This window comes from Carassius carassius, chromosome 43, assembly GCF_963082965.1.
Source record: "Carassius carassius chromosome 43, fCarCar2.1, whole genome shotgun sequence".
Lineage (NCBI taxonomy): Eukaryota > Metazoa > Chordata > Actinopteri > Cypriniformes > Cyprinidae > Carassius > Carassius carassius.
Window position 1 is genome coordinate 9,449,454 of NC_081797.1, and position 249,873 is coordinate 9,699,326.

Consider the following 249,873-nt stretch of genomic DNA (forward strand, 5'->3'; position numbering starts at 1 on the left):
ATTACCATGTGTGCAGCAATTGCAAATGCAGGATTACTCCTTCACAGATGTCAGGTTGGACCCTATAATACCGAGCGCCTCCTTGCCTTTCTCAATGATCTCCACCAGCGCCTGGTTCCAGAGCAGGATCAGGAGGGTAAAAACATGAGGACCTTTGTAATTACCTGGGACAATATGGCTTTCCATCATTCGCAAGCAAAAACAACATGGTTTGAAGTCCACCCAAGACTGATATGGGTCTTCCTTCCACCCTATTCACCTTTCCTTAACCCCATAGAGGAGTTCTTTTCTGCATGGAGGTGGAAGGTTTATGACCATCAGCCACATGACCAGATGTCCCTCCTTGAAGTCATGGATGCTGGCTGCAGGGACATCACCATTCATGATTGCCAAGGGTGGATCCGACATACCAAGCGGTTTTATCCCAGGTGCATCGCCTTGGATAATATCAGATGTGATGTTGATGAAAACGTGGCCTAACCCTGAAGATCACAGAGATTAGATGCAGTAATTTTGTGCCTGGGTTTTTTTTTTCTTTCTTTTTATCTGGGCTTGTTGCTGTTGTTTTTTTGTTCAGAATGCTCTTATGTGTTTCATGGATATTTTGTTCACTGTAAGCAATACTGTAAAACCTTTTCTGTTCTATCAAACCTTTGTTTTTACTGTACCTCCTGCAGTAAACAGTAAAGGGAAAAACTTGCTTTTTACTGGAATGCTTTTGAATGTGAACATTACTGTACATTTGGACATACAGTACCTAACCAAGAAATTTAGTGTAAAACGGTGGATTGCATGTTTTGCATGCAAATACCTGTGAAACTGAAACCTAAAAGTCTATGCAGTTTTTGTAATGTCAACAATAGCCAGTATTTTGAAACCTGGTGTACTTTGATTGACTACATGTACCTTGTGAGTTGAAAACAAGTGTTATTCTTTGACAGAATAATTTAATTTTAAATCAGATTTCCAGTGTTTTGGTAAAGTTAGTGTGTGCAGAGAAAGATGTGTTCTATTTTGAAATGAAGATTTAGTATATATTTAACAAAATGTGTTTTTGAGAAGAAAATTATCCATTTGGCCAATTGTGTTTTGTAGGTGTGAGTCTGTGTTAAGAGTTTAGAAAAGGTATCTGAAATATGGTTAAGTGCTTGTTAACGATTGAAAAAAACTGTAAAAATGTACAATGAAAGGCAAAATTGCCTTTCCAGGATTCAGATTCAGGGATATGGTGGCATATGCTTGAAGATGTATGTAATCATTTCAGAGCCACAAACCCATATCCAATTTGTTTTTAATAGGTTTTCCCTTTGGGAAAATTAATCACGGAGGTGTTAAAAACCATTGATTTCTTATGCAGAATCTCATGAATGAAGTCTTGTTTGCCAACCACATGCAGTCATTTTACAGTAAATGTACCCAACAAATGGCAGTCAGAGGTGACACTGTAAATGTGTTTTCTGCATGTGCTGGAGGGTTTGCACGTAGCAAACATGTCACAATCACTTTCATGTCTAGTCACCAGTCCCTGCAGGAATTGGTTTAAATTTGCCGTCCATGGTTATGACAAAAACATATTTTATTAGAAACGTATTTTCTCTCATACTACTTTAAGAACACTATCAGCTTCATCATCCTTCCATAAAGAAACACAGGAGTTTTACATTTATTAGTTTTTTCCTGCAAAACTCCATTTATTTAGGAGTTTTACAGTAAAAATCAGGTAGTTTTATGTGAGAGAAATGCTAAATGGTGTTTTTTTTTCGAATGAGGATAGTGACTGTGAATATATTACCCAGAGGGCCCTGATGGCCATTGTTTAGCCTCTACTGGTTAAAGTTATTGAACAATAGGCTTCAGTGTCAAGAATACCAGGAAGGGTAAGGGATGTTACTGTTGACAACACTGTCCTGCACAATCTATGGATGTTAGGTTCCACTTACCTTTAATGCTGAAGTACAAATGATTGCTGTTTTATGTTTGTAGGATACTGATTGCAGTTTCTTCTCCTTTCAATCAGAAGCATATTATAATCTTGTCTCCAAACAGACCTTCTTTTTAAGGATGGCATGATAATCTAAACATGACTTCCCCACTGTAAAACAGCAATAGACCTGCTTATAAACTGTGTTTTGTACCACTGTCACCTCCTTGCATCACCTAGCATGTAAAAACTGTCACTTCTAGAACCAGTTTGTGCTCTGAAAAGCCAGGAATAAACAAAACATCCATCTAATGCATCTCCTCGCTCTCCTCAATATAAGATAATAAGCATTTTACTATGTACAAAATGTTGGAGGGTCATACAAATAGAAGTGCTGTTTTCTCTTTTTTTCCTCAGATATTCATTTCTGTGCAATAACTGAGAGTGAGATTGTCGCATGCCGCTTGAGGTGGTGGTTTCTGGCTTGAAATAGCCTGTTTCTGATCCCCTCAAAACCAGTTCTTAAACACTAGTGACACCTTTATTCAAAATTCACTTGTATGCCTTATGAATTTCATCAAAGTGGAAATGTGACTTCAAACCTGTGCAAAATGTTGCATGATGAGAGGACAAAGTGATGCATATATTCATCTTCAACATTTTGCCACATATGCTGTCAGACAAATATTTTCATACTGCAAAGCTTTCTTTTTGTTTTTACAGGCCAGACATAGAGACAGTATAAATCACTAAAACAAACAAGCCTAGCTCGCCTTGTGAAACAAATCCTGTCTTGTCATGATCCTGTCTAACTTTAGGTCATCGGACCACGACAGTGACCTCATAAAGACTAGATTAGCATTGTATTTTATAGCTAATTAACCCCAAGCCTACATCTTTAGGCTGGATCTACACACTGATTCTTTCGCCAGTGAAATGAGGTGTGTTGCTTCATGTCGACGTTAACAATGTTGTCATTAAAAGTCTTGTTTCTGTTGCAGTTATTACACGTTTTTAGCAGAGATTAGCATCTATATGCATTTTACGTCAACATGCACAGAAAGTGTGACTGAAGAGGATTAGATTGGATTTTTTCCTATGAATATTCATTTTCGTAAACGCCTGCTCATTAATATTCATGCATTCTCTCACATACAGGTCAGGTCCTTCTCGACACCTGTTTAAATGTTTAGATGGCTTTCTCATCATCTTTACAGCAGTAAAGTGAAATATGAGTTGAATTTCTATATATTACTAACTCACACTAATGTTTTATTTATAAAGTTTTCTATGATATTTGAATGTAATAATAATAGTAATAATATTTAATGTGGTTTTTGGACACTGTATTATGGGATGTTTGTGTGTGTGTGTGCACAGTATAAAATGTAAATAGCCTTTAGATATGTTGTCAAAGTTCATCCCACTGTTACATTCGCAATGCCTGTGTATTTATTCTGAAGGCAGCACTTACATGTATTTTGCTCATGCAGTGTGTCTTGCTCTCACCCCCAGGGCCAAGCCTCACACTCTTCAAATATTTAACACACACACACACACACACACACTATCTGGCCTGTCTATGCTGTAGCCCATGCTGCCCTTGATTCAGCTCCGGGCACCAAACATAAACACATAGTACACACTCATAAGTATACACAAATATCCACATAACTTGCTCTATTGTGCTGAATTGCAGCTGTTTTTCCCCAATTTTTATATATATATATATTCTCATCAGCGTTGTTTCCAAATGTATTAAACCTATATATTTTAAGATTTTACAGTCATTTTCAAATGCTACCACGTGGGACGTTGTCCATTCTCGGTTTATAAATAACCTGTCAGGAAATAGCACGTTCTTTTATCTAACTTTCTCTACCTATGTGGTCGTAACCATGATCAGTTCAGCATATTCCAAAGGTCCTTTTACTTCCAGGTGAATATGTTGCTGATATATATAACAAATGACCTTTTCATGCAGGCAATCCTCAGAGAATCTGTTTTTCAAATCTGAGCAATAAGTAAAGAGCGACCCTAGCAAGCAGTGTGCCCTTTACAAGGTCTGATTGGCATACAGGAAATATTTATGGAGTTGTGTGCTTCTCCATTTGGCTTGTTTGTGTTTTTTGCATAGGGGTTTTACAGATTTAGGTAAGACTACCTTCATTGCCTTTTCTATTATAGTATATTTGATATAATTATCCTCTCACCTTTAGGATCCATAGCACCCAAAGACCTTCGTTTACCAGTCAGGATGTTTTAATGTAGTCTTAAAGACTAGTCCACCCTAGTAAAACATCTGCTCAGGGCTTGTTCCTGTGTCAGGAGTGCAGAGTCATTCAAAAGTCCTGGTGAACAATGGCACGTAACACTAGATGACTCAGGGCTTATAGGCAGGCAGAGAAATTTTTGTGTATTTAACAGTAGGGTTGAATTTCGGTTCAAGATTACTGCCAGACAGAAGTGGTGGGCCAGGCACAGAGCTAGGATTGCTGAAAAACAAGCTTAATCATCCCCTTCAAAGGAAATCCAAGAGCGCACACAGATGTCTAGATGTGTCTTAGGAGTTTCCTCTGAACGGCTTAAAAATGGCCTAACTGTGGTGTGAGTAAATAAATGTATTAAGTTGTAAAAGTAGAACAAGTTTCACAGGAGTAATACAATGTGGATGAATCTACTATCTATCTTTATTTCTTGACTTTTTATATTTTATTGACAGTAGTGATACGCAACATATCAGATACATGTTATTGGCCAATATTTGGGATAAAAAATTAATTTTCACAATTTTTTATTATTTACTGTTTAAATTGCCCAATGCTCACTTAAATGTAATTTATATATATATAACACTAATAATGTAATAAAACTGATAGATGAACTGATAGAATAGTGGAGAATAGTCAGGAAGATATAAGGAATGTGACTGGTTCAAAACTCAGACCTGCATGTCCATGTCAGCAGCACAGCTCTTTTTGAGCATTAACCACTGCATCAAGGATCCAACATGCAAATAAATCTCTGATTTTCCCATTTACTTTCTAATTTTGAGTCAGCATACAATATTTTGTTTATTTCAATTCATACAACTAAAACCTGTAAAATGCTAATGCTTAACTTACAATGCTAATCATGTCAGAATTCCTTATTTTATAATTATTTTCTCTATATTTATCCTTGTAAGTACCCTATACATTTGTTTTAAAAGCCGTTTTTGTGTTAATCGTCCTCACTAGCTTGAATGTTGTATGGAAAATGTTCCAGGAACCAAAAAAGTGACAGGAATTAGCACCTAATACTTCTGTCGTTAGCAACTCTGGCCAAAGCTTTGGAATTCCTTTGATGCCGTTCTTATGGTAAGGGCTGTTTAATCTCTGTTTGAGGAAATCATGGTATTTGGGTCACAAATTATTCACTCACATTAGTGATATAAACACCACTAAACTGCACAGAGTTGTTAGTGTGGAGCTCCCGCTAGCACTTAGTCCTCACACTCCTGCAGTGTTTTTGTTGAGGGATTGTTTATGTCACGACCAAAAACATGTGTTTGGGGCATTGCACTGCCGAGCCATCAATAGTGTAAAGATAAAGTTACATTCTAGTGAGACTTGGGCCCGGAGTTTTGGCTCTAGCAGCGCAGGCCATTCATTGTTGCTGGTGTTGTTAGCATTGACGGTTTTGTTAGCATGTTCTGCTATTCATGCTGCTGCTTCTTCTTTTAGCCTGGTCTAAGGGAGTGTTTAGGGTGACAAGCTTTATTTGAGAGGAGAGTTGGGCCTTTGCCCTGTCCCACAGTCACAGTTGGGGGTTGGTTACAATAGAGAAGCACTGCCATGCTGCCATCACCATGACGAGCTCTGGCTCAGAGGACTGTGTCCTGGTCCAGAAAGACGCCGCTTTCTGTCTGTCTCACTGACTGGGGTGTCCTGAGTCGCTCCAAAAAGAGGAGTCAAGGGTGAGGTGTATAGACTAGACCCCTTTCCATCTGCTGAGTGTGTATATCTGTGTTTCAGTTGAGCTTGTGTGCAAATGTTTACATGAGTCAGTGGTGGACATGAGTCACGTGAGTTTATTATATTATATTATATTATATTATATTATATTATATTATATTATATTATATTATATTATATTATATTATATTATATTATATTTAGTGCTGTCAAACAATTTATTTTGAACAATCACATTCAAAATAAAAGTTTTTGTTTACATAATATGTGTGTGTACTGTGTGTATTATGTATAAATAAATACACACACATGCATGTATATAAAAAATGTTTATATATTAAACATTTATTTATAATATAAATTATATGAATATAAATATATACAGTACATGTAAATAAATGTAAATTTTTCAAAATATATACTGTGTGTGTGTGTGTGTGTGTGTGTGTGTGTGTGTGTGTGTGTGTGTGTGTGTATTTATATATACATAATAAATATACACAGTACACGCATATTATGTAAACAAAAACTTATATTTTTGATGCAATTAATCGTGATTAATCGTTTGACAGCACAAACGATATATTATATTATATTATGTTATATTATATTATATTATATTATATTATATTATATTGTATTGTATTGTATTGTATTATTATATTATATTATATTGTATGAATTTTGTATATTTTTAATAATTATTTTACAAATTTAGTTTAGATTGTATTATTATTATTCTTTTTTTTTTTTTTTTTTAAATGCACTTCCAAACGTGGACAATTATTTTTGTTATTTAGTACATTATTAAAATTAGTAAAAAAAAAAAAAGTTATAAAGTTATTTTACTGTTTATTTATAGTTTTAGAAGCATTATTTTTATCAGCAGCATTTATTTTACTTTTTTAAATTATATCTGTGTTTTTCCATTGTTGAAAAGCAGCCGCTGCCCCTGTCTGTGTGTGTTATTTAATAATGTGTAAGTGTGTGTCATTCATGCTCAGCGTGTCTGGCCTGTTGTTTCTCCAGCTCTTTTTGCCAGCTGCTGTCACTCATCTGTCCTGCCTCTTACAGCACTGACGCTCATCCCACTATCTGTTAAAACCTGGCCGAGGCCAGCCAGCTTTCACTACTGTAATCAACTGCAGGATTTGTGAATGGAGAGGTAATACGATTAAACACATTTATAAACACAAAATATTACCAAAATCCTTTCTCTGAAAATTCCACCTCTTCAACATAATAAAATAAGCACAGAGAGGATGTCAGGACTCAAGGTCACTTGCTTTTCCATGCAATCTAAACAGAGTTTTTCGAAAAATATTGTTTTGCAAGTCTTAGGCAACTAAATACACAAAACTAAGTAAAAGTAACCAGTATAATGATACTTTTTTATCATACTTTTTAACTGGACAATGTTTTTTGCACACTTTTGTGCAAATAATAAGAACTCTTATGTATATAGGCAAACAAAACTCCTCCATCATCTCAGTAGTTTTTGAGAGGCTTTTTCACTGACTCACTTTAGGTGAGCTGAAGTATCACTTCACCCGCTGACTCTGTTCACAAGTGGCTGACCGCAAGGCCTCTCAATAAAGCTTAACTGTGCTAGTTCATTAAGTAGCAGTATTTGGTCAGCAGAGCTTGTCTCTGGAAGTGGGCATGGAGAGGAGGGGTTTGGGCTATCTGAGGACGTGTGAAGTGGCTATTACTCTAAATTACAAGCTTCAGTATAAAGCACTGGCAGGCAAAAGATACACACACATTTATACAATGCAATGCTGAAGCATTATTGCCCAAGTACCAACAGCCACTTGTCTTTTCCCCTCTCAGACAGACTGATAACCCTTCTTTACACTCTCTGGAAAGCATTCTGTGGTTTTACGCACAGGGCGTTCATTGGATAGCCTCCCACTAGACTAATAGCATTTTGATGGAACATACCATCATTATAAACCTCATTCAGTGTAACGAGTCTTAGTTTTTCAATCCTTTATTCTTTTATTGCCTTCTTTCTCTCATTATCTATCTTTTTGTCAAGCATGCACAAAGGACAATTCAGATCCAGACATATATATATATTCATTTGAGCTTTAATGAAAAAAAAAATCTGATTGAATTTATATATATATATAGAGAGAGAGAGAGAGAGAGATTTAAAAAATATTTAAATGTAAATATAATAATATATGTTATTATAAGTAAGTAAGTAAATAAATAATAAAATAAGTGTTTATTAAATATTTTATAAAATCTATATTGGAAATTAAATATGGATTTATAAACATATTTTATTATATTTATATACTCTTTTTTATATGGATTTTAAAAAATATATAACAATTTATGTCAATATATATTAAAATAGTTTATAAATATATCATATAAATATTTATGTAATAATTGCAATAAATGTTCAAGGTATATATTAAATATATAACAATTAAATTAATATTTTATATGAATATATTATTTTATATTTTTCAAATTATCTATCTATTTATCTCTCTCTCTCTCTCTCTCTCTCTCGCTCTCTCTCTCTTTCTATATATATATATAGCGTGTATTTACATATGTTTGTATGTATGTATGTATGTATGTATTAATAATGCAGAATAGAAGCATTCTCAGTACTGGTCTTGTAGACTACAGTATAGATTTGCAATCAACAATACAATATGTTCACTGGTTGGTTTTTTACTGCCTGATTCTGGTTTGTTTTTGCGTCTTTGTATTTTCGCCTCATTTCCTTTGTGTTTATCATTTCAAACACAGCTGCATTAACTCTATTGTAGGGGTCTGCAACACAGAGACCCTTCAGACTGATGCTCAGAGCAGAATTACAACAGAGCATCTGCAGCCAACAACAGAGTGAACCATAATTGTGTCCTGTCATATTTAAATGCTTCTCGACTGCAGAAAAAGGACAAAATATCTCCCTCATTCTAGCTTTTCATTGGTCTATTTTGCCTCCTCCTCATCCTCTGTGTCTCTCTCTCTCTCCCTGTCTCTCTCGTTCAGCAGAGATGCAGCTTTGGCCTCTAGACTTGTCAGAAACAGCCCAGGCGTTTGGCAGAATCCAGTAAGTGCTGGGGCTGAGGTGGGGAGCAGCACAGCTATGGGCTAGAAACACCTGGGTTTCCTCTGCTCCGATTTAAATGCTTCATGCAAGCGAGGCCTGAGACTCAGACTCACTCGATTAGCACATACTGTATTCAACCTACAAAACACCAGACGGCTTCTCAACAGAGGTGTTATTTAAGAGTCTTAAACTGATCATCTTAAATTGTTCAGTATTCTTCTTCTCTGTTGTGTTTTTTATTTAATTTTCATTTAATTTCTATTCTTTCTTTTTTTCTTATGCAGTATTTTTTTAATTCACTATGGATATGTTATTTAATAATCTGGACTTGATCGTCATTTTTCAGTATTGTTCTTCCCTGTTACATCTTATTTTTTACACACACACACACACACACACACACACACACACACACACACACACACACACACACACACACACACACACACACACATATATATAGAGTGGTGGCCAACATTATTAGAACACTAGTATTTTCACCAGATAATTCAGTTATTTCTATCTTTTGCTGTAATGTGTCTGTAGAATATATCAGTTTACATTTCCAAACATTAATTTTGCCCTCAAATGTAATAATACAGTGAGTTTTTTTTTTGTTTGCACAAGGAGTCTGACAACAGCCAGTGGTCCACACAGAGATCTCTGTCCACTCAGAAATAATAAATGTGTTATTGGTCAGTATTGTTCTTTCCTGGTATTTAATTGTATTATTTTAGTATATTTATTTAACTTACTAACTAATGTAAATTAATTACAATTATTGAATACTTATTAATATGTATTATTATATCTAGTTTTATTCTTTATTTTATTACTTCAATATTTTATTATTTGATGTAATGCATTATATTACAATTTTACAGTTAGTTTTATAATATTACATTTTATTTTGGGGCTTTTTGCCACTTCATTGATACAGTAGGAGTGGAAAAGAGGTGATGGGGAGAAGAAGGGAAAGAGGAAATCACAAGCTAAATTTGAGCTTGTGTCTCCCAGACACAGTTCACGGCCATGTGCTTAAACCACTAGGCCACATCTCGTAGCCTCTTGTCATGACTGTACACTGAAAAAATTTGCAGATGAACCTAAATGAAAGGTCTGTCGTTGTTTGTTCCTTGGCTGGAGAAAATAAAGTCTTGCCTCACTTTCAATCAGAGGTATTCTCCACCTCTGAAGTCCTCTTGTGACTAAACATACAACCAAATCAAGTCAAATTCTCACAGTCATATACATGAAACAGACATATCTGGGGTTTCCGTTTCGAAGTGGGTTAAATGTGATCGCTGCAGGCTGAACGCATGTCCCATCGCAAGTCTCCTTAGCGTTGTGCTCGCTGGTGTGAAAACATACCCCGACAAGACTGTTTCTGACCAGCTTTCATACATGGATGGCTTGTGTGTACTTTGGTTGACTTTTAGTAGCCTATGTATAAAAAAAGAGAAAGGAAGTAGAAATGGTCATGCTTTGGTGTAAGAAACTTGTTTTTGAATGAATGTTCTAAGTTATCAAAGTTTCTTTGGCACTAAACCGTTCACTAGACATTTTAAAACGATATTTTCAGATGTTAAAAATGCACTTATCAGACACTTAAATTACAGTATTTTCAAATTAATCTCCTGCATATACAGTAGCCTATTTAAACATACTGATTTGTTGAATGGTTGAACTTTGCAACAACTTAAACTATTAATATACACTGTTTGCGGCTGTTAATGACAGAGGCATGGCCTACAATTCATAGATGCTTCATTCATCCAGTACTCAAACTCCCACAGCGTAGGCTATTATATGATGAATTACCTGCAATTAAATATGATTTTATGCTAATGTAAACAGTGCCATCTCATAAATTCAACAGTTAAATTAAACCGTCAGCTTGAAGTTTAGCTCTTTGTTTCTTTTTGTTGTCTTTAATATCAACACAAATTTGCGTTCCGAACTTCTACTCGGTTTTTAATTACATCAATGCAGCAAAACATAGATGACTGTCATTTAAATTTAGTTTAGTTATACGCAAATGATATACATTTTCCAGTCTACTGTATCATTTTGTCTTTGTAGATGTTTTTGTTGACGGTCCTAATGTATTTTCTGTACGTGACGAACAGGCCAAGTCACACATACCCGACCGCTCTCCTGTAAGGATTCTTCTCTACGTTTCCCTCCCTGCTGGGTCTCCCGAGGGGGCAAAATCACATATTTTACCCTGCAATCATTCTTTACACTTACTGGTAAGATAAGATTGTTTTTTATGCTTTTGATTTCTTGAGTTCTTTTTGTTTGCTACTTTTCACATTATATCCGTAGTGGTGTTTCAAATATTATAATTTCTAAAACATTTCTTGAATGCATGCCGATAGCCCATGTAGCCAAGTCTGCAGCTTTCCTGTGAAATTGGGCTGTTTTTATACACTGCTGCCACGGGCTGTTTTGAGTCCGTGGGGAGAAGCGAAATCCACTGTCCCCCGAAACACATTTGCGACCAAGGTGGGACTTCCTGGAAGCAGAATGGGATTTTGATAGCCATTTCCCCCCAGAATGTGACTGGGCTTGTTTTGGCCATGATTGGGCTGCTTTTGAGGAGCAACTACTGGGATGGTTTTGTTACGCAGACCTGGCAACCCTGCCGATAGCATTCATAAAGCTATGAAGTGAACACGTTTTCTAAATATGCAGCCCCACTTGTTGTTCTTCATTTTCTTTATGAAACAATTTAACTTAAATGACACAACATTATTAACATGCAGATTATTTTTAAAGAGAACAGGCTTATTGAAATATTACAAGAATCACATACATATGAGAGTTTCAAATTATTTCTGAATGGAAATGCAATGTAATCATGAATGCAGACTTGGATGAATATGGTACATAAATATATTTTAAATCATGTCTTTGTAAATTTGCATTCAATTTTCTCTTAATATTAATTATTCATTTTAATGTTTCAGAACCATCTGCTTGAGACTAAACACTTAAAATTAGCAAATTAATTAATAATTATTAAAAAGAACGTATGAGATTGGATGAATTGATGATTGTATAAATATAACACCACTCTTATTGTCAGCTACATTAATGGTAGTTATGTTTAAAAAGTGGCCTTCAGTGAAAAGCATGTATTGAATATTCAAAGGAAATTATAAAATGAAATTAATTTTATTAAAGAAATTGTTCTGCGAGACTTCTAGGGAAGACAAATACTCACATTTTGACATAAGCAAAACTGAATTATACAGAAGACACAATCTACCGTTTTAAACTACCAAACATTTTCCTCCTCCGGTTCAGCAGTCACCATGTTCAACAAACAGCTTACTTTTGTCTGCAAGCTTTGGAAAACAATTTCTGGATTGGCTTCCTTTGGACTCTGTTGCTATTTTTTGTCTTGAAATGATACAGAGATTGTTTGTTTCTACAGGTCCACATTTGAAACAGAAATGGGCAGTTCTTGATATCAGCTGATGATGAAAAAAGAATGAAGAATAAGCCTGCACAAATGATCTTCCTCTCACCGATGTAAGACCAACTTGGTTTGACAGTCCATCCACAGTTGTTCATTTATTTTTTTTTTTTTTTGTCATAACATACAATTGGCCATTACATGTACAAATACATCAAAATGACTTAGGTTGGAAACTGAAAAACAGATTTTTTTTTCTTCATTTTTTCATTTTACGATATAATACCGGGCACTTTACAGAAGTCTGTTCTCTTTTATTCTTCAAGTCTTTGTGTCCAAAGAATGATAGAGAAGTGGCACTATCCCAGTACAAAAGGTCCTTCAGAGCCTTCTCTTTTCCTTCCACACTTAAATACTGCTGAATAGCCCTGCCTTGAAGCAGAAAGACGTCAGGAGGTTAAGAAGCTCCTCTCTCTTTTCCTCTCCTCTGTTTTCTTTCTTTTTTTTTTTTTTGTTCTCGTGTGTCTTGTTCTCACTGTAGTCTGGGCCAGTACTGGGACATGTCTGGTTCACTGCCTGGCACTTGGACTGGTACAGACACTCCAGGCGAGATTAGACCTGTAGCATGGTGAAAACATGCGGAAATATTTAGACTTGTCATATTATGTAATTTAAGAGCAATTATATATAAATAAACATATAAGGAGTATGCATGTTTAATATGTAACAAATCAATATATGAACTAAGAGATTTTAAGTAAAAATAAGTTAGGTGTTAAAAATATTTAATCAGTTTATAAATAAATTTCTGAAAAAGTTAAGACTCGTCAAGTGTTACATGTGACTTTGGAGCTTCATAAAATGCCATCCTAATTTTCACAAAAAATATGAAATTATTTGTTTAATTTATTTAAAATAAAATATTTAAATGATCTAATAGAATAAAACATTTTAAACCCTTTTTTCATTTTTGTATATTCTAAAATATTAAATATACACTAGAAATTTGAAATAAAAAATTAATTCAATATTAAAAATATTTAATAAAACATTGAGGCTCATGTGTCACATATGTTACTTCAGAACATTTCCTGCTTTTTTTTTTTAAAGAAAATGGTATACAAATGTTAATTCAATTATTTATTTATTTGATATTTTAATTTATTTGAATTAAAAATGTAAAAACATTGAAGAAAATATAAAAAATCTTTAATAAAAGAATATATTGTATTACAATTTTATTAGATTTTTTTGCTTCAGTAGAGGAATAAGCACTTACCTGTTGAGGTTGTGCCTGAGGCGGCCATTGATTGGCTGTTCATATGTGCCTGCATGTGTGGAGGGGTGTATGTGTCATAGCTCCGCCCATTCACTGAAGGACTAGTGGGCAACATGCAGGAGTAGGATGATGTCTGGCTGGGCTGTGGAGAGGTAAAAAAGGGCAGATCTCTCAGCAACACTCACATCTGATAGAAACAGCCTTACAGACCTCTATGCTGTAATAGCAAAAGATTTTACAGTGCTCAGAAATATCAAATTACTAATCCTTTAAAATACTAAGGCAAGCCCAACATATCACAGAACAATATAGTACAGTGTAAGGCACTAAACTGACAAATGTAGACATACTTGCATAGGAAGGTTGTTGGCCATGGTGAAGCTTGGCATCGGTGGCAGGGCGCTGTATGTGTTCGTAAGGGCTGTGTCCGATCTTCCCAGCATAGCTCCTGATGTGAAGGATACTGTTGAAAAAAAGAAGGAATAATCTAAACATACCATTTTGGTCAATTTTCAGTTGTATTTGCTTAAGGCCCTCGTGAGTCACAAATATGCACGTGGTGGAGGTTTTACCTGGCGTCGTGGGCTGAGGGATTGGCTGATAAACGCTAGTGCTGAAGCTGCTACTGATGGGTATGTGACTCGAAGAGTTACTGGCTTGTCTTCTTTGATTTCTTAACTTCTCCTCTCTCCTCCATTTTGCTCTCCTGTTTGAGAACCACACCTGGAGAGACTTACTTTAGTTAGTTATCAGACATTTTAAAACAACACAGAACAATCTCTATCTAGGATTAAAAAAGATAAAACCGGACAATTTTGTATTTAATATGTTCCCCTTTAAATCTTAATCTCCATGTTGATGTATTTCCTAGCTCATTTATTATTATTATTATATATAAATAGCAGGTGGTTTTAGTGGGCAGGACATTCTCATAAAGAATATTAGATTGGTCAAAAAACTGTGTAGTGCAAAATGAGTCATAAATATTTTATTTTATATATATTTTATTTAAATACATATCTGCTACAAATTAATTTTGTGAAATGTTACACTAATATATATATATATATATATATATATATATATATATATATATCAAATTTATTTTAACATAAATATTTAAGTCAAGCAGCCAAGAAAAATGCAGGGATATATATATATATATATATATATATATATATGATACTGTTTGACATTGTTTGAGTGGCTAAGCCATTTATTATAATATTTTAAAAGATTGCCAATGGCAAATTATTATGAAGTGTACCAATTTATGTCTATTCATCCGATTTTTGAGTTTTTTTCACTCACCTGTATTCTTGCTTCTGGTAAATCTATTTTCGCAGCAAGTCTCTCTCTTGCAAAAACGTCAGGATAGTGCGTTCTCTCAAACTCTGGTAAAAAAAATGTAAGAAATAATAATTTGAGTCATTTTCTGTTACACAATGGTTGCTTAAACTTCATGCAGAGTCATTTCATTTGAATATAAAAGATTACAAAAGTTATATTCTTGAAATGAAGTGTGATTATGCTGTTCAGTTGAAGCTAGTCTACAGATGCTTTCATATATTAGCTCGAATCTTCTTGTTTACCTTTTTCAAGTGCTTCTATTTGTTCTTGTGTGAAAGATGTGCGGTTTCTTTGCAGTTTTCTTTTTAGCTGAAGCCTCATTTGGGTCTCATCTGAATCCTCTCCATTGGAGCTTATTGAGTTTGTGTTCTCAGCGCCTCCGTCTGATTGCTGGCAGCCATCTGGAAGGAAAGGAAATATAAAATGTAAATTTGTTCTGTTTATTCCCACTTCTCATTCTCTGTTTGGACTCTATGTTTTAATTAAGATATATCATGGTTTGCTTGTCATATTTAGATTTTGGTAGAAAATTAGTGGAGCGTTCTGTATCACCCTCTGCGATGTTGTGGGAAAACATTTAGAGCACGCTCACTTAGATCTTTCAACATCGAGTCACAAAGGCTGACGAGCTTGAGGGCTTTACAGAAATACGATAAAATGTCCCAGAACCCTTTTCAGATCCTCTGAAATGTTTTTTAAAAACCAAACACCCTCTCCCCCCTTTTCATTCCTGAGTTCTTCAATTAGGCTACGGCCACCATATGGGAGTTTGCAGAGCTATTGAGGTGACCACCAATACTTGAATAGGAGAGGGATGCTTTCACAGCCACACAATACAGGAGAGTAAGGGTAGCTCTTAAATACTCGCTGGGAGGACGGATGGCAAACTTTCGTGGGTTGAATTTTGAGGACACAATTGGAGCGGGTGACAAAAGGATTCTCTCCAGCAGTCATTGTAGCACGAGGATTCCAGTCAACAGACTTTTCAGCTCGGCGTGTTAACCTTTATGCTCTACTGTCATTAATCACTGTCCCTAGAGCCGGCCCGTTCAACCTCGGTTAGGATTTATACCTTCTTATAGGCGCAGGAAGAAAAACAGCCAGGCCACCGTGAGTGAGACATCTAAATACGAAGCCTCTTGTTTCTCACAGACTAAAGGACTGGAGTGGCAACTGTGAGTCGATAAGCTTTAACCTGCTGTGTTGACGGACACCAGTGCTTTATTAAGCCATCTCACCAGATACATTTGAAATTAAAATTTAGTTTGGAGTTCGAAAACTCTAAAGAAACACGTTGATCTTTGCGGGGAGTCGTGAGGTATTAATGAAACCCCAAAACTTTTTGGAATCTTACATGGATGGAGGTGTAAGTAGTCACATGGCCACCCAGCTGCTTACTGTCTGAAAGATGATTTCTGTGTCCTATACAAGGAAGCCATGTATAACCTGTCATGATTTGGTATATAAAATATTTAAAGGGTATGTTATGAATGTATTTATAATAATGTTCATAGGATCAGTAAACATCACAATTTTGACCGGTTGGAAAACACAGAACCTGTTTCTTAGTTCCCAAGTCCAAAAAAAAAAAAATTAATTATCTTAATAATTATCAATTAAATCATTTTATGAGTTATTGTTCCTTTTTTTCCTATATCTACCTTAGAACTTTTTTTTAGAAATGTGAAAATATGTAACAATCTAATATATCTAATCTTTTATATATATATATATATATATATATAAAATATTAGATATATAAGATTGTTACATATTAACATAAATAAACACATGTAATTTTTTTTCATTTGGCTATCCATGGAGTAAAAATACATGTGTTTATTTATAGGAAACAATATGAAGTTAAATTAGTTAAAACTACAGTGTAAAACGTTGTTAAAGTATTTTTAAAGTAGATTATTAGCTTAATGGAGATGGTGAACTGAGTAAAAATAATATTGATTTAGAGGCTATAATGAAGCTCGGTGTATGCATAATCACTGGGAAAATATGCTGTCAAAAATCAACTTTTCCATACTTTTTTGATATGTTGTAAATTAGACATGGTTACTCTTCTACTGATGTAGCAAGAAGTATTAGGCTACATAAATAAACTAATAGCTTTCCTTTTCTTCATGTCATTTAATTTTCAAAGACAGTGCATTTCTATGTTCTCAGAAAGTTTTAAAAGGTCTTTGTGTTTAGTATTCACACTTTTCAAGAGCTAATCCGAATGTGTGGCCTGTTCTCAAAAGCCTGAACGACTGTCGCCAGATTTCGGATTTGTTTTCTCTGAGAAAGGCGCTGGGAAATAAAATAATTCCTTATTGGGGCGTTGTCGTAACCGGTGAGGCGGAAGGAGAGCAAAAAGGTGGCAAAACAAGCGCGGCATCTTTCAGCTGAGAAGGCCTTGATCAAAACATGCGAGGACCCATGGAAAAAGAAAAGTGTCCAAATCCTTTAGACGGCTTTAGCACCACGAGCCTATGACGGAGGGAGGGGCTGTTAGGAGTCCTCTGAATGCGACAGAGTTGTCTCTTTTAGCGTCCTGTCAGCCCAGATGAATCCGCTATTTTATTCAGTGTTGCGTGACATTCATCAGATTGCGACCATATTTGTCTCGCTCTGAAACCTCACCCTGACTAATAGCCTACTTTGAGAGTGGACTTCGAAATGATAGAAGTGAAAATGATATAAGTTAGCTATAAAAAATAAAAAATAAAAGCATTATGTTTGTAGAATCGAAAAAATAGCCAGTCACAGATTGATGATTGTTGTTGTAACGTGATGTTATGTTTTATAGGCTAATATTTGTCTTAACAAATCAAAAAACTAGATGCTTTAGAGTTCTGCCAATTAATCCACAGGATTAAATAAATGAGCTTTTTTATATGAGTTTTTGTCTCAGATAGTGCGTATACGAGGCCACATGTCAATAAACAGTAGGCTATTAAATATGTAGGTTGTGTAGCATGATATGCGAACTCAAATTAATCCATAGACGTATCCTACACTGTATTTTAAGTAAATATGTTTATTTTATTCATAAAAACATGTTAAATAATATATAACGTAATTGGCTCATTGCATAAAACGTTGCATTTTTATTTATTTGTAGTTGCTGTAAAGTAAACAAGTCAATGATTTGATAACCCGATATTACACAGACATTAATTCTATATTTTTCATATCTTTTTATATGTCTGTCTTTCTTCTGTCTAATTCTGTCTAATTGGCAGCCGTTGCCATATCATGTCGGTGTCTCCGGTGGAACATTTCCACGGCAGTCTCCTCAAACTAAACGCGTATTTATGTCGCCTTAATGGGAAACAAAACGTTCTCTATTATGAGCTATTACATAGCGACAAAACTGTCCCCACAACACATTTTTCTGTGTGACAGAAACATATTTTGTATACAGGTAATCCTTGTTTATTCGATTTTGCGTTCTTTAAGAACTGTGAAGGTGATTGCAACTCGCATTGTTATTATTAATTATTATAGTCATGGTATTTAATGCATTTATTTATTCAAACGTCATTAAATTGTTGATATTATAACAGTACATGAAACTCCGTGTAACCTTCATAGCCTAAATTATTTAAATTGTTTATAGGCTATCATCTAATAATAGGCTACTTAAAACATGTAAACGAAGTATGGGCTACTTTTATTATTAATATGGGAAATGTTTTATCTTTATAATGATAATTATAAATTCACTCCAGTAAGCAAAATAACAATCAAGTTTAGCGAATCCGATGCCCATTATGACACAGCCTTGCCCAAAGAAAAGTAAAATAGCCATACCTTGATTGGGCTGTCCTGGCACTGAGGTACCGGGGTACCATCCCGGCCGGGTCCCCCACGTGCCGGTCTGACCGTTCAGCATCCTCAGCTTTTCATACATGCCATCTGCGCCCATCTGTTGCTTTTCGCTAGCCAGGTTGCGCAGTACTCTGTTTATCGATGACACCTGAAAGACGAACCCAGAGATGCGGCACATTAATTAAAGAGCGCATCCGCGATGTGGCATGTTGGCTTTTGGAACAATTGGCCCCATTTCTGCACAGGCCTACATGCCAGAGCATTACATCGCATTGCATTGTCCTCTGGTGTAGAGGAGATTACAGCAGCGGCCGGGGAAGACCGATGTTGCAGAATGTTCACTTTCAGTGTCATTAGTGCATGCTTTTTAAAAAGTGCATTAAACTATTACGCATTAAGTTCTCTGAATGAACTTACACTGGGTATATTATCGTTTGTGCAGACCCCGTCTGATAGCAGCCTGTCTCGGATTTCCCACGCGAAGATTGACGGACACTCCCTCTTGTACTGGGCAATTTTGCCGACCACCTCGGGAGTCGCTACTCGTGGTTTACTTCCTCCGATCGCCCTGGGTCTGATGGAGCCCGTTTCATAGTATCTACCCAAGATTTTACTCACGCAGCCATTCGACACCTAGACAGAAAACAAAAGAAACAATTCACATACATTATTTAAAACTAGTGTGAAATGTTAAGTGTATGCTGCAAGCAATGATAAGCTTACGTTTTCATTGTCCAGCACTTGGACTTTTGCATCAGCATGGGTCTATAACACAAGAAATACCTTTAACACGAAAAATTCGTCTTCAGTGGTACGAGAAATTATGCACTTTTTAAAATGCATATCGGTTGCCAATTGTAAAAATTGCCAAATGGGAAAAACTGAGAGTGCTTCGATCCATTCCACAAGACCACTGTGTATGCATTCAAAAATGAAATTTGAAATGAATCCTCGTTGTTCGCTGGCATTCATAATGCAAGGACTTTAAAAAATAATAATAATAAATTTCAAAACTACTATACAGCTGGGAAAAAAGTAAGTGTGAAAGCACAAATGTGAAACAAAACAACTGTATCAATATTTTAGACTCAAAATATGCATTCTAATCACCTGCAGAATCCGGGATATGTCACACGGCCGCGCGCCACTGTGAGCGAGTTCAACTATTTTCTGTCTCGTGGAGTCTGGCAGCGGTCTGCCGTTGACGAACACACCGCCGAGCTGGTTCACTCCACTGTGACCTTAAAAAGAAGGTAAGATCCCGTTGTAAATCACCAAGCATTTAGCGCACCACTCTCAAAATACAGACTCTATTTAAACAGAATCCAATCTCAGCTGTTTTCAATAGAAGCCTTCAGGTCGCGATTGTCTATAATGAGTCAAGCATTACAAGAGCATTGTCAACAAATCTCAATCTTCAGAGTAAATCGCTTTTAAATCAGCATAGCCGGTCATTACTGCTGTCATATGTTTTCGACTGTTCTCCAGATGTGCCCGTAATATCATAATCTCCTAATGCACATTGTAATATAATTACACATGCAGAACATTGATTAAGCGTCAGCGCTCTCGTATGATCTGGAGCAAAACATCTCCAACCTACTGAGCCGAGATTTGCGCATCTTTGCAAAGCCTTAAACGGATCAGATGGCGTAATGCTATTTGTGGCATTATATTAAAACTTCTTAAACGCTGCCATGATTTAAACCATAGCCTCACACATTGAGTAAAACAACTTAAAAAATAAAATAAATAAAAAAGCATTAACCAAGGCACAGCCTGATGTTACTTTGTCAGTGGAAAAGCACTTAAAAAGCAGACCAAAGGCACCAAACCTGTAGCCAAAACGGAAAAGCAGCCTTCCCAGATTGCTACTTCTCAGCTCCCTTCCCTCCGAAGCTTCGCGTTAAATTGAGTCCAAGAGCACAAGCTCCTTTGCAATAAATAAGCTCCAAATATAGAAGAGGGGGAAAATATGATGAGCCTGTCTGACATTTGTCTTTAAAATAAAGCTAGCTGCATGTCAAGTTTGAGTCTAATTTCTGGAAATAGGCGGAAGTCGCCCTGGATCATGCATGGAAGGCTAATTGAAAAGATCAGTTGGAGCACTTGTGGCAGGCATGTCACTTTATGACATCGCTCTGCTTTTGAAAATCGCATCGTCACGACAAATAGTAGCATGATAAAACGACCCTTTCTGTCTGCATTTGGATATCACTCAGACTAAATTGGACTCTACTCATTTCCCCTTTAAGGGAAGCTTAATTTTAAGGTAGCCAGGGGCTGTGCGCGTGAACGTCCACGGGGGCGCGCCTCGTCCTCAATATATTAAAAGTGACATTTCTTTTTTTCCCAAGTGATAAACCTCCATTATATTTACGCACTGGGAGCGAGTCTGCGGGATGCTGTTTTGTTCTGTAGGTTCATGCATAATAAATCTGCAGAGCGAAATATAAAATCTGAATTATTCACAAATGTTTTATTTTTATTATGCACACTACCTGAGAATTATTTCTGATAACATCTCTGGCACACTTAAGACGAAGGAAGGCGGAAAGAAAATCCATATCCCTTCTCGGAGCGCAGTTTAATTCGAAATTAGTTTTAAATAGACACATTTGGCTTTGAAATCAAATGCCGTACCTCTTTAAAAATACAATCACTTGAGCTCAACAACGCAGATTAGGATATAAAATCAAACTTTCACTTGAAAGGTTAAGTCTTAATCGTTCTATAATTCCCCAAGGTGAATGGTGTCGGTCTTGCCCAGTGGCAATCATTACGCGCGCGGTACTCTGTTTCTAATCAATTAATAAGAAGACATATGGTGTCAATTTGGACGCTCCTCTCTATATACACCCAAGAGTTATTAGCACAAAGCTTGGATTGCCGCCTGTGACCTTTAAACAAACCAAAGGCCTAACCCGAATGATATCTTTTTAGTAATACACGCGAGACATCACACGACAACATTTGTGTACAATAACACCGTTTATCCTTAAAAAGAAAAAAAACCAACAGAAAGTTTTTAGGCAAAAACTTTTTCTCGGTGCGTAATATTTTATTATTTTTATCTCAAGGCCTTTTTCCATAATATATTTTTTTAAGTTAGAATATATATTTTTTTATTTATTCATCGCTCATACAGTGTAATGTGCTTCACGTCAGCTGACCTAGATTTAAACGCTCCGCTTAAACTCCAAAGCATTCCACCTACAGAAATAATCTATAGACGTCAAAATGAGTGACTAACACAGTACACCAGTCGTTAGTATGGGGACAGAGCAAGAAAAACTGGCACTTACAACAATAAAAGCAACAGAAATGAGAGGATGACATTCAACACACCTTCGTTACAGATGTCATACACCTCTTGTCCAGCATTAAGAGAGAAAATATGTCTCATTTATTGTAATCATAACTTACTCAATACTTTCCACAAATGACTAAGTATATGTTTTGCTAGTTGGCTTTCACACATCTCAAAGACACAGACACATCCGCGCATGTAATTTATTCATGCTCTTACAGCACTCAATGTTGCATCAAAGCTCAGTCTATTATTTCACTCTCGCGGTGTTTCATAAACATGATAGACGTTCCATCAAAATCATGCAATGTCAATTTCGTCTCTGCTAATGGACTAGGTGGATTGGCCACCGATGCTAACATTAATTCAGCAATTATTTAAAAGCAAGTCAAGCAGAAACATCCTCTCTCTCTCTAACACACACAGTCACACACAATTATGCAAAGAGCATATGGGTTAGACACTCTAAATAGGTTGTGTAGCTATGCAGGCTTCCTTGTGAGTTTTTATTTTTTTGCAATTCAAAGAATTTGTCGCTGGGAATATAATTTTCGCTCTCTCAAATGTAGCCTGTAGAATTTTTAATAATGGCTCACGATGTTCCATAAAACTCTAAAATTGTTAAAGTCAGGCTTAAGCAATGAGTTTAGCTTATACTATGCAAGTGTTTAGCTGCTTTGAGGGAGCTGTATGAATGACAGGCAAAAATTTTGGCAGCATGCACACGCCCAGCACCCCTGACGTACAGTGTAAACTGCCTTCACTAATATACCACAACAAATGCTTTGCTGGCTAGACGCCCCTCACGTTTCTCTTGTGTTTTCACCTTTCTTTTTAATAATAAAAACGCATTTCAGAAAAAGTAAAGAACACCACTTACTGTTTTGCATCATGGACGCGACGCCAGACTCCCACGTGGCCCGGTTGTAGTATTCTATTAATCATAAAGAACCAATAGTAATGGTTAGTTTCACATTTATAAATCAAGTGTATTGCTGTGCGTTGCGTGTAAGACTTGTGTGCAAGAAAGTTACGGACAATTATTGTGAGGGCCGAAGCCCAATATTTTTATTTTTGCATTCATGCTGCAAAAAGTGAGAACAAAAAATACTGTCTCCACAAATACACTTATGTCCAGGGTTTAAAACTTGCCTGGAAACAGAGTTGACTGTCCGCTTAAAACAATTTATAGACTCTCATCTGCTTCACTCTATTAAAATATCCCTAGGACAAAGCAAAACAATTTATTAGTACACCTATCCTTAAATTATTTATTTAGCATTACAACTAAACCTAATATTAGCTTTTTTAGGATACTGTTTTTTATGACGAATAAATTGGACAATAATAAATTTTGGCTTAATTAAAAAAATCCAATGTTTATAATTAAAATAGTTTTCTTATTATAAGTTTAATTGTTTATCTGAATAATAATAATGTCAAACAATTATTATTATTATTATTATTATTATTATTATTATTATTATTATTATACAAATAATGTACTTGTATCTGCTTTCCCCTGACCTTCATGATTAGAAAACTTCAAATGTTGTGGGCAAGGCCTACTTTTTTCCTCTCTTTCAGATACTCTGTTCTGGTGACACACGCTGTCTACCTCGCCTGGCTGCGCTGGAAAAGTAAAGCCAGGAGGGGGTGAGGGGTCCCCGACAAAGCCCCGCTGAATTTTAACAATAGCTTTCTTTCTCCCTCTACACCAAAACCCAGAGAGTAAAACCCGGGCTCCCTAACTAGCTACACCGCTTCCAACTAAACGTACCAACAACTCTCAGAAAATACAAAGAGCTGAAGGGAGCGAGCCCCCCTCCTCCTCTTCCTCCTCCTCCTACACCCGGTCCAGCATACCCCCTTCACCCGCAACAGCCAGTGCAGCTCACTATGACCCGGTGCCCGTTACCTCAATGCCTTTTTGTTTGTCTCGTTGCGCGAAATAGAAAAGTAATTTCTTGTTATAAGTATCTGGAGGTAATTGTGTTACTGGTATGTGTCGTTAAGAGCTGTAAAAAATATACAACAGCGCAGTGGGGCGCTCAATTGGTAAAAGACAATTGCAATAAAGAACCCATTCAATACATTTACCGAAAAGGAGGCCACTGAAGAAATACTCACTGCTTTGATTTCTTTTCCTTTTTACGTAGATAGATTGTGTGCGCGTTTTAAAGTGCACAGCAACAAATAAATACATAGGCTACACCAAGCGCCAGCCAGCGTTGCACGAGTTTCATTTATATTTAAATACGTGTTTTACTGTATTGCTTTTTTAAATAATTTTTTACTCTTTATATATATTCAGAAGTGTTTTAACAACGTTTCACAGGTTTTTTTTATTTCTCTTGACATTGCATTAATTCAAAACCATTTTTGGATTGCAAATAAACATTTTTAATACCCACGGTTACATTTTATACGAAGTAAACCATTCAGTATTTCTTTCCCACGTGGGCTACTTAAGGTCTTCTGTCTTGACTCATCTTTTTAGTTAATGATCTGTTTTAATAGTGCTATCTGTAATTGACAGGGCCTAATCTGCATTTTGTTCTAATGTGCAACATGAAGGCTCTTAATTAAGCACACGTATTTAAGCCTTTGATATTCTGCGGAAAGTAGACTTTTATAAGACAACTAATACACATAGATTTAGTAGACTAGATACAAATATAATATCGATCATATTTTTGTTCGTTTTGTACTACAAACTTAACAACAAAAAAAAAAAGTTAATTAACTGTTAATTTTAAAGTTAAAAAATTAACGTAATTTTGCTTTTTAATAGTTAGTCTGGGACAAAGAAGGCAGCGTTTCCCTGACTGAAAAGCAAAACACCAAGTTCACGGTGCGATTTGGTGGTGGCGCGCGGCTGAATGTGATGGTGTGATTCAACCTGACACTCCACCTCATCTGGTCATTGCGTTCCCATTTTCACGACTGATCGCGGTCTTGGCCTACTGTGACTTTTTGCTTTCCTCTGTCATAAATAAGAACTTTGCTTGGCACAAAACTCGACATAACTAAAGCATAAAAAGGCAAAGAGTGTCCGGGAAAATCCATTAGAGTTTGACACCACGAGGTTGTGCAGCTTTTACGTCTTATTTTTTAGTATCGTGCTTTTCTTTGAAAGTTTTTGTTTTGATAAACAGTTTCTTCAAGGCCATAACTAACTTTTTCCCATAATTATTATTTACAAACCACTAGTTTTTTAATATATATATATATATATATATATATATATATATATATATATATATATATATATATATATATATATATATATATATATATATATATATATATATATGTATGTTTAAACCTAGCGGGCATTTAGCAATTTCACTTGTAAGTGGTGCACATGCGTGCAAGTTGCTCGAAAGAAAAACATTTCTTAACTTACCTTTTTGAGGCATAGCTCCTATGCCTTCGTATCCTCGCTGATATACTTCGATTACAATAAGGAGAAGACTCTGAAGTCCTAGAAAATCGTCCTCAAACAGTTTGTCTTTTATAGTTTCCAACTGATCTCGGGTGGAAAATTTTAATTCCCTGCGAAGGAAACAAAGATTGACAATAAAATGGGATGTCAAGACTGCTCGAGACTGAAAAATGTGCGCTCGTGGGAGAGAGTGGGCGAAAGAGGGGGAAAGAGAGGGAGAGGGAGCGAGAGAGAGAGAGAGAGAGAGAGAGAGGGCGCGCACCTATGCTGATTGGTGATAGCACTCGTGTATTAATGTATGTGTTCCTGGTCTGTGCCTCGCCTCCTCTCCTCTTCAGTGGCCCATTAGCTGAGCCTGACCTCTGTCATCATCTCCCAGCAAAACACTTCCTCCTGCCCCGGTGACAGAGCGGGAAACAGGGCCGAGCAAAAAGCTAGTTTTCAGCCCTACTTAATCACTCGATTTACTCCACATAAGCATATGATTCTCTCCAGAGAAGATGTTTTCCATTGAAATGCCTTTGGGCATTCACATTATAAAACTCTGTGTAACTCGACACTTGAAAAAAAGTACCAGGAAGTACCATGGTATTATTTTTTTCGTCATAAAAGCATGTTCTTGCAATTATCTGGAATATATACTGCAATGTTTTTATGAGAATTCGCCGTGGGAAGTAGGCTACTTCTTTTTTTGCTAAATACCAAACAAGCAAATTTGTATTTGCATTTCTTAAATGTTGATCTGCTTTATTACTAAAACTTTTACTTAAGTCCGTTATTATTGTGTCTGTTCACGCTACTCTTGTCAACTGAAACGAGCCCAAACTTTCTCCACGTGTCATTGTTGACTTGGTGTCTGAGAATGTCATCCGCCTTTACAGCGCGCGCTCAACGATCAGTTGGGAGACCCCATACTATTTACATTAATAGCGTGATTTGTTGTCGTTTTCAGCGGGAGAAAAAGAAACTCTGTGTCGTGGGTTGCCAAGGGGGAAATGAAAATATCATTACGTCCATGGCCGGACACTTAAACTACATTTGTTGATTGCTTGGACATTAGCACACACCTCGGTAAACTCCAAAGCAACCCCCCCGCGCCTGTGTTCGAGGTTACATGCGCTGCACTCTCAGCTCGCCACTCGCAGCTTGGGGTGTTCCACCCGTTCACTGGAGTGGAATAGATTCCGGGTTGGGATACAAGAAATGGAGAGGGGAGGGGGACGTATAGCATGGTGGGACAGCTTTAAAGAGAGGCAAAATGTGTTGGGACGCACGGAGCATAAAATTAAGCTGTGGTTGCATACACTTGACTTCGTTTTGACATGTGAAAAGTGCTAAAAGTCGGAGCTCATCAATAAACTATCGCGAAAGTGAATGCGAGCTCTGACAACCATTGCATTCCCCACTATAGCACAATGAGGAAACAAACGATACTGCCAAAGAGTCTGCATCGCAATGAAAGGCCGCTTGAATGGGAGTCGGATAATGAGCTGGCGCGACCGTCATGCACTGTCATCTCGGGTCCCGCGGTGCGACCCCGCCACGCCGTTTGATATTTTCGAATAATTTCCCTCTCCTTCCCATTTCAAGTTTTGCTGGATCCACCGGAGAAGAAAGTTCAGCTTGAAATGCAACACGTTGTGCTACTGCACTGAGATTCAAACGCTTGTTTTTTGTTTCTTTTAGACTCCATCCTGTTTAATATATTCGTAGCAGCCTGATGATTGTCTTTAAAATAGAGCAGTTTTAACCTAACACTCAAAAAAAGTGTTCATGTGGCTCAAGTGGTAGCGCATTGCGTTAGCAGCACAAGGTTGTGGGTTTGATTCCCAGGAACCACATGTTAGGTAAAAACTGAAAGCCTGAATGCACTGTAAATCGCTTTGGATAAAACCCGTCTGCTAAATGCATTAAAATAAATAAACAACCTTTATTTTAAAATTAGGTTCTTCGGAACAATCAGTTTGTTTTTAAAGTAGCCTAGCAAAATTTTGTGAATAAAAAGTTATGTATAGCCTATGGAAGATTCCATGACATCACACTTCGAAACTATTTTGGTTCTAATTGGAACGTTTAATTAGAACAGTGTATTTCTTTAGAAAAGAACGAAATAAAACAGAAATAAGAAGCCACTAAAGCATGCTTATGGAAACCAAGGACATGCTATATATTTGCTCTATAGTTAAACCAACCTGTTTCAAAGGCTGGTCGACATCAAATATTTGACTAGCTCCAGACATTTCACACGGATGGACTCTTGTAGTCCTCCCATCAATTAGCACAGTTCGGATTAGCAGTCAGTGGTGTTTGGTCATGAAAAAGAACCTAATCTTGTCGCTATTTCCCTCAGGCAAAATAGACGGTGCCTCGCCTCTCACGAAAGTTTCAACAGAGAGAATAAAACTAATAATGGGGGGGGGGGGGTGTCAGCTGAATGCAGCTGACGTCAGAGCGAGCGAGAGAGAGGTCTATAGAGAGAGATAAAACTAGAGATAGGCTGGCTCTTATTCAGTCCACATCCAGTCTCCATGTTCTGGGGGAGGGGACCTACCAAAGTTTTTTGGTGTGGTTGCCCACAGCGACATCGACCACCGCACTGGCAAAGGGCCCTTCTGTGTAGGCTAACTCTAGGCGCCATGATCCAAGAAGCAAGTTCCACATTGTTCCATTTCATTAGGTATAATAGACAAGTTGTTGTGGGCTGATGATTTTAATTATTACCGTTCTACCTTTCGCTCTTATTTGAGAGGAAAGATGTTTTGCAGCCTTAATGTTTTATTTTTTTAATTAGTCACTGAAAGTGTGTTTCTTTAAAGCTGCGTAAAGTGTAAGCATCTAAATATTTCGATAAAATGACAGTTGTGACATAATTTATGGACCGTGTAATCTTCATTCAGGGCAAATTCTTATGCATTGCACGTCAAATGGTAATGTTAATCTTGAAATGAATTTCTAACGACTGTGTTATATATCAATACTGAATAGTGTAATTTGCATAGTAGCCATATTAATAAACAGTTGTTAAATATACACATATTCCGCTTAATAGAAAGAATTTTATTGTTTATGGAAAATGTATATCTTTGTATGCTAGCCTATATAAAATATTAATTTGCGGAAACCATAAATTATTTTTTATTTATTATTACTATATTAATTTTAGTAGCTAATAGAAAATATTTTTATATAGACACCAATTTTATTCTATAAATTACTGGTGAAGGTAGGTTATTTATAAATTCCCTCAAATAGGTTAGCCAATCAATTTTGTTTTGTTTACTAAAGAAAGCTTTAGTGTTTTTTAAATGATGAAAACGCATTGTTATAATAATGAAACCAAAGTTGTAACTTACTTAAATGATTATATGTTACAATTATATTTAGGCTTATCTGACAGATAACATTAGGCTACTCATAATTATGATGTCCTGTTTACAAATGTCTTTGAAGACGTTACAACCCAATTAAATGACATTATGTTGCACATAAAGCAGTTGACTGGCATGGTGTCAAAACGTGTCAAGTATTGAAGAATAATACATTCATATCACGGCATAGGCCTAGTTTCAGAGGAATAAAGTTCTGCATGGCAGTCAAATTCATGGTAAATTAGGTAGTGTTCGAGATTAACAGACACCTAAATGCTGTCAGCGCGACAATCTGATGTCATAACATTTGTGAAAACATGTTTTAAAGTACAATTCGGAACCTTGTAAACTCACTTACCTGAACAAACGCTAAAGCCCGTTCCTCTATAGCGAATATGAGTGATTTCGTTATGAGAGGCACGTTTCCAAATGAGCCTCAAGAGAGAGTAAAGAGTGTCTAGAGAGAGCCCCGCCGGATCCGATTCACGAAACTAGTCCCAAAGTAAATAATATCCAGTCCAACAAGTCGAAAAGGGAGCCACGGGAAAAAGTTGTGAGATATTGTAAGCCCCTCTATGTGTTGATGAAAATACTAGCCTGTTTAACAGATGAAAGAAGGTCCAACTTTGGACTCTCCCTAGAGATTCTTACGACACACGCAAACCTCGCACATTAACTGTGTTGTCTTGTTGAAAATACCTCTTTCTTTAAACGTGGCTCGGAATAAAAAAGACGTCTTCGTCTCGCTATCAACTTTCTCTTAATATTAACCTCAACCTGGCAGTGATTGGCTAGAGTGACGGCGCACGTCACACTTGACGCCATTTATCATTCCCCAAACCGGGAAGTTGGAGGGACTGCTGTCTATTGTGTGCCAATTTGAGAACCTATAAACCATAGCATGTAGTTTCCTTAAGGTTCATCTCTCTTAATAACTCTGTTTAATAAGACTGTTTGAATTAGTGAAGTCGACTATTATTTTATAGCCTATGCTTCCTTAAAAAAAAGGAAGGAAAACGTTTTGGTGTGAATAGGTCTATAAATGAACTTTTTTAAGTGAAATTTAAAATAATAGAAAATAAGCAACGTTGCGGTTCATTTATGCTATTTACAAACTGTCACCATTAGAATGTAACCTAAATTTAATCAGGTAAAAAATAATAATATATATATAGCCTATATATAAATTATGTTAGCAGCCAACGTAGCCTTAGCCTACTTAATATTAACCTAATTAAAGATTATATCTTTGTACAAAAGATTATGGCAGATTCGTAGAACTGTGAAAATTTGAAAAGGGAGAGCACAGATGAGAATCAAGTGCTGCCGGCGTTTATACCCAGTGAAACCGGTGCAACCCAGCAGACTTCTGGAAACCGCACGGCCTGGCCCCGCTTATCAGGCTGTCAATAACGCGAGATGGGGATGCTAAAGCCGGGCCAGGTGCTGTCTCTCCCTCTCTCTGCTGGCCTGCACTCCAGAGCGCGATCAGGCGTAAACTTAAATCTGTCCAGCCAGCTTTCCCTTACGCCGACCCTCTGCTTCCAACCATGTGTGTGTGTGTGTGTGTTTGGGAGAGAGACTGAGGAAAGCAAGGGGAGCCCCCCCGGCACACATAACTATTTTTACTTATCACGGGAAACCGTCTTATCATATCCACCTGCTTTATATGGTGGAACACCAGCGAGTGTGAAAAATTCTGAAAAATATTTATCTATATTTATTTACTATTATCATTTAAGAAATATTATACTTAAAAAATAATATAAAAAATTAAAACCGTTATAAAGTATTAAATTAAATACAATTATAAAGAAGCTTTAGTGATTAGGCTGTGTCTGACTTCACGCTCCCTGTCACTATTTGACGATTCTATTAAGCTATATTTTGTTGTTAAGAGAGAGAACGACAAAAAAAGATGCTGTACTTAAACATTCATGCAAAACGGTCCCAAGGTAATTCTTCAATTCGTATTTATGATGATTAAGCAAGCGACGTATTGACTTTTTCTGCTCTGAAGAAACATTTTCTTGATATTAAAGCCAATGTTATGCCTGTAGATTTTTGCTTGTCTATTAACGAGTAGCTAATCAAAGCTACTTCGATTTTACCAAAAAAAAAAAAAAAAAAAAAAGTGACGGCCTGTTTAATTCATCAAGAGCACAGAATCACTCATGTGGATAATTTATCCATAGCAAAAGCTTTCCTGACTTGTGAAAACACCTGACAAAATATTTATGGCACTAATCGTGATTTTATTGGAGGTGGATTTTTTGGTGATTATGAAGTAGGCCTAATTTAATAAGCATGCTTGTGTGTGTATATGGTTTCATTTGTTAAGGCGACTTTAGTTTAATTCCCTCGGGGTGATTGGATGTAGTTTGCTCCATGTCGACAGCTACGTCCTGTATGTTAGAAATTCATTTTTGCTCAACACGACAAGGCTGAGTTCGATATTCAATGTATTTAAAGGCGCGTCAAGCGGAAAGACCTTTGATTATTTTCGTCTAATTCCAAACTGTTTGCAGAAGCCGCAATGTTTCTGTGCACAAAAAAAAAAAAAAAAAAATCAGAGGCAGAAAGATGCGCCTGTGCGTTTGGATAAGATCAACAATTGTACCTCACTCAAAAGAGAGCTCAAACTCTGAGATTAGATATTGACATGGTCCTATAGAATAAAGCGGAGACTGACACCTGCCTCCGAGTCGATGCATAGTACAATAAAATTATATGAATGGATCGAGCACGATTGTCATTTTCTTGTCAAGGGAAAAAAAGGACAAACATAAACACATTGTACCTACATGACTGCCAGTAGTGGAGTAATTGATTTTATTTCTCTGCATACAAACAAAAAATATTTTTATATCAGGGACTTTTTGACTTACCAGTCAAAATATATATGTAATGTAAATTAGTAAAGTAAGTCTGATGTGTATTGTTTTACATTGTACTTACAGGTTACTATGCATAACATTAAAGCTATTTTGTTGTGCGAAATGGGAAATGCATGCAGGGAAAACGTGAAATGAATTTCTTGAAAGAGGACCCCTAATCAAAATGAGTTTTTGGAGTCCATTCTACTCAGAACGTAGTCCATCAACCTCCAAGTTGCGCATTAAGATTATCAAATGACTTGGAGGAGGAGAATGTCTGTTGCAGACAGTGATATAAAGCTTCACAAAATTGAGTAATGACTAAATGGTGAGGGCAGCTATTTTGTCCAAAATTCCACTCCATAAATGGACAAATCCAGTATTCTCTGTGATCAGTTAGGTCAGACATATGCCGCGTGCCTCTGGAAAAACTGCTTCTCTTGAGATCATCCTCCTCATCATGAGGAGAGCTGCCATAATCATTAACAGTTCTGCACTGTTGGTTTTAGATCCAGTTCTGTGCATTTGTTTCTAAGCTTTGTTAAAATATTCTTCATTTGACCCTAGTTGCCTTCTTAAAAATCATGGAGAGTGAATACATACTGTACAGGGAAACAAGAAAACGGGCCAATTTGTCAAGGATAAACTGCATTTCGATGAGTTTGATTAAAATGTAGACACTTTTTTTTTGTCTTTCCAAAACATTGTTTGCTATTGCCTTTCCATGTAAATGCTATTGATGAACAGCTATGCATTGCATCAAAGTTCATAGAGACAATAGTAAAGGCCTCTGAACTTGGAATCCACCCAAGTTCACAAGCGAGAAATATGCAGGGTGTCATAAATGCATTTTTTAAAATCCCGCTCCCAGATATAATTCCAAGGAAATGTATGCCTCACATATGTTTTCTTGGTTGTGCAAAGGTTGAATTTAAATATTCTAAACTTTATATCACTGCTGATTTGAAATGTAGCTCCACTTTTTCTTTTACCAAGATCGTGGAATTTTCTTTTCTTTAAGCAACAGGCTCATTTATCAGTTTTATTTCAGGTTATAGAAATCTAAGCATTCACTGTCCTATTAAATGACTATATGGGTAGATATTGTAGATATTGCTCTGCCCATTCCTCTAAATTAGGCTCATGCAGAGGCAGAGTAAGCAACGTAAAGAAGACATCAAGCGGTGAATTAGGTTTCCCTTTTGGCTGCTATCCCTGGTAAGTCTTTCCATTTACATTAACAATTTCAAATGACACATCACTGGGTGTTTTATACCATTGCTGGGGCAAGCAAGTGTCCACTAAAACCAGGACCCTTAACAATTTCTTACAATTAGCAACCCCCATCTTGCCAATAACTGAAAGGATTCAATTTCATCCCAATCTTGATCCATGCTAATTTGCCCTGCACACCTCCAGGTGTTCTTTCATGCATTGGAATAAAGCTGCATGCTGGGCACTTCAAGAAGTGATATTATGAATGATACGAAATTTAGAAATCAAGTTTTTATCACAGTTCTCATTATTGGATAAATAAACATATCTTTGTCTCTGAGCTTTAACTTTCCAGTGACTGTATGTTTGCAAAATAAGACGACATGGAGTAGCAATAAAGGAAGGTTAAAGGTATTCCCAATCTGATATGATTATGTAATTAACTGGTAATATTGGAGAAGGATTGAATGTTAGAAGTGTAAATAAGATTGCAAATGTCTGCAGATCGGTCGATGAGTATCATTTGGAATTTTATTTGTACTTCTGTATCGTTTGAAAAAAGAACATAACACTGTACTATGTGTCTGTATGAATTCGCACAGTTACCCTCCACATTATGGAGGGAAAAACAAACAAACATCAGACTATTTGCACGTTTGTCCATTTAACCGTATTGTCTGTCTGAAAATCTCGTTAAACGTGCAGTGATGAGAAAGAGAGGATTGTTATGTTTTGTGAAAACCGCAAAGCAATTTTCTAGGAAACCTGAATAACAGGAGGGAGGAGATTATGAATAAAACTAAGGTCATTAAATCGGGCTGCGTGTGTAGCTCCCAGCGAAGCGAAGACGAAATGTAGAAACACCTAAAGTGACAAACTCAACACAAATCTGGCTGATACAATTAAATGGATGCAGCAGCAGCGCCGCTGTGTTTGAATAACAGGAATACTAACACCAAATCAGGCAATAACAACGACAAACCGCCTGGAAAATACATTCATGGAGTAATGAGATTTTTCCGGTTTTATCTAGCTGACAAATTTTGTCCTGAAGTAAATATTTTGAAGGTAATTGAACTGATTGTTGCTCGCTTGCTCATCTGAATTTCTGAATGCGAAATACACCGTCGTGAAACAGAATACACTTTCAACAATGCGCGATTTAAACCGTTATTAATTCAGTTCATCAAGTGATATTATAAATAATGTCACGAGCTGTTAATGCAAACTCACTCGTATCCGTTGCATTTAGCTTCTAAGTCTGAATAAATTTCCAGTTTTCCAACACTGAGTGTCTGTGAGCCTCAAAATATTGAAAATAATGCAAACGTGTTTGGACTAAAAAGGTATAATTTGCAAGATTTTTACTATCCCTGAACGATTTTTTTTCAATAAATAAATAAAAAATAAGCATTTTTGGCGATAACACGTCATTGAAGGGTTTATGTTGTTGTTGTTAATAGTGATAATGGGACGTCTCGCGTTACAAAACGAGATCCATCGAATGAATTCTTCAGAGCTCGTACAGTTGACAGAAAACCATCTGTTTATGTTCCTGCCTCTGACAGAACCTTAAATATGCTTTTAATTAAGGACGGGATAAAGCTGCAGACCTCATGATGGGCAATAATTACAAATTACACTACAAATTCGACAGATGTGACAAGGGGCATTCGTCTGCAGGGAGAAAATAAAAGACAACGAAGAGCAATTGACAGAAGTTGGTCTGAATTCATCTGGTGTCTTGAGAAACACCGTCTTTGATTATCCGAGCAGGATTTGTTCTTCTCCGTCACGATTTTTTTTTATTTTTCTTTGACATCCATTGATTTGGAGGCAGCTGTAAGACTTTGTCACACGAGAAAGGAGCAGTCACAACGCATTAGTCTGATGGCATAACTCGAACGTTAGGGGCCCTACAGAGCGCATGTGGAGAGACCATGTGATAGCTTGTCTTGGCTCCCACCTAAACGGATAAAAGGTCTAATTAGTCCATTTTTAATCAGTTAAAAATCTGATATAGGATCATTTAAATTATGACGTATACTTCATCACTTATTACTACTGTAAAATATGATAATTTAGGCCTTATGACAGAAATCCGCAATTTACCGCAATGTGACAAGATTTAAGCACAAAACAACTTTGAATTTAAGAGTTCTGAGTTTGTTTTGAAATTAGTTCTCAAAACATGCATCACTCTTATCAATAATATGTAACCTAGTGGCAGAAAAAACTGACCGACTGTCTATGAAAATGAATTTTATTTCCAGTTTAACCGTCAGTTGTCAGTGCACTTGACGACTAAGTTGTTGATTTCCTTTTATAATTTTTGAAGTTGAATTTGTAAAGTTGAAACCAGCCTAAACAATTGCACTGATTGTTTTTTATTATTATTTATTTATATGTTAGGCTATATTAAAAATACGCATCAATGTGTACTATATAACTTTTTAAATGACTTTTTAACCAAAAATAGTGAATTGTGACATAAGTAAATCTATTTGTAAATATTGTGTCAGTGCTATATACAGAACAAATATTACAATTCTTCTCATGCCTTTCAGACAAAAATCTGTTGTTTTCGTATTATATAAATTCACATTCCGTCCTTTTGTTATAGTATCTTATATAACTCCGTGAGAACCTATTAAAGAAGTGTAGTTTGAACTTTATTTTAGATTTCTTATATTGTAGGCTACTGGTTATGTTAGACTGCCATCAACAAACTTTAAAAACAGTTGCAGTTCCCCCCATAACGTTATTGTAGTTTTGTGTGTTGCATGCTCTATGAAGTTGGCGATGAATGAGGAGTTTGAGAACATACATATAGCAGTCTCTCGTGGATTCATTTGGCTGTAGACTGTACAATGTTTCAGTCTGGGTTTATTGCCTTCAACAATGCTCGATCGCCCTCTAGCGGTTAATCTGCAAAAGAAATGCCCCAGGTCAAAAAGAGAGAAATTACTGATATGAATATAGTTACTCGATGGATTAAACCTTCAAGTCAACAGATGTGCATAAATCAAATAAAAAAAAAACAAGTCAGAAAATAAATAAATAAATAAATAAATGAACACACGGGTTGCCTTAACTCAATGCATGCTCAGGCTTCACGTTTGTATGCACTGCTTTATGACGTTTAATGTATCCCTCTGCTTCCAACAGAATCAGTAGGTCTATTTAAAATGTCAAAAATTCAGCATACTGATCTCAAATTTACCGAGTATCTCGCCTATGATAATGCTATATTAAAAAGAAAGAAAATAACATAAAACAAAACAAAACAAAAAACAAGTAGCCTATTGTAGGTGTGCACAGACTTTTTTGACATTTTTAGGCCTATTACCAGTTCTTAAAGGTGCTGGAATTCACGTAATTTGCAGTAATTAATTAGTGTCGCGCATACACTGCAGTCTTGACTTCTTCAATGGTTCAGGCGCTCGTGGTGCTGAACGGACAGCGACAAGCAGCCTAATAAAACGAATTCAGGAAGCGAATTATGGGAAGGGGTTTGCAGGGTGGGCAGTCTAAGAGAAATGTAATTGGCTAACACATAAATATATAAAACAACGTTTCATTAACCAAGAAAGTTAGTCAGAATACACAAAATACCAATAAAATTCGCGTTTGCCTGTGGAGGTAACCATAGCAACAGTAGCGCTTTCCATTTAGTATCGGCCGTTCTGACTTTTTTTTTAATAGATTTTTATAAAACAGATATTCTTATAGAAAGTTTAGCGTTTTGTTAATCCATGTTAATTACTGAAGAAAAATTACTCAGGAAGTCAAAAAATTTCTCTTTTAATATACTGTTATGACCTTAACGCTAGATTTGAGTCACGTGACACTGTGTGTTGCTCTCCAAGTAAGTCGGAATGTACAGTTTAAAAGCTTTTTCTTCTTCTTTGCGTTTCCTAACTCATCCTCGAAGTTTGCAGGCTTATTTCTGAACGCGCCCACGGTAAACACTGTGCCTCGGGACCTTTTGGATAGAAATGCCCAGTCAATTACATTTCTTTCTAGATCATTAAACACAAATCCGGCTTGTCTTTTAACAAGGCAGTCCCGTGTGTTAATGAGGGTCACGGAAGGTTAGAGTTACTTTTAATGGCCGCTTTTCCCTGTGCAGCATCACTGTTCAGTGTGCTAGACTGTATTTTACGTGTCTGCGTGATCATGACAAAACTTCGAGAAATCCCAAATGTTGATTTTGTTAACTTGGGCACAGCACAGCAGTGTGCATGCATTATTAACAACGACTTGAAACTTTCAAATCTAACAAGATTTAGATGAAACAACATTATTTATATTTAATTTTTATAATATACATTTTATATTTTACACAATATTTTAATATTGATGATCTCCTTCACACATAAAAATGCACTTTAACCGTTTTTTTCATGTTGAACTTGAAGGTGAGCCACCCTGTTGTCAATACACTTCACCAGTCATCCGCTGCCATGTAACAAGAAGGCAATTTCTTCTCTATTCCAACATGAGAGCAGCGCACCGGTCTATCGTGAGGGAAAGAATTGCAATGTCTAAGTCATGTTTCAGTGTTCAAGGCCCGGTAAATTACAAAGAGCGAGCAATTGATTTCTGGATTCGTTTCATGATTCATTGCATTGCATTAATTCTGTAGGATGACATGCATGAAATGTGCTGTTGTCTCAATACTGATGAGGAACCAAGCTCAAAGTGATACCAGACCTGATGTGCTTTTAAGAGTAATTGGTTAGAAAAAGGTTACACGTTATAGGAACGATGGAATTCCATAAGACATTTGTCTTGTTGTTGATTTCACCTCTAATATACAAAGCAAAATACATCTGTTTATCAATAATTTATCAGCCATCAATTCAGTTTAAGCCATTATAGCTGTTCCTGCAACCCAAAGTATTACATTTTGATTGTTTTACGGTAGATTACAGATTTTCTGCACTGATTAAAAAAAAAGACTTTGATTGTGTGTCAAGCTAGCATAAGTCAGAGATCTTCTCTTTACTAAATGAGGTACTCCACGCTTGGCTAATGATGCTTAATGAAGTATTCCGGAAAGCGAAATTATCATTCAAAAACGTGGCAGCAAGAGGCAAACAATCTGAAGGGTTGTAACACTCAGCCACTCAGCAGCCCAAAGAACAAAAGTATCATGCTGAAAATTAAACTAATGATGAAAAAATGTGCATTAATTTTGCATTTGAGAGGACATGGAAAATGTCAGACATATTTAAAAGGTTAATCTTTAATTCAACCACTAATAAACACAGCAGGGGAAAAGGAGAAATTAATCAAGTGTTCTTTCGCTGGACATATTAAATATTCTTATGAATTAATAACTGTCCACCCTGCAGTGTGTTTTCCCTCTAAATTAAGTAATTATCAGTCTTATCAGTGGATGAGAGTGAAATCGAAAGTTTGTGGACAGTACGGAAAGAGTTTGTAGTTATTTTTGCATGTGTTCTGAGAAATCTTGGCTGAAGAATGAACAATTAACTGGAAATGTTTGGTGTCTGATCATAATTTTGTTGGATTCTGTGTATTTCAGTTTAAGATTTGAAGCAGATAAAACTATATTAGAGCTAGAATCAATGGATCACTTACCCATCGTCATGTATAATGCAGAAAAAAAAGATATTTTGAAGATGTTTTACTATTTTTGTTCTCATGAAAGTCAGTGGGGTCCAAAACAGCAACATCAGGCCCCATTGACTTCCATTGTATGGATATTCTTTCATCTTCCTCTGTGTGCCAAAGAAAAAAGTCTTACAGGTTTGGAACAACGTGAGGGTGAGTAAATTATGAAAGAATTTTCATTTTTGGATGAAAATCTTTTTATTCTGCTCATAGATTCTCAGAGAACCGGCACTAATGTTCTGCTACTACTTAGGAAAGTGTCAGAACATGATGAATGTGGATCATCATGCTTTGCAGAAGGCTGGGGAGAAGTTTTGTAAGCTGAAACCAAGCTTTCAGTTTTTTAAACACTTTCTAGAAGCAACAACTATAAGATAGTCCTCCACTTTCTTAGCACTTAGTTTTCCACTCGAGCTGAGTCTATTTTGATGTATGAGTGGGAAAAGTTTGCTCTAGGTGACAGGCTAAGGTCATGCTTATGTTATTGAACTCCGTGCCAGGCATGTATGCAGGGAGCGAGAGAAGGACTTGGAACAAAAGCGGATTCACCCGCTAGGCAGCATATGCCTCCACACTGCCATTCCCTACAGGCCTACAGCACACATCCAGTCAGATCTGCCGCTCTATGCCCAAAATATAGCTCTCTGCTCCTGTTACCACATACTGCAGACCTCTCCATTCAAAATACTCTGTTGTGTGGGATATGAAAGGACAAACCGTTATTGTTGGCTCCCTAGTACTCAAAGATTGAGGGTTTCGGTCAGTCAGTAGGTCACTAAATGTGTCACTAGGTGAGTTAAAAATAAACTTATGGATTAAAGTGTTTTGTAGATATTTTGTCTTACAATTTGTATTTTGAATATAAAAAGATATTTAACAGTGAGTCAAATAACAATACAGTTAATGTAACAAATGTTGATTCATGTTAAATGTTTTCCTGCCCTGAAATGGTTGCCAGTGACACTTTTATACACTCATTACGAAGCCGTTTTCATCAGCAGTTTCCATGAAAGATATTCTGTCCATTGCTCTCTGTGGTGTGACCTTAGGCACAATGGGGATCCCAATCTGCCCCCAAGCACATATTAATAACACAGAAATGTGATTATTCATGGTAGATGTCTTAGCTTGTGTAATCAATGAAGCATTGTCCTCAGTATGATGAAGATTTCTGTCAGGTAGAATAGCCCTCACCTGAACTAATATTTTAGGGGGAGTCACAGCCTTTTTGTTTCAGCTGCTCATCCCTTCACTTGTAAAATACACTTGTGAATGTAACCCTCATGTTGAAATATATATTTATTTATGTATTTATTTATATATATATATATATATATATATATATATATATATATATATATATATATACACATTAATTTAAACAGTCATTAAATTCTATATTCACTTTAGCAATTAGCATTTAAAAAGATCAGTTTTAGTTTATACACAAACACACACACATTTATTTTGTTATTTTTTAACAAACTAATTAACCACTTATCAGGCCAAAATTTTAGGTTCATCCCTAGTTCCTATTGCACACACCTCTGCACTTGCTTGCATTAATCAAGTTTTTGTCAGGCACAGCCACTGACCCTTCACCCACTGCAAAAATAAACTAAGATTGTAGCTGTGCAAAGCCAAAGTGTGCCCATGCTGAAAGCTTATTGGCTGTAGAAGGCCTTCTGGTTGGAGCATTATCAGCATATGGGACTTCTGATCCTATCACTCACTTTTACCTCCAACACCAACTGTGCATCTGTTCCCGCCATGCTGCATATCCAGCACGCTGCTCAGCCCTGCGAAGCCAGATGTGCTGGGGCTTAACCACACACACATCTTATGAAAGTGGGCACCGAGTCCAGGCGTACTGGACTATGACGGAGTTTGAATGGTGAAGGCTTTTGCATTTGAAGATTGCAAATGTCTCGGCAGGATTTGTCCTTGTGTTTTAAAGATACAAATCTTTAAATGGCCAGTGAACTGCATATAGTTAGAGAGGAATTATTAATGAATGGCTGATTGTTATGAAAGCAGCTAATAATTAAAAGCAGCAGTTTGTCTTTTAATATTTTAGATTTCGAATCCTTTACCTCTGATTTACATTCACTCTGCATGTGCTTGTTTTCTTAGCACTGTAACGCTCCATTGATCATTGATCGTGGGAGCCGAACAGCTGAGCGAGGACATGATGGTTTTGGGATAGCGCATATGTTGCTCGCACCCTGTTTGCCAGCTGCAGCCCTTTGTATCACTGCAAGCCCGACAACTCTTTACAGGTTGCTCTGTCAGGTAATAACCAGCAGCCTCTCTGACTCTGCCTACAGCCGGCTGTGAGGCAAGATGGATTACCCTTTGATTTCTGCAAAGAGGATATGATTTCATTTGTTGATCTTGATGCTTTTCTGCACACTAAGTCTAATGATTTCTCTTTTTCAAAGGAACTCGGGAGATTTGTTTCTGATGTGCTTTATTGCAGAGCCAGATTCATTATGGGTGGTAAACAGACACACACACACACACACACACGCTCTTGTCAGCAGAAGATTCTGCTGAGCATATTGCGAGCCTTTAATGCTTTTGCATGCAGGTGTTCAAGGATGTATGTGAGTCTTCAAACACAGCTATACTTTCACTTGCTGGTCTTGTATCTGAAGTTTAGCAGTTTGAATTAATAATACACTTATAGTCACAGTGCATACTTAAAATGGAAAACGCAAAATGTACTGGTCATTTTCTGCCAGGACATTATCCATTAATGTTGTAGACATTTTGGTTAACCTTATAACACAACATAATGCAGTGTAAAATGGCTGTAACAAAAATGGAAAAATCCTTCATATTAATACATAAAAGTTTATTTAAAAAAAGTTTATTTAGTTGTGTTTACATATATGTATATCTGTATATATATATATATATATATATATATATATATACATATATATGTATGTGTACTGTGTATATGTATATATAAATATATGCACATACATAAATATTTAAGAAATGTATGTACTATATGTAAATATTTCTTTAATATACACATGCATTTATTTTTATATATAGATATAAATATACACAGCACACACACATATTATATAAACACAAACTTTTATTCTGGATGCAATTAATCATAATCATAATGTACAAAATGTAAACTGCATATTCAGTTTGAGATTTGCTTATATTACATCAGTGATATTAAATAAATAGTGTTTTTTGTGAGCATAGGATGAAAGTACTAATATTCAGGTGAGGTTTTATTCAGAACTGGATGAAGTGTGAATCTGATATAAATCAGATGTTTATGAAGTTCATATGAAGTTCATATGTTCTCAAAGGTATAATACTGCAAAATATTGTAATTCTGCCAATAGCACAGCTCTCTTTAAATGAACAATTTTACATTCAGGCCACATTAAACCTCAAGCCTCATTTTTCCTCAAGCGTACAGCTACAATAGGATAATCAGTGTTTTGTAGGAGCTGAGAGAAGCTATTCAAATAAATTCTGAGTGCCCCTGGTGCTGCTCAAAACTGTTTAATCCCTTTTTCATGTGCTACATAATTCATCGAAATTAGAGATGAAACGCTATCATATGTTTATAAATACTCCCACATTAGGATTTTACTTCCCCATAAATCTGCAGCCGACCGCGGTCAAGAGCCAAAGAATAAAACCCCCAGTAGAACAATGATATATTCCCTTGCTGCCCATCGGGCCATTCATCGCGACACGTGCACACACTTCCTCAAACATTATTCCCTCCATTGATGCCCCTCATTTCAAATCTATTTCAATTTAAAGATGCTTGACATGCCAACAGCGGAAGAGTGACTAATGTTGGTTCGCTATACATCAGACTAAAGGACTCTCACTCTTTCTCTGTAATCCTTGTCCTTAATTTCTCAGTCTCTCTTTCTGAGTTAAATGAGTGAGCGAGCGGTGGTCCGGGTTCAGTGTGGTCACTGCCGAAACAGGGGAGTAATTACCAGATCAGCTCTGCTAAAAATGCAGGCAGGGTGTTCGGTGACCTATCATCCACTAATCTGCATAGTGAAGTATAGCTTCATAACTGTAAATTGCTGACTTAATTAAAAGCTGGGACCTTTCTGTCATTTAATTACAGGGAGAAAAGGTTATTGCTTAAATGCAATTTTCCAAATGCAATTTCTTAACAGTTATTAACGGCGTCGCTATCATTTATTGTTTCAGATTTTTCAATTTGGAAATGGCCGTCGCTGACAGAAGTAATGAGTCGGAGGGGGAAAAACTCAATCTTGATAGCGCACGCACAGCGGCCATTTGTTTCCCACAAGTGGAGCCGATAGGTGGGGGAAGCTTGGAAATGTCATGAGGAGGACGGGCCTTGATTACTGGAGCTTTTACTGTAGCGATTAAACCAGAAGTGGAGTTTTGAAGAGAAGTTCATTAACATTTCTCAAATGAGCAGGATGGGCAGTGGTTAGAAGCATGGAAAGATAGTGAGGAGGAAACACAGAGGAAGAGGAGCTTGTGATGTAGGAGAAGTCATTTTCCTTCATTAAAAAAGTTATACACAAAGAAATATTTAAGAAAATGAAATGAAGCATTCACATAGTATTCACTTTATCAAAAAAAAATAAAAATATATCGCAAATGAATCATTTTTGTCACTGGTAGTCTTATATAGTCAAGACTTCTGATTGCAGTTTATTCTAGTCCAAAATGTTACCCACCAATGAGACTAACTTCCTTTTGAGCGACTTGTAAAGCAACCAAAAAAAATTTGTTTTATGTGCTGTGTTTAAGGGCAATGTTATCCGAAATAGATTATTCCATTATAATACAATCACAATCTCAGCAAACAATAAAATTACCGAAAATGTGTATAGAATTTCTGCTCAATGACTGATGCTTCATCTTTGCCAGTAGGTATTAGTATAAAGCTCTTTGTGCCCGATGAAACATAAAAATTATCGACTGAACATTTAAGACACTGCAGGTGTTTGTTTCAACCCGATCTCACGGCAATTCATACATATTTTAGGAGGTGGCTAATTCATACGAATTCGTACGACCACACTCGTACAAATTTATACGATTTTTGCCAAATCGTACATATTTTACGAGTTGCACAATTCGTATGAATTTGTATGAATGACCTACACCTAACCCCGCCCCTAAACCTAACCGACACAGGGGTTTAGACAAATCATATAAAATCGTACGAGTGAGGTTGTACAAATTTGTACGAATTAGCCACCTCGTAAAACACGTACGAATTGTTTGTGAGATAGCTTTGTTTTTTTTTGTGGATAAAAACAAGGGGAAAATAATTCAAAATAAGTAGTCCACCCAAAATGAAAATTATCACCCTGACGACATTTTCTTGTGTGGAACACAAAAGAAGATATTTTGAAGAATGTTGGTAACCAGTTTTGGTTCCCATTGACTGTCATTGAAATGGGAACCAAAGCGTTTTTGTTTGTGTTCCACTAAAGAATGAAAGTCAAACAGGTTTGGATTGACATGAGGGTAAGACTTTTTAATTTTTCTTTAGGTCGAATGTCCTTATGGTGTTAGTTTCTGAAAATATGGATCATGTCTCCAAATTGAATTCAGTGAGTTGGCTTTGTTTTGCATATAACAAACTGGTATTTCTTTCTGTGCAGCATTGGTCTGCTTGCTTGAGTTCTTCACTGTAGTATCACATCAGGTGGAATGGCCCATCACCTACAGCTCATGGTTCAAATTTGCCCTCTGGCAGGTAAAACGTACTTGACCGGACCTAATTTATACCATCCAATAAACACGTCAACTCAGCATGTCCTTTTGACCTCCCCAGCACTACCCTACAGTCCCAATTACATGTTTTATGGCACATATTATATTGAGTTCAGTCCATTTAATCAACATATGCGTCAAAAAGGACCGATCTGCTTATTATTTGAAGATCTGGTTAGGGCCAGGTTAGGGCAACTCCAGTACCAATAACATTTGGATATATAAATTTTTACAAGCAAAAAATGATGAATTATGAATCCAAGCACTGTAAAGCCGCTATGGGTATAATCATTCTTTTTAATGTTCTTATTAGGTGACTTTGAAACTGTTTTAGCATGTGTTGATGTGCAATTATGTGCATTCATAGCTGTTGTGAACGTCAACCTCTGTATAAAGTTTCAGATATTTCTATTAATTGTTTTTTTTGTCACACTAGGTTGAAAATAGACTACTATTCTTGTGATCAATTCTAGTTTTTAGTGGCTTTTCCAGTAACAAGCTGCTTTTAACTAATTAACTAATGTCTTCCTCTGGTTCGTAGAATCCAAAATGGCGTCAGGTGCTTGCGGAGCACTGGCTGCAATTTTAGTTTTTATGTTGTCTCTTAATGTTGTAGGTTTTAGATTTGAACAGATCTACAAGCATAATGGAAATAACGCATATATGCGGGAGCCCGTTTATAAAGTCTGTGGATTCTCTGTGAACGCAGATAACAAACTTTTTGGATATGGCAGTTCTGCTTTGATCACCACGCAGACCCATTTTGCTGTCAGGAACAGAGCTCGTGGAAGGCAGCAGGCTGACGCTTTTGGCACAATATTATCTATCTGTCTGCTGCTCGCCGGAGATATTCACCAGTGTCCGGGGCCAAACGGCTTGCAAATGAAACACCGGCCAAAGACGAGTTGCAACAGTGACTGTCCTAACTGCGGTAAGGCTGTGAGGATTAACGCTAAAGCGGTCGCTTGTGACTTTTGCGATGCTTTTGTTCACATAAAGTGTGGAAATATTGCACCTAAAATCTATGATCTGGCCGTAAGGAGTAATTCTGACATTCCGTTAGCATGTAACAGGTGTTGCATGAATGAAATGTGTCACGTGAACGTCATTGATTGCTTGGAGGAGTTGGATATGCAGTGTTCTGATGATATTTTGGTTGATGCAAGGAATGACTGTGAGGCTGTCTTTAATCGGAAAGGGCTTCACTTTATTCATGTTAATGCAAGGAGCTTGCTGTCTAAACTTGAGGAGATCAGTCAACTTGCAAGAACCTCTAAGGCTGCTGTGATTGCCGTGTCAGAAACCTGGCTTGATGGATCAATACAGGATGTTGAAGTCGAGCTTGCGGATTACTCCATTTACAGGCACGATCGGAACAGAAACGGAGGAGGAGTGTGCCTATTTATAAGGAATGATTTGTCATATAACCCGCGGGCTGATCTACAGGTGGAAGGTTTGGAGACTGCATGGATTGAGCTATTGCTTCCTAAAACTAAACCCATTATCATTTGTGTTTGTTATAGACCCCCTAAGCAAACAGATTTTTATGAACTTCTCGAAATGGTCTGCTATAAGAGTAATGTATGTATGGAGAACGAATGTATTCTTATGGGGGATTTTAACACAAATGTATTGCAGCCTAGTAAGAGCAGCCTGAAAGAATCTCTTCTAACTTTTTGCAAGGTGTCGGGCCTAAAACAGTTAATCGCTGAACCTACTAGAGTGTCTGCTAACAGTCAGTCCCTATTAGACTTAATATTAGTTTCAGAACATAAAAATATTTCACAATCAGGCATCCTTGATATTGCTTTGAGTGATCATAGTGTCACCTATTGTACTCGTAAAATATCTAAATCACTATTGAAGACTGGCAGCCATAGTTCAATTAGATATAGATGTACAAAACATTATACAGCTGAGGAATTTAAAGAAATGCTTTCTAGAAGGAATTGGTCAGATGTTTTCGGAAGCAATGATGTTGATGGGGCCTGGTCTTTGTTTAAACAGCACTTTTTAGAAACTCTTGATAATGTTGCACCAATGAAGGAAACCAGAATTAAACAGAGAAGTGCAATTTGGATGACTTCTGACATTCTGGATCTTATTAGACAACGGGATAAATGGTTCAGAAAGTTTAAGAGGTCAACTTTGTCTTGTGACTATGATAAATATATATATTTTCGTAATCAGGCTAGTTACAAGGTACAGAAAACAAAGTCTGAATTTTATGTTGATGCTATTACGTCAAATTTACATCAGCCTAAAAAGCTGTGGAAAGTTTTTACTGATATGGCTGTTAAAGGAAAATCAAAATCTAAGTCTGGCAATATTGGGTTAGTTATTGAGGATAAAATGATTTCTGACAAACAGCAGGTTGCTTGCGTTTTTAATACTTTTTTTACAACTGTTGCTGCCAGTCTGGTCGATAAGCTGCCGAAGGTGTCAGGTAGATATGGCCCATCATTTGTAAACTCCTTTTATAAAACCAAACATGTCACTTCTGATGTTTTTGAAATTGATCCTGTCTCAGAGGAAAGGGTGAGATTGTGTCTATCCACTTTGTCAATTAACAAAGCTACTGGACATGACCTTATTCCGTCCAGATTTTTGCGCGATAGTGCCAATGTAATTTCTAGGGTGCTCACCCATATAATAAATTTGTCTTTAAGTCAGGGTATTTTTCCATGTGATATGAAAAGGGCCCGGGTAGTCCCCCTTTTTAAGAAAAATAGTAGATTAGATGTTGGTAATTATAGGCCTGTATCAATTCTGACAGCAATATCAAAGGTGTTTGAGCGTCTTGTGTATGAGCAGGTGGAAGAGTACCTTGTTAAACATAATCTGCTATATGAACTGCAGTCTGGATTTAGAGCAGCCTATTCGACTGAAACCTGTCTTATTCATTTATGTGATTATATTCGACAAAACTTTGATGAAGGAAAGTATGTGGGTATGATTCTTCTTGATTTACAAAAAGCCTTTGATACTGTAAATCATGCAATTTTATTATCAAAGCTGCAAAGTATAGGCTTCAGAAATTCTGCGGTGAAATGGTTCACCTCTTACCTCACTGGAAGAACTCAATTTTGTGATGTTGCGGGGGCCATATCAGATTCTCGAGATATTACTTGTGGGGTGCCTCAAGGTTCAATCCTTGGCCCCCTTTTATTTTTAGTTTATATTAATGATATGCCAGCTGCTGTGAAATGTAAGCTGCTTTTATATGCTGATGATTCTGCATTGTTGGTCTCTGGGGATGACATCAGCGAGATTGAGAAGACTCTGGGTAACGAATTAAATAGTGTCAGAAAGTGGCTTATAGACAACAGGCTTTCAATACATCTGGGAAAAACTGAGTCCATTTTATTTGGAACAAAAAAAAAGTTGTCTAAAATAAAATTGCTTAAGATCAAATGTAATGGCACTGAAATAGTGTCTCAGAAAAGTGTTACATACTTGGGGTTAACATTAGACCAGTCATTAACCTGTTCATCTATTGCTGACAAAATACTATCCAAGTGTGCAGGTAAATTGAAATTTTTGTATCGCAGAACAAGGCTTTTAGATTTTTCTATCAAGAAATTACTGGTTGTATCGTTGATTCAATGTCATTTCGATTATGCATGCTCAGCTTGGTACTGTGGATTATCAGTTAAACTTAAAAACAGACTGCAAGTGATGCAAAATAATGTTATCCGCTACCTGTTAAATGCACCCTCTAGGACTCATATTGGCAGAGATGCTTTTAAAAGAGTAGGTCTGTTGCCAGTACAGGTTAGAGTGGAGCAGTTAAAGCTGAATCATATGTATAATGTTATAAATGGTTCTGCTCCCAAATATTTACTGTCCAATATAAAAATGGTTCATACACAGCATTACCATAATACTAGGGCCAGTATCCGTTCTTGTAAAGTGCCCAGAGTCAACAATGCAGCTGGAAGTTCTTTTTTTTATACAGGTATCATGTTGTGGAATAATTTGCCAATTTCCCTCAAAATGGTAAATACCAGAGGGACTTTTAGATACCAGGTTAAGGCCCTTTTATGGAATAGAGTAGCTGATCTTTTTAACTAGCACTGGGTGATTTATGATTGCCTGTTTTTAGGATGTTGTTGAAATCCGGATAATTTGTGTAAATGTTTTTGTCTTTGACTTATAATAGGTCTTTGTTTGTGTGAATTGTTTTACCACCAAGGACCATGTTGGAAATAAGTGTTTACACTTTTACATGTTATCCTTTGGATTATGTATGTCTTTCAATCCATAAATAAATAAATAAAAAAAAAAAAAAAACTAGTAGCGGTGTAACATCTTTTAAAGTGAGGAAAGAATCAAATGTTACACCTAAATGATCCTCTCTCATACGTTTGAAGTGAATTGGTTCATAAACTGACCTCTCTCATATGTAGCGTTTGAAAGCTTGATTCATTCAAGAGAAGCAGTTCGTCCTAAACAGATCCCTCATAGTGTTAAAAAGTCTGATTCATTCAAGAGAATCGGTTTGTCCTAAACAGACCTGTCTCATAGGGTTGAAAAGTTAGATGAATTCCACAGAATCAATGTGCCGTTATATGGTTCTTTCTCTGAAATTCTAAATTAATAAAAGTCTTATTCATTTTCGTGGGTTTTGGTTATGTGAACAAGCGGATTAAAAAACATGAACCAAGTTTTTGCCGTGTTTTAATATGTACTGTATACATTTTCAGGTTTAATACATTCATCTTAATTGAGTTTGATCATTAATTTATCAATTGATCTACTTATTAATTAACTGCCAGCAAAAATTGCTGAGAGATTAGATTGTAGCTATAGTTTTAAAGTAGCTATCAAATGAAAGCATATTACACTTTAGGTTATTGAAGTATTTTAACTGATTATTAAATTCTCAAATTTACATTTGAAAGCTTACTGTTATAGCGATTTAACACTGTTTTTGTTGTTGTTAGTTTGTAATCACTTTGTGACTGAGGGACAGTAATCTTTAGTTGTTCCTGCCAGGTCTGAATGAGTGTCTAAATCAAGAAGTGAAACTCTCGCATGCTTTCTTCACAGTAGCACTTTCCGTACATCTGCACTTTCAACAAAACCTCTGGACATATGTTGCATCCCAACGATTCCCAGCGTGAACCTGATCCTAACACACGGAAACACACACCACGCTGCTCCAAATAGAAGCCACTCTGCTCTCTAAACACAACTTTTCACTTAATTAAATCACTGATTTACAGTGTTCTCCTCTCTGGCGGAATCACACAGTCTTTCCGCCCAGCCCCCCTCATCACCCCTCCCAGCTCTCACCCTGAAATATTCATGTTGAAAAGAACACATTTATCCAGGCTGCTAACATCGTGTCAGTGCTGCTATTGTCTGATGTCAACCTCTTAATTATAGCTTCTGATAGCGATACAGTATTTCCTTCATTTCTGTTCATCGCTCAACCTCTGCTGTCCCCCCGCTAAAGGTGATTAGCGGCATTTTATGTCATATCGTTCGTCTGTTTGACAGCCAGCGCAAGTGAACTGGATTAGATTGGACGGCCAAATGAGATATGCCTGAATCGAATTAAAACAGCAGAGATTATACAATCTTTTAATTATGCTACTTGCGGTCAGACAAGGAATATTACCTTTTGTAATGTCTTTCCTTTCTTATAACCTGATGTAAATTGACCATTTAAAAGTCTGCGTTCATTCATAAAGTAACATTTTCTGTGGCATGAGGAATGTGCTGACAGAAAAACGTAACCAAATTGATCATATATTTATATTTATATAGCCATGTTTTGTGAAATATCTAACAAAAAATTGAAAAGCGTAATATCTTTGTCAGACAGCTGAAATGATGTAACTAGTGACGTCTCTGGTTGGAAATGATGCATCCAATACTCTTTCTACAGGAAACCAGTCTTTTTATGGCGTATTGATGTTTTGAAGTGGTGACAGTCTTTCAAGATCCCTCATGATCCAACGTCCCAACGGTACAACCTGTCAGCCCTAAACAAGGACAGTAAAGGGGAAACTTAGCGAAATGGTGACCTTGATGATAGTTTGGCAGTCATCCGTGAAGAACCTTGTTCCAGCCGGAGGAAATGAAGATATTTAGGTCCATGTACCTAAGCCCATTTAGGCACCAATAGCATCGGCTCAAGCTAAAATAGAGGACTGTTTTCAGAGGACACGACAGGTATACTCCCAGAGCAGAAGAGGATGCCCTCGGCAGGTTTAGTAAATATTTATGTCTAAAATGAACTTTTCTTGCACTAATATAGTCAGAAAGACATTGCTGTGTTTATTTAAACACACAGGGTTAGCTAATGCTTGCTAGATTCTTCTGTCAGCTACTATGTAGTTAGCGTAATGTGTATTTATCTGTATGTGTGGCTGCAAGAAGATATGTTGATATATATTTCATCTGTTTAAGTTCATGAAATGAAGGTCAGTGGTGTCCAAAACAGCAATGGACACTATGAATTTCATTCTATGGACCAAAACAACTGAACAAAATATCTTCTTTTGTAATCGACCAAAATCTACCAAATCTACCAAAAATGTATTCATTTGTTATTACCTGCCCAAAATGCTTTTAAATCCAGTTTCCCTTGCATTCAAAGTAAGCTAGTACCACTTTACCTAAAACGCTGTGACACTATTCAGAATATCTTCTTTTGTGATCTACAGAAGAAAAAAAGTCATACAGGTTTGGAACGACATAAGGGTGAGTAAATGTGTTTAAGTATTTATTGTGGAGTATTTTACTTTCTGTCATCTAAACTTATTTTAAACATGGGGAAGGTGGTGAAGTGCAATCATCTGTGCCAGTTTTCTCTTGAACTGTGTGTCACTGGGGTTATATTTCACAGATATTTCACCTGGTCAGGGTCTGACGTTGCGTGTCATGTTTTGGACTAATGCACTTTCATAAAAACTGCAGAATCCTCTTTAGCATCTTAATTATTCATGTTGGTGAAAACATGTTACATAGAAAAGCAAGATTAGAGATAAAGCAGCTCTGATAAAACAGAGTAGGTTCAAGCAGATTCAAGTCAATAAAAGCACGATCAGCATTAAATATTGATGCTATTTTGACAAGTCTGTAGTGTCTGGTTTGTGTACTGAAAGAAAGATGTCACAATGTTGTGTCCTTCCATTAATTTATGAATGAAGAGTTTGGACTTGGTGGTTTGAAGTAAGAAAAAAGAAGACGGTTAAGATTTAAGTTTTCTTTAACCTTTAGGTATGTACCATTACATGTATGTGCAATGTTTAGTTCATCAGTATCTTGAGGGCCTTATATGAGGCCCAGATGACAAGTAGTGACATCATAAATGAGCATTTGTATCAGAGGTAAAATATAATTATTTTTATTTATTCCTTTATTTTTATTTTTTTGTCTTCTTTTAAAATGACATTTTTTTTGTTCCTCTTATAGGATTTATGACAATTATGCTGGGGGGAAAGAGTGTAGAAATAATATTCATTTAGAAATTTTTAGCAAATTTGAGAAATAATTACAAAGAATTGGCAAGTAACTAAGAACATTTTTTACTGAGACTTTTTATTTTATAATTTTGACTTTATGTATATTATATATAAATTATAATATTTCACAATTTAGACATTTTTTATTTGTGAGATATAAACCTACAGTTGGAAGATATAAATGTTCAAATCTTAGAAAAAAGTTAAAATTGTGAGAAATAGATTTTGAATTTTGAAAGGTAAACTTATAATTACGAGAAAGAAAGTCTCTCACAATTGAGACACTTTTTATTTTTTCAAGATATGTTTATGAAAGCCTGTTTCTGCCATGGAATAAAAATAATAATAATAATAAATAAGTAATTGATATGAATTAAATAGGGAATTGAGATATCTTGATAAAAAAATATATAAACTCTCATTTCTGAGGGGATAAAAAAAGGTAGAATTATAAGATAAAACCAAGTTTACATCTAACAATTCTGAATTTATATCTTCTAATAAAAAAAGGCAGAATTTTGACATTAAAAAAAATCACAATAGCATTTTTGTTTTCATTCTGTTGCAGAAATAGGTTTTAGTAAGTATCACTCTAAAATAAATGTGAAAAAGTAGAAAGACCAAATAGTATTTTCTTGTAAAACATACTCCAATAGTCTTTGCTTTACTTAATTTGCTTTCAAAATTTATTTTACAGTGTAGAAAATATAAATTTGATTAGCTTCAATTGGTTACAAGTTACCGCCAATTAGTAGTCACCGATCATCATTCACTCATCCTCATGTCATTCCAAACCTGTATGCATGTCTTTCTTATGTAGAACAAAAAAGAAAATATTTTAAAGAATGATGATAACCAAACAGCTTTCCATAGACTTCCATAGTAGTTTTTGTCCATACTATGGAAGTCAACTGGACCTGAAACTCTTCTAAACCTTTAAACTCTTTCAAGTTGCAATAGGAGGAAAATTACCAGCTACTAATGGATTTAAAGAGCGCTTAAGTGAGTAAGATGCAAACAATCGTGTTTTAGCCTTCTCTTGTGTGCAGCATTAATGATTACTGCCGCTTCGGTCTGTTTTGAATCTCCAGTAGATAGATTGAGGACGGCGTGTCAAAGCACCCTCATCACTTTATTCTCCCGTCCACCTCCTATATCTCCCAGTTCTGAGTTATGTTTTCCCTGCCTCCTAATTAGGATTATCTTTAATTTGCAGGATTACAATTAATAGCTTGCTGCAGGTAAGTGATTAGGAGTTACCTGGTAATGACCCCGGGATGCTAACTACAGAAGGAGGAGAAATGATGACAGCTCCTCAAGCCCAGCGCGTCAGGCCACAATTTAAGATGGCCGATTTGGAACGCTCCCCATGAGCCAGCAGCACAATGGAGGAGTACACTTTCCTGCTCTGTAATTAAAGTCCATTGAGTGAAATTACCTTCCGATAATTACCGGGTAGTTGTCAGCGTTTGTTATAGCATGGTGAGGCTCTATCTTCTCTCCTGGAGGCTGGACTGGGTTGGGCCTGCTAGCCTTCACCTCATGTTGGTGCTCTCCTGAGAGGAGGGGCTGGACGTGTCACAAACGAGGAGATGAACGCTCAAGTAGCACAGCAGAATTTTTGACAGAATTATCAGGCCTCATCTGGCATCCTGGAACTCTGACCTCATTGTGGAGATGATAGGTTTTGAATTCATGTCATCATATTTTTTCAGTAGTATTTGTGTAAAATTGTGGTTCTTATTAATATTTCTCATTTTAAATGTATATTTTTTTCATATTTCTATTTAGCTTTAAATATGTTTAATAAACCTGCCAGTGTATATTATGAATATTGTTGGATCCTAAACAGATTTTTTTGTTTTTGTAGGTCAATTTGGATAAAAGAGTGTTCTAAATGCATAAATAATAAATGTAAATTCATTTTTATATCTTACTTTAAACTTATTCAGTTAGTTTCCAAGGAAATTCAATTTTTTTATTATTTGTTTTTCTTTCTTTTTTTAGCTTTTGAAAACTATCAGTGAATTGTAATTTATGTAATTTAATGATTTTAATTAAATATCTGAATATTTATGTAATTAATTAACTACTAATGTAATTAATGAAAACTATAAAAGTCTGTAAAATGCTTAAATATAAATGTAAATAGATTTTTATATCAGTTTTAGTATTAGTAATTCTATTACTTTTAACTTTATTTTTTTAAATGTATTCAGTTAGTTGCCAAGGAAATATTTTACATTTTTTTCAATTTATTTAACATTTTCATCTAACATTTACATTGTATATTGTCCTTTTTTTTTTGCTTTACTGTAATTACCGAAAACTTTATAAAAGTCTATAAAAATGCTTAAATGTGAATGTAAATTCATTTTATATCAGTTTTAGTCTTCGTACACTGAACAAAACTCTTTGTATTCAAAATGTCATCAATAAAATGCACCTATGTTCGTTGTCAATAACATACGCCTGGCCATACATAACCCCAACGCCACCGTGGGCCACTCGATCCACAACATTGACATCAGCAAACCACTCACCCACACGACACCATACACGCTGGCTGCCACCTGCCCTGTACAGTGAAAACCTGGATTCAAACGTGAAGAGAACACTGCTCCAAAGTGCCAGATGGCATCGAATGTGAGCATTTTCCCACTCAAGTTGTTTACGATGACGAACTGCAGTCAGGTCGCCACCCCGATCAGGATGAGGAGCATACAGATGAGCTCCCTTGAGATGGTTTCTGACATTTTGTGCAGAAATTCTTTGGTTATGTAAACTGATTGTTGCAGCAGCTGTCTGGGTGGCTGGTCTCAGACAATCTTGGAGTGAAGATGCTGGATGTGGAGGTCCTGGCTACACATGGTCTGCGGTTTTGAGGCAGGTTGGATGTACTGCCAACTACTCTGAAACACCTTTGGAGATGGCTTATAGTAGAGAAATGAACATTCAATTCATGGGCAACAGCTCTGGAGACATTCCTGCAGTCAGCATGCCAATTGCACACTCCCTCAAAACTTGTGACATCTGTGTCATTGTGCTGTGTGATAAAACTGCACATTTTAGAGTGGACTTTTAATGTGGTCAGCCTAAGGCACACCTGTGCAATAATCACGCTGTCTAATCAGCATCTTGTTATGCCACACGTGTGAGGTGGATGGATTATGTCGGCAAAGGAGAAGTGCTCACTAACACAGATTTAGACAGATTTGTGAACAATATTTGAGAGAAATAGGCCTTTTGTGTACGTAGAAAAAGTCGTAGATCTTTGAGTTCAGCTCATGAAAAATGGGGTCAAAAACAAAAGTGTTGCGTTTATAATTTTGTTCAGTGTAAATCTATTACTTTTAATTTTTATTTCTATACATTTTTTTTACATTTTTTATTTCTTTACAGTTAGCTCCCGAAGAAAGTCACATTTTTGTAAAATGTAATTTACATTTTCATCTAATATTTACACTGTTATTTTTATTTTGTAAAATTCTATTTTTTTTAATGTTTTTTTATATTATTTTTTTAACACACACACATAAAGTAGTATTCACAATCATATTCATATTGTAATGTTTTTAAATCGCAATGCTAACTCGTACGTATATATATATATATATATATATATATATATATATATATATATATATATATATATATATATATAGATTGCCTTGAACTATAAAGTGAAATAGCAACAATAAGGGAGCTTCTTTTAAAATATGCACTACTAAGTGTTCTTAGTCTTGTCTCTTTAGGACCAGCAAACCCCTCAAAAAGGTACATGTGAGGTGCATGATGCCCCTGCTTGAGTGCCACCAATACAAATAATAATAGTAATAATTAATAATTTCTTACATTTACATAGCGCTTTTCAGGGTACTCAAAGCGCTTTACATAGAAAGGGTAATCTCCTCAACCACTACCAGTGACCAAAATGATGTTTTCATGCAGCGATGTACAGTAAGAGTTTCTTTATTAATAATGTATAGTCAAAGTGCTTTCAGATGGGAATGTTTAGGCCCAAAGAGAGCTGACATTTTAGGCAGGAGGATTCAGAGGAGGAAAGGTTAAAAACTCACGCTTAATTGAACCCAGCCAGAGAGGCACTAAATTTGGTCAGCAGCAGGACAGAAGGCATGTGTGCGAGAGACCGTCTGTGATCACACACCTCATGTTCAGTGAAAAAATTTGTATTTTTATTTTAATATAATTGTATGACAGATGTAATTTCATATGTTCTCAGAACTGTTTTTATAGCAGGTATTTAACCATTAAACCATTTTTTCCTACTAGGGTACAAATGTCAATTCATATAAATTAAAAAAGAATATTTAAATAAATAAAAATCTATTGTTTTATTGCAGTAAAATGAAATGATGGTTAATAAGTATATACATTATTTATTATTTATATTAAATAAATTCTGAATTCTTAAAAAACTTAACACTATACTGCAATAATATTAAACAATTATGCATTATTATATATTATTATTCATATAGAAAATATTTTTTAAAATAAATGTATTTTTTTTTACAATTTTTTTTTACAAAAATACAATTAGCATAAATATTTGTGTATGTAAGATTTTTATTTATGCTGTGTATATATATATGCTTAGAGTGTTTGTAAATATAGAAAATTATATATATATATATATATATATATATATATTATATATATATAAAACAACATATTCAAAAAAATTTTTTTTTATAATAAGACATGAAAACACTTGACAAAAGCTAAAACATGTATTATATAATTCATTCATTCATTCATTCATTCATTCATTCATTAAAATTGTCTTGCAGTACATAAGTATGTGTATATGTTTTTATTAAAGTAAAATAATATTTAATGATATTTAATCATTCTAATTGTTAAAGGCTCAAATTCTTAGTGTGAAATTTAGTTCAAAAACATTTCTGTTGATATGTTTGGCAAGATATTATTTGGGTCACAATGACTGATTCTCCTGAAAACTATACTGGGCTTTGTGTACATTAACATTTAAGCACACTCCATTGGCACTGTGGATAAAACGTGGGCGAGTTCATTTAATGACGCCTAAGGCCTGTGTAATCCATTTGTGTTCGTTAGCAGGCCAGCAGTGTTAATTAGTTCTAAAGGACTTCCTTCCACATCTCCACTGCGAGCATATGTACTTTGTCACATGTCATTGGCAGTGTGTGTGTATGTGTGAATCTCAGAGGTCTTCTACAGTTCACCATACGCTTATCTTTTACACAGGCCCTCTCAGTTTAAGATGAGTATCTAATTATTCAGGCGAGGCTAATTTAATGGCTGCGGACAGGTCTTACGCGAACGTCTATGTAAATTATGTGGCTCCAATAAAAATTACAGAGTCGGTCTGAGAAGCGAGATAATGTAATAAATTATATTTTAATTTGAATATTAATATTTGAATGTGGCAGCTTCCATATCGGCCGGTTTCTGGTATAATCAGGATATGGGGATAATTTTGTTGATGGCACTTTAAAGCTGAGAGAGAGAGGATGATGAGGGAACGAGTGATGGAGAAAGAGAGGTAGAGGGGTGGAGAGTGTAATATTGCCAGGAATGTGCTGGCACAGTCAAGGTCAATTGACTAAATGGGAAAAAAAAGCTAGAGAAAGTCCTTACAAAGCATTTTCTGGGGGAGGCATGAGTTAGACTGTTTATGCACATTGATAACTAAGGTGCTTTAATTACAGATTCGCCATGTGGTCACATTAAAAGCACATTTCAAAGATCTGAATTCATGAATAAGAGAAAATAGCAGTTCGGTACCAAAATTAGTATGGAGACTAGAAAGCGCTTTACATTTTTATTAGTTTATTTGTGATTTAAATAGTCTGTGCCACTTTGATTTATAAATATAAAATGACAAACAAATCCATTTAAAGGGATAGTTCACCCAAATATGAAAATTCTGTCATTAGTTACTCACTCTTATGTCATTCCAAACCCGTAAGACCTTAGTTCATCTTCAGTACACAAATTAAGATATTCTTGATGAAACTGTGGTTCAACCGTAGTGTTTGTGCATTAAAAGTATTCTCTAAGCTCTATAATATTATGGTTGAACCACTGATGTCACATGGACTATTTTAATGATGTCTTACTACCTTTCTGGGCCTTAAATGTGTCAGTTGCATTGCTGTCTATGGGGGGGAAGAAAGCTCTTGGATTTCATCAAAAATTTGTGTTCAGAAGATGAACCAGAGTCTTACAGGTTTGGAATATGAGGGTGATTAATTAATGACAGAATTTTCATTTTTACTATCCCTTTAACTAATTGGACTGGAGTAAATCCAAATGGTGAGACCATTTAAAATGGGAAAACATGTAAATTATGAATTTAAAGGGACAGTTCATGGTTCAGAATTTACTCTCCTTATTATTTAATATTTAAATCTTGAAATTCTTGAAACATTACTTAAAAACCTTCTTTTGTGTTCCAAAGAAGAAGAACAAAAAGGACATACTGTACAGGTCCAAACCAACATGAGGGTGAGTAAATTATTTTTAAGTGAACTGTCCCTTTAAAAATACTTGAATAACCGTTTTCTGTTTAATAAGCCATGCATAATTACAAAACACCCACATGTACGGTACACAATTACACCACAAGTGAAGATCATTTGGTTGCAGTGTATAGACAAAGTGTTAGATACTCCATATCTCCACTGCCCAGAGAACATTTTCCCATAAGTGATTCCTGAGATATAGCACTATTTTAGGCTGTATGTTAGGCATCCATAATATTACCAGAAGCGTAGAGGTTATTAAGACACAAATTTCATGTGGTAGAGCTGATTGTATATTAACCTTAATCTTAATTGATTTGCATTTCCCCGCCCCGAGTGAATGACGGACAGCGAAGCAGAGCAGTTCTCACCCCTCGTGGCCCTGCAGAGTAAAATATTAACGCATTCACACCACTGAATTATATTAATGCTTTTTTAGACAGCATTTGCATATCACATCAGCCACCTCTTTTCACCTAAAATGCGTTCTTGGTGAAACCCCTGCTGAAAATCTGAATTAGATTTAAGTAAATCTTCATCAATTTAGAGCAGTTGAATGTGCCATGTCTCTGTTATTTTTTGTCAAGAAATAATTTTTGTTCTACCAATAGCATCGTTTTATTATTATTTTACTTTTCAAATTATAATCTACCATTCATTCATTCATTTATTCATTTATTACAGTTATCTTAAATTATAATAATATTTTACAACATTGCTTTTATTGTTGTTTTTTATCACATAAATGCAGCTTTGGTGTATATAAGAGACTCTATATAAGATATCTTCATTTTTCCAAACCTGTGTGACTTTACTGCAGTGAAACACAAATGGAGAAGGTTAGTACAATGTTCATGCTGCTCTTTTCCATATAATGAAATTCGATACATTGTGAAAAAAAAGTGATCCATATGGCTTATACACTACATTCCAAGTCATGTATTAGTGTTGCATGATTAGACTGAAATTCCAGTCGTATTGGACTACATTTATGATCCTGGAGTCCATGGTCACATTCACTTTCATTGTACTCATTCACTGTAGACGTTCTGTCTAAAAGAATTGGTTTGGAACAACATGAGGATGAGTAAACAACAGAATTTTCTTTTTTGGGTTGAACAGTCCCTTCAACTGGACCTCTCCACCACAGCTTCTCATTGTACTCATTAAAGCTGATTATTTTAAAGCTTGTTTAAAGCAAACGTTTGCATGATCCAGAACTATGTTCTGTCTTCAGGGCTAGAAAGAATGCAACCGCTACACGTTAGCAATCCATTTAAAAGTGTTTTTGATTGTGTAGAGATCAACTCCTGAGGATGCTCAGGCTCCTAAGTGTTCTGTGCAAGGGATGCTTTCAAATGAGGGCACGTGTTTTTCTTCATGTTTTATTGTAGAACTTCTGTTCTGTCCACTTCTATAGTTCTGGATCAGATTGAAAAAATAGATTGTAGAGGCACTTAATGGACTCTGCAGCCCATATATGCTGATTTTGAGTTTGTGTGACAGAATAACCTGCAGTCTCGCATGAATCTTTAATTTCACCCTGAGCATCTGAATAAAGGTTAAAACTGTGCTCATACAGAGCCCTCCACTCCTCCTATAGACCAGAAATGGCTATAACAGGCACTCATTTGAGGGCCACGAACTCACCAGCATGCAGAACAAGTCTTTTTGTCTTACATTATGCATTTTCATCCCACCATTAGTCGCCCAGCCGTCTTTTCCTGTGATAGCTACACAATGAGAGCGATATATTTTAATTTAAACACCATAAACCCGTTGAGTGCTTAATTAACTTTTACCATCTTTAGGGGAAGAAAGGCAATTTAGAGACGCTAGTGAGGGTTTGATTTGATATCAAATGGTTTTACATCACCCGTCCATTTGCCAGGCCTTTTCAGAAGCTGATTAACGGACTGAATTACCGTGTTGGTAAAATTCATACCCTTTCCCCTTGGGAAATCTCCTCTCTCATGCAGTGAGCATGATTAGCTCAGCCATTGTTTTTCTTTAACAATATTATTTAATGAGCTTTAAGCAGACAAAAACGAGAAGTGCTCATTTTAATTTGAATATTCGGCACATCAGCATTGTGATGTCACAAATGTTGAAAGCTGCACAAATGTTCGTTTGAAAACGAGTCTTTCTTTGCTTTCTGCATTCGGGTCAGCAGCAGATAATAAAAATAAAACAGTTTTGGAAAATCTGGTTTAAAGTGGAAAAAATGCACACATAAAAAACTATATAATATGATATGATATATAAGTAGTGTGTGTGTGTGTGTGTGTGTGTGTGTGTGTGTGTGTGTGTGTGCGTGTGTGTGTGTGCGTATGTGTGTGTGTGTGTGTGTGTGTGTATATATATATATATATATGTTTGTATGTATGCATGTATGTATTTGTATGTATGTATTTTGTTTCAGACATGTAAACATCTTATTTGTCACCTGTTTTTCAGGGCTTTTTTGTAATAGAAATCAGATTTAATTATATATATATATATATATATATATATATATATATATATATATATATATATATATATATATATATATATATATATTATATATATATGTATCTTAACCTAATAGATATGCAGTACAGTACAAAAAAAAAGAAAACTTGTTTGCTCACTAGCTAGACTGAAAGAGCTGAATAATTACACAGGACATTAAGTGATCAGATATTAATGCCATTAAAGGATGATTTTCTGAGAGCTCTCTGTGTGTATGGATCACATGATTTCCAAATGGAAATGGAAATTATCTTTAATTAAGAGAGCAAGACAAACATTTTCATTAAGTCTGCATGACAATGAGCTCAGGGATCTGACTTGTCTCAGGAGACCAGAGCTCTAGTTCTCTTTCTCTTTCTCTCTCTCTCTCTGTTCTAAGACAGGCTTTTGTCGCAGTAAAGCACACATGATGCCACCGCCTGAAGGCTTGGTCCCTCTCTCCCCGAGCCTGTCCCTTTCTCTGTGTCTGCCTCCCTTTGGCAAGGATGGAGGAAACAGGCAGGAGCGATGAGACAGGGGGAGGGGGGTCCCCTTGAGCTCAGCCCCCTGCTCAAACTCTTATCTACATGATGTTAACAGATGTAATCCTATTACAGTCTTTTATTCTCTGTTTTTCTTTCTCTTTCTGATCCAGGCCGAAATCTCCCTGCAGGGCCTAAGAGGGGTGGCAAACGCCCGGCTATGGATGGCCTACAAATACACTCAACACTCCTTTGAGTGATAGTCTCACCTTTTGCGTGCAGAATGGATTTTCAGTTCCAACAACAGTTGGAAGCAAAATACTTTTTGAGACTGACATTCTACTTTGTGTGAAAATATATATATGTAAAAAAAAAAAAATGACATAAACACAATAATATTACTAAAATTAACTAAAATGACAAAAAAAAAACACAAAATATGAAAAATAAAAACTAATTCAAAATGTTAATACAAACTGTAATTTTTTATTTTATTTTTGTTAGTAATATTGGGACTTTTTTGTCATACAGTTCTTAGAAAAAACAGAGAATATTCTTTTCTTATTCTTTTAAATCTCTTGTAACAATTTTTTTTTTTACTTTATCTTGCAATTCTGGCTTTATACCTCAGTTTCAAATTTAGATCTCACAATTTGTCTTTTATTCTCAGAATTTAGTTAATATCTCTCAATACTGAGAAGAAAAGTCTGGATTTTCCAAGTCCTTTTTTATGTTATTTTGTTTTATTTTATTTTAATTAACAACTGGCAGAAACAAGCTTCAAAAGAAGAGAAAACAAAACTTGGATACATTTAAATACATCGTCAACAACTAGTAGTTCAGTTTGTTTCTGTGCACACTGCATAGAACCTTTATAAATGCAGTTATCACTGCATTTCTGAATTAATTCGGTTGTATGTGGTTGTCACACCTGTAAATCACAGAACTATCTGTGTATGGAACCGAATTAAGCACTAAAAGGTGAATTGACAACCAAATGTAGCTGACGGCACAAGCAAGATTGACTGTCACAAGTTTATGCAACTCAAATGGGTCACAAGATCAATCCCTCACGGATTAATCTTTACAGTAGATTATACTCTCGAGTGACTCTTACATTACTCTTCCTGGGCTCACTAGTGTAAATTGTTGTCTGACAAACATCCAGTTTAATCTCCTGATATGAGGTCAAGCAAACCCCATCCTGTCTGCAGCACATAATGTGTCATCAGTGTTATTAATGTGGGATTGGAACTAAAAATAACAGTTGCTGTTGTGTTGTGTAATCTGCCTCTGCTGGGGCGGGCAGATTTTTTCGTTCAGGTAAAAAAATGTGACTGTCTCTAGTTTTCCTTCATGCATATCCAAATAAGTATTGTAATTGAAATCTGACTGTCTGGTTCTTTTCACAGACCGCTGAACTCTGTTATTATCCATTTCTATACATAGATGGGCACCACTGGCTAAGACAGAGGTAAAAGGACGCAGTAATGTCCATATATTATTTAAGAACATAGTAATGGGCTGCAGATATCTATTCAAGTTAGACTGATTATCTGAGGTGACTTATAAGGAATTAGTGATAGCAGTGCTAAGCTGGCTTTTCTCTAACAAAAACAATTGAGTATGCATGTACATTTAAGTTTCTGTATTATAAGAGAGATGTGAGCTAGCTGTCACATGAAAAACTACAGTATACCTGCTGTGACTACACATGCCCCTCTAGTTCTACTATATGGGGTAAGTTGTCACAATGTATGGAACCTGCCTTTTTAAAGCAAGATTAAATAATAAAGCAAGTAGGAAACAAAAAGATTCATGAAACTTTATATAAAGCAATGGAAAAGCTAACACGGAAGAATAATAATTTTTTCTTGTTTTTGTTTTTTGAATGCCTACCTCATCAATTTAGGATGTCAATTAAATGTCTCCATTCTCACTCTCTCTGACTACACTGACCATACAACATACACAGATTCATACAGCAGAAATGGGTTTTAGCCCATAGGCAAACACATGAACGATGCAGTCAAGCAAATTGTATGCACAGATGTGTCTCTCTGCAGTAAGCTGTTATTCAGCATTATAACTGTGCCACCGCACTAGTCTTTTGTTTATAGACCAGAAGTGCAGCTTTGTTTTATTGGCTGGATGTCTGAAGTGAGTCCTTGCCATCCATCTATGTTCCTCGTGTATTTTCAGATATTTATGAAGTACAGATGTGTCTTTTGTATATTTTGGTGTTTTATCCACCTGGTCTGGGTCAGTCCTGTTATGCTGTACTGTACCTTTTGAACTCTGTGAGTTTAAATAATAAATATGCTTGTGTTTGAATACATTGAAATGACCGTCAATATTTGCTTTTTCTTTACAGAATGGTTACTGTATGTTTTGTAATGGACCTGAAGTTTATGCCATTGTTGAAAAAAATTATGTAACTTCAGTTAGAATGGCATCATAAAGGATGCATTTATTAATTTAGACATTTTTGGGTTAGTTAAAGGGATTAGAAAATATTTCAGAGTTATTAAAACCATTGTCACAAATTCATATCAATACTTACAGATACTTACAGATGTTTATGCTGTTATTTTTCCTACATAAAAATGATGTTATTAATTTTTTTTTTTTTTTTTTTGAGAATGACATCATAAATAATTAAACTCGTCAACGAGTCGTTATCTGGCTCAGCTCGGTGTTCATCTCTCTCTTCACAGCAGTTCAGTCAGTGTACTGTTTGAGTAAATGAATTACTCCGGGATATTGGTTTGTTTTAACTCAGAGGGAGTGTCAGCCACATTAAACAAATTAACATTTTAAGTAATTTGTGGATTAATGCGTATTGGAGACCAGTGTTCGAATTGAGTCAAAGCTCTTGGGGGGTCCCCAACCCCCCCAACATCCCCCCCCCCGCCCCCCCCCCAAAAAAAACAACAAATAATATACATATTAGTATTTATTTATTTCATATAATAAAATAATTTACTTTACTTTACTTGTGAATTTAATTTACTTTGTGTGTTTCATAACATGTTTTTGCAGCTGAGCATTTACTATGTAAAATTAAATAAAAATCTATGAAATAACAAGATGGCTCTTCTCTTCTTTCCCTTGTCCATATCTGAGAAAATAATGTAAGATGTAAGTTGTAATATTATATTTGTTGTCGTTACTGTGAATATATTTAAGAAAGCACTCCATGTTATTCATGCTACTTATTAAGGTTATTAATGGTGATATACTTTGAACAGTGCACATGTAGGCATTTTATTTCATTAAAAAAACTAATTTATCTTGAATGTAGTTACATAACCCTTTCATATTTTCAAGCAGAAGTTGTCATAGTTGGGTAAACTTCTATAGTGGTGAATGAGAGTATATGTTTAAATATATGTTTTGTCACAATAGTGTTTCTACAAGAGGGAAAAAATAGAAATAATTTGATACGATTACGATGCTGATGACCATTAATCAATTTTGATCTCTTGATTCACTATCAATTCACATGAATAGGCCTACTGTACTTACTTTTCTTGGGTTAAACTCAGTATTTTCTTGCATTAATTAATATTCACTTGTGTGTGCTTATACGAGTATCTTTTTAAAATGTATAATCTAGTGTTTGATCATGTCTAAATATTTATTTAAATGCAAAACCTAAAAATAAGTAAGCAGTTATGACCTGCAATACTCTTTTGAGCAACTAGAGTATGTATATTTATTAGAGTGGGTAAACAATGGCATTGCAAATGGAAATTATTATTTTTCTGGCCACAAAATGACTTTAATTTGCCTCTTTGCATTGAATTTAAAATCCTTTTCTCCACTTAACCTTAAATAATACACTAATTGTATTAGGCTATACATAATAATGGAAAATAGGATACAATTCATAACAAAAACGGTTGATCTGCATGTTTGTCTTCGGCGTAATAATCAATGCATGTGTGTCTCACGCACAATTCGTGAGAGTTAGCAACCCTGCTGTATCATCGTTGACACAAAAAAAGCCTTCACCTGATGAACATTTTCATCAGTAATAATGTCCTTAATTAAATTAACACTGTTTTTGAGCAGTTAAGGTTACTAGATTTAAAATGATTTGTTTAATTCAGAATGGGTGCAATGCTAGCTCCAAACAAGATTCTATTTTTCTCAGAATTACGTTAGATGGCTAATTACAACTAACAAGCCGATAGTGAGCTAGCATCATAAGATAAAAAAAAACAACTATTGACAGACCAAGATTATAAGTGATTCTCTGATTCTAAGATAAACACTTATTCAGTAGCAATAAATTAGGTGTACCAAACAATCATAAAACAAAGAAATATTATCTTACCGTTATCGTGAGGTAAAATAATGACGAAGGATCACTCTGTCAGCCAATCACACAGCGACGTCGCGCCCGCAGTCTGTAAATTCCTTCAGAAAACAGCGTGTGGCGCACTTGAGCGTATTTTCAGATGCACATCTAATTTGAAGTAGCTTTTTATGGGAGCGGCACTTTTTACAGTCTATGGAGCGGCAGCGCAATACTTTGGTAAAAAATAGATAGATAGGGCTATGTCAAATATTGTTTCTATTTTAGTTTTAATGAAAAACCAGGGGACCCCCCAAGGTCATTTTTTTGGGCCTTATGGGGGGTCCCTTGATGCTTATGGGGGGTCCCGGACCCCCCCAGCCCCCCCTCAATTCGAACACTGTTGGAGACGCGAACCGTTTTAAACGATTCAGTTCGATTTGGTGAACTGGTTCAAAAAGATTCGGTTACATCGAATGATTCATTCGTGAACAGGATATGACAAACTGCTTTGTTTTGAACTCTCTCACAACAGACACGGAAGAGAAGACAATGCTGAATAAAGTCGTAGTTTTTGCTATTTTTGGACCAAAATGTATTTTCGATGCTTCAAATATTCTAGCTGAACCTCTGATGTCACATGGACTACTTTGATGATGTTTTTCTTACCTTTCTGGACATGGACAGTAGACCGTACACACAGCTTCAATGGAGGGACTGAGAGCTCTCGGACTAAATCTAAAATATCTTAAACTGTGTTCCAGAAATAAACGGAGGTCTTAACAACATGAGGGTGAGTTATTAATGACATAATTTTGTAAATTGGGCGAACTAACCCTTTAATCTAAATGTGTTTTTTTTATTGTACTTTTCATTTTTTATTCAATATATTAATACAACATGGGAACATGAAAATGTGTAACAATGACCCATCTGCTCACACATGGAATGCAAAAGCACAAAGAGGACCTGCAGGTTTAAGCATGAAGCCACATTTATCCCTCTCCTTTACAATGAGTGATGAATGTAATTAGGGCAAGCACCATAATCTAGCAAGGCCACTTAAGGCATCCCAGCATATACCCATGCAAAGTGCTTCAGACATGGGTGTCAGTGAGCGCGCAACCCCTCTGTCTCAGTCACACACACGCACACACTTCCTCATGGCACCCATAGAGGACAGAAATGGAGATGAATGGAGCCCCAGCCACCAAAGTAATCAAAAATGCATTTTCCATATCTCGGTAATTGAATTGTGTACAAGCTGCAAGTTAATGAGGTCATCTCCCCTCCAGCTCTGACAGGAAAGCACAAATAATTATCTCCCCATTTTTCCTTATGTAGCAATTAATTTGAACCATTGGCAAGCGACCGCCGTCCCTCCCCGCCGTCGTTTCTCCTACTTTCTCTCCTGCTCGCCCCCCTCCCCCAGCCTTTCCCCCCGTGTGCCCCTTCCCGCCTCTCGCTCTCGCTGCTTGAGTGCCTTCTGGTTAAGGCTGAGAGGAATTGACAGCCGATTGATGTGAGAGAGAGACGATGGGCGGCTCGGGGCCGACATGGGTGAGGCAGGCAATCAAGGTCCTACAGCTGTCACGAGGCTGAGAGGCTTCCAGGTGACAGTCACCTGAGATTTCACATGCTGGCACTCGTTGGGCACTGGGGGCGTGAGAGAAGTGCCAAAGGAGCATCTGGTTCCAGGTGGAGAATGAGGAGGCCGGGCCGACGCTGTTGTTGTTTGTCTCGTGCCACACTGAAGAAGAATGAGGAACATAGCATGAGTCTGAATTAAAATTATGGGAGGCCGTTTGAGACGAAACCCATTGAAACACTTGCAATACACATTGAAAAATTGCAATACACATTGAAAACTTGCGATACACATTGAAAACTTGCGATACACATTAAAACACTTGCGCATTTTTCATGTATGTATTTTCATATGTATGCCTAAGAGTTTCAATGTGTTTGCGCAAGAGTTTCAATGTGTATCACAAGTTTTCAATGTGTATCGCAAGTTTTCAATATGTATCACAAATTTTCAATGTGTAGCGCAAGTTTTCAATGTGTATCGCAAGTTTTCAATGTGTAGCGCAAGTTTTCAGTATGTATCACAAGTTTTCAATGTGTAGCGCAAGTTTTCAATATGTAGCGCAAGTTTTCAATGTGTAGCGCAAGTTTTCAATGTGTATCGCAAGTTTTCAATGTGTAGCGCACGTTTTCAATATGTATCGCAAGTTTTCAATGTGTAGGGCAAGTTTTCATTATGTATCGCAAGTTTTCATTATGTATCGCAAGTTTTCAATGTGTAGCGCAAGTTTTCAATATGTATTGCAAGTGTTTCAATGGGTTTCGTCTCAAACGGCCTCCCATATTAAATGACTGGATCTATCTATCTATCTATATGCACACTATACATTTGTTAACACTGGGTTAGCATTATTATTTGCATATTTATAAATTTACTTAATGAAATCACTGTTTAGTTTCTACAGTAATTGGTCAATAACTATCTGTGCCATTCTAGCATTGCACAGTTAATTAAGTTGTTAACCAGAATATAGATTCATAATCCAGGGATGCTAACTGGCTTTTCAAAAGCAGAAGTGTGAAATATTACTTTAGGGTTAAAAGCCACGGGTTAAGTGTGGTGTGAAAAGCCATGAAGAGGGTTAAAGAAGTGTGGAGTTAGAACCAATTAATTTGCCATTAGTGGCTTATTTGTCACAATTAAAGGAGGGACATATTTATCTTTCAGCTATGATTATTTATTTATTTGAGCTACTTTTCTCCATTTAGCTCAACCACGGAATCCCTCCATATGCTCTGATCTTTAGTTATTGTTGTCACTCAGTCCTCAAGTATCTCTGTGGCGCTCCAATTATACCATCATCTGCAGTCATATCAAAGGGGCTGTCAGTGCTTCGTCTTTTATCGTCAGGGGGTTCTTTCTGAAGCCAAAAGGATGTCCGTTCTCATGACTGACAGCTACTTCATCTAATCTCTGACAAATAGTGGCTTAATAAGCATCCTCAGCCAGGAGCGGCCACAGAGGATGTGTCAGTAATTGGGGTAATGGAAGTTGGCAGATTTCATTGACCTCTGCCCTTCATTAAACCGTTTTCCTTATCCAGCTAATATCATGTCTCAAGTGAGCCCCTCCACCCCTAACCAAACAGACAGTTTCCCATTGAACCTGAGATCTCACCTCAGCGGAGTGTCATCCTGCTGTGTTTTCTGTATGTCCTTGAAAATTAGGCCTAATAAGTCCTTTGCTCCTATTTGGAAAGAGAAATGGCCCTCATTACCACCTCGTTTCCTCTGTGGTGTTGATTTACACTGAACACCGGTGAGCCGATAGGCCTGACCGTTTACCATGGTGTCCCCAGCAGCCCTGACACTGTTACTCCTTCAACGCCACCAGCAAATAAGAATTATGAATTATTCAGCACTTGAAAGAAGTGTTTGTTATCCATAGGCATAATGAAATGTGCATTCGTCCTGAATTATTGTAAATTACCGACTATACGGGATTATCTTTCTGCCTCAGTAGTTGCTGAAAGCAATTCACCTGCTTAGAAAACAAAAACAAAAAGATTACTTAAAGAGCTCAGGCAGATGCAGAATGAACCTTCATATAGGTAGGATTATCATTTTTGTAAAATAGCCTGTAAAATAGGCTGCAGGCTCTCAGGTTGTTGGTAACACTATTTGTGATGAACCTCAGGCTTGATTTTGAGTTGGCCAGCCAAAAAAGCTTATTCTATTTATTTTGCGTAGACAAAGTTATGTGTGCCCCCTTACACTGTATGTAATCGATTCACTAAAAAGAATCGGCTTATAAGAGTCATTCGCTCGAGAATCGGACTTGATTGGTCATGCTGTATGTTTTTGATACAGTGAATGATTGAACCACATCATAAAAGTAATTCACCTAGGAATCAGATATCACTAGTCACGCTGTGTAATTTACAAAAAACGAAAAGGCTCATATGAGTCTCGAAATAGACTTCACTGGTAAAAAAAAATGGTCATTTGTAACATAATGTAACATAATGTAACATAATGGGCCAATTTTAGGTATTTATTTACAACTTACATTTTTGATAAACCTAATGCATTCCGGTTGAATTAAAAAAAAAATTGAATATGTGTTTTAAACCTTTAAATGGTACTGTAAATAGGCCTACTTCTTTTTGGCCTAATACTATTTATTACATATTTCATAGAAGTTGAGCTCTGAGTTTTTGTTCTAGTTTCTTCAGTGTAATACATTTATAAACAATCAAATCAAATTGAAATACTTTTCATATGTTTTGTCTATATGTGTGTTTGATGGCAAATCAATCAATTTGTTTGCAATCTTAATACATTCTTGCAAAAACTGTAATCATAAAAAAAAAGAAAAATGATTGAATTTTTTGCAACTTGTTAGTTCAAAGGTCCAAATCCATCCATTAGCTTTTCAGACAGCAGGATGAAAACGTGGACTTCTCTACTTGTGATAATGAGGGCGATGGAATTGGGCTGAGATCCTCCGCTTCTATAGATATGAACTTGTTTTTTGAGGTCAAAGCGCTCTGTGAGCCGAGACATCTAATGTTTTCTCACATCTGCCAATTTGTTCTCCTATGGTAATCAGGGAGGAAGAAGCGTGTTGACTTTAGCGAAAGGGACTTCATTTTCCTGTCCATTCCATGTCCTGTCTATCAAGATGTGGTCTCCATCTCATCTACGTATCATTATATGTTTCTGTGTGTCACGCTTATTTTCCTCACATGCCATTAGGGCTGGAATGTGGACTGCAGTAATAGGAGTCAGCGGTTGTGTGTGTATTTGTGAATCTCAGTAATGTACACAATGCTAACATTAGCTGTGCTGGATGTGTGTATGAATGGCTGAGCAGAAATTGCAGTGATTTGAATGACGTTTGGCATTATGTGAAGTGACACAGGAAGGTGATAACCCAGCTAAATGCTCGCTTTTGTTCGGTGTAATTTTAAATGAAACTAACGACGTCTCAGTGTCATTTTGACATGGCTCTGTGGTTCCCTGCTCGCAGTGACATAAAACGCTACAAGACAGTGAATTAGAGCACATGAGGAAGATTGGCTGAGGGAGAAAATTGAGTTTGCTGAATTCCCATGTCTGATAAGCAATTACATGCCAATTGTTTTGGGTTCTGAGTTCAGCTTTTGCTAGCGTACTTTTCAACGAAGATCTCATTTTTAATTTTAAGACTTAATCTAATGTACGCCACACTTTTACCGCTGACATTTTTACTGGCAAGACCAGGATGAAGCCCATCAAAAAGTCAATCCTTAATGAAAAAATCTTAAATTAGCACATGCTGTTGAAATAAGACCAAAAAGTCTGACTGTACATACTGGTTTTAACCTTCTCCAATTTAGAAGGAAGAAACCTCAACCTCGGTCCCTTGACAACACTAATTCAGACTGTAAGAAGATGAACAAGGACATCAAATGAGGACCCATTAGATCCATGAAAATTAGGCCTAGGAAATTATATCTGACATGAAGCATAATTACCTTTCAGTGAAAGTGAACATAGATCACAGGTTTCCTGTTGAAGACTTGCGATTCATCTTGCAGTCACCTATTTTTTAAAAGACTCAACAAAAGATTGGCATCAGGTGTCAGTGCTAATGAATAAGTGTATAATAAATGTCTTCGATGACTGGCAGAGGCCAGGAGGATAAGCTTTGGAGCTTCGCAGAGTGATTCAATTCAAGTATTCCTTGAATTGGAAATTGCACATCAATTTTGTTGCTACACTGTCACCTTAATGTAAAGTGGCCCCAAAAAGTATTTGGACACTTTTGGATACCAAAGCAACACTTAAAATTGTCTGAATGTCATTGTGTTATCTCAAAGTGGCATCTGCAAAAAACACCTTTTCTCAAAACTAACTTCACTTTTCTTAGCTGGTTAGTGGATGTGTGAAGAGCCTAACAAACTCTTTGTAAAAAAATGTGCTTTACAAAGCATTTTCTTTTAAAATACTGTATTTTCTGTCCTCAGATTTGATACTGCTGTGTTTGTGTGTTTCAGACACACTGTCAGTCTGTGTATTAGGCTAAAGTGACAGGGATTTGCAGTACTCTTTCACTGTAAATGACATATGAGTGAGACATTGATCAACTGATGCTTTCAAAAAGCTAGTTCATTGTCTTAACGCATGCCAATTCTGATTCTTTCAGGAACGATCCAATTATCTGTCCTTACGAGTGAGTCATTGTATCATTTACTCAACCTATTTGTTCAAAAACACCGAAAGGCTGCACTTGAACACACCACGCAGACTACAGACAACTGCAAACTAACACTTGCGTTCTGCTTCTGCGTGAGAGGAGTTAGCTATCTGTATCAGCTGTTATCAATAGTATATATTCGTCATTTAAAAGGAGAAGCCGAAACAATTCCAGATAGATGCAAATAGGGCTGCACGATTAATCAAATGCGATTGTCATGTGCATTTTGTTAGTAAAGCCGGTTCTGTAATCAGCAGTACATCGTCATCACGAGTTACGCAAAAAATCGCATGTAACGCGAAAATCGTTTGGGATAATGACAGCTGTTTGCGTAGCTTCTCAGTGAACTACCACATTTAATAGCATATTTTTACTCCGAACTCACTTCATAACGTCAGTCGAGTGTTTGAAATAAATCCTTTTGTGAGATGATGTGACTTCTTACACAGAATAAGGCACGCAACATATTTCAGAGTATTCTAAGCCATGATAAAGGCATTGCCTTTTAAATATACTTTATTTTAATGAAAATGATAACTCAGATAAACTATATATTGTCATAATAAGTCGAATCAATTAAAGTTTTTTTTTTATTATTGTGCTTAGATCCCAACGTTGCAGCTCCTGGTTTCCAGGCTTTTATTTGCTCTGCTTCAGTAACTCCCCAGGGAGGTGAAGTTAATGGGTTCAAGTATTGTTTAAATTCTGAGGATATACTAGACAAACACACATGCGTTACTCCCATCCACAGCTGGGTCAGCTGTAAGTGTTGCCTGAACATAGGCTGAAGTCTTTTCCATCGTCATTCTCCTCCCATCTCTCTTTTCAACCCATGTGCACATCTTTCCTTGCGTCTTTCGGCACAGAAAAAGGGCTTGAGGCGGAGAGGGTCTGTAGGCCTTTCCCTGGAGACACGGGAGCCCATCTGTCAGTGTGTGCCACTGAAGCTAAACTACAGTAGCGGCGGGCACAACTCCTCCTCAGAGAGACCCCCCGTCCCCCGTCCCCTGCCCCAACTTCTACCACAGACAGCAGATGGCGCGCAGCCTCCTCGTTCCTTTTCCATGTTTGTTTAATACATTTAATTAATATTCTACCTCAAAAGAGACCCACCGCAGAACCTCCCTCCTGCCTCCTTGTTGTGTCGTCCGTCAAAATCTCTCATTGCTCTTCTTCTCCTTCTCGACTCTCCGCTGCTCTTTTCTTATGGACAGACTGGGATTGGACAATTATACAAACAAGAGGCTAACAATGCCCTAGAGTTGTCTCTAAATGAAAAGCTCCATGTGTTTTCTTGTAGTGTGTGATGTATTAATCACATGCCGCCCTCAGGACTCGTTCAAGACCCCCTGAGAGCCTCTTGCATCAATACTAATCCTAGCATCCTAGTGAACTGGTTAACCAATATAGTGCTGAGAAATTTTTCAAAGTTTCCCTTGGGTGTTAACGTCCTTAAATATAATAACGCTGTGTTCAAAATGCAGTTTTGAGGTGAGAATTTCCTGGATGTCGTTTTGACTAGAGGACTGTTTACGTGAAAGTCGTTTGTGGCTTGATATCCCATAATCGGGACTGAAGGGAGTAGCGGTCATTTTAATACTCTGACAAGTGCTTCTCAAAAACTAGGACAGATATAAAAATACCCTGAACCCCGAACTTGAACAGTAGTGTGTGTGTATACAGTATATTGTATATAAACAAAATCTAATTTAATTATTTAAGTGTTTAATTATGATCACATATATATTTTTTTAATATTTCTATTTAATTTATCATCTTTTTTTTCTTTTTTGTGTGTGCGATAGAGAGAGATACAAACCATCCAAATTCCTAATTGGGAAGACGATTCACAAAATTCATACATTTCTTTAAAAAGGCAAGCAAGATCTCTCTTAGTGTTAGAAGTAAATGCCATATCCTTTTAAAAACACTTGATTGTATGGTTGTTTCACACTTCCAAAAAAATAATTAAATAATCAGATGCAGAATACATAATCATAAGCGAAGAGGGTGTTGATGACAGCGTTAATGACGTTAATTGTGAGCAACAAAAGGAACAGCAGTCAAATAAAGCACATCTGCTTCATTGAAACATCCAAATTGTCTTTGTGTAATAATGAAGACGTTAGTGGAAAACAGAGTGACTGTAATCTGTTTACAAGCACTGAACTGGGAGACCGTCCAGCGCCTTAGGGCAGTGCTAACACAACACTGCTCGTTCCACCCAGATGTACATGGCACATTTCTCTCTCAACCAAGAGCATTTACATACGCAGAGCAGGACATGAGCAAATCAGAAGTGTCATTAGCATATGCACCACGGGCTCATTTGAATTGCTAACGTGCCGGGCATGGATTTTGCCAATGTGGATACATTTCTCTCTTTTCATAAAGACAAAGGTTATCTGACATGTAATCCAGTTTGGAGTATCCTTGGGGCCTGCTTTATTTAAACAAGGATCTGGCTTGGCTTGACTGAAGCCGGTTTGTCAAAGCTTATTCCTGCATGTGTGTATTTGCATTGGGAATATTTAAATTGATTTAAAGCATAAAGGTGCCAAAAGAATCCATCCTTGTTTTTCTTTGTTTTCAGTGTACATCTGCTTTATGCAGGACAAGCCAAGCAATTCTCTTCCAGTCAATGTTTAATTTAAGACTTTTTTCACCTGAATAATTCACCTATTTGTTGAACTGCATGCTACCTGACACACAACCCCATACACATCATGCATATTTGATCTACATTCACTCACTCGCTGCTTTCTTTATGACTGAGGACTGCAGCAGCAGGCTTTCTTTAGCGCTCACAAGAAGAGTAATACTGCCACCATGTGGTTAAACAAGGTACTTTGCATTATACGTCTATGTGTAAAGACTCGTTTATACTGCGCGAGGGACACATTAAATGTAATATTGTAAAGACATTTTTGTTGTAAAAAATTCAATCATTTATATTGTCACTGTTCTAAATGATCAAAATAATTATTCCAAACAAATTATTGTTGTATAAATAAATATAATTACTGTATTTTATATGTGTATATTTTTTCTGCTCATTATTTAGTGTAGTTCAATGAAGATGAATATTTATTTAATAACAGTTTAGATTGATTTGTAAATCTCTTTTCCCTATATAAATAGTTCTCTAAAATATGATGTTAAATTGTGTTAAACACATTTAATAGATATTTGAAGTTAAGAATGTTAACTTTAACAGACCTAAAAATAAATTTTGTTAAATATTGTTTAGTTCTTTCTTAAATTTTGTTGCACATTAGTAGACCCCGAATCAGTGTTATGTTAATATCACTGATATACTATAATATTTTTTGTTAATATTTAAAAGTAGATTTTATTTTTTACATTTTCTGTTTTCATTTTAATTTTAGTTGAAGTCTTGGAAGTTTTCGGGGTTTTTTTATATCTATATAATTTTTTATATAATGTTCCAAAATGTGATTAAAAAGTTGTGTTAACTTTCACAGACCTAAATTAAATTGTTAAATTATTTTTGTTCTTTTTAAAATTTTGTGGCACCTTACGGGGGGGGGGGGGGGGGGTTCCTTAATCAGTATTATTTTAATATTACTGATATACTATTATAGATTTTGTTAATATTTTAAATTAGAATTTATTTGTACATTTTATGTTTTCATTTAAATTAGTTTTAGTTTATTATAGTAGTTTATTATTATTATTATTATTATTAATTTTGATTTCTATCATTTTAGTTAATAAATGAAAATGATGAAAGGTTCAAATGAAAATGTTGCTTTGGTAACTAGCTGGAGTAAATATTTTATTTTTTTTTTATTTTTAATTCATTCATTCAATCTTTTATTTATTTATTTACTCATTTGTTTATTTATTATTTTCTATTTAATTGTTCATTTAATTTATTATTATTATTATTTATTTTTTTTTTTTTAAAGTAACAATAATAACTCTGCCCAGGAACCCAGTATGAAAACCCCTGGATGAAAGATCTGTGAAATTTCAGCTGGTTCCAAATCTGTAGTATTATTCTTCGTTGTTGTTGTTATTTATTTATTTTATATTTTTGAGCTTGACAGTCTAGTATGCCAAATTATCTAACAAATGAAAGTAATTCATAAAAATAACAACATATGATTTTGGAACAAGCACATTACTTTGTGTCATTTTTGGTCACATGATCACAAAGTAAATTATAGCAGCATGCAGGCTTTAAGCAAAATGACTAAATAAAAGCTCCTCCCGTCACCATCATTAAAACTAGCCATTAACACTTCAGTTTGTTGTGACACTCGTTCCTGTTTGGAGCTCATCTTTCACCATAAGGCTTCCTCGGACAGCCCATAAATCAGATAAATAGCTCAACAGATGACCTTTGACCTTTCAGGTTTGCTCTCTGGTCACCAGGGCACAAGACATGTGTTCGGTGGGGTATGTGATAGTGTGTGTTTGTTTTAACGGGCTTGATGAATGATATCTGAATCCTCACTGACTTTCACTATGAGCTGAACAAACAGACCTCGTTTGTAGACTCTAAACTCCGTTTGTCTGTTAGATCAACCACTTTAAAATGAAAAACATAAGGCCAAACTTAATACCACCACAAGTTTCAGAAATAGAATCAAATCTTAATGGTATAATATTAAGCAAAATGTTGGTTTTGGCTGGTTAGATCCATTCACAGGATAGTGTTGTTTAAACCCAGGTGTTAATACAAGACTGGTCTGGCAGCTGACATCATCAATCTGAACTCTGCTCACATTCCATAGAGACAGCTCACAGCAAGATAAAATACACCTTTCTCAGCTCATCTTCATAGAGACGGACAGCAGAAGGCGCTCTTCTCTATTTCATTACACAAACTGGACTCCAGCTCCTGTAAAATATGTAAAGATATCATTTTATTTTCCTCCATTAAGTTATATATCATTGGCATGTCTGATGTGAAATGGTCAAAGGTTATATTGTCCCCATGTTCGTTTGGATAACTTATTGTCCTGTGGAAAAGGTTTCTTATTATCTGTTCGTTTTTGCCAAGAAAAATATGTTTTTGCCATGTTTTGCCAAGCCAAATATATGCTTTCACCGCTAGACAGATAGACAGTCTGCTGATCTTCAGCTCTGCCAAGCACTTCCTCAGAAGCAAAGGATTTTTGACTTTCTTCAAAGATTTATACTTGTATGATCATGTGACATCATTTGCTTTCTTTCTGCAAATTTATCACTTACTTGTTTCATTGAATTTAATATAAAAATAGACATCTAAATATTTTATATTTATAATATAACATTTATAATATTATTATAAACATTTAATATCTATAATATTATTATAAACATGTAATATTCATAAATCTTCATTTGCTTTATTTGTATTTATATACAATATGTGTTTATGAAATATATATATATATGTATATATATATATATATATATCATGAAATATATTAAGTATTTATAATTATTAATGTATTATATTTAAATATGACTTTATTTGAATTGTGCATATTTTAATACATATAATTATGTATGTTTATTAGCTAGATAGATAGATAGATAGATAGATAGACAGATAGATAGATAGATAGATAGATAGATAGATAGATAGATTATTTTAGATTTCTTATATTATGAAATATAAATATATAAATACATATATTTATTTATTTAGATACACAATTTTAATGATTTCATTTCTCAATTCCTAAATATGCCTAATTATTCAGAAAACATAATTATTATAAAAATATACCATATATTTAATATTTATAATAAATCTTTATTTGTTTTACTTGTATTTTCTTAGTATTTTATTGCATGGTGTTTATATACAGTATATTTGATTTAAATTATATTATACATTTTTAATGTTCATAATGATTTCTTATTTTATATTTTATTTATTTAATTGTACATATTTAAATACATGTTATTATGTACTGTATATTTATTTTATCTGAATATTATTTAGATAGATCACCAGGACGGTAAACGGTTTAATGAATAAAACCTATTAACCAGAAGAGCATTTGAATTACAAGCCAAATCCCACATGCAACTTTGAACAAAGGAAATGTTTTGTAGTCATATGATTCATGGCTGAAAGTGTGGGCAGAAATATCTCCATGCAGCACAAACAAACGCTCTGTCAATAACAGCTGCACAGCGATATTCATCCTATGGCCTTGTGAACTACGCTTCTTTTTTCAGTGCAAATCATCATATTTGCGCAAGATGCTATCACTTTGTGGAAATGCCTCTTCCGAGTTTCAACATCTCGATAAGGCGACTGTTTACTCTGCTAAATGAAGTATTGTTCCTTTCCCCAAATTAGCCATGACAAACGAGTGGAGATCATAATGAACTTTAGCTGCTACTGGGAGTGCTGCAGGAACTCTATCCTTTATTTACTTTGGGCACTGAGTTCCCAGAGGTATTTCTGAGACGCTTCAAGCATGCAGACCACTTACTCATTACCTCTGCTGTCTTAAAACACATATCACTTCCCTCTTTGCTTCTAGTTTAGAAGATACTTTTATATTTTTTAACTCAAATGAAATCCAGCCACAGTTACAGTATGACCAGGACTTGGAAAGCAATATAATACTTTAAATCTATAAAACAATAGCACTGAGTCTGTTTATTTTTAATGAGAGGCAACAACATATTATGTGTATGATTCACATTAATCAATTATGGGAAATAAATTCCACAATTCAAATTGCAAATGACTTTACTTGTATGGTTATCATTTATAAATACAATTGCAATCTGATCTTTCTCAGAGAAAACCTGCAATGTCAAAGCTCATGATTATACAGACAAGCTCAGGTGGTATTAATATTAACAATGACAACAACAGCATTACAGCAACAATAATAATAATTATGAGATATACTTCCAATTTTGTAATATTTATAAATGTAATATATAATGTTAAATGAGATACATAAGTCTTAATGTATATATAATAACTATGCATTCATATGTAATAAGCATTAACATTTGTTTTCTATTTTAATGTTTACAATGGATCTTAATATTCAACAAACATGAAAATATATACAATTATTTGTGTATGGTTGATTTTAGATTTTTATAAACATTTAAATATAAATATATATGATTATAAACATTTTTTAAACATTATTGTATTACATATTTTAATCATTTATCTATTTTCGTATGCTATCTTAAAAGGAAATATTTTTGTACAAATTAAAATCTTATATATTAATGTATATTATAACTATATGTCCATATTAAGTATTCATAAAAAGTAATAATTTGTTTCATATAAATATTATTTCATACATATATATCTCTATATATATATATATATATATATATATATATATATATATATATATATATATATATATATATATTAAATGTAAGTACATAATTGGAAAAATATAACACTTATTATTCTTTTTATTATTATTATTATTATTATTATTAACAACAGTGTACATATGTTTTGAATGATTAAAATATACATTCATAGCTATTTAATAACTAAAAAAATTATATACAAAAATATATTATATTTATTATTCATATGAATAATATTTTTATTATTAACAACAACAACCATTTTTAAGTTAATGATTAATTATGGCTACTTAAACTGATGATGATGATGATGATGATGATGATGATGATGATGGTGATGGTGATGGTGATATGTCACTGATGGTTTAGTGTCAATAAAAAGAGACTTACTGCTGGGCTGTGGAGGAACAAAAGACATTAAAAAAAAGATGGGGAAGCATCGCATTAGATGAAGATGACTGATTCATGTTTTTCTGTGCATTCATTTATGGGTCACACTATACACAGCCCCTTTTTTCATGCACTTTATCAGGCCATAAGTCCTTTGTCATAAGGGAAACACAACAAGCAAGAACAGTTTTGAGCTCCATCTGAAGTTCCTCTGGAATTGCCCAGATAAAACTGCTAGTTTGAAGATTCCTCTTCAATGACTTGTTCATTCCAAACATTGAGAAACACCAGCCACTCGTGCCGAGACTTCCCACCTTCCAAGAGAGGATATTTTAAGAGGGGTTTAAATCAAAGTTGGTTCCGTCATTGCCCACTTTCCCATCCAGGAGTGAGTTCTTGTGGCGTGCTGAAGATGTCTTACACGTGTGGACAGTAGAAGGCTTCTCTGAACAACCTGTCCTCTGTTTCTCCAGAGATAACCTCCTGGCCTCTAGGGCTGCAGCTGCGAGAACAGGCCTCCTGCTGCTCGTGTTTGCTTTCTTATGTCAGTCAGTTTTAGTGGCTGTAAAAGCTAGGAGAGAACCTCAGTGTAGTGGAGCTAAGGGTATAACATAAGTTGGATTAACAGGGAGGGGTCACAGTTAGTCCTGAGGTGGAGTTCTAGAGGTTGCATTAAAGGTTTGGGCAGCATTTTAGTTTCTTGGTTCTTTGAAGCAGTGGATCTCAACTGGTGGGTTGCAAAAAAAAAAAATAGAAGAAGATGCAAATAATCACAATAACACAATAATATGATTTTTCATCTCTGCATGTGGTGTTAGTTTTAACGTGCATTTATTTTATGCTTCACTTTCAAATTCACATCATTTCTAACATATCCCTGGAAAGACGTTTACAGCATTTCCATAGATTTATAATGAAAAGTATTTATAAATTGCCAACTCAACACAGAAATATATTATTAATATATTTATTTGTAAAAGTTTATTTGACAGTGCTGTTGTGAGTGTAGTCATGAGTTAATATGAATAAATTAGTAATATTAGTAAATTAACACGGTCAATAAAAATGTGAATATTTTACTCGTGTAAATTATTGATTTATTATGATTAAATGTGTTGATATAATATTAATCTATTTATTTGTAAATATTCATTTTTATTTTACAGTGCTATTGTGAGTGTGAGTTAATTAATAACATTAAGAAATTAATATGGTTAAAAAGAATATTATTATTAAAAATAAGACATGTGTTATATTTAACCAGTGTATGTAATTCATTTAAACATTATCAAAATAATATATTATGAAAATATGCATTTTTTTACACTGCAGTTAATGTTAATGTAACAATAATAAATTAATATTTTTAATTTAATAAAATACTATTTAGTTAATAATTAATTATTATCAATAATGATAATAATTGTTATTATCATGAAAGGATTTAAGACTTATAAAAATTTTACTGCAATTTAATTTTTATTTTACTGTGCAGTTGTATTGCAATAATATATTTCTGTTCATGAGTTAATAATATTAAGCTAATCATAGCAGTAAAAGTATAATAGTTCTAAAAGTATTGATGAATTTATTACAATAATTTTAAGTTAATAATAATTATATAAATTATTATTGTTGTTGGTCCGTCCAGTTAAATATCAAGTTTTCTTTTTTTTTCCGCTTTGTTTAGTCACTGAAAGAGATCTGAGCTCTGTTTGGCTCTCAAAGTGAACCATATGGATGCAAGAATATAGATTTTTTATATATATATATATATAATTATGCCTTAATGTGTTGCAGTTCTTCAAAATTATAATGTGACTTCGTTTGTTAATTTATTTGTTAACATTTTTTAATAGTGATTTCTCTCATTTGGCTCACTCTGTTTACGGTCTGATGGGTTTAGAGCGTCTGAGCCTGAGCTTAACACTGCAAGATTTCAACCAAATATCTCCACTATGCATTACATCACTGTTTTTCTTGCTAAACAGCTGAAACATCCAAAGAAGACATTTCAATTAAGCACTAAATAAAATAAATAAGGGGGTGAATATTCTAAATATAAGATTGGAATTCACACCATTTAGGATTTGGATTGGTTTCATATAAAGAAAAGTAGGTATGTATGTATGTCATTGGTGAAAAGTCATGACTTGAGCACACACTCCCACACAGAGAGTCCAGGAAAGAGTGTATCTCACCCTCATTACTGTACAGACCTTGAGGAAGTGCAGAGGTATGAATGATGACATTGCCAGGATAGTGGAGAGATATTGCACAGCAAAGAACAAGAGTGTGTTTCAGTGTGTGTGAGCAATAGAGAGAGAGAGAGAAAGGTGATGGAGAAAATCTGTCCTGTGACTGATGGAATGCAGTCTCTAGAGATCCGTACCAGGACCTCCACATCAGAACACCATCCACAGCCATTACAGCATCCCACACACACACACACTTCTGCCTGCTCTGGATGCTGTCTGTGACTTTATGACTTTTGGACCTACTTTTTTGGTTCGCTGGAGTTGTTGGCGAAGAAAACTGATAATTATGTAATGTACTTCTGCATAGATTGTGAAACTTTTGAAATTGGAACTGAAAAATTTAAAAGCTGAAATAAAACATACATTTTATGTTAAGCTTAACAAATAATAAGAAATGTTGCCTAGGCAGCTAACTGAAGTAGTTGACTAAAAGCCAAAATAAAGATAAAAAGAAATAGAAATATTTACTAAAACCTCAAACTGAATATCTAATATAGTATATAATAGTATAAATAATACTAAAATAACACTGAACTGTGGTAATATCACTGTAACAAGTGACTTATTGCTTGAGAAAAACAGTCAAAATACTTTTCTTAAAAAAAAGTAAAAAAAATGTATGACAGTTATCAGAGAGAAATTGCATATGTTAACAAAATAATAACATTTATTAATAATAATCAATATTGTGATTATTCTGCTATAGATATATCATCTGAACACAGAATTAAGTTATATGAATATATAGTGCAGAAATGTCAGATTTCTTTCCTAAAACAATATTTTTTTATGAAAATTATTAATTTAATAAAATAATATTAAGTTAATACGTTTTTACTTTTATAACCACAAGTTGGTGCGATTTCAGTTTAATTTCTAAATAGTTTTTAATTACTATTCCCATGCAAAAACTACATTACCCACAATTCCCAATCAGAGAAATTACCATTGAAGTGGAAATTGTTTATTATTATTGTTATATTGTATATAATGTCATTGTTTCTAATCTGATGAACACCCCCAATGATTTTTATATACTTTTTTGGAGTAAATGTGTGACTCTGGAGCACAAAACCAGTCTTAAGTGGCACGGGTATATTTGTAGCAATAGCCAAAATTACATTGTATGGGTCGGTCAGATTTATTGATTTTTCTTTTATGCCAAAAATCATTGGGACATTAAGTAAAGATCATGTTCCATGTAGATATTTTGTAAATTTCCTACTGTAAATATATTAAAACTTCATTTATGATTAGTAATATGCATTGCTAAGAACTTCATCTGTACAACTTTAAAGGCGATTTTCTCAGTATTTTGATTTTTTTTGCACACTCAGATTCCAGACTTTCAAATAGTTGTATCTCGGCCAAATATTGTCCGATCCTAATAAACCATAACATCAAAGGAAAGCTTAATTAGTCAGCTTTCAGATGATGTATAAATCACAATTTTGAAAAATGTACACTTATGACTGGTTTTGTGCTCCAGGGTCCACAAATATAAAAATAGGAAATACTTAGAACTAAGGTTTCTTTTTAGGCTATCAAACGTGGCTCATCCTATTAGATTTTAGAGTCAGAACTGAAATTTTATAATGCTTTTCATGAAATGTTTTTCATCTATGCAAGAAACTTTATCAGAAAGACTTAAGAATGAAGAAAGTTGATCCTAAATGACAAACCGTAGTCAGACTTAGACCCCAGTAAGCCCTCACATCCTAAAAGTCGAGCCACATCTAACCCCATAATGCCCAGCGATCACCTGATAAACACACACACATGTGAGGCAGAGGGTCAGACCTCACCTCTCAGTCTGCTCCTCCCGCTCTCTTATCTTATCCCGTGAATGATCGCACAACACTAGGGTCATAAAGTGTTTTGGACTCGGTCAGTGTTTATCAGTGAAGAATCAGATGTAGTTCTTCTCTTGTGTGAGGAGCGCTTTCCTCCTAAACTCTTCACTTTTTATAAGCTTGTCTCTCTTTGTATATATCACACATACACACACACACACACACACACACATATATATATATATATATATATATACAGTACACAGAGCTGGGTAGATTACTTACCACTTGTAGTCCATTACTGATTACAGTAACTTTAATCAGTAATGTACCATCGGTTACTCGTTTTAGGTAATGTATTCTGATTTTTAGATTCCTTTTAGATGATTTTCTTTTTATGTAACTTGTTTTAAACTTTCTATTAAATACTTTTGTTCAATTTAATGCTTTGTTGGTGAATAAAAGTATTAATTCATTTTTCAAACAGTCTTTTTTACTGATATGGTATGGTAAAATATGTACTTTAAATCACATGCAGATGCTTGCCATTCTTTTGATCAGTGATGTTAAAATGAATCTGAAATACTATAAAATTCAATTTGGAGCTTTGGACAACATAGGCTAAATCTAAAATATACATCAGAATACTGAACCTAAAACTTCACTTCACATTTGATATTAAACACAAAGGAGCTTTTGTTTATTTTGGCAAACCACAAAAGGTTGTCTTCTATGGAAAGGTACTGGATGGATGGATGGAATCACGTTGAGCTTTCCAAGAAGGCTTTCGAATACTCACTTTGAGAAAGATGGAGCAAAAATTGAAAAAGACTGCCGTGCGTCAGCACACTCTCTGTTTTGGAGCTACTCTTCAAGCAATGAACGTCTTCATCAAATTAACGCTCCTTCTGAGAGTTTGACGGGCCTGAGATGCCCCTAAAACTTCAAGACTAAAGACTGGAGTCCAACTTTTATCAGCGTTTGGAAGGATCACAGACAAGAGAGTTCAGTGAGAGTGTGAGTTTCTTTCATCTTGTGGTATCAGAGCCAAAAAGCAGGCTGCTGATTAGCCATTTTTACTTTTTACATTCATCTAAAGAAAAAAAAAATCAAGGGAAGAAATAAGAAATTGGGTTAAAACAAGAATCGCAGGCTTTGTCTGTCATTGGGACCCATAATATCCTCCTGGCCAACAGCTAGCAAACACAAGACTGCTAGTCGTTGGTCATTTCAATCTGTTGCGGTGCTAAAGTTTTAACTGCCTTCCCCTTTCTGAAGAGCTCCGTTTCAAGAGCAATGATTCTTTGGATTGAAGTGGTGAGTAGAAATGCACCCATGCCAGAGTTACACAAAGCAGCCACCTCGCCTTCAAAGGGCACTCGGACCAAATCTAGGACAGAGATTAAGCGCTGTCTCTGTGAGATATAGCGGGACTTTTCTGCATGAGTAATAGGGTGGAGAAGCTCACTGATTTACACAGCACTGGGGGCCAAGCAAATTGTTTAAGATGGAAAAGGCTAGACGGCCACGACTTGGGCTCCAGATAAAGATAAAATATCAGCAGATAGCTGTACATTTACATGGGTGTTTTAATGTAGAGCATGTATGTTTGAAGGGAGGCCTCTGCTTGATTTCCAGATGATTTTTTTAGAATCAGAGTGAATTTTGTATCTGAAGAGCTTATATTTCTAAGGAAAAAAATCCAAATTCAGTTACAATATAAAAAATGACCTGCGAAAAATCTGCAATGCCGGTTTCTATAATAAATGGGGTTTCTGCAGGTTTTACGAAGGTAAATTTAAGACTATGACACCTTTTTAAGAGCAAGTAAAGAAAATTTAAGGAATAAAATGAATGGAACACAATTCACCAATTTCTTTTCTATATGTAGACCAAAAAGAGACAAGTCTTGTTTTCCAGTGAAAATATCTAAAGATTCTTGCATCAACATTTGAAGAGTTCAATTGCAAAAACAGAGAACTCCGTTTTGAACAATTTTTTGTTGATAATTTTTTTTTCATGATTTTCTAGTCCAGTTTATCTTTTTAGGTCTTAATTTGTTGAAAGTTTAATGAAAACGTTTTAGAAACCCCATAAACCCTAAATAAATCCAATAATTAATAATGACACCAAAATAAACAATATTTATCAAGAAACAACTGTAACATTTTTCCCCATTAAAAAAAGAAATACAAAAAATTTAACCTTAAAAATTAAATTCGGGGCAGAATTGGAGCTTCACATTTCAACAAGTTAATGTAGAGAGTTTAATTATTTTTATCAATAACAGATATATATGACAAACATACAAATAAAGCTCATTTAAAAAAAAAAAAAACATGTCCATCCAAATACGTTTCACATTTCTTTCCATTACTAATAGTTATAAGAGTCACATTACCCATGAACAGAATTTTGTTAGATTTAGAGTTAGATTTTTAATTTTTTTTTGGTGTTGGCTGAGGATTGTAACTAATATTTACAACTTGACCACAACCGCTCATCCACATAACCAGTGTGACCTACTCATAAATTAACTGGTCAAACAGCATGGATGTGCACTTCAGTGGTGAGAGTTTCACAATTCCATATACAACATGCCAAAGACGGATGGAGTTTGGATGATTTTCCAAGGAAAGAACAAAACTGTTACTTTTTTAATTTACAACAAACAAAATAAATTACTCTAAAAACGACTTCATTAACTATTAGGTACATAATATTTCACATCCCAAATCTCAAATCTCATTAAAGACATAAGGTTTCCCTCGGCGGAAACATGCTTTTATGTTGAAGCCACTATAATGGTGTATTAGGGCCTGTTGTGAGCTGCCTCTAGGGGGCGCTGCACATGCAGATAAAGACTGTTGTCCTGTCTTGCCAGTTTCCCATATCCAAACCATAACTTGAACTTTTATAAAGGAAAACAGACTATCGCTTTCCTTAAAAAAAGCTGCAGTTAATGCTTTGGGATGGGGGCGCACCAGCACCCGCCTCCAATGGGACGCGACTCAGATGGCCAGCTGTAGCTTCGTCAGGTTCCTCTGGTGCATGTTGTGGTGCCGGACGAGCTCATCAGACCTGGCGAACTTCTTCTGACAGTTTGGCCATCTGCAGTTGAAGGGCTTCTCACCTAAGAGGGATAAACAGGACATAGACATTAGGATGGAATCGAAGATAAAAGTAGAAGAGCAATAAGGAGTATCTACATTATTAAATTCTATTGAGGTCACCTAGGAGCAGTGGTTCTCAACTGTAATCATTTAAATAATTCATCAAATTTTAAAGGTAAAAAATCTTTGAAAACTAAATATTTATTTATGTGTTGATGTTTAGGGTTGTGCAATCAGTCTGTCTTTATCATAAATTGACTGAAATTCTTGTCACTTGGTAAATACTATTGAAATGAGATGCACAAAAGCATGAAAAAAAAACACTGAAATTCATTAATATCAAGACATTTAGAAATCTAATTATGTTAATAATTAAGCATATAATTGTGCATACGCAGATATTGATCCTAATGAAATTCATTCTTGTTTTTAGGACATTTTAGTTTACTTTGTAAGGTAAGAACTTGTTTGATTCCTGCTTTTTAACCCAATCATACTGTATCTACAGTACTACCATCTGACTAAAACAATAAAAGCATGCATTATGAATTATTACTACTGTTATTTATACAAAGCTTGTTTTGTGACCTACTATATTTCTTTTTTTTTATTTATCTATTATATTTATAGATTATATTCATTCAAATTGTTTTATGATCTGTTCACACATTTTTTTTATCTTTGTTTAGGCATGACATTAAGTCACTTTACCTATGAATAGTATAGCTGTGTGTTTTTCTCTAGAACTGGAAAATGGAAAAAATATTTAAAAATGGCAACAGATTAAGTTGAAAATTGTGATCATTAGTAAAAACACTATATCTCTCTCGTTTAGAACCACTGCAGTCAAATGATTTTTCAGTGTGCTCTTTCGAATACAAACTGAAAACATAAAGTTGAAGTTAAGACCTCTTAAAGTTCAATTATCCATCAAAGAGTGAAAAGAGAGGAGCGAATCATGAAAAAATGAAAAGGTTTACGCACTTGTTTTACCTGTATGTGTCCGGGTGTGGGTCTTAAGGTGGTCTGACCGTGAGAACTTTCTCTGACAGGTTTCGCATTGGAATGGCTTAACGCCTACACACACACAGGAACACACAAGTGTGGTCACACACACACACACACACACACACAAGGAGAGGACGAGTACAGGCTACAATAGAGAGGCCTTGCCAAAACGTGTCAGAGGGGATAAAAACATTCTTATATTAAGTATGTGAGACCAACATCCACAGAGAATCCTAGCAATACATCGGCAAACACTTGCGCTAAATGATTGAAGAAATCATAAAAGTGTTTTCAGACACTTGGAACAAGAGTGAAAGTGAACATGAACATTTAAGCAACTTAAAGTCAACAACTGTAGACTGTTTTATCAAGCTTTTGTTGAAGATGTGAAGAATAAAAATTATTCTACTTGCAAAGCAGTGTGTCTTTAGGGCCCTTTTAAAACCAATGCACACTTTTAGATGAGTACACACTATGAAAATATTATACATTAAAATAATATACATAAGGGCAATCTGAATGTAATGTTTTCAGACGCTTAACTTCATATTTCTGATTAATTAAATGAAAATGTTTTATATCTTATGCCAAATGCAATTAGTTACTTAAGTGTACTTTTTTGACCCACTTAAGTACATCTTTACATGCCATTTTATAATTTTCATAATTATCTTCTATTGTCTTTTAAATATGATTGAAGTGTTCTACCAGCATTTATGATAGCTCAAACATATTTTTGTGTCATTGTTATTGAAACTTCTATGTCATGTAGGCTACTTAAGTACATTTCTAATGATGTTGCAGTTTTATACGTTTAAAATATGTTAATTTTAAATGTAATATCGAATAACACTGTACAGTTTGAAATTATAATCAAATACTTTGAGCTTTGTAAAAGTGCATTTAAAGGGATAGTTCACCCAAAAATGAAAATTAACCCACAATTTAGGCAACTCACCCTCAAGTTTTCTTCTTTCAGATGAATACAAAAAAAATAATAATAATAATTATATTAAAAAAGTTATATTAAAATGTCCTGACTCTTCAAAGCTTTATAATGGCAGTGAATGTGGGTTCAAGATTTTGAAGCCCAAAAAAGTGCATCCATCCATCATAAAAAGTACTCCACATGGCTCCGGAGGGTTAATAAAGGCCTTCTAAAGTGAATTGATGCGTTTGTGTAAGAAAAGTGTTTCAAACTTTCTAATCTCTGGCTTCAACTAACTGTCATGCCATTCTCTCATGAAGGTGTGTACGACGTCTTTAATATTTATATTTTCTTACACAAATGCATCGATTTACTTTAGAAAGTGCTGTGTGGAGCAATTTTTATGATGGATGGGTGCATTTTTGGGGCTTCAAAATCTCGACCCCATTCACTGCCATTATAAAGCTTGGAAGAGCCAAAACATTTTTTTATATAAATTGGATTTGTTCGTCTGAAAGAAGAAAAACATATACCTAGGATGACTTGTGGGTGAGTAAATCTTTTAAATTTTTGGGTAAATTGGGTAAATTTTTTATTTTTGGATGAACTATCCTTTTAAGTGTGCTCGGAAAGTTTACTCTCTTTAAGTACACTTAAATTACCTTTTATTTCACTAATATTATATTTTCTGCAAGTGCAGTATTTAAAAAATATACTTTTGAAATTTGAAGTACACTATAAGTGTACTTTTAATACAATATTAAGAAAACTACATCTGTATATCTCCCTCACCAATTAGTTTAATTGCAAACAAGCAAGCAAGGAACTACTACAGGAAAACAGGAGAAGAAGAAAATATAAACGACAGAGGCGCAAACCTGTGTGTCTCCTCTGGTGTCTTTTCAGCTGGTCTGATCTGGAGAACCTGCGACCACAGTCTGTGAAGTCACACTGATAGGGTTTCTCCCCTATGGGTTTAATACAACCAAACATGTTAAAGTTAATCTTAGCATGTGCTAATGGTATCTATTAACATTTGTGGGTTGTCTTACCTGTATGTTTACGGCTGTGCATCTGTAAGTGAGATAGTTTAAAGTATCTTTTGTTGCAGCCCGGGTAGGCGCACATAAACGGCCTTTTTTCATTGGTTTCGGCTGAACGCACAATGGCGGGTGTAATGCCCGGTACTCTTCGCACATCCTGTGAGAAAGTCAAAAACATTCAATTCATGCTACAACAAACGCTGCACGGCGAACAAGACATCCGAACCCAGTGCCCATGGGGAAAACAGCTAATGATTAGCATGTCCAATCGGTTCATTACTGCAGAATTAGCTATGAAATGATCATTCGGATTTCCCCATGCTACTGATATGAGCTCTAACTGTGAACGGTTAGTCACAGACGTTAGGCAGACCCTATTTCGCTGCTTCACTCCCCCCGTTCCTCCCGTTTCCCTCATTTGCACACTGATAAAGCCCATCTGCTCTTAATTAACTAGCGCTTAGCATAATGGTGTTTCCGTACGCTGGCACGGTAATGAAAGAGTGTTAAGTGTTATTGATAAGTAAATTACTGAAACTGTTCTACGGCTGTAGTGCCAGACTCATATATTGACCCCACGGGGATGATAACACAGCAGGCTAGGCAGTACAGCTCAACGCCTAGCATGCTACGTTTGATTTGTTTGTGACAGTTAAATTCAGATTAGCAGTCTGTAACCATAAATTTGAACTAATGTTTTGAATGGATTTTCGTACATATAATATCTATCTATCTATCTATCTATCTATCTATCTATCTATCTATCTATCTATCTATCTATCTATCTATCTATCTATCTATCTAAATACACTGGAAGTTGACAAGTCATTCTAAGTTGTCCATCATGCATTTATACAATGAAGAGGGAAGAATAAACTGAGAAGTGAAGAAATGCATCCCATTTTAAGCAAGAGCAGCTCTGGAGTATCTCTTCTTTTACAGCTTTAAGGCCGCTGACAGACATTAATTAAGAGCTAATGATTTATATGCATGAGCAGCAGGCAACTGGAAACTGCAGCTTTAAGGCTAATGGACTTTTTTAAGTGATTCCTCTTCGCTTTTTATCCTGAAATGCCTTTCAAATCTCTCAACTATTCTGGCAGGGGCCTGTTTCATCTCGCATAGCGTTCTCATTGCATCAGATGGTTTTCTTCAGCACCTTCTTTTTAAATTACATTTGTCTCTTTTTTATTAGTTATTTAAAGAACTGTGTCAAACTTCTAAATCTCTGGTTTTTCATTTCTTTTTGGATTATACATCATTTTAGCAAGTTGTATAATCAACCTTTTGATTAAGGGATGTGTGTGAGGTGTTTGTCAGTATGTCTTTGTACGCCGTGGCCTGACCTTGGCCCGATGTGAGCACATCCCAAGAGCACAAAGAACCTTAGTGTGTCCTGAGAGTGAACTCGAATGAGCTGTGAGCAAGAGATACTGACCTGAAGGCCTCTGAAGACGCCGTGGGTGTGGATGCGGTACTGCCTGCTGCAGCTGTACACCATGGGTGTGCTGGGGTCACTCTCATAGCCTCCTGCATGGCTGTTTGTGATTACACAGGAAAATATTTTGTTAATCTGATCAGATGGATTAAAGTATGTTTTGTGCTTAAATCAAGACAAACATTGCCAGTGGGGTAAAAAAAAAACCTCTGTTTAAAAGGGCTCAATAATTTTTTTTCCAGGAAGGATGCATTAAATTCTAAATTTACAGTAAATACATTTATAATGTTACCCATCATTTTTATTCATCAGAGAACAATGAAAAATAATGTATCGTGTTTCCACAAAAATATTAAGCAACACAACCATTTTCTAGTTAAGAATAAGAAATGGTTCTTGAGCAGCAAATCATTTTATTTTAACATACTGTAGTGTATATTAAAGACAAGTCATTGTATCAGATATTTTTACTCAAAAAAAAAAAAAAAAAAAGATTAACAAATTTAAAAGCTTTTTCCCAACGTTAAAATTGTTCAAATTTTATATATATTTCATGAACAAATTTGAATAAATTTAAACTTTATTGTACTGATGCTGTACTAAAACATGTCTGTTGATGCATGTAAAACATCAACAATTGCTCCACGATAAAGCAACGGTTCACAAAATGTAATTCTACTTCATAACTTTCTCATTTATGCGCGACAGCAGATACAGTTGTTCCTTAATCTCTCCATGCATTTTTTTCTCAAAGTTTGGATGACATACAGAGGGCACTGCTAGCCATAAAATACACAGAGTCATGTCTTTGTAACTCATCTTGACATTGGGGTAAATTGCTCCCTGTTTCAAAGAGCAATATTTTTGCCCTAAACATTTGAGGTAGGGATAGTCAGAGAGATGAATGGGGAATGTATGGTCTTGCTCACTGTTGAACTTCTGCCTGAACCTCAGCGGAATGGCTTTTTATGTCACGCTGTAAATACACGTTTCTCTGTACAATTCTAAACCATGTTTCCCTGCTTTGGAGAAAAGACCACACATTTTGGAAACTGTTTTCTGTTACTATGCAGATCTTTCCCAAAATTTCACGAATTTAGTTTCATGAGGCATAAAGTTCTCTTTGTCTGACCAGCCAGACAGAAAAGACAGTCCAAAACAGCATCCTGCAGTAAATCTTCTCACAGTTCATTCATTCACCCAAGTCGAACCACCTTGGGCTTGCGACAAGCAAGGGATTTGGAGGTATGTGAAGAGCTATAGTTGGACGTGTATAGGAATGATTAAGTTTGTCTTGAGGAGCCACAGCAACGCTTCCATGGCAGCTCCCTTGAGATCGATCAGCGTGTCTGATTTTTCCTCAACTGAAACCAGCCCCGTCCCTCTCATTTATCAGCATATGCATCATTCTGTCACCCAGGGCTCCTCAGACTTTTTCAGAGAGGCTGGGGAGAGGTCACTGCCTCCTCCCCACCTGGCCGAACGTGACTATGGTTTCTCGCTCGGGTCCCACGGGGAGTAGAGGCTGTCCCATTGTGCACTGATGCACTTCCACCTCCCCCCTGCGTGGCTCTCTTCCTCCCGGCGGGCCGGCGCTCGGCCTGGTCAAGGCTGAGGTGCCATTGGTAGAAATATATGGCAGGATATCGTTCTCTAGCCAGACAAAACAGAGGCTTATTCTGCATGTGCACACTCAACTCTCTGGCACAAACAGAAAGAAGAAGAAAGATGTGGAGAATAGATTTTTAGATCATATGGAACTGGCCCAATTAAGTACTTCAATATTAAATATGCAGACACGACTATAAGAACATTGATTTAGCCAAAAAGTGCAAAACCGCAACCGGATCTTATGAGAAAACTCGAATTTTTTTCATTTGACTTTATTATGAAGTGGGAGAGAGAACGGGGCCGGGATCAGGACCGTGAAAGGTCTTCAAGCCAGGATTCGAACTCAGGACACTCTTAGCACAACGGCGCTGCATGTTGGCGCACTGCCCACAAGGCCACCTGCGCCAACAAAAATGAGTATTTTATAGGTTGGTTATCTATGAATTAGTACAATGTGTGTCAAATGAAAACGTACTATTTAAAAAAAAAAAAAAAGTGCACAAAAAGCTCCACTCCTAACCCAACGCTAAACCAAATCTTATGATTGTTGATTCAGAAGTCATTCATTCACTTGGCCTGCACTTGCTGCATTGTATGATTCTGATTCGCTAGAAGGAAATGGCTCCTTTGAGTCATTTGTTTGGGAATGAGACAAGTGTTTGTGCTATATCTTTTTGATTCGCAAAAAAAAGACAACTTTTTTGGGGAATCAGAGTAAACTGGTTGCGCTGTAATACACTACAAAGAACTGGCTCATTCACATGAGGCAATTTTTAAGAATCGGACTATACTCATGAGGTATTTGTAAACCATAATCAATAAGTGTGAAAACACAGATTAAGCTGTCTGTTTAGCATTATTTATTCAGTTAAAGATGTAACGCAGGAAACTCTGCAAGAATGGTGGACATCACTCAGTTCTGCTATTTAAAAAAAATGGAACCAGTTCTTAACAAGAAAGAACCGCTTCTTAATTCTGACACCTATTGTTTCATCCAACCGATAACAAAAGTCTGGAATGAGTGTTAAAAAACCTGTCAGTAGTTTTGCAATTACTTTTGGTGGCGTTAGAGGCGCAAAAATGCAAAATTTCATCTTAAAACAAACATTCAAAGACCTGTTCACAGCAAGAACGATAGATATAAAGATAACTATATTAGCATCCAGACAAGTGGAAGAAATTGTCTATTTATTTGAAGCGCATGCTCATCTGCCACCTTAAATTCTCGAGCTCGTTATAGCAGGATTGATTCTGATTGGGTGTCAATGTTTTTATCGTTCATCGGCTGGGAAAAAAACTTTTTTTGAAAGGGATTCCAACGATTTTGTTTCTCTGTGCCATTATCATTATTGCTGTGGTGTGGACTCTGCTAATCTTTATTATTAAAAATTAATTTTAGAACTACTGTATAGGCTATATGCTTATCTTTATCTTTAAAGTTATCGTCCTTGGTGTGAACAGGTCTTAATACTAAAATAAAAAAATCTATTTTATTTTGTCATTCAACTTGTAGCTAAACTGACTTTTTTTTCTCTCTCCTTCTCTCTTTCCTTTTTTTTTTTTTTCATCTGGCTAGTATTGTACTCTACTGACATCCATGGCAATATACAGAACCCAAACCATAGTGGTTTGCATACATAATCCAGCTTAAATTCAGACTTTAATATCAGGCCCTCACAATAATTTAAATTCCCATTTTATTTTCCCAGCGTAAGTACCTGCTTAAATGAAGCAAATTATAATTCCTTCTTTTCTCTTATCTGAAACAAATGTGTGCTTATTCAAATCACAGAAGAATTTCCTACATGACAGGAGCGGGTCATGTCGACCTACCTCTTTATAGTGGATGCCAGAGGGTTGACGGGATTCCACGCCATGCATTCCAACTGTGACGCTGCCATTTGATATAAATTATCACTGCTGGGATTGAAAACAACAGATATACGATTTAAGGAAATATACATATACAGTATTTTCCTATTCTTAAAAAAAAAAAAAAAACGGCAACCACTGTTAGATGTAAAGAATGTGTGAATGAAAAATAGCCCTTCTGACAAAGGCATCCTAGGTAACAGAGAATGAATGTGTCATATGTGTTAAAAAAGGAGGTTACCCACACCAGGGGTGATCAGTTAATCAGGTCATCCCTCTGACCAAAAACCTGCCATACGTTATTAAAAGCCTGTCTGTAGGACCATTAGTTACCCTGCCAGGTGCTCACCCAAACACATAGTTTGGATTTATCTACAGCAACTCTGACATCATAGTGTTTCATCATAGACAGGCAACAGTATACGACGGTGTGAACTGGTACCTGGTACAGCACTTGCTTCACTGACGAAGAAACACAACAGTATTTCAGCATCAACAGCATTTGTTTGGAGAAAATACTGGCTGAAGAAAATCATTTGACACGTTTGTGTTACAAATGTTGGTTACCACAAAAATAGTTTCTTTTTTTTTGTGATAAAATAGATTTGAACATTTTTGAAAGTGATTAATACTTTTATTCAACATGGATGCATTACATTTATCAAAAGTGACAGACATTTACAGTATAATGTTACAAAATATTTTTGTTTCAAATAAATGTTCATCAAGAAATCTTAAACCTTTTAAAAACATTAAAAATAATAATAATAATACTTTTTTTTTAAGCAGCAAATCATCACATTAGAATGATTTCTGAAGAATCACGTGACACTGAAGACTGGAGTAATGATGCTGAAAATTCAGCTTTGCATTACAGGAATAAATAAAATGTTATCCTATATTTAAATAGAAAACAGTTATTCCAAATAATAATAATATTTCACAATATTACTGTTTTCACTGTATCTTAAATCAAATAAATGCAACCTGGGTAAGCATTTTTAATGCATTAAAAAATCTCTGCAGGAAATTGATTAAACATAAATTTTTTACTACAGTATTTATGGCATAATGTTGGTTACCACAAAAATACATTTTAAATTCTTTTTCTTGCATTAACATGATTTCATTGTGCAAAAATTGCTCACTTTACTGTGCTTACTTTGTATTAACTTTCTTTGTATTACCTTTACTTATATTCAGTTTTACTATTCATCGCTATTGCAACTATATAATGCATAAACCATAAAATATTAAAATGACTACTACAGAAAAATACTACAGATAAATTGCTATTATTAAGGCAAAACTTTAAAATGCTCACAGTTTCAAAAATTAAGCCACAAGATGTACAGTACAGTATACGACTTAAAGGAGCTATGTGGAGGTTTTTACTTAAAAAAAATCTTTAAGATAGAGTTTTCATTTGTACATGTATGAGCCAACCATGATGTAAAAAAGAGAATGACACCTCGACTGTCCACCACGGTTGCCTCTATCAGCCTGTAGGCTCAGTTGTGTGTGGAGGAGTCAGGCCCGAATTGGTGCAAAAATTCACAAAATGTGACGTCATGCGCGTTCTCGTCTATTTGGGCTTACAACCGTACGGCACGCCAGCCATTATAGTAAGCAGCGGCAATAGTGTTTTCAAATGGACTCTGCGGATGGAAAGAAGCGACCAGCCTCCAGCACAATTCAGACACCCAAGGACACTCCTCGTAAGTAAAAAAAAAAAAGAGCGTGCGCACTGAGAACGAGCATGAGACTGGCTGCAGTTCCTCTAACGGCCACTGGTGTCAGTAACGGTTAGACATTTCAGAACCTACGCAATGCTCCTTTAAGTATGCATCATGCAAAAATTGCTTACTAATCTTTTCTTTGTAATGTTCTATCCAATTTTATGATTTATTGCCTTAAAATTAAACCTTAAAAAGACAGCACAGATTGATTTACACCACTTTGCAGCTCAAATAATACACAGAACTATTAATGTCAGTGCTTATATAAAATGAACCTTGAATTTAATCATTTGTTCAAAGATATAATATATGGTCTGGTAAGCTCCCCCCGTTCAGCTTTACTCTGTGAACATGGTCTGGATCTTTGTTTTTCATTTTTGACTCACCAGACGCAGATGCAGGAAGCCTGTAGATTGGGAACAGTTTACATTTTCATGAACTGCATCTGCTTTTGAGATTAGCAACAACCTCATTTTACTTCGAAAATCTGGACATGTTTTTTATTCCAGCCACCTCGTGCTACCTAAAAACCGCTCTAACCGGAGGCCTGTGTAAATACAGGGCTGAAGGTACCAGGCGTTTGATTTGAAAAGCAGCACTGCGTTCTGATTTGAGGATTCACAGCCCGATAGGAGACTGTTTATTTCAGCGCCGAGAAGCTGCAGTTTGACCCGAGTCAAAGTCCTCTTATCATCCCAATTCTGTTATTTTGAATCTTTATGTTCCCTCTGCGCTGGAAAAACAACATGTTGAAAACATCCGAGGAATGTGAGATCATTTCGGGGCTGTAGTACTCGTGCTGTTAGCTGAAGTTGCGAAGGGAATTCCACCGAGAACAATTAAGCACTTATCAGAATGAAAGAATTCTGAGCTGTTCTGAAAGTGCAAACGAGTGCCGGATTAAACCGTTTGTCTTGGCGTAGTACACAATGCTGTTCAGCACTTGACCTTTATTAAGCACGTTTGACAGAACCCAGCTTTGATTTGGCAGTATGCTGTTAAATGAAATAATACCAATTTGCATTTTAACCCCTGACATACTTTTATTTTAGATTGATGAGATCTGGAATTTTTTTTACACATTTGAGAATTGTTTTTTGTTTGTTTATATAGTGACATTAGAGATCACATTACTTTATAGAAGTTTGGGGTGTTAGTAGGATTGTTAGTTTTTTTGGAAACAGATCCAGAAGTGACAGTAAATACATTCATAATGTTACAAACGATTTCTATTTTAAATAAAAGCTGTTCTTTTGAACTTTTCATCATTATCACTATTCATCAAAGAATTTTTAAAATATTTTTAAATTTCAAACATTCATAATAATGCAAGTTTCTTAACGAGCAAATCTGAAGGATCATGTGACACTGAATACTGGAGTATACATGCTGAAAAATCGCATTTGCATCGCAGGAATAAATATTAAAATAGAAAACAGTTATTCTAGATTGTAAAAATATTTCACATTATCGCTGTTTTTACTGTGTATTTGGTAAAATAAATGCAGCCTTGATAAGCACCTCTTTAAAAAATCTTACCGGTCCTAAACTTTTAAATTGTAGTGTATATTTTAAGTGCATTTTTTTTTTCAAAGTACCCGAACTTTATTCGAACATCCTGTTCCTCCTTTTCCTCCTCTTGTTACTTAATTTCCACATTTCCTCTACGTGCTCAGTGGCAGCGTGACTTTTTGGAGCTGCCATAATAACAGATTTTGACATATCTCTGATTGTTGCACAGGCCTGGTTATTGAACAGAACTGGATTTGAACTTCCTGCACCCCGTGTGTCCTGACAACTATCAGTTGTACTGTCTGGACCACTTTAATTCAGTGGCCATGTGCATGACTTTCTCATTTCATATCTCATTCCTTCATATCTTTTTGAAGACATATTACATTTTGGGAAGTCTGTTTTTCGGTTAAGGAAGCATTTAAGAAACTTCTGAAGCATGTCTTGCATAGAGAGAGAGTGAGAGAGGAGTCAGATGTGTAAGGAATGTCTCGAGATGTTACTTGTGATGATAGGACTGCAGCTGTACCTGTTGTATGGGTTCCTCAGAAGCAGGGCCTGACTTCCTGTACAGCTGTCAGAGGGAGTGTGGCAGCCGTATACCGGAGGAGGAACAGGATACTGCTGCTCACCTGAAATGCAACAGAAATATAAACAAATTAAATTTTTTTTTTAATATATATCAAAGGCATTTATTTCTGGCATTAATTTGATTTCTAAGATTCGATTAGATTCCCAGGAAACCAAGAAAAATGTTAGCATGAATGCACTGTAAGTCGCTTTGGATAAAAGTGTCTGCTAAATGCATAAATTGTCATTTTAATTTAATTTAATTTAATTTAATTTAATTTAATTTAATTTAATTTAATTTAATTTAATTTAATTTAATTTAATTTTATTTTATTTTATTTTATTTTATTTTATTTTATTTTATTTTATTTTATTTTATTTAATTTTATTAAATTAAATTAAATTAAATTAAATTTATATATAATAATGTATGCATTATGTTATTATTATTAGCAATACTGATATATATATTTTTAATTAATATATTTATATTAATAATAGATTTTTTTAAATAATGCTATTTGTTGTTGTTTTTATTATTTACCAATAAGTTACAAATTAATTAGACGTAATAATATTATTAGTAATATAATAATTATTATTATTAAACAAAAATAACTCAAACATTATATAAATATTGTCAAATATTATTGTAAATTAAAATTTCAAAAATAAATATTAGTATACTGTATATTTTAATATTTATGTTGTGTATTATTTTATGGTCTTTGAGTTATATATTTATCTTATTGTCATGGTGTCATTATTATTAATATAAACATTATACAAATATTGTAAAATATATGTATATTTATAAAACAAATTATAAAAACATCACAAATTTTATACTTATCTTTGTCTTAAATGTTTTTTGTATTTTATATATATATATAATGTTGTCAAAGTTTTGTTCTAGGTTGTGCAGAACTTTGTTTTAAATAAATAAATAAACATTATTTTAATTAATCATGACTTGATTTAGTACCTATGCAAAAGGTAAAGAAAAAATGTTTTGAAGAAAAATAAACTTTTTTCCTTAATAACAAGAATTGTTCCAATATTTTACCTCTATCACTCTTTGGTTAACCACATAGTGTAATCGTGTTTTAATACATTTTGTTTTTAATAATTCTCCACAGAGTTTAATTAACGGGAATGAACATTTGTGCACTCTGTTTGTCTTGAGTCCCCGATGGAAAATATCCATGCCTGGATGCTCAAAGTATCATAACTTTGCTGTTCCAGTGAAACGCATGATCGAGCATGTGTGGCGTAGTCCGTCTTATAAAGGGAATATGAGCGTGAGGGAGGGTTATGGAGACGCAGCCGAGTACACTTAGCAGTTATGAAAATAACAGGCTGACTTTCTTTGAAGCCATAAAGCACGCAGACCTCTCGCTCTCTGTTTCAAAGTGCAAATGAGGAATCGCTGCTTTGGCTCATCCGGCCCCCGTATTGTGAATGCGTCCCATGATAGTTCTAAACATTCCGAAAGGCATCTCTCACTGCCACAAGCGCGGAGACCTCAGGCAGAATTTACTGCGACACAGTGAACACCAAATCGTCCGGTTAGCTGTTTGCTGATGTTTAACATTATGACATGCATAAGAGCGGAGAGGACTATGGGGAGAAAAAAAGTTAAGGCTGATTTACTGTTCAGCAATGGGACGTTTTGTGCAACTTGCCCCCTGAATGACATTACAGACATTGCTCTGTAAGTGCAAAGAGCAAGGGCCAGATATCAAACATGCAGAAAGTGTTTGCAGATTAGAATCTTCTCTAATACGTGCGTTTGTACAAACACTATAAAATGTAATTTAGTGCATGGAGTGTGTGCTTACCCATGTTGCTTTGCTGCGTGATGGGGTCCTCATGTTTGAAGGAGTGGTTGGGAAACTGTGAGGTATGGTGGGAAGGTGTGTGTCCGTAGTTTGTGGCTCCATCAAAAGAAACTGTGCCATAACCTGTGACAGATGTGAATGAAGTCAGAAATATTGTAAATATATTTATATATTATATGTGTGTGTGTGTGTGTGTGTGTTAAATATGTTATATATGTTGTTAAATATACATTTGGCATCATATGTTTTTTAGAAATTGTAGAATTACCTAATCATTCCATAAATGTATAAAGTATTTTAATTTGAGATAGAAATAGAAATAAAATATTTCTAAAATATTTAACTTATATATTTTAAAATATGAAAGATTTTTTTCTTTAATTTTAAAAATGTTTTAGAAATGGCCTAATTACTCCATAAACTTTAAATATTTTCAGTTAATATAAATTAAGTAAAATTAATTAAATTAATTAAATCTATCTATCTATCTATCTATATATATGTATGTATGTGTATGTATATATATATATATATATATATATATATATACAATTTATGTGTGCCAGAAATAAAAACATCATCAGCAATTCAGATTTAGCTGTTAATAAACAGCGAAACACAGCTATTCTCCAGATAATAGGAATATTCTTCCTTGGATCCTAATCAGCACCTCCGTTCCCCAGCGGGGGTGAGCGGACAAGCTGTGCGAGGAGAACAAACGCTGGCAGGACGGTGTAGCCGAGAGCCGACACCAGGTTTAGGGGGTGAATCATGCCTCGGTGTAACCCCAGGTCAGACGTAACATCGTAAATCACGGTCTCCCACCACCATCTTCATTAATTACAAGCCAACCACTTTCACCTCAGACAGAGAAAAACTCATTAAAGATGACCATTTCTCTTCCACCCTACCAGGTCTCAGCAAGAGTTTTAACCTGGGAGTCAGCGAAGAGCTGGAAGTGTGGCCTGATATCAGCAAGAGTGGCAGTACCCACAATTAATTCTAACTTTAGATTTCCAAAACACAATTTCGAACTAAACGAGTATCAGATGTCTTAGGGAGTGATGGTGTTTTTAACAAATTTAACTCAACCACTGAAGATGCTTTTTATTATTACTGATTATCTTATTTTATTACTCTTAACAGAGAAGGGTTAAAAGTTACAAAATATTAATTTAAAAAAATAAAAAAAATTATTATACCCTAAAAAAATTATTCATACCAAATAGCAAGTATTGGAATAGTAATGTGGATTAAAATTGTTAGAAGGACTGCAAAATATGAAGTAATTTTTAAAGGTGTTTATTGATGAACAAAATGAGAAATTGTATTAATGTATCTAAAATCATAAAATGCATAGAAAATAGAAAATTTGATTTTATTTAACTAATAATGCAGGTGTCCAAACAACGTATTGTCAATAAGAATAAAAAAATTATTTTACTTTTCTCGATGTGTGTCTCTATGATCTGTTCTTATTTATAGTTTCTTATCCAGTCAAATATAATTTCAAAAAATATTTTGGAAGAATCATTAAATGTAAAACATTTTTTTTATCGGTTTATTACATAAATACATTCTCCAACAATACGATTATTGAATGATGACATGAATTAAAATAGGCATTTAGTTATTATTATGTCAAAAAAAATCATGAAAAGGAAGAAAAAAATATTTTTCTTGCCTGACTGCAAAATCTTTATAATCTAATCAGTTGAAAACCCCAAGCCAATAACCTAAAGTTTCTTACACTGACACAGTAATGAGTCACATATATTAAACGCCTGTGTGATGAGCTGTTTGCAGCATATCTGTAATAACTTTTTTTGCTAAATACAGGAGCACTGAGATGCGTAATTACTCAAGGCAGACAAATATGTGTGAGCTGATGGCCCTGATGATGGATAAATCACAGAAATAAATTTACTCATTTACTTAAACATGTTCATACAAGCAAACTACACAATAAAATACACTCATGATAAACTGTATTCTTTTTAACCGTCAATAAATTGTCTTAAATTAGAGTTTAAAATAATGACTACCCGCTTAAAAAAGTCTTATTTGCTAATACAAATGTTTTAAAAATAACTGTATAAATGTGTCATTAATTGAATTAATGAAAAATAATTATAATAATATTTATAATTAATAATGAAAAATTAACAAGTTAAAAGTTTCTGCGTAATCAATATTTCTGTGGTGACTGTTGTCCTACTTTGACATTTCATCTAATTTATTAAAAGTGCCTTTTAGGCCAATAACAGAGTAGTTTAATGGTCCCGTTTCAACATGTTATGACATTAAGAGTGATCACAGATAAAAATAAAGATTTTTTTTTAAGAAGTGCAACATCAGAGCTGAAGCTTTATTAAGCTTGAACTAAATGTATTAAACCGATGCAATCTAAATGGAATGACTGAACTAAAATGGAAATTAAAATAAGCTGTAAATATAAAGGCTCCACACTCTAAAAAATAAATGTCTCAATTGGAGGTTTTTGCCAGGATTTCAGTGAACAGTTCTTAAAAAGAACAGTGATTAATATTTTAATAATCCTTTTCCACTATTAAGAACCTTCTGTGGAATGGAAAGTTCCATTAATGAACCATTAATACCAATAAAGAACGTTTATTTTTCAAACTGTATCATCAAAATTTGATGCCCTTAATAAATATATGAAAATGCATACTTATTGATAAGCAATGGTTTATCTTACTCAAACATTTCAAAGCAATGTCAGAAAGAAGCAAGAACAGAATAACAGCGACATATAAAGCAGTTTCTCACCCTGATTCCTGGAGCTGGGCTGGCTGTCCATGCAGTTGGAGAGGTAAGGGCCATTGCTGAACATCCTGGGCTGACTGGGTGGAGGCTGGCTGGGTGTAGGAGCCCCGAAGGCCCCGTACCTGCAGGCCCCAGTGCCAGTGAACTGTCCAGAGAAGTGCACGGTGAAGGCGCTCAGCCCACAGTGAGGGTCTTCATGGGGGTCGGCTGTGCCCCAGCTGGGCTCCTGCTTGATGAAGGAGTGCTGGGCCAGCGAGCTGTAGGGAGCACCGGTGTGAAAGTCCAGCATCGGTGCCCACTGTGGGGTGCTGCTCACTGGCAGGGCACAGTTACCGTTCCCCCCGGGCAGCGGGGGCACGGGAGGGAGAAGAGTGTTGAGGTCACGTACATCAGAACCCATTTTTGGCTACTTACAAAACACGTTCGAGTTCGGTGCGAAAATCCCAAAGTCAAGGTGTCATCACTGAGTCAAGTTGGGTCACGGCCAGAAAAAAGTGTAACGCTTTTCGTTTTCAGTCGGAGTAGCCCATGTCACAATGGGAGAAAGCAAACGGGGGCTCGGTCGGGAGGTCCAAGCAGGGGCGAGTTCTCGCAGGCTCTGTGAATGGAGTGAGGAGAAAAGAAGAGATGTTCCTCCTTCCATGCGCGTCTGTTTTCTTTGGAGGCCCAGGAGCTCACACTCTGAGGAGTCAGGAGGAGGAGGAGCCACGGCTAGTGAGGAAAGATGAGCATAACACTTCATTCATTTACTTCTCCCTGTACATTACTCCTCCCTGTATACACATACAGCATGCTGGGAGTCTCAATAAACTTTGTGTGTTTGTGGGAGTCCAGCGGATGGATAACAATGATTCAGAGACTGGCTTTTTATGAGCTTTGAAACACATTTTAGCAGAGGTGTTAATAAATGTACTTCAGATTTCGGCTGCGCGTGTAGCCTACTGCATGTACAGTAGATTTGAGGGAATGTCTGAGGTGGCTATTTAAGAGGCGGACATAAATTTTAATTCCATTCAGAATTGTAATTTAACATTTGAATTGATTTGTGAAAGGAAAGATTTGTAGTTTCATTCACGTTGTAACCCTCTTTAATTTTGTTTCAAGACTATCTTTTGAGGCGCGTGACCTTACAGCGTCTTAATGACCGCGCGCAAGCTCGCGCTTTATCATTAACATCCATCAAACTTAATGTTTTTTTTTCTCTCTCTCGTTTAGACTGCATGATATGCATTAAACAAATGCGGCTGCCCTTTTATAATTTAGGGCATTTCATTAAACTGTTTAAGAGCATTATGGCCATAAGAAATTAATGCATTGAAGGCAAAATTATTAAGATTATTTGGTAAGTGGATTGTTGAAACAAAATCTTTAAGAGAAATTCAACTGTTCATTATTAAACTGTGTTATTTTTTGTCACCTTTTTTTTAATGGCAGATCGAAAAATCATTGGCAGATGACTGATTCCCCAACTTCTTTTTAAAACTTTTAAACGAGGATAATAAAATAGCGTAATAATACATTCCCAATAAAATAGCCTAATAATACATTCCCAATCAATTATTGGTAATGTTTAAAAAAAAAACAAGCGGCCGTGTAAGCACTTTTTTCCCTCTCATCATTTATCGACAATGGGCTATTGGCCTATGCAACGTCTCTGGACTGTTTTCTTTTAAAAATAGAAGTTTTAAAATTAACTTAATGTAATAATAATAATAAAAAAACCTGTAAAGGAAATAGTCCCACGAAATAGACTAAAGATAGTCTTATTTCTTCAATCAAATGATTATTTTTTACAATTATTAATATTTCATAGTTTTTATTTTATTTTAACGTATTCTTTGATTTATTCATTAAGCTCTATTATTCATAATGTTTCTCATTGCCTAATATTTATGAGCCGAAAGCGCTGCATAATTAAATAAAACTAGGCTACTTGCCTAGCCTACTGATGATTCAACTCACTGCTAGTCAGAAAAATAAGGCTAACCTTGAGGATCCATAACAACCGTGTTTAAGTGCAGGGCGATTTTTGTTTAAATTGAAAAAGTGAATTATCGAGTAAGAAACTTATCTGCAGGTGCTCACCTTCACTTGAACTTTTGAACCAAATACAAACGTTCGTTATATAATAAAAAAAAAAAAAGTTAGAATATCAAATATTATATTATATAATAATACAAATATTTACAAATATTTAATCCGTCGGTCGTTATGCAAAGCAATGAAGCCGTTTGATTTATCGAATCAGAAAGAAATTCCACGCAGGCAACGTCAGTAAGGCGCATGAAACGGTTTTGTCTTACATTTGGCGACCATCAAGTGCAGAACGATGAAAGGCCGATGAAAAATACGCGATGTTGCGATGAGGACATGAGGAGGGATGAGTCAATTATAACACTGCACAATCTGCCGTGAGGAAGAGAGGACTTACACACCCCTACACACACTCCCTCAGCACGGGCTGAGTTCCTGCTTAACCTCTGGCTCACTGTCTGGAACACAGTCCACATCTCCAGCCTGAGATGGACCTCATCTGGAAGTCCTCATGCCTTCAGGTTGGAGATGTGAAAACAAACGAATCCTGTATTATATTGTTAGCACTTAGTCAATTCTTAGCTTTAACTTTTAAGCAGGGCCCATGAACATCCATAACCATACTTGCAACAACAATAATAGACAGTGATGAAGATTCTAGTTCCACAGTGGTTCGAAAAAATATGGTGTGACACAACATATGCCCGACGTCCAGACACTTTTATGGTCCAAGATGAAACAATATAATGATGTATTAATAGAAGTATGGATAATTATTGTAAAATACTGGCTATCAGTGCATTTATCTGTATAAGAACTAGGAAATAAGTTGGGGTGATAATTAAACATTGGTCAATGAAGTAGGCCAACACACGTTAAAGTAAGCATCCTAATGTGAATTATTAGGCCTAGTCCAGTAAAAGTATAGGCTACGTTTTATTTAAGTAGGCTACAAGTAAAAAAGCTTAATTTTAATTTATGCTACTTAAATAATAGGCTAATAGTATGAAATGTATGTAAGCGATGGCCCATTGTTTATTATTTAGCAAAATACATGTTTGGAGAGACACAGACAGAATAAAGCTTATGGGTGTTTGAGTAACTTAACTTACTTCTCGCGCGATCGGTTCAATAATAGGCTAAATAAACTCGAATCCTGAAGATGAAATTTCTTCCGGTTTTTGTTGCATTTTTGAGTCAGACAGAACTAGTTCATTGAGTTGACTCTCCAGGTAACATTGAATCAAAGAGTTTTGACTCGAGAATAGCTGCAGCCTCCATTTCGAGAATGAATCATTCAGTTCTATTTGTGAACTTGTTCATAGGAAAGAATCGGCTCAAAAAATGATTCAATCAGGTTTCTGTTAATGAATCGCGCAGGTTTCTTCAGTTTGAAAAATAGCGATTGTTGCAACTAAATAATGACAAAATGGGAATTTACGGCAGCAACTTTCCTTCTGAATATCAATAAATATAAAATACACTTTGATTAAAAAACTGCCTAAATAGTTACTTAGTTAATAGTGAATGTGTTGTTCACTCTAAAGACATATTTTATTCCTAGATGAAACTGTTGGCTGTTTATTTTATCACATGGGCGGCTGTTAGCGTCCTTGAAAGTTTCTTTTGTTTTGATGTATGAAAGTTTCAAAGGTTATCTTTTCTGTTTCTTTTTGCTTTCATAGCAACAGTTGCACGTAAACATTACCAGACAACACTATATTGTAAATCTAAGAGGTGACTGTTGCTATAAACTTTACACTATGAGGAACAGAAAAAAAAAATCAAAAGTCATTTAGACTATCACATAATGAATAATGTATTTCATTACGCATAAACAATCACTTCCTCCACTTCAGTGTCCCCCCATTTTGTTCATCACAAATCTCTCTAAATGAGTCTGAAAATATGTCATTTAGTCACTATGATCTCAGAAGCCTTCAAGAGGTCATGAATACGGCTGGATCTGCATCATATTTCGCTGCCAGTTTCATACACGAAGGCCATCACTTAACCAATGAACCAAAATCTGTCTTTATTTGTCAAACATTTAGGCCTCGGTGTAGCCGGAAGCATTGGTCAAGGAGCAGGACGTGGCTAAGCAGAGGCAGTTCTCATTAAATTGATGAGCTGAGATATGGTCCTACTTCACCATCTGGAATTGTAGTCTGGGGTTCTGCTGAAAGCTGCTGACCCAGGATTCAACTCTTCAACTCAGGGAAGAGGAGAGCAAGGAAAAGAAAAAGTCTGTCATGTCAGCACAAGTCACTGTGTCAAAGTCCTTTATCTTGTCATCAAGCTGAAGAGCTTTGGAATAACGGCTTGGATTAAACTGCTCTTTGGCAGCATCAAGAGGCAGAGATCCAAAGTAAAGGGTAGATGGAAGTTACCAATCAAGTCCCATGTACTCATCATTCTTAATGACTTGTGTCCATTTGTGTTGTATTTTTACTTTGTTACTGTACTGTAAATTGATAGTCCACCTAAATATTTGACTTGTTCCAAACATGTATAACTTTCTTCTGTTAAACAAAAGAAAATATTTCGAAAACATTAAACCTCATTAATTTCCATTGTATGGACAAAAATGTAATACATTCAAATATGTTCTATATTTGAAGAATAGCCTACAATAGCCTATATGCAGTTATAGGCTATAGTTATTTTTTCGTCTGTCTTCTATTTTATATTCTTTGCTTTATGAAAACTCAAACACATCATTTGTTGTTATTTTAAGGGGAAAGCAATCAAGGACTGTAAAAAAGAAAGTGACGTTACATACAGCCAAGTATGGTGACCCATACTTGGAATTCGTGCTCTGCGTTTAACCCATCCAAAGTGCACAAACACAGCAGTGAACACACACTTACGTATTTTACGTAACATTTGGTTTTACAAAACGTACATTTACTTATGTTTTACAGGCACTAAAGCATACAATACTGACATATTTTCAGCATCTAAACTTACAAGTACTTATGTATTTTCAGCATTTAAACGTACAAAACAGTCATTTTGATGACACCTAAAAATTTTCTTGAAACTGAAGCATTCATTTTATTATTGTTGTTTTGAGTTGGCATATCAATGACCTTATGTTTTCAATTGCATTATTATTGTTTACTCGTTTACTTAATATGAAATGATAACATTTTGTTTTGTTCTGTATGATTTCTGCTGCCAGCTCATTTTCAAGAACAGCCTACATAATGTTAAACGACTTCACTTTAAACCCTTAAAATAAAATAAAAATCTGCAATCGTTTAACCTTTACTTGTCATGTTACTTTACTTTGTTTGCCATGGGCCACAAAAGGCATTTTCTCTGACATGCTGTGACTGACAACAGAACTATAAAATACACCAAAACCACAACATAATTACTAAACTAATTTTATTTGTGCGCTGTAATCCAAATCTTCAAATCTTGACTGTGAGGAACAGACCCAAATCCAAGCATTTATTCGTCAATCTTCATCTCCATCCCGAGCAGCGAGTCCAGCGACCATAAACAGCAAAGCCTGTGCTCGCGCTGACTGATGTGCTCTTTACGGCTGCATCCAAAATCTCTAAATGCTGCCTTCGGAGGCAGCACTCCAAGGCATCAAGGCACATTCGAATCCAAATTCTGCTTTACCTCCTGTCTCCAGAGGTACCTTCCTCTGATCGAATTTTGAAGGCAGCATACACTGTAAAAAAAAATTATGATTTTAACAGTAAAAAAAACTGTAAAAATGCTACAGTAAAAAACAGTTAACGGTAAGTTTCCATACTTCATTCGGTGAATAAATGTGATTATAGTTAATGTCATTTTACAGTAAAATACTGTTAAAAATATGGTTTTTGGAAGTGAAAAAGAAAAAGTCATTGTATAATTTACAGTGATAGACTGTAAATGGACACTCCCGGAATTCCCTGCATGACACTTCATATTTGATGTTTGTTTTGTTGTTGAAATAACGTTTCTTAGTTTTTCTTGTCAGTTGTGTACATTATTACAGTATCATGCGTGTCACCATGATGGGGTTTAGTGTTTGTGTGATTGACACTGTGCACCTTCATGGTTCATTACGTGAATTTCTCATCACCACCAGTTGTGGGGGTTATCAGTGCATTACACTGGTTCACAACAGATATTAGTACTTCAATATGTTGGTTTATTAACATTATATCAGTTAATGAAATACGGTATTTTATTGTGAATTTAAGTTAAGTCTGTAAAAGCTAAAATGTTGCTACCATATCTTTTACGGTGAAGTTCTGGCAAACACAGTTGCCGGTATTTTACCACAGTTTTTTTTTTTTTTTTTTTTTGGAGTGTAGATGAATCCTTTGTTGCTTTATATATCCCAAAGTCCTGTGTGTTCCATTCTGTGATGGTTTAGCTAAAAAAATAAAGATGGCATCTGAAAGTTGCGTTTGGTGGTCATTTTGTGTGTAATTGTATATTTCTGACTAACTTTTTGCACTTTTGATGTTAGTTCTAGCGAGAAATCAGTATTATAGTAATTAAATATTCATTTAGTTATCACAAAAACTCTATTTTGTTGTAGCTTATTAAACAGTACACTGTCCGAAATCGTTTTCATGAGGTGCCTGCAAAGTCATTGCCTCTTATGGCAACGATGCAGCAAGTAAGCTGCCTAAGTTTTCGGATGCAGCCTACAAATTCAAATGTTGCCACTTCAAATTATTTTATGACAGGAAAAATTAATGCTCATTGGCTCTCGTCTGCATTCTTCACAGATTACAACATGACGTGTTTCTGGTGAGGTGTGTTTGAATGATGCACTCTCGCGCCTTCATAGAGTGGATCTGGAAAATAATCTGGATAATATTTTCAGCGACTAACAATTTAAATTCTGCTCTGCACCTCACAAACCTTCTGTCATGTTTTTCTAATAATGTACAGAAATAGTTATGTTTAGGTTTAGAGTCAGGAGTGGGATTACCGACTATAAAAAATATTTGTAATGCTATATTGTTACTAAAATGGTTATTTTCCTGCATATTTCGGTCAATTTATGTTTTATATCCTTTTTTATTCGCTATAAAATGGGTAGGTTTAGGTTTGGGGCAATTACGGGGTCTAAAAATCTAAATCGCTTAATGATAAAATTATAAAAATACATTGATATGAATATATTAATGATATAAACGATACGTAAATATTTCTAATTTTTTTTTATAAAAATATGTAATATTAGAACAAAATTGTACTAAATTATATGTTTTAGCATCAATTAAAACATACAAAAATGTATGTTTTGTGCTTGTAAATGTTACGTATTAATACCTACGTATACACAATGAGACTAGGCTGACTAATAAGATGCTCAAAGCTCACAGACGCAGAGGATTTTACTGATAGCGTAAAAAGTTCCCAGACTTAATGTCGAACTTTTATAGGCCTATAAAAGCCGTATTCTATGTGTTTAGGACATCCTATCATTTTTTTTATATAGCGGAGTTAAAAATACAAATACTTTACCTGATTTGTATACTTCATCCGGCACTAACATGCTGTTGAAATGGTAATGGTGAGAGAATACCTGAGTGACACATAAGCTAGATGAAAAATGTAATAATTTTTGGCTTCAATTAGGCCGAGAGAATATTTTCTCAGCAGTATACTGAGAAAATAATGAGTTTTAGTTAGCACTAGGTCTCACCTCATCTTCCTTGCTGAACTCCCTTGTTCACACACACAACACCCACTTTTTGCTATTTCTGCTGAGAAAAAAAGACCATAGGTTTTTCTGGGCTCCCCCAAGTGTTTGGAGAAATTCTGTAGATGTCTAATGCCTTATTCTGAAACAACAGCAGAGAAAAAGAATGGCTCCCCTGGCCATTCAAGTGCATTTTTCCACTTAACAAACAACAAATTATCTTAAAATAAAACCTAGCCGACTTTTACCCAAGTGCTCCACAGGCTCAAGAAAAACACAGCGGTCCAAGTGACCCTGAAAATATTTTGTTTTTCCAAAGCTTGCTATTGCATCAAAGAGATCTGACTTCAAGGTAGAACCTCTACCGACTTCATTTGTACAGCAGACTAATTGATAGCCCCAGATGATTTCCACTTGTTTGATGAATCTCTCTTGGAGTCCTCAGAGAGCATTTAAAGGAAATGAGAAATGTTACTGCTCACCCATGACAAAGGACAGCGAAGTTTGAGTATGCTTATGGAGTCTTGAGCTAACAGATTCCACTTGAAAGCGGCGATTTATTGTAAACATGAGAAGACTTGTGATTAAAGTCGTAAGTAATGAAATGGACAGGTCCGAAGACCATGGACGACAAATGTAATGGATGACAATGCTGACAGAGAACACACTATCTTTGTCAAAAAAATAAAAGCTCTGTTAGCCACAGATGTGTGGTGAAATGAATCATGGTCCTTCTTATCAGCAAGGGGCTTTGGTGAAATGCTACATTACATCCCTGGACATGAATTTTCCCTTGTCTGCTTCAAAACAATGCCCCACTGTTCATGCCGATTTTTCTCACACTTACAGATATGCAGGTTCACATGATTGGTCAGTGTTTCTGATGTTAGAAATTCCTTTTGATACACAAAGTGCATCCTAGATGGACAGGGAGGATGGTAAAGCCACTGATATCGATGGTGGAAATTAAGAGCTCTTTTGTTTGGCGGCTTAAAAAAGGCCTTGGTCACTCCCATGACTTCTGCTGATATGGGGTCCGTACAGATGTTTTTTTTTTTGTAGAGTGTGTATCCATTATGTACGCTTGGCTATAAGTCCCACTTTACAGTTCAAAGAGGAAAAGAAATGACAAATTATTTTGTAACAGTTTTCACTGAGGAATTGCCAGTAAAATTCACAAATAATTACATAGAAACAGCAAGTAACATTGAATTACACATTAAATTCTGAAGTAGAAGATTGAAATAGAACTAAACTGTTAAATTCTAATATTACTGCAAAACTCAAATAATACTCTTAATATTCTTAAAAAAAAAAAAATTGTTTTCTTTTGAGTAATTTAAGTTTATGACGTGCAATATATGATTCTAAGATTATAGATTTTTATTCCTGAATTGAAATGGTATTGAAATATAATTTTGACAAAGTTACATAGATTTTGGTCTTCACCACACTTAAAAATGTGACTGTACATGCAAGACTGCAAATAGCGTTAAAGGAATAGTTCACCCAAACATTTTGTTAGCATTTTCTTACCCTCATGTAGATCCAAACCTGTGTAAGTTTAATTCTTATGTTGAACACAAAAGAAGTTATTCTGAAGAATTTTTAAAAAGCCGAACGGTTGTTGGTCCTTAATGACTTCCATAAGGAAAGAAATACTATGGATGGCAACCGGGACTATCAATTGTTTGATTACCAGTATCCTTCAAAAGATCTTCTTTTATTTTTATTATAACACAAGAAAAAAACTCATACAGATTTGGAACAACACGAGGGTGAGTAAATGTTCCCAAAATACCATTCCTTTAAGATAGCCGCCAAGCAATGACCAGAATTCTGTTTTAACTGAAGGACATGTCCAAATAAATTTCTGTACTAATTTACATACTGTACATAGACTAGTGTCCTTGAACTAAAGTTAGAGACTGTTTGAGACTCTTCCAATTTATCTTTTTTTTGTGATCTGTCTGGTTCTTTTAAAAATGAAATGTGAAGTGATTCCACATATTATGAGAATAAATTCTAATACTTCAAACAGAATCATCTTAAAACTCTTAATTTTAAGCATAGTTTGCATTTTCCGGAACTTGGCCTTGATGGTGCTACACAAGGCCTGAGGTGCTGAGAGATGCTATTAAAAATAACAGACAGGTGGTTGTGGATTTGTGGTGAACTGCCGATTAGGCAAAGGCTGAGAATCGCCTGAGATCCGCTGAGGTGTTTAAAAAACTGGCTTGCCTTCAAAAAGTCAGAACGCAGAGAAATTGAGCATTTAAACAGATGTGGGAAAGCATCCAACGTTACCTAAACACGGAGAGGGCATCGGCCGGAGTGGTACCACCAGCTGCAAGGCGATTAATTTATTCGATTTGGTATGCTCACACTGGAACAACCCTGAACATGTGTAAAGAGAAAAGAAAAACATCAAACACTTGATTTAATTAGAACTCTGAACCCCTCTGACTTACATATCATCCTGTCAAAGCACCATTATATATTGCTCTTATACATTATGTGCTATACATACTATTGTTCTAAACGCAGGGTGATAGTTTGGATGGGAGACATTGTGAAGTCTTTCGCTCTACAAATAGCACACAATGGAACACTTATGAAGAAAAGGCTCCTTGTTTAATAAAAGCTGAGAGGTCTATATCCTAAGCACACACTATCAATCTCTGGAGATGAAATTTTTCAGTCTCCACTTAAGTTTATGGGGAGAGAAAACTTTACAGAGGCTGGCCGGGCTCCAGGAGAGAGGAGAAATTATGTCGGGACATTTCTTCAAAGATAGTATCTCTATGTTTGAGCGCCACGGCATCGGTTTAGTAGGAATCGAATACCACATCTACAAATCACTACAAAGTGCTTATCTTGAGCCAAATCATGAGCGCTGAACTGAGCGACAAGTCAACTTTGTTGCAGAAAAGGGATCAGATCTGGAAATAATAAATGCTGAGGATGAACTGGATTGATAAAAAGTCAAAAGAGCATGTAGATGCACTAACACAAGAGGTTGTTGTGGGTGCAGGTACAGGCTCTTGTTGTGGTGTTTTTGGATCCATGAATCCGCTATATAGGGCATGCCATGGAGTACGTGCTACTGTCTAAGCGTTATTTGAGGAGACATTCTGTCCCGTATCTTCTAGTCCACAACACCATTTTTATGGTTCAGCAATTAAAAATGCTAGTTTGGCATAGAGACGCTCGCAAATCCTTTCATGCCAGATCATTTGGCAACAAACTTACAAGAGTACAGTTACTTGAAGAGAGATGTCTCTGACTGCGTACGGGTTCATGGGCTGGTCAGGATGAGGGGCTTTCCGCAGGGAAGACTGTTTTTAGTGTTATCATTCTGCTGAAGACTTTCACTCCAATTAGCAATGAAAACATCATCATTCAAAACAACATAATGTGTTGGATCACTCAAATATTTTGTGATGGCTGCGAATAATTTTAATTAAGCAAATAATTTAAATTATTTAAAATGGCTAATATTAAAACCCTTCCAAGTTCTTAAAGTCTGAAAAAATCTAGTTGTATATCTCACAGTTGTGACTTTTTTCAAAGCAACTGGAACTTTGTAGCTTCAATTGCAACTTTGTCCCAATTGTGACTGTTTTTCACAACTGCAATTTATTTTAAATCTTGTAATTGTGTCTTCACTTCTCAGAATTTACATTTTGTCTCATAATTGCCATTTTATCTGGCAATTGTCACTTCGTTTGAATCAACTGTAACTTTCTCTTAATTTTTATTTTAAATCCCACAATTATTTACTTTTTTCAGAAATGTGACTTTTATACGTCACAATTTGACATTATATCTTGCAGTTATGACTTTGTTGAGGTTGCGACATCTCTGAATTGCTTTTTATTACACAAAAATATCTTTATCTCACAATTGTGACTTTATTTGTATCAATTGTGACTTTCTTTTAATTTTTTTTTTCAAATCTTACAATCGTGACTCTCAGAATTGTGACTTTAAAGCTCACAGTTTGACAAATCTTGCACTTATGACTTTCTCGCAATTACAACTTCTCAGAATTGCAACTTTATAACACAATTTGACATTACATCTTGCAATTATTACTTTCTCGCAGTTGTGACTTTATTTCACAGTTGTGGCTTTATCTCGCAATTGTGACTTCATTTGTACCAATTGTGACGTTTTTAATTTCTACCTTAAATCCCCCATTTGTTATTTTCTCAGAATTGTGACTTTAAAACTCACAATTGGACAAATCTTGCACTTATGACTGTAGCGCAATTGCAGCTTCTCAGAATTGCGACTTTATAACTCACCATTTGACATACCTTGCAGTTATGACTTCAAATCAGAGTTGCAGCTTTATATCATGCAATTGTAAATTTATATAGAAAACTTTGCCTTTATTTCTGAGCTTAAACCTAATCTCGCAATTACCTTTTTTATTTTTTTCTGAGGACTTCCATAACAAACCCCTCAAATCTAACCAACTTATTCATTTTCTCTTAGCTGGCCAGTAGGGTGATCGGTTCAGTGAAAGCACACTATATAAACACTCCTCAGGGACCAGAAAGTGATCCATCATTGTGCACTGCCATTGTAATGCCTCTAAGACTGATTAAGTCAAAGCCAGCTAAATCATCTGAATTCCTGCTGTGCTGTGGCCCTTGCTTTCTAGATTAAGATGAAAAGGCCTGCACATTCCTCATTTGATAATTAATGATGCAACCGTAACCCATTTCTGACGGTTACGTAAGAGCTCATTAGCCATTTACCTTCAATAAAACACATTTGGATGAACACATTCTTTATTAAATGTCTACAGCCTGATTGAAGCATCAACTGTTTACTTTTAGTAAAAAAGAGCATGCGAAAGGTGAACGTCCTCACTAAGGTCCAGAGACACAATCTGGGTTCAAGGAAGTCATAAAGTATATTTGTAAATGCAATATGGGTGATAACCTAAAAAAGAACATCTACTTGTGGCTTCCGATTTTGTTTAGAAATGATCTAAAATTGGAGTCAGTGGCACCAATAAGGCATAATGGAACAGATCTGAATCTATGACCTCTGAGCTCATTTTTCCTGTAATCGGACAGGTCATAAGGTTACACCAGTGGTCATTAATCTAGCAGTAGGGGATAAATACACATCTCTATTTCCTGCTGAAAATCTGACAGACTGATTTGCAGATTATATTGTGCTAAAATCAGCGAGTTAAAAAACAGACACAAACATCACTCAAGTCATGCCCATTTTTTTTTGTCTTAAAGGGGAGTTTGGTTATTAGAAAAGTAAACAAGATATCCAACATGGAGTTCCAAATGCCAAAAAAGCTTTCTTTGGGAAAAAATTAGTTCTTATTATTTGACAAAGGAGCTGCTACACAAACATAAACACTGTGAAGAGTTTTGTAAACCCACTGAGTTCAGCCAAATCTAAGATATGTGTAAAAATGTGAATATTATGTTAGTATGACGTCTAATAAATTAAAGGCAAGTGCAATCTGTCTCTTATGCCTCTACTAAAGACCTAAAAACTAAAAATGGATAAATATTGGAATTCAAATTAAACACATTATCTGATATACTGTCTAATCAAGATGGTTTCATTATACATTTAAAAACATTAAATTGAAAATAAGCAATATTATAAAAAGCAAAATAGAAGACTGTTAAAAAACAGCACATATGGCGTTCATGCAATATACAGTATGTGATAGTGAAAAAGAGCAATTGAGAAGCTTAGCTCATCACTGAGGAGCAGTTAAGGGTCGCCGACTGAATGTAATGGTGCACATCATTGAAGCCTCACTGAGGGGGAGGCTCTCCATATCTATTTTCTCTCTGGGTTACAAAAAACAGTCTGCCACTTAAATATCAAAAGCAAAATGAGTGAAACAAAAAGGCCTGAAGCATAAGGCCATGAAGCAATTTCGACAAAGGTAAAATCCAAACTGCTCACGGACAGTATTCATATTAAGCTTTGCCCCCTGTGGATTACATATATACTACCATTTAAAAGTTTTAATATAATTTGAATTTCTTTTAAAATTAATGCTTTTATTCAGCAAGGACACGATTTTTTTTTAATCATGTTTCACACACATATTTATATAAAAGCAGAAGTTATTTTAAATTGTAGTAAAATTTCACAATACTATTTTGTTCCTGATCAAATAAATAAATCTTACCAACCCCAAACTTCTTTTCATCCATTTATATTGAGGATATCACATATGACTACTAAAATTGAATATTTAGATTAATATGAGTTTGTGTGTGTGTGTAATATTATGCATAATATTTTAATAAGCATACTGAGATTGTTTTTTTTGTATTGCAAATACTTAAAACCATTGATCAATTGTGATTATAAAGACTGAAATCTTACCTTTTAGTTTCACTCACTATACCTAACTTGACTGTGAAGTTTAAACTGACAAACTTTACAAGCACATAACTTTTATGAGTTTTTTGAGTGTAGTACTTCAACCAGGAAAGACCCTTGCAATACCCTTAGTAAGTAAGTAACCAAATACGTTTGTTTCTTAATGGAACTCAGCATGCCATTCACTAGTTCTGATTTAGCACGAAGAGAGACTGTGTCGAGGAGGAGGCCGGACTGGGAGTAGAGACCGGGGGCATGCAAGTTTTACAAGATCCCCTAGAGTGAAGAAGCACTCTCCATCATCTGGCTGTGACATCCCACTGAGTAAGACTTATGGGCTGACACCTCAATAGGGACACAGCTAACGCAGGACGGCATGTGGGTTAAGATAGGGCTCCTGATCACCCCCCACCCATCACACCCGAAATGGCTCATCCTTTAAGAGGTGAACAATGGCGGCTGAACAGATATATAGGTGGGGATGACATACTCCACGTATGGGGAGTACCATGTACCCATTTGATCGTTTCTTACCTCTCCAGAATTAAAAGCGTATGGGCCTGCCATGGTGGTCCTTGAGGGGCATAATTCAATCAAAACAGCCGTCCGCTGAGCATTCCTATTTCTCACTGGCTTCGAAGTATGAGGAGAAGATTAACAACTGTTCGAAAGAGAGAGGAACAGTCGGAACTTTGCGTTTGGGCTAATTTAAGGCCATAAAATGATGTGGATGGTGAACTTTAAACTGTGCTGACCTTTGACAGTAGTGGGCAGGCTGGGATTATCTTCTTGTCTGAGGTAAAATGAGAAGGCCAGAGTGGAGGTGAATCACAGCTATAGAGGCAAAACAAAAGTGTACTGCCTTTTTTTTATTGAAAAAGGAAATTGTGGCAGGACATTTTAAACGGCATTTGGAAAAGCTATACTGTGCCGAGTGAAACAGATCAGTGTATTCTGATTCCCAAACAAATTATTCAAATAAGTTGGCTCTTTTTAGTGCATTATACAAATACACAACCAGTGTTTGTTTACCAAAAGAATGATACTAATGAGTTGGTCCTTTTTAGTGAATTAAACAACTACAGCGCAACTACTTTAGTTTGATTCCCAACCAAAGTTGGTTCGAAAAGTGAATCAAAAACAAAGTGCAATGTCAGCACCATTGCACTTTGGGTTGCCAGTTTTTTAAGTGAATCAAAAACCTAAACCAATATTCTCATGAGAACACGTTGCTCTAATACATAAAATGAATGATTCTAATTAGTCAGTTCTTTTTTTTTGTGAAATCAACAAATAGTACAGTGAAACCAGTGTAGTCAGAGTGCTGAACTATTCTATTCCATTAGTATTCTAAAGAGTTGGTTCTTTTTGTGATTTAAACAAATACAAGACAACCGGATTATTCTTGAACAAATTACTCTAAAAGAGTTGGTTCTCTTTAGTTAATTACCTACAGCACAATAAGTTTATTTTGATTCCTAGTTAGAAAATTCTAATGAGTTTGTTCTTTAAATTAATCAAAAACATACAGTACAACCAGTGCACTGATTTTCAAACAAATGACTCTTATGAGCTGGTCCTTTTTAATTAATCAAATCCAAAGTGATTCTAATGAGTCAGTTCTTTACAATGAAACCAGTGTGGTCCAATTGCTGAACAAATTACTCTGAAAGAGTCAGTTCTTTTTGTGAACTAAACACATAAAACACAAGCAGTCAATTCCTGAACATTACAAGCACTGGTTCTTTTTAGTGAATTAAACAACTCCAGCACAATCAGTCTGATTCCCAAACCAATGATTCAAATAAGTTGGTTCTTTAAGTGAATCAAAAAACGGTGTGCAACCAGTGCACTCTGATTCCCAAACATATTGTATCTATGACTCTTATGAGCTGGTTCTTTTTAGTTTGTCAAAGTGCAACCAGTTTAGGTTGATTCCTTAATGATTCTAATGAATCAGTTATTTTCAATGAATTCAACAAAAACAGTGTAACCAGTGTAGTTTGATTCCCAATCTAATGATTCTGTTTAGCCACACCAAATACTTTATATTTTCTCAGTCCATTTTAAGCAAAGCACAGTGACCTAAACTAGTAGCATCAACAACCCTAATAAGCAGAAGTGGGCTTGTTTGTGCTGAATGTTATTCTAAAATTAAAGGAACATGCAGCGGCCTAGCCGTGTGCACACAGACGGGTCAGGCTAATTTGCTGTGGCAGTCAGGACACGGTGATGGAATGTGAATGTCAGCAAGCTCTGTATTTACACACGATATAAAACTGACTAGTAATTAACACTAGGGCCCTCCCGCGCTCAAGTGTAATTGACTGTTTCAAAGGACTGCCACTTCATATTCCAGTGTGTGTATTAAAATTACGCTCTCCATATTGCCCACTCCCTCTAAGGATAAGGGTCAGTACTGCTGGCACAGTGGCTGGAACGCATAAGATTTCTTTACGAGGACATTAACATTTTGACATATTAATAATGAGTAAGTGTAGTAAGGTGAACCTCTGAGGGACCTTGTGCTTTCATCTGGAGGTGTGCATTTGCTTTCTGCTGGATGATTTTAGTACTAGGCGAACTGTTTTTGTGAGGCACTTAAAAGTGCTTAATTTGAGATAGAAACTCATTTGGTTTATTTTCCTAAAATATAGCTTATTAAATATTATCGCACAGGCTAGTAAACCAGGTTATTGCTGTAAGACAAAATGCAAGAAAAATAAAAATGAAGATCTATAGATGACATTTCACTCATATTGTTTTTAATAAATTCTAATAATAATAAAAAAAATGCTCACTTGGCTCAATCCAAGTATCCACTTTCATTGTGACCAGTATCGACATATGCAACACATTTTGTCATCTGTATCGCCCTAACATGTGTCCACACGGTCCCCACAACCCATTTACCAAGGACATAAACTTAATGGGAGACTCATTTGCATTTGTTAATTTGGCTTGATATGTGCTAATTGATTCTTCTTACTTGTGTATTTTAATTATCCCAAGTTATAGTTGGCCACAGTTTGTGTATCAAATGTAAATTAGCAATGTTTGGCGATTAAATGCCCTCTGAGGAATGAACATGCTGGTCTGGGAGTAATGAGTGTTAATTAGCTTGTGCAGTGTAATTAACAGGTTTTATGTGTATCACTTACCTTGTTTAGTAATAGGTTAACATGCAACGGATGTAAACACTTGAACCTTAAAGTCTGCCGAAATAAAGCTGCTTGAAATATTTAACATTTATTTCGCTAAATTATTTGGAAATATAGTAAGCAAATAACACAAATATCATATTCACTGTCTACTCACAAAGAGGGTTAAAAACATATCTAAGCAAAAAAAATTAAACTCTGTAACGACTTACGAACACATGCATTTCTAGCACATATCAATCAGTTTTGAGTCTTTTTTGAGGCATTAAACCTTCAGCTGACATAAATTCCTCAATTTTTGCAATTTGGGTCATTATATCAGATTGTTTTCGTTCTTCTTTTCCTTCAGATTTAGATGCCATAGGCCGGGTCGGTTTCTCCATGCTTTGGAGTTTGGGAGGAGGAACGGTAGGAGTGGAGTTTTGTCGCAGCCCATTACCCACAGAAGAAGAGGTTGGACTGCCACTCAGAGTCGAGCTGTAGGGGATAAGAACTTGATTCTCCTGTGGAACAATAAAATGGGTAATAAAAGCACCATGGCACTATAACTTGTTTTAATTCTGATAGAAGTATTGATGGAAATGAAAAGTGAAATCCACCAGATTTTTTACTACTTTGAGTAAAAAACAAAGAATTAAATGAAAAAATACATTTTAATTTCGGACACTTCTGCAGTGAATAGGTGTCATTAGAATGAGAGTTTAAACAGCTGATAAAAGCGTCACAATAATCAACATGACTCCAGTCTATTAATTAAAGCCTTGTGAAACTAAGAATCAAATCCATTGTTAATGCATTTTAACCCAAACAATGCAGGCGATCCATTGGTGAGCAATTGATATGATTCAAAAGGGTTATGATGATATGATATGATGCCTGAGGGTTAGTACATTTTGATTGATTTCATTTGAGTAATCCAGCAAAAAACTGTGTTGAACCCAGATACTACCATGTTATCGAAAACAACAGCCTTCAAAACGATCTCTGGTTTATTCCATATTAGCCTCTTAGCTCCCTTTGGAGTTGGGCTGCATCTTTGTGATTTATACGCAGAGACATTTGTTCTGCTGTTTTATATCAACATTTAATTGAGAAAAATGCTGCCATTTCACCCTGCTGAAATACTTCTGGGAATGGAAGTTGTCTTTAGGCACTCAGCGTGTGCTGCAGTGCATGCCTCTTATGTTAACTCACTAGATTCTTTGCTAGCCTGTGTGGAAACTTACTTTGTCTGTTAACATTTCAGAAAAAGACTGCTTGATAGCATTCCACTCTCCTTGATGCTTGCTTGGGGTTTCCAGTCTGTCAGGAGTCTTCATCATGGCTGTGAAAGTAGGATTTGAATTTTAAATTTACTGTGGTCAGATACTGAGTCTTGCTTTAATAAAAAACTCTGTTTACATTACAAGACACACCTGTTTTTGGCAACTTATTCTTCATAAATATGGGATCACAAAATGGAGAAACAAGCTCATGAAATCCAGAGGACCACAACTCAGTTTTTAACGGTGATGGATGTGACATCTTTTTCCCTTTCATAAATGTGTCCCATGCAAAGGACGACTGATATCTTCTATTTCCAGGATGGTTTAAAGTATCTAGCACTGGAATGCTCTTCTGGTCAACATCTGATTGGTCATTTGGTATTGTAGAACCAGGAGAAGAAGCATCTTGTTCTGGGTTTGTGATCTTGGCTTCTTCAGTACATTTAGAAATACCCATTTCAATCTGTTGAGATTTCAATGGTTCTGAATCATTGTTTTGATCGTTATTTTCTGATATGACCTCTACTGTGTCAACTGCAGTCATTGAAGTGGTCTGATCAATAAAAGGCAATTCTTTAGATTCCAATTTGTTGACCACATTGTAGAGGCTTGTTTCAGTTGAGCCGCCCACTTGGGATACCTGTATTTGTGAATGTTCACGAATCAATTCAGGTGAAGAGAACCGATCTTTGGACTCATGAAAAAGTGTATCTGAAGTTATTGTGGCACTCCCAGCATTAAAGTCGCTTTCAGGCTCCTCATGAATGGTTAGGTGGCATGGGCTTGGTTGGGTGTCAATCATTCCTTCTGTAATGGTAATTTTGTCATTAAACACAACTGTGTCTTGTGGATTTGAGTTTGCGGTTTTGTCTTCTGAAAGTCTCTCTGCAGTTGTTTGACTTTCCTTTTGTGAACATTTGTTGAGAAATTCAGGTGCGCCATTCTGGTGGTCTTTGACTTCTTTGGACTGAGATGTAGCATATCCCTGGCTGTCCATGTGTTTATCTGATGTCTGGGACTCAGTCACTTCAGAAATACACAGATTCTGCTCCAGCGGTCTATCTTTCTGTTCCAAAGTCAAAGGGTTGCTGTCTACGCCATAAACAGACCTGGTTTCAGGCCCTGATAGCTCAGTAAGACGACTGTCTGTGTCATTTTGGACTAGGTTTGAGGGGCATCCTTTATCATCTGCGTTGCAGATTGGCTCACTTTCACTGACACCGGTTTTTGTTTCATCACACTGCTTTGACAGATGCTTCATCATGGGATTGAGATTCTCAGGTCTTGAGATGTTATCAGTTGAAACCGATGGTGAGACTGTAGGTACTGTTCTATCTGTCTGCATTGGAATGTCAAGTTCCTTGTTGTTGTTCTGAGAGCTGCCATCTTTTCTAGCCTTTTGAAACTTGATGCTTTCATCTGTGTGAGGAAATGAAATGCATGCATCATTATAAGATAAAAAATGAGAAGTACAGGTAAGCTTGATAAAGAGACTCCAGTAACCACCTCCCTTTACTTCACATCATTCTGTATAAAAATATTAGTTATAGGTGGCGCCAAGCATGGCTGGAGAAGACAACTGTGCACTCTTTCTTACTTACCTGGAATGCCTTTATCAGGGTGACACATTGGTTCATGGCTATCATGAGGACTAATAGGACTCTCCTCAAGATCTTCATGGAGACTGATCACCTTCACAAGGTTAACCTTATTAGATGTTGTACAAAGATCATTATCTTGATCTTTTATGGGAATCTGTAATAAAAGACCCCAAAGTTTAATTAGAATTTAGATCAAAATCATGAAATTTAGACCTATTTGTCCATGTCCAATCTACAAGCTTATTAAACAGTCACTGGTTATGAATGTATACGTAATCAGCCAACCTCAGAGTTATGAATTTCTTTGGCTTTATGAACGTCAGAAATAGACAGCTGTTTGTGCTCTTCTTGAAGTTGATTAAATGCCTCTTTTACGGCTTGCAGCTCTTCTTGACCAGACTCCGTTGACATTTGCATCCGCAGAATCTGTGTGAGAACACCAATATTCACTTTAAAAAAATTAAATTAAATAAAATGACAATTTTTATAAAAAATGTTCAGTCTCAATTCCAGATCATTTGTTTTTGTGTCATCTCATCGTCACCTCGTTTTCCCAAGCAAGTTTAGAATTTTGGTATTCATCTCTCAAGTGAGCAAAGCTGTCGTCTTTTTCTTTAGTCCTCTCTTGGTTCAATTCATGCTCTGTTTTAAGGACCTGCAATGAAATTAATCACCCAGAAAAATTTTAATGCAATAATAAATTTTTATGTGTTTATTTAACCTAGACAGAGGATTCTAAACAGATGGAGAGGCCAATACAAATCAGTTGGCTTTTGTCATGTTAATAATGGTTTTAATCAGTGAATGACTAAGTGAATTAAATAGAGGAATGGGGAGAATAAAAGAGAAGGAGGCTGTAAACGGACATTAAACACACTTACTATTATTGAGTTGCACTTCATGTGTTGTAAATGTGCAAAAGTGGTTTTCAGTTCATTCAATCAATTTTATGAGTACTATGTGATCACTGTTTACTCCTGAATATGTATACCTTATTAAGTTTATCATTTCAAGAAAATTCAATTACAATAAATATCTGGAAAAAGCTGATTTTGCTTTTTTTTGTGTGTATAAATTAGTTAATTGTCTTTTAATTTGCTCATTTTATTTATTGTTTATTTAAATCACATTATTAATATGTGAATAGTAACTGAAGTCTGTTTGTTAGTTAAAAAAAAACATTATAATAATAAAAAAATGTACATTAACAAAAATTGTAAAAGCAAAAATAGTAGCTTTTTTGTGTGTCAGGTTAAAAGTGATACTGCTGGTGGAGTTGGTTTTTGGGAAGCCTGACCTGATACTCCTCACGGAGTTTGCGAAGCTCCTGCTCTACTCGACTCAGAGCTTCTGTCTGTCTCTGCAGCAAACTCTGATTCTGGTGGAGGGATCTCAATACGTCCTGACACACACACACGCATACTTCATTTCATCCAAGTGTTGAGACTGATGTTACCTTTGTTAAATGATACTAACGCACAAAAGGTCCTGCTTTTTCAGAAGGGCTTACCTGCTTCTCTGCCCTTTCTGTGGCCATTTCATTTCTCAGTTTTTTGTTAATTTCTGTTTCCTAAAGACAAAGTTTAACATTCACAGACATCCTGGTATCACCTTTTATGTTTATCAAACTTAAAGAGATTCTACCACAAGGAGTTTCTGCTGAAGCAGTTGAAACTCTTGCTCTTTTAGAACATTCTGTAAACGTTCCTCTCCAGGTTTGCAGACCGACGACACTTTGAATGTGACCAGCTCTTTGTTGATTCTCTCCAAATCCTAAATATGAAATAAAAGGTGCTACAATTTGTGACACAGAGATGATTCAAAGCAAATCAATTAACAAAGCAATAGGAATATAGTCAATGGCACAATAATGACTTTTTTATACCTCTTTCAAGGCTTTAATCGAAGATTCTTGTTTTTCATTGATGGATGTGAGCTTTTTATTCATTCGCATGGCCTCTTCAACTTAAAAAAAAAAAAATGTTTAAAAAAAAGTGCTACGCAGCCTTTCTTTTAGGATTCACCTACAAATGCCAATAAATTCATGCTCAAAGAATGACATATTCATTGATTTCAAGTACAGAAGAGTTTTTTTTTTTTACATCAAATCTGTCCAAAGTGAATAAAGAAAAATTATATACCAGACTGAATATTTTCCAGCTCTTTTAAATTAGCTGGAGCATTTAAACACAAAATATAATCAGGTTTACACCCATGACTCAACATAAAGTAAATTAGATTTTTTTTTTTTTCACTAAGACAGACATTGTCTGTCAGTCATACCATTTTGTTCGAGTTTGTCATTGGCCTGTTTGACCATGGCACACTGTCTGGAGATGGCGGCGAAACGCCTCTCCACTTCTCCCAGTTGGTTCAGGTGGCTGTCTTTCGTTTGTGTCTGCAGCTGCAACTTTTGCTCCTGAAAAGTTTAAAAACACATTGTCCTCCCTTCTAAGAGGAATATCCCCATTCGGCCATACAAGTAATAACAGTTCTTCTTCTCGGCAAGGGCAGACCGTGAATATATACTGCATCGTAGAGTTTGAAGACCTTTGTTTAACATCTCGGCTGAGTGCTCCTTTCTGCTAGATAAGGAGTCAACTTCCAAACATGCCTGAGGGGCTTTTATGTGAACTGTAGCCCGTTACTGTTTGATTGTCTGTATCAAACTGATTCCCCTCTTCGCCATCGAAAGGTTAAACAGAGCGCAGCTCCGATATAAAATATTTTAATAGTGATATTTTCACAGCGGCGCTGGCTGTTCACGTGTCACGCCCTCCCTATCCGTTACTCCTGATGATCCGCTCTCCCTCTCAGTTCCTCCTCTTTAATTCTTCCCACTCCCACTTGCCTCTGTCAACAATTTATATAATTGGAAATCCTTACCAGCTCGCCTAATTTCTTCTCCGAACTGTACCTGAGCAACTGTAAGACAGTAGTAAAAGAAGAAGAAAGTGGTTTAGTGAGTTGTTTTCACTGAAAGACCACAGAGAGAGCTTTCTAAAAGTTGCCAAGCACAATGAACAGATTCCGTGCTGTGTGGATTGAAGATAACTGCTGAAACTCTTTACACTAAAGTAGAAATAATTTAAATGTTATTTTATTATTATTTAAATACAATATTTTTTATATCATATTAGTAAACATGGAAACAAAAAGGCACATAAAAAAGAGCAAAGAGTGTTTAGATATGAATCAAACTGCATTATCAAATAAAAGGGTGACAAGGGCCTTTATCGGACAACCTACGGGTTTGATGGAGCATAGGAGAAACCATGCATCACCCGTGTGACATCATTTATCTGACAACACCAAATAGACCTACACAGACCCCCACTCAAAGGTCAGCGATGAGATGGATTTTCCCACTGTTTTATGTATTTGTCACTAAAGCAAGAGAGGGGTATGGAAGATCTGGTCATGTAAAGGTGTGTTTTGTTATTGTATTGACTTTGTCTACCTGCAGATGTTTTAGTTCTTCTTTGAGGCTGATGATCTCTTTGTCTTTCAGCTCAGCAGCCAGCTGGGTTTTACCCTTTAAGAGGTCATTAGTCCAGCGATGATTACTTAATATTTTTAATAAAGTTACTGTTTAATAAGAAACAGATGAAAAATGTAAATATAAATTGACCAACCTTTTCTCCCTCAATTTTCCGGATTTGGGCCTGAAACTTTAAATTAGACAAAATTATATATATTTTAAGTTTTCATATATTTTTGTAAATATACTTCTTTTTCTTATTTTTTTATTATTATTGAAATGAAGTCTTACACACATAGGTTGAGTGTGATGTCATACCTGCTTTCTTACAGCGGCAAGTGACTCTGAATTTTCGTTTGACATTCTAGAAATCTGACTTTGTAAAGACTCCTAAAAAAATAAGAAGCTGTTAATATTGACCAACCTTAGCCATATAAATGGTTTTATATCTATAAATGCAGTCATTTCCTCAAAATCAATCCCTTTTGCAAAAGTGTACAAATTTTAAAATATATATATATTTTTAATAATGGAATCTTAGGAAGTTAATGAAAAAAAAAAATGAAACATTTTTATCATTCCTAACAAACCTTTTTCCATTCCAACTCCTGCTTCTCCAGCACAAGTTTACACATCTGCTCCTCATATCTTCTTTCAGCATCCTGCATTCAAAATGTATATAAATAATAATAAGAAGAAAGGATCATATGGAATTCAGGTATCTGAACATCAGAGAGGAGATTTTCACATAAACCCATCATTGTCCTGCTTTCATCTAGGACTGCAGGTTTAACTCAGTGGTTTTCTACATATTGCCTTTTATTTGCATGTAGGAGTTTATTTACCTTTTCCTAATAAAGTGTGCTACTTGCTGTTAACGTTTCATGGAAGGACATTAAATTGAAAAAATGGGATTTGAAAGTTTAAAAAAGCACTAAAATTAGTGGGTAGTCATGTGAATCTTTCAGGACAGAAACTGATTGCATTTGTGATTGGATAAAATCTAATAAAACAAAGGACACATAAAATGTGTTGAAATCTAAAAACAGCATGCAAAATATCCCTCTAGACTAGTGTCATGCATCAGGACAATGCACTTTCAGCAGCTGGATGTTCAAATTTCCTCTATCTGGCAAAACGGCTGACAACATCGCAAGCTAATACAGTCATTTTAATGGAACACACTTTGCACTCTCTTAAAAGAACATGAGAAGTGACGGCATTCAGCTGAGCGTGTTTGTCTGGCAGGAAATCCTCCATCTTAACCCCGGCCCTATAAACCAGAGAACTACAAAGTGTTAGTTTAATGGCATGCCTGAGGATCACATTGATTTAATGTCTTTGTTCCTCACCAACATCATAATAACAATAAAACATGAGAGATACAATTGTTTATTTTTGCTGGTACAACCTTTAAACATGTCCAGCGTGGGGTTTTAAGTGCTTTGCTCGAGGGTACCAGTCGTGCAAGCAAATATGTGAATTTGTCAGGTCCTGCTGCATGACCCAATTCTAATGTAAGTGTAACTTCTGCTGGCTTATATCCAGATGGACAGAAAGTGCTGCTTGCTTTTTCGCCTTCTGAATGCTCATGACACTCCTCCCACAAAATGACATTCCTCAATGTAAAAATAGAGCCATCATGCCATTTAGATTCTAATAAATAGACTGACATTCTTAATATACGGAGATGCAATTTAGCAGCTTTTTAAAGAATATCTCTTTGGGTTTGAGGCTTTAGTCTTTGCAACTTTAGGGATCTTATCTGTTCACGAACAGCTTATAACACTCTTGAAACTTGAAATCGCATCACATGACTCCTTTAAAAAACAACTATGAAATAAACATGGTCTCCCCAATCTCTTGCTTTGTTTTCTCACATGAAAGGTTAAAAGTAAGACCTCATACCCTGTGAATATGCAGCTCTTCGACCGCCTCCAGGAGACTTGTTTTAAATTCCAGTACTTGCAGTGAGATGGTACGCCCGTCATTCTCTACAGCAATGTTTGGGGTCTTCGGTTGGCTGAGGGCACCTTTATCTTCCATCTACAGACAAGAACAGCAAGAGTGTGTAAATCTTGTGGTTTTATTTGTATATGATTAAAAACACATCACTCTACTTTGGAATATTTCCACTTACCAAGGAGAAAAGCTCTGTTCCAGAGTCCACACTCAACTCCATGGCACTTGGGAAGATAAAAAAAAAAAAACATCACATTAAACAATCTAAACAGAACCTAAAGATCAGATTTGCTATTCAATTTTGGTATATAAAACAGCAGGCAGCAGCAATAAGATTAAATACATAAATGTTTAATAAATCATTTAACTAATAGAAATTATTATAATGAAATTATAAATTTATTATTCTGAAATTATTATAATGTTTTTGCTTTAGAAAACTGCATGGATATGATTTTAGCCCAATTGCAGGCTGTCTGTGGCTGCGAATCAACATCCACATTAACATAAAATTCAAATGTGGTTTTGCTTCAACCAATTTCATATCATATAGATAATATTACAGTTTTTAGTAATATATATATTTTTTCTGTTTTTGTATTTTTCCTTTTAATTTGAGTTAAAATTCTAATAATTTTGCTGTGTGTTTTTTTTTTTTGTCATTTTTATTCAAGTTTTTAAATCTGTTTTTATTCATTTTTATTACTATGGAAGCCCATTCTGCCACAGGATAAAAATAAAAAAGGTAATTGTGACTGTTTCTCACAAGATATTTTTTTATTTAACAACAGAATTGCAAGGGAAAAAAATCATAATTGTGAGACATAAACTGAGAACTGCCAGAGAAAACATCTGAATTATGAGATAAAAATTACCCTTTTATGTTTTTTATCTTGCGGCGAAAAAGCAGTCATTTATATATTTCAGTACATCCAGTTAAAGTAAATTAAAATAATAATAAAAAAAAATGTAGCCTATAAAAATATCTGGAAATAATTGTTTACCTTTTTATGTGTTTTCATGTCAGTCAACAGTTACTTTATGTCAATAAATGAAAAATAAATGATACAAAAGTAATACTGAAATTTTTTTTTTTTTTGGATTTGCTTTCAGTTTTTCTTAACTATAATAATCCTGGTTGATCCACTAGTGCACATATCAGCTCTAAACACAGCTCATCCCATCAGAATTTAGAGCTAGAACTATAGGTCTTATCGTACTGCATATGACAAAAACAATGCACCTACATAAATTTTGCCTCATAAGAATATATAAGTCACAGCTATAGACAAAGTTCATGCCGTTGCATCAGAAAAAAAAGCATTTTAAATCCCATCTCGAACCTATGAAGGTGAAAATGGCAGCATGGTGAGACTGTAGGCTAATAGGGGTCAGGCCATAACACCGGATGGACAGATGGCGCTGTCATTCAGAAGGAATTATATAAGATATTTAATTTGACCTGTGCCTGGTCCGCTGTATCGCCATCATCATGACTGACTTGGAAAGTGGGAGGTCTTCATTCTGCCTGGTGTTTTAATAGAAGAAAGGCTTTCGTCCATTTAGCTGCTGCTGATATATCAATCATGTGCAGGAATTAAATGATCCTGTTAGAATTTGCTACTATCACAAATGACCTGGAGGGCCAATGTCTTTATTCGCTTCCTCCGCTGATTCACCTCAGCAGATATTAAACAACTTTATAAGCCATGAAAGGCAAAATTAAAAGGACATCATCCATAAAATGGGATAATTCCCTGTCTGCGGTATGAAGCCCATCTTACTGTCATAGCTGCTGATCTGTAAATGTGAATGGCAGTGGTCAGAGATCAGATCTAACCTTTGACCTCAGCTGATCTAACATTAGTTTCGATTACGGGAGAAATTTGGATTTAATGTCTGAGAAGACTTTTAACCCCTAAATAAACATAACTATCATAAACTGTTCCGAGATATTAAGTCATATTCTGTCCGTGCTGGGTTTTCCTACACTGAAGTAAATGAAAACACCTTATCGTAATTTTTTAAGTAATTTTATTAGTTGTAATATTTTTTAATTAAACTAGTAAGTTATTTTTGCATAAGCTATTATAGTTACCATGGTAAATTATTGTTATAGGCTGAATAGGCTATTAAAAAAATTATCAATCTGAACTTATCCTGGTATGGAAGTCAGGAAGATAATAATATAAAATAGCACATTTTCGAAATCTAAAATATCATATTTATGCAACAGTTACTTTGCAAATATTTTTACGTTAAGTTAGTTAGGAAAAAAAATCTAGCTAACGTTAGCTAGCTAAACTATCACATGTATTTATTAGTTGTTATTTTAAGTGACTAAACAGCTAAGACGAGTGTAGGAAATAGTTTAAAAAAAATCAACGATTGTTGAATAAGCATACATTTATTAAATTATTACTTTCAAAACAGGCTTTGTCGATTTTTGTAGCCGCACTGACTGGATTTGAAGCGGTTGAAATCCAGTCAACGTTATATCTTAATACATTCTGGGATTTCTGTGCACTTTCCTCTCATATATCATCAATGAAGATGTTTAAAAGCAATTAGTGATTAATATTTTTTTCGAGCTAGTATTTTTAAATCATGTCCCTCTGTAAACCGACTCGTCCTACCTGTATCCGTGTCATCCATTCAGGCGCTAAGAAACGTTGCCTTTGCTGCCCCCTAGTGTCCTTTGTGCACTGATAGAAGGAAAACCTGTCCCGTTGACTTTTGTACCATTTATAGTTTTGTACAAGTAACAACATATTTTTACACGTTTTTGGCATGACTTAGTTAAAAAAAAAAGAAAAAAAAAAGCCTGAATATTGAGGAATTACTACAGGTTCAAAGGAAACTAAGATCAACTTTTGTACAACTAATTAGACTGTTTAAAAAATAGACACTGAAGTTTTCTTTAATTTTATAAATATAACTATATATATATATATATATACATTTAATCACAACTGTGACTTTATTGCCTTTGATAATTAAATTAATTATAATTATTATTTAATAAATTAAATAAAAAATCTGGAATTTATTTATTAACCATTCCGAGGCACACGCGCTAGGGGGCGGCTAAAGTGACGTTCTGTTGGGAAATGTAGTTTTGTGCTTCTAAACATCGCTTTAGAGTCAATGAAAGTCACATCTCAAAAAACTACAAAGAAGCGTTGTGAACTCTACTTCCGTAAATACACGCATCAGGTTGTATAGATTCGTCCAGAGTCAGACTCCAGAACAAAACGTTCAGGCTGTTATTTTGATTATATGTGGCGAAGTGCAGTTGCATTAACATAACGTTTAGACGGGCGGTCGGAGCTTTAACTAATTAAGGTACGCTGTAAAAAAAAAGTCTTAAGTAATTTTTAATATTTGGGATGAATGAATTGTCGGATGTTAGAGTGCAGATAGATGCGACAGAGCATCAGACTCTCAGAGATTTTAGTAATGAGATCGGGCTGGTTGTTTATGTCACAGCACACTAAACCAAATCAATGTAGATAAGCTAGCGAGTTTATAGAAGAAAAAAAAAGGCTACTAGTAGAGAGCAATTGTTTGTCACCTTAAAAGACACTCTAGTCTTTTCCTCCTGTTTTAAAATAAAAACAAAACAACTTCACTCTCAGCTTGTTGTCGGAAAATGTTCAGTGTTGGCATTTTAGTGTGGAATTGAATCGAGCAGCTGATGCTGTAGTCTGTGTACAGATTAGTTTATTCTCTCAGCTTCTTTGTTTTCAGCAGAAGATGCCCAATTAATCTGATGAGTCCTCCTCCAATGAGAAACAGAGCAAGACTGACAAGGACGGGATAGAAAACACCATGGAAACATCAGAAGAGATGATCCGGAAGAGGATCAGAAGAAATACTCCAAGTCCTTACAGACTCAGCCCCCAGTGTAAGGAGACAATTGATTACTTTACATAAGAAATATATAGCAATTTTAACTGTGCTAACATTGCATTGAAAAACTCATAGCCAGTCCACCCAGGTTTGTGTCAGTGGAAGAGCTAATGGAGACAGCCAAAGGAGTCACTAATATGGCACTGGCTCATGAGAAAGTAATGAACAGTGCTTTTCAAGTCAAGCCTTATGAGCCAGAAGAGGGAAGGTAATAGACTCCATAAATGTTAACATGAGACTGTCAAAATGGGCTATTTGAGAATGTTTAGTAATGTTTCAACATATCTTTCCTGTGTGCTCAGTTTGGAGAAATGGGTCAAAGAAATAATGCACAAAGCATTCTGGGATTGCCTTAAGTCACAGCTGAATGAGGACCCACCATCGTACAGCCATGCTATCATACTGGTTGGTGAAATTAAAGAGGTAAAGAAAATGTTAATATTAAATATTACATATACACTACCAGTTAAAAGTTTCTGAACAGTAAGTTTTTTATTGTTTTTTAAAGAATTCTCTTCTGCTCACCAAGCCGGAATTTATCTGATCTAAAATACATTAAAAACAGTAATATTTTAAAATATTTTTACTATTTAAAATAACTGATTTTTATTTGAATATATTTTAAAATGTCATTTATTCCTGTGATGCAGAGCTGAATTTTCAATATCATTGCTGCAGTCTTCAGTGTCACATGATCCTTCAGAAATCATTCTAATATGCTGATTTGGTGCTCAAGAAACATTGTTTATTATTATTATTATTATTATCAATATTTAAAACAGTTGAGCACATTTTTTTTCAGGATTGTTTAATGAATATAAAGTTCCAAAGGTCAGCATTTATCTGAAATAAAAAGCTTTTGTAAAATTACACATTATACATCATACATATTTATATATATATAAAATATATATATATTAAATATATATAAATATATATATATATTAGTATTATTTTTTATTTTTTTTGTAGAAATAGCAATGATGCTTTAAATGGATCAAAAGTGACGATAAAAACATTTATAATATTACAAAAGATTTCTATTTCAGTTAAATAGTGTTCTTTTGACCTTTCCATTCATCAAAGAAACCTGAAAATAAATTCTACTCTGTTTTCAACATAATAATAAAAAGAAGAAGAGGAATAATAAGAATAACAAATCAGAATATTAGAATGTTTTCTGAAGGATCACGTGACTGGAGTAATGATGCTAAAAATTCAGCTTTGAAATCACAGGAATGAACTACATTTTAAAATATATTCAAATAGAAAGCAGTTATTTTAAATCGTAAAAATATTTTACAATATTACTGCTTTTGCTGTATTTTGGATCAAACAAATGCAGGCTTGGTGAGAAGAAGATAATTCTTAAAAATGAAAAAAAAATCTTACTGTTAAAAAACGTTTGACTGGTATTTTATTTTATTTTTGGAGTTTTATATATATATATATATATATATATATATATATATATATATATATATATATATATATATATATAGGACAGGACAGAGCCGACTGAGAGGCCAAATTAAAGAGGCTCTGGACCTCTTATTGATCCAGCAGGAGGCTGAGAACGGAGCTCTAGACATCAGTAAGGTAGCCCAGTTCATAATTGACATGATGGCACCTTTTGCGCACCCTGCCGAGATGAAGACATCAAACATCTGCGTGAAATCACTGACATTGTGCCCCTTTTTAAGTAAGTCATCAAGGTGAAGGTCACGTGACTCCAACTCCAAAGAAAACCATGTTTCTTTGCAGGTCTATATTTGCAGTGCTGGACAAAATGAAGATCGACATGGCCAACTTTGCTGTGAGCAGCCTGCGACCTCACCTCTTACAGCAGTCGGTGGAATATGAGCAGAAGAAATTCCAGGAGTTCCCAGAGAAACAACCCAGTAAGAAAAATCAGTTACCTGTATAGTAATTATATAAAAGCAATGAATGTTATGTTATGCAGGGATAACATTGGATTAAAAAAAAACATGGATAAGCTTGCACTTTAGTAAATGCTAAGCTCTTTAATTGAGTTATGTATTCATGTTTGCAGATGCTTTGGATTTCACAAAGAAATGGCTCCAGGACACAGTGGATTATGTTACCGGTGGACGAACGGAGGGAAGAGCAACATGCACACCAAACTCTACTCAACTTCTTCTAACTATACACAATCATGCATATTTACGCCTGTTAAAATGGGACCATGATAGGGTAATGTATTATTAGTTATAAGTGATATTTGGATCTATTCATTTATTTAAAGAAAAATATTATAAATGCAATTTAAACATATTATACCTCTAGTTTCTAATTTCTAACTTAAAATACATTTTTGTGGAAAAAAATACTTTAGATATTTTTGACCAGCATATGGCCAAAATATCTTGAAACAAATGATCTGATATCATAATGAAGAATATTAACAATTAATTATTTATATATATACATATATATGTGTGTGTGTGTGTGTGTGTGTGTGCTCTTGTTTTTATGACATATCAGGACACAACTCTGTATAATGACATGGGTATGACACAGGTATTACAAGGAGAGGGTGACTTATGAGGACATAACCCATGTCCCCATTTTTCAAAATGCTTATAAATCATACAGAATGAGTTTTTTTTTTTTGATAAAGTAAAAATGCACAAAGTTTCCTGTGAGGGTTAGGGTTAGGTTTAGGGCCATAGAATATACAGTTTGTACAGTATAAAAACCATTACGCCTATGGGATGAACCCACTTTTCACAAAATTAAACGTGTGTGTGTGTGTGTGTGTGTGTGTGTAAATACTGTATATATAAATATGTATACATACACTCAAATATATTTGAAGTGTAAGGAAAATGCATTTTATTTTACTTAATGGTTTCTCCACATGACAAATTTTTCAGTCATTAATTGTAAAGGTTTCTTTTAAATGGTATTTTTTTCCTCCCAAAACAATATGAAACCAACCTGAAAACAAAGTGTCAATTTCTAATAACTTGTGTTTTAAACTTTTTTTTGTGTGTGTCATTGATCCCAAAGCTACTCTTTTACCATTTCCTCTGTTTTCTCTCTCCTGTTATCAAACAGACTCTTCTCATGGATCAGGGCAGATTTCTGGTGGCTTCAGTCCTGCTGGTAGTCTATAACAGTGCCGGTGAAGCCATTTCTGGACTCCCAGGCCTCATGGAAAGACTGAAGAAAACCATTAAGATTCTGTTAGCAGAGATGCACTCTTCGTACGTCTGTAGATTACATTACATTGTATTTCTAAAGCCTTTACACTTCTGTAGACAAAACTATTGTACTTTTCTCTTATAGGTCCTTTAAAGCAGATGAAACCTTGCTGCGGTTGCAGAGAAATTGTGTGTGGAGCTCAGAGGATGCTTGTCTCAGCATGGCTTTTCCCCATTTCCTTCTGACAGAGAGAACACATTGAAAGGCCAAATTGTAGCTGTGAAGTCTGTGGACAACCCCATACACAAGGTCATTGGTATGCGTGTTGTAACCCAAAAAGCAGTTGGATTTTATTTAGAAGTGAAGAACTCTAATCAAAAAATCTACTTTCCCAATCAGACTCCCGAATCCAGACGTACCTTCTTGGCTTCCTGGAGTCAAGCATCCACCGGTGCGCCCAAGCTCTCCCTGGAGGTCTGACACCCATCAGCAAAGACTTAGAGGAGATTGCTGTTAAGCTGGAACGTTTGGTGACCTTCAACAAGCTAGTTTACTCTCCGTGCTACCACAAGATCCTCCAACATATTCTGAAATAAAGGCGAAAGTTTAGACGTGCAAATAAAACCTGAAATACTTACCACTAGTGTTCCTGGCTTTCACATTCTGTAGCTATGAGCAAATTAAAGTGTCTGTAAAGTAGCTGAAGCTCACATGCTACCACTAACTGTTATTTAATGGTTAAGAATCCTCACCTTTTCTCATTGCGTTCTATATCAGGAAATATTTATGAATGTATCGAGACATTTTAATTGCCTAAAGCTTGGATTACTTTAGGCAATAACTGATAACTGTTAGAATAGCTTACTGAGGAGAACCTCGCGAATACCGTTATTGCGTGCAACAAAATAGAAAAATAATTATTGCATTTTACAAAAGATTCCCTTCCAACAACATTGTAAGTATTTTCAAACATTTGCTGTTGAAGCCTGATCACTTCTGGAAAGGTGTTATTGTGTGAGGAAAAGGATGTACAGTACAGCAATTGACTGGTGCCTTAGTTTGTGAAGTGCCACCCATATTTAAGTGCATATTTAAGGTATTTTTGTCTTTGCTGCTCATTTTAACCTACAGATTACTACTCCCATGTTGTTCCCATGTTCACGGGACACTTGAAGCACCAAGCATGGTCTTTTTTAGAGTATTCTTGATTTTTTTTAAAAACAATGTTTCTATCAACACTGAGCATGTTTTACATGGCTCCCAATAAAAATATGTGTGTAGAAGCACTGATTGTGTTTACTGTTTTTTATTATTATTATTATTATTATTATTATTACTCATTTGGTATTTTACATGCTATTTAATTTTGTTTTATCCAGTATTAATCAGCTATCAATAATAAATAAAATAAAATGTGTTAATTCAGCAAAACATCATTTTCAGATATATCAATATTTAAAATGAAATAAAAAATATGAATTGTAATTAAAAAAATAAGTATATGTTATTTGTTATTAATACAGTACATCAGTGTTTGTAATATTAATTTAAATGTTGTAATTCTAAAAATATTATTTTATACAAAATATACTTTATATATATGATAAATAACTATGTTTTATATTTATATTTAGTTTTAAGTGTTAAGATACGTTAACTAATTACTACATTGTTTTATATTTTATGAAAGATTTTTAAGTTATCAACTTATCAATTATTGTAAGTTAAATTAAATTTGTTCATTAATGGCTACAAGTTGCATTACTTTCAGATATATCTGAATCCATTTTATTTTAGTTTTACAGTAAAATAAAAAAATGTGAAGCCTTTAGCCAAGCACTGCTCTTAAAAAAAAAATAAAAAAAATTCTACATTAAAATTTATAAGTTTTGATCAATTTATATGTTAAGATTTTTATGTTATCAATAATTATTGTAACTTTATTTCAACTTGTTAATTGACAGTTACAAGTTACATTGCTTTCAGATATTTCAATCTGTTTTGTAATTATGTAAAAAAAATAAAGAAAATATTTACATATTTATATAATACATTTTAAAGCAAAATTTTATATTTAAATAATTGAAATTATATTTTTATTAAATCTGTTAATTCTGGAATGCAACATTTTTAGCTATTTTATGGCAAATGATTAATGATTATATATGATGATAAATGATAATATATAGCAATATTTACGTGTAATGATGTTATATTGTATACAAATGTTTAATAAGCATGCAAATATTTATTTTAATAACATTTACATATTACATTATTACATTTATTTATTTTTATTTTTATTTTTTTTTAGACCTCTGCTTAGTCCAAAACAGAATTAACCCACCAGAAGGGGCCACTACACAACAGTTCCGTGCACGTCTCATGTGTCGTGCGGTGACTCTCCAACCCTGTCCATGGCAGCACAGCTACACAGCAGCAGATCTCATTCCCTCTCAGACTCACAGGAAGAAGCGGCGCGAGCGCGTTCACGAGCGAGCGCTCAGCTGAGAGAGCTCCAGGCGAGTTGAGCTGACAGAGTTTGCCTGTCCCTGTCAGGAGGAAACAAACCAGGGGGACTTAAACGTCCTCGACATGAGGACAAAAACCTCCCCTGACCGAAACGGATATTCTTAACTACATGCTGGACCCTGTTCGGTTCCCGTGGCTGGCTTAGCAGGCGAGTTATGCGCAGTTGAAAATGAGGGAGCTTGTGTTTTTTTCCCCTCGTCGTCCAGCGAGAGGACAAGATGGCAGCGCGAGCGCTTCGAGCATGTAGAGGGTGCGAATTAAACCCGAACATGTTCACAAAAAACCCGCAGTCCGACCACAAATGCTGTCTGTGAAGGTAAGGAAGATTTTACCGAGTTGTAAACGTATCTGATAGTTAATAGTGAAGCTATCGAATCAGACTCGACTTCGGAGTTGTGTTCGCGAGCTCGCAGCTGCTGTGAAAAAAGTTGCCACGCCACACCAAAAACATGAATGCAGTGTGTTCTGGTAGCTCTTGAGCTTCTGGGTTTACTAAAAAACAAAAACATTTTTTTTTTGTCCCGCATCTTTTTTAGCTTTAAATGTTCGCGTAGACTTGCTGGTAACCAGCCAACCCTATAATCTTTAACTTTACCCAAATCCTGCTGCTTAAAAACATGACGTAAAGAAGTTCAGATGATGTTTTAAAGGATTAATCATTTGCTTTGTTTGTGTTCGTGCATATGATTTGTGAGTTTTAAACTTGCCTGATGTTGTTCTTGTGCTATAATCAATCCAGCGACATGTTACTCAATCCTCCTCAAATGCACAGGCCTGGTAATCGGTTAGCAGCTGACTTCTCCTTTCTTCTGTAACTTGACAGTATGCTGGTAAGACTCAGCAAAAGTTGCACCTAAAAATCTCTCATGTACTATGCAAGTTGCATTTCCTGTCTACACATTGAAATATAATCTCTCATGCACTTCCTAAAGAAGCTTGTTCAGAAAGATGTCATAAACGGTTCTTTATTATATGAAAAATGCTTATTTCATGTAAATGTTCTGCAGGGAAAGTTTTGTTCTTTCCAGAACTTCGCTTAGCGTTCCTACTGTCATGGAAAATCTGGAAATCTCAAGCATTTTCCAGAACTGGAACTCCCCCAGGTTATGGTTAGCTGTATTTGTTTGTAATTTATTTGTAATTATTTATTTATTTTTTAATTTTTTTTTGGATGATGTGGTAAGGCAAAAAAAGTGTAATTTTCTTTTTAATTTATTTTTTAAGTTTTAAATCAAATTCAGCTTAATTACTAGTTTTATATGATCTATAAAATATAGAACATTTATACATGTTTTATTCTAGAATATTTTATAGTGAAATATTTTATTTAAATTAGGTAATTTTTACTAGGTGTGTTAATTCTGGAAAACCCTCTTTTCATTTATATATTATTATTCCTTTTTAGTTTATTTTATATGTAAAATGTATGTGGGACTTGAAAAAGAATCATGGAAGAATTATGGAACTTCATTCAACCCCATTTCAGTATTCCAAAGAAATGTTTCCCTTATGTTTTTTTTTTTATACAACATGATGCATTACAACATAATGAAACGGGAGTATTGTAAGTTCCTCATTGATATTACTATCACTTTCAATCACTGGAAAATTTGTGCCTGTCAATTCAGTAAAGCTTACTTCCCAATCATTTCCTGCCATTAAACTTTTATAGCCCAAGCAGTTGCAGTATCACCAGGTGTTTTCCCTGTGCCTAACCCCATAAGGTCTTGACATGGGGAAAGGTCAGTCACCACCTGCTTATAGCAGAAGACAGTGGCGTTTGAAAACAGTAGAGAGGCCTGTAACCCAAAACCTCCTTGCTACTGGGGGATTACGCTACTATGGGACAGACCTCACAAAAACACTCCTCCAGATGGGACTGTCCTTTTAAAGTTGTTGAGTCAGTCTCTGGTTGCGCGCCTAGATGTTGTTTACACAGTTGGGAATATAGACATAATTGAAATGCATGATTTAAACCTGGAGTTTGGTATGGTAGTGTGTATGAATGAGGCGTTTTATAACGTCTCGGGAAGTGAAATTCATCAGATGTGCATTGCCCATAAAACAACATGACATGTTTGCACCCCTTTTATGTGTTATAACCTCAATATTTGCTGTTAGGAAATCCAACCTAGTGTGCCAGAGTGTTAGCAGGCTTATAAGTGTGTGATAGAGTTAGTATGTGGGTGTGTAAGAGCCACACCTGTCCTCGTGTCTGAACTTGTGCCATATGTTGTGCCAGCATAAGTAGGGCTAGTCTGTCTCCCACGAAACTAAGACAGCTAATCCCCATTGGTCACTTGTCTGTCTGAATCTGCTAATATGATATCACTGGTTTTATTGCACACTAGGGCTGAGCAATTAATCAAAACTAAAATCGCTAGAATCGCTATTTGGCTTCTTAATCAAAGTGCAAAGGCTGAGATTAAGCAAACATATTTGCGTGTATTATAGTGAAACGTGATGCTGTGTTAATTAATTTGCATAACGGTGTTTAGTGTCTCAGTTCAGAATTACTACATTACACAATCTGTATTTCTGCAATTACTGCAGTTGCTTTGCTTATAATGTGCTTTTGAAACGCAACACTCGCCAAACATTTCACCTGTTTTTTTTTTGTTTGGTTTTTTTTTTTATGAGAAGTTTAGAAACGAAGAAACAAGAACCTTTATGCTAAAATAAAAATCGAATTGTTCAGTGTTTAAAAATGAAGAAATTAAAGCATGAATATTAGTATTGGAATTTGACAGTTTTACAGTAAAATACATTAGAATTTTACTTAAATACTTTTGTTTTACAGTAATGCAGTAAAATGTATTATTTTTGGATATTTGAATCATTAAATGCAAAGAATATTCATGCCAGGATATTATTGCAATTTAACAGTTTTACAGTAAAATTAATTATTGTAAATTTACTTTTACTTTTTTATTTTGCAGTAATGTTGTAAAATGTCTTATTACATATTTGAATAACTTATTGTTTTATATAATAATAATTATTATTATTATCTGTGTTATTTATAGTTGTATAATACAACTATAAATAAAAAATATAAATAAAAACAGTTTGTTTTTTTGTTTTTGTTTCCTTGTTCCAAATCATGCATCCTCATGTTACACTAACAATGCTTTTGGAGCTTTGTAAGTTTTCCCTTCAGGCTTTAGTGAGTTCTTCTTTGTTTTTTGTTTTTCATTAAATTCATTCAACGATCCGTGTTGCTTATTTTAAGTGTCTTATAATAGCAAGGTTTTGTTTTGATGATTGTGACTATAAAAATGTCAACCACATCTGTGAAAAAATGGCTAACACAGGCTTACACTTTTCTTCCCCTCTGTCCTTTATAGGTATGGCCTCACAGGTTACGGTCTGCCCACCACATGTTTATCAACCCCAGACAAGTGCCTTTTGCAGAGCGAAGGAAATCGATCCCAGCAGCTGTGTTTACTATGAGAAGATACCTCGCACTTATGTGGTCGGTGTGAATCTAGGCATTGCACACCCTACGGATATTATACCTTTATCGAAAATCAAACCTTTGACTAGCGAGAGACCCTGCCTTGCACGGGACATCTCGAAACACACTGATACAGCTCCACAGGAGCTCTTTGGAAGGGCTTCCTCACCATACAAACGTGTGGCATCGGAGGGCGACCTTCAGTATTTCTCCAGAGTGGCTGCAGCAGTTGAAGAAGAAAGTGGAGACAGTGGCCAAAACAGCCAAAGTAGTAGTAGTATAAGCAGTGGCGGTGCTCCAGAAGGGCCGGAGAGGAACAGTGGTTTGAATTTGTTCGACGGGACCCAAAGATGTGGGTTTAAATGCAAAGGGGAGGAGCTTGAGAATGGTAAGAGCATCATGCAGATAGTAGAGGAGCATTCGACTCTACCTGCCATGTTGCAAACAAACGTTGGGAGCACGACCGCAGTAGGTGTGGCCCCGCCCGAGCAGAACGCAACCGGGACGGGAGCCGTGAGCGGGACAGGTGACGGCGACTATCAGTTGGTCCAACACGAAGTGCTGTGCTCCATGAAGCACACCTATGAAGTGTTGGAGTTCTTGGGACGTGGTACGTTCGGTCAGGTGGTCAAATGTTGGAAGCGAGGCACTAATGAGATTGTGGCGGTGAAGATACTGAAGAACCACCCATCGTATGCCCGCCAGGGCCAGATCGAGGTGGGCATCCTGGCCCGACTGAGTGGGGAGAATGCCGATGAGCACAGCCTGGTGAGGGCTTTCGAGTGCTTCCAGCACAGAAGCCACACCTGTCTGGTGTTTGAGATGCTGGAGCAGAACCTGTACGACTTCCTCAAGCAGAACAAGTTCAGTCCGTTGCCGCTGAAGATGATTAGGCCCGTTCTGCAACAGGTGGCCACGGCGCTGAAGAAGCTCAAGAGCTTGGGCCTGATCCATGCCGATCTTAAACCAGAGAACATTATGCTGGTAGATCCCGTGAGGCAGCCCTTCCGTGTGAAAGTGATTGACTTTGGCTCTGCCAGCCACGTCTCCAAAGCTGTGTGTTCGACGTACCTGCAGTCTCGCTACTACAGGTAAGCTGTGCTTTTTTTTTTGTTTCCTGTAATAGGCTGACTATCGGTTGTCATGTCTGTGTTTAAGCATAAATAGACTTTTTGGAATTTGTGGCAAGTATAAAGATATAATTTGTGGTGTTCGTTTGGAGGAAGTCGAACTGAGGAAGTTTTACTTAAGCCGCACTTCCTGTCAGGACAGTTATGTAATTCTGTCTATAGCTTTTGTCAGAGTTTGAAGGTAAACTCACTTTGTAACCGCCATGGAGCTACTCCCATAATAACTTTATGTAACGCCAAAAAAATAATAAAGATGCACTAACTTTTCAACTAGTTTGGTTCCCTCTCATTTGTTTTTTTTCTAATGGGGTCAGTTCGGTCTGTGATGGCTGTACTTTGTGTCTCTGTGTGGTTGGCAGTTCTTGAGGAAGAATGTGGTTTGCTGAAGTGATTCATGGGATGTGGAAGAACATGGAAACAGTCTTAAATTTGAACATTCCAGATGTTTGTGTTTTAAGTTCTCTGTCAAATTTAATTAGTATTTTTTTAACCCCAAAATATCCTTTCATGCTTTCGGTCTGTATTGTAGTTAATGGATAATTCACCTAACCTCATGTTGTTCTAAAGATGTATCACTTTTTTGCTTTTTCAGAACATACATTGCACAATACATTATGCATTGTTATGCGTTCAAAAGTTTGGAGTCCATAATAATAATTAGTTTTCTTTTTTACATTTTCTATTTAGCAAGGATGCATTAAATGCTCCAAAGTGGCAATAAAGACATTTTATAATGTTACACATAATTTATATTTGAAATGAATGCTGTCTTAAACATTTGAGCTTTCTTTCGTCTCAATAATGAACTCAAGAAAATGAATCCCAGTTTACACAAAAATATTAAGCAGCAACTTTAGAAAAATATTTCTTTAGCAGCAAATCAGCGTAATTTGTTTTTTGAAGGATGATTTGACACTGAAGACTTGAATTATGATGTTAAATATTCAGTTTTGCATCACAGAAATAATAGAAATAGAAAATGATTAGTTTAAATTGAAATATTTAATTTCACAAATTACTTTTGGTTTTACTGTATTTTTCATTGATTATTATTATTATTATTATTTTTATAAATATACTTTCAAAATCATCTGAAAATCATACAGACCACAAATATTTGAATGGTATGCATTATTTTATTTCTTTTGGGCTCCAAGACAACATTAAACTCCGTAACTTTCACTGTGTGAACAAAAACACTTTTCAAAACATCTTAAATAAGAAGATAATTCAGGTTTAGAACAGTCAGTGTATGTTTGAGTAAATTATTTTATTTTTGGATGAACTGTTCCTTTAAGACATTTTTTTCACTTGAAAGGCATACGAATAGGTTTTCGAACATAATGTGTAATTGCGGTGTGGAGTAAGGTCTGTCTCTGTAAACGTGCTCTGTTTGTAGGGAAGCTATCAGCGAACAAGATAAAGAGGAACTAGGCGCTAGTTTAAATAGGCCATTTGAACTCTTTGTACTTTGGCACAGCCACAGTTTGATGCCTGCAACTGTAAGAACTCACAGCCCATGCAGGTGGCACATGTGAATGTGTCGCTTTGCATGGGAATGAGATGCACGGAGGAACATGTCTATGCACTCAAACGGAGTGTCATAACAGATGTTTTTATAGAAGGTTATGAATAATCATTCACTCTTGCTTTTTTTTCCCTTTTTCTGGGAATTTATTTATGGCTCGTAACATAGTGTTCGTGTTAAATCATTACATAAGTAATGAATAATTTTAACGAACAACATGTACTCAATGTGCAGTTATTTTGAGTGGTTTGTAAATGTGCATTGTAATTTTTTTAACATCATTGTAATATAAAACACTAACTTCATTGTTAACATCTTCCCCTTCTGTTTGTTTATAAATTGCACATTTTGTTCTTAAAAAACCCCACAAGTGATTACACTTAACTGTTAGTGTTCAAGTATTTTGTCAGACCTATTATTTTTAGTCATCAAATTTAAAAGATTCTTATATATTTGTGTGTCAGATATTGCTGTTTTTTTCATAAGCCTCATGTTATATCTCTATATCTGTAACGTGTGCGTCCCAAAGTGGGGGAAAAGGGCAGTGTGTGCTTCTGTTTTCCATTTGTCCCCTGTTTCTGTCGGCATGAATCGATGTCACAGGAATCCATAGCTTGTTCCCAGCACAGCTCTGGCTCACCTAAATTTAGGGCAGATCTCGTTGTGTTAACAGTCACTGTGGTATGTGAGGTTGTCATGACAAGCATTTATTTTTCGTACTTACAGCAGGAAGTGTCAGGAAGTGAAATTTTGCAGGTGTTTTCAAAAAACAGAGCTGTTTTTTATATTTCAAGCTGTTTTAGAACTGGTGTCTCTCTGTATGTTTATCAAACATTTTTTCATTTTTATGATTAGAAGAGTGATAGTTTGAGTGAAACCTATAAAAAAATTATTTAGGCTAATCTTTGTACAACGATGTAGTACTTATGTTTTCAGTTCAGTTGCACAGAAGGATATTTTTGCTTTCCTGTTAAACTGTTTAAACTGTTTTGGTTTATAATTTTAGCTTAATTTTCACCCCAGTCAAGTGATATTGTGTAGAAGTTAATGAACAAATGCCAGTGTATTTTAGACATTAGTTCAGACAAATTTGTCACTGAATATTAATGATGCTTCAAAATATTATTGTTTTTGTTGTTGTTGTTAACAGCGGAGCCAAAATTAAAGTTTTCATTTAGCTGAAAACGAAAACAAAATATGTTGGTAATTAAATTTGTGTATGCTTCTGTATACTGTGATATTTCAGCCAAACAAATTTGGCACCCAAGCACCATTTTTGCTAGGAAAGTGCGTCCATGCTTTTGACATGTTTGTTGCTTATACACATTAGCCATGTTTCCTTTACCCATCAAATTGAAAATACACCCAATGGAAACACATTTTGCAAAAACTCCCATGTATCGCAAAAAAAGTGTTTAAGCTCGCATAAGGTGGTTTGTCAGGTGATTCAAAAAGGAATATCACAAAAAAAAAAATTCTTCGCATATACAGGTCATCTGGCATACTCAAAACTCATTCTGATAATTCTTTAAAGTGACCCTAATGCATCATTTTCCATTTGCCTTTTATGCAGTGTGTAATGTAGCTGTGTGTGATTGTAAACGATCTGCAAAGTTGTAAAGCCGAAAGTGCACTCCCAAAATAAAGAATTGAATCTGTACAACATAAAGAGTCCTTGGTTATTTTAATCCCACGTCATGTGGTAACACATTAGAATAATTCCCATCTACGCATAATTACCCGTTCTACATTGGCTGGTCGCGAACAACTTGACCCTGTCCACAAACATTTCATTTTACTGATGACTGGACACTGGATTCACAGAGCACTTGCTCTTGAAAGATGGCTCAGTACCAAGTTTCTTTAGACTGGCTCCACTGAATCTCAAACTATAAGTATGATTTAGGGGTTGGGCGGTGTCTACAAAATTGGCATCGGACGATATCTACATTGAAATATTGCGATGGACGATGACATTCTGGGGTGGGGGTGGGAGTTAGGGGGTCTGACTAGCGTGAATCTGTATTCAGGGATGCACGGAAAACAACGATCGCTAATGGTTGCCTGTTACATTACAGTATGTAAAATTTCACTTACCACATACATAGAATAAGGAGAAATGACTGAGGACAATGGTGAATGATTTGCAGAGCCTGAGCCCCCCTGACAAACGTAATCTTGTAAAATGTGTGGTAAGTACTGCCGCTCCATAGTATAAATGGAGTGTGTGATCACGAATCTCGAAAGTGAAACTAAAAAGCGATTGTGCATTCAAAAGCAGTTGCAATGCCAGGCATAATAGCAGCTCCCTGATGCCCTCAATTTTATATACAGTATAATTACCCAATGATAAAACTGTGAGAGCAAGTATTGAAATATGTATTTTTCTCCCATCTCGTATTTATTCTTTCTCATTTTGACGTCATACTTGATAATGTTCCAGAAAAGGATATCAAATGTTAATAGTGGAATCCCTAGTTGCAAGTATGGAAATGTACTAGTGGCCCTTTGTTAAAATAACCAATGTGGCTCATTAATAATTCACTTTGTTGCTTAGGTCAGTGTGTGTTGAGTTCCATGTAAAGCGAGGTACCTGCTTTGGTTTCAAGTTGCTACTGGAAAGGGTTATTCGGTTCCATGGATTTTTTTTCATGGCCTCCTGAAGTGACTCATCCTGTTGTTTCCTTGACGCCCGTGCTGCCTTTGTTTGGCTGAATCATGGGATTATTTCTTCTCAACTCAAAAGTAATTTGAAGTATCCAATAGCGGCCACTTAAATGTCCATCCTTTCCATGTCAAAATGAACTTTTCATATTCCGATCAGCTGAATTTTTTCTGTTCCTATCACAGTTTATAAGAGATTGTCAAGAATCATAACCTTGAAAAGGCAATGCACTTTTGTGATGCTCAGAGAAAGCCCTTAAATTGATTTTAGTCTGCTTTAAGTGATCCAGTACACAGTTGAGGAAGCCATTTTAAGTGACAAAAAAAATATGTAGTGTTACAAAATTGATTTTACTCAAATCAGCTCCAGGTTTCCCTATTTAGCTCTGGGTTTTGAAACAGACTATTTAACCACCAGAATGATAATAGTATCAGAACATTGGAAACTGTTAAAACCCAGGAAAACTGATACACATGGCAGTTGCATAACAAGCCGCTTGCATTTAACAGAAGGCCGAGTGATGGGACCCGAGTCTGGCTGGCCTCAATGGATTGTGTGTGCTGTTCAAATATCCAGCAGTCTGTACTCAAGAGTCTTGCACTATTAACCCTAAAGTTGGGAAAGTGAGAGACGCCCTCCTTGTGTTTTCAGGGTCTTTGGCTTTGCTGAATTTGCATTATTTTGGAATGCTAATTTATTGCCTGTTTTTATGTGCAAAGGAAACATTTTTGGTACTGCTTGTAAATGTCAACTTTTTTCCTAGATTTGCTGCCTTCATATCTTACTGGTTTCAAAACAGTAGCTGTGTCTAATTTTAGCTATTTTCGTGGTATTTCATATCCTATAATGTGCATCATAGCAGTTTACTTCATACCTTGAAATGCAGACACTATCATATCTGTGAAGCCACACCCATTGAAACCAAATGACAGGTTTTGCCACCAGCCCATAATAAGCATTATGCAACACTCCTCTTATTCTTTTTTTTTTTGTCTCCCCTATTAGTCATAAAGTTTACAGTCCTTACACTGACCTCTCTGATTTAATAAATCTGTTTTAGCTTCAGGAAGATGTGGAGTGAATCATTCAGATAAAGTTTGTTCAAATTTAAGACCTTGACTTTGCCCAATGTTAACCATTTATTCTTATGCCCACACTTTGCACGTTTTCTCATTTAGCTTCCTTGAAGCCTCACAGTAAATAAGACTAATGGTTTGCATTAGATTTATTATTAGATTTCCAGATTTAGGGGTGCTCGGATCAGGATTTTTGAGGCCGATCACTGATAACAGAGCTGTATCTGCCAATATGATCAGCGATACCAATCTCTTTAAAGACTTTTTTTATCATGTAGAATTATTTACAGTCATACTCCAATCAGGATTTTAGACATTTATTCAGGGCCTGAATTTCATTTTTGAAAATGAGTGGAATTACCCTTTTAGGTGAGTTTTTAAAGGGTTAGCGCTGCGTGGTTCCTGACCAGTGTGGAGAGAGAAGAAAACAAAACACTGGTCACCAAGTAGAAGCACAAAACGAGGATTTGCAAAGAAAAATTTCGGAGGATTCCGAACTAAGTCAAGAGGAAACTGGTTTTCCTTTGCTAAAGTAAGGAAACTTTGTTTCCTTTGCTCCTACATTTCCCAAAGGCGCACGCGTGATTCATACACCTTCCATCTTCCGCCTGCACATCTTTCAGTTCCCAACAGTCAGCAGGAGTGAGAAAAATGACCTCTGCACTGCTGCACTTTCACATCTTCATGCATCCGTATCTATAATAAATCTTGACCGAGACCCGCATTCATCTTCGGCTTGAGGAATGACCATAAGCATGAACATCTGCCTTCTGTTGGTGTGTTTTAGATCATGTGAACGCCTGTCCCCCGTTTGGAACAGACTTGCACTCAGTTCAGATGAAGAAGACCTAATTGGCCAGATTCCTGGACTAATGAGCAGCCTGAAGGTTTCAGTGGTATGATGCACTTGGAAAGAGAGCAGACATCTAGTTATTTGTGTATTCCAGGCCCTTTTGATGCAGCATTCATGCATCGCAAACTCCCCTTTGGCATTAGTGGGTCGGTCAGGCTTTGTTGACTAGGTTTCAAATGCTATTTGACCTCCGACCAGATGGTAGTTACTGAACCCTAACGTGTCCATCATGAATAGATGCACTGTGTTTGCATTCTTAGTGTTCATTCAGGATGTGTAGTCACACGATGGTCTGATCTTGACCCTTTCACATGACTGACTTTAGCGTAGCCACATGGCAACATCACTTTAGTAAATAGGATCAGTTTTGCTGTGTGCACATAGTGATGTGTCATACAAATTGTCCGTTGCTGGTTGCAGTTAGGTCAACGGTAAATCAAAATTGAAATTGGACCGAGAAGGTTTATGTGTGGTGGTTGTCAGCTGTGTTTTAAGAGCCTGGAACCAGTTCCTGCACTTTGATCAATTTGTTAGATCTTCTTGATATGTCGTGGTCTGTATATCATTCACTTGAAGATGAAACCTGATCGCACACCGCTTCCTGTAACAGCTTACCATTGCTGTTCGACATTTTGAATTGGGACAGGGTAGGTTACAGATGTGAAGCCCTATATCTTCCATGGAACCTGGAGTTTGTTTTACATGCCATCTGGTATAAGGTTCCCATTTCATCTGTAGAAGCTCCTGGTTTGCTTCCCAAACTTCAGACAGAGCTTACGGCATCATAGGTTTATGTGTGCGATTGCAGTTTCATATCACCTTAGACACTTCTAGAGCCAGTCCTGCTCAAAACCTTCACATGAAAGGCTGTTTTTTTTTCGTTTTTTTTTTAGGAGTAAGCTAAAAGAACATTGCTGAATTCCAAAAAGACCCTTAGATTTGTAAAATACTACCAACGCTTTGTTTGTTACACATCCTCTCATTGAAAATTTTGACATAATTTGAATTTGCTTTAAACTATCAATATGAGTTCAGCACTCTTTAACACCAAGTTAAAATTGCACTGGAATCAGGACAGAATATATAAAAAAACTACAGATTGCCAGCTGAATCACTAGATGTTAAAGGGATAGTTCACCCAAAAATGAAAATTCTCCCGCAAGACCTCCGTTCATCTTCGGAACAAAATTAAGATATTTTGGATAAATTCTGAGAGCTCTCTGACCCTTCCATAAATGGCAATGTTACAAGCTGTAATGGCAAAGTGATTACTTTTTTTGTACGCAAAGAAAACAAAAATAACAAATTTATTAAACAATTAATCTCCATCCGTGTCACCCTAGTTCGTAGATCCAAAAAAAAAAAAAAACCTAAGAGCCTTTCCTTCTCTTTACTTAATTTCTTCAGGGTCAGAGAGCTATCAGAATTCATGAAAATATCTTAATTTGTGTTCCAAAGATTAAGGCTGAACGATTTGGGAAAATAATCTAATTGCGATTTTTTTCCCCAATATTGCGATTGCGATTTAATATGCGATTTGTTTTGTAAAGATTTTTTTATCCTCTTTTTTCCCCAACAAAACGTAATGAATTATTTAAATATGACCAACACAATATTAGATGCATTTAGTGTGAAATGTTCTTTCCCATAGGCTGGGCCTATTTGTTATAATTAAATTAAAACATGTATGACTTGAAATAAATGACATTTTTATTGAACTGCTCGTTGCAGAAACATCTATGGCTTTGCCACTGTGCATTTCAATAATTTAAACAAAGGTATGCGCACTTTGTAAACACTGTGTGCAAAATTTACAGTCTGAAGAAAAAAATAATTAAAAATAATAATTATCTTACTGCTCCAAAGTCAGTAACATTTCACACAACTGCAACAGCATTTGCTTTGAAAATATTTAGTAAAATCAAAATAAATAAAGTTATAAATAAAAAAATGGAGAAATGCACTTTTAAATTAGACAAAAACTATTTGAATATTATAATTTGGAATAGATCAACCTCACTTATCAAGTACACAACAATAACACACCACACAGACTAAAGTTCACTACGAGTATGGCACTGCCAGCTATAATGATCCAACAGTTTTGTTCTCAGTGGCTCACAGGTTTTTTGCTAAGAAAACCAGAATATTGACTTTTGCTGGCTTCAAGGATGAGCGAGTGCAAGTCACAATATTCCCTCCTGTGCTAAAAAGACGCTCTGAGGGAGCGCTTGTGGCAGGTACACAAAGATACTTGCGGGCCATGATGCACAACTGTGGGTAGCTGATCTTGTGCACCCTCCACCAAGCCAAGGGATCATCTTCTCCATCAATGGTAGGAGTCATCAGGTAATTGTTTAACTCTGCCTCTGCGACATCTTCAACAGGCAAAGAAGGAGAGGCTGCACTGGTCTTGAAAAAACTGCCAAGAGACCTCTTCGCCTTTTCCCCCAAGGGCTGTGCACTTTGAGGCATCTGAACAGTTTCAGTACGAGACCTCTTCTCCTATTAGATAAAAACAACAGCCATTAGTTTTCCAGTTAGATTTTACAGAAAAATTGTGTTTTTGTGAAATACATAATTATCATTTACCCGATGATATGTACGCTGTGCTAAGTCTACCATCTCTGTCTTCAGTCGGGTCTTGATAGCAGGGATGTTGTCAGTACTGATGTACTGTATTTTGAACCTAGGGTCCAGGAAACAGGCAACATCCAAAAGCTCCTGGATGTTTGGGTCTCCATATTTATTATTGAGGTATGCTAGGACTTTGGTTTTTATTGATTTAGTCAGGTCAGTGTCCTCAGCATCTTCAGCCAGGACTGATGTGGCAAAAAGGTGAAGAACTGGCTTGAGGTAGGAGATGCTCACATACTCCTCTCCAGAAAGAGCATCAGTAAATTCCAGTAGAGGATGCAGTGCCTTGTGAATCGACTCCAACACATCAATATCTTGCCAGGTTGGGATGAGGGAGCGTGCATATCGATCTCCAGACAATACCTGAGAAATGGCTTTGGCCTGTTCAAGCACTCTAGCAATCATCATTTCTTTAGATCCCCATCTTGTTGGGCACTCCGTTATGAGGTTGTGCTCAGGGAGTTTGAGCTCCCTCTGTGCCTCCATCAGTGCTGCCTTCTTCTTCCAACTGTGGGAAAAGTGTCCCACCAGCTTCCTGCACAGTGCTGTTGCCCTTGACACTCTGTCATCTTTGAGTGCATTTTCTGAAAGAAATAGAAAGTAGTGTATTACACACAATTAAATTTGAGTTTTGTGATTCAAGGCTATCACTATTACACACTCACATTCTCTGTCATTCTAAAATGCACACATCCACACCCCTGTCCTCTCTCTCTCTCTCTCTCTCTCTCTCACACACACACACACACACACACACACACACACACACACTTTTTGTGTTTATTTAGAACATGTAAAAAAACAAAAACAAACAAAAAAACAAAAATGCAGGTGGCCATTCCACAACAGACATAAAATCAAAACATAATATTTCAATTTACATATTAGAAAAGGAGTGGGAGGAAATATTAATTTAATGAATCCCCAACTACACATAATTTATATATTTGTATCCAGCTTATTACTAATCGACGCATCTCTCTCTTTTGCGCGCACGCACACACACACACACACACACACACACACACGCGCGACATAACTTACCAATGGCAAGATGTAATCTGTGCCCAAAACACTGGAGCCTCGTCCATTCATTAAGCCGCGCAGCCAGAACCATATTTGACGCGTTGTCCGTCGTGATGCAGACGTGATTCTCCTCGTGGAGATCCCAGCTGGCAAGCCCTTCTCTCAGGCCGGCTGCAATATTTTCCCCTGTGTGGTCGTCTGGGAAGTAGGTAGTTTGTAGGCAGCGAGCTCTGAGGTTGAAATCTTCATCAATAAAATGGACTGTAAGACTCTGGTAAGGCTCAGCTGTGCGGCTTGACCACATATCTGTAGTGCTAGCAAAAAACTCCACCGTTTTAACCTCCGCGGCGACTTTCTCTTTACACTTTTTGTACAGCTCCGGTATGGCAGTCTGACTGAAGTATGTACGGGAGGGTATATTGTACCGTTTATCAAGCGTATATGTCAATGCCACGAATCCAGGCTTGGTCATCGTGCTGAGAGGCATCATATCTTTGGCTATGAACTCGGTTATTGCCCGAGTGATTTCCCCGTGCCGTTTTGAATTACGTTCATACGGAGTGACACTTTCGAACATTTCGGTCAGTGATCCCTGTCTTGAGGTATTTGGCCTGTCTGGCGCACTGGTGCTCGGTATTTTGGTCATACAACTGTCATACATTGATTTGTGGTATTTTTTTAAGTGCTGAAACAAGTTTGTAGTGTTACCCCGTGAAGTCGCAACGGGAGCACGGCATGCTCTGCATAACACCTGAAGCTGTGCAGCATCTTCTTTTTTGAAACCAAAATAGTTCCACACCACCGACGTGCTGTTCCTCTTTGAGATTAAAGTCGCAGCTGTGTCAGTTACTGACTGTTCCGTCGAGGCAGAGGCCATTGCGCTACAGGTTAAAGATGAACTGACAGGATGAAAAGTTGTTGCAGCCGAGTTCTCCGCTCTTTCGCTCGCGTCACGTGCCCACCTCAAATCGCGCACGTAGCGATTAGAAAATCGCATTTTCTCATATCGCGATATTATCGCAAATGCAATTAATCGTTCAGCCTTACCAAAGATGAATGGAGGTCTTACGGGTTTAGAACATCATGATGGTGAGTCATTAATGACAGAACTTTCATTTTTGGGTCTTCTTTCTAACAATCCCTTTTACGGAGTGAGAAGCCTTTAATGCAGCTTCATTCCTGAAATCTTTTCTTCTCAAGAACATCCAAACCTAATCAATACCTAATAATATAGCTGTTCATGCTGTTGCTTCCTGAGATCAGGCCTTTATAGAGGATTATTTTCAGCTCTGTCTAATGTACATTGAAGCCGGCCAGACTGTCTGCATTTCTCAGCATTTCCGATGGGAACAGAAATGATGCAGCATCCAAAAGGCTTTGTTTATTGCTCTGGTGCCTCTGCCTCATAACGCTCCATGCAAACAACACTTCAGTCTCTAAAGAGCTTGAAGAAACCAAGCTTAACTTTTTTTTAAGAACCTGGTTTGTTTACCTGGCAAAAGTATTGGTTGATTTAATAAAAAAAACAATTGCAGTTATTTTAGTTAAGAGTAGAAGTTTAGTTAAAATTAAACTATATAGGCTAAGCACAAACGCATATAGGCCTACATTCTACTGTTCTTAACTTTAGAACAGTTCATTTAAAAACTGATTTCTGATTTAATTTATATATCAATATTTCACACCTGCTCACATTGATTCATCAGTATAAGTGCATTTTATATTTTGAGCCAGATGCTTTATTTCTTTAGTGAATCATTTCCAAAAACTGTCTCCTTGTTAATTTGCTAGGATCAATATTTTTTGATGTTGCTGTTTATTACTACACTTGCTGTGTCCTCTTGTTTTAGCTTCACATTTCACACGTTCTCATAACCTAAACCATCTGATGTGAATCTGTTTTGCTGTGACCTCAGAAATGACTGGCTTCCATTTAAAAAAAAAAAAAAAAAAAAAAAAAAAAAAAGGTTTGGTTGGTTCTATAAACCCTTAACCCTGTTCTGGAATAGCACTGGTTGCGAGGTCCCACAGAATGTGATTTTCTAGCCAATGTGTTCTCATTGTATGCTCTGCTTCTAGATGTATTGGGCTTTAGCTATGAGTGGTATGTTGTGCCCTTTGGGCGTTAGCCGGGGAAAAACATTAGCTTGTTTTGCACCACATGACTGTTATGGTTGGAAATGGGAATCAAGGGACTTGGTTTAGTGCTAGAAAAAAAAAATTGTAATGATGCACTTCCAAAGGGGGTTTTCACAGTGATGCCATAGAAGAACCATTTTAGGTTCCCCAAAGAACCTTTCATTAAACAGTATAAAGAACATTTCACTAATCTAAAAAAAAAGAATTCGACTATAAAAGAACCTTCTGTGCAGTCGAAAGGTTCCATTGATGTTCGAAGATCTTAATGGAACTGGAATGTAGGGCTGGACGATTTGGCCTAAAATCAAAACCTCGATTAATTGAACATTTTACCTTGATTACGATTAATGAACGATTATTTTGTTCTGTTTTTTTTGCCCTCATAGTTCACTGACAAGGTTTGTACTGTAAATATGATTGACTATCAGCAGTTATTTTATCTATGTCCGTAACATTTCTTACTAGGGTTGGGTATCATTTGAATTTTATCGATTCTGATTCTTATCAATTCCTAGTTTCGATTCCAATAAAATAAAATATCCAATATAAAAAAAAATTGTCAAACATTTAGATGTGAAACTTTTTACAAAGCATTCTGTTGCAGCTGAATAACATGAGCAAAAATCAGCAGCCTACAAAACACTGCAAGAGGATTTTTGCCTGTGATTTAAAAAGAAATACCATAGCAAAAACAACTAGATTAATATAAATTTAAAATATTAAAGTGTTAAAGACAAGCAATAAGATAGGTGAGTAATAAGAAAGGAACAAACAAATCAATTAGCAATATCATAAATACAGCTAAACTAAATTTCAGGTACAGAAACTGTAATTAAAAGTTTAAAAACACTGCATAGTTTTCTTTTTATAAATAAAATAAAGTTTAATCAAGTCAAGCAAAAATTCTGCACATGTGTTTTCTTTCTCATCTGTTTATGTTCACGTAAGACAAAAACGGCTGCGTTTATGATGATATACTGATTTAGTTTTCTGTATCGTAGTTTCGACTCGGAACAACCTTTTCTACAGTTAAAATACACAGAACAGTCCAAGAACGGACACAAACCAGGAACTCTCTGTGCACGCGCTTGTGCTTCATGTGCGCTGCACACAAACATGCTATAATAAGTTTTGAGATTCTAAGCTACTTTAGTGATAAATCACAGGACAGTGCTGACAACTAGTTTCTGCGTTCCTCTGTGCGCGCGATCTTCATAGCTACGGTTTATATGAGTGTTCGTGCCACAATGCAGCTGCGCGAACATGGTAGCTCGATATAAGAATACACAATCCGTTCATCTAATCGCTTGAATGTCCAAACCATAAAACAAATATAACTGACAAAGTTTAGTGAAGATGCAAGGCTCACCGCTCGAGCGCCATCACTATGTGTTGAACCGGCATTCAGCTCCATGTTTTGCTTTTATGCCACTGACTGGACGGGGCAGAGTCATGTGGCTACATGCGGTAGTATGCTTTTAAGGAGGAAGTGTTAACAGGATTAAAAAACCGAAATAACCGACATGGGGAAATTAATTTGGTTAGAGGTTATGAATTTCGGGTTTGATTATTTTTTGATTAATCGTCCAGCCCTAAACTGTAGATACTTATAAAGAACCTTCTTCAGGACACATTAGTCTAAAACTGGTAAATGAACTGTGGGTGTTGTCTGACAGATCTGAAAAAGGGGTGTCAGAGGTGTGGCCTGACAGATTTGCAGATGACAATCACGTTTCTTGTTACTTTGCATGTTTTTAAAAGTCCAGTACATTACAGGATGTCGTAACAGCTCGTGTTGCGTTACTCAATCTAAATTTCATTTCAGATTTTCCAAACCCCTGTGATTATATGTACCCTTTTGCAAAAGGACCTGTGGCCCTCGCAGAAAAGTTTTGCATGACTTGTAGGGGAAGTCTGAATAACTGCTCTCTGCTGTAGGAGATTAGATAAGCAGTGTTTGGGTGGGATTTGTTTACCAAGAGCTCTCTGACTGGACGCTGAGCAGGAGGGGTGGAAAAAACCCAGTGACCCATGTCTTCTCGTTCACAGAAGCCGCTGTTAATGAAAGGCTTTAAAACTGTTTCACTCTTGGCAGGCACGTGTGGATCATCATCTGCGGCTACGTGTTCATATTCAGCTCTCTCCAGGCGGTTGACTACGTGCCAGAGAGAGTCTTATGTCCTCGCCCCTTTTGTGAGCAACACAAGATGTTTAAAACCCTGGGGTTAGGCTGGGATGATCAGCTGGTGGCGGATTTCTGGAACTCCCACACCCTCGCACACTGCCTGTTTGCAGTGAGAGACTGCTGACAGCGGTTTTGACACAGCTAATCTTCCTAATCTCACGCCCCCTGACATGTTCTGCATTCTTTTTTTTTTCACATCCTGATCTTCTCACTTTCTAGACAACATGTCTTACACTTGATTTCTGAACAGCCGCAGAGCTCCGTTGGCCTTCAGAAAGGTTATTGTGTGGTCAGGGCTCGTTGTCCCAGTAGCCGCTTTAGACTGCAGCTGCTCTAGGCTTTCCGGCTGCAGCTTGAACCAGATGACTCGGATCACCCCCCCCCCCCCCCTTCCCATCCCGCCAACCTCACAGGAAATAACTGATGCTGGACAGGGGTTCAGATTTAGCATGGCTTTGCTTGACAAATACTGACTTGTTTCATACTGACTTAGAAAATGGCCGTCAGGTTGCACGACAGAGAACAGGGGATATACAACACCTCCCTTTGAAAACACTTTGGATAAGTCGATGCAGTAATGGTGAATATTCTCATGTTGCTGTTGTTTTTATCTTAGGGGTGGGTGATAGGGCTTGTGCCGATAGATAGACGATAGTATCATGTATCGAAGATATTCAGGCCATCCTTAAAAATATTCTTGTTTGCCATAACCCGACCGACCCTGTGAATTTAGGACCGACTCAAATGTTTAAAAAAATTTTTTTTTTTTTTGCTTTTAGTCCGACCGATTTGCCGGTTGTAAATTTGTGTTAAGACAGACCAATTTTTTTTTTACTCTTCAAACAACTAATACAAAAGCAATAAAATATTAATAATATTTTAGTAAGTATTGTAAATACTTAAATTGCCTAGGCCTACTTACAAACGAAGGCTACGTTCTTTCTTTAAAAACGGATGACAGACTATGGCCTGTGCGTTCGCAAAAAAAATTCATTAAAACAGCTCGACACCGCTTTAACTTGGCACGAAGTTCTGGAAAAACTGTGCCCAGATCTTTTCCCATCCCTTCTCCCATCTAGTTTAAAACCGTGACCGTGTCGACTGTCACTTTATGTTCGAAAATGTATTGCACGAATCGATTGGACCAACCAACACAAGTTTCAAAAACGGAAATAGGAAATAGATTTTGACGACCTTCTCTCGGAGCGCGACCAGGTTTTTTTTTTGGAACACGTGTCACACAGCAACTGCAGCTTCGGACACACACTCATAACAGCAAATAATACTTCTGCACAGTGTTTCTCTTTTTACAACAGAAATGTGAATTCTGCCGGTATTCAGACAGTCTCATGCATACAGATACAGATTCGGACTAGAATCGCCTATGCATTTTTCTTTTTATTAAAGCCTGCAGTAAATGTTTTGCATGATGGTAGTCCATTCTGCTTATTGTTGCACTCCTTTTTGTCATTATGCATGAAACTTCATGCCAATAAATCATAAGAAATATTGGTCTTTACCAATATATTGAATCTTGACATTCGTCCTGCCTGTTGTCCGTGGATTTACCTATATTTGATGTTATTTGTATAAAATGTATTTAGACATGCAAAATCGATTTTACAATCGATTCAATGAACACTTGTCTCTCAAATCAAACAGGATTTTTTTCACAAAAGTGACAACCCAAGAAAGCAAAGTAAACGGTCTCTCATTTGTAGGTTGCATTGACACCTAGCGGTGGATGCAAGTGAAAGTATAACAGTACCTCTTTTTTTTCTTCTCACCAGAAATTCATGCAATAAACATGTTTTTGACAAAGATTTCAATTTGTTTCTGGTCTATATAGCCTGCATCAAAATGAGGTTTGCAATTATGCGCCCGAAGGCACGGGTTGAAGACCCAGTCAGTGACGTCACGATATGCTAATTTGTTGAAATTCATACCTACGTAATCACCATCACCAAAATTTTACTTTTTTTTTTTTTTTTTTACATTGAAACTTGAAATGAAACTTGAAAAAAATATATAGACCTACCTACCCTTTTTTTTAATACATTTTTTACTGTTACTGCAAACCAAAATATTTTTAAGGATGGCCTCAGAGATATCGATGATAGCAGATGTGTTTGAGCCTAATATTGACTATCGACATTCTCCTAATAATTTATTAAATTACTATTATTATTATTATTCAGTGTAGGGCTGGGCGATATACAAAAAAAATTATATCTCGATATTGTCCAAATTTTTACGATATTCGATATATATCTCGATATGTTTGCATTTGCATTTAAATAATAAAAAATAAAACATGATTTTCTTTTGCCCATTAAAAAAAAAAAAAAAAAAACTATTTAGATTAAACAGCTAATTTAAGCAGTTAAAAATGTAGACCAAGAGATCACTTACTGCTTTTTATTAAATGAATACATGTATGCCTATATGTAACCGAAGCAGTGCAAATTAAGTAACAGTTACAGAAAGTGCATTCTGTCAACTTTTTAGTGCATGCAAATCACAATTTAAACTATGCAACTGGGATAAGTATTTTATTTAAATTTTTGTAACAAGTTTTTAAGCTAAGAACACAAGTCTGTCAACTGTCTGTGGTTTTAAGAGAAGCTCTGTGGCATGAAACTATGTTCCTACTGACACTAAAAACCCTCTTAGATGGGAAGCTAGTTGCTGAAGCACATAGCTATTTCTTATATATAAATAATATATAAATGAATACCAAAGACTTTTGCATTCTCTCTGTCTATATTATGGAAACTGGTAAACATATCAGTGAAATTCCCCAATAGTAATTCCAAATGGCCATAGCCTATGTTTCTCTATTCAAACATCAGCGGTCGAGTAAGTGCATTTATTTTGTGATCACAAATGCAAACAATACAGTTGAGATCTCACGACAGAACACAGACCGGCTGAACGACGCTTTCATTAGATCGCTCAATTCCAGCTTGTTAGTGTTTTCAGATTATCGTCGGCGGCTCTTCCGCAATGAGGAGTGAGCACGTGCGCATGGTTGCCAGATTGCTTAAAATAAGCAAACATCGGGCAGAAAATGTATCCTTGTAACAGTGCAGCTCTGATTCGGAGATTTAAACTCTTGTTATCTGGCAACCGCTATCATTAAAGCTCTCGTAGTAGAGGGGCGTAGAGCAGCCAGCAGTTACTGGTTCCTTTTTGGAGATTCGGCGCGTTCTTTTGGGAAAGTATGCTTGAATTTGAAATATTCGATATTCCCGATATATTCAAATTGTACATCGTCGTCAAAATTATTCCGATAATATCGCTAATATTCGATATATCGCCCAGCCCTAATTCAGTGACTTATTATAATTTGGCTATTATCAAATTGCCTCGCTATTTCATTTCAGCTCCACACTTCACACACACACACAAATGAGGATCAGAGTCTCCAACCACTAACACAGACGTACACTGTCTGCTGATATAAGGTAGTTCATTTACTTTAACAAGTAATCTGGCCCATATATGTGCAATATTTCAACTGAGTCCCCACTAACTGAGTTCAATGCCACATGGATGGTTTCTGTGGCGGTGTACGCAGTTTAAAAAATCAAATAGTTATGAAATAGCCTATGACAAGTACAGAGAGTCTCTCCTGCACCACCCACCCATGCACAATAATATTGTGTATTGGCGATCTCTTGGGCTGGCGATATGACGATATGACACTAGTTGGTGCTATGACCAGAATCTCATATATTTTGTTTCCGCAATAATAACCCTGTTCAATATTCCAGTGCTCTATGATCACCGTCTTCAGGAGCCGTTTCTTGCACGGTCAGGTCTGTCTTCTTTCGCTGAAATGAAAATTTTCTACAATTGAATTCGTCATAATAGGCATTTATCATCATAATCGTGTTGCCAGGGATGTCTCTATTTAATGAAATAACATGTCACAATCTCTTCATTTACTCAGTATCTCATGTTCTCAAATATATGTATGCGTGTAGTTGTGTGAAATTAGAAATAACGAGAATAGCGTCATACTGTTTGTTAGTTTGTTTTTTTGTCCATACTGTTCTTGGCTGCTGTTCATAAATTGAGCTTTGCACTAAAAGAAGTGCTATGAAATCTAATCTTAGTTCAGGGGAAAGGCTTGAACATTTGGAGTCTGGCCTGGACTCAAGCAAACATTACACGGGTGCAAATGCCGCCTCTAAATAGTCTTAACAGTAACTCTCTTTGTTTGAGTTGGGAAGTCCAGACCTGCTGTGTTATGTCATCTTTCTTTTTGACCTGATTTCTGTCATTTCCCTTGATTCTTTCATCTGAAATGCGACTTCCTGCTGACTGTGGGCTCATGGGAATTTTTTTTCTAAGATTTGCAAAACCACAATGATGTAAATAGCATTCTTAAACCGGAGTAAATTTTTTGAGCGGAAATCAATTGTGGTTACAATATAATTTGACCGTATGCAAAATTAACATGTTCGTGTTTAGGGACTGGCCAAATAGCCTCTCGTCCTTCAATGCCCCTTGCTATTGGATTTCTCTGTGCAGTTGGAGCCTGTAGTATTATGTTTAACTTGTGTTAGGCTTTGGATTTAGTCTGTTTGCCCATCGCTATGCTGGAGGTTTATTGGGGTTTAGTTTGTAAGATCTTGTGCAGAATATAGAGCACTCCATTCTTTCTGTCACTGTGCCACACATACCCATGTTTGTACTGTCAGTTAAGCCATACTGTTACCAGGGCAGAAAATAACCTCTCATGCCACTGTTTTAATAACCACAGAACTTAAAACAGTAGTAGTACTGTGAAAACAACTAATGTCTGCAGTTCTTATGAGTAAGTTCTTATGTTCTATGTTGTGGTATGTTATATCATGTTATGGCATATTCACTATATAGTATATTGGGATGCACTATATTGGATTTTTGCCTTTATCCAATATGCCAATAATTTTCTACCCATTTTGGCCGATAGCCGATATCGATATAATCTTTTAATTTTGGTTAGTTTTATTTATTAGAATTAAATAGACAATAACAAATTTATCTTGGAATGACACTACATTGAAGATGTAAAAATATTTTAGGTTAGGAAATGCCAGATGCGTTTCCATGATAATTTCCGGTGCTTGATCATGCCTCGCCGGTGCTTCCTCGGGGCCAACGGCTCGGGTTTTTTGGCACGATGAAAACCTTGGGCCAAAGTAACCCAGCTGGTCCTAGAGGAGTAGCTATGAACAAAGTAGTTTCTCCGCGTCTGGAGAGCTTTAGCGCCGCGGATCATTTCAGAAACAGCTATAACACCAGCTTTAAAAACCTTTTTAAAATAAGTTGAGCTCAAAACTCACTTTCAGTCAGCAGCAAGTGTTTGAAATAACTTGATCCGATGTGGATTATAATCACCATACAAGGCAGAATATTAATAAGCGATGCAAAAGACTATGCACGCTAGTATTAACGTAACCATAGTAAACATGGTAAATGTGACCATTTGAAGAAATCAGACGTCAGCTTCTTATTCTCTATCACAATCATGTATTTATTTAGTAACACATTTTATCTGTCATAAGTCTCGTCTCGAGAGTTTAGCTCCACGTAGCCTATGTCATAAAAATATAATGGTTTTTGTTCGGGAGCTTTTATAAAAATATAGAAATTATAATTCAGTGTGCTGAGTTTTGGCTTGTGTCGCAGTCCAAAGTTCACGGGAAAGAAAACCAAACAGCAGAAAATAGTTTTCTTTATTTTGCAAAACATTACGGTTTTATTTATTTTGCAAATCTTGAGTTTTGAATCATGTTTTGCTTCCATCTATATAACCAACCAGTGTTGGTATGACCATATCTCGTCGGCGCCTCACATGCACAGACACAACCTATGTTGAGTTTTATATATATTAGGGATGTGCATTTCAAGCAATCGCTGGGTATTATTCTATTAGTAGTCGATAATCGCCCCCCTCCCGCGCATGCACCCACACACGCATAAACACACACACATAAAAAGAGAGAGAAGGAGAGAGACTATTCAGGCTTTCAGTCTGTATGATAACAAACTGTTTAATATATCAGAGAAAGGTCTTTCCTAACCCAAGCCAATTGATGGTTGTATGATAGCTGAAACACATTAATATAACATAACCGAATGACGGCACTTATTAACATAACAGTCCATCTATTATCAACTGCTCACAAGGCTGTAGGAGCCTATGACATTCCTATTTTTAAAATGAGCATGACCATTCATAGCATTTTTTTTTTTAATTTACAGATTAATTAAGATTAGAACAGATTAATTCAGACATGAATATTAGGCTTAAAACACATTACGTGCTAAAACAGAATATCATGAAACACAGTACACCTAAAACATATTGTGAACAGCCTGAATGATGGCACTAATTTGAACATTAATTTTAATTTTTGTTTTTCTAACAATAACCTATTTCATATTTTTATTTAAAAATAAAAAGAGCATGTCCACAGTTCTAGTTATTGGCGGTACCCTCTGGCATTGGCTCTCTTTCTTCGCTGGCCTGTACTCACACTGTACTTCACGCTCCAGGTCGGTGTTCTGTCCATCTCTGCTCCTGTCAGATTTTGCTACCTCCCATGAAAAAACTAGGTAGTACTACTTATAAGGACCCGCCAAACCTAGGGGAGCTTTTGATTGAAACGGCGTAACTAATATAGAACCTTAGACGGACCGGCACGGGGATAATCAGATTTCTCTTCCCGAGTCGCTGTCCTCATTACACAGCTGCTGTTGCAGCCATTATAATAGTTTAGTTTTGGTTTATAATGGCAAAGTGGTCATATTTAGTTTTGATTCTTTATTAATTTAATTCAGAAATATGATTGGAACATTTTGTTTGTTAAATTCAAGTTTTTTTTTTTAATAAGCCTACACAGAGGCCAGCTCAAGACCATGAGTTGAGCATTTTTGTCAGTTTATCCTTCTAAAAAAAAAAAGATTAGCGTCATAATATTTTAGGAAATAAGTCACAATTACGACAATGAAATCATGTTACATTGCATGAAGTAAAATTTAATATATTACACCTGTATAATCCGCCAAAATTAAAAAAAAAAAAAAAGGATGTGGCACCTGTCATTCTTCACGTTTAAAATGAAAAACAGCAATAGGCTTACTGACGATTTTTTAAACACAAATTGATTTATTTTACGAGAAACTCGTTTGTATTAAATTTTTTTTCAACATGCACTCAAATATTTGTTATTATTTGTTATAATATTTTCGTGCTGCAAATATTAGCCTAAACCGGAAAATATAATTGATTCACATGCCGCATGAAAGGAGGCGAATATCTCCCTACAGATTAAAGAGCGTAAAAACATTTATTGTTTGTATTTTATCTTAAAATTGACAGAAGCCTGACATTTTATTCCTTCATTTATTCAAATCATTTTAATGCAGCTGGCTCATAATCACGACTTAATATGTGGGAAACAGGAAGCTTCTCACTGAGCACAGTGGAGTGCATCGTTCTGTTAACTTTGTGGTAGGGCTGTCACTTTTGTGAAATAATCATTTTCGATTTTTAAGACATAAGTGTTCATTGAATCGATTGTAAAATCGATTTTCCATGTCTAAAAAAAAAGCCGTTGCCTTTTTCAACGTCCAATAACGGACGAACATAAAGAGAGCACTGGAAACGCACAAGTCAGCAATATTTCTTATTTATTGGCATGAACATTCTCGAAAAAATATATGTGCAGAGGGGACGGCTGCCATAACAAAAGAAAAACATCACTGCAGGCTTTAACCCGGCTGCATTTATGATTTAGGCAATTAAAAAATCTCCAGGATTATTTTAAATAATGATTCAATCCATTTCAAACAACTGTTAAAAAAATGAAACTTTAAATGGACTTGAGAACAGGACATGTATGTTTTTTATTGAACATAACCGGCACTAGGCAGGCATAATGAAATGTGCAAAAAGGCTAGGGCCATTACAAATTTATTGGACATTTTCGGGATCCAGAGCAGAGCGTTTTTTATTCAATATATGTCCAGCTGTTGAGAAGACGCGCTCCGACCGCACTGATGTCCCAGGGACACTCAGGTACAGCTGCGCAAGGTGGGGGTATTACTGCCAATTTTCCATCACAAAAGTCGGTCGCTGTCAGCTTGCAATGGACATAACTTGCATAACTCAGAATCTCCTGTAACTAGATGCGCGAATGAGGTGAATTCGCGTCTACCGCGCTGCAAGACCTCCAGTGACAGCCCTACTTTGTGGTTCATTATTTTGAGTCGTTTGGGACGCGGTGACACAGAAGACCCTTTCACAACATATTGCTTAATAAATCTATTGCGTTTGCCGCTCAGAAACGTTCACGTAATCATGTTGCACGTATAGTTCTCTGCTCCGGTGTTAGTGCTCATACATAAAGTGAAGGTGACGTGACATTCAGCCAAGTATGGTGACCCATACTCAGAATTCGTGCTCTGCATTTAACCCATCCGAAGTGCACACACACAGAGCAGTGAACACACACACACACACACACACACACACACACACACACTGTGAACACACACCCGGAGCAGTGGGCAGCCATTTATGCTGCGGCGCCCGGGGAGCAGTTGGGGGTTCGATGCCTTGCTCAAGGGCACCTTAGTCATGATATTGAGGGTGGAGAGAGCACTGTACATGCACTCCCCCCACCCACAATTCCTGCCGGTCCGAGACTCGAACTCACAACCCTTCGATTGCGAGTCCGACTCTCTAACCATTAGGCCACGACTTCCCCTAATTAGGGGAAGCATTAGGGCTGCACGATATTGGGAAAAAATGACATTGCGATATTTTATTTTTCTGCGATATATATATATTGCGATATGAAATCTAATCTAATCTAATTTTTTCTTACAAACAAAAATGGGGTGAGCGCACTTACATTCTCATTTTAAATGATTTAAACATCAGAGTATTATTTAAATGAGAGTAAATTATTTGTAACTTTAGGATATGGTTTGAATTGTTAACATATTAACTAACATGAACTTACCACGAGCAATACTTTTGTTACTATATATAAATCTTTGTTTATCCTAGTTTATAAAAACACAGCTGTTCATTGTTTGGTAATGTTACTTCACAGTGCATTAACTATGTTAACAAATACTGTACAACTTTTGATTTCAACAATGAAGGCTATAGCCTAAATGTTGAAATTAACAATGTTGTAGAAGTGCAGTTTGGTAATAGTAAATGTTAAATAATGTAGTTAAATAGTTTAATAAATAGAACATTATTGTAAAGTGTTACAGATTTTTTTATACACCAATTCAGACGTCTCGTGAGTTCAGAGTTGGACAGGTCAGTTGTTTAAACCATTCATTAAATTGAATTGGTTCAAAGGAATCATTAGTTCGCGAATCAGACGTGTATGGCACGCCTTGTTTAATTATCAACACAGAATTTGACAACACAGAAAACATTTAATCACTGGATAGTTTTTTTTTTTTGGTTCGACTCCATCGTGTCAATTGATTTTGATTAATATGCGCGAAGGAGAGAGCAAGACAGTGCTCTTGTTGTTTGAAGACGGTGAAGGTGAGGGTGCCTGTGTGGCCGGGGCTCGCGCTCTTTCTTTCTCTCTCTCTCTCTCTCTCTCTCTCTCTCTCTCTCTCTCTCTGCTCATTCTTATATGCGCCCTGTTAAACTGACAGGACTAAAAAACACATGCAAATGATAAACTTTCACTCTATGATGGTTAAGCTGTGCAATTAATCCGCGAATCACATTCTTCAAGGGCCGGGGAGCAGCTAGCCAGTACAGTTAATGAATAACGGATCAACTACTACAGCCTACATTGCACATCCTGCGATGTGACAATCGCGGATTTATACATCGCGATATCGATGCTTAAACGACACATCGTGCAGCCCTACACTGCATGCATATATATATATATATATATATATATATATATATATACACACACGAGTAGCATTTTAAAATCTAGAAAAGATGATGCAGTATTGGCTGTGACTAATCACAGCAGGTTAAGATACCAGATCTCTTCTAGTTTCTTTTTTTATTTTTTATTTTTTTTTATTTGCAGGAACAGAAGTGTAAAAATATTGGTTCTGCTCTGAGTGAGTGGATCGGATTTTTGTTTTCCGTTTTCAAGCCCCGATATATATATCAATCTGTAAAGCAGTCCCATCCACTGATAGCTGCACAAACACACCTAGCATTGCACTGTGTAGACCATCCCAGCAACGTTGTGTTTGATTAACTCAGTGATGACTTCTTTTTTTAATGCGTCATTCTGTGTGTGCAAATAATGGGTTGAGCAGCTTAAAATGAATCACAGCATTTGCTTCTGCAACACCTTTGACTAGGAAGACAAAAAATGCAATAAAGAAAAACCTGTAACTTAATTTCAAAGCCCTGAATTTAAAAGGCAGTGTCACATAGCCAAGACATTAGTGAATTATTCACAGCAGCTTTTGTTACCGCATAAGTAAGGTACTGTTGGTAGTTACAGCCGCTAGTGACTGTGTAGTGACTAGTGACCTGGCATGACATTTTCTGGTATCAATAGCTGACTGTTTTAACTGTGTATCCTTTAGGTGCTACATGTGTGACAAGTTTGGACATACAGCAATGTTAGTGCCTGAGGAGTTTGCTCTGTAGTTGATTATTAATGTTGACCAGGGTTAATTGTGTCATCGGACGACTCCTCTGTCATCACCCATTTTTGGTGTTTAGATTCGTCCTCATCTGTCGCTAGGCAGCCAGCAATTTCCCTTCGGTTGTCACGGTAGCAGATGTGTATGGGCCTGTTGACGTCAAAGCTCAGATCCAACGGCAGACTCGCGCTGCATCAGACCAGGACTGTTGCATCATTAGGCTCAGGTTCATATCAGTATGCAAAGCATGACTCTTGAGCTTGGGTAAGCGTGAGATGAGTCTTACCCAGGTTGCTCTTCGTGAAATACTGTGTGTCATAAAATAATGTTAAAAGGTCATATATCCTAAAAGTCTGAATTTTTTCATGTTTAAGTGCTTTAATTGGGTCTCCTGGTGCATCTACCAACCCAGAAAACATGAAAAAGAGCAACCCAGTATTTAAATTTTTTTTTTCCTTTTGGGTAAGACGTTTTTTATGAGCTTATGAAAAAATGAGAGGCTCACAGGGCTCCAAACTGCTACTGTTTTTTTGCCGGAGCGAGTAATTTTTGTGAGCGATGGCACTGGCGAGACCACCTTTATATATACCTGCCATTTTTGTTGTGTATCTTAGAAACATCAAAAGGCAAGCGAAACAAAAGCAACAAAATTCTAGTACTTGCTTGAGCTGTGTAGCGCGGACCATTTATCAATCTGGACTACGATGCAAACGAACTTGTCTTAGCTCAGTTACAGCACAGCGCTGTGAGATCCAGTGAGAAGTGTTTGAATTGGTCGCGGAATTAATGAAGGTTACTGTGAGATCTAGTGAGGTGCATGACGACGCTGGAGTGGCCTGATTGGGCAAGTGACAAATACGTCTACTGTCCCGAACGTCTTTCACGCAGTCGTTATTGTTGAGATCTGCATCATCACTGAAGTTGTTGGTCAGTTCCATATAAGACTATAGAAGAATAATGGTACATTTAATAAGAGTACAATATATACCTTTACTACATGAAAAATTTGGGCTGCACTTTATTTTACAGTACATGTACTTACATTTACTTATAGTGTACTTAGTGTATTTATCTAAGAAAGTTCTGGTAATACAAGGTAACTACATGGGGTAGGGTTAGGTTTAGGGGTAGGTTCAGGGTTAGTACCTAGTTATTACATAGTTATTGTAATTACTATAATAAGTACATAGTATGTACATGGGGAACAGGACTGTAAAATAAAGTGCTACCAAAATTTGTATAAACATGAAATAAAAAAGAAATGAACATAAACACTTATTAATCCAAAACAATAGTAAAAACAATTTATAACCCTCTGAAATGAAAAGAAAACTGCACATTGTAATTTCTATGAGTTAAGTCTATTTATCATCAAAGCATTTGTCATCAATACAGTTAAAATGGGGATAATATATGTGAACGATTGCATTGCAGGCTGATTTAAGGTGTGTGCCAAAATTTTCTACTTGTGCTCCTAAACATTTTCAGTCAGGGGCTACAGTGCTCCTGGTGAAAATAGTAAGTCTGGAGCCCTGGCTCAGATTTCACTCCCCCAGTGACGTAGAAAGGGGATCTTATTATAATATCACTTCCCCTTAATCTGCAAGTTCACAGATCTAATATAAACATTCAATTTCTTTCCCAGCTGTTTACCTTAACAGACGGCCTTTTTAAGCGCAATAAGACATGACAGAGAACTTGGTTTAGTACTCACATGCCATGTGACAGCCACATTCTGTATGCTCAGAAAATTGTATATCAGAAGTTTAAACTAATATGGTTTAAAACGCATAATTTAAGTGTGTTTTTTACGTTTTGTTTTGAGAGTATCTGAGTTAAGAGCTGTAAAAGCACAGCCCTATTCTGGAAAAGGGGGCGGGATCAGTTGCTAATTTGCATTTAAAAGATACATGCACGAAAATTGTGTTTTCTCTTACACTCAAAATAGGCATTTTCACGTTGATATAATAAATGATTGGTGGGGTATTTTGTAGCTGAAATTTCACAGACACATTCTGGGGAATATGTACCTGAGACTTGTATATCATCTTGTAACAAGGGTGTCCTTCAACATTAGATGATGTTTATAAATCATCTTGATATTAGCATAATGTTTTTTTTTTTTATCAACAAACACTTATTTGTCCTTCTCGAGAGCTTTTGTAATGAAGTGTCCTATTGATTTTCGGTCAACCTCTTGTTGTCAAGGTAACTACTCCATTAATTCTCATCCTTTGCTGATAATGTGTTCCAGGGCTCCAGAGATCATCCTGGGCTTACCCTTCTGTGGAGCCATAGACATGTGGTCACTGGGCTGTGTCATTGCTGAGCTCTTCTTGGGCTGGCCGCTTTATCCAGGAGCGCTGGAGTATGATCAGGTAAGATCAGCCAGTGATCTCGGATAATGACCCACTTTGTAGCGTCCGGGCAATGCTAATGGGGGGCATTTTGGAGGATGACATCATTTGCTTTTTTTCAATGGAAGTCTTTGTGATAAGTTTGTTCTCAAAGAAAAGAAAATTGGCATCGTTAGAAGCAGCAGGGTTGTGCAAAAGTACACATTTTCAGAATCTTTGAGTTGCCTGTGTACTAAAACAGGATGCAAGCATCTTGACTATTTTTTTAAAAGATACTATTTTTTATTTAAATTCAACATCTTAACAAGTCATCCTTGACTGACCCAAATAAAAAAAATAAAAAATTTGAATAGGGTAAGCCTGAATTTAAATTAAATTAAATTAAAAATGTATTTTATTATTATTATTATTATTATTATTATTATTATATTTAATTATTTTACAAATCAGCCTGGTTTAACCCCATTTAAATAAATAAAATAAAATAGTATATTTTATTTTAGGAGATCATCATTGACTTACCCTAACAATGTCTTTTTGTTCATTACTATGTAATAAAATAAAATAATTATTTTAAGGAAATAGTATAATGTAATATAATATTGTGTAATATACATTTTTCTTAAATATATCTATGCATGTGTGTGTATTTATATACATAACTACATACATAATATATATATATATATATATATAACTTTGGATGCGATTAATCACGATTAATCATTGTGCAGCACTAAATATAATATAATATGTAATAAAATAGAATCTAATATAAATACTTAGTTGACCATTGTGTATCTTGGTGCATGAAGAGAAGTCATGCACATTTTTATTAAACAATCTGGGTAGTATTTTCAGCCTTCGGTAAGAGTATAGCATGGCTTTTAACACATTTTTCCATCAAAAATTGCACAATATAGGGCCCTGTCATTTCTGCGATGCGGAAAACGTGGACTGAATCGCAGAATCCAGTCATAGAAATTGAATTCACAGTTTAACGCGGAATGTCGCTGAATTTTTCACATTTGAAATGAATTAAAAAAGTAAATTAAAAAGTAGGTCATTACACTTAAATCAAATGGCGATATAGATTAGTATCTGTAAATATTAAGCTGCAAAAGTCTATTTAAATATGAATCCCCAATGTTCTGCATTTCTCTCTTAACGAATGGCACAGACGCAAGGTTTCATCTGCTAAACTGAAGCACGGTGACACTCGCTGTGTTTTCAGCGTCTGCTCTCTCTCTAAATGAGGACGTAAACACATGAACAACATCCTCAGAACTGTTCTGAGAGTCACTTCATGAGCATTGACTGATTGATTTGAGTAAAACTAGTCCTATATCACCTACACAGAACTGTAAAGGTATTCACAGCAACCCGTCAAAATAAAAGTCTGGTTTGATTTGTAGTATATTTTTCAGTAGAATGTATATAGCCTAATACTAAAATTAAACAAACATTACTTTTTAATGATTACTCATTAATAATTTATGGCGCAATACTTAAAGTGAATATCTTCCGATAACATGAAAGATGACTCGCATACATTAAAAACGTGTGAGTGTGTTCACCGTCATGGACCAGTGCTGTCGATAAACCAGATGTCTGAGGTGGTGTAAATGACATTTATGACAGTAGCAAAACTAGCCGGCTGTGTAAGAATAGGGTGGTTTGGGTTTGCTGACCACAAACCCTCAAGCCGCCTGTCTGTTCCAGCTATGAGTCCGGTTCCACTCCGCACAGCAAAATGTATTTATAAACGGAAGCCCCACTCTCACACACACACGCACACACACCCTCTCTCTGCACTATCAGCAGGTTCTCACTTCAGCTCGCTCTCTGTGTTTGTGCGGCTCTTTGGCAACCTGATCATGTCACTATAACACCCCTAAGATGCCATAAACACTGCTTGTTTAACACAGCCGTTTTGAGTCTCAGCGCTTGTAAAAGGAGATGTGGCCTCATTGTCGAGAGAGGAAGAGACAAAGAGGAATGAGAGCAAGCAGCCAAAGAGGGCTTTGTAGTGGCTTGTGTTTTCACTGGTAGAGGCCCACTGTGACACAGTCTTTCTGAGAAGCAACAGATGCACGCTTGAAGGCGAAGACAGAGTCGACAGAGTTCACTGACCAGTTATACTCGGTTTGCCAAGGCAACAAGAACAATGGTGTTTTTACACAGAGCCTCATGCATTGATGAGGTTGAACTGCTCCTGCCTTTCCTAAACAGACAGCGCTGTGGTAAACCAAGTACTGTTCAATGCCTTTGTCATGTTATTTGCGTTATGAGGTCATTGCTTTTATTTATAAAAGGATTCTATGGCAAACAAATCGCCACACTAAAGCAGCGGAGTTGCTTTTTTGTTTTTAATTTAAGGCATAGGTAGTTAAATCGAAGTAATGTGATGTAATGGTTAAATATCTAAGGTGGTAACCTGTTTCTACACACCGAGGTCAAATTAGACAAGTTATTGAAATCTATTCAAATGAAAAGCCAGGCTGTCTTAAGGTCATTTGTCATTTCTGGAAATGCGTTTTCAGCATTTTGTTGATTACTTAATCAATACCAAGGGCGATATTTGTCCCTGGAATTGATATTTGTGGACAATTTTTTTCTTCTAAACTGTAAACACTAGGGCTGGTCCGAATACCATTTTTGGAGCTTTAAAGCTTTGGTAGTAATCAACACCGAATATTCAAAGCTTCGGAGGGAGGGACTAAACATATTCTTCTCTCTAACAAAGGCATGTATACACTTAACGATTCATGACTTGAAACGGACGCAACCTGAAAAACTGGCATGGATTTTTGCAGATAACTGATGGTTCCAGCAATTAACTATCAGTGCAGATTAATCAGCAAAACTGATACATCGGTCGACCTCTGATTAATCACATCCAAAATAAGATTAAAGATGTGCTGTGTCTATTTATTATGTATATAAAAGTACACACACATGCATGTATATATTTCAGAAAAAATGTATGTTTACATATAAAATAAATATATGTATAATATAAATTACATGAATATAAATAGACATGTAAATACATGTAAATATTTTCAAAGTATATAATGTATGTGTGTATTATATATACATGATAATTACACACAGAACATATATATATTATGTAAACAAAACCTTAATCACAATGAATCATTCGACAGCACTAATATAAGATCTTAATTTCTTAAAAGTAACCCCAAACTTTTAAATAATTTATCATGGTACATTAGTGTTCAGATGCAAATGCTGGTCTAAATTGATGGCTACAGGTCAGCTATGAACAGTTCAAAGATGCTAGTCTGATACTAAACCACTATTATAAGTGTAGAATAACAGGAAATATATTAAATGTTAGCTGGCAGATAAAAATTCAATTGAAATGCACTATGGGGGCCTTTTTTTTTCATTCACGTCCTACATTTATGGAGCCTTTTCATCGCTTTCATGATAATTTTAAGCCGCGTTTCCACCGCAGGAACTTTACCCAGGAAGTAGGGACTTTGGCCTGGTACTCGGTGTGTTTCCAACGCAGGAACCAGGAATTAAATAAAGTTCCGGCTAGTGTTGTCACGGTACCAAAATTTCAGTATTCGGTACCGATACCAGTGAAAATCCACGGTTCTCGGTACCAATTTCGGTACCAAAGCAAAACACAAAAATATGCTAATTAAAAAAAATTACTTTTTAGCACTAAAAATAAATCCAATGCCATTCTTTATACTTATTTACAATTGTGTTTAAAGTTTTTCTACAAGTAATATAATTATGAAAAACAGTAAACAAGTTTCACCCAAACTTTTGGTAAATAAAGGGGATTTGCTATTAAAATTAAAACATGGAAGAAATATTGTGATTTATTTCTTTAAAAAATAAAGTTTTATAAATTTTTCCAACAGTAGTAGCAATATCACATACATTTTACTAAATAATAGTAATATTTCTAGCACAATGCCATTATGTAAAAATTTACTTTTAGGCCTAATGAATGCATATTTGTCATTTTTACTGAACTTAAGACTGGTGGTGATGCTTAAGATATTTTTGGTCATTGAGGGTTTCTGTGTAAAAAATAGTAATAGATCATATTAATTATTATTAAAAGATAATACTACTACTAATTCTACTATCATACTAATGTAAATACAATGCACTATGAATTGATGAGCTGCTGGGTTCATGAATATTAATCACGTTGTCTGCGTTCGGTCAAACTTATTTGCTGAAATCAAAACAGGGACGGTACTAGATCAGCACCAGCCAATGAAATTGCCATTTGCGCATTAGCTCCGCCCACTACCGGAGAAACCAGTATGTCTTCTGCTTGTTCAAAAAAGAAAATGAATAATTCTAAATGAACTCCATTATTTTGACAGAAGACAACAAAGAATAGTTTACATATAGCGTGTCGATTCAGCGTGGTAAGACTCTTGCTCTCTCTCTCTCTTTGCATGTGTGAGAAACAGCGCTATCAGTAAAGCGACGGTGAGTCGTGCTCCTTCACAAAGAGTTTACAGAGCATCAAATACAGGTGCGCTGTGCGTACATTGAGATGAACTGAAAAGTTCAGATCGCTTGATGGAGAGAGAACTCTGAAGTTCAGATGCTGAAATTAATGCAAGCGTCATGCGCTTCAGTCTATGTAGTAAACAAACCCGCACGTCTCTGCCATTCATTAATTCACACAGAGACGCGCAGAACACGGATTCATATTTCAAACAACTTTTGCGGCTTAACATTAGCATTATGCTAACTTTGACAAAATTCCATGACTGTCCATATTAAAATGTAAGTTTCATTTTCATGACTGGATTTTGAGATTCCGTCCTCGTTTTCTGCTTCGCAAATCATAGCGCTGAACCGGGTTTGAACGGGACCTCGGTACTACTGTTACTTAAAGAAACCTGGTACCGTCATATTAAATTTTTTTTAGTACCGACTTGGTACCGAAGTACCGGGTCTTTTGACAACACTAGTTCTGGCTTAAAAAATGCCCCTCAGAAAGTCCCTGCTGGCGAGGTGGTAATTTTTCAAAGTTCCGGAACTTTTGGGGGCGGGACTTGGGCGCTAAACATCCTGATTGGTTGTTCACGCAGCATTGGTTGATCCACCATTTATTCAGATCATTTTCAAAATATGACTGTTATTGTGTCATGAAATGTAATTTTAAAAGTATTTCAGGCAAGAATGTAGTTGTTTAAAACTCAAATCTGTGGTTTATTTATAAAGACGGTGCCTATTTAAAAATGTGTTTCGCCGAGTTTGGAGATGTGAGCTCCACGCGATCAGTCCTCATGTATCCGCCGAGAGCAGCCTCTCCTCGGCTAGACCATCTGATATGTGCCGCTGGCTCTGATGTCTCTTTAGTGGTTAAACATAAGATATAATTCATTTTGGGTAAATCTAACAGGTAATCTTTGGTCTGTATTCAATTTATCTATATGTTAAAATGAAAATAAAAAAGGCAAGTTTATATATCTCGTTTCATTGTAATGGCTGTATATATACACATATCCCTGAACTACGTACATGTCTGCAGATGTTATTATGTTTAAATGAAAATGAAATGAGGCAGTGGTATTTGATATCATAATTAGTTTTATTGTAAATGTACAGTGAGGAAAATTGCAGTAATCAAGGCGAGCTGACTGATGTTATCAAGTACGCTGCTGTTTGCAGATTTACCGGATTCGCGTTGTCCCGGACATCACACTCCCGAGTCGAATGCACAAAGTCTGAACTACCGAGGATGCATGTCCTAAATCAGCGCACTTTGTATTGAGAAACCCGCGCAGACCTATGTCACCGGTCTATTTGCCTAAACTTCCCGGTACTTTACACTGCAGTGGAAACGCAGAAAGCAGGGGGGGGGGGGGGGGGGGGGTTTCCTGGGGGAAAAAAGTTCCTGGTACAAATGTTCCGGGTAATTTCGGTGGAAACGCGGCAATAGTTACTTCCAGTGGCATTTGTCCTGATCCATGGTTCATTTCTGGCCCTGTCATTCGCTTCTAATTAAACACCGCATTACCTGAGTAAGGTCAGCTGTGCCCTTATGCGAGACACTTAAACCGAAGTTGTTTTATGGAAGCTGTCCATGTAATGAGGTGTACTATAAATCGATCTGGATTAAAAAAACATCAGCCAAAAGGTAAAGAACGCATTTCTCAATGTTGGCTTGCCTGTTCGGTGTGAGAGGATTGGCATCTGTTGTGGGCAGGAGAGGGGTCAACATCTTGACTTTGGCATGTTAACAAAGGCTTGAGTAGCAGCAGACTCCATACTGCGCTCTGTATTAAGAGTGAAACATTGAGCTTTCCATCATGAAATGCTACTTATATCTTGAAATAGCAACGGAAGTTATTTGCTTATTTTTGTCTCTTTTGTTGTGTGGTTTTTGCTGATTCATGTTGATTGATATCACTGTGGTTTGTAGCTTTTTGAAACCTGTTTTTCCATCCTGAAGATGCACAAACACAGGTGACATCAATTAATATTTGATGCCTACAAATAAATTCAAGCCATTTTTATCTTTAGTAAGCACTATGCTTATGGTACGAATCAAGAGATTTTTGTCAAGATCATTGAGATGGATTCAGCATTCCTTATCAGAAATGACAGTGTTGAGATCCACTAATGCTATAAATGTCTCCGCAGATTCGTTACATCTCTCAAACTCAAGGGTTGCCTGGAGAGCAGCTTCTGAATGTGGGGACGAAGACGGCCCGATTCTTCTGTAAGGAGTCCAATTCACCTTACGCCACCTGGAGACTGAAGGCAAGGGTCCATTTATCGTCCACTTAACCAGACATTGAGGCCATAAATTTACAGCATAGCTCTCTGGATCGAGTTAATGTCTGCTCTGCATAAAGTTTTGATGTAAAGTTCTTATGTACTGACTTCAAACGCACTTCCTGTTTCTGCAGACGACTGAAGAACATGAGACAGAAACGGGACTGAAGTCCAAGGAGGCCAGAAAGTACATTTTCAGCTGTCTAGATGACATTGGACATGTACGTTTTAGCTTGCAAATGCTTGTTTTACATTACCAATAATAATTTCTATTCAATACTGTAATTATATTGGAATTACTATATTGTATGTATATATAAAATAATTAATGATGTGTTTTATTATATTAATCTTTTATAAATATGCTATATATATATATAGAATTGTGATAATAGTAATAATAAAAACATAATAATATTTTTGTTGTTATTATTTTTATTATTAATAATACTATATATTATGTTGTTAATAATAATAATGTACTGTAATAATATTAATGATAATTTATATACAATAATGTAATGAAAATAAATATAAAATAACGAATATACCATTAGTTGTTTTACATATACCATATATACTATTATATAAAAAATAATAATAGTAGTAAAAAATATATAATAATAATAATGATTCTTTTTTGTATTAATTTATCAGGTGAATCTAATGCTCAACATGGAGGGCTGCGACCAGTTGGCGGAGAAAGCTGACAGGAGAGAATTTGTGGACCTGCTAAAGATGATGCTGATGATTGATGCCGATCAGAGAATCGCCCCTTCAGATGCACTTACACACCCTTTTGTCACTATGCAGCACCTGATGGATTTCCCCCATTGCAACCAGTATGTCCAGACATTTTTAATGCCAGTTTCATTGCCTGTTTTCTCTATTATGTGTGGTCGTTCTCAAGGAATGTGTCTCCAACAGTGTCCAGTCTTGTTTCCACATCATGGACGTGTGTCATTCAAGAAGCAGCATGTATGATACTCTCAACCGCAACAAAGCACCCCAACTTATGAAGCCTGGGATGCTTCCAAGTGCTCCAAATATCACTGTCGCCTTCAGCAAAATGCCATCTGTTCACTCTCAGGTAAAAGTGCACATTCTGAAAAGACTTGGGGTTCTAGTGTAGACCGATTCTCTCTATTTGATCTATTTACCCTTCCGCTTTAGACCATGGCACCTTCTGCTCCACCTGTGGTGCATCCAGGAATTCCCATCCAGACAGGAAGCGCCCAGTTTGGGTGTAACGAGTCCTTTCAGCAGGCACTCATCCTATGCCCTCCTGCTCTTCAAGGTAGTAGAAAGCACATCACGGTGGGATATGCATTATAATTTGAACTAGGAATGCATGATTTGCACTGCAATTTTTCTAAAAATCTTGTAATTGCAATTTAAAATGATAAAAAAAAAAAATGAAAAAAAAGTTTGGGCTTTTAGGGTTTTTAGGGCTGCACTATTTGGCCTACGAATTTGAGACTATATAAATTAATGATTATGTTTCTAAAAATCTAGCGATTGTGACTTTAAAAAAAGTTTGTTTTAGGGCTGCACAATTTGGCCTAAAACAGTTGGGATTGTTTAAATCAATATGATTATAATTATAATCTGAAAATCTTTTTTGATGTAAAAATAATAATTGTTGTTGTTATTATTATTATTTATACTACTGTTACTACTAAATTAAAATATTAAACAAGATAAGAAATATTACTTTTAAGCAGGGCTTGAGAAAAAAAAAAAAGTAAAGGTTTACTCAGAGCAGAATCGATATTTTAACGTTTCTGTTCCTGCGTTCTTCTGATATTATTACCATTCCGAAACCGGTTCGGGTGGAAGAAATACTGGTTAATAACATTATTTTTTTTTTAAAACAATATTTTTTGCCTATAATTTGCCTATTAATAATAATATAATAATAATAATAAAGTACATCGTTTTCTTTACTCAAAAAGAAAAGGAAAAAATAGAGATCTAACATTAGCCAAGAACCCGTTGCACTTAGTCACAGCCAATACAGCGTCATCTTTTCTAGATTTTGGCTAAATGTAAGCTACTAAAAAAAATAATTTAAAAAAATGTATCAACTCTTTAAAGACATCAAAGTATTTTTAAGATATTTAAAAATGTTTGCTGCATTGTTAATAAAAAAAACAAAAAAAAAAACACTTGTATAAGAAAAAAAGAAAAAACTTAAGCCGCGGCTCTAGTTTAAACATTAATCTTTTACCTTAAAGATCTTGAATCTCTTGACAACAGCCGGGTTATAAATGCTTATATGATTATAGAAGAATCGATATCATTATAAAATGATGATTATGATCATATTAATTGTACTGTAAAATAAAATGATGTTAATTTACTGTTATTATTATAAGTAGTAGTAGTATTATTATTACTGCTGAAATTTAAATAAATAAATTACTTTTCAGTAATTTTTAGCAATAAGAAATATTGCTAACATTTCACTGTAAAAATTTTAAAACACAGTATTTAAGAAAATTATACTAATATAATAGTTTTATTTTACAGTACAACCATCAAGCTTTTATAATAGTGGAAACCGTAGCGAGATCTTAAAACTTCTCTTTTGTGGACAACAGCCGTTTTATAAAGTGCATTTGCATTCTTAAATTAATGTTATAAGTGGCATATCCATATTGCAAATATAGAATTTATTTAAATTAATGTTGCAGCTATAATTTTAATTGAGAATTTGAGAATTGAGCTGATTTGGTTGTTTGACTCTACAGGAATCCCTTCAAACCCAAATCAGCCAGCAGGATATTCGGTTAGAATGGAGAACACTCTTCCTCTGGTGACCCAAGCCCAAGCTATCCAGTCTTTACCCATGAGACCAGGAGTTATAGCACAAGTAAGTCCTCATTTCACAAGATGATGTGGAAAAATAATGGAAAACAGCCAAGGGTTGTTATCCACATTGACATACCAGTTTCGATATTAAACTCGAAGCCAGTTACATCACAAAAGTTCAACATTGTCCTTTTTTGACCTTTCAGCAGCCGTGGTCCAACAGAACTCCAAAGATCCTGGTGCCAGCTTGGCAGCAGGTCCCGCCACCTGCTACGAGCTTGGCATCCGATACAGTTGTTGGACCACAGAGACGAGGAGACTGGGGGTGAGAAGATCAAGGAGGCGCACCTCAAATAACATTTCGGTGCATTCCGGTGACCTAAAATGTGTTGTTTTTTTTGTCTGTTAAAGGAAAGTGCGGCCACACAGCAGCCATTACACTTCAGTGATGCCCCAGCCTATTGTTCCCAACCAAATGGCTGTGTCAGCCCATCAGCCTATAAACATTGGCATTGCTCATGTGGTCTGGCCTCAGCCTGCATCTAACAAGAGGAACAAACCCAGTCAGAACAGGTGAGCAACAGCCTACAGTCATTGGCAGGGCCTCGAAACTCCTCCATTTGAACCTTATGATACTCTAGTTAGGCAGCTAATTTGGGTTTTTACTGATTCACCGAAATGAAAAGTTGAGCTCATTATTATCATTTGTGCTGCTTTTTAGGAGTATGAATGTCTCGTACTACACGGACACACAGCCCTCAGTGTGTCCATCTCCAAAGATGGCAGACTGGTTGGTGAGTGCGGAGCCACAGCCAAGATTTTCTGATAGAGAGGTGCATTCCCAGGTAAAACCGGAAGCAGAGCAGGTGCAGGTTCAGGAGGAGGGTTGCTGTAAGGCGGTGATGGCCAATCAGCAGCGAGAGTCTATTATTATCAGAGAGTCGCCCAGCCCAGCAGTCAGCGTCATTAGCATAAGCAGTGGCACAGATGAAGAGGAACAAGCACAGAGGTGCTCCCTTAACAAGTGAGTTGAACATTCATTCTGTACAAGTTTTACAGTTTTTTTTATTTATTTTTTTATTTAAATTACTGTTATACAGTAACAATTACAGTAATATTGTGAAATGTTATTACTATTCAAAATAACTATTTTCTTTCATAGTATGTTATAAAGTGTATGTGGCAAGGCTGAATTTTCAGCATCATTACTCCAGTCTTCAGTGTCAAGTGAACCTTCAAAAATCATTCTGATATGCTGCTTTGCTGGTCAAGGAATCTTTATTATTATTATCAATTTTGAAAACTTTGAAAAGTTGTGCTGCTTAATATTTTTGTGGAAATCGAGATAAACTGTGATACATTTTTTAACACAAATAGAAAGATCGAAATTAAGGCCCTATGAAATCCATTTAATTATTTTTTTTCCAAATTAAGAAAATCTTTAAGTACTCTTAAAGGTGTAGTAGCACCCTCTTTAATACCGAGGGTCAGCGAAAAGGGTATATTTATGACTTTTTGACCAAGTAGATTTCAGGGAAATAAACGATTTGCTACAAAAAAATACTGTCAGTTGTCGACTAAAATTTCAGATTCTTTTTAACTTGCATACATATGGTTCTCATAGCTAAAGTGAGCTGCGTGTGTTCTTTGACAGGTGTAAGGGCAGTCCGGAGTGTGAGGCGTGCACAGGCTCTCTGAACATGGAGCGAGTGTGTTCCCTCAGCAGTCCTGATAGCAGTCTGAGCACCAGCTCCTCAGCCTCAGCACAATCCAGCCCCTCGCCATGCAAAAGACCCAGCAGGTGCAGTATTTCATTTTTTTTTTTTTTTATTGTAGAACTGAGGTGAGGTTGAGTTTACATTTATTTTGATGTGGGTTGTTTTCTCCTGTGACTTACTGCAGTATATCAGAAGATGACGGCCATGAAAGTGGGTGTGAAACAGTAGACGGCTCACCCCCTTCAGACTCCTCCTTAGGGCCCCACAACAGCCCCTTTCCTGAAAGACGCTTCCTGACCAATCAGAACCAGAACCAGAAACCCCAGGCCAGGCGTGGGCACCCCAACACAGTGCTGAATAAACCTGCAGTGAGGACCGTGGTGGTGCCACCCATGAGAGTGCTGAACAATAACAATCATCCCAACAATGAGCAGCTCACAGTCGGCACAGGTATGGAAGAATAAGTCCAGTTGTAGGTTATCGGAACATGTGAAAGGTTCTAATGGAAGTTAAGCAGTTGTTGGTGCTTCGATGTTTCTAGAAATAACGTTCTGGGTTTGATGCAAGCTTGTTTGTATTAGGGCTGCACGATTAATCGCATGCAATATTTAATGCGCATCTAGTAGAGCTGAAACAACTAATCGATTTAATCAATTAAAATCGATTATTAAAATAGTTGTCAACTAATTTAGTCATCGATTAGTTGCTAAATAACTTTTATTTGCCGTAAGCGGCTCATTTCGTGAATATTTTAAATCTGCGGTGACCAAAGTGTGGCAGTAATGAGCCACCGGAGGTTTTATTCAGCCAGTACAGCAGGAGAAGTAGCGAATAGCCAATAGCTGGCCTCGTTTTATGTCACGTGCTTCCTGAACAGCATCTCTGCAGCATTAAGCGAGATGGTGGAGGCAGACAGCAGTGGAGTAAGCTCGAGAAAGAAAAAGAAAAAAGTGGCAGATAAAACTAATCGAATAAAGTAATCCAAACTGTGGGAGCACTTTACTTTGAGCCTTCAAAAAAAGAGTAACCTGTAAACTTTGCACTACTGAACTGACATTTATTTGTGCAGATTCTTCAGTACAGTGTTGTTTGCAAATGTTTAGATGTTTAGTCGTAAAAGCTAATAACATTGCTTTTTAACAGTTAACATTTAAAGCTTTACAAACATGTTCTGTGATCAGTTTGTCGTTTACCAGTTCATAATTCAGTCTTGCAGCCCAATTATGACTGAATGAGAGAGGTAAATGTTTAAATGTATTTGAAATGCACTTTTTTTTCTAAGTATTCACTGCTCTTCTTTACACAGCAGGTTTTTTGTGTGTCCAATTTTTTTTCACATTTTTTCAATACTTTTTTTCTGATGGATTTTACTTTAAAATGTGAGTTCCATTCAGGTTTCATGCCATTGGCACTTTATTCGAAGGATTGTTTACAATTTCACAGCATAAGCTATAAACTGTTTCCCAGGTATAAGTTGTGTGTTTACAGTAAAAACATAATAATAAAATGCAATGTACTACAATTTTATTCTGTTTTATTCTTATTCTTAGTGAAAATATGTTCTAAAAGAACAGTCCATGTTCCTTAATAAGCTTTGTTTGAGATGTTAAACTACTTTAGGAGCCCTAAGGACTGCCATGGTGAAAACATTATTTGAAATCTCCTTGTGAAATTTGCTAGAGTACGTATGGGTCAGTGTTTTGATTGCAAAAGAGTTCGACACAGGATTACTAACACATAATAAAACACAACTTCAGGTATGTTTTTAATGAGGATATGACAATGCAAAATGGTTAAAATCTCGAAAAAGTCTGTTGAATAATAAAAACCCTTTATTATTAAGTTACTTGGGGAAAAAATGGGCAAAACTAAAATATAAGTACATAAACCGATTAATCGTAAAAATTATCGACAGATTATTCAATTATCAAAATAATCGTTAGTTGCAGCCCTAGCATCTAGTCAGTAAAGCTGGTTCTGTAATCAGTAGTAAATCTCCCATCATCTGCGCGCTTTCACATGGGGCAGCATTAACTACACAGAGCCGTTGTTCACTGACAAGCTGCGCAAAACCATATTCATAGCTTGTTAGTGAACAACGGCTCTGTGTAGTTAATGCTGTCTTTCATAAATAATTCTTATATGCTCATTTGCTGTTCAAGAAACATTTATCATCATCAATGTTGAAAACAGTTGTGCTGCTTAATATTTATGTGGATAATATTTCTGATACTTTTTTTTCAGGATTTTGATGAATAGAAGAACAACATTTATATTAAATAGAAATTGGGGCTGGATGATATGACCTTAAATCAAAATCTCGATTAATTTAACACTTTACCTCAATTACATTTAATTAAAATTGTGTGTGTGTGTGTGTGTGTGTGTGTGTGTGTGTGTGTGTGTATGTGTATATATATATATATATATATATATATATATATATATATATATATATATATAATTTGTTTATATATATATATATATATATATATATAATTTTTTTTTATAGTTCATTCATGGTTTGTATTGTAAATATGCTCAGCTATTAAAGGTGGAATATTTTTTTCTAATTAAAGTGCATCTCCTTTGGTTTTTAAAATAATTGTAGGAAACAATTTATGGTTATTTGTTAAATATTTCGAACAATTGAAATCAAAGCACTCACTGCTTGAAAAGAAAGTCTTATAAAAAAAAAAAAGGAAACATTTCAGTTTTATTTTATTTTTCCTAAAATAAAAAACTTAAATGTTGCCATGTCAAAAGTAGAAAATAACCAGCGTCTCGGTCTTCTGATTGGTCCACTGTGTTGGAACTGACATTGATGAGTGGTGCTGCGTCTTAAAGTTGAAGTATGAAGCCACTCAACGTGTGGACGCTGCAAAAGATGTGTGCGCAACAATCATGCATGTATAGCATCTGTATAACGCCGACTACACACACAGTGGTATGTTTTTATGAGGAAAGTATTTAAAGGATAAAAAAAAATCCCGAAATAACCAACATTGGAAAATTACGTTGGTTGGGGGTTCTGAATATCAGTTTTCGATTAATCGTTCAGTCCTAATAGAATAATTTGTAACATTATACATGTCTTTACTGTCATTCCTGATCTATTTAATGTTAGGTGAAAACTGGTAGCCTGAATGCACTGTAAGTCGCTTTGGATAAAAGCGTCTGCAAAATGCATAAATATAAAATATAAATATTTAATGTGGAGCTGCACAATAAATCGCATGTGATTGTCATGCACATCTCATCAGTGAAGCCAGTTCTGTGATTAGAAGTAAGTCTAGTTACTAATCTGTGTATTAAATTAATTAATTGCCGCTCCATCTGAAAGCATGTGATGGAGAACCGGCTTTAATCATGTGCAATTTATCATGCAACCCTAATTGAATGTATCCTTGCTGATTAATAGTTTTAATTTATTTTTATAATAGTATTAAATTCTAATTCTTATTGTATATTTAATGCCCTTACATGACATGAGTTTGGAGTGTACATTTGCAAAAACTAGTGCTTTCTTCCCCTTTTTGATTATAAAACATATTAAAGTGGTCAGCACTATATTTTCAAAAAATGTGTATCCTAGTGTGATGCTATGCTAAATAGACTTTCTTTGCCATTGGACCACAAAAAAACAGTTTGAAGAGCTAAACTACTTTTGTCAAACCCAGAATGTTTCTTTAATGTCTTTTGCCGGTTACTGTACAACTGTTTCATGAAACGCTATTTGCATTTCATTCACATCCACAGATTAGTGAAAACATAAACTTGATTTTTTTAGCTTTTGACAGTTGATGCTCGTTCAGATCTAGTTTTGTGAAACTGTTGTTTTTGTTTTATACAGACTGGTTTCTCTAAAAGGAATTTTCCCCCCAGTCTCAAATTAGGCCATTAATACAAAGTTCCTTTTGCACAACCATTTTTTTAGTGTGGTCACAGCCAATGTCTGCTTTACAGGTCATAGGAGAGAAACAGGAAGTTGTCACAGAGGCTATCGCACTGTGACCCAGTGTCTTGTGCGCGACATCCCAGTGTTGAGTGAGACCCTTTCGGTTTGAGCTTCCTCTCCCATACCTGATCTCTTCATTCCTGTCTTCATTTTTACTCTGCGTGTTGACTGCTCTAAATTTATTTACTTATTTATTGTATTTTTTTTTTGTGGAAAATATTTCCCCGGCTTCCCCCTTTCGTACCAAAGCATATCTGTCCTGTTTCCTACGAGGAGCCAATGCTTTGTTTTCGACGCATGCTATGAAAGAAATATTGCTGGAGCGGTAAACTCTTTCAGATGCTTCTCATGGCACTTTACCCAGGCAACATGTTTGTTTTGGGGTGTTCATGGAAAGTTTGAGGAGAATTTATGTTTTAGATGCATTAAGTTTTGTTTTATAAGTTGTTCAACCTCGCAGTTCATACCTGTTGGTTTTGGTGTTTAATTCATTTTCTTTTGAACAGTGAATACTGGCAGCCGATTCAGTTCGTACAAGCTGCAGTTCTTGTTCCAAACTGCAAATGTTAATTTCTATAAGCTGAAGTTTTGCATTTAAGTTTAATCATCTTTCTTAGGCGTTATATTTATTGATTACTCACTTTTTGGTCTTTTCTACTTTCTTCAGTCTTAGAATCCTCCTGCCAGTCCAGAGGTCGCTGCGGCCCAGGACGACTGAGCCACCTTTCCACACCCACACTGCCCCGCCAGCAGAAACTGAGCTCTTCATTCCAGCCACAGCTGCCAGGCTTTGGCCAGGTATGTCATTTTGCCTTTTCTCTGTAGTACTGTCCAAATTGTAAATGTAGATAAATGCTCTGTTTTGTTCTAAAAGTATTAAAAAAAAAAAACAAGAGGTAAGATGTACCGAAAATATTGATGACACCCTGTATTACATACATTTGTCCAATCAAATGCTTTAGAATGAGAATGTCCCACTCACTAATACCACCTGCAACCAACTAGAAAGTATCAATTCATAGATTATGGTGTAAACTAAAGGCTATTTGTCTATTAAAATAAGAGAAAAAAATTTTTTTTCAAAAGTTAAAAAGAAATTAAGGTTTTAGAGGAAAACATTCCAGGATTTTTCTCCATATAGTGGACTTCAATGGGGATTAGTGGGTTAAAGGTCCAAATTGCAGTTTCAGTGCAGCTTCAAAGGGCTCTGCATGATCCCAGCTGAGGAATAAAGGTCCTATGTAGTGAAAAGATCATTGTTATTTTTTAAAAATAAATCTATAAATAATTCTATACCTTTTAACCACAAATGCTCGTCTTGCACTTGCTCGACCTCTCGCTTTACATAGTCATGTTGAAAAGGTCATGCGTCCCGCGGAAATGCGTTGGCGGAAATACACACCCAGTGTTTACAAAGCGAATGTACAAAGAAAGTCAAATGCACTTTACTGAAAAAGGTAAAACAATGATCTTGTATAATTTTAAAGCTGGAGGAGTTTTTTGTCCTACCCTATTATTTCTGGTTTAAAAGTTTATATATATTTAAAAACATTTATAAAAAGACTGATTTTTTCACTACATAAGACCCTTATTCCTCAGCTGGGATCGTGTAGAGCCTGAAGTCCACTATATGGAGAAAAATCCTGGAATATTTTCCTCAAAATACTTGATTTTTTTTCGACTGAAGAAAGACATAAACATCTTGGATGACATGGGGTTGACATCCTTTAAATAGTTGGAACGAAAATGACATTGTTTTGTTTCCTCCCGCTCAGGTCCAGCATTACGGGTCGTGCCACAAGGAGTGGAACGGCAACTACCGGCAGCCACGCCGGCCACAGGCCTTCATCCCGCCCACAGTGCACGGCCCCACCTTCCCACTTCCCCACGGCAGCCCCACACACTCGGCTGGTCACCCGCCACCTCCCGCCCTCCTCTCCTATCCGCCTTCCGCGCCTATGGCCCACCTTTTACCTTCGCCGTGCCCACCGCCGGCCCCTCGGCCCGTCTTGCAGCCCGCCTACAGCATGGTGCACCACCAGGGCATCAGCGTGGGCATCAACCACAGGCTGCTGCCCTCCCCCACCCTGCTCCCGCAGGGCCACTTCAAAGCCCTCTTTCACCCACACTCCTATGTGGCATCACCCGTCTACGCAGGCTTCCCCCTCAGCCCCAGCAAACTCAGTCAGTACCCATACATCTGAGCTGGAGCCCGCAGCAGCTGCGCGCGCACAGCCGGCACTGAGCTGCCACATCTTTCTCTTCTTATGAAGTTTGACAGCCGTGATGATGCAAATCAAGCATTAAAGATATCATAGAAAAAAAAACAAAAAAATGCGTAAGTGAGGAAGTTGACACAAAACAGAAAAACTCACTTTAAATGTGTTTTTGCACATTTGATTAATCCCTAGTTGCGAGACCCTTTGCGGAGGGATTTCCCTATGCTATTTTTCGATTTTCCTTCTGACGTGTGTATTAGACTCTCGTTCAAGCCATCGCTGTCTCCAGTGTGTGTGCGAGTCCCCCTTCTGGTGACCTGGTGTTACCTGTCCATATTATCCCGTAGCTCCTCCTTTATCCGCGTTAACTCTCCTTTAGACCGGTGTTGAAAAGGTTCTGTCACGCTGCATGTCTCTGCATGGGCAAAAATCAATGTTGGACTTTAAAAAAAAGGGGGGGGGGGCCTGCAAACCATCACTATTTTCGCCCTCTGTGTATGTGTTGTATGACTTGCTGCATTGAATCCATTGGGGTTCGATAAACAGTGCCTTAAAATACATGTTGTTGCAAGTTACCCCGAGTCCCACATGCAGTCACGCATGTACCGGACTGCAGCACTTGAAAAACTTTCAATCGTTCTTTGTGATTTTTATATTAGGGCTGTTTCATACCGTTAATATTTGTTTTTTTGTGCTTGTTGCATTAGCGCGTTCGTTGACTGACTTAATCTCTACACCGGTGTCATTTCTACTTCATCTCTTGGGGTTGCAACGGGAGTTTTTGTTCGGAAAACCGATTGGGTGTCGATCCAAACACAGCTTAATGGGTCTCATGTCAATAAAATCTCGCTATTCGCGCCAAGATTAGGCTCATGATTTGCCCTTTAGAACAGGCTAAATGTTTTAACGCCTTAAATGATTTGCGCATTATTCGGAAACGAAACAGTCCTTTACGCGTGGTATTTACAGGTGGATGTATTGCGCTGAGTTTGATTCTTCGAGGATAACGTGCTTCGCGTAGCAGAGGCCGATGAACTATGTATAGAAACGTTTGAGTACTTTCATATTTGATAATCTGTTTCTACTCTAATAGTATTTACACTGTTTAATGAAACTGCAATACAATCCATAGTTTTCGGGGTGTTTTTCGTTTTCTTTCCATCGATTCTATGTTATTTTTAGAGTTAGAAGTGTTATCGGTGTTGGATTTGTATCAGCAGATAGCTCTTTGATGATATTGTATGGTTTCATGTTTGCTTTGTGCAGAATTATTCAGTATTGAGTATCCAACTGTAAAGTCTGTCATTGCTGGCGTATTCAGTGCTTTATAAGACGAGAGTTGATCGTGTGCAATTTTCTTCATAGATGCATGTGAAAAGACAATTTAATTGCTTTTTTGACGCTGGCTGTTTTGATTTCAAACATTCCGTCAGGGAGAAATAGCTTTTTTCTGTGTGAATTTTATTTTTTATTATTAGATTTGAGTTTTTCCATTATAGATGCATACTTTCATTATGCTTTCGCTACACCAAAGACAGTAATTCATTTCTTAAGCAGAGTAGCTACTGTTTTAGCATAGACCTCGAACATAGTGTAGCTGAGGCCGTATTTAACAGAAAAATCTATGTAAAAATGTTGAGGTTGATGTTTAGCTTTTTCGGGCAAGTTATGACTTTTTCATTTATTCTTGAATGTATCATAGATAAGCTGCTATATACTGATCGCCACTTCATAATAGCTGTGAAATTAGATGATTAACTTTGTTCTTAGCCTTCTTATTTTTATATACGTCTAATTACCTTGAAATAGAAGTGAGATGAATTTTTTTTTTTTCCGTTTTTGTTTGTTTTTGGGTTTTACCGTACTGACTGGCATCAGAAGCATTTTAATGCCTCTCTCGGTTTTGCTTTCTTTTTTTTTTTTGAAGTGTCATTGTAACTACTGTATTGCAAGTAATGGAGATTTTGGGGGTTTTGTGTGTGTGGGTTTATGTTCTTTTACGTTTCGTTTGCATCAGTGTTTTATCTGTTGTTATCTTGGGGCTAATCTTACGTATTAGATGCATATTGATGTATATCGATCTTATTACGTATATTTGCATTTTGTTAAAGCATAGCTTGCAGGATAGATTTAACTTTTTGTTTGAAGTATCAATATAAATTCTATATTTAACGACCCATTTCAGACTATTAATTTCAGTAATGCTATTAGCACTTGATACTTTCGATAAGCTAGCCAAATTTTCGGGTTTGGGCAAAAGTCTCATTTGGGCATCTCATCTCAGTAACTACAGTGCTGTTGGTTTTTATTTAATTTCCCCTGTTATTATTGTAATTGTACATGAAATACACACATGAAATTGTATCAGGTATATTAATGTGTTTAGAAATGAAGAAAAAAAAACTATACAAAATGCAACGTTTTGCTTGTTTTAAAGCGGACTGCTCTAAATACCTAGGGCATCTGTTCTCATTATTATATGGGTGTGTTGGTTCTCGCACCGGTCCCCGCTCTTTAAAGCGAGCGACACTGCGTTTAGTGCCTTTGAAATGTGCTTCAGACCTTTATATCTCTTTTGCAAACACTGCCTGCCAGCCTCTTCCTCTCTTTCATGACTCCTAGTTCGGTGTGACCGAGGAGTGAAAGCCTAACTGCAGTGTTTGAGAGTCATAACTGAAGTGCCGTTACAGACCAGTTGCTTAAAAGTAGACGTCCTGTCGGATGTTGCTATCCTGATAACAAATAGCAAGTGTAACTTGATAGTCATGCATTGCAGTAAACACCTTTAAGGTAGAAAAACATAGGTTTGTTTCTCAAAATTGTGGAAAGGAAATCCAATCATGCTTGATTAATCTATATTTTTATGACCAACGACAAAAACAATAATGAAATGATATCAGGGATTGTTATGATTATTGTTGTGCTGGCTAAACACCCAAGACACGATTTTCTCATATTTGGGGAGGTATACATGATACACTGTGAATGTAAGCCACCATTTGTCAAGGAGAATGAACATTGCCCTTTGTTATCAGAATTTATTGCTTTAGCGGAGCCAACTTCATGAAGATACAGTCCAAAAAGGGGTGTGGTTTTTCACGTTATGTCCTTCTATTTAGCATGTAGCACTAAAGACGAGTACTAAATTGCTATTTATGTGCACATTATATGAATTCATTGCATTAATTCACTGCTAGTAAACATTTCAGAGATGTCTTCATTCTAACAAGGTCTACCAAACCCATAATGAGAGAGAATCTGGACTGAGGGATCTGCAAACTAAAGCTTAAACGTCTTTGAAACTCCCAAACCAAACCGATTTTATTTTAGTTTGTTTTCTTTGATTCGTGTTTTTCTTTTAGACGTTTCTTGTACAGTTCATTCAGGGTCCTTGTATTTGTCATATATGCTACTGTGTTACACTTGCCGTAAGATTTGGGTTGGATTGCTTTAGATCTGTTTTGAACTCCTTCTGCAGATTATATTTTAGTAAAAGTTAAATCTCACTGCAAGTTATCGGTAATATTTAGACTTAAGAGCAAACAGACTTGATTTACTAAATCTGAGCTGTTACTGTTTTTATATTTGTACTTTTTTTTGTGGCTTTCTGATTTCTGTTTGCTTTTGATTTCTATGCTACATTAGTTTGCCATGTAGCCACTGCACTGTGCAATATTCACTATATGAGGACTGGGAAAGCTTTTTGTTTTAATTTTTCCTTTAATTTTTTGGATGTAATGTCTCTTACAGTTTGCGGTCGTATTTCTCTCTAGTTCTCAGTGATTTATATGTGACCAAGCCTTATGTACTTTGTCACAAAAAGCGGGTTTTCCTGGTGACTGTTGGTGAGTGTCAAATTAAAGAAATTATGGTGTATTGTCAAAATTCACTTTGAAATAAAATATATATTGCTGCGGGCACACATTGTTTCTTTGTCGTTTTTTTCCAAACTCTTATTTGAGAACATTTTCAAACTTAATGGATATTTGTTTCTAGACATTTTCATTTCAATTCTTATCGCACAAAATACAAGGGTTTTGTTTTCTGCACAATGTATATATTTTGTTGTCTAATATATATATATATATATATATATATATATAATTTTTTTTTTCTATTTTAAATTAAAGAACAAATTATATGGTATTAGAAAACCGTACTTGACAAATACCAAAAAAAACAAAACGAATTGGACTTAATTTGACAAAATTGCGCCATCATGTGGATGTAATCTTTATGACGTCTGATATTGATGCTTCCGGTTGTTATGTAACAGACACTTACCATATGAGCACAGAAAGACATTTATTCTGCTAAAACCTCTCTGATAAATAAACGTATTTTAATACCCGGATATTTATTTGAAAATCACTTCAAGGAGCACGTAAATATCACTTATCACTATTTATTTCAGGTCAATTCATGCTGCAGTTCCACTAAATTTATGGTTTACTTCTATATTTATAGCATTTAACTGCACTGTTTAACTATATATAATGAGAAATCGCTGAAAACTGGTCATTTTAAGATCCAATCGACTTTAAATTTTGTCTCATAAACACCTTGCGGCTAAATTAACTTTGAAACTTTCTTTTGTTTGAATGTATAGGAACATAAAAGATTACATTAACTTCAGATGAGCCACATGATTTTTAATATACCGGTTTCTGGCATAGCAAAAAAATTTAATAAAATTAGTACAATCATAAAGAATTTCATAGAATGACCCCAAAATAACAGGATGTATGATGTCGGAGGGACAGATCTAGGTTTTTGTTGCTGTATTCATGGGGACCAGTCATCCTCACGCAAACCCAGCAGAGGTCGTCTTCCTCTCGTTCATCAGTCTTTATAATAACGCGCCTCATCGCCAGATCGCCTCCATACGCTGGCTTGGAGACACGATATTTTTTCCCAATCAAAAGCAGCAGATTTCCCGTCGCAGCATCATTGATATAAAGCGGGATTATAGGGTCGACGCTGCGGGATTCCTGTGCGGAAGATGCGTTTGATGAAGCGCGCGAGACAAGCTGGTCCTGTAACGCGCGCGTGATTGATGTGGCGGTCACGGCTGCTTCTGAATGCGCTTTACAGACGCATCGCCTTTAAAGTTTCAATGCTGACATAGAGCAGAAAAACAGTGGAGAGAAGACCTCAGTTTAAGGAACTGGAAAGGATAGATCAAATGTCTTTTTCGGGACCTTTCGGCCTATTGCTTAATTTATATCTAGCCAGATGGCCCCAAGAAATGCGCGTAACAATTTCTACATTTTGGGCTCCGGTAGCGGGAATGGCAACGCTGGAACCCAAGCCATGTCGGAATGGATAGGCTTGTCCTTGTGCCGAAAATGTGTTGACTTGGACGGAGTGTGGACCAGGTGTCTGATATCTGTCGGGATTACATTGCTTCTGGTGCCGTCCATATTTGCCATAGATGGTGAGATATTATATACATTTTGGGTTATTTTGTTGACAACCTGTTTGAGTGTCCAGGTTCCAAACCTTTCCAAAAATGTTGGCTTCTTTGCTTAGGTTTAATATCTTAAACCGTACGTTTGAATTTGAATTTTAAAAAAATCGAATAATTTCAGTAGAACTATATTGTTTGGAGGTTCTAATTGTCAAACGCAATGCGGAATATAAACAGGTGTGTGTGTTTAGATATTAAGCGCTTGTGTGTTTGTTTTGTCTGCTATATGTTTCGTTCCCAGTGGCTGTTTGCGAGCAAAACAACAGAAACGAACAGACACAGCAGAACCTCGCTCTCAGACAAAAACCAGATGCAGGTAGCTCTACATCAGTGTGAGGCACTTGTGTGTAAACAGCGTGTGACGTCTGTTCGCGGCATCGGTGCTGCAGTGCTGAGCGATCTGTGCTCGCTGCTCGGATATATATATATATATATATATATATATATATATATATATATATTTATTATTCATTTTCAGTGATTTTGCGCACTCGCAAGCGGCGGAGGGAATATGGAAAAGTAGCCGAGGTGAGGGAGGATTTGATTGATCTCAGTGACTAGTGTCCTTTTTAATATAAATAAATAAATCCTTTCTTTTCTGTTGTATCGATTCGCTATATGAACAAACGATTCGCAAATTAATAAATAATCACCAGTCTATTCCCGGTTCGTTAAAAATCGCTCACAAACATAATAGGATATTTTGTTCACCCACTTCGATACCATGAACGAAATGTTTTGTTTATTGATTTCATATATAGCGACAACTAAATGCCGCTTAAAACTTTGATTCGTTCAGGGAAGGGGGCGAATTCGTTCAGTAGGGCCAACCAATGAAATTCTCCTTTACAGCCCGAACTAGAATTCTATTGGCTCCGCCATTTGTCAGTCTTCGAGTCGTGCTGGAAAATAAGTCGGTCGTGGTAAAGCGAGAAATGTCAGACTGTCTTAACAGTGGTTGTTTGGTTGAATTTGTGTGATGTCCTACGTCCCTTTTCACATTAGTTTTCATTTCTTGGTCTAAACCACTAAGCATGAGTATCAGCAGCGAGTACTAGCCAGGGATAATTTAAAGGGGTAGTTAATTACTCACCCTCATGTCGTTATAAACCCGTGAACACAAACACAAATTAAGATATCTTTATGAAATCCGAGAGCTCTCTGACCCTCCATAGATAGCAAGGGTACTACCACGGTCAAGGCACAGAAACATAGTAAGAACATCATTAAAATAGTCCATGTGTCATCAGTAGTTCAACTGTAATTTTGAGAATCTACAGGAATACTTTGTGTGTGCAAAGAAAACAAAATTAACGACTTTATGCAACAATTGACCGCCTTCACACCGGTGCCATTTTGGAGAGTATCATGATGCATGCACATGCTATGATGTAAATGTAAACAACATATGCCTGTGGTGTTGCTGACACAGAACATGCATGCACTGCACTGTTTACGTTCTGATCAAAGCTTGTGCTGTCACTTCCATGATTTAGAACTGATTGCTTTCATATTCTATGCAAAGTGTACCTAAAACACGTTCACACTAATGACAGATTTCAAACGGACTCAGTTCAACTGCAAAACCACTAGTGCACCAGGTGGACAAAGATTGTGCATGAAAATACTTTAGAAGAACAATTTGTTCAGTTAAATTATTTATTCAACTGCAAAAATGTTTGGTTCAGATAGCAACTTCAATTACAGTTTACTGCTTTTATTCTTTTTGAAAGCCAAGCCAAGACAAGCCAAGATTTAAATTCAAAATAATTTTTTTTAACCATAAACCAACATTCTTTAAATCTTCCAGGAACCAAGAAGTGTTAACTGTGTCAAAAATTCATTAGAAGGGGTCTTGTGATGATTCATATCCACAGTTATATCACATCATAAATTGAAGTCTTTTATATATTTTTTATTCTTTAAAAAATGTATTTTAGACACTCTACCTTGTGTTAAATGGCATAGTCACTAAATTCTTTAATGCTGCTGTGTGGGTGTTTGCAACACAAGGACTGAACGAGTCATGGCAAATGTGACGTCTTTCTTTCTTTTGACCACCATAATTCCCTCTTTAGAAAAGTCATAAAAGCACTGTTGAGGATTTTGTCTTTTTCACCGGATAAAAGAGAACACATGGTTTCCATTCACAATTATAAAACTTTACCCAATAAGATGACTTTCACTTCTCATAACCCTGGAAATGTCAAAAGCATCCATTTACCAAACAAGTGAAATACATGACAATAAAATATTTGAGCTATTGAATTATATTATTATCTTACATGTAGAAACAGCGGAGAGACAGAACATCAGCTCGCAGCCAGTAGAAAACATTGGTTTTCCTGATAAGCGGTCAGTTATACAGTGTTATACTTAACATTAAAAATTTATTCATTAATGATTGACTGCTGAACAATGCAGCTAACCAATCAAAAGCAAGTATTATAAAGATCTGTGTAATATTAAGATACAACTGATTTCCAGTCGACGTCAATGAGAGTAGCAAAGTAAGTCAATATTGTTGGCCGTCTGCTGAAATTTCAATTGTTGTATCTATTCCTAATATCCCTGACCTTTGACCCATCCCCATTCCTCCTCAAAATGATACTCAAGTAAAGACATTTCTAGTGGTACATTAATACACATTAATTCACTACTCTACTAATGAAAAGTGTTGCAATATATCAGTAGCCTTTGCCTGAGGACCAGAAGAGCGTTTAACCAAAAAATGATTTCATTTGTGCAAACAAGTTGAGCGTTGATTATGTGAGCTAAATAACTCCAGGCATGACGTCCCTTTCTCGAAACAGCACAGTATCAAAAAGGCAGATTAGATTTTCTAAAGCTAGAATTAGAAGATAAATACATTTCTAAAGCTAGAATTACACCAGATTAGTTTTGTTCGGGCACGTAGACATGCATGGGTCTGGAACATAGGCTTAATACACAGAGGTAAAGAGCCTATGCTTTTTCATTCATAAAACCTCCATTGTCCTTTTGGCTTTGAGCTGGGGCTATGGCGTATGGCCAGACACACTTGTGGCTTGCTGAGGATGAGGCATCTCTCCTCAATGCCCCTACAGTGATGCTCCTGCTAGTCAACAGGAGTCTGCTGTGCTATGTTGCCATGGGAACTGTTCTACATTTTTTTTTAACCGGAGTGGAAAGAGTGAGTGTATTACCAGAATGACAGTGATGAACTGCTCCGTTTGATTTTCAAAGGCCTTTTTGTGGCCTCAGACCCGCAGTGACTGGGTTCAGCAATTAGTTGAACAGATCTAAACTGGATTCATGCTTTAATTGACTATTTTGTGGGGATGTTTTGTCACCTGTCAGTTGAAAGGTTGTGTGTAACTGGGGAACCAAAGCCAAGTTTTAATGGAGTAGGCACAGTGTTTTTCCCCTGTGGTCTGGGTGTTGTTATTATAGCAGGTTTCTCAGTGCTTCTTAAGAAATCTGTGGTGGTTTTGTTCGATAACTCGCATTTGAAAACCCAGACCAGTCAATCTTATCCTCTCAAAATGTTTGAAGCATCACTGCAAAACCCATCTGTTAACCCTCAAGAGGAGAACTGCATTAAAAACAAAAGCATGCAATGACAACAGCAGGAGTCTTTGATTCACAGCCATGTTCTGTTCAAATGACTGAGAACAAAGGGAGAGCTCTTTACATTGTTAATTCTGCCATTAATATGATTTGCAACATAAAAGACTTTAGGTATTAAAAAAATGATATTGCTGTGAAATATTGATATGCTTTAAGACAAGGTTGGCACAATATTATTGTGTATTAACTAGACCTGTCAATCCATTATAAAATGTAATCAGATTAATTACATGACATAATTATTTTAAAGGTCAACCTGTTTTTCTGAAAAATATTGTACGTGTATTTATATATACTTAATAAATATACACAGCACACATGCATATATAATGTAAACAAATCGCGATTAATATTTTTACCGCACTAATTAATAATAATGAAAATAATATTTTAAATAATTACTATTAATAATATAAACCACTATTAATAAGCAAATAATAGAAATAATAATTTATCAAAATAATGTAAAACATAAATAAATAATAATTCATATTCTAAACCCACAGCATTTTTCGATGGCTAAGGCTGTAAATATCGACAAAATTATGGAAAGTGTAATTGAAGCTGTTTGGGATTTAATTAATTGTAGATGTTTAATACAATGAATAATAATGAATTAAAATGTTAACAACAGTAAAAGAAATACTGACAATAATAATCATATTCTTTTTATTCATATAGATTTTTTTAAATTAATAAATAATATAATAATTCATTTTCACCAGACTGTTGAAGGAATATCGATAGAGTGCTGCCTTTCCATTATTTCTCAGTGTCTTCTTAAATTTTCAGTGTGTCCACACGGATGCCAAATAGTCAGTGAATGGTATCAGTGAAGGTGAAAAACCTTAATAAAGAGCATGATTTTATTACTCTAAGCCTTTTGGCTTGTGCTTTAACCATCCATTTTGGTTGTCTTTGCACACTCCATAGAATTACATTAGAGCCGGAATAAGCTTTGTTAGCACCAGGATTCTTTCCAGAGGGTCAGCGTCTGCCAGGAAAAAGATGCTGCACACCACAACTAAGTGTTGAAACGCTAAAATATCACATTTTCACAGCTAGACGTGTGACGCCTCAAACTGAAGCTCAATTACAGTTTCCAGTAGGACAGAAGTCGGTCTTTTAATACGTATTTCTCTGTTTAATTACTGCCACTAGAGTCCTGAACCAGTTCATTATCTGCTAATGTCAGCTATGACCAAAGCAGCTGATCTGCTTCTCTGACTGACCGTTTTCACAGCTGAAACACAGCCGTTTTCACATGTTCTCATTTCCGACAATTCCATGCTTCATTAGCGAAACAGTCAGTGTGAAAGTTGATTATGTCGAGTCTGATGCGCACGCTCTGTTTCCATATATACAAAATGTTTTTTTTCCCTGCTTCTTTCTTGATTTGGCTTGTGCAAATCCACGAGGGTGCTAAAATCCATACCCCCAATTCGTATTGACGTTCCTCTGTCGTTGTAACAAATATATGGTAATTATGCTCTTCTATAACAATATATACTCAAAGGTGCATGCCTGGTACAATTGCTATAATAACAGTTGCAGTTATGAGTTCAGTAGCAACGACAGTGACTGTGTCATGATGGATGATCCGCACAGATCTTTGACAAGCCATTAGCAATCAGCCCATCTCTAGAGATGAATGACTTCAATCAGGTTACCCACAACCTCTTCCGTCTTATGATTCGACCTGTGGATTCAGGATGTTTGGAGCAAAAATGGTTAGAGATTGTTTTCCTTGGCAGTTTATTGGGTAATTCTTCATAATATGAAAAATGGAGTATCCAGATCGCTTGATAATGTGGTTGTACTTACATTTTTTGTTAGTATGACTCAGACTGAAGTGTAGGCCTAGACTAGCGTAGATAGTCTAGCATACTTTAGTTTGAATTCTCATTGATGATAACTTGGAATAAACTAGGTATTAATAATGGGATCTGACAGTATTTATTCCATTACTTTGATATGATTTGCATTTGCTTTGCAGTTTTTTGGGGTTATTTGTTTGTAACAGTGTAATATAAAGGAATAATATGATATTGTGACATTTGGAATTGGATTTGGAATTGTTGCAAGCCAGATTCAAACTTGCAATATTTGATCTGACGTTAATTGTATGACTTAATTATTTTCTGTTGGATGATATATGGGTTCCATATTATTTGATAGCATTTTAGCACCACTAAATGCCGTCAAAAATAAATAATAATAAAAATGAATTAATGTAGGATTACCAGAATCACTGTGAGATTAAAGTATTTTGAGAATGGAGTCAAAAGTCTCAAAATATTACTTGATTCTCAAAACATTATGATTTTATCTTGTTTTGTTACTGTCCATTATAATGTGATGACGCTTAATGGAGCATTGCGTAGGTTCTGAAATGTCTAACCGTTACTGACACCAGTGGCCGTTAGAGGAACTGCAGCCAGTCTCATGCTCGTTCTCAGTGCGCACGCTCTTTTTTTTTTTTTACTTACGAGGAGTGTCCTTGGGTGTCTGAATTGTGCTGGAGGCTGGTCGCTTCTTTCCATCCGCAGAGTCCATTTGAAAACACTATTGCCGCTGCTTGCTATAATGGCTGGCGTGCCGTACGGTTGTAAGCCCAAGAAGACAAGAATGCGCATGACGTCACATTTTGTGAATTTTCGCACCAATTCGGGCCTGACTCCTCCACACACAACTGAGCCTACAGGCTGATAGAGGCAACCGTGGTGGACAGTCGAGGTGTCATTCTCTTTTTTACATCATGGTTGGCTCATACATGTACAAATGAAAACTCTATCTTAAAGATTTTTTTTAAGTAAAAACCTCCACATAGCTCCTTTAAATTCACTTGTTTTACATTTAAACAAAATGGTAGAATTTAATATATAACATATATTTTCAGTAATAATTTTAGTGTTTTATTTTATATTTACTTTAATATCGGTTGGCAGGCATAACATGAAAAATAATTATCGGCAAGAAAAATATTGATCCCTAATGTTTTGTATTAATGATAGCTTCTTGCTTTATTACAGCTCTCTTGTTTGTCACTTGCCTATGAGGACATCTGCTATAACACAAGCCAGTCATTTTCAGGTCACGTGCATCGAGCTAATACTTAGATCCAGCCATCTGATGCCAACCATCTCCCTAAAAGTGTTCCTTTGCCAGGAGCGATGACAAACAAATATGTTTTATTTAATCTGTTTTGTTAATGAATGAACAGATTATGATGTCCATTATCAATGCCATAAACCAAAGAGTTATCGTTTCGCTCCCTTTTACTCCATCACTTTTATCAATTTCGCTTAGATCAAGGGATTGATGCTGACCCCTGCCAGATTAATACACAATTCGGAGAGTCAGTAATGAAATTGTGTGCCAGCTCACACCTGAAAATCTCCTCAGGCTTATGAAACAAGGTTTATGGTGGGGAGGGGCTAATCCGGTTTGTGGGCAAGAAAAAGGGGCATTATGGGGTCAATAGATGCATAAACTGACACATCTCATGTTTTATGGTGCTTTTTGTATAGCAGCACATGGTGGTAATTTAATTATTGTTTTGTAGCTTTTATAGCACACTGATTTTTTTTTTAAGTACTTCAAAGCTCCAGACAGGCTCAGCTGTTCACGTTTTGGTGTCTGATGTCTGTCTGTCTTTTGGGCCTGATCAAAAGCTGCGTCCTCGTTTTACTCTGCTGTTAATTTACACGGAACTCATAACTGTGGCCCCGTTTGACTCTAGAGGTGTTTGAAAGCTTGTCAAAATGTCGTTCCAGAAAACATATGGGAAAACTGGAGCAAATATCCAAACTAATTAGGCATGTGCATTCCTATAATTCTCTCTATGCTTGTCGAATCGCTTGCATAATTACATCAGACGGCCATTCAGCGGTTCTTGTTGATAGAATCGCCACATTCAATTTCGTTCCTACCCTTAGATATATTTAATTGCTAAACTGTTGCCTTTGCAGCTTGAAAGAAGAAAGCAAGTACTGCGTTTTATGTTCACACCTGAAATTTCACACATGACAGTGCTCATTATATGAGAAAAAGGAGAAGGGCGCTTTATGCATAATGAGCTCTGTCCTTGTTGGACCTCCGACGTCATCGACTTTACCCTAATAATAATCCCTTGGGGGTAAAATGATGCCATGTAAAAGGAGTGGGATTATCTATTTTTGCCTTCAGAGAAGGCTGATGTTATGTGGCCATGTCATGTTTACTATGTTAAAGCCTATAATATTCGGTGGAATTTGTGTGCAGAATGTATATTTCGAGGACTCTCGCTTGCTCTGCTCCGTTCCCTCGGGGTCAGATTGGCTTGAACATAAGAGATGGTCTGGAAAACTGGGAAAGAGACTGAGGGGCCAATTCACTAAACAGCTGCGCTACTTTTCTGTGCTGCATTACAGCACTAAAACCTGCGTCTATATTCACTAACCAGCCTCAGTGCAGTTTCACTAGGTGCTAAATGCACTGAAATAACACTTTGTTGTGAGTGTTTATATTAAAGTATTCGTTCGCTCCAGAATTAAAATTCAAGATGTTCGTGTCTTTCTTTCTTCAGTTGAAAAGAAATTAAGGTTTTTGAAGAAAACATTCCAGGATTTTTCTCCATACAGTGGACTTCAATAGGGATCAGCAGGTTGGAGGTCCAAATTGCAACATCAACGCAACTTCATAGGACTCTACACAATTCCAGCCGAGAAATAAGGGGCTTATCTAGCAAAACGATTGGTCATTTAAAAAAAAAAAAGACATTTATATACTTTTTAACCACAAATGCTCATCTTGCACTGACTCTGCGATGCGACCCTAGTGTTTACAAAGTGAACATGCAAAGAAAGACAAATGCCCTGTACAAAAAAAAGGTAAAAGGACAACGTCGCACAGCTGTGAAGTTGGAGGAGAAAATGAGATGGAGATTTTTACTTTACCCTACCTTTTTGAACCAAAGTACACAGACGAAGAACCAATCACTCATGACTTTTCCACTGTGATTACGTAATGCGTGAAGTTGTAGACACTAGTAGAGCATGACGAGCAAATTTTTTTTTTTTTTTTTTTTTTTTTTTTTTTTTTTAAATGAGTGATTGTTTCACTAGACTCAGATTTTATCTAAACTTTGTAGATTAAAATAAAATGATTGATAAGAGAAATAGTTTATTTTCCATGTTTTAGTGTATTGTTACGGAAATAACATATTCACAACGTGACTTACATTTTCTAACTAGCACATAACTTTAAGAGTTCAAGTTCATCTGCAATTTTGTTTGACTTCAAAAACAGTTAGAAATGAAAATTACGTAAAGAGATTTCTTTGGTTTATTGAACAACATAAATTGCATGGTTTCATACTTAAATTTAAAAGTGCATTTTGAAACAACTTCTTTCTTTTTTTTTACAACATAAGTTGCTACATAAAGATTATAACAGTTGTTTGGTTTGTTACAGGATAGTTCACCCCAAAATGAAAATCCTGTCATTATTTACTCTCCCTCAAGTTGTTTCAACCCTATATAAGTTTATTTCTTCTGTTATAAAGAAGATATTTTGAGAGAAATGTTTTTTTCCATAGTCAATGGAGACCATCACCTGTTTGGTTACTCATTTTACTCATTTTCTACAAAATATCTTCTTTTGCGTTCAACGGATAAAAGAAACTCAAACAGGTTTGGAATAACTTGAGGGTGAGTAAATGATGACAGAATTTTCACTTTTGGGTGAATTAACCCTTTAAGCAAATAAACTCACATATTGTAGTAGTAGTAGTGGTTATTTATAGTAACTTATTTAACAATTAGCATTTAAAAAAAACACTGGCTCTAAAATAACAAACCATGCGCGAAATGATGCTAGCGGTAGCTGCTACTTATTCTTAGCTAAAGCAAGACACTCATTCAGTTTTAATGGGGTTTGCAATAACCTCCCTTGCTCTTGAGACTCTGGAGTCAAGTGCATCAAAGGTGTCCTGCACGAGCTCCTGAATATTCCAACACATTCCAGAAGGGAATATAGAATCTTTTCCACTATGTGTAAAATTTTTATATGCCAGAGCTGAAACTAACCAATTCTGACAGTTGTGTAATGCAGTGAGAGGCTGGGAAAAGTAAAACAAACATGGAAAAGCATCAGCTAAGCCTGCAGGTTTGCGCAGGAGGCTGAAGAGACACATGCCGTTACGAGGATTGATGGGAAAGTAGCGTGAGGGCTTGCAGTATTTCACTTTTGCTGTGCTGGCATGTCGGCACTAATTTCATCTCGAGTCAAAATAAATCAGTCATTGTATGCGTATTGTTTTGGTTTATGTTGTTCTTGCACTCCATTATATGTTTGAATTTTTAAATAGTAGATGATGTTATATTTCCGACTACATTATCAGTCTTTTTCAACCCTCCGGCGAAGAATCTGATTAGTGTAAGTCAGTCCCCCCCACAGACTTGACGGGGAATAGATGACCTACCCAGAGCTCTGCAAGGAAGTCACATGACCCCCTTCATCCAATCAGCAGCTGCTCGGTGATGCTTACACAGATGTGTGAGATGGAGTTTGCCTCATCAGTTAGAGAGGCTAGAAGGGTACAGGCTGTTATTTTAATCAGATCTGTGTTTGTATCTTCGTCAATAATTCATGTCATCATCCTTTCAGCTAAACAGAGCCACAGCAGCTCAATGGCTCACTTTTCACGATCGTGATATAAACGGGGGAGAAACCGGTGACATTATTTTAAGCACATTTCCTGCCCAGTTTACATTCTCATTACTGTGCCAGAAAAAACTATGATATATGGTTATAGTTATGCTGGTTTAAGTGTAAAAATCATTGTATTTCAGTCATTTTTACTGTAATTTAGCGGTGGAATGCGCATGTAGGTAATGTCACATTTCAATTGGTAGTTTTTATACAAAAACCTTATTTATTTGTTTATTAGATGGATAATATTAATTTTTTTGGCCACATAACTTAAAAACAAATAATTGAGGATGGTTGGTGGGAATGGATTGAAGGTTCCTGCTCAAGTGAAAGAGGATTCAATCTGGATCATTTGATTGCCATCTCATTTCTTTCTAATAGAATATACTGATGAATATATACAATAATATTATCTCTGTTTTGGCCTTCTTGCTACTTTTTCAACATGACAGCGGAAAAAAGACAGGATATGATGGCGAAATCATGAAAGAAGATACTGTCAATCATAAAATATCACGAGACAAACTCAATCTTCAACAGCTTTATTTTAGTGCCTTTGATTTACTGTTACAGATTTTGGAAAATATTCCGATATTTTTTTGCACATGGGTTTGAAATGACGTGACGGTAAATAATGTATGATTTTTTTTGGTTGGAGGGCGGGGGTTAACTATGCATATAAATGGAAAATATTATTAGTGTTATTTAGTGATGTTTAACATAGACATTGATGCAGTGTTCGGCCATGTCAGGTTGCTTTCAGATGCAGGGCCAGATGCTTAGCCATTGAATTATTCAAAGATGGGCTGTGCTCTGCAGCACTTACCCATCCCTGTGTTCTCAGCAGGTGTGCCGCTGTATATCAACTCTAAAAACACATATAGCCATCAGCAGAAGGATAAACTTTAATACAGCTCAAATCTCAAATCTGCTTGCCACTGCTGTTATTTCGGCTCCCGCCAAGAGCACACTGTTCCCTGTCTCTCAGATTTATCCCCTGCCTCATCTAAAAACAGTGATGGTGTTGGTGTGTGTGGGATGTGCGTGTCCGCCATGCCCCTAATTTCCATGCTCACAGCATTTTAAAATACACTGAAGGATGTGGGTTGTTGCTTAGTTTAAGGAAGGCCCTAAGGTGATGTTTTTGCACCAGCTGTTCATATATTATGATGCATCTTTTTCCTTTGCTTTAAGAAAAAAGGAAGCCAGAACTGGCATTTTATGCTTGAAAAGGATAGTTCAAATAAAAACGAAAGTTGCATTATTGTTACTCAACCTCAAACCCGTTGTCAGGTGTCTGAAACAAGAACTTTCAGGAATAGAATCTGAATGTAAACAAGAATACCCAAAGCAAATGTGCTGTGTTGTCTTAATTTAGTCTGGCCTTATCCAGCCCTGCCCTGCTGAGAGCAGTTTGTTGAAATGGGAGTCAATTGTTTCTTTTTTTATTTTCTTGCTGGCAGCTCTTTGTGGTTTAGTCGCCACAAGCCATTCTCATTATAGCCAAATTTTAAGGTACAGTATGTGCTATGCCCTGTACATAATTCATTTACATTTACATTTAAGCATTTAACAGATGCTTTTATCCAAAGCAACTTACAGTGCATTCAGGCTATTTATTTTTCTTTTTTTACCAATATGTGGTATTTACCATTATTTACCAATTACTTTGTGGCATAATTGGTGTTTTAAACATTGTGATTAATAAACATGATGCTAAAAATTAGAACATATGTTCATCTCGACTGAAAAAGTACCAAGGTACCTTAATGGTACCACAGTGTTTTTAAGCATATACTATGGTATTCTTTGACGTATCTTGGAAGGCTATTATTCAGTACCATGGTTTTACCACCTGACACCATTATTGGCAATCCATGGTATATACAGGTCCTTCTCAAAAAATTAAAAGTTTAAAAAAAAAGTTACATTTTTATCATTACATTATGGAAAATAATGAACTTTATCACAATATGCAAATTTTTTGAGAAGGACCTGTACATTTCGAAAGTTGAAAAACAGAAACCAGGTGTTTTTGAAGAATAAGCTTGCAAATTATTGCATCTTTCTCCACTTAAATTTTTTATGTGAAAATGAAATGTCTGGCACTAAAAGGTCAATGTTGTATCGCATTTGAAAATAATGTACAGTACCACTCACATTAAACCCTACTCTAAACCTAACCAATAGTGTGTACAAAGACAAAAGTATAATAAAGTATTTGCTGTAACAATCATGCTATAATAACAGTAATGGCTAAATATTTCCACGACTGAAACGTTTGTACGTTGTCTGCGGTCAGTGTGTAATAATTTTGATATGCAATGCTCAAAGTGCTTTCTCTCCTGAGGGTTGATGGGTGTTCGTTTGGATGACATCCCACTCCATGTCAAAGCATTTAATCTGCATCATTGCACAAAGATGCCCTAATCTGCTTTGCTGTGAAATGTTATGATGTTGAAAATATGAAATATACTACAGGTTTAGTGAAACGTGATTTTAACAAAATTTTTGCAAGTTATATTTATTTTTAGTACTATCAAGTGAATGTTTAGATTTATGGTGTCTGTCATCATTTACTCAATCATCATTACTCAAACAATGTCATCATTGCTTTCATGCAATAACAGTGATTGGGGACTGGAGATCTCAGGCTTAAAAAGGACACAAAAGTATAAAAGTATTATAATAACATTATAAATGTAGTCAGTGTGATTCATGTGTCATATTCCAAGTATTCTGAGGCCATAGAAAGATTTTGAACAGACCTCAAGATTCATATCTGTCTGATTTGTTAACGAATCAATCATCAGTTTTGTGAATTGGATGAAACGGTTCATTGAAAATATCTGACTTAAAAGAACAATTAATTTACCAACTAGACATTACAACTGATTTGATCACAAATTGGACATTGTTATCACTTTTCAGGGAAAATCAACTTATCTGACAGTCTGTTTTTCATAGAAACTTCAGAAGACTTGGAATATAGTGCATGAGTCATACAGTATGTTTGCTTTTATGATATTTTGTGGTTCTTTTTTTGTCATTTCTGAGCATGACAGCCTTAGTTATCATTCATTTGGTTGTTTTGGAAAACAAATGGCCAGGATGTTCTATGAAAAAAGCATCTGTTAGATTCATATTGGCTTGAAATGACATTTTTGCATTAAATATCCCTTTAAATATTTACTTTATGATAAACAGATGTAATGCTGTTGCCTTCGCGATGCCACAACATGATGCAACAAAAGCAGATGGAAACTATGAATAGAGTACGGACGTGGATCTGTCCTGCTGGAATGGCGTGACTCCATGCTTCGGTTCCCCATATACTCCCTCATGGCCTTCAATGGCTTTGGCCTGTTACCCATCAGCCCCCTCACCACCTGTCCTCTTAATGGAGAAGGTCCATGTCTTTCTAGCCCACTGATCTCCAGTTACATTAAAGCAGAACAACGGCTTGGACAACATGGCCTTCAGACACTTGACGTCACTGAATAGAAGGCTTCCATATATAGAACAATATGCAGTGGCAGTGGGACCCGTTTGAGACCAGGCCACGCACTTGGGGACCGTGATGGATGAAGCCATCTTGGCATGTATCGTCCTGTCTTCCAATCAACTCGCTCTGTTCTGCCTGGCACTAGAGTTTGATTGGATCAGCTCACTGACCCAGGTCACATGACACATTATGGGGTACTTAAATCTTCTCATGCCGGCAACAAGCGTACTTAAGTGTCTAGAGCTTTCAGAGTTCATTGCTATCCCGTTCACAGGAAGTGCAGTCATTAGGACGATGGGTTGGATGTACAGCCAGAGCCCCCTTCACACGACATCTCATCTTCTCTCTAGCTGCCTGTTAATCAGGACCATCCCATATGTTCTAACTGTCAGAGCAGGTGGCTATCTGTTGGAGAATAGGAATTCAACGTGACCGCTTACAGTATCTGCACACACACACATTCTGCAGAAAAGTTAATTAGTATGTCTTGTTTTCTTGGTAAAAGATCATATTAATACCCAGTCAAAAGTTCTCGATTTTGCTATTGCAATATAGTGTGGAATCAAACCATCCATCTTTATTATAGCCATTTTGCGTAATTACCAGATTACATTTAAATGTTAGATATAATACTGATAGTCTATACTGATAATCTATCTATCTATTCCTCCAGATACAGTAATTCTACATTATCTATCCAACCTTCCAAACAATCCTACACTATCCATCCATCTAAATAACTCTGCGCTATCTATTCATCCACCCATCTAAATAATTCTACACTATCCATCCATATAAATAATTCTACACTTTCTATCTATCCATTCCTCTAAATAATTCTACACTATCCATCCATATAAATAATCCTACACTATCTATCCATCCATCCATCTAAATAATTCTACACTATCCATCCATCCAAATAATTCTTCGCTATCTATCCATCCATCTAAATAATTCTACACTATCCATCCATCTAAATAATTCTACACTATCCATCCATCCATCTAAATAATTCTACGCTATCTATCCATCCATCCATCCAAATAATTCTACACTATCCATCCATATAAATAATCCTACACTTTCTATCTATCCATCCATCTAAATAATTCTACACTATCCATTCATCTAAATAATTCTACACTATCCATCCATCTAAATAATTCTACACCATCCATCCATCTAAATAATTCTACACTATCTATCCAACCATCCATCTATCCATCAAAATAATTCTACACTATCCATCCATCCCAGGTTAAAAAAGTACACTTCCATAATGTACTTAAAGTGCTCTATTTTCACACACTAATTTTGTACTTAATATACTAAAAATGATTCTTTCATACTTCTTAAAATAAACTTAAGATTAACTAAGTACTCAACTGTGATATTTTGGGCCATCGTGAATATAAACTAAAATGCACTTTTAACATGCTATCTCTGTATTTAAAAAAATGTATTTAGTGACCACTTGTAGTACACTTTTATATCTTTCATACACTAGCGCACTCAAGTATACTACAAGTGGTGATTAAATACATTTTGTATATATATATATATATATATATATATATATACAATCTCTGTTGCAATATTATGTTGATGTTGTTTGTGAGTAATCTCATATAGTGTGTTTGGGTGAGTTAATTAATCTGTTACTGAAGCACTGAAGCTTTAGGCTGCTTACTAGGAGCACAGAAAGAGACCAAGAGAGCTCGCAGCACCCAGGAAAACCTGCATATTTCTAATCCTGTCCTCAGGCTAAAGGATTTATGATTAATGTCCTCAAGTCACTATATTGTATGACTCCGGCCACGTTATGTTCCCCAAGATAAAAATAAAGTAAAGACCTGTAAAGGTCGATTAATCATGTTATTAATCATCTCAAATTGACTCGCCAACAGAAGGGCTGCTGTGATTTTCTTTTCTAATATGTTAAGCGAGCTAAATAATTCAAAGCTACCCAAGAGAGTAATGTTAATGTAGAGGGACTCTACATTAAGTGTATTCAAAAAATCTTTACTTGCCTTCACTATACATGCACACTTTTGCACTGCAAAATAAATAAATAATAATAATCTCATTCAGCAATTTGTCTTTTTTACAGTAAATGTTAATACAAGATACACTAACTGAATTTAAACATTTTACTGTAAAACTTGTTTCCATGGATTATATTTCAAATTAAGTAGTTTCCTTGTTAGCATAAAACTAAATCAGTTTTGTTTTACATTTACAATTACTGTTTTATAATTATAATTACTGAAAATACATTTCTTATAAATGTACATCTCAGAAAACAAGCAAGGAACATCAGTGAACGAGTTTACAAAAAATAGCCTGATTAAATATTAAATAAGATCAATTCATCCAAAATGGCTGTTAGCAAAATTTTGATTGCTATACATGTTATATACATTTTTATATGTTTTTTTAACACAAGATGCATGTATCTTTTATAGAGATAATAATTGTTGTTTTGTTTTTTAAATAATCTTGAATTAAGTTTAAAATAATTTTATTACCTCATTGACAAACTTTTTGTTTTACATACTATAATAAATTTTAGTGAGATTGATGTTTTAAATAAGAAAATTACCAGAATTTTAAATATATTTTCTGAGAACAAGTTTTAATTTCTCACTCAATTTTATAGGTTTTCAGTAAATGTATCTTGTATTAAACATTTACATTGTAAAAAAAGAAAAAGCTTTTAGTTCATCAAGATGCTAACGGCAAACTCGATTAAAATTGTGAATCGAGTTTTTAGTGCAAAACGTGTTTCAGAATTGGTCACTTGGTCATATTCCATGACACGATGCTTTCTTAGAAGAAAGCTTATGCAGGCAGCGAGGCAGCCTGCTAGGTTTGTTTCCCCATAATATTTCTCTGTCTCAAATACCTTGAGAGCAATTTAATACAGCTCATTATCATTAATGCTGATTAAATAACAGTGCGTGTCATTAGGTTTGCAAGCTTAATGCAGTTGCCTCTAATGCCTTCAAGTATGAAAACATACTAATATTTTTTAGATTTCCTCTAGTGCATTTCCTTCTATAAGACAAAGAGGATACATTTTTATGATTTTGCACCATAACATCTTTTTCATTACCAGACGAAGCAAGACTAGAGGCATCCGGACAACCCCTCAGTCCTTCCCAGGTCCCAACCGGAGCGCCAAACATCACAGTCCCTTCGTCGTTGCTGGAGAACGAAGACTTCGCCTCGCAGTTCCACTCCCCACCAGCGAGGGCAGAAAGCACAAGGGAGCAGCCTGTGTTCGCCTCAGTGCAGACCCTGCAGGTTGCAGAGACACAGCCTCAGGCGCTGGTGCATTCTCTGCCCTCCCCACCCGGCAACAGTGACAATCGCACCAATCAAAAGTCCCCTGGGGAGCTGGCCGTCAGAGTGCCAAATCCACCATCCCCGGCACATAAAATCAACAGTGTCTTGACCACTAGCTCAGGTACTGCTCGATTGTGAGCTTCTGAATCGATGCTGTGTACAGAAATCAAGAAGTGGTGTATTTAAAGGAGTCTCTTTTCAGGGACTTTGCTGATTTGATGTTGTCGTCATCCTTTCTTCACCATTCGTTCATCACCATCATCATCATTTTCAAGGTCATTGTGTTTGTTGTTATCGTAATCATCACCATCACCATTTTTTACAATAATATTGCATTCACATCCCATTTTATTTGCGCAACGTGGCATATTTCTGAGTGAAAATTGAAAAATTGTAGGACTTCATCAGGATTTGATTGGATTGTGAAATATTAATTATGATATTATTGGTTAATATAATTTTTTAAAAGAAATTAATACTTTTATTCAGCAAGGATGATTAAATTGTGGATGATTAAAAACATGACAGTAAAAATAATCTTTATTCTTTTTTAACATATTATAAATATGTCAAAAAAGGTTTCTATTTATTTTATTTAAAGAATCCCGAACAAAAAAAAATATATCACCGTTTCCACAAAATTATGAAGCAGCACAGCTGCTTCATAAAGAGAAGAAACAAGAGAAATGTCTCTTGAGCAGCAAATCAGCATATTCAAATGATTTCCGAAGGACCATGTGACACTGAAGACTGTAGTAATGGCTGCTGAAAAATCAGCTTTGTATCACAGGGATAAATTATATTTTAAGATATATTAAAATAGAAAATGCTTGTTTTTAAATTGTAATAATATTTCACAGTTTCACACATTTTTACCATATTTTTGATCAAATAAAGACAAACATGGTCAGGATTACTAGCCTTTATGGACCCTTTTTGAACAGTGGTGTTATTTTAGTATCAGTGAAATACTATTGTAGTTTTTATTTATACTTTGAATAAGTTTTTCTTTTTATATTTGTAAAAAGATATTTTCTGTTTTTATTTTAGTTTGTGTTAAATGTTTAGTAATTTTGACGTGCTTTGGCAATTTAAGTAGTTCTTTTTTTATTTCTGTATAGTTAAATTTTTTATCGCAGTTTAATTATTTTAGTATGTCAAGTTTAAATATTTAAAAAAAAAATTATTATTATTATCCTGATTGAGTCCACTCTGATTTCATGTTGACAGTAAAACTGAAGTATGTAATTTTTGCACATTTACACTCACTGAATTTGTTCGTCTGATCAATGGATAATTTACAGTTATCTTCATTTATATTCGGTTTGATGACACTAGTGGTGCAAAAATTACACGCTACTGCATAATCCCCAAGAGCTACATCCGTCCTCTCCCACATGTGCTATGTGTCATTCTTCACCATCAGCGAGCATTCATGTGTGCCCTCGATCTCACTTCCTGTTCCTGAGGTGACTCACTCAAACGTTCTCTGCTTTCAGACGACACTCTTAGTGAATTCCCCAGGAACCCTGATCTTCCCACCGCCCCGGGATCCTCTTTCATGATTGTGGCAGAGATAGATGATAATGTGACAACTTTGGTCTCAATTTCCGCTTTTAACGGCACCGCTCCTGAAAGAGCTGAAAACGCTTCATCCGACGCATTAGTGCTCAGCAACTCCCACACTGTGACCAGCGACAGTCTGCAGCTCACCACAGTGACCACCACGACTGTCACGCCCTTGACTGTGACATCAACGGCTGTGACTCCGCCCACTGCCGTTGTTGTGGCGAAAGAGGTCACGACCACCATGCCGACCACGACAGCCAGCCAGACCACAACAACCGAGACAGAACCACCGACGACAGCCACCACTACCACTACGACAACAACTACCACCACCACCACAAAAGTAGCACCAACAACCACAAAAACACCCTCAACCACTTTAGCAACCACGACAACGACAACCCCTCATCAAACCACCGCTGTATCTACCTCTGGAAGTATCACGACTAAACCGAGCAGCCCTCCAACTGACAGTTCACCTTTGACCTGTAATGTGACCGAAAGATTATGGTTGAAAACAGGTGAGTTTTCTGCACTGTTTTTAGCGATAATTTGCTAAAGAAATTAGGCAATTTTAGTTAATTTATTTACAATTGCACCACTATCAACGCAGATTACATTCCATTACAGCAAATTTATGAGGTTGTTGAGCTGAATTGTAGATTGCGTTGAAATAATGTTGTTGAACCGATAGTATTAACAAAATGTAATATCTGGACCTAAACAGTGTTTGTGGGGAAAATATTTTTAAGATTATAAGCAAAACCCAATCAGGACATCTATTTTTCCAAGTTACCCCAATTTTGCTTTGCATGTAAATGTTTTTGAGGTTTGTTGCATTTGTTTGCTTAGCCTAAAATATTTCAGTCTTTTCAATTAGATTTTAATTGTAATTTAAAAATAATGATGTATAAACATTAATTAATACATACATTAAAATTTAAATAACAAAGCAACATTTCAATTATGCTCAGCTCATACAGTACACACACACACACACATATATATATATATATATATATATATATATATATATGTAAATATAAAATTGTTAACATCTATGAAATCTAAATAAATGTTTAAATAAATACACGTTCAAGTAACAAATCTATTTTGACATTTAAATTATGCTCAGCTCATTACGACAGAGCCATAAGACAAAACCAATGTACAAATGCACATATCTACTTAATCTTGTGAAAGGCTTTATTATGCAAATAATATTACATTATGCAGTCATTTTACTCCACCTCTCCTACATTCTGCAGTGACGGCATATGCACTGTAGTGAAGCCAACATATGTTTACTGTAAACCGACATGTTTATAGGCCTAACTGTCCCTCTTGGGATCTGAGATGCTTAGAAAATCATGACTTTCATATGTGTTGTATTTTTTTCACCCAGTGTTATCCATCCAGATGCGACGAAATCGCCTAGAGGCTGGAATGAGACAGGACCTGTCTAAAGGTATCACGCAGGCACTACAGAGAGCATTCAACGACAGCAACATCCGTGTTCAGGTTGGTGGGTTTGCATGTGTTTTGAGCCAAAAGCCACTACGCAGTTATAAAACTTCAAAGGTTTGGGGTCAGTAAGATTTTTCAATGTTTTTGAAAGAATTCAGAAGGATTAAATGCATAATTAAAAAATAATTAGCATACTAGTATGCACAGTGTACAGACTATACACTGCAGCAATAATAAAAATGGTTGTATGCTTATCCAAACCCTTCTCTCTCTTCCATTGCATTAAATAAGAAATGCTAAATAAATAATGAAAAGAACTAATCGGAATAGTTGGTTGCCATTGGAAACAGTAAAATAGGCCTTAAACAGTAGAATCAAGATAAGCACAGTGCTTTGACCACAGTCCTCTGAGACCTTATCACTGTTGCATCATGGGAATTGTAGTTTAGCAGAGGACAATGTTGTGGGAGGCTGCGTGGGAGGTGTTTCCGGTTTATGTTCAGTGTGCAGCTCATTGAGTGTGATCGTGTAGAACATCTCTCTGTTTTCAAGCGCTGAGAACGGACCGTCTTATGAAAAACTTGGTTTAAAGCCTAAGGAGCATTCGCATGTCTGTCCGTCAGAAAGGCACGTCCAAAAATAGCGCAGCGCTGGAACCTACATATGCTGCAAATAAAAAATCGATATCATGGTAACAGCAGAGGCAGTGTGCTGAGGGGAGCACAGTTGTCTGAATAGAGAGTTAAAGGAACAGTTCGCCAAAACATTTAATTCTGTCATCATTTAATCACACTCATATCAGTCCAAACATGTATGACTTACTTCATTTTAAGTTGTTAGTCATACAAGTCATATGGGTTTGAGCCTAAGTAAATAATGACTGAATTTAAATTTTTGGGTGTACTGTCTCTTTAATTGTGAATGACTACTGAAAAGGTTGTTATTAGCATTTGAAGAGCGACCGTCTGTGTCTATTAAGCTCTGTACCAAACGACTCAATCTGTTTCTATATTCGTCCATTTCGCTCACTGTGTAATTTTTTTCCCTCCTATTTCTCCTCCTCCTCCTCGTCAACTGTCCATCAGATCAGAGGTTCTGTATCATTACAGACCCTGGAGGTGATCAGCAGGAGACCACACGATCACTATCTACACATGAACACAGAGAGAGAGAGAGAGAGAGAGTGTGTGTTTGTGTTGGAGTAAAAAGAGAGAGATGGTCAGTCAGCTTGGCTCAATATGATGAAATTTATTCATGTGGGATTTGTATTAGCATTTGCCTCAAGCGCTTAACAATAAACAAAGCCAGTAAGAGCATTTGTGCAAATATAGCTCTATAAATAAAAACAGCATATGATTTCAGTAAGGCATATTCGAACATCTAAAAACTCATTAAAATATTGATAATGTGTAGACTTTTTAATTTTCATTTATCCAGGCATCATGGGAGATTTTTGTGTTTTTTCCACAGTGTGTCATTTCCTTCAAGTCTCAGTTGCTGTATTGTGTTTCATAGCATTCTGTGATGGAAATGATATTTTTTGAGTAAAATGAATGATTCCTTTGTCTTGCTAAGAATAATTTAATAGCTAGCATTAAGTGTGTCCTTAATACACACAATTCAATAATATTTGTTAAAATGACAGTTTGACTTGAAATGGCACAATAGAAATATTATTTATTCTTTTTTTCATCATTTTGGAAAATGGGACTATTCTCTCAAAGTAAATATCAAAACTAATTGTCATTTGTTTAGATTACTGTAGTTTAAAATGTAATAATTAGTCGTTTTTTATGACGGATTTTCATATTTTAAGTCTTTGTGAGAACAAAACAAAATCAAAAAATTGAAATTATAACCAATTTATTTAATATTTATTACAATTTAGCATTTTAATTATCAATAAAATTATGAATACATTATTAATAATTCATTTATTTAATTAATTTGTCATTTTTTTATTTGTTTACATATTATACATGTAATTTCTGTTTTATGTTTTTGAATAAAGTCTCTTATGCTCACCCAGCCTGCATGTATTTGATCAATAATACAATATAAACTGAAATGTTGTGAAAATATTATTACAATTAGTATTGCATATTATAACTATTATTTGTTCTAATACATTTTTAAATGTCATTTATTCCTGTAATGGAAAAGCCGCCATTTCTTCTTCATCACAATCCTTCAGAAATCATTCTAATATGCCTAGTATTTTTGTGGAAACTGTAAAAGAATTGATTTACACTAGAAATCTTTTGCAACATTATAAATGTCTTGATTTTAGATTGATTAAATGTATTCCTGCTGAATAAAAGTATGATTTAAAAAAAAAAAAATCTTGCTGACCCCAGACTTTTGATTGGTAGTGTTCTAGTTAAAATATAATTTGTCACATCACAGGACAATTTAAAAAGAACTAGCCAAAAGAGCTGATTAAGATTGGTGAAAACATAGATTGTGTCAGATGTCCATTACCATATATCCACGCCACTTCACATGATCTGTGTTCTTTTTTAGTTGGAAAGAGATATCTGCATGCCTTCTAATGTGACTGTGGGCTACTACGTCTTGAGAGGGAAGTCTGTGTTGGTGGCCTCTGTTGTGATGGACACATTAGTTTCCTATGGCTTTGACAAGCTATTGAATGACATCAGAGAGTATGTTCCCGTGGTGTTGGCCATCCCTTATCCTGTGACCCCATGGTTGCCCAGTCTAGGCATCCACCTGCAACTCAAAACGGGTATGAATCTTTTCCAACTTAATGTTTTTTTTTTTTTTTGGAAAATCTGACTGGAAGTGATCTATCTGACAAGTTTTATGCTTGAGCACCTTTGTTTACCCTTTTTTGCATTACATACCCAACCACTCTTAAGCCCACAGCCATTTTTTGTTAGTGAAATCGCATTTTACACAGTTGAAACTTGGTAACTTGGGATCTGTTTTTGTTTAACAGTTTATTGTTTTCCTACATATAGTTCTCAGGTTTGTTGGGCCAATGGACAACATCAAGTCTTGCGGCTTCATCCAAATGATGGAGCAACGATTGGAAAATGTGTTTGCTGAGGCGCAGGAGAAAGTGGAGGACTCTTATGGGACTCTTTCTGTTGAGGTAGTTTTTCAATTGAAGTTGAAAACAAAGTTTGATAAATCTTCAGAGGTCTGATAACACCGTTCTTCTGATGACTCGTCTACTGGATTTGGATTTATAGTTTGTGTTTTCGAACAGATTCTGAACACGTATCAAACTGGGAATTCGTTGGCAGTCACTCTGGTGTATGTGGTGTGGAACAGTAGCACTCCGTTGAACGGTACTGTGTCCAGCGGTCTCCTTAACCAGCTCACTGCCGAGCTGGTGGGCTACTTTCTCTTCTTCCCCCCTCTGATCATCGCTGAGCGTAAGTTTCAGCTTGTGTTAACAGCTTGATGTTACATTAATTTTCTGCACAGCTGGTGTTTACATGTTAGTGCACATTGAAATGGTAGTTCATGTTTATTTCTGTTTGACTCCATGAGTTTGTTTTCCTTGAGGCAGAGATCTTCGGTTTTGGATGATCCAAAAGACATTTTCCAAGGATGCATAACATTTTCCTTTTTTGGATGGGTAGTTTGGGAAGTTAACTTGTTCTGGTGTGTAACTTGCTATACTACATTTAAAATTATTTTAAAGGGGTAGTTCACCCAAAAAATTCTGTCATTAATTACTCACCCTCATGTCGTTCCAAACCAGTAAGGCCTCTGTTCATCTTCGGAACACAAATTAAGATATTCTTGATGAAATCCGAGAACTTTCTGACCCTCCATAGATGGCAAGGGTACTACTACGGTAAAGGCCCAAAAAATAGTCCATGTGTAATTAAAGGGATAGTTCACTCTCAAATTAAATTTTGATATGTTTTAGCTTACCTCAAGAACATCCAAGATGTAGGTTTCTTTGTTTCCTCAGTATTTCCCATTTTGATATTTTTAGGTCCAACCGTTCTTGTCTGTGACTCACATAATGGATGTCTATGGTCACCACCTCAAAGAGCATGCACAGAGCATATGTTGTCACGAATGGAACAACTACAAGACGAGGACATTGACAGTATTGCATCACACACCTGCCTGACTGAAGATCCTGAGTTTTCTCTGCTGTTGAGACGCAGCGTTTTGCACGTTGTGTTTAGTTTGCCACATATAAACTGGAGGCGACGTCAAGTGTTGTGAGATGCCACTTCTGTTGGCATCTCACAACACTTGCTACTAAAACACCACCAATTTTGAAGAGATCTCTGTCTCTGAGGCTTGAAGACGTGCTGCTGCAGCGGATCGCTCCTGAGTACTTGGTCTGTGTATTCTGTTTCAAATAAATATGGTTGTGAAAAAAATTCTACGTTGTCTATGGATATATTGAAATCGTCTTCCATTGCAATTTCCTGTACGTCTAAATATGTTTAGATCTTCACAGTGAAAGGTAATACTTCCGAAATCTGTGTCAACCAAAGGCAGTAAGTGTAAACAATGAGTGATGTACACGCGCGAGAGATCGCTTCTGGCGCTTTCCGCGCTTGCGCAGACTAAAGCCAGAGCGCGTGTGCACGTCACATCGGGAAGCAATCGCGCACTCAGAATAGTTGGACGTGGTTGTGTACAAGAGGTAAAAACTATATAAATACTGTTCGTTTTCTTACACAATCCGCTCGTTTCGTGTCTTAGGTCATCAATGTGTACTTACGATGGGGAATTGTTTAATTTTGACTCCTCTGTGCATGCTCTTTGAGGTGGTGACCATAGACATCCATTATGTGAGTCACAGACAAGAACGGTTGGACCTAAAAATATCAAAATGGGAAATACTGAGGAAACAGAGAAACCTACATCTTGGATGTCCTTGAGGTAAGCTAAAACATATCAAAATTTAATTTGAGAGTGAACTATCCCTTTAATGACAGAATTTTCATTTTTGGGTGAATTATCCCTTTAAACAGCTATTTTCTCCTGTTTTTTAATGATTAATAATATAATTATATAATAATAATAATAATATAATAATAATTATTTGATATCCGTACTGTGATAATAAAAATCTTGCCTTAAAAGTCCATATGTGCTTCAAATGAAGTCATGTAGATATGCAAGAGATATCATGGAGATTCACATTAATATATGAATATTAATTATAGTAAATACAATTATGAATATAACATAAAAAATGTATGTATTATAGTAATTTATATTCAATATTTTTATTCAGTTTTCTTGTAATACATAATAATCAATTATTAATTTGTAATATATAATAACAAATATAATATAAAAACAATATATTATATAATTAATGCAATATATTTTTATTGCATTAAAACAAATATTTATGTATTTAATGGATATCATGTTGACATTCAATATTCACTTTTTTATTTAAGGTTTTTTATTATAATGATTTAAATAAAATATAATTTTAACAAATGAAATGTAGAAATAAAATGCCTGTGTGCCATGGATAAGAAAACATATTTTGTAAAATATACATGTTAAAAAGCATAATTTTATTGCATTTAAAAAATATATATATTGATCAGCTTATTTTATGCACAAGTCTGTTAACAATAACTAAAGATAACAGTAAACATTTATCCTCACTAATATATGAGTAACTGATGACAGACTTCAGTTTTTCCCAGAATGGTCTTCTAATAAGCATCTGTCTGTCTTTTTTTCTCTTTTCACAGCTCTAGAGTACCACAACCTTAACACTTCAGTAGCAACCCGAGATTACTGGGTAATCACAGGTAATTACCTCAGTTCAGCTGCTAACCAGCACCCAGACAGCTATTTGCCAGCATGTGTTACGTGATTAAATCTAGATAATGTTTTTCCCTGCTTCTTTTAAACACAGAGTCTTCTTTCTTGTGGAGAGCTCTTGATGTATTATTTAGCTTCCTCTATCAACTGATTTGAGATCACATCGGATCATAATATAGAGTGTGAAATAGCTTTTTCTAGCTTTAAGTTCTTGGACTCAATGTTCTCTCCGTTGCCTTAGCTAGCTCTACCTCCCCCGTCTTTCCCTCGTTCATCCTTTTTTATCACTGTCAGGAGAATGAATAATTTTACCAAGGTCAATTCTATAGTAATTGCAGTTTTTTAGACTTAAAACATGTAAGAAAGGTATGTTCTCCTTGTCACCTTGCTTCATCCCTCTCTGTCGTTCTCTCTCTCTCTCTGCAGTAATTCAGGACGTTGATAGCTCTTCTCTTGAGGGAAGTTATCAGAGCTTTGCTAGTCTAATGGAGCAGCGGCTGGCGGAGCTCTTTCTGGTTGCCAGTCGACGCGGCCTCCGCTTCAGGAGAGCCACGACTGTGGGCGATTACACCGTCCAGGTGTGCCATCAGTTTGTTTTTTTGCTCGTTTTTCTTGTCCTGAGAAAATGGACTACATATTTTGATGACTCATCCTGGACTACACAGATTTTTTGTCCAGTCAAATGCTTTAGAATGAGAAAGCCTGCCCTCAATAGAACGTGCAACAAATTAGCAAGTGGTAAATTGTGTTCATGGCTGCAACATACTGTAAAAAAAAAAGAGCATATTTATTATTTAAAACAATGGATGGGGGAATATGTTACTCACTTTTGAATGCAAAGAAGTTAGCCAATCATAAAATAGGTAATTTGCCTATAAACATCTGTTTTGGTGCAAGAAAATTCTACATGGAATTCAAGTGAGAAAATGTGACAAATATGTAGAGTATGGACCATTTAAAACTGAAAATTGAAGGTTTAGAGTTTTTGAAGTTTATAGTGAAAATATCAAACATGAACTTGAGGTGTTTTCCTCATACAGATGGTCAGCATTCGGCGGCTGTCTGGTCCTAAGAACCCAGCTGAAATGACCTACTACATACAAGTAGATGGCTCTCCCATAACTGGCACTGCTGCAGCTAAGACCCTCAACACGGTGGACTCTCAGACCATGGCTCTCACTCTGGGCTACTTTGTCCAAGTTCAAGCAGAGCGTATGTATATAATTCACTCTTCTAGCCCTGTTTCTTTCCGAACCATCATTTAGTTTCTTTTTATATGCAGGAAAACTTATAGTTCTGTGAGTGTTTACTATATATCTTATTTAGAACTACTGTTAATGTTTATGGTGTCAAAAGCGCTTTATAATTTATGTTTGGAGTGCTTGCTAATGCTCATTCCTTTCGAATGCTCATGTTTTGACCCCTAATCAGAACTATTAAATTCAATGTGCAAGTCAGTCACACACTTTTTATGCTACTGACACCAGTCATATCTCTCAATGTATGACTCATATTAGAATAATTTTTGTGTGTTGCTGCGGACCCAAGGGAGTGCAGTGTTGCGTTTTGGTGAAATATGGTTACGCGACACGTTCCGAATTAATCAACTTTTTATAAACTACAGAACAGTGCGGGCCGGAATTTGCGTGACTCATGCTGGCAAGGCTTGCTCCGAGAACGGACACTGCACTAGTGATACGAAACACAGGTCTGTTAAGAGCAATACTTTTAATATTGACAAATTATTATTAGGCTGGGCTACTGTCTGGTTTTTTTTTATGGCTGCCGTATTCACAAGTATTTTCCAAGCAAATTAAGTGCACATTTTTATCATGTGTAAAATTACTGATTAAAATGAGGATAAAAGCAGCTCGTTTTTTTATACCAACAATATACTATAGGCGTACTACTTATAGAACTCAGGTGATTATTCAAACTCGATGTGCTGTTGTGGTAGGCCAGTTTCAAATTGCATATCAGGCAGCTACCTTTATCTTGTCTTCACTCAGTTTAAAGTGCTCCCACACAGCTGAGGTCTTTGGCATTTTTGTCTTCTCTTCCAGATAAACTGAAACATGATGTTCATGATGTTCACTCATGGGCGATTCATAAGCCACTTTTCCACAATCGGGCCAAACCCGTTCCATTCCGTGCCAATCCGGGCCAGTCTGCACGGATACTGTTTCACTTTCCACTGTGGTGCTTATAACGGAGCTCTTTGGAATGCAATACAAATGCATCAGTGTAATATAAACAGCGATATGGACGATGATCAGATATTTCTGTTTTTGGGACTCCTTTTTTAATCTGATATTTACTTCGTTCAATAACAGGAAAAAAAGACAATACTTGACGGGAAAAAATAAACAGAAGGCAACGACGTGTATAATATCAATAAGCAAAAATGTTTCCTCCACAGACCAAACTGTCTCAGGCTTTATATATATATATATATATATATATATATATATATATATATATATATATATATATATATATATATATCCTAGTTTACACATAAAAATTTAAGTATACAACAACAAATTACTGAAAAGGCAAGTGAATTAAGAGATACCCACAACTCTAATTTAAACAAATACAGAGACAATTTTATTGGTCATAATTTCTGGAAAAAACAGTGCGGACACTGAACAAGGATGGAACTTTTTGGAGTGCATGCGTTGACCACCTATATTTGGGCATGTTATTGAATAAAATATACAGCACTACGTTCGGCTGCACGCATTCTCTAAGTGCTCATGTCAAAATTTGGACGCCATTTTTGGAGACCAAAAATCTCAGGCTTGTCAAGTATCTAACTAGCAACCTTGCCTTGCCATTAGCCTAGCATCAAATTCTGCGCCAATTGCATTTATGGTAGAAGATCTGAAAATCTTTATTAATGCAAGAACAGACGACTGAAATATTTTATCAGTGAAACTCTGTGGAAATGAACCGAAAATTCTACTTTGACTTAATAATGAACCAAAGAAAGTGAGCATGATAATGCTGGCTTATTTTTCCAAATGAGGTCTATAGCTATCTCACACCACGCTAGAGAAACCGCAGGGGATTTGGGTGTAGAGAGTTAACACAAGTTTACTGAGCTCTCAACTGGAGTGTCAGTTTGTCTGCCGGAGACGAGCAAAGCCCGAGTTTTGTATGAATAATACACAATCAGACCCAGCAGTGGGGGTTTAATCTCCCAGATAAGAGCTACAGCCGAAAGACAGATACAGCTCATTAGGAGCTAACCACAGAAAGTAGGAGACAGAGGGGAGTTGGATTACTGTAAGAGAGTGTGTTGAAGACACAAGTGGCGGAAATCATGTGCTGACATTTTGAATTAGTCTATTGATTTCCAATCTATGTTTGTGATTGTGTTTTTGTGTAAACAGCGGTGGTGAAGAGTCTTCCTAGTAACCTCTGGATACTGGCAGTCCTGATTCCTGTATCGCTGGTGATGGTTGTGGTGTTTATTGCGGTCGCTATCATATGCAGGAGAAACCGAACCGTATTCAAGACTGGCGCGTTTCGCAATTTTCATCCCCGCACCAAGGTAGGCTCTTCCAAACCACGACTTTTCAAATAAACACATCACTGCCTTGTCCAAACGGGGACCGTTGTGTCAGCATCATATCAATAAATCCATTTAACATAACTTTATCAGAAAGTCCAGTGACAATTGGTCTCATTCACTAATAAATGGAATAGAAATATATAAATATTAATATTCTGACTGACAAAGATAAAATGATAGTTATTGACAGATATTATTTCCTCTGAAAAAAATAGAAATAAAAAAGCTTAGAACCATATAAATAAAAAATGTTTGAATTATTTTAATATAATTTTATATATTAATTTAATATATAAAACAATATATATTTAATATATAAAACTCTAATAAGAACCGTAAGTTGTTATAACCAATAAAATTCACGAGAACAAAAGAAAATGTTACCATACAAAATTTCTGTTTCATATGTGGATTTGTTTTTTTCTTCTTTGCAATATTAATGAATCAGGATTATGAGGAAATGAGACCCATTGTTGTGTCATTTATACTATCTACAAAATCCTTTTATTACTTTATTTTACATCTGAATATGTTGCTGGACATAGGCTTTTGGAATGGTGGCTTGATCCTCAAACATGCAATGTTGTCACGACACATGAGATGTGCTGTTTAAACCTTGGAATGACACATTTCACTTTAACTCCACCAAAATATCCCTCCAATTGTGTCTTCACTACTTTTCCTGTCCAGACCTCATATCGAAGAGATGGGAGTTATCACCACCAGGTATTTCTGGCTTGTGCATGGTGCTTGGCTGCATGTTTGTGGTCCACAAATCCTTCTTGTTGACTGTGCTTGTGGGAAATCTGTCCTCAGGGGGAAGGGGAAACAGAAGGTTATATATCCTCCATGTAATCGATGAGCTGTTCAGTAAGATCTAGTGCTCTGAGAATATCTTTGATCTGCACAGCACAAATATCTCCGTTCTTGTCCCTCCATTTGAGATTGCAGGGCGTTGACTAATAACAGATTGGGGAGGATTTTAAGTATTGTCATATTATTACTGCAATTATGATTTCTTTGTCATGATTATGAGGCTTTCAAATAAATCCAGACCAAATGCAGGTTAAGAAATTAGGCCACCCCAAGCTGAGCGATATGCCAAGGTTACATATATGCATAATTAGGTGAAGTTTAAATAGATCGCAAGGACTTTTAATCTAAAACGGGATACATTGAAAGACTATAGGATCTATAGGAGCTATAGGATCTGCTATATGTGCTCATGTGTAGAGAGCAGTTTTCATAGTAAATCATAAGAGTTTCAGTCCATTAAGAAATTGGATGCGGTAAATTGATCAAAACTGACAGTACAGTCATTTACAGGTACAAATATTAACTGTACTTTCTATTTCTCAAAGAATCCTGAGTGAATGTATCAGAATTTCCACAAAAAAGTATTAAACTGCACAATTGTTTTCAACACTGATAATAAGAAACATTTATTGATCAGCAAATCAGCATATTAGAATGATTTCTAAAGGATCGTGTGACATTGAAGACTGGAGTAATTTAATAATTGATAACTGGAGTAATCACAGGAACACATTTAATTTCAAAATATATAAAAATAGAAAACGGTTACTTTAAATTGTGATCATTTTCACAATTTTACTTTTTTACTTTATTAATGAAATCAGCCTTGGTGAGCAAAAGAGACTTTCTTTGTTGTCTAGAACTCAGATATTTAGCAGAATGTCTAAGCTACTCTCTGTATAGTGAAAGTGAATGGTGACCAAAGCTATCAAGCAAAATATTCAATGAATAACAGCTTAAATTCAGTTTGTGCCTCATGCAAAGTTATCAAATGGCTTCATCAGACTTGATATGTGATGCACAGTTTATATAAACTGCTTTTATTATGTTTTTATAGGGCTTTTTGTCCTTTTAGGAGCTTGACAACACATGACCACCATCCAGTTTTATTGTATGCAAAAGAGCAGCTTTGACATTCTGCTAAACTTCTGTTTTTGTGTTCCACTGAAGAAAGTAAGTTCAATCGTTGTGGAACATGAGGGTACGCCTTTTTTGAGAGAGCTATCCCTGCAGTAAAACTGTATTGTTTTTAGTAATGAAGTAAAACAACATTGCAAATCAATTGTAATTATGATAATCGTCTCTTTGATCATACACCCTCTTAGCCATGTTCTCTGATCTGAACACATTCCCTACTCCGTCCAATTAAGACGTCCTTTCAGGAACATAATTTTGCCTATGCATGGTAATTTGCGGATCAGTGTGTAAAGCGTTCCAGTTTCACACAAGAGCTTCCCATGTTAGCATAAGGGTGTTGCAGGAGGTGTGTGAACGTTCACTGGATGATTGGAATAAGAATAAAGTCATATAAGGATTTCAGATGCTGACATTGATGATTCGTCAGGCTCAGTGATCAATTCTGTGCGCTTGCATGCTTCAACCTGTCAATGTGTTTGAACAGTCCTTATGTGTTCCCCCAGCTTGTTTGCACAGTTCACATCCAGTGCAAGACATTCTATGCTTAAATCAAATTGAACTTGGATTAAACTAAGATTTATATAAGGGGTTTGTGGACTGTCATGACCCACGTCAGCCAGTGAAAGACTCTGGCTTCTCTCAAAGACAATCGGAGGGAGAGAAAGTGAATTATAGTTCATCTGAGCATGTGAATTATATTTGAGTGGGATTTGACCTTATTCAAGGTCAGCGTCTGATAGAGAATGCTAAGGAAGATGATACTAAAATGAAAATGCTTTTACTGTTTCTTTTTGGTCTAACATTTTTGCTAGTAATGCACGATAAATCAGTACCTACCGATATTAAAATGTATTAATTTTATTTATTAAAACTATTTAATTTATATATGTGTGTGTGTGTGTTTGTGTGTGTGTGTGTGTGTGTGTGTGTTAAATAAAAATTTAAGTAAATATATACAAATTCAAAATACAAATTCATTAATGCATTATTTAATTTGTTCATCAACTTTTTTTAAATAAAATGTTTTGAATATATCATAAAAAAATTGTGTGTGTGTGTCAAAATTTAAGTAACAAAAAATGTCAAATGTACTGTTTCATTTTTAAACTTTTAAACATTATTGTATATATAATTTTTAAATATATAATTGTATATATAAATGTATATATATATATACATATATATATATATATAATAAATACATGTAAATATATTAAATAATTTAATAATTCCATTTATAAATTAAATTGTCTGTGTGTGTGTGTGTGTGTGTGTATATATATATATTATTTGTTTAAATGTAAATTAAATTAACTTAGCATTTAGAATGATTGATTAATTTTTAATTTTAATTTTTTTTTTTTTTTAAATTGTAAAGAATTTTTATATTGGTTATGTATTATTTATCAGCCATAACATGAAAATAATTAAATATTAGATCTTGTAAATGTGACAACAGCATGTGCAAAGCGCAACCTATCATGAATTATTAATCGAATTAATCACACATTTTCCCCATTTACATGATAACAGCGATGCCCTGTGACACTTTTTTAAGATCCAACAGGCACCCTGCCTCCGTGCGCCCAGTTCTGCTGGAGATTGATCCATAATTCATTAAAACAAGAGCTTCATAGCTCTTCCATTTTAAATATCCCATGGCAACTTGATGCATCATATGCGGGCTCCATGAAATATAGTTAGACTCAAAGTACCTTCAGCCTATGAATAAATAAGGATGGCCGGCATTCCTTTGCTGATTGAAATAAAATGCCTGATGCTGCATTGTGTAACTCTTACTTTCTTCGTCCCCATTCAATCCCGGCACATCATTTCCTGTCCAGCCCGTGCAGGGTTTCGACTACGCCAAGCAGCACATGGGCCGGCCAGGTGAGGAGGCTCTCACTGTCACCAAGGAAACACTTGTCCTGTCCCTCCCGGTACGGGATGCCCCTCTTACACAAGACAGGGTGGCGGCGTTACAAGATGGTACGGTCTCAAAAAGACCCCAGTCGACAGAGATGCATCTCAGGTGAGTGCTTTTATTACAGAACAAAGGAAGTATGTGCATATTATAGGCGTACCAAATGGAATAAGCTAGTATGATAGTATATCGCTCAACTCTCTATAGAACACTAAAGCCTGAATATCATACATTTTTAAAAGCCATCCAACCCGATATGACCACACAGTTCTATTTCAGTTGCATTTCTTATCTTCTTCCACTGAAAAATCAAGTACACCTCCAGTATGACGTATAATTACCACTGAGCGGATTGAGCTCTTGACTCTAAGATGCAGCAGGGAAGATGAGAACAGAGTACTCTGTGTGACATATTTTTAGAATCAAAATCGAGAAAGACAGACACTGTATCATTTTGGTCATGATTTCGCCCTCTGATTTTTTTTATTTTTTTATTTTTTTGCATATTTGCATGTACATCTGTAATGACCTTTTCCGTTATCTAATGCTCAAAGTCAAACTTTAAAAATGCTAATCATTTACAGGTAATAATGTAAATCTTTAGGGAGTCTTCAGCAAATCAGATAGAAAAATACTTTGATTTCACCATATTAAAAAATAGAATTTATTCTGATGGCAAAGTTGAATTTTTATAGAATTTATGTAGATTTAAAACTATTTAATTTTTAGTGTATTTATTTTTATATATTTGGACAAAATATTGTAGATCTTTAATTGATGCATCCTTGAAATGGATAATAATTGCCTTGATGTTATGATGGATCAAATTGACCAGAAAAATTAACAGTTGGCAAATGCATACTGTACTTTTACCTCATTATATATATATATATATATATATATATATATATATATAGACAAAGTATCAAAGTATCACTGAAAATTTGCATAATGACGTGCTTGGGTTTCGGGTCATATTTAAATTTTGCATGTCAAAAATGTTATGTAACCGTTTTTATGTAATGTTTATTTGGGACCACAGTCATAACTCATATGTATACATTATATATTCCGACTATCAAATGTCTCATCGGGGTTGTATCAACAAGCAAAAAATGTAAAGGACAGATAAAGTGTTCATTTGATTTAAAGCACCAGATTCTTTAGATTAATTTGTTAGTGTTTTATTCTTTGTCCCCATTGCTTCAGAGAAATTTCTCTTTTTTTCACAAAGAGTGAAACCTGCCAAGGTCCTTTTCTGATCCCGCATAAAAATGCAAATGAAAGATGGTAGGAAATTTATCAGTGTTCAGCATGATGCTCTCGTCACAAAAGCAGCCTTTCAAGGTCATTAAAACTCACCACCCCACATTTACTGGTTTCTTAACCGCTCTCTGCGGGCTGTGGGATCATAAATATGCCTTTGCGTCGTACATGGGACAATGCCACATAGCATAAAGCACTGATCCTTGAAATGGTTGCAGTGTGGCTTCGCGTGCCTCTCCCTCTCATTGTTTCTCCTTCTCTCGCTCTTTCTCTATTAACATCCGCGCTTATTAGTTGGAATACAAATGTATTCTGCCGTTTGTTATCTCTCCTGAGTGGCTCGATTAAAAGGAAATGATCCTGCAGAGAGCAGAGCTGGGGAAATAATTATTTGGAAAAGCAAATGCGGTAAATACACGAGCATTTAAACCTGGCAGAGACAGACTGAGATGCATGCAGAGAAGCTAAGTACACTCACAGCTACAGAATCATGTATGATTCAGTGTGCCCATAGGCAGCTTGGGCAATGTTCGACCTAGAAGATGTGTGCGTGTGTTGGTGCGGCGGTGGCAGTTGCGAGTCCAGCGGGGCTGGGTGTTATGTGCATGGCAGATTGTTGGCACACATGCCTGAGAGATTAGCAGATTTAATGTAATATTCATATTTTGTTGACTGTGCCTGATTACCTTCTTCTTAGAGAGAGAATGGGTTACGACTGAAGCTTTTATTTTGATGTGAAAATGAAATAGTCCTTGTTTCTGTAATTATAGGTAATTGCTTTTATGGTTCCCTGAGCTTTATGGATGTTATAATCTACAATTAAAGTATAAAATCAATATAGAACCCCATTTCGAGCTTACTTTATTTCTGTTTTTCTGAGTAAAACAGATTTACTGTGAATTTCATACATGAATACTGTACATATATGAATATAAATTTATTATGTTATTGTGAACCACTCTCTCTCTCTCTCTCTCTCTCTCTCTCTTTCTCTCTCTCTCTATATATATATATATATAGCTTTATCTAAGCTTTTGGAGAAATTTAAATATTTTCTGGAAATAAAAATATTCTTTCTCCTTTTCAGTGTGGATTTAGAAAGCAGCATTGTACTGTCACTGCTGCTTGGAAAGTGATTAGTGACATAATTGATGCCTTAGATTGCAAAAAAAATCTTCAGCTCTTTTTCTTGACTTATCAAAGGTTTTTGCACAGTTGATCATGGCATATTTCTAAATAGACTCTCCATTGTTGGTATCTCTGGAATTGCCATTAAATGGTTTGCCAACTATCTTTCAGGGTGAACACAGTGTGTGCTTTTAAAAGACTGTACTTCATCTATTTTGTCACTTTCCAAAGGTGTCCCTCAGGGGTCTGTTCTGGGACCTATTTTATTTTCCTCGTACGTAAATAATTTATGCAATAACATTCCAAATCCGAAGTTCCATCTGTATGCAGATGACACTGCTATTTACTGGAGTCCTCCATCAGCTTCACAAGCACTTCACTATTTACAGTCAGTGTTTGATATTGTTCAGTTCCGTTCATGTCAGCTTAAGCTGGTTTTAAACACAGATAAAACTAGTTTAATTATTTTTTTCAAATTCTAAAGTTGTCCTCCATCAGCTTCACAAGCACTTCACTATTTACAGTCAGTGTTTGATATTGTTCAGTTCCGTTCATGTCAGCTTAAGCTGGTTTTAAACACAGATAAAACTAGTTTAATTATTTTTTTCAAATTCTAAAGTTGTACCAAGTAATCTTCCTGACATTATATCCTTCCAGGGAACAAAAATAGAATATGTTGTAAGTTATAAGTACCTGGGCATCCTATTTGACAGTCAGTTAACTTTTAAGCTACATATTGATAAATACATTTCAAAACTTAAGCTCAAATTGCAGTTTTACTACCGACATAGATCTATATTTTCTTTTAAAGCAAGGAAATATTTGGTATCTGCTACCTTGCTAGCACGTTTGGATTATGGTAATCTGGTGTATATGTATGCCCCAGGATATTATCTAAAAAAAAACTTGATCTATCGATCTAGGGACCTGTTTAGTTTCTTGTGCACACCAAAAGCAAATTTAGTTATTCCCACGAGTAGATTACAAAGTCAATGTATAGATGTTTCGCACCGTTGCCCTTCTTCCATGCAAGGTGAAAAATTTCAACTCAAGCAGAAACTTCTCATGACACATTGTTGCACAAGCCAATCAGAAAAAATCTTATTGACATGTCCAGGTTGTATCAGAGAAAATTGTTATTGATTTTACTGTATTTTTTTATTTGCGCGAATGGTGTAAAAAACATCCTGTGAGTAATCTAGAGCGAGTAATGGTGTGTGCACACCAAAAGCAAAGCAAATATTTGCTTCACATTTTTTTTCGACATCACTGAATAAAAACAAAAATATATATAAAAAAAAAAAAATTAGAATACAACCAGACATGTCAATAAGCTTTTCTCTGATTGACTTGCAAGACAACAAGGCATGCAAAGTTTCCGCTCGAGTTAAAATGTTTCATCTTGCGTGGAAGACACGATTGAGGTCAATATCATGGAAAACGCATCACCTGGTGCAAATTCGCATCTTTGCGAATATTTGTGAGTAGATTTAATCTATTTACGCAAATAATTAGATTTGCTTTTGGTGTACACACCATTAGTTATATGCCATAAACAAATGGTCTGTAGATTTCCTTTGTCCTACCAAGTCAGTGTTAATGTGATATGCTTGCCAACAATCTTTCCAGTAGTGATGTGTTAGAACTCTCGCTGGCACATGATGTGCATTCTGATATGTGGTCTATGGCTAATTGTGGCTGTTGTTTCAGAGCAGGATTCATCCTGTTGTTGAACATTTGTTTAAATGGCACAAAACATGATGAGTGGATGCTCACCCTATGGTGATGTCTGCTAAATGACACCACTGCAATTTAATGCAGGTTAACAGAGGCCAGAGGGCCCTGCAAGGCAACTGTTAACCCTGCATCATACTGCATGCAGCAAACTAACCATTGCCTCTGTTGCCATGGCTACCCGCAGCAGGTTGCCAAGCGAGGACGGCTCTGTTTCGAGCAATGAATCTGGGAAGCTGAACACGGGCAGAAGCTCCACTGCTCGGAGATCAACGGCACAGAAAGCACCCAAAGAAGAGCAGCACACGAGAAATGGTGAGAAAGACAGAGGTAAAAGGAACAACACAATTCACATTCCTCAGGATCATAACCCATTTATGAAGCCCATTATTTACAATCAGGAACGCTGAGTCTGGTTAATCGATTTTTTTTCCTAAATACATTTTAAAATGTCTGGAATCAGTATTTTTGTTTTGTTTTACAGGGAAAAAAATTTATGTGTGTGTGTGTGTGTATATATATATATATATATATATATATATATACAATTAAAAATAATTTATTTTAAAAGTAAAATGGCATAAAATATGGTTGGATATTTTAAGAAAAATTAAAATTGAATAAAAAATATAATAATATTTATAACTCATGGGAAATTAAATGATAAACATTTTTACAATTAGAAACATTTGTAAGTATTTTATATTATATTATTGTGGGAATTGTGATATATTAATTGTTGAATACAATTAAAAAACAGCATTTAATTGAAATCTAAATATTTGTAAACATTCTCAATTATTTTCTGTCATTTTTTTATTAATTTAATCATCCTTGCTGAGTAAAAGTGTTAAAAACCTTACTGACTCCAAACATTTGAACAGTAATGTATATGTAATTTATTTTATAAAAAGTTTGCACTTTTGTATATATTATATCATATTAATAGTAAATTTTGTAAATTTTTTACTAAAAACATTTTGCCACTAGTTTAAGAAAATCAAATAAAAAAACATTTATAAGAAATATTACAATAAATATTACAACAATATAAATAAATATAACTTTAAAAATGTATTTTTTTTAAAAAAAGCAAAAACTGTATTGAAACACTAGAATAATAAAATGTGACCCTGGACCACAAAACCAGTCATGATTATATTATAATAATATTTTTCAAATTATTATTATTGAAAGCTGAATAATATTAACAATAAGCTTTCCATTTATGAATGGTTTGTTAGGATAGGACAAAATTTGGCCGAGGTACAACTACTTGAGAATCTGGAATCTGAGTAAATTTTAGAAAATCACCTTTAAAGCTGTCCAAATGAAGTTCTTAGCAATGCATCATTAATTACCAATCAAAAATGAAGTTTTTAGATATTTACGGTAGTAGATGTACAAAATATCTTCATGGAACATGATCTTTATTGGTGATTGCTCGGTGTAATGTGCAATGGTGGCTAGTATCAGACTCTGTTTTGAGTATTTACAGCTGCTTTCTTTGCTGATCCCCTTTTTACCCTCCTGCTGTAATTTTGTGACTGCACGAGTCTCCTGTGTTTGTTTGCAGACCATTATGACTCTCTAACTGGCTCTCTACGCCTCATCAACATCAAGCCTATGGCTGCCCCACTCAACTATTCCTATCCTGACTCCTCCAATCACAGCCAAGACTCTGTCATCCAGAATGGAGAGGTGAGCTCGCTGTCACTGTGGAGATGGGCCACCTCATTAAGAGGCTTTTATTGGTGATTTATTTTTCCCTGTTTTGAGTCCTTGTCAGTTTACAGGGCAAACCCACACAGAATCTGTTCCACACATTTTCCTTCTAGATCAGCAAAAAAGGATTCTATTTAGACTCACTTACGGTCAGCTGAGTAGCACAAAGTTGGGAGTAAATAAATAAATTTTCACCTGCAGGTCAACATGGCTCTGAAGCAGAAGTCGGACATCGAGCATTACCGGAATAAGCTGAGGTTAAAAGCTAAAAGGAAAGGTTACAGTGACGGGCCGGTCACCAGCAGCAGCGGCAGCGGCAGCAGCCACATGTACAGCCACCGAGACCGGCTGAGGCGAGAGAACGCTTCCCTGGACCTGGAAGAACTGAGGGGGCTGAAGGAGGACAGGAAACCCTCCACTTACGTAAAGTACCGCAGGAGGTAGGCGGAGATTAAACCAACCCATGCTCTTAGTCATCCCAAAATATTTTGAGGAAATGAAGCCAGTTGTGTCTTCCTGGATACAGGATAAAAAAGGAAAATGAAAAGTGGAATAAATTCAGATACAGCGTATATGTCCTAAAATCATGGGGAGAATTTACTAAACAGGAAAGGCACTTTTGCTGTAATATGATATTGTTGATAGTTTTGATCATTTACACAATTCATTAAAAAAACATAAGTAAATGTAAGCTATTTTTTTTTAAAGAGAAATAAAAAATAATGGTGCTAAATAAATTTAGCAAACTTTGTTTTTTATTAATTATTAATATTTTTATATGATTATAAAATAACTTAATTAATATATATTTATGTTTGTGAAGGAAGTTTCTTATGCCTAGCAAGGCTGCATTTGTTTGATCGAAAATATAGTAAAAAGAGCAAAACTGTGAACTTTCAATTAATTTACAGTTTACAATAACTTATTTCTATTTTAATATATTTTCAAATGTAAATTTCAGCATCATTACGCCAGTCCATTTTTTTTTTTCAGGATTTTTTGATAAACAAAGTTCAAAAAATATATTTTAAATAAATAGTACACTTTTATAACATTATAAATGTTTTTACTGTAAGTTTTGATCAATTTAATTCAGCACATCATTGCAGACTAAAAAATGTATTTCTTTAAACGAATCAGACCAACTTACATAATTTGTTTTATTGAATTGTGTTAAAATAACAGTTCATGCAAATAAACAACACCATTCATTCTTAGTAAACTCTCCCTATGGCATGAATAAAGAGCTCTTTAATGAACCCTTCTCCAGTGTTTGGAAATCAATAATTCATTGTGTATAAGACTAAAAATAAACCACAATGTAAAATTAACAATGACTATAATAACCATGTTGATTCGTAAGACGATACTGAACTTTTCAACCATTTTCTCAACAGTGACTCTCACAGGGAACCTGCATACTGGAGCAGGCAGTCTCTGAACACCCCGAGCCCTGTAGAGACAGAGATGGACATGCTGGTCATGAGGGAGAGATCTAGGAGGGGCATCCGCAACAGCGGCTACGATGTAAGCACTGCCAGCCTCTTGCATCATGGGACCCCTAAATCCCTGATATAAAGTCTTGTGCTGTAGTCTCCACACGCCACATGCCATTCACAGATCAGGGAGCCGGCAGAGATTCTTTTTGCTTTAGTAATGACTCTCAGCTCAAGTTTGCTTTGAGGCTTAAATGAAGGCGATTACCTTTAGCTTTAACTTTAAACCCAGTTTATGACGGTAAAGAGCTTGAGATGATGGTAGCCGGTGCTCTAACCCTGAATTTTACCCACGTCATCATGAAACAGAGCAGAATATTTTTGAATGTAACATTAAACATAATATATATATATATATATATATATATATATATATATATATATATAGATATAGATATAGATATATATAGATAGATAGATAGATAGATAGATATACACATTACACACATACATACTGTATATTATGTAAACAAACTTATTTCGGATGCATATATATATATATACTAGTGGTGGGCCGTTATCGGCGTTAACGTGCTGCGTTAACGTGAGACTCTTATCGGGCGATAAAAAAAATATCACCGTTAATCTATTCTCAAAGTTGGGTTGGGAGCTGGCTCTATACTAAGCAAGCTATGATGACTTTCACCTTGATATTTTATATAACCGACTGGCTGAGGCCAGCCTAAAAAGATGCTCAGGACAGTTGACGGGCCACTGCTGCGCATCGTCACGAAAGCTTATCTTTTTCACGTGTTTTTAAGCTTTACCGCTTGTCGATTTAAACATTAAAGCATCCAAAAACAAGACGCGGAAAGGCTGAACAGAATAGCTGGTTACTCGCGCGCTGTATACGCGTATCACGGACAGTAACACTGAACCGAGCTCTCTTCTGCGAAGTTCTCCTCGAAGTCCCTCCTGCACCTGAACGAACAAATACAAATCGCAGTTTGAACAAACAAAAAGATGTGAAAGAGCCCAATTCAGTACTCGCTGTGTTCTGGTGTTCAGGGCTCACGCAGAGATTGGCGTCTCAAAACACTTGAACATCGAATATAATTTTCATTGTTTTTAGTTTTATCACTATAATTTCTGTAGTTGTAATTAATTAATAAAACTTTTAGCTTTTATTTGCATATTTATCTAATTTTTTCTGAATAAAATATTTTTTTAAATGTTAAACATTTTTAACAAATAACAAATACTTTATTGACATGTTAATATTATTTATTTATAAATGTATTTTATATATTTTTTCAATTAGTATATTGATTTATTTTATATATATATATATATATATATTAATTAAATATATATATATCTTAATTAAAACTGGAAATGAATGGAAAGTTTCAGCACCTTAAAACATCTCAACCTGAACAGTTTAAGCAAAAAATGAGTAGATTATTAACTAGTTATTTGATGATGTCTCGTCACTGAACCCACCTCAGGGTGAGCCCGAGCCATTTGAAGAGACAGATGTGGACCGCCTTCTGAGTTCCTTGGGTTTTGGTGGTGGTCACCAGGTCAAAGGCCACTCCGACTCGTCCACCCTGAGCTCGCAGCCCTCGATCGATGAAGTGAGGCAGCAGATGCACCTCCTCTTGGACAACGCTTTTGGTTTGGCCTCTGCTGAGCCAACCCCGAGCAACCACCACCACCACCATCACCACCACCCTCACAGTCCGTACAACCCCAGCCACGGTAGCCCCTACCTGGATGGAGTTACCAGCGCACCTGGCACTATGAACCACCCCAGTGGAGCTCTACAGCGCGGCTCCTCCTTTGGGCCGGATATGCACCAGTGTAGCCTCCCCAAACCAGTGAGCGCCAGTCTTCAATGCCACTCATGTTTGCAGTTCATTTGATTGTTTATATTTTGGGCATATAGGGTGATATGTTGATATATGTCACCATATAAGTATTTAGAAAGTTCACTGGTGATTGTGCTTGGATCTGCAGGGGTTCAGGTTTACGCAGCTGCCTGATATGGGTTTGGGTTCCCCACCACCCCTCATCCCTCCAAGAGGTGGAGCCCCACCTGGAACTTCACTAAGATGGTGAGAGAAACCTCAAAATACACATGTATACTCATATTTGGGTCTTGCGTTATATTTTATTATATAATATTATATTATATTGATAGCATTGTTTCAATTCATGCTACAAAATCAAGCATAAAATTTGTTAAAAAAATTTACTAAATTTAAATACTGTATAATTTTTGCTGTGTTATGTCATATTATGTTGATAGCATTAAGTACATGCTACAAAATCAAGCATAAAATTTATTTCAATATATATAACTAAACTTATATATGTGTGTTTTATTTTTGTTACTATATTATATTATTGTTATATTATGTTAAGTCCATGCTACAAAATCAAGAATAAAATTTATAAAAAAATATATAACTACTAAAATACATATTTAATTTTTGTTTTATATTTAAAATTTTATAGCACTTGCACACATTGGTGAAAATTTTTTTTTTTGTACTATATTATATAATATCTTAAATTGATATAATTTTCACACTTTTTTATTTTTAATGATATATATATATATATTATATAAAGTATTTTATATTGATTATATACTTCTCTAAAATGGTGAGAGAAACCTTAAAATTGACATTTATACTCATATTTGGATTTTTGTTCATTTTGTTTTGTTGTGTTTTAGTGTGGTTTTGTATCATATCTACATAAAAGGTACATAATATATGTATATTCTTTTATGGCAGGCCAAATGTGTCAGTGATCATTTGCAGAAAAAAATGATAAATCAAATTTAGAAAAGAACTAATCAATCAAGAAATGAACATTTAGGATGTAGATAAATTAAGAATCAACGATACTCAATTTGAACAAATTAAAAATGCATTTATTAGTCCTTTTGTAACGAGAAATTTACAGAACTATTTTTAGTATTTTCTATTTTTATTCAGCAATATTTTTAAATGAGTAATTAGTAAAATATTTTGTTTGCTTGTTTATCTAAAAATCTAAATATATATAAATAAATCAAATAGCAAATACTTATCCACATGAGAATAATTATGATATATTGATTGACTTTTTTTAAATAATTTTTGCTTTATTAGTTTCTCTGATGATCATTGACTGTCACTTCGCACTTTAGAGCTAGATTTGGTAGAAATACATTTCCAGCTGATGTTTATGAACATCTTAGGCTACTGTCCCAAAGACAAGGGTTTTTTTTGCACATTTTTTCCCCCTGCTGAAAGTGTCATAGCACATAGCATTACAGCATCACATTGCCAGTGTTATTGAGACGAGCATGTATATTGAAATAAGCTTCTTTCCTCTGAGATGCTGTGGCTGGCATGCATTAAAGGTGCTTGGCATGGTTGCCAGTGCTACTGACTGCATTGAGGTGATTTGTTTTTTAATGCGGTTCTGAGGCAATGCCGGCCAGCGTTGCCCCCTGGTGGTTTGATCACATTATAACTAGACTGCTTCATCTCTTCTTGTAGCTCCACACCAGACACCAGTCTGAAGCCTCGTGTCTCTGAGGCCTCAGAGATGAGTCAGCACAATGGCACCCCCTACCTGCCAATCAACCGAGCTCCTTTCCCTGCTGTCACTGTCGACGAGTCTATGACGAGCTACTCAGGTCAGTGTGTTTTAGTAAACGTTGTTATAAAACAACATTTTGAATCAATTTGAAGATTTTTGGTTTCCAAAGATGCCAGAAAACATTTGTATCTTCCGATGTTTACAGGAAACCCAATGACAGCAGTATATGCCATATCTGCCAACCGGCCTGGCTACTCGGACTACTTCGTCCTGTCTCCACCGTCCTCCTACCGAAGCCCGTCTTGGATGTCCTACCCTCCAGAGCCAGAGGACCTTCCACATCAGTGGAATGACACGGTAAAGGCAAGCTCTGTTTCTGTATACAGTTCCTCCGGCGTGACTAACCGTACCTGATGACTCCTAACACATCTCTGGTATTGTGACCTCATTACATTCACATCTTGTTACTGACCTCAAAGAATCAACGACCAAACTTTATTCATCTGGATTGTCTCTGTGGTGTTATCTTAAAAGTAAATGTCATTTTCTTCCTTTTGAAAATGTCTTGCAGAACCCGTGTCACCTGGAGACCATCTGCTGAATTGGAGTCCTTTCTGATGTTGAGCAGACACAGACATTTACCAGGGTACTTTGGAGTTTTAGATTATTAGCCATTTACACAGCCACATGAGCGGATTATAAAAAAATATATATATATTTTACATTTATTGGAAAATTTAAAATAATAATAATTATATATATATATATATATATATATATATATATATATATATATATATATATAATTTTTCAAAAGTAGTCTAGACAGCATTTTTTTAATCACTAATTACGTTCAAACTATAATATTAAAAAATATTAATACAATTTAAAATAAATAATTTTCAGCAGCCATTACTCTAGTCTCCAGTGTCTGGATCTTTTAGAAATTATTAAAATATGCTGATTTGGTGCTCAGTTAAAGGACTATTGTTGGTGCTCAATTAATAATTGTTCTTATTATTATAAAAACTGCTGGAAACTATTTTTGCTGCTTAATAGTTTTGTGTAATCCCTGATACACGATTTTTTTAAAAATAGAAATTTTTAAAAACCCTCATTCATTTGAACAACATATAATCATTGTTAATTTAATGCATCCTTGCTGAATAAAAGTGTTTTTTCTTTTTTAATCTTACCTTAATTTTAAATGGGAGTGCATTACAGTTTCCACAGATGTATTAAGCAGCTAAAAACGTTTTCAATATTGATAATTATAATAAATGTTTATTGAGCACCAACTCAGCATATTAGAATGACACTGAAGACTGGAGTAATGATGCTGAAAAATCAGCTTAATAATTTTTTTTTCTTATTTAATCATTTATTATTAATTCTTAATTATGGAATACATTTTTAAAGATTTTACATTATAATTATTTTGACCTTTTTAAAAATTATATAATCAAATACTTGTCCATACAAGGCAATAAAAAAGTATTATGAAATTCTGTTGTTGTTGTTATTATTGTTTTGTTTTTACTCAGCCTCATATTGTTTCAAACCTGTATTTTGGAATAGGTTTGGGATGACATGAGGATGCACTGTTCCTTTAAGAAGCTGCTATGTGCTTGTAACTTTCAGGGTTTGAACCATCAAAAAGAATCGTCGCCTACTCTGAAATTTCAGATCCAGCGGCCCCAACCGACCACGACGCTCAGCTGAACGGCCAACCGGACCCACAAACCACAAACTCACCTGCCAGCCTAAGCGAGATGCAGCACCCGTTATTAATCAACGTCTACAGTGAGGGTAAATCACCACAACTACCAACGGGTCGCCTCACTGGCCAAAACTGTGTTTTCTTAAAGCTTTTTCAAACTAAGAAGTGTTGTATCTAATGCAGGTGGTTTTATGTGTGTTTTAAACACCCAAGTTACTAATAACAACAACAACAAAAAAATCCATCTTGGGCTTTCATCGATGCCTATCTGTGTCTTTTGCTCTCATTCATGCATTTTTGTAAAGAAACGGATATTATTGCAGGCAATTCTTTTCGTGCACTCCATACAGCTTACGTAAAAAAAAAAAAAAAAAATGCGACAATGACGATGAATGATATTAAAGAAATCAAACATTTGGAGGGATGCGACATCCTGTACTGTATTTACTGTAGTCACAATGCAAAAAAAAAATTATAATAATAGTATAAGCTTTTTTTTTTTTTCAAAAAAAATGCCAGTTTATGCTGTAATTAAGTGTTTCACGATGCACAACTGTTCATGAAAGGCATGAAATGTTAAGGTTTGACGTGGGAAGATAGCCATAAAGGTTTAGTGGACAGAGAGATTGATAAATGATGAATAGATGAAGGGATTCATATTTTTACTAGCCTTTTTGTAACTACTGAAAGAGTAACTATAACTACGTATTTTATTGCCTTATAAAAGGTACCAATATATATATATATATATATATATATATCAAATATGCAGCATACACCAAAATTGACTTGAAATTTGATTTAGAATATATTGATAATATAAAATCTAATTAAAACTGTAACATACTATCTTAATAAGACATGAATTTGCTATAACTAAGCAAGTACAGTGTTACAGAAGTAAGATTGGCATGTGGTCTTTTAAGAGAATGAGTCTAATGCATGTAGTCTGGACATATGATTCATAAGGGCTTTGTATGTCATGTAAGTCCCATTTTTTCTTTGGGCAGTTATAGGATGGAAATCTATTATAAAAAGGTTAATCACAGCAGAAGTATCCCATTAAATAGACGCTACCTTTCCATGTACTTTACAAACCTCTCGTTGTTTTGGTTAAGGCCCATTTCAGAGTGAATCAAGGTACATAATCAGATTTTGAAAATGACATAATGTGTTGTGTAAATTATTACAAATGTCACTACTGTTTGATTTGTGTTTAAATAAACGTTGTCCTTTCCGTTTCACTTTGGTGGTGCAGGCAGGGGATGTGCAAATATCTATCATGTAATTGTTCCTTTTTAAAACATTTTCTTTTCATATTTTTATATTAATTGAGTCACTCTTTTTGGCCAACAATGGAGGACATTATGCTAAAAACTGTAAGATATTGTGCTTCAAATGTAAAAAAAAAAAGAACAAAGAACAAAAAAATGCCTCGTTGTGAACCTATGTGAGAAAATTGTGTAATATTCATTGTGTACATCATCATAACAAATAAGATGTTGACTTCTTTTCCTACTTATACAACACTAAACAACCCCATATTTGCCAGATGTACTGTATATTTTCCTTCGTTACTGTAAAGAGAAAAAAATTATTCGCTTTAACCGTGCTACTTGTTATTTTCTTTTCTTCCTGATTGTTTTATTTAGCATAACATGTAAGATAACCATCATTATTATAATGGTTTAACGCTTTGAAGGACTCATTTTTTGTGGGTTACACACTGAATCAACTCTAATAAAAACTAAGAAACATTTGATCATTTAAAAAAAAAAATTGTAAAATGGCTTAATATCGTGTGTGGAGTGTTATTTTTTTGCCTGTATGACCTTGCTAGCCTAGCTTTGCTTAGCGTTTCATATCCTGTCCACTAGAGGACGCACTCTCACTTAATTTTAGTTCTCCTCTGCAACCAAAACTTCCTCACAGCTACAAAATCATTCCTGGCATTGATGGACCGGCTTTTATTCACTTTGTAAAATCCATTATGTTCCCTAACTCTCTTTTAAGCACATTTCGAGCAGTATTTCCAGCTTTGGATATTAAGGTGCCGTCCCTTGTTTCTATCCTCTTCCCTTGAGGGGATCCGTTCACTCACATCTCCACCTGCCAAAGTGTCTCATTCATCGGCCGGACTGGTGGACTGTCCGGGAGGGCAGGCTGTCAGACCGGCTGAGGTGAGTTTCTCTAATGACAAAAGAGGCCTGTCCACTTCGATCTCATCTGTGGGCCTTTATCTGTGACAGCAAAGCCATCCAGAGCCACATGAGTCACATCAATCACTGCAGGGACGAGGCTCGTCTCTATCACGTCTGGCAGAATTTAAACCGCTAATCCCTGTTCTCTTTATATTGCAGGTAAAGCTACATAGAGTAAATGCATTTTTGGTCATAATTTACTCCAAACGGCTTACATTATGACTATAGGCTGGCAGTCATTCAGTTTAAAGGTGACCAAAGAACACAACACAACTCAATAAAAGCTACTAATTAGAAGCTATTGCTAAACCAGGGTGGATAATTTAATAAAACTTTGTTAATGCTGCGTGTGTGTAATAAATATTAAAATTGATTATAGCGTATGTTGTCTGCCATATCAAAGTGATTAAGATATATTTATGAATGTGTGTGTATATATATATATATATATATATATATATATATATATATATATACACAAACACACACACACACGTAAATTAAACTATTATTTATTTAGAAACTTTTGAAAATAATGATTATGATGTGTACACTTTTGATGGTTATACCACATGACATTTGATTCATTATTTTTAAATACTTCTTGAAAATGGTATAAATATTTTTCCGAAACTTTATTAAACCAACATTCATTTATTCATTTACATATAAAATATTTGTCTTTACTTATAAATATTTGTAATATATTTTGATAAAATGTTTCAAAATATATTTATATAATGCCTATATATATATATATATATATACATATACATATACAAGCAATTTTCTATATTTTAAACATTTGAATCATGTATTTTATTTTTACAATTATTTATATATATTTGTCCACCATACACCATACAGAAAATACATTCCCTTCACATTGGAGGAAAAAAAAAGAAGTTTGTTGTCTGTAACATGTAAAAACATTTTATTAAAAATAAATAATGAATAAAACCTAAATGTAGACTACAGTATGATTGGAAATTTATTTTTTTGCCCCAAAATATATTTTGGTATATGACTAGTAATTTTCCATTTCAAAATGATATATTTAATTAAGCTTAACCATTAAGATTATATATTTAGCATATATTTAACAATAAAATATTGTTTTGCATTATGGGTATTATGGACAGACTTGTCATTGACCCTTAAGCAGTTTACTGTGATTGTCACTTTATCTTTTTCTCACTGATTTTTTGGCTTGTCAAAGATGTTTGGCCTTAGAGCCAGAGCAGCAGCTTTACCTCAGGCTTGGGCTACTTGCACTGTTGTGAAGGATGTAAATAAGCGTTTGGAGCCCTTTCAAGCTCTGCTGGCTCAGCTCGTGTGGACTGCCTAGGAAGCCTGGTGTAATAAGAGATGTTTAATCGCCTCTTTCAGTAATTAATGTGCAATCACTGAAAGGCAAACAAATGGGAATTGCACAGCACTCAGCAAATGATCAGAGTGGAGGGTATCAGCCACTCGGAGGATTTACATTTCCACAGAGAGAGAGAGAGAAAACACAGCTTAAGTGAACTAAATATGGTTAAAGCTAAAGTGATTCTTGTTTAAGAAAGCCATAAAGTAACAATGTGAATGCAAGCATGCATTTTTAACAAGTTTGGAAAAGTAAAAAAAATATAAAAATGTGGGTCCCCGAGGCATCACAGGGCTCTTGGATTACAGAGAGAATGTAGGTAGGCCAAGCAGTGATATTATTAACCGAAGATGTTTACATTTTAAATACGCCAGGAGGATATTTGCATATTTATCTCAAGAGGCTTAATTTTGCACTGTCCGTGTATTTCCTGCATCGCAGCTCTTTACACTGGTTAAAGCATAACAGCAAATGCTCATTTTGTGTTATGGTCCCTGTGGTTTATTACAGCTCTTTTGAATATTTAATAAGCATGGCACTATTTTGGATGCATGTAATCTATTCACTTTAGAATCTAGAATTTGCTTAAGCCAAATACTTATTCTTCTAAAATTTTAACTCCTATGAGCCACTATGGGATATGCAAATGTAAATATTCAAGATTTAAATTAATTTTTGATTTTGCATATAGAGTATGACTTGAACTGAGTCAGGTAACCTTAAAAGAACATTTCCACATTCAAAATCCATCCTGGAATATAAAAAAAAATTAAGAGCTTTAAAACCGCTGTAAATGATTTTTGTGCCACTAGCATGATCAATCCATATATTTGATCATTATATATTTACATAATATATAATGTGTGTGTGTATAACAAACTGAAGGACTCATGGAAGTTGTGGTAACAATCCAGCAGTGATACTAATGCTGCACAGCTCTGGTGAAAGTGGCAGCGGCGTGTGATAAGGAGCTTACTGGATGACTGCCTGAGTAATTAATAGTTGGAGAGGGTGAATCTATGTTTCAGCTGCCCCACGCCGGTTCTTTGTAGACTAAGAACAATGACCCTCACCACCCAAACGCCTTCTCAGTAAGACTGCTGCAGCACCCTCAAAGTCCTTTGTATCCTTTGCAACTCTGAACTGTGTGCTTGACAACCATCCTATAAATATACTGAATGCAGCATTGTTACCATTAGCTACAGACCACAGATGAGCAAACTTGTTTTATTTATTTATTTAATAACTGTTTTAGTGTTTAATATTTATTAAAATAAAAGTCCCATCTCGAACACATCAGCCAAGCAGAAAAACTTATCGGCCAGTGCCGATATTTGAAAAATGCCAAATATCGGCGATATATCGGCCTTGGCGATATATCGGTCGACAATTAGTCAGGATACTTAGAGTTATAGTTCACCCAAACATTTATGTTTGTCATTAATTACTTACCCTCATACAATTCCAAACCCCTTAGACCCCTTTGTTCATCTTGGGAACACAAATTAAGATATTTTTGATGAAATCCGAGAGCTTTCTGAACCTGACTGTAAAGCAACTGACACGTTCAAGGCCCAGAAAGGTAGTAAGGACATTAAAATAGTCCATGTGATATCAATAGTTTAACCTTTATTTTATAAAGCTACATGAATACTTTTTGTGTGCAAAGATAATAAAGATAAAGACTTTGTTCAACCCTTTTTTCCGTGTCTGTCTCCGCCTCCGTTCCCAAGAGTCTTCAAGACAGACAGAGTGCAGTTCTATTTGTTGCCAGTAGTGCTGCACAAATTAAACACTTCTTGTTTCAGTTAAGCACACATTTCGTTGACGTTCAAAATACTCCTCCTCAAAAATAAGTATTCAACAAACTAAAAGGTATGTTAAGAACCGTAAATATTATGTGCTATTTAAGTGTTACAAGTGAGGTAATCACTGCTCTCGATAGACACCGTTTCTTTCATGTAGGTGGTTTGGGTGAGTCAATTTCTAGCACTTGGCTCGACTAGAAAAATCAAGATGTCAGCTGAGTCAATGAACATTCTGATGCAATGGTTAAGAAAATAACTTGGGTTTTAAGCAGAATGTTTGTTAGTCAAACTTAATGAAGCAATATTTGGGATCTGAACGCCATTGATGCTGAGTAAGTGCTTGGTTGAGTCAGGGTGCGAAATTTTCTCATTAGTTGGACAGAAATGGAACAAATCTTGAATTAATGAACTTGTTGGTCTTTTGCAATATCTGTCTGAACTCCATTCGGCATCTCCATCGCAATCATCACGTTTTTACACGAGCGATACGAGCGCTAAGCTCATATAGATGCCTTGTTTGGCCAGAAGCAATTCCATTTGGACTCTCTCCGAGGGCCCATTATCAAAGTCTCATCTACTAATAAGAAAGCAAGGCTATAATTATAGCTCAATATACCTGGCAGAGCTACGGCTCTGATTAAATTGTTGAAGGGCAAAATGAGAGCATGAATGAGGGAATGAGGTAGAGGCATTGAGGAAGGTGAAGAGATGATAAAAAGTTTTTCAAATGATGAAATTGTGCATAGACTGTTCCCTAAGTTGAATTTTCTTATTCTGATTGACAACCGTTTCATGAATTAGGAATCGTTTTGGGTCCTGCGGGGAGCGATGTTTACTTTGCATTTGATTAGATGTGTATTTTTGTTTGCTCTTAGAGGACAGTTATCATAGCCGATTTGGACTAGTTCGTGCCTTTCTCTGGGATCAACTAAATCACTCAATCTTAGAAATGCAGTTTTATCCGCGGCGGAACATTCGATTATTTGCACCTCCGCTTTCTGTAATTTACATAAATATTTGCCCATGTGCGGAAATTTATTTTTCTGACAAAGCAAAATACTCTATCCCTATGCTCGTGTTTCAAGGCAATGACTCCATTCATTTGCATACCCGTTACTGATTGGCCGCGTCTGCCTTATGCAAATGAGCGCTGGTGAAGTGGACTGCTGCGTGCAGTAGCGTTCAGACCTGTTTTTATACAGTCTATGGTTCAGACACGAGTGCAGCATCAGCAGTCTGACAGACGCTCCGTCTGCTGTTTTCTCTTATCTGTCCGCTCACACTGTCCTGAACACCCTAGAAGCAATGCAGGTACACATTCAAACACAATTACTCTACACTAATGGGAGACACAGCAGCCCACTCAGAGTACCTTTGTTTTGTGTAGCATGCAGATAGCTGTTCTATGCTGACAGGACAGCATTGTATTAAGTTGAAAGGATTATTGAAGGGTTATTTTAGGTGAGTGGGAGTAATTGTGAAAGGGGTACCCTTAACCTTTGAGATTTTGCTTCAGAGGTGTTCTATTAGTAATTACCCGTGTTAATTAAATGTATAATTTAGTAGAGTCGGGAACTAAGAAACTAGAAAAAGTCCTAGGCCCATGTTAACATGCATATGCTAAAATACGTATAATAGTGGTTAAATGACCCTCTTTTCCACTGATGTAGTTGCTATATATATTTTATTTATTTATTTATATTGCTACTAAATAAGGGCAGGTTTTTGTATCTCTGCAGACATGATATAATCATTAATGATAATTAGAATAAATGTTTTAAAAGCCTTAACCACTTTCTGTAAACCTTTTTTTTTGTTGTTGTTGTTGTTTTTGGAATAGGTTTAGAATAGCATATTAGCATACTACTCTTATTACTTGTACATTATAAATTATGCTTAAAGTATGCTACATTAGTTCATAAGTGCTGCATCAGTGTTTTCATTTGAGTTAAAGTTTTAGCACTTTTATTATGTTCTTTTGTCATTTTTATTAGTTATTTTTATTAGTTTTTGTTTGTTTGTTATTCAGTTAGTTGTCTATGCGACAATTTCTAATTTTATTTCAGATTTGATTCAGTTGGCAAAAACAAAGTTTGATTTTTTTTTTTTTTTTTGATCTTCATGTAATCCCAGATCACCTAATAATTTCCCAGAATGTAAAGTGTATCCCACAATACAATGCACACTGACTTTCAACTGTTTTAACTCTTTACTCATTATTTAGTTATTTAGCACACCATTTAAGATATTTTGGTCCAAAATTAGATCAAGGTGCAAAATCATAATGCCCCCCCCCCCATGTCACTCACTGACTGTAACATGCTCTATTAAAAAATACTAATCATGATTCAGCATATACTAAACAGTATGCTAGTATTCTTGCATAGGTCTTGATTGTTTGACGCATCTGAAATTACATCTCATTCCCAATAGGGGACGCTGTGTGTCATTTCATCTTTGGAGAGACGGCTTGTCAAGATGTTATAGTTTAGAAAGACTCGCAGAACCACTTTTCTCTCCCATGATGCATCATGGTACAAAATATCCTTTTCTCCCCAACTGAATGATACAGCATGACAACCATTTTTGCCTTATCTGGCTGATTGTCAAGTGTGAATCGATTTCCAGCGGAGGCTATTTTCTGTGACTGTAATTCTGTCACATTTTCCATTTTCTGTGCGTCTTCTCTTCTTTGAGGAGTTAAATAAAAGCATTGTGTCTCTTTTGCCGCTGTCTCTCTTTTAATACTATTGCGAAATGGAGGGTTTTCACAATGAGCCTGATAGCTGAATGTATTGTGTCTTTCAGGGCTGGTGAATGTCGTTTCACAGCCTCTCTCCCGACCTCTTATTCTGTCTTCCATTCTCTCTGCCTTTCTCTCTTATTCTCTCTCTCTCTCACCTTTAGGAAACAATAGATTCACTGCATGTCCCTGTGGCTGACTGTCCCCTGCCCACACACATTTTCTCTCCATCTGTCACTAAATTTTCCTACCTCTTCATCTATCTCTCGGTCCATCTATCGACTGTGACTGCCAGTGGGATAGTGTGTGAGCGTGTGTGTGTGTGTGTGTGTGTTTTAGGCTCACCGCCTCCTGACCAGTTGCAACCTGCTTTACTGTCAAGCTTTTCTGAGTCTGAATGTTTTGTGCCATTCTTGTCCTTATATCTCTTATCTTGCACATATTTTGTGCCCCCACACTGAGCTTTTCACCAGGCAACCAAAAACTTTCCCTGGCTGACTTTTAGATGTCCACTTACTTGGATGTTATCAGGACTTTATTGGTAGGTGCCATGGAGACACTGTATTGTTGAATGTTGTTCACTGACAGAAATTGTTTGCGAACAAACTGAACGAATGTTCCATGTTTTTTTTATATAATAGAAAAATATAGACCGGCTCTTGTTTTTATCAATCGGTTGTTGACTGGATGGTCTAAATGGTTTGTCAACATTTCTAAACCAATATTTAATTTAGACTCGTCCTTACTCGCCATTCATTCTCCTCAGCTGACTTGCTCCCTCCCCCTACATCAATTCCACCTTCTCAAAGACATCATGGTCATGGTCCCGTGACTAACATTAGTGTAAACTGGCTTTTCATCCAGCCATACCAGTCAAGGGGCGTTGGCGATTCCAGACATGTTTCTCATTAGTTCTCAGTCTGGAGTCATGTGACAGGGCAATCAAGCCCCCATCATAGCTGTCCACTGGGATCTGGACACATACTGGATCTCTATGACCTCCATGGCCCACCGCTCTTTTGTAGTACAACCACTGTACCCCATCCCCCCTGTTCTCAAGTCACATTAAACTCAGTGTGGCCGGGCAGGGAGCTGAGTGAACGTTTTCTTGACACGGTGCTAATAACAATTACTGGACAAAAACTGCTTACACTAGATGTAACCACAGGGAAAGCGGTAACGGGAACAACCTCAAGTGGGCAATGGAGAATAAAAAAAATAAAAAAGAGTAAATGATGCCCTAAAATGCGGTCTTAAAACTTTATTACTCTCTCTTTCTTTTTCTCTTTCAGTATGTTGCAACAAAGTGAAATGAATGGTTCTTGTTATGCAAAAATATGTTATTAACCCATTGAAGTCTGCAGGCAACTGTGCCTCGACCACTTTTTTCAATTTTTTTGGGTGACTAGATGTTTTAAAAACAACTGGCATACAAAAAGACAATGGAAATTGACTGGAAATTGACTTCTTGTGTCTTTTCTGGGGGACTGCTCTGAAGAAAACTTGGCAACTGGGCAAAACCCTTGCTATCACCACCCCTTTTATGGGATTTCTCATTTTGTATCAAACTCTGAAAGCAAGCTCTTTAGTTTCTTTGTCACTGAACTTGATGTTAAGGAGAAAAGTTCATTGGGGACTTGCTGTTATAGTATTTTATTTGTAACTCCTTTTTAAGCAGATTTTCCAAACTGTTATATAGTACAAAATGCAGTAGACTAAACCGCAGTGTTATTTTAGTATGATTTTTTTATTTTAATTTGAGTACTTTGTTTTGTTTTGTTAGTTTTATTTTATTTCAATTTTGCTTTTAGTCTGATTTTTAGCTTTAGTACTTCAATATTTATATTTTTTTCATATCAACATAGCATGTCGTTTCTTTACATTTGACCAACATACTATTTCACATGAGTTCCAGAGTTGAATCTATGTGAGAAAATTCATACTTGGATAACAGTTTAGCGCAGTCTGACAAAAGCAAAATAGAGCAGCGTTGTGCTGTGAGGTGCTAGGTATGTGTCCTTCTGCAAGCGTAGAGGGATCACGGTAACATACATCCAGTTTCAGGGTTGAATAAAGACGTCCTCCTTTTCTATCTCCAGAAATCTAGTGACAGTGGGAGTTTAGATTATCTCTGTTTATCTATCTAGATGAATACTTTGCAAGCAGGCAGACAGACAATAGGTGAAATAGTGGGCATAATACACTGTATAACACTCATGCAGTGAGCTTGTATATGGCACATGTTAGTATACATACAGAATCTTTGCCTATTGCACATACTGTATGCAGCATACTAAATTGTTCAGAAATGTAAAGACGATAAACTGATTTCACGGAAGGACTAAAAATCACATTGCCTGATTGTCACAATATCAACCAGTGCTTTCCAATTAAATCCTGAATAAGCTGGCCACCAGATCCATAGCAGGACTTATCCAATACGTGAGAAAGTTTATTTTGGCAGATGCATGTAAGAATAAAACACAGCATCTTACTCATCTCTCGTGTTTAGTTAATATCAATTTGGGGGAAAAGGACTGCGGACTGTAATCCAATGTTTATAGAAATGCTAAGAGTTGTTTGTCGCTTTAGC

The 249,873-nt window shown here is 35.8% G+C and overlaps 7 protein-coding genes and 1 long non-coding RNA gene across 22 annotated transcripts; 4 read left to right on the plus strand and 4 right to left on the minus strand.

Annotated features, from left to right (window-relative positions):
• The first annotated feature begins 5,055 nt into the window (after positions 1 to 5,055).
• Positions 5,056 to 7,038, plus strand: LOC132124803 (uncharacterized). Its single transcript, XR_009426800.1, has 3 exons — positions 5,056 to 5,280; positions 5,647 to 5,879; positions 6,907 to 7,038. It is a non-coding gene; the product is annotated as an uncharacterized LOC132124803 (long non-coding RNA).
• A 5,082-nt stretch (positions 7,039 to 12,120) lies between these two features.
• On the minus strand, positions 12,121 to 29,695 carry pax6a (paired box 6a). 8 transcript variants are annotated; one of them, XM_059535956.1, is made up of 15 exons: positions 29,325 to 29,695; positions 25,560 to 25,708; positions 23,303 to 23,374; positions 23,031 to 23,084; positions 22,189 to 22,212; positions 19,951 to 20,081; positions 19,564 to 19,605; positions 19,258 to 19,473; positions 18,823 to 18,988; positions 15,255 to 15,413; positions 14,974 to 15,056; positions 14,235 to 14,385; positions 14,013 to 14,125; positions 13,663 to 13,804; positions 12,121 to 13,001 (listed from the first exon to the last, which is right to left on the minus strand). In XM_059535956.1, exons 4-15 carry the CDS (start codon positions 23,041 to 23,043, stop codon positions 12,916 to 12,918), a joined length of 1,326 nt encoding a protein of 441 aa, XP_059391939.1. In that variant the 5' UTR covers positions 23,044 to 23,084; positions 23,303 to 23,374; positions 25,560 to 25,708; positions 29,325 to 29,695; the 3' UTR covers positions 12,121 to 12,915. The 8 variants fall into 8 exon arrangements, with proteins under 8 accessions (XP_059391939.1, XP_059391934.1, XP_059391941.1 ...); XM_059535951.1 differs by lacking the exon at positions 23,303 to 23,374; XM_059535958.1 differs by lacking the exon at positions 22,189 to 22,212 and having other exon boundaries at positions 29,325 to 29,694.
• Positions 29,696 to 86,228: 56,533 nt separating this feature from the next.
• On the minus strand, positions 86,229 to 103,920 carry wt1a (WT1 transcription factor a). 4 transcript variants are annotated; one of them, XM_059536151.1, is made up of 9 exons: positions 103,259 to 103,920; positions 100,469 to 100,591; positions 98,587 to 98,689; positions 94,768 to 94,851; positions 91,324 to 91,423; positions 89,895 to 90,042; positions 89,721 to 89,810; positions 87,900 to 87,983; positions 86,229 to 86,926 (listed from the first exon to the last, which is right to left on the minus strand). In XM_059536151.1, the coding sequence occupies exons 1-9, from the start codon at positions 103,653 to 103,655 to the stop codon at positions 86,805 to 86,807; spliced, it is 1,251 nt and encodes a 416-aa protein (XP_059392134.1). In that variant the 5' UTR covers positions 103,656 to 103,920; the 3' UTR covers positions 86,229 to 86,804. The 4 variants fall into 4 exon arrangements, with proteins under 4 accessions (XP_059392134.1, XP_059392132.1, XP_059392131.1 ...); XM_059536149.1 differs by having other exon boundaries at positions 94,768 to 94,854; positions 103,259 to 103,917; XM_059536148.1 differs by having other exon boundaries at positions 87,891 to 87,983; positions 103,259 to 103,916.
• A 16,186-nt stretch (positions 103,921 to 120,106) lies between these two features.
• Positions 120,107 to 131,503, minus strand: LOC132125314 (coiled-coil domain-containing protein 73-like). The gene is made up of 19 exons (XM_059536685.1): positions 131,448 to 131,503; positions 128,990 to 129,035; positions 128,758 to 128,895; positions 127,440 to 127,511; positions 127,168 to 127,239; positions 127,004 to 127,039; positions 126,829 to 126,903; positions 126,255 to 126,293; positions 125,652 to 125,787; positions 125,254 to 125,333; positions 125,013 to 125,141; positions 124,879 to 124,938; positions 124,666 to 124,770; positions 123,913 to 124,023; positions 123,654 to 123,794; positions 123,369 to 123,522; positions 121,918 to 123,186; positions 121,729 to 121,826; positions 120,107 to 121,005 (listed from the first exon to the last, which is right to left on the minus strand). Exons 2-19 carry the CDS (start codon positions 129,029 to 129,031, stop codon positions 120,739 to 120,741), a joined length of 3,024 nt encoding a protein of 1,007 aa, XP_059392668.1. The 5' UTR covers positions 129,032 to 129,035; positions 131,448 to 131,503; the 3' UTR covers positions 120,107 to 120,738.
• A 1,064-nt stretch (positions 131,504 to 132,567) lies between these two features.
• tcp11l1 (t-complex 11, testis-specific-like 1) lies at positions 132,568 to 136,773 on the plus strand. Its single transcript, XM_059536194.1, is given in 12 exon segments — positions 132,568 to 132,718; positions 132,799 to 132,931; positions 133,026 to 133,157; positions 133,212 to 133,220; positions 134,226 to 134,344; positions 134,347 to 134,425; positions 134,488 to 134,624; positions 134,777 to 134,937; positions 135,805 to 135,953; positions 136,036 to 136,055; positions 136,058 to 136,207; positions 136,291 to 136,773. Coding segments are annotated over 12 exon segments (1,437 nt in total). The 3' UTR covers positions 136,488 to 136,773.
• A 1,563-nt stretch (positions 136,774 to 138,336) lies between these two features.
• hipk3a (homeodomain interacting protein kinase 3a) lies at positions 138,337 to 191,559 on the plus strand. Its single transcript, XM_059536646.1, has 16 exons — positions 138,337 to 138,739; positions 141,771 to 142,971; positions 170,033 to 170,156; positions 176,796 to 176,915; positions 177,065 to 177,151; positions 177,588 to 177,772; positions 177,858 to 178,020; positions 178,104 to 178,227; positions 179,684 to 179,805; positions 179,951 to 180,069; positions 180,156 to 180,317; positions 180,466 to 180,768; positions 181,399 to 181,545; positions 181,647 to 181,912; positions 186,088 to 186,218; positions 187,196 to 191,559. Exons 2-16 carry the CDS (start codon positions 141,773 to 141,775, stop codon positions 187,622 to 187,624), a joined length of 3,681 nt encoding a protein of 1,226 aa, XP_059392629.1. The 5' UTR covers positions 138,337 to 138,739; positions 141,771 to 141,772; the 3' UTR covers positions 187,625 to 191,559.
• LOC132125296 (E3 SUMO-protein ligase ZBED1-like) lies at positions 150,606 to 153,786 on the minus strand. Its single transcript, XM_059536661.1, has 3 exons — positions 152,814 to 153,786; positions 151,725 to 152,353; positions 150,606 to 151,637 (listed from the first exon to the last, which is right to left on the minus strand). The coding sequence occupies exons 1-3, from the start codon at positions 153,670 to 153,672 to the stop codon at positions 151,251 to 151,253; spliced, it is 1,875 nt and encodes a 624-aa protein (XP_059392644.1). The 5' UTR covers positions 153,673 to 153,786; the 3' UTR covers positions 150,606 to 151,250.
• Positions 191,560 to 192,479: 920 nt separating the features above from the next.
• On the plus strand, positions 192,480 to 240,856 carry kiaa1549la (KIAA1549-like a). 5 transcript variants are annotated; one of them, XM_059535880.1, is made up of 23 exons: positions 192,480 to 193,076; positions 210,038 to 210,388; positions 211,767 to 212,357; positions 213,242 to 213,357; positions 215,827 to 216,049; positions 216,285 to 216,418; positions 216,536 to 216,704; positions 219,021 to 219,080; positions 219,520 to 219,671; positions 220,134 to 220,305; positions 222,492 to 222,652; positions 223,364 to 223,399; positions 226,471 to 226,658; positions 230,869 to 231,008; positions 232,255 to 232,379; positions 232,605 to 232,843; positions 233,801 to 233,930; positions 235,348 to 235,719; positions 235,859 to 235,956; positions 237,397 to 237,536; positions 237,645 to 237,796; positions 238,011 to 238,085; positions 239,081 to 240,856. In XM_059535880.1, exons 1-22 carry the CDS (start codon positions 192,875 to 192,877, stop codon positions 238,038 to 238,040), a joined length of 3,981 nt encoding a protein of 1,326 aa, XP_059391863.1. In that variant the 5' UTR covers positions 192,480 to 192,874; the 3' UTR covers positions 238,041 to 238,085; positions 239,081 to 240,856. The 5 variants fall into 5 exon arrangements, with proteins under 5 accessions (XP_059391863.1, XP_059391866.1, XP_059391862.1 ...); XM_059535879.1 differs by having other exon boundaries at positions 192,481 to 193,076; positions 230,866 to 231,008; XM_059535881.1 differs by having other exon boundaries at positions 192,481 to 193,076; positions 230,866 to 230,993.
• The last annotated feature ends 9,017 nt before the right edge of the window (positions 240,857 to 249,873 follow it).

Excerpts from the sequence above, each read along its gene's own strand:
- kiaa1549la (XM_059535879.1), top strand. The coding sequence starts at position 192,875 with ATGGCCCCAAGAAATGCGCGTAACAATTTCTACATTTTGGGCTCCGGT. Across the intron at positions 212,358-213,241 it reads AAGATTATGGTTGAAAACAG|TGTTATCCATCCAGATGCGA; the intron begins GTGAGTTTTCTG and ends TTTTTCACCCAG. Across the intron at positions 232,380-232,604 it reads CTGTCATCCAGAATGGAGAG|GTCAACATGGCTCTGAAGCA; the intron begins GTGAGCTCGCTG and ends TTTCACCTGCAG.
- LOC132125314 (XM_059536685.1), bottom strand. The coding sequence starts at position 129,031 with ATGGAGTTGAGTGTGGACTCTGGAACAGAGCTTTTCTCCTTG. Across the intron at positions 126,904-127,003 it reads GGAAAATTGAGGGAGAAAAG|GGTAAAACCCAGCTGGCTGC; the intron begins GTTGGTCAATTT and ends GACCTCTTAAAG. Across the intron at positions 121,827-121,917 it reads GAATAAGTTGCCAAAAACAG|CCATGATGAAGACTCCTGAC; the intron begins GTGTGTCTTGTA and ends CTACTTTCACAG.
- wt1a (XM_059536147.1), bottom strand. The coding sequence starts at position 103,655 with ATGGGTTCTGATGTACGTGACCTCAACACTCTTCTCCCTCCCGTGCCC. Across the intron at positions 91,424-94,767 it reads CTGGCATCCACTATAAAGAG|CCATGCAGGAGGCTATGAGA; the intron begins GTAGGTCGACAT and ends AATCACAAACAG. Across the intron at positions 89,811-89,894 it reads GCACAGCCGTAAACATACAG|GGGAGAAACCCTATCAGTGT; the intron begins GTAAGACAACCC and ends TTAAACCCATAG.
- LOC132125296 (XM_059536661.1), bottom strand. The coding sequence starts at position 153,672 with ATGGCCTCTGCCTCGACGGAACAGTCAGTAACTGACACAGCTGCGACT. Across the intron at positions 152,354-152,813 it reads CAGATTACATCTTGCCATTG|AAAATGCACTCAAAGATGAC; the intron begins GTAAGTTATGTC and ends TATTTCTTTCAG. Across the intron at positions 151,638-151,724 it reads CACAGCGTACATATCATCGG|GAGAAGAGGTCTCGTACTGA; the intron begins GTAAATGATAAT and ends TTTATCTAATAG.
- pax6a (XM_059535951.1), bottom strand. Across the intron at positions 15,414-18,822 it reads GCCAGGACAGCCCAATCAAG|ATGGCTGCCAGCAATCAGAC; the intron begins GTATGGCTATTT and ends CTTTCCTTCCAG. Across the intron at positions 13,002-13,662 it reads CTCAGGCACAACCTCAACAG|GTCTAATCTCGCCTGGAGTG; the intron begins GTAAGTGCTTAT and ends ACCATGCTACAG.
- hipk3a (XM_059536646.1), top strand. The coding sequence starts at position 141,773 with ATGGCCTCACAGGTTACGGTCTGCCCACCACATGTTTATCAACCCCAG. Across the intron at positions 176,916-177,064 it reads ACGCCACCTGGAGACTGAAG|ACGACTGAAGAACATGAGAC; the intron begins GCAAGGGTCCAT and ends CTGTTTCTGCAG. Across the intron at positions 178,228-179,683 it reads ATGCCCTCCTGCTCTTCAAG|GAATCCCTTCAAACCCAAAT; the intron begins GTAGTAGAAAGC and ends TTGACTCTACAG.